We start from the raw sequence: 288,358 nt of genomic DNA, 5'->3' as shown, positions 1-288,358 counted from the left end.
TTGCTTCGGAATGTCCGACTTCGCTAAGAAAGTGGATTTTGTATCCGAGTCAAATGCAACACGAGGCCTTCGCGCAAGTGCAGTCGAGTATCATCTCCACATTATTGTGATTACTTCTGTTATTTAATTTAAAAAATTTTCTATAACGCTCAAAGAGTTGCTGTTGCAGTTGTTTCCACTTCGACGTCAGCCATAGCAATGGAATTCTTGCGAAGTAAGACGACAATGTATACTCTAAGAGAGATTGATCATTTTAATGTTACAATATTATTTTCAACATAAGGCTTTCACAACATAAGATAGATGGCAAGAAAATATGACCTAATGATTGACAATACAATTTCCTGAATGAACACAGTATAATTTGCTTAAAAATACAATAAATTTTCTTAAATGCTCTCTTATGAAGTTTAAGATGTTAAAAGGATTACTTGAAAAAACTAATGAAATTTCTTTTCACAGGATTTTCAATAGCACACATTTTACCCCCTCCCTGGGCATGGACATAGAATTGGTATACTTAACAATACATTGATAATAATAAATAAAAAATAAAATGGTTGCTGTATTATTATTATTTTATATGAATTGTACATTTATTTAATGTGAAATCGACTGATTTTATTATTGATTGAAAGTATTGAAGTTTAAATAAACATATAACAACTAAATGTCGATGGATTATATTATTTGGGTAATAAAATAATAATAGCGAATAAGTATGAATTACCTATATAGATCAAATCAATAAAGGTTTTGTAGTCTAGTCAACAAGTTGAAATTGGTGAAATATAGATGTAATGGTCGGAACAAATGACACTTACAAAATTTAAAAAACCCCCGACAAATGCGATTTATTCCTAGTAAACCAAGGTATAAAATGTTCTCAATCAAGTCGGTTCGACCGTTTAGGGGCTACGATGCCACTGAGAAACACACAGACGCACAGATAAATATTTTAAACTTATAACACTCCTTCTTAAATCAATATCAAAGTGATGGTGAACTATCATTTTTTGGGACAAATTTTTGGAAATATTTTAATTGAAATTGAAATATTTGAGTTGAGTTTGTTCTTTTGAATTATTGTTTTGAATTACCTAATTATTTTACCATTTCACTTTTCGAAATTAATTGAGCCAGGTTTATTTGACCGTTCATTTTCATAGTAATTATTTATATGTTAAAATTATATGCCATGCCTTTTCCAAACTGAATTGATTTTGAAGATCATCGGCCAATTTTTTAGTTTTTTGGTATGGAACCCTAAGCACGCACTTGAAACATAGCTAAGAACACTCTCCGTTAAATTACATTTCAAATGAAACCAAAAACATTACAGTTCATCCGTGTAGACGCTACGATGCCACAGATAGACACACACACTTAGCGGACAAACTTATTAAACTCCCCCTTTTTTGGGTTCGGAATAATGTCTAGAAAAATGTACTAGAAACGTTTTTCAGCACATAAAAAATTGCAAAAGTTTTTTAATTAAAGAAATTTTAATACTTTGTTTATAATAATGTTTTTAAGTTAACAAAAAATGCATAAAAATTAAAAATATTAATGTAAGGACTATAAGGTCGTTTAGGAGACATCTGGTATATTTTTGCTCAGATACCAGTGGGATGTACTGTAAATAAAAGTTATTCTTTTTGTTTATTTTTTATTTTATTTGATAAAAAATATAAAACAATACTAAAAACATTTTACAAACACAATGTAATCAAACTTGTATATTTATTTGGTAAATATTAAAAATAATATCTTATTTTTTATTATTAGAAGAAATATAATATTCGCCAGAAGGAAGTAAACATTTTATGTACTAGTATGGAAAAATAAACTCAAAGGCCTAGTAAATGTTGTAAGCAGATGCTTTAAACTCGAACACATTATTACGTTAAAAAGTACCTACGCTTGATGAGTCCTAATAGATTTATAACTATTTCCACGCTCGATTTTTGCTTACATTTTTAGACAAGCTACGTATGAAAAGTACGAAAAAGATTTTATAATTATGATGGAAGAAAAGAGAAGACCTTCAGTCTTTTTGGAGACGTATAACAGGCATGGGCGAGTTATTTTAAGTCGAAGTTATTGTTATGTGGAAGTGGTGGAAGTGAGACGGGTATACGACTCTTCTACCTATCTCAGTTTCTCTTAATGAGATAGGTAGAAAAAAAATGTTGTCTCTCTGTCTTACTCGTATTTTTGGTTGTCATTGGTTATGTTGTCACAGTCCTACTCGTATTTTAGATACAAAACTTTAGGTGACTTCTCTATGCCTGACTTATAACATGACAGATGGTAGGCAATACGTATTTCAGCCCTTATAAAGGGATTGGGACTGTAAATTGAAAAAATTATTTTTAAATTTTGACATTGGGCGAAAAAAGAGGACTTAAGTAAACTGAAGAAGATTAAGTGATTGAACAGATTTTAAAAAACTAATTTGATAGTCTTCTAACTAAAAAAAGCTACATAAAAATGGGCCAATTTGTTTGAAAATGGTTGGCTCAAAATTTTAATTTATAATATTATATTTATAAATTATATAAAAATAAATGAACTAAATAAACTTATTTTCCAATATTTATACGAAACGCCAATTTGTGAAATAAAAATAAAAAAAACTTTTAAGAAAAAGAAAACCGACTTCAAAATAAAAAACTTTTCCAAACAAATTAATATGCACTAAAAATTAAAAAAAAAAATAACGATAATATAATGTAGTTAAAATTATTGTTATTTCTGGAGTCGGTGTCAGCCAAGGAAACAACTCTGACGGGACAGTTTGCTATATTAGCTTGACTGACACCGACTCCAAAAATAACAATAATTTTAACTATATTATATTATCGTTTTTTTTTTTTTTTTTTACTTTTTAGTGCATATTTATTTGTTTTGGAAAAGTTTTTCTTTTGAAGTCGGTTTTCTTTTTGTTTTGTTTTTTTTGATTTTGTGATTTTTAGTGAATCTGAAGTACACTAACTAATTTGTCACTAAAAAAAGAATAATCGAAATCGGTTGGTGTGATATTGAGTTATTCGTTTTCTTGTTGTGTATACTTAATGCAAATTTAAGACTTTTGTGGTTTTATTATGGATGCCGTTGTCAGAACTAGACTAAATGAAATGCCGTTGTCAGAAATGGGACCACACGAGAAGCACCAGCTTTCAAATAGATAAAGAATCATCAAAATCGGTTCACCCAGTCGAAAGTTCTGAGGTAACAAACATTTACAACAACAAAAATACAGTCGAATTGATAACTTCCTTTGTTTTTGTTTGAAGTCGGTTAAAAATAAATAAAGCCATATTAAATTTCAGACAAATGTACTATCAGAAAAAACCAAAATAGCATATTCCATATCTCGAAGGTTCTATAAAGTTAATTTAATCAAAGATTTTCGATAAGATTATGTAAACGCAACGAAGTAAATGCCAAATCAAATCAGTATTCAATTACTTTTAAATATATTTTCTCTTGATCGAAACATGAATGTATTCTTACGATACACTTTTGTTGCTTTTTTTTATATTAACTGATATTTGATTTCCACATTGTGAAAATCCATTTTCACGCATATATAGAGATACAAATTATTTGATAGGAAACATTTTATTTTTTTATATTTATTATCTAATCGATTTCAAAAAAAATATTGTGGTAAAAATGAAATTTTTATCAGATTGTTTGTATACAAGGTAAGTAATGTTTCAGCACCTCATTCACAAATCAAGAAATGAGGTAAACGAATTCGGAGAAAAATTATCACATTTATACTGCGAACCTAAATGGAAGTTCTGTCTACTTTCTAGGATAGATACATAAAGTTTCTTATGTTGAATTTGATGCTCGAATTAACCTAATAGAAACCCAATTTTGAATTATTGCAACCACTGTTTTCTGTCCATCATTTCACATTAAAAAAAAATGATACCCTTTTTGAAAATTCTCTACCAAAAATTTCGCTCGCCCATTTGTAAAGTAACTATCATAACTTAAAATTCAAAAAGCAATTCTACGTTTCTGCATGTCTGCACATACGTCAAATATTTCGCGCGTTAAATGTTCTTTAACTTTGTAAATCATAACCTCTACATAATTTTATTTATATACATGTATTTTTTAATGCAGTACCTGATTAAAAATATAGTTTGATTACATTAATATTGAATGATGTTTGAGTGAAAATATTACAGCAAGAAATAATCAAAATAATTAAATTCATTTGAACTGATTGCGCCATATTTGAAATGGCGTGCGACTTATATTAAACTAACGAAATTACACGAATAGACCCAAAAATTTCTAAAGTTACAATTTTTTTGCTTTCCGTTACTCTCGTGAGGATACTCACAATACTCACAATTTCTAAAGGAAGAAATATATTTAAAACAAGTGAAAACAAACAATTGCAAACAGTTGACTGAGTTAATTGTTGAAATACCATGTATAGACACTGTTGATTACTCTGTCACATTACACATACTACATATTACACATATATAACTGATATTCCCATATAACACATACTATACAATTTGCGAAAGAAAGTTTATGTTTACAAAAAAATGTTTACAATTCAACTTTTGTTCTATCTCTTACGGTTTACAAGATCCAATTGACTTATGGCCTCACTTTTTACGTCCTGAGTACGCTGTAAAAATTTCAGCTTGATATTTTTTTTCGGTTTTGAGTTATTGTGTTCACAGACGGACGGACGGACATCCGAAAATGGACTAATTAGGTGATTTTATGAACACACATACCAACATCTTGTTGGTAGCATCAATATTTTTAAGCGTTGCAAACTTGGGACTTAACTTAGTATACCTTGTATATTACATATATACATGGTATAATTATATGAAGATAAAAAAAGTTTCAGCGTGAGAAGAATGTTTATAACTAGTGCTGACGAGCCAACGTTTACGCTGTAAATGAACTGAAGACTAAAGCTTCTAGAAAAAGAAATTATTGTTGAAGTTAGTTACATTTCCTGTCTAAAAAGTTAAAATATCTCAATATCTAATAATCAAGAATAAAACAAATATCATTAAGTTAACAAAATCATTTAATATAATATCGAAAGAAATAAGTTTTTCACTTTCTTATTCTGGGAGTACTTAAAAAAGTTTTTGATGATAGAAAAAAATCTTCGAGAAGTCGTAAAGTTTTTGTTATATTATCGTAATAATTTTTATAACTTTTTCAGATCAAACTTTTCTTTTCAAATCGGTCAATATTATGATGTAATATAATTTCGGCTCCTAACCATATGAGTAAGGGTGAGTATAGCATTTTCTAGTTTCCGAAATATAAACATATCTTTTCATTTATTGCCCGAATGATCTTCACACCAGCTTTAAATAAGCATCTGATAAGCGTGTACACCAGTACATTGGTTTCGAAAATGTCAAAATATGGTTAAAATTTGCGCAGAAGTTAGAAAAAAAAGGAAAATGCATTAGTATTTTAATTAATTAGTGTTTTTCAATTAATTAATTAGTGTTTTCAATTAATTAATAAGTGTTTTTCAATAATTTTAATTTGACATTTTCTATAAGATTAACATGTAAAAAACTGCAAATTAGTCATAACAGCCTCCTTTATCACCAAAATTTTTCACTGGAAACGCTGGCATTGATTTTATTGTCCCTTACCATGACTACGCACACAACAAATAAGAGAAGAGTATTTTGGGGCAATTCAAACTTAAAATTGGAATTTACCAGGAATTTCATCGTACAAATACCCTATATTTCCGTCTTACTAAAAAACTTTTCTTTTACATTTCAGTTAAGAACAGCGGAATAATTTACTTAACCACAGTGTGGTTTTTCCTTAATTTAAATTGTTTTATACTTTAGTCTGATGTATGTTTTGATATTTCTTAGAATATAATTTATTTCTTTAGTAAAAACTTAAGTTCAAATCAAATACTTTATTATATTTTACCTCACAGTATAAATAAATACACATATAACTCGTTTTATTAAAATTTTATAGAATACAACTTTTAATGTTATTTGATCATACAAGCAAATAAAATTTCAATTTAATTTTATATACATAGTTTTTCATCAAAATATTTTCGCAAATGAATTATTTATAAATATATGGTTGAATAACCACTCTCATTAATATAATTGCAAGGCAAATCTATTATAAAAAAAATAATAATAAATAATTAAAATTAAAAAAAAAAATAAAATAATAATTTTATTATTAGTATATGACTACACGTTTTTTTTAAATGATTACAAAATTTTTTGAATTTCATTTTTCATTTATACAAAATTTGTTAAATTATTGTTTTATTATTTTAATTATTTATTATAATATAGTATGTACTACCAACAACCTATTATATAAAATCAATTAAAACAATTATGTTATAATTATTTATATGGAAATGGCCGGGTTCAAAAATAAAATTAATGTTCAATACTTTCCAAGAAACTCATAGAAAATAGTAATTTATGTATTTAGCTAGTAGGAAAACAATGCATTCCCGGGCGACTATGGAAGCTGCTTGCCGAGATGCCAACTGAAGCCAGTCTCCACAGAATTTCAGGAATATACTTTTCCTAAATTTACATGGCTATTTTTTCTGAAACTGTTAAAACAAGCGACTTTTAAGTAGCATTTTATGTAGTTATTTCAAATGATCGGCAATAAGGGAAAAAAGTTGTTAGGGAAAAAAAATTTCCCGTACTGAATTTACTTTATTGTATTGTTTGTTATTTTTTCATTGTTCTCTGAAAAACATTTCTTATGTTTCCAGAACTTTTTACCGAAACTATAAAAGATAGAAGATTAACTAAAGGAACTATAAATAGGTCAATTATTTTATTAATACCAACTTTGTATTAATAGTATCGAACCGAATAAGAGTGGAGGAACATAATTATCTTACCCAAGACCTCTAAACAAAGGATATTCATCAATTTTTGTATGTTTTGTAGTCTAAAACGAACCGGGACCCGCTAAAATTCAAACCTGAAAAACAACTAAACATCCTTAAGCAATACCAGAATTTCAAACGGTTTATTTTTTCAATGGCATGATATATGGGCGAATACCTAATTTAAACTTTTTCCTCGAATTTGTGTCTGATTAATCTTAATTTTCTGATGAGGAGCAGTGTTATGAGATGGCAACAAAGTGGATTATATTTAACTCATTGGCAAGGTTCTAAAAACATAGATGCTAAAATTTATTTTTTCGTATGTTTTAGAAATCGGATGCCTTTGGGGATTATATTCCTCAGTGAATATATTTTTGGTTATATTCGTGAACAATAATAGAATCATTAAATAAGATTCATTCAACGAGCTTTAGACAGAAATATTTCAAATAGTAGTGAATATACATTTTTAAAGGAAAGCTCGCTCGAATGCCCTGTAATGTAGAATGAAACAAAGCTTTGTTTGATAATAATAATAATAGTTAATTAACATAGAAATAAAATAATATTTTCACATTGTTAAATTAATAAATTGGACAAACTTTATATGAAATGATCACACCAAAAACATATAACTGAGATATTTATTTATATAAGCTATCCCATTTGATTTTATATAAAATAAACTGCACATTAGGTTTTCCGTTAAGATTGTACAAACTTTAAAACGTAAATTAAACAAGTTGTAGTATATATGTCAGGTAACATGTGATTTGTTGGCTTATTAGTCAAGAAAATCTTCGTTTGCATGTAAAAAAGTTTGTTTTTAAGTTTGCACCAATTTTTTTCAGTTTTTATACCATGTATATATGAAATATACATAGTATATTAAGTTTAGTCCCAAGTTTCTTACACCATGTATATATGAAATATACATAGTATATTAAATTTAGTCCCAAGTTTTTATACCATGTATATATATGAAATATACATAGTATATTAAGTTTAGTCTCAAGTTTGTAATGCTTGAAAATATTGATGCTATGAAAAAAATTTTGCTATAGATGTTCATAGAATCACCTAAATAGTCCATTTCCGGTTGTCTGTCTGTCTGTCGTCTGTCCGTCTGTGATTACTTAAAAGCGACAAGAGATATCAAGCTGAAATTTTTATAGCGTGCTTAGGGCGTAAAAAGTGAGTCGAGTTCGTAAATGAGCAACATAGGTCAATTGGGTCTTGAGTCCGTAGGACCCGTCTTGTAAACCGTTAGAGATAGAACAAAAGTTTAAATGTAAAAAAATAAATAACTTTTGTTTGAAACATTTTTCGTAAATATCACTGTTTACCCGTGAGAGCGCAAATTATGCGCAAATTGTATAGTATATATTATTTGGGAATATGAGTTATATATGTGTGACATGCATGTATGTGTAATGGGATACGAGTATTCAACACTGTCTATACATGGTATTTCAACAATTAACTCAGTCAGTTGTTTGTTTTCACTTGTTAATTTGAGTCTTTAAATCGGAACATTTTTCCTTAACTCTTTTGTAAATTAAATTATGTATACGAAATCTGAAAACATTAGCATCAAGTAGTTAAAAATATATTTGAATTCCAAAATGGCCATATGACATTTTCAAAAATTAAAAAAAAATTTCGTAATTTCCTAACTGTAAAATGTATTATAAAATTTAAAAAGAATTAAAAACAAGTGAAATTTACAAAATTTAAAAAAGCTAAGACAAATTTTTCGGGAACGGAAGCCTAAACTCGCACTTGAAACATATCTAAGAACATTTTCCATTAAATTACCTTCTTTCTTAAAGCCTTTTCCAAACTGAACCAATTTTGAAGATCATCGCCAAGTTTATTAGTTTTTCCAGGTACGGATGCCTAAGCTCTCACTTGAAACATAGCTAAAAACACTTTCCATTTAATTACGTTTCAAACGAAACAAAAAAGATCAAAATCGGTCAAAATCAGACAGACAGACACACACACAAAGCAATCAAAACTAATAACACCACTTTTATTATTTCGAGGGTTAAAAAATGCACGCATACCAAAAGTTGAGCCCGATTCTCTTGCTCTCAGCAACCGGACCATATGCATAATGTGTAACATTTTTATCTCAACAAATTTTATTTTTGTTTGTTTATCAATAATAATAAGTCTCTCGATTATTTTTGATGTTTTTTATGATTCATTATGTCCATATGCCCCAGTTGTGACCAAACGTTTTCAATCGAGTAGTAGTATACAGTGTTTGTTCGTTACATCTAGGCATATCAATATCACTAGTATGAAAGAATACATGCGTTAAGTAATGCATCTAAGTGAAAGGTATTATATACATGTGTTGAGCATGTAGTTGTAAGACGCTTGGAGAGTGGGAGTTTTTTAGTTGAACAGATGAACTAGTAATTTCATCAGTGGTTCAGACTTTAGTATGCCTTAACATGTATGTATATAATACCTCTCACTTAGATGCATTGCTTAACGCATGTATTCTGTCATACTAGTGTTATTGATATGCCTAAATGTAACGAACACAGATTTTATATGTTTGCACGAATGACTGTTGAATTTGTATGTATATCCACAATAGTATTTGTAATGCTGGGTAGTATGAAATACTCTTTGACATAAAAACAATATAATTTGTATCATATACACAACATGTTTAAGTTTAAAAGTTTGGACACTCTTAATGGAAAACTTTTTAGGACATAGATCGTGTGTGTGCAGTCAATTAAAAGTTTTCCCTAAGGAAATGTATGATTATAAATATACCAGAATTATTGATGTAGTTCTTATATAAAATGTTCCATTTGGAAAAATAGCTTTAGGAAATTATCCCCAAAAGTATTACGAAATCATTTATTAGTTTCTTCATGACAAATGTAACAAAAAATATAATTTTGTGAATAAACAAAAGAAGTATTTATTTTTCTTATTTACATTGGTATGAAAATTTGAAATGTGTTTAATGATCAATTCCAGGAAAAGCAATATAATTTAAACCGGACATGGTTAATGTCGTAAACAGAAAGTAAAGAAGAAATTTTTTAAATATATTTTATTTACTAATTAATTACATCAAATCAATATTTAAGTATTACAAAAATCGGAAAAACTGGCCGACATAAAGGAAATTCTCCAAGGAAAAACTTTTTCGAGGTTTTAAAGGCTTTTGTACCTTCATATTCTCATAAATATCTAAGCGGTTGAAAATATTTATGAGAGATTTTCAGAATACGTGACAGAATTCGTTAATCAGATACCACAAGTGTAATTTCGGGTCAAAAGTGTCGCGATTTTTGGAATACGGATTCGTGTAATCTGACATCGGATTCGTATTCAGCGACCAAAAATATATACTGACTTTTATAAGCTAAAATAAGCATTTCAAAAAAAGGTTAAGCTGATTTAATGTTCCTTGGAGTCCTATAAATACGTTACAAAAAGTCTCATTAAAATCGATGCTGTTTCCCCACTTTTCCTATGCATTCCGGAGTACTATAATAATAAATACAACTTTTGAAGTATTCAATTTTAACATATAAATTAATAATAATTATTTTAAATCATAAACAAACAGTTTGCTGTGTATTCGTCTGTGTTTACGCTAAAGTTAAAATTAATTAGATTTGAACATACATATAACACGTTCATACATCAAGAGTGTTCCAATAAGAACGTTTACATTAATTTTGCTATAAAAATTCTCGTTTATTAGAAACTAACATCGAACACAGTTGATAAATGGAAGATTAAGGTAAATGTGTCCAAAAGTAAAATTATTCAATTACAAGGATTGTGTAATTGAAAATGTTAACTGCTTTCAATACTTGGGCATAACGTTATCCAATGATGGAAGATGGAATGATCACATAGAGCGAGTATGCGATAAAGTTTTAATGAGTATTCGTAGATACGTGTATAAATATGAGAATTTTCCTATACGTGTAACTACTAAACTATGCAACGCGTTGGTATTACCAGTTTTAACGTATGGCAGTGAAATATGGACTCTAAATAGTGGCAATACCAAAAATCACTTCAAATCTATAAACACTGTCATGCATAACTTCCTAAAAGAAATACTATGTGTACCAAGATCCATTCCTAATTCTGCAATCAATCTTGAGCTAGCAGTTACAGATCACTTCCCTTGGCCTCACTTATCCTCTCCCTTGTTCATAACTTGGATTTTTTTTTTGGTACCGAGCCCTAATTATTTTTCTAAAATGAAAGAAGCTGGAGTTATTCTTTGTAATCCCAGAATACTAAGACATAAATATACCAAATTTCAAAAAACGGTTATTCCCAGGAACCTACTTTTTTTCGGAAAATGTATTTTATTAGAAATTTAAACTACCCGTTATTATTCGCACACCCTTTACATACATAAAATTGAAATATTGTAATTAAATGATATGTTTTTGAGAGCAAATATTAATTAATAAATGGTTTTAAACACAAACATTAGTATTATTATTATTTGATGTTAAGATCCGAATAACTAGCACACTGCAGTGTTTAGTAAATAAAGATAGATTCTATATATTCATCAAGCACGGATCCAGTGACGGTTAATTGATCCATTCACAGAGTAAAAAGTCAATTATTAAATAGCTGGTAACTAATCGTCATAATATTACGTATAACAATCGAATAGTTTGAAGATAAATCGGAATGTCTAAAAAATGTCTTAAAATCTCACATCTTAAAAAGGCTACCAAAATCAACCAGATCAAATTTCTTGTTTATATAGATTGCTTAGGGGCACATCAATATTAATTCAAGTCCATTTGATGATTAAGGAGGGTGAATCGCCATAATAGATAAGACAAAAATTTTGATACCTTGTCGATCAATTAATAGAGTAATTATTAATAAAAAATCTACTAAATAATATAAAGTGATATTTTTCACCCAAAAATTTCTCGTCTAAATGTTAAATGAATACGATTTTTATAATTTTTTTATCAAAATTACCCTAAAAGCCAAGTTTTATCAAATTCAGACTCAACATTTCTTTTTAATTTTTTCGATTTTTTTAAAAGGATACTTACCCCTTAAGAAAATTGCAAGAAATCAGGTAAATTTTATTGTTTTTATTTGGATAAAAATTATTATTACGCAAAAAAGGTCCCCTTAACGATTAGTTGAGTAGTTTCGGATTTTTCGACTAAAATCTTACATTAGATGTGATATTCCGATATCCAAACCGATATCCAAGATTGTTATTCAATCATAAAATGAATCAGATAATCGTGTTTTTGGATTATTAAGAAAATTTTGAACCCAAAAACATGAAAATTCATTTAACGATTAGATGAACATTTCTTCGAGATTAAATCGCTCCGAAATCTTTTCCTATAAGATTTTCGTCTGTATCTCAAAATGGTCTCACCCACATCTTATAAGAATACAATTTTCGTAGGACACAGATTTTCGGCTTTTTTTCAAATATACCAAAATTTCAAAAAAATGGTACTTTTCTTGAAATCTTCTAGACCCGCGCGTTTATTCGCTGTTCTACAAACTTGTTTTCATAGAGTCCGTCTATGTAAAACGGGTTCGGTTAAATTCCTGCTCATGCAAGGCTATTATCTTTCATACTAAGCTCCTAGACTAATAGTTTATTATTATCAACTACAGTTTGTAATTAAATATAAACATTTCGATACGTTAGTTTACTTATTATTTTAAGCATAAAGTTTAACTTGTACAATATTCACCAAGTTTAACTTTAAGCTCATATTTGATTAATTTTTCGTTGTAAGTTACAAATATATCCAATATAAAAAACTACGTTTTAAGTACAGACTAATTCCCCAACATTAACAATATTTACATGTGCGTTAAGTAATTTTTATATTTAATTTAAAATTACATTTGTTTTAAAAGGTTTAACCAATTATTTAGTAAAATTTATTAACCGTAAAATTGTGTGCGGTTTTCTTTGTTTATAACAAAAATATCTGGATGACCGAGCTTTGCTCGGTTATTCGCCAATAGATGTCAGCAAGAGTCATATTTTTCACTTTAGACTACTCAAACGCCTCCTTTTTGTTATGTTATAATTTGCATTGTATTTCATTAACTACGTTATACACCAATAGATGTCTGATGAATTTTTCATGAAAAGACGGATAAAACGACATTTCTGATAAATGAAACCTAGCTAGATCGACTTATCGCCCCAAAAAACCCCTACATACTCATTTTTATGAAAATCGTTGGAGCCATTTCCAAGATCGTTGATATATATATATATATATATATATATATACAAGAATTGCTCGTTTAAATATATAAGTATATACAAGAATTGCTCGTTTAAATATATAAGATAAGATAAGGCTAATGGAAAATCTGTTTAAATAAAACTTCCATCATATTAAATGAAAATAAGTTAATATATTTATCTAATTTACATTTACAGAGATCCTTATATAATAATGGAGCTATTATACAGCCACAGGTTAAGTAATACAAAATAACATAGAAAATATAGCAATTGTACTACAATTCTAATTCACTCATTCGTATTGCGATATTCATAAAAAATCGCAACTATAACGTTCTTCCTCCCGTAGGTTCGACACAATAAAGTATGTAATCCTACTAAATTTGGATCATATTTTTCAAATTTGTGATCAAAATTAACCTAGCTCTAATAGGTTTCAAGAATGTGGAGTCTTGGTCTTGGAATTAAGCACATAAGTGATAGCTATCGAAAAACTGAAACGAATGACCTAAAAATAGTGGGTTCCAAAAAAAATTACGATAAGAACGGATCAATTTTGTCTGTGTTATCAAACAAATCGAATTTTTTAACTCAATGACGTCATCAAAATCCAAAAAATTTAATTTTGCTCTATCACATTCAAATTTTATCCAATTTTGATAAACCAAGTATGTAATCCTACTAAATTTGGGTCATACTTTTCAAATTTACGATCAAAATTAACCTAGCTCTAATAGATTTCAAGAATGTGGAGTTCCTGGTCCCGGAATTAAGCACATTAGTGATAGCTAGCGAAAGATTTACATCGCAGCTGAAAAGAATGACCCAAAATTAGTGGATTAAAAAAAAATTCCAATAAGACCGGATCAAATTTGCCTGTGTTATCAAAAAATCGAATTTTCAACTTTATGACGTCACCAAATTCTAAAGAATTTATTTTTGCTCTATCACATTCAAATTTTATCCAATTTTGATAAACCAAGTATATAATCCTACTAAATTTGAGCCATACTTTTCAAATTTGTGATCAAAATTAACATAGCTGTAATACGTTTCAAGAATGTGAAGTCCTGGTCCCGGAATTAAACATATAAGCGATAGCTAGCGTAAAACTGACAATACAGCTGAAAAGAATGACACAAAATTAACCGGTTACAAAAAAAAAATCCAAAATTCCGCCTTTTACATGATTCTCTAATAACTTTTTGTTTTACGTATAAAACATACGTTTGTTTTGCGCCTCTATTTCTTATACGCCGGTGGCGAGTGCCTCCTTTGTCACGCACTAGTTACGGATCTGTTGTTACTAATAAATTTCAAAAATGTACGCTAGCTTTATACTTATAATATAATATGCAGATGCATTTAGTATGTATAGTTGAATTTTAGATTATATGTTCGAAAGTGTGAATAAAACAAAGCTTTAATAGAAATAATTACATACATGTAAGCATGAGTTGTGCTCATTACATGTTTTAATCAAACTTTAACCATTTCATGTAAACCAATGTTATTGTATATATGATAGTGTTACCGCGAGATAAGACGAGCGTTGTAATATTTCGATTAATAAAAGTCTTTTATATGCCACGTCAAGTTTCTATCATTAAGTTTTTTTTATTGAAAACTGCTTTAGCCGCGTTGAACGATTTTTGATAGAAGCAAAACTTTAAGTTTTGCATCACCTCGGAAGCACCTCATGGTATGCATCCACATTTCAAACATCAGTTAACGTTCGATTCTAAGCAACAGTTGACACAGTCAGGACTTGGATGCGGAAGACCGCTTGGAAATGCTGTGTGCCATTGCCTATTTAACTTACGTATATTATTACTGTAGCAAGTTTTTTTCTATCCTACCATTATCAAATCCATGATTCACCCCTCACTTTCAAGCTTATTATGTCTACGTTTGAAAAACATATTCACGGTCTAAAAATGTACCTGTTAGGAAAAAACACGCTAGACAAATAATTTGAAAGCAAAAATATCATAAATTTAAATAATAATTTTACTATTCAAACTAGTTAGTTTTTACGAATGTTCTCCTAATAAAATAAAGACATAGTTATTTTAAAATTGTATTTTTAATTCTAACAGTTTTTAATAATTTAATAATATATCGGCATTAAATATAAATAATAATACTATCTAATCAATTAATACATTTAAGAAGAATTTGAAATGAAGTGCCATACGACCTCGTACAAATGATTAATTTGGGAAATCTATCTTCGGATAGTTAATGAGTATCTGTTGATTGTAGTTCGAATAATTATCCCGAATCATTTCGTTTCTCTCGCCTCTCGCGGCGTCACTAGGCGTATGTTGTTTTGTACTTGTGTTTAAGTGTTATGAAAACTTTTGAAATCAACCTTTTGACTGTTTAAACTATGACTAAACTAAACTAGTTTGTATATCATATTATAATCTAGCTGTCATGAGAGACGTTATACATATGCATTCAATTTGTAATGTAATATCAAGAAAATTTATTATTACAAGAAATTTATGATCTGCAAATCCTGTCAGAAATTACAAAGTTTTGATGAATGAAGCAATAACTATTTTTTAAGAGAAGTTGTACACGGATATATTATTTACGAGCATAGAAACGTAAACAATTTAAAGGTAAAATCATTGATAAAAGCAAAACTGGATACTTAGAATCAAACAACTTTCAATCCGAAAATTAAAAAAATTATAAAAATTATTGAACTTTCGAACCGATTATGAATTACGATTGAAACTAACTAGTTCTATTCAGCTAGTTTGATGCAAATTTATTGAAATAAGACTTTTCATTGTTACCAGTCAGGTGGAAATCAAACCGCTTTCAGTCGGATAGATTACGAATCGATACAACGGATGCAAACAGTATCATGGAACTTTTTTTTTTCAAAAATATAACTATTGTAGCTTTAAAAAATTAACAAAATTAGTATCCAGAAAACCTTTTGTTATTTTCAAAACTCATGACTTGTGAATTAGTCGATAATAGAGCATCAACTCCTGCAAATTTACAAAAAAAATAGACACAGATTTTCAAAAATTAAAGTTATTTACAGTTAGCTGGTTTTGGAGTGGAAATTGGATACAGTACCTACATCCATTTTCCAAAACTCTCACAATTACCATTTTGTAACCTTTTTTGGAATTACATTCTCAAATTCTAGTATTAGCTCATAATTTGGGATAATTTTGAACCATACACTAATCAAAACTTATAAAATTAACAAAACAAAGATCCCTTTTATTTTTCGAGGTATTATAAAACGTAGTAGCGTTTCGTTATATAATACTTATAGATTCTCAGGAAAACATTCCCCTTCCATTCAAAGATAAGAAACATACTGGATTATCGACTATTTTTCTTAATTTGGGTTTGCTAAGAAACAACGCTATTCTGTAATTAATTATTCCGCCTATCGTGACTCATAAATAATACAAAGTTCATTCTGATATTGACGGAGTATTTATGAATGTTTTGATTACATACCAAATTCTTTAAAAAAATACTTCTCCACATTGAAAAATCCATCTACTATCTTTTTCAAGAATAAAAAAGATCATCAAACCAAATCATTCTATAAATTAGGGTACAAAAACCCAATGAACTGTATAAACACATCAAATGAAAAGAAATTTATCAATGTAATACTTTTTTTTTCATACCCCTTGCCGAACGAAAAAAAAATTGAGAAACAGATATAGCTAATATTTCCAATTTACTTTTTTTACACATCTTCAATCAATAAATATATTTCAAAAAATTGTCCTCTAGTATCACACATACCTACTCACATCGTTTTTATACCATGTATATGAAATATACCAAGGTATACTAAGTTTAGTCCCAAGTTTGTAACGCTTAAAAATATTCATGCTATGAAAAAAATTTTGGTATAGATGTTCATAAAATCACCTTATTAGTCCTTTTCCGGTTGTCTGTCTGTCGTCTGTCCATCTGTCATCACGATAACTCAAAAACGAAAAGAGATATCAAACTGAAATTTTATAGCGTGCTGAATACGTAAAGAGTGAGATCGAGTTCGTAAATGAGCAACATAGGTCAATTGAGTCTTGGGTCCGTAGGACCTATATTGTATACCGTTAGAGATAGAATAAAAGTTTAATATAAAAAATGTTCCTTATGCAAAAATAAACAACTTTTGTTTGAAATATTTTTTCGTAAACATCACTGTTTACCCGTGAGAATGCATATTATGGCAAATTGTAGTATTATATGGATATATCAGTTATATATGTTTGGCATGTATGGATGTGTAATGTGATATACTAATCAACACTGCCTATACATGGTATTTCAACAATTAACTCAGTCAATTGTTTGTTTTCACTTATTCCATAAGAAAAATCATTTTATTTTCTTATTTTCATATGTAGTGAAGTGAAAAACAATTATGTCATGGAATAAAATTTACAATTTAATCAAAATAATAATGTCAGTTTGAAAACGATATATTTAAAAAACTCAGGATTTTTTTTTTAATTAATAAGTATGCCCCTTATTAGTATGCAGCCGAAGTAGCTTAGTTGATGGGAGTTTCTTGGTATGTACTTGTTCCACGAAGTGTAAAGAAGAGACCAAGAAGATGGACAAAAGGACTCGATCTTTAAGAAGGGTCTGGAATTTTTGCACTTTTGTGCCTTTTAAGTAAATGGAAATCGTTTTCTTCTGGTTTTCTTGGTATGTATTTGTTCCTCGAAGTGTACAAAAGAGGTCCAGGCGATTGGACAAGCGGGTGCATCACAGTTGTGCACATTTCTTCTATATCTTGATGTCTAACATTTTGGTTTTATTTGTACAACTAATTGATGCTAGCTGACCCGACGAACTTCGTACCGCCTAACAGTCGAGACGTTTACATTTCAATTGATATTTTACCACAGATAATTTACATTTTAACATAAACAATTTGTTTTTGAGTAATGTTACAATATTATAAATATTGACATTAATATATATACGATACTAACGTCACTCAATTGTTTTGCTTTCCCGGAACCCCTCTATTAGCACTTAAACTTTATGGTATGGTATTAAAGTTCAAATTGATTTTTAATTATTATTACGAATCTTCTGTATAGGAATATAGAAAAGTATTGTTTTTAGACTTCTTCAGGCAATTTTTAAAATTTTTCTCACCGTAAGAACCATCTTCGTACTTCAAAGAAAAATTTAAGAAAAGAATTATCGAAATCGGTTCAGCTGCTCTCGAGATTTGCGCTTAGCAACAAATTCAGCGATTCATTTTCATATTATAGATATATTTTTTTTAATTGCTGAAAATTGCATTAAAATTCATTCAATATTATTTAATTGAAGGTATATACAATAAAAAATGTCATTACTAAAGCACACATGATTGATTGATTTTTAATGACTATAACGACAATAATATTATCGATATATTATATTATATGAAAATATTAATTAAAATATATTGACCTAAAAATTTAAAATAATAACAGCATATAACATAAAATATATGACAATCAATGTGTTAACAATAATTTCAAACATACAGCGGTTCCATAATAAAACATTAAATACATCTTTCTTTTCTTTTCTACATACCTGTAGTCGAATAAAGGAATACATAAAATAGCCATTCTTAGGGAGTCTTCAATAACAGCTCCGATTTTTTTTTTCAAAATCATTCTTTTTGTGTATAATTTAAAATCAGAAACATTTCAGAGGGGTGGGGGGTAATCTGAAGGGGGGATAGGCAATGACGCGACTGATATATCGACGCCCAGTCTAAGTCGCTGATGATAGAACTTTGAAACTTCGAGAGGATATTGCTTGAAAAGTGTCTATTATTCTTCATCTATGTATCTATGTAACGGAAGCTTTGAACGTGCACCTTTATCAAAGACCGATGAAAATTATCCTGATCAGGATCTTCAGGTTTAACGATAAACTAAAAAATCTATGATGGTGGAAGCCCAGATAACATTACATAATATAAATAAAAAATAGTTTAAAAAACTAAAAAACACGCTTTTGTAGGTCAAAAATAGAAATTATTTTCTACTTTTTAGTTCAGCTAGTTACAAAAGCGTCTTGTTTTAGTTTTTTTAACTATTATTTACTAGTAATATGTAGTAACGACTGCAAATTTTGGTTCCTGATGAATGCTATTTAAGCACTTGCTGACAAACAGACAACCATTGTTTGTGATTGCAAACAGTTTTGGAGCAGTCAATATATATCTTTCAAAGCCTTAAATTATATGTTTAAAATATAATTGGCATCTCATTGCAGTTAGAAACACTTTATTTTACCTACATGCATCACTCAGTTTGACTTATACTTGTTTCAACAGTTTGATAATATGATAGTTGGTACCACTTACTTTGTTGCAAGTTGGTATGAAAAGTAATTTAATTACTTTTATATAAAATGGTTACATGAACATAACTTACTTATATATGAACATATAACTCAACCTACGATGTCAAATCAAGTTTAAATTATTGCTCTCTAGGATACAGGTTTGTTTGCGAAGTATACTCCTTAGTCGGCTAAAATTACATTGCTGAATTCAAAAACTTTCCTGTATTCTAATATTTAAATAGTCGCCCTGGTAGCTCAGTTGGTAAAGACGTATCCAATTCCGTCCGCGGTATACCCAGGGTTCGAAAAATTAATTTAATTAATAGTTGTGATGGGCTGGTGTAGTGCATGGTATATACATGAAGGAGGTGCACTCAGCCTCTGAAATTGAGAAGCTGATAAATGAAATTATCAGCGATAATGTCGTAAAACACATATATAGTATCACAATAGGCTCTATAGCCTAAGTTTGTCCTTCGTGGACAGCCAATATAACCTAACCTAGCCTAATATTTAAAATCGTACTTTCTTTGGTCACAATAATCAAGCCCCTATCAATTATTGAGGACTTTAAGCATCTCTTTACACAATAAGTTGTAAGGATGTTTATTTCCAATTTAAGAAATGGAGTCGCATAAACTTTTCGAACATTACAGTAGCCAAATTGACTCGGCTACCTTTTCTAGTAGCTGAAAATTTAAAATTTATTGTTGTCCTTTGGGATTAATGAAGAATTAATTCTAGAGGAAAGAAATTCTTTATAGAATTTTTCTTAAAACGCTTAGTGGGAATATTAAAGTTGATCAAATTTAAACCCAAAATAAGTTGAATTTTAAAGACAGGACAAAATTTAAGAGTTTTTACCTTGTAGAACATTATTGAATTCAATTGATGCTTACCTGAAACAAAATAAAAATTGTGTTAAAAATAAAGTGAAAAATACTTTTTAAGCTAGTTGTCCTGCTATAATATTGTCAAAAAAATTTAGTTAGATGCGCGTTAACAGTAGATAGCTTGTAGTGAAATGAGCCATAATTTTTTATAAGACTATATCAGCGGAGCTTTATGCAGTATTCATATACAGAATGTTCGATTCACATCTAAGCATATAAATATCACGAGTATAACAGAATACATGCGTTAAGCAATTCATCTAAGTGAGAAGTATTATATACATGTGTTGAAGCTTCGATTTGCGTTGAGATAGTTGTAATACGCTTGGAGAGGGGGAGTTTCTTATTTGAATAGATGAATTACAACAGATAAGCCACCGTACAAGTCACTTTTGCAATTTCATATAACACCCATAATACCTCTTACTTAGATGCATTGCTTAACGCATGTGCTCTGTCATACTCGTGATATTTATGCCTAGATGTGAATCGCACATTCTGTATACGTACCTATACACGATTTCTGTTTAACTTGTCAACTTGAACATTTTTTCATAAATTGTTTGACTTTGCGTTATTATATCCCAGCAATGAAAAGGTCTCAGAACTAATACATCAATGAACAGTTATTTTTTTGTAAATTTCTGCCTTTTTTCTAGAATTATAAAACTTAAAAACACAACCTCTCCAATGATCTCCGTATAATGATCCGAATTTTAATTAAGTATAACCTCTATTTATTAAAATATTCTTAATAAGTGTTAAAAAATATATATATCTTTCTGACACTATGCCAAAGCACAACTATCTTAAAAACAAACTTTTATTTCACACAATCAACTAAAAAATAACATTTTTTTTTCTGTGACGTACATATTCTTCTGAAAAAGGTTGAAGAGTTCAACAAGGTTGAAGAGAATAACGACCACATTAAAGATAATAACAGAAAAACGATAATACCCATTCTCTAAACAGATATTTACTTTTTTGTAGAAAGTAAAGAAAGAATTGTAATTTCGGAAAATTTGGTGTTTTTATTTAATGTGAAAATACATTTTCAATATCCCTGAATGCTGCGTGGCTCATCCAACTCAATATTGTTAACCGTGGAATGTTGAAAGTGTGGATTAAGAACTGTTGTTACATCTAGTTGGGTACTAAAGAAAAAATTATATCCCTTTTTTAGCCCACTACGCGGTCCAGAAGAGAGTAATGTGTTTATCAGTCTATGTATGTTAATTCCTTACTCACGCTGTAAAGTACACACGCGTGGGCCGAATTAAATGATTCTTACCAGAAGCCATATTATGAAACTATGCTAAATGGGGCATCATTAAATAGGTATTTCAAAACTAAAAAGTGTAAAATAAAAAAAGAAGTTTTAAAAAAAAATGTATACCTAATTGGAACAAAAAAAAACCAAGTCCAGTAGTTTACATTGTAACTTTAACAAGCGGGACCCATTATTGGGATGATTTGAACCGGTCTAGACTTTTAATGGGTCCCAACTGTTCAAGTTTCTATGTAGACTAGTTTTTTTCTTTTTCGGCATTTATTTCAATTACATAAGTTCAATTTTTACGAAGATTGATATTTTTATTTAAAATTAACTTTCGCGCAGTCGTGTTTTTAATTTTTTTTTAATTCATATTATTTTTTATTCATCTTCTTTTAATACTGATTTCATACAAAATCCTTAAATAAATTAAAAGTTCATATATACTTGATCAAGTTTTATTATCCTATATAGCAGAAATTTAATATGTTGCATAAAATAACTTATTATACATAAATGCCGTAGGTTATACTTTAAAATTATATACATTTATATATATTTATGGTTAATTAGATTTTATATGGATTTATTTTATCGGATAATCGACTATTTCAGTAGAAGTTAACATTCTAGTCTAAGCGCCAGGCAATTTTTCGTCGATAATGTACGTTCAAAGCTTCACAAAAGTTCAACTAGGCTGGTAAAAAGATTTTAAAAATTGTTATAAAAAATTGTTTTTTGTGTGCCAAAAACCAATAGGTATTAAGTCGAAATATTTCACTCAAATAAGTGAAAACAAACAATAGGCTGAGCTAATTGTTGAAATACCATATATAGACAGTGTTGATTACGGAATCGTTTGTTTTTTCACGTCATGTAAGTAAAGAGAGATAGCCAGCCATACATACATGTAAGCACACATGACTGACTGATATTCCCATATAATACATAGTACGCAATATTCCAACTTAATTTGAGCCCTCACGAATAACAGTGACGTTTTCGACAAAATGTTTCAAACAAAAGTTTATTTTTGTATAAGGAGCATTTCTTATTTTTAAATTTTTGTTCTATCTCTAACGGTTTACAAAATGGGTCCTACTTGCCCAAGACCCAATTAATCTTGTTGCTCATTTACGAACTCGACCTCACTTTTTACGACCTAAGCACGCTGTAAAAATTTCAACTTGATATATTTTTTCGATTTTAATGTATCGTGATGACAAACGGACAGACGGACAACCGGACTAATTAGGTGATTTTTTGAACATCTATATCAAATTTTTGTTCATTGCATCAATATTTTTAAGCGTTACAAACTTGGGACTAAACTAAGTATACCTGTATACCTTGATATATTTCATATATTTTCTTATTGATATATTTCAAAAAGTATAGCAAGCTTTGATATATGAAAAACTATAGCACGAACCAAATTATTTAATTAATCTTTGAACATTTCATAGTTTTGTTATTCTTAATACAAAACTAGTCGAAACGATCAACTTTACTTATAATTCCGAAAAGCAACCTGGCGCTCAGAGTATAAACTGAATACGTTCATGCTGGACTTATAGTTCATATTCATGAACTATAAGTCAAGGTTTGTGAAATTTGCACAAAACTAATTACTTTAGAAGCATATTAGTACTAGAAAAGTGCTTTTCTAATAGTTTTAACAATCGATAATGAACTTTTTTTGTCATAAGAATAAAAAAATTTAATTTATATTCCTTTTAAATAGGTTATTTAATATTGTTTCGTGTTAAATGATCCAGAAAATTAACTTTATTAACTAAAATGTGGTATTTATAAGGCCTCAGACATAGTAGTGCAGTAAAACATGTTTAAAGAATAGAAAGGTACATGTTATACAGTTCGATAAATATTCCATGGCACACACCAGTGGAATTCGAGAACGGCCACCCGAAAGAAGAGAGTCATACATACAAATTGCATTTAGTGTAGATGTTGACTTTTCCATATTCGGTTGAGGTTTTAGAGCATTAGAGAAGAAATGAACTTGCGCTTATTCCTTTTAAGATCATCGGTCATTACTGATAAAAAATGAAGAAGACAAGTAATGTTAATTTCAATGGAAATATGCCAATCCATTTGATATAAACCGAACCCCTTATGGAGATGAGGTTGAAAATAGAATGTTTAGATTTCATTAAAAAAATTTTATGAAAATATGCCAAACTTAAAACGAATAGATAGAAATATTTTATTTCCACTTTCGGTGTGAAAACAATAATTGCCTCTTAATAAATATCATTAAAACTTCACATTCGTTTACTTACGACTGGAATAAAATATGGTTTCATGTAAATAGAAATGTAAAAAATTTTCACGAATTTTTTGAAATGCTATATAATCACTCCTTGCAAATAGAAAGAATTTTTCCCACACAATAAAAATAAATTATCTGTATACGAATATCGATTGAACGTTATTAACGAAAAAATGATGTGTTATTTCGTTACCTACCCACTTAACGTTGACAAAGAAAATAACAGTCAATGTTTATAGTATTTATGTCAAACCATTAGTGACGAATTTGTAAAAACATATATAATAAAAATAATAGCTCTAAAACAAGACGCAATATTTGAAAACAATATCAAAAAAATAAATAATGAAATTTGAAAAAAGTTAAAAAATATGTAAAAATATACTTCAATATTATGATTTCGAGTCATAAAAGCACTTTTTTCTTTTAAAATATTAAAATTAAAAATTGTAATTTTTAAACTGTAAATCACGTGACCTAAAACGCGGGTAAGCCCTGCTGTGATGTCATAGCGGTATGAGTCATAGAACATCAGTTAGTTCAGTGTAGACAGCTAGGTATAATATATACATAGATAGTAAGTATTTATGGCGTAAGTGTGCCCTTCGTTAACAGCAAATTTAACCTAACCTAACCTAACCTAAGTAAAGAAATGTAGTCACTCTTAGATAGCCTAAGTAGTCACTCATGTATATATAACACGACTGTAGTATCACCCACACAAAACTGATATTCACATATATCACATCTATATATATAAGAATTGAAGCTGACTGATCGACCAACGCACAGCTTTGAAAACTTTGATGAAACTCATCGGTGGATGGGGTATATGATTGGACCTATACAAAGTTGCAATGTCAGCGAGTATCATAAAAATTCCAGCTTGATATCTCTTTTCGTTTTGGAATTATCATGATGACGGACAGGCAGACAGACATTCAGATGAACAACCGAAAATGGATTTTATAAACACCTATACCAAAATTTTGTTCGTAGAATCTATATTTTTATGCGTTACAAACTTGGGGCAAAACTTAGTATACCTTGATATATATTACATACAGGGTATAAAAATTGTTTCCGTTACGAAATTTTTCTTACTTGACCTATCTATCTTTCAAAGAGTCTGGGATCTTTACCTGAACGGCGATTTTAAAATGATGAATTTTTATTAAGGACTATATTCGAAAAGGAAGAAGTAAAAAATGCAAAAAATATTTTATCCATCACTCGAAATAACAAGTTTTTAGTTGCCTAATATTTTAGAAAATACAATTTTCAAGGCGAAAACAGACATTTTGCTTAGTTGACTATCGGATAAAATGATATTTGCATTAATATTTGTCCTCAATGAATATTCATCATTTTTATCGCGCAACTGAAAATTTTCTGGGTTTCCTGAAAGAGGATAACTTTCGTAGAAGAAAAAGTTATTAGCCCTACATCTATAATAACCCAACAAAAGAACAAAAACATAAAAATAGAGAAAAAGAAAAAAATAATAAAGTTGATCTTTATTTCCTGACATGAAAGCATGGAGATACTCCAAATTAAAATTTTTATTTACTTATGTACGTTTTTTTGTGCGTGCAAGAAACAAATATGACGTGTTTTAACATTCGTTTTTAAATTTTTATGAAAATAAAAGCATTTTCGTAGTAATTTTTTTTTTACAAAAATTTTGTTTATTTTTTTTACTTCCGATGTTAATATAAAAATAATTTCAATAAACAGCAAATAAACAAACCTTTTCCTTTTCAAAATCCGTAAATCCACTTTTTTACAGAATGTAATAAAATTTTGAGTGGATGTTAAGAATTACCGTAAAAGATGTATACAAAAGAAAATTTATAAATATGCTGCAGGTGTGTATATTTTTTTGTATATGTATGCAAACAATGTCTAAGTATAACATCTAATAACAAGTCCTATGTGACAAATAGTGAACATTCGAGTAGAGCACATTTTTATGAACTGAAGTGTAAGGGGCATTCAACCTTAACTGAATTTGATGGGATTGAAAAAATTTGCAGTCTTAATGACTGCCATATTTCGTCATAAACAGGAGTTAAAGTTGGCCTAGCACGTCTTACATACAGATTTTCAAAGCTCTAGGTCGATTTGGAGCAGGTGTGGAGGCTTTACTCACGTAAAGCCTTAAAGGACGCTAAACTCTATGATATTTTGACACAAAAAAGGAAAGGAGGCAGCAAAGTCAACATTGGCAAAATACAGAGTTCTTTGTCAATAACTCAAACAAAATACAGATCCACCTCAATTTGAAAAAGCTATACAGTTGCGCAAAGCCTAAAAAAGATATCATAAAATATTAGAACTATGTTCCTTATCACACCTTTCTGATTTTTTTGCGGGCTGAGAGCTAGAAAAAAAAAAACCGCAACAATTTTTTATTTTTGTAGCAATTAATATATATATTATCTCTATGGTAACAATATTGTAAATATTGGGTAACAAAAAACTACATCTATGTAATAATAACTAAAGCTGTACAATAAATGGATTCTGATCTTTGGTAACTTCCGATTATTGTTCATAGATTGCGTTTTTTATAAAATTTTAAAAACAAGATCATAAAATTGATTTCTTTATATTTTCATAATCATTATTAATAAGAAAATGTCTATTTTCATAACTTGATGAAACGAAAACTTGAAAAAAATTATTAAATACTATTTTATAACTATTCCTTCATTGTGCTAGTTATTTAATAATACATAATTTATATCGAAAGGAACATAGTTCCTTCCATAGTTCCCACAACACTTTTCGTTTTCTTTTTTTTTTCGATTTTTCGAGTAGAAATTAATAAATTTTTACCAGAAAGATATATATATTAACAAGTGAAAACAAACAATTGACTGAGATATTTTTGAAATACCATGTATAGACTGTGTTGATAACACTGTTACATTACACATACATACATGTCACACATACATAACTGATATTCCCATATAATCCATATTAAAAAATTTGCGCCTTCACGGGTAAACAGTGATGTTTATGAGAAAATGTTTCAAACAAAAGTTGTTTATTTTTAAATGAGGAACATTTTTTATATTTAAACCATTTGTTCTACCTATAACGGTTTACAAGATGGGTTCTACGGACCCAAGACCCAATTGACCTATGTTGCTCATTTACGAACTGGACCTCGCTTTTTACGACCAACGATAAAAACTCCAATTTTGTATCTCTTTTCGTTTATGAGTTATCGTGATGACAGACGGACAATCGGAAATGGATTAATTAGGTGATTTTATGAACCCCTATTCCAAAATATTTTTAAGCGTTACAAACTTGAGACTAAACTTAGTATACCTTGATGTATATTTCATATTTACATGGTACAATATATATAATGATGTACACTCCCTAAAATACAAATGATAGAATAGAGTATATTTGAGGTAATAACTTTTCTCATTAAATTTTTGCTTTTACTATACTATATATTTTCTTTGACAGACCTAAATCTTTTTATTTTTCAATTTTTTTATTTCTATTTTGAAATGAAAATGACAAAGTTATCAACAACATTCATACGAGTTTTTATTTATTATTATAATGATTGTCAGTCAAAGATTTCAATTTTTTGCTCGTATGTAATAACAAATTTTACACACACAAAACATAATTTTCTGCACTAAAAATCACCTGATTTGTTACTCTCATATCTAGAAAACGAAAGAAATTATAATAATACAAGAGTAATACCCACCCACTGCGCAGGGTTTAAAAGTAAAGATTGATAAAGATTGCTCTCGCTTATCCATACAGCAATATAGTATAAGCTATATTGCTGTACAGTTTCATTCAAACCATTAGCTAATTTTAGCGTGAAAGCGTCACAAACAAACAAACATGCTTACTTTCGCATTTATAATATATAGAGATAGAGATTTTAATTACCAAAAATTTTTTTTACAGTGTTCTAGAAATCAGGGCGTTATTTACCTATTTACATAACTTGGTTTTCAGACATCGCATTGATTGTTACACATCATTTAAAATGCTAGTATCAGGATTGAATACATTCGTAAGCGACCCCTGGGAAATATTTTCCGATATATATCCATGTTTGACTATGTACTAGTTATGTACAATTTCTATGTAGGAGCTTTTTGTATACAAGACGTTGGAGCAAAAGTGGACTAATTTGTTTGTGGAGTAATGATTAGTCATGAAAATTTATTCCATTCGTATTTTATTGACTTAGATTTACGAATACTTGTTCTGTATGTATATTAAGTAACGATGCCGAATTAAGGCTGATACTATTTAGGGATTCGGGTGCATTGATTCAGAAGAAAAATAAATTGCGCGTAATAAATTTTCATTTTTTGTAAATATTCAATTACAATCAAAATCAAATAACACTTTCAAGTGTATTTAATAAAAACTCATTATTATTGCCTAAGAATATATATTCGTTTTCAATCATTAAATTGGAGTAATTACAGACAAAGAAAATTATATAAAAAATTTCATCAGGGCCGTAGATTCTGTGCAAAAATTTCAATCATTTCAATTAAACAGTAAATCGCGTGCACTTCGAATTTTTGTGCAAATAATTAAAATTAAAATAAGTGAAAACAAATAGTAGGACATTCCACTATTTTTGAAAAAGTACTTGAAAATGTTGATTTTGCTAATAAAAAACCACCAAAAATTTATTTCGGAAAAATACACACGCTTTATTGCCAAAAACCTAAATTAAATTTTAAACCTTTTTTAAACTGTCAAAAACGCAGGCATCCAATTTGATGACGTAATATGGGGATACGAAATAACACAAATTTAATAGATATTATTCATAGACAGATATTATTCATACACATCTGATTATAAGAAATATAAATACTTATTATCTATGTATTTATTATACCCAGCTGTCTACACTAAACTAACTGATGGTCTATGACTCATACCGCTATGACATCACAGCAGAGCTTACCCGCGTTTTAGGTCACGTGGTATACAGTTTAAAAATTACGATTTTTAATTTTGATATTTTAAAAGAAAAATGTGCTTTTATGACTCAAAATCAAAATATTTAAGTATATTTTTACATAAATTTCAACTTTTTTCAATTTTCATGATTTATTTTTGACTAACGATAATACCCTATTGACTGAGTTAATTGTTGAAATACCCCGTATAGAAAGTGTCAAAAGTCTTGTCCTAATTTCCGCCCTCACGGACATACAATGACATTTACGAAAAAAACGTTTCAAACACAAGTTGTTTTTATATAAGAGACATTTTTAGATTTAAATTTTTTTCGATCTCTAACGGTTTACAAGATGAATTAGTAGGACCCAAGACAGTTGATATATATTGCTCATTTTCGAATTGAAACTCATTTTTTACATCAATAACACGCTATAAAAATTTGATTTTTAAATTTTTTTTCTTATATGTTTTTGTGTGAAATTCGAATTTATACGAATTTGGAGAAAACTGTTACACAAGAATGTTTCATACAAGAAATGGACTTACTATATACTATACTAGCGACCCGCCCCGGCTTTGCACGGGTGCAATGCTGATACTAAATACACTACAGAAAAACTGTGAACGTTGTATATAAAAACATAGCGGCCCGCTCTGGCTTCGCACGGGTATAAAATATATAGCCTATGTGATTAAAATCGATCCAGTAGTTTTGATTTATTCATTACAGCCCGTGGCCCGCACGCGTTAAATTTGGAGTAAAACAATCCCCCTTTCCCTATACCATGAAGATTTCCTGCTATCTTTGGAATATCTAAATTCATACACTACATTTTTACTTATTTACTTTTTCGACATCACATTAGAAACCTCAAAAATAGCAGTACTTCTCCACTATTTAATGGATGTTATTATACATATAAACCTTTCTCTTGAGTCACTCTATCTATTAAAAAAAACCGCATCAAAATCCGTTGCGTAGTTTCAAAGATTTAAGCATACAAAGGGACATAGGGACAGAGAAAGCGACTTTGTTTTATACTATGTAGTGATATACCAAAATTTTCCGGCCTTTTTCAGGAAGCAAAAAAAAAAAACATAAAATTACAAGCAAAGCGATTTTATTATATATTTTACTTTTCTTATGTATTTCAAGTGCATATTTATAACATTTTATTTTTAGAGCATATTTATTAAGCCTTCACAACAAAAACATGTTTATTTTATTTTAATATTTTACATAAATTGCTTTAGATTTGGCTGGTGTAAGCTGAGGTATGAGTTTGTAATTATAAAGTAAAAACATTCTGATTTATTTCAAGTTCTATTTTGTAACATATAATTAACGCCTCATCTATTCACATACTAGCGCGGTAAATTGATAACAATGAGGACAATATTTCACGCAAAGTGCCTATCTATTTTAGCGAAAAATTTTTACGCTAAAGTTTTGTAGTGCTCGAAAGAAAATAATAAATTAATAATACAGCAACCATAGAGAGAAATTTCACTGTGTAAAGAAGGCACAAATCTTAATCTAAAAAACCTAGCAACCATTACCTTATTTTTTAAAAAAACACCAAATCACTAGATCTCAATTCAAAGTTTCCATCTCACCACCATACCAGTGCAGTTCCGTTTCCTTATTTCTTAAGTGGATATTTTGAGCGCAATCGGAAATATTATCTCACGATTCACAAGAAATCAAAGATATGGATTACACGAAAACTTTGGAGAGGTACAAATTTCTTTTTTTCCAGCCTCTTCAGCGTTTGAAACACAAAAATATACCTGCTCTCCTAGATTTCCAAACGCTTACTTCGTTCCTTCGGCGAGCTACAATGACAGTTTTGAAAGATCACTATAATGCCCTATTTTCTTAAGATGTGATCTACAGTGATAGATCGATTTAGATCTCTGTGATTTTACAGATGGTCCAAAGACTAACTTGATTTAAGACAAACATTCGGTATACCAAATCACCGCTGATATACCACAAACCACGGAGACCAAAACTATGATATGGATACCCATTTTGCAATACCTTATTTTTTTATTTAAAGTAATAAGAATGCTACGTGAAATAAAGAAACATTCTAAACACTCTACCGTGTGAGACGCCATGAATTATAATTAAAACTGTCTTTTGTATAGAATTTGATTTTATCTCTATTATTTTCCATTTTACCACCTTATTATGTAATCAAATTTATGTATACAATTCATCGAAGAATAATATCGCAGATAGTGTGATCGATTACCTCTATAAATATTTTTAAAAGGAAATCTATTTTTGTACATGTCGTGTGTACAGGTAATCTTTACAAAAAATCATTAAACCAATTCGTTCTAGTTTATATTCTCATTCGCACCGTGTTTGAACCAGCGCTATATCTACCTGGAATAAGCTATTCGTATTATAAAACAAATGAAAACAAACAATTGACTGAGTTAATTGTTGAAATACCATGTATAGACAGTGCTGATTACTCTGTCACATTGCACATACATACATGCCACATATATATAATTGATATTCCCATATAATAAATACTATACAATTTTCGCATGATTTGCGCAGTCACGGGTAAACAGTGATGTTTACAAAAAAATGATTCAAACAATTATTTCATTATAAGGAACATTTTTTACATTTAAACTTTTGTTCTCTAACGGTTTACAAGATGGGTCCTACGGATCCAAGACCCAATTGACCTATGTTGCTCGTTTACTAACTCAACCTCACTTTTTACGTCCTAAGTACGCTATTAAAATTTCAGTTTGATATCTCTTTTCGTTTTTGAGTTATCGTGATGACAGACGTGAGGGAATTTGCGTAGCTACCGCAGTTCTTGCGCTACGAATTTTTTTATAATTATCTTAAGGGAGAAAATCGAAAAAAAGTTTTGTCGAAATCGAAAAGAACTAAATAAATAACTATAATTCTAGCTTCTGCGACTACAAATTTTCTAGTTTGTAACCGCTCTGTGTTATGTTCATGAACACACCGAGAAGAGGACAGATGACGCGCAGCTTCTAACTCCCCCTCCCTATGGTTCTAGATTTATCATAGATTTAGCAGGCTAAGTAAAGTATGTGTTTATGCCAAAATACTGTTAAATTTAGTAATTTTGGGTCAAAAACTGAGTTTGTCCATGGTGATTAAGAAAATGTCATTCAAATGTTTTACCATCGGAAGAACAAATAATTTCGAGTAGAAAGTTTATGATTGAGTGCATAATAAACTGTTGTGTGAAATGTGACATTTTTCACTCCTAATATGTTAAAATGATAAAAACACCACGTAACTTTTAACGTGTAACGTAGAACGTACGAGATAGATGTCGACATTTTTTCATGTTTTAATATATGAATGACTTCTTCAACACAAATGACTAAGTGGTTTGTATATAATGTGCCACATAAGGTATACCTTAAAAGGGACTAAAGAAAAGGTATATTAAACCCATTATTATGTTTGTATATGCATTCGCGTCTGTATGTTTTTATGAAAATAAGAGATAAGTACATTCTACATTTTTGCGCTAAATATTATAATTTTTGATGAAGCATTCTAATACAGTATGTTACAGAAATAGAAAGGTCTATATTTGAGTCAGCTTTCAGTTATTTATTTTTTAAAGATTATTTCTTTCAAATGTTGTTGTTGAAAAATGCGAGTAATGTTAGCTTTCAGTTGCTCAATCGAACGCGGCTTATCCATACAGCCTTTGAACTCTACATAGCCCCAAAAGGAAAAGTCTTTCATGATATTCGTTTTTAACCAAATTTTACTCGCAATAAAGCCATGATTTCACCCGCTTGACCTGTGTGGCAAATGGCGTCATCTTGTTGACATCAATATACTGGGGTTATAGTCCGTTATCATGGAACGATATGGGTCGCCATTGACAGTTATATTTAGATGGATCCATATTCCACCGGCCGAGAGAACCACATCACACTTTGTTTGATGTGGCTTCTGTTTAGTGTGGCCTCTGTTTGATGTCTGCTTCTGTTTGATGCCTCTGTTTGATGCCTTGTTTGATGTCTAGATGTAATAGAAGCTCTTGAATCTCTTCAGGTTTCTTTTCAGGCCAAATATGGCAATTTTGTATCTTCATCGAAAATTGGAACTGTTGAATGGTAACATACTAACCACAATTACTGATAACTTTTGCAAGAAATAATCTTTAAAAAATATGGTCTCGTATAATAACAAAGCAAACCCGATAAATTTGTTATTATTAATGTTTTATTAAAATGTAACTTCAAATGGATCACCTGTTACAAACTGAATTCGCATAAAGATTTCCAACGTTCTAGCTTAATTTGAAAAAACTCTAGATGTCCGCAGGGCTTTAAAAACCTTCTGAAATTTAAATGAGAAACAAGAGGTTCAAACCTAAGCCTTCATTGAAATCTTTATGGAAATCCGAAGATTCAATCGACTAATCGCCCCAAAATAAGCATTACAGGTTCGATATCCGCTTACAATGCAAGACTCTATCTGCACTAAATTTCCAGTCAACATTTTTCTTTGGTATAATCGACGATTAGAACATCTTATACATGTACGTTCATAAAAATAAGTCAACCCTTCTTTAATATGTGCTTACCTCTGACACTTTTTCAACGTTCCATTATTATTTAGGTGAGATTTAGATGGTAATATTTTAAAATATTTTTAAATGGTCCGTAACCAATAAATGAACACCTCAAAGCACTGTATTTAATACTTTATTATGAAATAATTTTTATTACGCGACTGTCAAGGGGTGGTTATGTTTTCCGCGCTAGCATTTTAGGTACTTAGGCAACGTTACAACGCAATTAACTTATCAAACTTGTATACATATAGCCATCAAATTACTAATTCTTAATGATTGATGAAAAATAATCATTGTTTCTTCTCAAAAACGATATTGTTTTTGTTTTTGGGGAAAAACATTCAAAATAAATATTTGCGGTATTTTTAAACAAATATCATTCATTTTTTATTTATGTGGTTCTATAAAATGAATGGTGAATTGAAATAAATATATACAGGGTGTGGCAGAGAAATATGTGATTTTGAAAACGCTGTAAAGTAAAAATCCAACTATTTTGTCATATTAAGAAGCATTTATGAAAACTACATAAAATGTATTTTCAAGTAAATTATAAAATGAGTATTTGACTAAATTTAGTAATTTTTTTTTAATTTAAATTATTTAATTATATAAAAAAAAACTAATCAAAATTGGATAAAAGGATGTGATAGAGCAAAATTAAATTTTTTTGATTCTGATGACGTCATAAAGTTAAAAAATTCTATTTTATTGATAGCATAGACAAATTTGATCCGATCTTATTGGAAGTTTTATTGAAACCCACTAATTTTGGGTCAATCTTTTCAGCTGTGATGTCAATTTTTGGTTAGCTACTATCTTTGTGCTTAATTCCGGCACCAGGACTCCACATTCTTGAAACCTATTAGAGCTAGGTTAATTTTGATCACAAATTTGAAAAGTATGATCCAAATTTTGTAGAATTACATACTTGGTTTATCAAAATTGTCAATATGGTACTTTTTGATACTTTTTAATGAATGCGAATATATTAATAATAATTACAATTTTAATCCAATTTTGTTTGTATTCCTCTGTATTATTTACTTATTATCAACAAAATTTCGATTTTGGAGGTTAATCAGTTACTTATGCACAATACCCCAGTATCATTTAGGAGTAATGAGTTCCTTGTTCGGAAAGCTCGGAAACGTAGAGAGAAATCAATAGTTTAATTTGAATCTCTATCATTTGAATAAATTTAACAAGTTTATCAATTAAATGTACAGACTCTTTTAAGGTAAAACGACACCATTATAGCGACTCTACTCCATTTTGCCTTCACTCTTATGTTAAGCCGAGCCGAGCCCGATATATATAAGGCGCAACATAAATATTTGCCACCGGCGCTATGTACCCTCGTTACGGCCCTGAAGATAGTATAAAAATAATTTGAAAAAATTGATGAGATTTTTTTCACAGCGTTTTTAAAATCGCACACTACTCAGCCCCTCACCCTACTGTATGAGAGGTTTTAATTGATATTATAAACACAAAAACTATACCATTCATTCTTATGTGACACCTGTGTACTTTAATTAAACTAGTAAAAAAAAAATTGGAAAAATTGATGAGTTTTGTTTTACAGCGTATTTAAAATCGCACACTCCTCTGCCCCTCACTCTAGTGTATGAGAGGTTTTAATTGACATTAAAAACACAAAAAATATATCGTTCATTCATATGTGACACTTTTTTCATACATTCATATACATACATACATTGAGGTAATAATTTTAATTACTTTTACGGCCCCCTACAAAGCAACACAATACGTATACAATAGACGTACATATTGTGATACTCAAACAAACATCAAATACAGAGATTATTAAAGGCTATTTCTATTGATACCATAACATTAGTAATTAATTGAAATATTTCACAATATACAGTGTGTTCAATTAAGTCGGCATCATATGGAAATTTTTTTTATTAGGTATTTGTTATAAAAAATAAAAGGTATTATTGATAAAAATGGTTCGATTTTAGTCCGTATCTCAAAAACTATTTGACCAGTCATCAAATGCACCCGATTTTCGTACTTTTTGGGTCCAAGTTATCTTATTTACTGAGTTTTATCCAAATTGGAGATAAAAAATATTTCTAGAGTTTTTGCAATTTTTTAAGGGGTATCCCTTTGCAAAAATCGAGAAAAACGCAAAAAAAATTTGTGTTTTGGAATTTGATGAAAATCGGTGGATGGGGTAATTTTGATCCAAAAAATATAAAATCAGGTTACTTTAATGATTGAATGCAGATTTTCTGAGATATCGCAATATTTGGGTCGATTTTAGTCCGTATCTCAAAAACTATTCGACCAGTCATCAAATGCATCCGGATTTTGTACTTTTTGGGTCAAAGTTATCTTATATACTGACTTTTATCGAAATTGGAGATTAAAAAAAATTCTCGATAAAACGATACTCATCTTACATGATCCGCCTTACCGTTAAACCCATTCGAGTCATGTTTTCCAAACGTGCAGCTGTACCGATAAATTTTTGTAGTCATAACATAATGATTGTATTGTTAATAATTTATTTTTAAATGTGTAAAATTATATTATTAATTTGTAACTTCCAAGAATAAATTTATTTAAGTTACAATTCTATTTTATAAATATAATCATTAATACAAAAGATCGAATTCTGCCGTTGCCAGCATTTATTACATGAAATGCAAAAATTACTTATATTTACGAAAAACTTCCATAAAATTTACATGTGCAGTTTTGGAGTTTTGAAGTTTATTACGTTATTGCAGATATCTTTGGGATTCATCTGATTCCAGGGTAATAACAACTCAAAAATTGTTAATATTCAATCGAAGAAATCATTTTGTGTATTTCAGTATGAGCCGACTGAATTTATTAATACCGTAATAAATACAACCCACCTAAGGAAGCCTGAGACAGAAAATCATGATATCCAAAGGATTCAGCCGGTAAGCAGCTGTTTTTGATTATTTCTTAATCGCTAATTTAAGAAAGGTATATAAATCGATAAAAAGTACCTAATAAAAAAAAAATTCCATTTTTCTATACTTTTCAATAACCGAAAGTCAGACAGTATGTAGCTGTAAAGTCAGTACAGTGCTATTGCTCAGGCTAACACAAAATACTTTGGTTAATTATTACTCTTTTTTAGACTATTTACTTACCATGCTGTCATTTGATAAATCCCAAGAAAACTGGTAACGATATAAAAAAAGCTATAAAATATACTGTTTTGATTCATTATTAGTACAATAAAATTAAAAATCTCAAAAAAAGGAAAAAGTGTTGCATCTTTGAAATCTCATCGAAACACTTCAAATAATTTTATTGTATTATATTTGTTTAAACAAATAAAAGTCTTATAGTTTTGCAAAATGTCGCATACTCAGTGTCCCTGAAATTTAACGTACTTCGGATAAAATATTGAAACTATGAGTTAATTCGACTAACGCGTCTTACATTTTATTAATTAATATCAATTAGAGATATTTTGTTTTATTATACATATATTGCCGAGTGTAATACTAAATGTAGATTCTTCAATGACGTTTAACAAACTTTAATAAATATGCGCATATCAAAGAAATTCATATTGCAATCTCAAAGTTCATTAAAGTGTTTTATAAATAACATTTATTTCAAAATTTAAAAAAAAAATAAAAAAAGTACATTTTTTTAAATCTGAATAAGAGGCGTATTTGTGGTAGTTTTTCAATAATTTTCAATAAAATTACCATAATACATTTTTTGATATCTCCATAGTTAAATTGATCGTTTTTTGAGAACTATGAGAATTTTAGGACTACTTCCATGTTTCCAGTTTCTCTCATTAACCGATTTTGATACATAATGATTGATACAGAATCTACTTAATTTTATTTCTTTGTTGAAAATGTTTAGCTCTCGCCTCTTTGCTTAGTGTTGTGTTATTGGAGGTACTCAAGAATTAGTATTGGATTATTCTTGCCAGAAGCCAACATTTTTTAGCAATGGTGTAAAATCGGAAACAATATTGCCAAACATAGGTTATTAACCTCTTAAAATGCTCTTAAGAATCTTCACCACAGAGATGTGAACAGAGCAGAGACTATAGTGTGCATAAGTACAGACAACATTGTAATCTGCGTAAGCAAGGACTCTATTTCAAAAACGGTTGAACGTATCTCAGTGTCACAAAAAATGCCCGGATTACATATAATACTATATTAATGTTCTGATTTCAGTTAACTATCTTAAAAAATGTGATCCATTGCTCAGTATGACTGTGCAAAATTTCAAATCGATATTTCAATAAATAACGAAAGTATGAGGGTGTCTTCGTCTTAAATGCGACACACTGTATATATATTTTCACTTTGATATAAAATTCACATATTTCTTATAACGACTATCGGTTATAACGACAAAATTTGTTAGTTATTTCAACGTCGTTTGACTGTAATAAAAAATAAAATTTATAGCGATTTTTAGTTTTTCAAGAATTTTTACATCAAAAACTAAGTGCCTAGAGAAAAAAATCAAAATAGTATTTTTTGGCTGATAAAAAATATTTTTGATTTTGACAAAATTCAATTCAACTTGACCTTTCAAATACCAAAACACTTCTTGATACCAAATTTTATTCAAATCGGACTTAAATTTCGATCGCTAGAAAGTTTACAGGCCCATAAACTTATAGATATATATGTATATACATAAATATATAAATTTTAACGATGGTCACTTTTGACATCTATTTGAAGAAATTTTTCCAAAATTCCATCATCAGTACAAAAGCAATAGCTCCATTTCCTTCGGCAATTCACTAAAAACAGGTATATTGTTGCATCAAACAAGCTTCAAGGTATTTGATATTAAAATTAATGCTGTATTTACGAACTACACTAAAGTACTTATTCGCTCTATTGCAGAAGCTTGTATATATTTTCGTAAACAAAAGAAAATGTTGTATATTCCTTGTAGCAATGCTGTTTATGTTTATAATATTGTTTGTATCTGTTATAAAATATACACTTATAGTCCGCCAGTTGAAGCATTTGAACAAAAACATTAAGAAAAATACTGCCATTGGCGAGAAAATTGTTTTAGTCGATCACAAATATGATACAACTAGCAGTTACCCAGTCGCTTCACTGAATTACCTCGATTTTAAATATGCAAGTACTTTAAAAATGACAATGTTTCATATAAACTTTCACCTACTATTTTAACCCTTTGAAGATTAAATTTTACGATAATTCTTGTGGACCATGAGCTCATATATCATTTTCAACAATACACCAAGGTCCTTCCCCGTGGTTGAAGATCTTTGTAATAGATAGTAGACCTCGAAATTTCAAGTAATTTTATGAACAAATATAAAAGTTACAAATGTATGAAGATAGGAATTACAACAAAAAAAGAAGTTAAAATAATCGGAAAGGTTTAGATCAATAGGAAATTTCATCAAGAAATTTCTTACTGCGATTTTCTTAATCCGACAACTACGAAAGTATACACAAAAAATTGCTCGCCAATGTTAGGATTTTCCTTATTGAATGCTTTATCTGGCGGACTATAACATTTATACAAACATTTAGTTATGGTATGTTCTAGCCAAAATAAATGTTTACTAGAAATAGGTATGTTGAATTTGTTTATGAAAACGCTACCATAATTATGATAGAAATAACCTTCTTGATTTAGGTCCTTCTTGATTTTAGTATAGGATGATTTTTTTTTTGAGAAGTTAATTTCATTTCATCTATGCTTGTTAAGTATGTCTACTGTAATTATATAATTTTAGTTTTCAGACTTTTTTATGTACTTCGTACGTATTTGCAGTGGAATTGCCTTTATTTTGATATGCAATTCAATGAATTAACAAATAAACGTTATTTACCAATTTATATACAGGGTGGGTCATTTTAATTTATACATCTAAATATCTTGTTTTGTAGTTAACTAATAAAAAAACAAAACAAGCTTAACTATAAAATGTTCTCAATCAAGTAGGTTCGACCGTATAATACTACGATGTCACTGATAGACAGGGCCGGATTTAAATTTCTGCCGCCCTGGGGCACTGAAGAAAATGCCGCCCTATGACTGAAATTTTATTTTAATAGTTTTGATATCTTATTTTTTAAGAATTAGAATAACTAATTAATTGCAGAAAAAAGAACCGCTTCATAACGAGCTGACTATCTGGTTGCAGATTTTAACCCAATTCTTTTTTCAGTATGAAACTGTAAGACTTCCCAGCGATGCGTCGATGCAGTAAAAAAGTTGTATAAAGTTTGTACTGTATGGAAGAATGAAGCAGCTTCTAGCAGTATTCTACTGCGTGAACTCCAACTAAATTCATAGAATGAGGAGCACAAGGAGCATGTTCTGCAAGATATAATTTCATGAATTCTTGCCTGTAAGTCCGAATAAATCCCTGATACATTATTCGCGTTATCATATGACTGACTTTGACAATCTGAGAGATCAAGATCAAAAAACTCAAGAACAGATAATACAGCAACTAGCAAATCTTCAGCTTTATGTCCAGAGTTCTCAATAAACATGAGAAAAAAAAATTTTTTAATTCTTCAAAAAAAAACTATATTTATCAATTCCAGAAAAAAAAATATCAAATTTTATTTTTTAAACCTTTATGGAAATAAATTAATTTTATTTTAATAGTTTTCACTTAAATTTAATATATTATAATATACAAAATTTTAATTTGATACATAATGCAATTATATTTCTTGAAAGATCAAATGTTTATTTAAAAGAATTAGTTATTTATATATTTTATACAAAATGTTTTCTCACTTTGAAAATTTTGCCGCCCTAGAAAATTTGCCGCCCTGGGCGCTAGCCCCGGCTGCCCCTAGTGTAAATCCAGCACTGCTGATAGACACACGGACGCACAGATAAAAACTTAAAAGTTATAACACTCCTTCTTTAATCAATATCAAAGTGATGGTCAAGGACATCAGATGAGATGAAAAGGGATACTTAGAGTGCTATTTTTTTTGGGACAAATTTTTGGAAATATTTTAATTAAAATTGAAATATTTGCGTTGACTTTGTTCTTTTGAATTATTGTTTTGAATTACTTAATTATTTTACCATTTCACTTTTCGAAATGAATGGAGCCAGGTTTATTTGACCAGTTTCATTTCCATAGTTCAATTTATATGTTAAAATTATATATCATGCCTTTACCAAATTGAATCGATTTTGAAGATAATCACCATTTTTTACTAGCTAAGAACACTCTCCGTTAAATTACCTTTCAAAACACACATAGCGGTCAAACTTATAACACCCCTTTGTTTAATTTGGGGGTTGAAAAAGGACTTAAATGTTCAAATTTTGATAATGCGATAGTTACGGAACACTCGATACAATATGAAACTAGAATACACTCCATATATTTGTGACTATTGTGAGATATCAATTAAATTTTTTTAAATGGTCTCTTAAATTTAAAATACCACAACAAAGAGAAATAAGAACTATTTATTTTATTATAAAACTCAATTCAGTTATTAAATAGCGTTCTATATACATTCATTTATAAAACTTTTTTAGTTATAAACGCTAATTACAGTAATTAAAATAAAAGAGGCGTTTTCAACTTAATATTATATTATATTTGTGGGGAAAAAATGTGCTTCTTTAGTAAATAGACTTGTTTTATAAATGGTAATTAATTTTAACGTAAATGATAAAAATTATATGCAAAACATAGAAAAATTTAATCAGAGAAATGAAATACGAATTTCTAATCAAAATGTAAATGAAATTTACAAAAATTAAAAAATCTTTAACAAATGCGGTTTTTTCTTATAGTTTCCTATTCTTCCCAAAATAAACCGATTTTCTTAAAACATAGATAAGAACACTCTCGATTAAATTACCTTCAAAAACTTGCAAGGGATTTCTGAAATGCTTTAAAACCAGTGCATTTGCATAAAGGTCTGATAATAATTTTCTCAATAGTATGATAATAATTTAATCATAATCAGAATGACCAGAAGAATGAACAAGAAATTCATACAGATTAAAAACACTTCGAAGTTTGCAGTCACAAGGTCGACTTTTTTGTCAAAGTTACGATTTTTTTATGTTTCCTCGGATAATTCCAGTACGATATCCCAAAAATTGGTCGAAAGGTTTGAAGAAAGGTCAGAATTTGATAAAATATAGTACAAAAGGTAATTATGACCCAAAAATTTTAAAAATCGAGTTTATTTGACGTTTAGTCGAGCATTCTTCATGATATCACCCGAAACCATGTACGAATCTATATTTTATAGCGATTTTCGGCAGCATCTCAAGTTGAATGAAGTTGATTTTTGTGTTTGTTAAATCAATTTTACGTTAAAAGGTACATTCCAAAATCAGACAAAAATTATCATCAGATATGGATAAACTCTTAAGATCAGTTAAAAGTAAAATCGAAAAAAGCATAAACATAATGTGTGCTTATTTTTAATGTTCTTATATGTTGAAGAAAATTTACTAAGCTGACAAACCTTCTGCGTTGTGAATTTTTTAACATATAAAACAATATCAACAATGCCTTAGAGCTTTCAATAAATATTTAATTTCATTCCAAAAATTCATTAATTATTCTTCATTTATCGAAAATAAATTATTAACTAACAATAAGGAAAATAATTTACAAAATATTTCCAAAATTACCTTCTGTTAAAATATCAATCTTTTACAAACCACATTTGGATAATATTTATACAAAAATGTTATACAAATTGCCTAACAGAATAAACCTTTATTTATTGATGAAAAGAAAATTTTTTTATAAATTCAATCTACAGAAATAACATTCTACGTATATAATACAATTAATATACATAATACAATTGTTGGTAATTATATGAAAATACACTGACGCTTATAGGCTTCCGAAGTAGGAACTTCCGATAGGAAGTTAGCCGAAATGAAGCAGTCACTACCACCACATTCTCGACTTACTTCGCAAGTATCTCTGGGCAATGGCTGATATGGAAATGACAACAGCTACTGCGATAGCTCTCTGTGCGTTATACCAAATCTTTTGTACTGAACTACACAAGTAATCACGAGAATCTGGAGATGATACTTGCCTGCACTCGCGTGGGTGCTCGTTTTGCCTTTGACTCGGGTATAAAAAATCGCTTTTTCAAACTTCCTCCACACTCTCACGAAGTCCAAAATGCGATTTTTTGAGCGCGAGTTAAAGGCAACACAAGTCATCCACTCAAGTACAGACGATTATCATTTCCACAGTATCGTGATTATTTATGAAGTTCGATTAAACATTTGTTTTTATAACGGACAGACATCTACTCCAACAGCTGTTAACACTTCGATGTCGGTCATAGCAATGAAATACTTGCGAAGTAAGAGAAATGTGTAGTGGTCAGTGCTTCAATTCGGCTAACTTTGGCGAGGATTCTCCACGAGAGTGTGAATGATGTAGGGGGAGCAGATTGGTAGATTGTAGAGCAGAATGTCAATATTCTTTTGCACAGTATATTTTATCATTGTACGAAAACTTGGAAGCAATGATTATATTAATATATGAAGAAAGAACATTTTGCAATTCAATTCTTAAAGCGATCAAATGGGGCAGGGGTCTAATTGTCCTAGAAACATGAGTCAAGTTTGTGTTAATGGAGCAGACTAAGCAAGGATGGGTTATTAGATGGGCTAAGCGGGCGGATAAAGCAATGCTAAAAGCAAATAATGAATAATTAGAGTTGCACTTGTTAATTTAGATTAATAATCGCTGATCAAATGTTATAATCAAATAAATTAATTGTAGTTAACGCAATCAACTAGTACCCTATATAATTTACTGAAGCCCAAAACCTGTTACCACGGTACTGAAGAGATCTACAAGTTTGACCATTAAATTCGATGATCGTTAAAACTGAAAATTTCATTCATGAAGAAATCCGGCGTTAAAGTGGTATTCGAAGACATGTCCTGAAAATCGAATGAAAAATTGGCATTTTATTCCTTTCCACTTTGTATTTAACATAAAATAAACAACATTACACATCATAATATTTTTTCTATGTACAAGTAATACCTCTACACAAACATGTTCATACAAGTTTTACGATAACCAATGACATTGATGGCATGTGTGCTTTTACATTTTTTTTTTACTCTAATAAATGTTTAAATTTCCTGCCATTTATTGTAAATATTTGACCTGAACGACACATACACAACACAGAACTGCATTTATTCAGATTGTTGTTGTAACCTCAAAATAAATAAACAAAAAAAAAGTTCATTAATTGAAAATATAGTTTTGTTTTATTACATGCTAAAAGATTTAATGGATTTGGGGATTATTCGAAATATGGTACAGAGTTTGCTGTAAACTAGGTGTATATTATGTAGTCCAGACGCTAAGGGTTATTTTGAACGTCGTTGTAACATTATTGCTGTTATACCATAAAAAACGATTTTTGAGAATAATTGAGACAGAATCGAATTTAAGCGGTTCACTCAACAAAAATTTGTTTGAAGAATAACGAAAAAACACATAATAGTAAAAAAAGAGTTCGAACGAAGCAAGAAAGTATGGAGTTATCCAGGTTACTCAAAAATCTAAAGCCCTTGAACCCATCAAAGAAGATGAATGACGTGAAAAGTGCACAGCCTATGTAAACCTTGTTGTGACAATAGTGAAGGATGCGTCCAGGTTGCACAGAATCTATTTGGTGTCCATTAAAGAAGGCTAGATTGAGTGCACTTTATGTAAAAAATGGTGAAGCTAGAAGTACACAGACTATGTTGGCCTTGATGTGACAATTGTGAATGGTACGTCCCAACTGCATATAAATATATAGAGTGCCATTAAAGAGAACTGTACTGAGTGCAATTCATTTATTCTCTTGTATACTTGACTGCACATTCTTCTCCTCGCTGATTGTAAAAGAGTGCGCTTTTCGTAGACTGATTGTAGAGTATCAATTTAAAGTTGAATATTACATTCGCCTGTCACTTTTAACCCTTATCGATAAATAATGCTTACTTTCATACTTAGCGTCTTTTACTTTGTTTTTATAGCATAAAATTAGTCTTCTCCCAAAATTTTCCGAATTGATTATCAAAATCAGGTAGATTTATCCGCACTATAAATAGACATTTAATAAATTTTTCCATTAGACTAAATAGATACATCCCACCTCTTCTATCTTTCATTTTAAAGTACCTTTTAAAAAATAATTTTATTTCAAAAAAAAATTGGTTCAAAGTTGTTTAAACAATATATCAGGTGGGTTTTATCTGTTTGGCAATATTTTTTTTTTTTTTTTGTTATTGTATAATCAGACTAGAATATTGTAAAAACCACTGATTTACACAAAAGTTTAATTTGATAAAATAAAAATATGAAAAACTTCAATAAATTTTTTGGTACGATCATCAGTAAAATGTTGGATTCATTCCAAAAATAATATTTTCTTCTGTCGGAAACGGAATAATTAGGTGATTTTATCTATACCAAAATTTGTATCAATATTTTTAAGCGTTACAAACTTGAGACTAAACTTAGTACACCTTGATATATTTCATATATACATGGTATAAAAAACATCACTGCTATACATTTGAGATCGGCTCTTTAACCGACACAGTGGTCAAGCGAGTAAAGGCGCAATCACCTTATAACCGTTCGACTTCTTAGACTCGGAGGTTACGGGTTAGAATCCAGGCAGCGGCAGTCTGATCAATTGTAATTAATGGGGCGGTAAATTGATCACCCTGACGTCCCTTGGATCAGAAGGAAGTAACCAACTCCACCCACATTATAAATTTAATTATATATACATATTTGGATGTAGTTTAAAAATAAATAAAGATTAAAAATGATGATGTGGGTGGTCCCTGTTATAGAAGTGTATGTCTTAAAACGGAGGATAAACCCTATGATTATTATTAGTTCTATATCATCTGACACCAATACATTACAATCTTTTATTGAAACTCGGTTGTGGTTACAGTTACGGTTGTGCGTCGTCGATCTTTTACATATCTAGTAGTGATGAAGAAAATCAATCTTGTTCTTGATCTTAACCTTGGTAAAAATGCAAGACCACTATTAAAAATACACTTACAATGGCTAAGACTTTACCCATGCCAAGACCGTGTTATCAGTGTCGCAAAAGATTAAAATCTTAGCCTCGCAAGTACTAATAAACAATCTTGCAAATAAGACAGAATCTAGACCAAGAAAGACTAAGTGTATAAAAACTAGACCAAGAAGCAAGGCTAAAGCTATACTTAAACTGAGGCCAAAAGTCAAGACCTTGCTGATCACTGACCTGAAGTGTCAATATATCACAACTTGACGTTCAAAGGATTAAAAATATCCATAACTGCTGAAGTGATGAGTTTAAAATTTTTATTTATCTAAATATAAAATTTAGAATTATTATTATAATTTATATGTTCTTATCAGTAGCACATACACACACACACATATATTCACACTCAGAGTCAATATTATTTAATATAAGGTTGCCTATATGTAAAAACAATTGCTCGTATATGTAAGTAAATTTATATATTTGCACTAAACACACTGGAAAGGTAAATAAAATTTATAGTTTTGAAAAGAGGCCATACAAAGGTTTTCGTTTTCTTTATTAGTATTTAATTGCAAATACACTGTTCTGTATTTCAATACACTCTAGATTCTTAATTTGAGATTATTGTATTCGTACTGAAAAAAATATTATAAATAATGTTTATACACCTCTTCCATCCACGATATGACCAGGGTAGCGGGTTCGATTCCCGCCGTCGCAACAAAAATTATTTTAATTAATAGTTGTGATGTGCTGGTATATGCATGAAAGAGGTGCACTCAGCCTCTGAAATTGAGGAGCTGATAAATGAAATTATCAGCGAAAAGGTGGTAAAACACATATATGGTATCATAATGTGCTCTATAACCTAAGTGTATCCTACGTGAACAGCCAATAACCTAACCTAATCTAACCTTATACAACTCTTTTAAATATCGACCATAGGTACTATACTAGACTGCATGGCTTAAATTAACCGATATCGATCACCCCACATTTTGAATTTAACCTTACAAATTAAAAATATTATCGTCTTTTTAGTGAAATAAAGCGTGTTTTTAATTCTTTCTTAACTTTAATTTTTTTATACTTTTTAGTCCAAATATTTTTGTGCATATTTTACTAATGTTTAAACTTTTCTTTAAGTCACACCTCTTCATATCGTTTATTTGATACTAGCTTGATACCCGCCCGCTTCACTGGGCTTAAAAGTAAAAACCTCTGCAGTATAGCCTCCACCTCTTTTTATCCCACTTATCCCCCTTCCATAACACTTGAAGGAATTGTTTTACGCAGCTAAAAGATATGCACAGTTTTCAATTTTTTAAATTGTAAAATACTCATAATTGATTGAGTATACCAGAAAAGGTGGCCATGATTTGTTTAACATTCTTCCCACTCTGTGGTTATTATTTTGAACCTTAAATTAAAGATATCTTGAAAAATTTGAAATAGTAAAAATATTTTTTTTAATTTTATCTATAATATCTAATAATATCTATATCTTTATCATTTATAGCTCATGTGTTATTCTGAAGTATGAGCTATATGACAGTTTCATTCAAATCCATTCTCTAGTTTTAGCGTGAAAGCGTAACAAATGAACAAACAAACAAACATCCTTACTTTCAAATTTATAATATATAGGATTAAAATAGGGATTTAAACTAATTATAGTGTTTTCTACATGGTAGTTTGATTTACATATACACAAATATAAAATTTCTCAAATTTTCTGGTAATATGTCTAATAAATGGTAATTTCATAATAATTTCTAGTCAATTCTGTAAACATATACATGGAAATTATCAAGAATTTTTCCTTTCGTTAATAAAGAATTTCTACGTTTTACAAACTTATTCTTCAATATTATTATATTCAAATTTGCACAACTCTCAATAAAAACTAAAATTTTGAACTCTATCAATTCAATTATTGTGGTTATCGAAACAAATAAATTTTTCACACACCTAATCAATAAGCGAATTCAATAAAACAATTAAACAATACACGATTGAATAATTACTATATTTAAGTCGATACAATCACAAATTGAATTTAAACTATTCCATAATAATTAATAATGAAGTCTTAAGTAATTAGAAATAAATACTTAAAATAAGATTAACAATATAGTAATAATCATAATTTTATAAACAAATGATAACAATAACCGTCTAACAATGTTATTCGCATATATTAATAAATGTCTTATTTTTATCACAAAATACCTTGAAAACAAATTGTATGTATGCTCTGTGTATATTATTTTTTCACAAATAAAATAAATATGCAAAAAAAAAGGGTTTTTTATGAAATACTCAAACGACTACTATATATACAAATATTTAAGAAATATATTTTAATTCTATATTATGCATAGTTTAGCTAAAATATTTATTTAAATTTTTATCTCCAAAATTAACTTATACAGTTGATATATACTAGAAACTCGAAAAATAACTTTTATCGTTAAAAATACTTCAAGCGAAAAATGTTCGGTGTATAGGCGCACATCTTACGCATACATTAAACTTGATCTCGGTTTTTAAGTTCGATGAAAAGCTCACTCTACTCCATAACTGGTAATCGATAGATGAACACTTTAAATTAGAATATCGATTAATTGGGTTATTGATTAAAAAAGTAACCTATTTTTGTTCATTAATTGGGTTATTGATTAAAAAAGTAACATTTTTGTTCGAAACATTTTTGCGCAAACCGTACAGTTAAGGCAAAAACGGACTGAAAGTTTTTTTCGTATCAAAATTGATATTTTGTATAATTGTTTCTGCGAAATCTAGGAACTCTTCGAAAAAATGTTTCAATTCAAATTATACATGTTTCAAGTGCGAATTTAGGGCTTCAAGTGCGAGTTTAGTGTGAAACGGAATTCTTTTCTCAGTAGATCGGAATCAGGTAATTGAAACTGTGAGTCGATATTGGGCTATTGGAATATTTCATTTCCAATTATTTAGTCGCTGTACATAGAGGAAATAAAATTAATTTATATTTATTAAAAACAAAAACTATACAATGCCCAGGTTTATGGTAATTATTTTTCGCAGAACTGCAATATTATTATGTAATAAAGAACATAATCAGAGCTGTTTAGGTACAGTTAAATCTTTATAAATAATTTAAAAATTTGCAATATATAGGTTTAAGAATAATAATAATATACCACCAGTGTAATTCACAGCGTAGTAGCGAACCGTCATACAACACAAAACGGACCAAACCCTCTTTCATACCATAGAAGTAATAACATAGAACCGTAATAACCAGGCTGTGAGGCAAGTAGGGAAGACGTTCCATTTTTTCGGTCTCTTTTATAGCGGTCAATAATTCACTTATTGCGTTTTCTATGCTTTTAAGCCTCTATGCTACATAACCTCTTTGTTACATACTCAAGCAACAACTAATACACTCTTTCTTATGCATATTACTTAATGTATACATATGTATGTTCTCTCTCATACTCGTAGGATGAACTATGATAATATTTAAATTAAATAACCAGTACTTATGTACAAATAATAAAAAAATTAAAAATTAGCAAAAGAGCAGCTAAGCAAAAATTTATCAGCCAAAGACTTTTATACCATGTATATGAAATATACCAAGGTATACTAACTTTAGTCCAAAGTTTGTAATGCTTAAAAATATTAATGCTATGAACAAAATTTTTGTATAGGTGTTCATGAAATCACCTAATTAATCCATTTCCGGTTGTCTGTCTGTCTGCATATCTGTCTGTTGTCTGTCCGTCACCACTATTACTCAAAAACGAAAAGAGATATCAAGCTGAAATTTTTATAGCGTGCTGAGGACGTAAAAAGTGAGGTCGAGTTCGTAAATGAGCAACATAGGTCAATCGGGTCTCCTACGGACCCATCTTGTAAACTGTTAGAGTTAGAACAAAAGTTCAAATGTAAAAAAATGTTCCTTATACAAAAATAAACAACTTTTGTTTGAAACATTTTTTCGTAAACATCACTGTTTACCCGTGAGAGTGCAAATTATGCGCAAATTATATAGCATGCTTTATATGGGTATATCAGTTATATGTGTGTGACATATATGTATGTGTAATGTGACAGAGTAATCTACACTGTCTATACATGGTATTTCAACAATTAACTCAGTCAATTATTTGTTTTCATTTATTATTAATAAAAAAAGTAGTTCAACAGTTATTAGTTTATTAGTCTTATGGAGAGAAAAAAACTATTTACCCAACATTCTAAATAAAAAGTGTTGATAACTTAAAAAGGTTTTACTGTAATTAACCAAGATTACAAAATTACCTTGATATAATAGTTACTAGGCCGTGACACTTCTTTTCAAATCAATTAAAATGAACGTATCAATAAGCAAATAATCGCTCATTCACGCGAAAATTAACACTATACCCTCGGGATAAAAAGTTAATCATCAATGAGCCAAGAGGATAATAGGAGTTTGTACAACGAGTATGCAAAGTTAAGTATCCCTACTGTCAAAACTGTCAAAATTTGTAACTTCGCACATCTCACTAAATTATTGGTAAATTTAAAAATTATTTAGTTACAGGCATTTTCATTTTCAAAAAAGTCGAGTGTTTGTCTTATATATCTTATTAGAGCCTCCAAAAGATACTCTCTAGTCCCAACTAAAGTTGCTTGTAGTCAATTTAATAGTTTAGTAAGAATTCCGGAACAAAACGACGTATACTGATGATGACTACTTTGTAATTGAAATACCCTTTTTATAAATAATAAAAATTTGAAATAAAAAAATTGGAATTTCCATTAAATTTACTACGATTTAAATAAAATAGCATAAATAATTCAAAAAAATTTTAATTAAAAGCAAAAATATTTAATTATTCATGAAATATGATCACTATAATTTATATAAACAAGAATTTATACATACCGTTTTGCCGCTAGAATTTTTTTTCTTCATTTCAAAACTAATATTCATTTTATAGAATATATTCAAAAATAAATCATAAAAATAAAGAAAAATTACAAACAATAATAATTACACCACGTGGGACCCCACTCACTCACTGACACAATTTTAATATGTTGTTATAAAACATTTATATATTTTTTCATAAAATATTAAAATCACAATAAATTTATTTGGTTCAAAAGGATATGTTTTAAAAATTTCTCTTTGAAAAATTTCTCTTTAAAAATGCAACAAATTTACATAAAAGTTAAAAAGGATACGTATTTTGATCGAAGGATATGACAATAATTTTTGTTAAAACATTGTTAAAAACTTTTTTTTTGTTAATATTTATTTTTTGATATGATTAAAATTAACTTGATATGGAATTTTATTAGACGGTTTATTTGTTTAGACAAATGCAATTTGAATTCATTTCAAAAAATTTTACTCTTTATTTTTATTTAAGTGTCAAACTTTTTTGCACAAACATACATTCTTTACATTACATTCTCGAGCACAATATATACACACATGGCGATATCCGCCAGTTGACTGATTCCCTGATTTTGACCAAATATTCATGTGAACATGTTTTTATTCAACAACTACATTTGAAATTTGTTAGTACATAAAGTTTATACTTGATGGCAGCTATTTACATAGACTTTTTAAGGAAAATTCTTTTCATTTTATTCAAAATTCAGTAAAAATTACAAAAAATATTTCAAACCAGGTCTAATCATTTACTTAAACTTATATTTCATTAAAAAAAACATTTGAAAAATACTACTTAAATCTTTAAGGTTCGCGTCTTTGCTGAGAATACAACTTGTATATTTGTAGATGTCACTACAAAAAGATATCATTTGTTTTTAATTTTTTATTGAGGTTATGTTTAGGCTTAGTAAGGAATAGATAAACCGGAATTTTAGGATTATAATGTGTTTATAGATTATTGTTTGGTAAAATTAAGAACATTCATCTGTTCATAAAAGTTCCATTGCACGTTTAGTCATAGAAAATTGTGAGTCAACAAAATTAAGGTTATTCTATTTGTTGCAATCAGCAGTCTGAAATAATTGCCAAGAATAATTTTAATACAAATTTCGATTGTGATTCGAATGAGGAGTTGCAGAAAAAACGATTGAATTTTTTTTAGTCTTTTTATTTATTTTTTTAATTCGTAGTTTAATAACATTAACTGGACTTTGTTTCCGTGCCTTATACGTGTTAATTTAGCTTGCTCAACTGGCTTCAACTTAAGCTTCAACGGATTAACGGGTTGAACCGGCGCCTAGTCTTTCTATTAATAATTGCTCGGGGTCTCCGGACGCCAATATTCGGGTTTTTAAATCTGAATCTCCGGTTTTTAAGTGTGTCTCCGATTTTCAGAAAATTGATCCCTTATAAATAAAAATAAATAAAGGCACTAATGTATGATTTTATAAAAACTAAGGACTGGAGTTGATTATTAATAATTTGTAAAGTATTAAAAAAACTACATAATTTATGTATTTAGAGCTATGAAAAATAATTATATTAGCTGATAAGTATAAGCAATAAGCTTTGATTAATTATTTTGTATCACACTCTAGTCAAGTTTTTAGGAGAAGGGCCCCGATAAAGGGACCCAGGTACATTTAAAAACGACTAAAAAAACAAAGAAAAAAGATAAAGGAAATTTTCATCTGGTAGCCCTACTCTGCGAAAGTTATTACAAATTACGGTTGACGATTTTAATACACTTTGTAAAATACATACAGGAGATACACACACAAATTAAAATTTGACTGTTTCGATCTCGAAGCGAACAAATCTACTTTAATTAATTTGTTATGTGTCCAGAGCATTCTACGGTAGAATGAGATCGATTTTCCAGAAAAAGAAAAGTTTTCATTTGAATATTTATTCCACTTTCACAACTATACTCTTTGGATTTCATTGAAACATTAAATGATGTAATACGATGACTTGGGTGACACCAAACTGTCTTTTATTGATATGGATAATAATATGATAAGCAAATGTATAAAATGTCATAAAACGCTAGCGTTTGAAGTCATAATAAACATTTACAAATAGAGCTAATCTTTTTCAATTAAAATTGAAAAACACAAATTGATCACGATCGCTTTCTTCATGCTTTCTGGCCATTCCAGTTACTCGTATTGGTCATTTCACTCTACAATTCTAAAAAAAATGCACATGTAGATAATAAATGAAAAACGCATTTTTTTTTTTTTTTTTTTTTAAACAGAATGATTAGCTGTCCGCAAAAATTTTTTTAGTATCGTAAAAATTTGAGAAATAATTTTATCATCTTATACGACATGTGAAAATTCTGATTTTTGTTTTGTAAACCTTCTATAAATTCCTTCAAATAATTTAAGATACCCAAAATCTTTCTTTCACAAGATATGAGATGCTAAAGCTTTCACAAGAAAAAAAATATATTTAATGGAAAATTTTTATGCTCTTTATTTTTTATTACCACTGTTTTTTTTTAATAAAATTAATTAAGAATCATGCGAAAAAAATTATTAATCTACTTCGTGCTTTCCAAGATGGCGGCGATTATAAATTTTTAATTTTCCAATATTTTTAATGCGTTTAACCCAAGGTAGAAGGATCTATAATCAAGAAATATTACAAAATTCACTTAAAAGTAATGCTGTAGTATAATTTAAGACATTGGAATGAGCTATCACGACTTAAAAGTAGATAACAATTTTGTTGTATTTCGATAATAAAAACATACGAGTACGTCAATAAATCAATATGCATGAATAAAAAGTTAGATAATTATTTTCATTCAAAAACAGATGATCATTCTATGAACATGACGCAGCCAAATCAAATCAAATTATTGAAAAATGCTCTTCGTGCAGACATTAAAAATAAATTAAAACAATTAACAACAAAAGAACAAGAAATACAATCAAATTCAGTTGTGGATAAATTGTTAAAATCACCAGAATATCAAAATAGTTTTAATGTTTCAATTTATTTGAGTTCCGATAACGAAATAAATACTACTAGAATCGTACAAAATGTTTTTGAAAGTGGTAAAAAATGTTTTATACCTCGGTAAGTAATTTGAAACCTTTTTATTTTGTAAAATTTTTTAGAATATAAAATTTCTAGATATAATGGCGATAACATGGAAATGGTGATATTACATTCACTTCAAGATTTCAAAACACTTCCAGTGACTAAATGGAATATTAAGCAACCATCTATTACAGAATCTAGAACGAATTGTTTCGATTGTGGTGGATTAGATTTAATAATTGTGCCAGGAGTAGCGTTTACCAAAGGAGGTGATCGACTTGGGCATGGAAAGGGATATTATGATCGATTTTTACATGAATGTTATGGATTTCAAGCAACAAAACGGCCGAAAACTATTGCTTTGGCGTTCAAAGAACAAATTGTTGAAGATGTTCCAGTAGAAGAAAGTGATGTGAAAATTGATTTAGTTTTAACAGCAGATTAATTTTTTTTAATTACTGCCAAGTCATTCTGTTCATTTTATATAATTTACTGTATTTCAATAAAGTGATTATAATCAATTAAAAAGTTAAAATTTTTCCATGGAAGTTTTTTTTTATAAAGTAAAAAAGTAGGCAATGCAGAACGCATTACTTAGTTTCGTATTACATTGTAAGATGTCGTTGGTGTTGCTGTTCATATGAAAGTATAAAGTCAATGTGTTCAAATACTTCAAGAAATGTATTAAATTAATTTAACTACAACTGACTTTTAGCCTAATTAGTTATTAGTTCGTTAAGATCTATTATTCTTTGATTATTAGTTATTAAACAAATGCGATGAAATTAAGGCAATATTATTAGAACCATATCTATGTAATTCGTTTAAAACTATTTTTATTCCGATGGATTGCGACCGATCGGCTAATTGGATGCTAAACTTATATGCAATGTAGTACAAATTTAAGGTGTTCAAGAATCACTAAATAAGCCTTACTTATCTCCCTCATTTTGCGTGGGTAAAGAGTTTACAGCTCGAATCCCATTTGTATCGTAAATACTCTTAAGTACTATTATCCTTAAGAGTATTTACGATACAAATGGGATTCGAGCTGTAAACTCTTTACCCACGCAAAATGAGGGAAAATCAAAGGCATATTTGAAATTTTCTTGAAGTACTATTATCCTTCAAGAAAATTTCAAATATGCCTTTGATTTTCAATCAGACTACCAAGTACTAATTTTGCTCTAGCATCAAATTGATTGAACAAAATTAAATTTTATGGATTCTGATGATGTCATACAGTTAAAAATTAGATTTTTTTGATAACACAGGCAAATTTGATCCGATCTTATTGGAATTTTTTGGACACCCACTAATTTTGGGTCATTCTTTTAAGCTGTGATGTCAGTTTTTCGATATCTATCGCCTATGTGCTTAATTCCGAGACTAGGTCTCTACATTCTTGAAACCTATTAGAGCTAGGTTAATATTGATCACAAATTTGAAAAGTATGACCCAAATTTAGTAGGATTACATACTTGATTCATCAAAATCGGTTAAAATTTGAATGTGATAGAGCAAAATTAAATTTTTTGGATTCTGATGACGTCATAAAGTTCAAAAATTCAATTTTTTTGATAATATAGGCAAATTTGATCCGATCTCATTGGAATTTTTTTTGGCACCAACTTATTTTGGGTCATTCTTTTAAGCTGTGATGTCAGTTTCTCGATAGCTATCACCTATGTGCTTAATTCCGAAACTAGGACTCCACATTCTTGAAACCTATTAGAGCTAGGTTAATATTGATCACAAATTTGAAAAGTATGACCCAAATTTAGTAGGATTACATACTTGATTTATCCAAATCGGTTAAAATTTGAATGTGATAGAGCAAAATTAAATTTTTTGGATTCTGATGACGTCATAAAGTTCAAAAATTCAATTTTTTTGATAATATAGGCAAATTTGATCCGATCTCATTGGAATTTTTTTTGGCACCAACTTATTTTGGGTCATTCTTTTAAGAGGTGATGTCAGTTTCTCGATAGCTATCACCTATGTGCTTAATTCCGAAACTAGGACTCCACATTCTTGAAACCTATTAGAGCTAGGTTAATATTGATCACAAATTTGAAAAGTATGACCCAAATTTAGTAGGATTACATACTTGATTTATCCAAATCGGTTAAAATTTGAATGTGATAGAGCAAAATTAAATTTTTTGGATTCTGATGACGTCATAAAGTTAAAAAATTCAATTTTTTTGATAACATAGGCAAATTTGATCCAATCTTATTGGAATTTTTTTTGGCACCAACTAATTTTGGGTTATTCTTTTAAGCTGTGATGTCAGTTTCTCGATAGCTATCGCCTATGTGCTTAATTCCGATACTAGGACTCCACATTCTTGAAACCTATTAGAGCTAGGTTAATATTGATCACAAATTTGAAAAGTATGACCTAAATTTAGTGGGATTACATACTTCCGCTTAATTAAAGATCATAGCAGTTGTATTTTTAGTTTTTTATATCTCTATATAATAAAAAACAAGTGAAAACAAACAATTGGCTGAGTTAACTCTCGAAGAAGTTCGAAAGTTCGAATGAATTGCTAGAAAAATTTCTTAGGTGCCATTTTTAAGAAATATTCGAAAAAAGATTTCCAACTCATATACTAAAATTAAATACAGGATATGTAAGAAATTAAATATAAAACAAGTTTTTAAAATTTTATTATTTCTATATTGTTTTAAAATGTACATTTATACATAATATATATTTATTTATTTTGTTATACATATATATATTTTTTAAATTAATTATTAAAAATTAATTGCAATTTTATCACAATAAGGTATTAATTTACATTAATTATATTAACACTTTTGACTAATAAAATTTATTAAAATTAATTAATCAATATCGGCACAATTTAAGAGCAATTTAATTAAAATTAAAATTGTTTGTCACCATTTTGTATAATTGAACCAACATTAATTAATATACTTATAAAATATTGACTGAGTATTTGTGTTGTTCGCCCTAGGCAAATTCGCTTTATTATCTAAATTTAAAACCCAAAACTGTATGAGAATTTGAAAATATATCTAATTGTGAAGTTTTATGTTAATTTTTATTTGCAAGTACAGTCATCTTTATATTTAAATACTTGAATTGCAATTCAATATTGCATGACTTTAGGATACAAACGATAGGATAAAAAATATATATATTTCTTAACACCCGAATGGGCTTTTGCAATCATCTTTTTATTGAAATGACCTTATAAGTAAGTACCCTTTTGACCTAGATTATCTTCGAAATAGAAATAGGCGCTAGTGTCTTTATTATGGATTGAACAATTGATTTGATTAACTCTGGAGCTAACGAAAATCAATGATATTTTAAGTATTTTAAAATGAAAAAATTTGGTTTATCAATTTATGGATAAAAATTTGACTGATCCACGAATTTACCTATTGCGAGCAACATATCATTAAAATTGGATTAATTTAAAAAATAAATAATTTACTAAGAAAATAAAGAATTGAAATAAAATTGAAAGTCCGCGAGATCAAACATATTTGTGTGAGTTAAAATTTTTTGAATAATTTGATCAATTTGGAAGTGCCTATAGTTAAAATAATGTATATGGCACACTAAATATTATAAAATTCGGCAAAAACACAAAAAATGTGTTTTTTTGTCAACTAATTATAATTGGTCAGAATGTTGTGTGTCAGAACATTGAACCAAACATTTTTTTACCATTTGTTAACATTAAACTAACTGCCATTACAGTTAATAGAAAAAATATTAATCCTAATAACGATGTTATTATTCGACATTTACAACGCCAACGTTTATCGGCTTTCATGCGTCGCATTAATAATTCCGCACGTGGAACATCTAGTGTAAAATCAGCTTCTGGTCGACCGGCAGGCTGTAAAAAAAAGAAAAACAAAGATTAGACTCAAAAATTATGATTAATACTATCTTAATTTAGAGAAGGCAGATATACATTAACAAGATTCATAGAGGGACAATCTGGGTTAACAAACATGGCTACAAAAAAGGACAATTGAGGCAATTGGTCTCCACAAAAAGTAAGAAAGTGTGAAAGTGAATGTTTTTAAGTAATTAGCAAGAACTTGAAGACCGTAACCATCCATGATTGTCAGCTCATAAACGGAATAAAATAATGTCTGAGAAAAAACATTTTCTAAAGGGATTAAATGGATATTTTTCAAGTCCGAGAGTATTCATTGCCAAGAACTTTTTAAAAAACAGTTGCCGTGGAAAAGTTTAAAATTTCGCCATAAGTGGAGATAAAATTCTTCGTTTGAAACGTTTTATGTTAATTTATCTGGTGAAAAGAATTGACGAGTGGTAAAGAACAGTAATTTAATTTTAGTAAGTGGTAAATTCTAATTAAATAGACCATTACAGTCTATATTAGATTACTAATTTGCAAACCGCAAAACCATTAATTATGGTTTTGGATGCAGTGTAAACCACATCAAATGTTTGTAACTGTAACAAATATATCATCTATTCGTTATGTAATAATCTTTGATCGTAATACTACTCATTATTAAATTATGAAGAGTACTCATTTTTTTTATTTTTCTTTTATTACAAAACAAAACATTAGATTTTGTAGTGTTCTTATATTGTTTATCAATAGTGGTTACATTTAATTTGATTTTTGAGGAAGTAAACTCATTGCGATGTAAGGCTAAGTAAGCAATATCATAAAATATCCAATTGTCCTGTAATAACTAAATCATCGAATATAAATTATTCGATGATGTAGTTATTATTTCGAATAATGATTTTACTGTAAAGGCGCATCTTTCAGCCTTAAAATTTCCGAATAATTTAATCTTATATGCATTAGATTGACTAGAGTGTTCAGTCACGAGCGAAAGTTTGAGTTTTTTAATTCGTGTCTCTATAAAATCCGTATTTTTAATGCGCCAAAAAATTTTTGCTTTCAGAAATTCTACCGCACGATAATTTTTACAAAAAAAATTCTTATCGTGAACTAATATCTAATAAAATTATTTTACAGTTGGTTGATGCTTTAAAAAATAAATCTTTGGAATTTCACAATAGGAAATTCTATATTTTTACTTGGCGTTTATATACCATGCCTACAACGTGTATAATAAAAAAATAACCACTAACCTACTATTTGCTACCACTATTTAAGCGAAAAGAGTTAAATTTACAGAATGTTTCAGTAGTAATCTTTAAAATAATTTTAATTTAAAAATTTTCGAATTTTGATAGTTATGATAAATGATGCGACTTTTATTATTAGGCTTTTTATTAAGCTCATCATTGATATTTTAAATTTTTGTATCAAACAGTGGTACAACACTTCAAGTAGCATGTAGAGATATTTTTGATTTTTCTCACAAGCAATTTTATCGTGCTACCAGTCGAAAAAGTATGATTTTACTAAAAGTATCATTCTACTAGTCGAAAAAGTATAACTATAAAATGTTGCTATAGCTGAAAATGGACGATTAAAATGTTGGTGAGCATTCTAGAAACTATCGTATTTCCATGAGAAGTCGTACTTTAAGACCTTATGTATTTCAGTGCCCAGGTACATATTCTAGGCTCATCCTTGGTGCCCAAATTCATAATCATTTTCGAACTGTTTCTTACTTAACTAACACTCAACATACAGCCTAAGCCATTGACAAAATTAATATAAAATGGAAGATATTTTTCAGAAAAAACTATTGTATTGTGTCATGAGCTTAGCTATTGTCGAAAAAAGCATAAAGTGGACTACATAAAATGAAACATACACTCCCAAGTCATTAACGAAAGAAGCATAAATGGAACATATGTTTCAATGAAAGCAATTACTGTGTTGAATGAGCTTAGTATCTCTACCAAATTAATTACATATTGAAGTGAATTGGGAAAAGATATTCCGATTCCTTTCAACTGAATTTCGATTGAAAATTAGAATAAATAAGAAATAAATACATTAAATTGAGTTTTTTTATTCGATTCATTCGCAGTCTTTCCGTTTCAAATGGATTTTATTGGCAATGGATACTAAATTAAAGTTATTTCTTTCATTTCAATTTCATCTATTTTGATTAGAATTCAATTGGAATTTCGATTCATTCCAATAAGAAATTTATAGAATTTTTTTTACAAATCGATGAACTATTCTGATAACTATGTAATGGTTTTTCTGTTAGATGTTGTACATTCTAAATGTAAAATAATAAATATTGTTGCTAATAGATAGGAGGTATTCACTTCATCTATCGCTATGTTTATAATTCTTATAATTTTTATAAGAATCAAGGCTGCGTGTTGCAAGTATTTTGTAATATTTTTAAAATGCCACATTTGTAAAATACTTGATATTATTAATATTGCATGCATTCATAGGTAGATAGATAGTATATTAAGTTCAATTACATTTCATACTTTTCATATTTAATATCACTGCATAAATATTTCTATTATTAATACATATTCTTGTAAAATAATTTTTCAAGCATTTTAATTTCTTTTTATTCAAAGCTTTTATTTAGGGACGTTCCAAAAAAACTACATTTTACACTCTCTTAAATGCCCTTTATAAACAGGTAAATTTTTTAATACCCTTTACGATTTGACCTGTTAAATTTTGCGTTTTTAACACACTTAAATTCTGTATTGAAGTGTCTTCTAAAGATATGCTTTATTATGTAATAAGGCTAATTTTTTAAAAATTAATTTAGAAAACTAATATTCATTAGTTAAAAGCATGACAAATATTTTTCTATAAAGAAAATTATAACAAGCGACGCTCGTTTTTCCATAAAATACATTTAAAGTGAAGAAAAGAATGACATTTGTGTGTTATGTCTTTTAAAAGTGATTTTCTCCAAATCTTTAGGGATTAATATTTCAAAAACTATAGTATATATCGAAACATTTTTCTCTTAACTTTCGTCTAATTTTCCCAAGTTCTCCAAGTTTCTTCAATTTGAAACGTATATCTCAACATATTTGATGATCCTAAGAAAACGTGATTTTTTGAGAACAGCGTTAAATCATTATATCTAAACAATTGTGATATGTATAGAGGTTCCAATCCATTTTTCATGCTAGTTACCGGCCTATATAACATTCAACAATACAAAATTTAAACAATATACATTATTATGATTATTATTTATTAATATTTAAGCTATCATATAGGTATAGGTACCATTAATAGTGGATGATAATAACAATATAACATGTGCTTATAAATAAATATATGCATACTCATGATTACTATTTAGACAAGTAAATGAATGTCTGCAGTGTCTCTAATTGAATGTATAAATATTTTATAAATGTATATTATTTACTATTTACAAGTGATTTTGGTCCGTAGCTATTTATCAAAGATCTATGTTATACGTACCAGCAAAGATTTTGAGAAAATTTATTCAGTTCATAAAAGAACAGATAGATCCAATAACATTTCTAAATAAGTGGATGACTAACGATAGATGACTTAGCTCTGATCGGATAATTTTCTTACAAAAAATTACTCTGTCAAAACAACAAAAAATGAAGTTTTTGCCATGAAACGGTTTTTGACATGCTAATTTCAACATCAATCTAAAAATGCTCTACCATATTATGTTTTCGAGATATTCGACCCCCAAAAATGGTAAAAACTTCTTTTTTCTCTACATTTAAACTCATCAAATGGAAAAATCATGCATTGCGGACCATGTTTTAAGTACGGAACTCAAAACTTTCCCTCAAAGTTATTTCAATCTGTTAGATTTCATAATAGTTTAGATACGAAAACATTTTAATCCACAAAAGACTGTCAGCTGGGATAAAGGTCCTATACCTGACTCTAAAATGATAAACGAACTGGGACCCATTCATTTCACAAGCGATACCAAATATTAATTCAACTCATAGATATAAAAAACGATCGAAAAAAGAATGTTAAAGAATTTATGTAAACTCGTACAAAAACTTTGGTGGGTTTGAAAAATTTATGTTTTAAAATTTGTGATAACTTTTGTACTTTTATTTTATTTTTGTAAGTGTTCCTGTAATAATTGTTGATAATGTTTCGTATACTTATTTTTTACTTTCTGTAAGGTATGTTTTTAATGTGTTATATGAATAAATTTAGCTACTAACGATGGTGGTATTGCAATCGTAATATCGATATTTAGCAAAATGTAATTATGTTGTATGTTCTTTCATCATATTTTTTAAATAGAATTTCTTAATGTACAATTTTATTTCGATTATCGTGGTATTTATTCCAATAACTATTTAAAGTCATGTTAAACCGCGAAGTAATTTTTTTCCTCGACAAATTTATTTCTTTTAAATTAGGTACTAGACATAGAGTTCAAGTTTAAATTGGCGTTATAACACCGCTAGAAATAAAAACCTTTTATGGTGTAACATTGTTTCATGCTTGATTAATATTTTGTTAAGTGCTGAGACATTATATTATCAAAACTGTGTATTGTTTTCAAGGAAATATTTATATACAATTATTATTATTTGCAAAAGGGGCGACCTCCCGCGTTTACTGAAAGTGAAAGTAAGAAAGTTTTTTTTTTGTTTCGTTGATATAGGTATTACATTAACAATAAAATATATTTACTGCAGTACTGTTTTATAAATTTGTCATCTTAATATTAAGTTATAGTAATATATCACCAAATATGAAATTTTAAACGTGCACTATGACAGGGAGTGCCGTATACGTTCGAGACTAACTTTGTGTTTAAATGTATTACTAGCTCGACCCGTGAAGTAATCGTGGCTAAAAACCGACCACAGAAACAAGATATAAAATGTCAATGGTAATTTACTTTCTTTATATTTATAGGCAATTTTATTACAGATATGATGTACAATTACATAAAAAAGAAAATTAAATCTTCATATTATTTCTGTGGCACGTTTTACTTTACGATGTATTGTTAAACCGTTAAGCTTTTTTCGTCATTAGCCAGGACGATAAGCTTTAAAATGAAGGATAAAACATGGAATTTGATAAGGGAATGAGAAATAGACTGTAGGACACCACTGGATTTTTAAAATGATAAATACATAATTGAAACTTCGTGAGTGGCTTCCTTTTGACGAATAATTCTTAGGTATTAATGTTATCAAGAGGTCATAATGTCCGACAAATTCCCTGCTGCGTTTTTACAAAAGGATAACTCGAATATGAAATCATTATGTTCATTTGAAAACGCAGCCTTTTCGGAAAAAAAATCGTAGAAGAAACTTTGGTAAACTCGTCAAAAGTAAGCCACTCACGAAACAAGTAGGTATTCATCATTTAAAAAAATCGTGGTGTCCCACGGCCTTAAAGATGTCGAGCGGACAAGAAAAAACATGGCTAGAGAAATAATAGACATTTACAAAAAAAAAAATATATAATAATAATAATAATAATAATAATAATAATAAGTCGGATACAAACATTTTTTTCAAGCAAAAGTTGAATCATTTGAAGACCTCGATCAATTCTAAATGCATGTTTATTTTTAAGCGGGTATGTTCTAGGTTAAATTTTGATCAACTTTATTTTTTCAAATGGAACCCTTTATTTTTTGTAGGTAATTCGTATTTATAGAGAAAAAAGAATTTTTATTTTAAGAAAAATTTGGATTTTTTATTTTTACTTTTTACGTTCGAATGGTTATTTTCACTTTTCCCACATTTTTTCTAGTATTTTTGTAAATTAGTCGTCAAACAAATTAACTAGAATTCTTAATTTAAATGTACAAATTACCTATTATTGTTTTTTAATTTGTATATTTCGAAATAAAAAAGATTTATTTTCAAAGGATTTGGGTATTACGGAAATAATTTTAATGTAGGTAATATGCATATACATAGAATATAAATATTTGCATCGCAATTTTCATTATCGGTGAATGTAGGCACTGCAAAAAATCGGCGTTATTAGTTTGAATAATCGGTCCATCTGTAAATCATACTATCTCACTTTACTTAGGCTAGTAAACATAAGATGGAGGATGATAGGTACTAGTAAAAACCAGAATTATTTTTACACCAGATTTTTTCTTTGGATTTCGCTTATTTCAAAATAAGATATCTTTTGTAATGAAAAAGAGCACATTAGTTTCATGTTAATACCATGCACGTTTTCAAAGCATAATAGAAACAAATGACAATAACAATATATGAGTAAAACCATAAGTTAAGGAGAAAATTATTGTATTATTTTTTAATAGGTTTTATTTTGTTTTGTTTTTCCCATCGTTATTATTTCCGCACTTCCTGATGCATAAAGATATGTTTTTATTATAATAATTTTTGTTAAATAATCATATAATTGATTTTAATAAATCATTGAACATAATAATACCTGATAGAGAGACTATCTACTACAATACAGGAGGTATTTGAACATTATCGATTTCATACAAAACAATGTATAATATGTTTCTAATATTCAAAGCATTCCAATCTAATATGAGACTATGGTGTTACAAGTACAGGTCATTCTGTACTCAGTTTAGAGTAGTTTTTATCATATTGTACTTTTCGTGTACTACAAAAAAGTACATACTGATTGTAATGAGTTTCAAATTCACATTTAAGTTAAGTATATCAGATGTTATCTATGAAATGTTAACGAAAATCGAATTTGTTTGAGTAAAGTGAGTATTGGAACTAATATTCGAGGTTTGTGAAAGGGCTATCTCGAAAACTAATAGGTCAAAACAGATTTTAGAGAGAGATATCGTTTTTGCCATATTAAAATTAGCCTAAAACGATATATTCATGAAAATTTGGGAAACAAAAGCATCATTTTGTGGAAAAAAATTTTTATTGGAAATTTGACGATTTTTATAAAGAATTCTTTTATTCTCCTTAGAAATTTTTTATTATTTATTATAAAATTATGTTTTATCCAAAAGCTACGAAAATTGGATTTATTTGAACGAATTTTCTGTCTATTTCAAGATATGACGTTGCGAATTTATATTTTCGTTATATGGCACTTTTCCACCAGATAGAAGTTTGCTTTAAAGCAGAAACAATAACTTAATATAATCCAAAATTAACTTCGACCCAGTAAACAAAAAAAAAACATAACAAGTTTGGAATATTATGAATATAAAAAATGTACAACAATACAAAATACATAATAATTTATAAAATGATAGATTATGATTTAAACTTTTTTAAAGTTTTAATAAAATCAGTAGATACCTTTGTGCAATAATAATTTACAATAATTTGATTAATCAGTCAGTGTAAAGTTTAATGATGCATTAAGAAATCAATTCATTTTATACCTATAGTGAACATTTCTAATCGGAAATTCATATTATTCTTATAATATTTATGATGTCAACACTTCACACAAAGGATATTTAAATCCATTATGTAATTTATTGTTATTGAATAACGGATTGTTTAATTAAAATAATTATTTATTTCAGTATTTATAACAATAACATAGTAAAATACTTTTTTATATAATTCAACCACGTTTACTATTTTTAACCTTAAGAGAAAGATGTGCGAAAAGTTTAAAATCGTTTGCAGGCTTTTTTTGGGCTGCTCTGGGTAACTTCTTGACTATACCTCCCCCATTTGTCGTCCCATTTAACGCATTAAGTACACGATTTAATGAAACACCAAAATTTTTCGCGTTTTTTGTAATTTTTTTAACTTTGAAAAATCATTTTATTTCGGAAAAAAGTGGAAAAATTAGATTCATTCAACTATTACGAGTAATTTTTAAGATATTGACTAAAATGCTGCACGAATGGGGCTTCAGAACCCACAATTTTATTGTGGGTCGTGAAGGGAATATATTTTAACAAAATACATAATATAGCCCACAGAAATGCGGATCTTAATTTGAAAATGTGCAAAATGTTGTTTGGGTCTTTATTATCCTGATTATTCCAAAGAAACGGAAATTGGTTGATTTTACGATTGAATCGTAAAAAACGATTTTATGATTGAATCGTTCTGATGAAGAGCTTGCTGGATAATACGTCGTATGCGATTAAAGTCTATTTTAATTTCTGGGCCCCGATTTCCTACAAAAAATCGTGAAAATAACAAAAAGTATTTTATTTCGATATTTGGGGTTTTGGCCAAAAAATACAAAAATGGGGTTCATTTAAAAGGTGCAGTGCTAGTAGTTTTTGAAATATTGTCTTTTATTTCGGAGCGATTTTGCAGATATTTTAAAAAAACTCATTTTATGGTAAAATTAAATGCATCTCAGTAATTTTTCGGTTGTAATTACTCATATTCTAAAAACATGAAAATATGAATGGTTTACTCATGTATCGATTATAGAAAATCACGCGTGATATCTATCAACTAATGGCGCATCTAATACAGGCTAAGGATTTTCGGATAAAAATAAAAAACTTATCTGGTTTTCCATCAGAATAATCAGGAAAAAAAGTCTAGTCTCATATTCTTGGTGTTTTTAGCGCTACAATACCCTATTTTTTGTTTTTTTTTATTAAATAGCTTTTTCCGTCGATTTTTGAAAAATTCTTTTTGTCGATTTTGTTTATAATTAAAGTTTTTTTTTTCTTTAAAACTACTATTTTTTCTTAATTATCGCTGTACATATTGCACTAACCTGCAACGAATTATATCAATTAATATCTGTCCAATTTACAATTAAATTGATTGATTTTTACATTTTTTGTATTTGTGATCAATCAATCAGATTTCCTTTTTAGTTGATCGATTTTATTGGGAAACATTATAAAAACTCTCAAAGTTAATCAGTATAATAATTTATTATATTTATCACTTAATACTTATTCGAATTATATTTGTTCGAATTACAATATTATACAGAATATTCGAACTATTAAATTATTCGACATAACAATATTTTTATATAAATAATTAATTTTATATTATCCATAATACAAATTAATTTTATAATAGACTTACAAAATATTACTTACTAAAAAAAATAGAGTGCGAATGCGTGTTTTAAATAAATTTATCTCAATAACAATACTGTCTTAATTCATCAATTGTACATGGTTTACGACAACATTCATCGATAATACTTCGCCGTGGACGTCGAAAAATCCGTGGATACATAGCTTCAGCGTTCATTTTTGATCGAAATGGAAATACAGGTTTTATATCAAAATCAACTGTACCAATCGAATTATCATCATCTTCCTGATATTCATATTCAGTTGAATCAGATTTCTTGTAAACCGGTACAGTACCACTACCCCTACAAACTAATTGTATTGTGTTTGCGAGTACAGTACCACATAAACGACGTGTTCGTTTCATTCGTCCTGGTGCTGATATAATATCATCTGGATCAAATAAATCACTTTGTACATCGTTGATAATTATCACTAAACATATAATGCTGATTATTAATGACCAATAATGTACAGCCATTCTTAACTGTTTGAGATTATTGTTGGTACTGAATTGAGTAATAGAAGAAATTGGTGCTTTTATATATGTGTTACTAAATTTTCTTACGATATTTTATGCGTAAGAAGGAAGTACACTCGGATTTAATCAAAATGAATCGATCAGAGAAAAAGCTTTTATGAAATACATTAAATGCACACACGATTGGGGCGTGTCTTTTACCAGAGAACATATTGACCAAAACATCTCTGTACGAATTATAAAACGCAGTCTAAAGAACATGATACTCGTGAACCGGATTTATTTTATGAATTAACATGATTTTTCCTGCTACTTTGCTCGCGATATTGATTCATTTCAATTCTCTATAATTAATTCACTAACCGACTCATTTAGTGAATCATTGATTCATTTAAAGAAACATTCATTTATTTAGAGATCGTATCTTTTCTTCACTCTATATACCACTCGCAAAATAGAAAATGTGAACCGGATATATTTTAAGAATTCACTAGTTTTTTCCTGCCGAATTTAATTTACAAAATGATTCATTTAGTGAATCATTGATTCATTTAAAGAATCACTGATTTATTAAAAGAGCGTACCTTGGTCTCACTTTATATACCACTCTCAATATAGAAAATTCCAACTAAAGACGAATCCAACGCATGCTCTCTTTTAAGCCACTTCTCTCCATTTTAAATATTTATCGTGTTTAATGTTATTTAATTTGTTTGATCAGTTCAATTTTTAATGAATTCGTGTGTGAATAAATAAAAAGGGTTGAGGTAATACAGATTTGATATGTAAATAATTGTGACATGTGTATTGATACTTGTCTGAATCAATTTAATTTCTTATGTGTAACGTGTGGCGCCGAGATTATTTCAAAAAAAAATTTTTATTATACAGTTTAATTTAGGGAGACAATTGTTTGGACTTTGAAAATCTTTGACTCTTTCGATGATAATCTAAGGAAATGCCCATGCTTTTTTTAGCCCAAAAGCACGCACATTAAATTTTTTATTAGGCTTAGGCTTATATCAAAATCCATTTTTTGTAGCAGAGGACACCAAAACCTAAAAGTTTAATTATAATTTGCATTTCATTTGTTTCAGTTAAAGTTCTTAGCTGGGCAAAACTTTTTTGGACTGTCAAAACGTATTTTTCAATACAGACATCTTATCTGCAATCATTTTCGGGAAAATCGTGATTAAAAAATAATATTTTTTGTTTGGGGCGAATTTTGTATTGTTTAAAAATTTTGACAATAGCACGATAGACAAAAATAGAGCATTAAGGTGCATAATATACAGTGGAATCGTGATAATCCGACGAACGTTTTGCAAGGCGTTGTCGGATTATTGAATTTGTCGAGTACTGCCACAGACACCTGTAGTCCGGAAGTTTTTTGAAAAAGAGTACTAAGGTAATCCGACAAATTACTTATGAAACTGATAGGATTCCATGATTCACACGATGTGTAATTTAGTAAAGTAAGAAACAAAATAAACAGCATAGATTTCAAGGGGCTTCGTACTAAAAATTTTTATATTTTTAAATGCAGATTAAAATTAATAATTATTTTTATATTTTTGAGTGTAGGTATATCTTCTCAAAAACGTTGATAGATACGAAAAAAAGTTGATCTTTTTTATAGTAAATCGGTTGAACTTTGTAAAAAATATCCCATTTTGAGATATGTACAAAAGTATGCAATTTTTTCTTCGATAAAATGTGAACAATACCTAAACTTCACAAAGGTGTGGTTTTTCGATTTTTACCATTTTACCAGAATTACCATTTTTAAATTTTCGATTTTTACCATTTACCGGTTCCTTGAAATTTCATATCAAAAGCAAAAAACCGCATCTTTCTAGCATATATAGAAGAAAAAAGATATTTTGGATTTTTCCCCATTTTCGCGAGGTTCTGATGTATATCTTCAAGTTTTCTGTTAATTTAACTGTATAACGCTTCAAATGGAAAAAGCCCTACCAGTCTAGAGTGAATAGAAGTAAAAAGGGAAGTTTTAGGGAAATTCTAACTTGAGATTGGTTCTCCATACACGGTAAGATGTGTATGTCGTTTACTACAATGCTGGTATGGTATAGAGACAGATACATATAGTATCTATGTTAACATAATAGTAATGAATAGAGATATTTACCAGAAATATTGAAAATTTGGTAAAGTGTATTTATCAGCGGCAATGTATGCATATTCATGAACTTGGGGGCTCTAGGTACGTGGTCCTTAGGTTTAGTTGTAATAATGGAGAAAAACTATGTCTGAACTAAAGTCTACAAAAATATTAATTTTTGTTTACCAATAATAGAATTCATTTATAGTATGCATGTGGCGCGGGTGCACTCTTAATGACCTATATTTTATAGTTTGTATAATAAATAGTTTTCCAAGAAAAATAATCTTGTTTTGAAATTTGCAAGCTAGCACAGAATTGTTTTTTGTTTATATACAAGTCATATGAGTCACATGAGAAAACTTACCTTTTTTTTTTTGTATAAAATATTAAAATTTCAAATTTTATTTACGTTGTTTACTGTTATATGATTTGTTTTGATAATTTGCCCTTGAAAAAAATTTATAATTTCAAATAAGAGATGAAAAAACTAACAAAATTATTTCATTAATTTTAAGTTCTGGACCAATGTACTGAAACTTACTTTGTTTAGAAAAAAAGGTTTGGGAAGCATTAGTCTTAGGTACGTACGGTTTTCAAAGCTGTTGTTTTATACTTATTAAGGATGTTATAATACAATTACCATAAAAAAAGTTCGGATAACTAATAACATGGAGAGCATAGAAGAGGTTGTGTCTCACCAGGAATCATGTTGAAAAAGATCCTCCTATATGTAAAATAGTTTAAGCACCATGGCGTCAGCTTTGCGCGGTACAGGTGAAATTATGAATGTCACACTCTTTGGTGTCTCACCCATGCACCAAAAAAAATGTACAACGTTGCTGGATACTAACTTCTGCATAAGTATTCGAAGCGAATTTCAGAAATGCCGTACAGAAATAACTCGTACTGGATGTAAAAATTTTTGATTTCCCGTCAATTTTCGAAGCCCTACGTGATTTATTTCTGCACGGCATTTATGTAGTTCGCTAAAGTCAGGTATCAAAAATTTAGGTCTAGAAACAATAATTTTCAAATAAAAGTTGATTTTTTGCGGCAGAATAAGAATTTGCTACAAAAAATATATAGTTCCATTTAATTTAGTACTATCGGTAATAGACTGCATTCAGAATTTAATGAAACATGGCATAGTTGTCCATTATTACATCATAATTAGCCAGTTTAATTTTTAGGGGCCTTCAGAGGACTGAAATTCTGAACGCCCAGTTTTGTGAAAAAAATAAAATCTTTTGGGGCATTCAGAGAACTGAAAAAAAGATATTTTAAAGATATTTTAACATTAATCCTTGGAAAATCACAGATTTTATTTTATTTCACGAAATTGGACGTGTAGATTTTCAGTTCTCTGAAAGCCCCTAAAATTTTTTTCCATTATTATATCATAATAATAATGGACAACTATGCCAAGTTTCATTAAATTCTGAATGCAAAGTCTATTACCGATAGTACTACCTTAAAAAAAAAAACAAGAAAGTTGAACCTTGATTAAAATGAAGACGTCCCCGTTTAAAAAAATTAAATACTAAATTTCCATTCATTTGATTTTTCACTAAGTTTGTGAAATATAAGGGTGGAAGTTTTTTAAAATATTAGCTTGTATTAGAGGCGCCTATCATTATTCTATATGAAAGAATAATTTCTATGAAATTCATTTACAAAGGTTGATAGAAACTGAAATTACTTTTAATTATTCCACGAAATAGTTTTATTAAGATTTTACATAATGTGCGCTATTATTTCATTATAAAATAATTAAAACTTCATTAATGAAAGAGATCAAAAGTTTATAACAGCTGTACTTCTGTATATTTTCCCAATAATGATTGAAAGTTTATGATGCGCTTGTGTGCATTTATTTATACTTATTTAATTAAAATTTCATTTTAAAATTATTTTATAAAAATGTTTGTAATGAGTTTTATAATATCTATGATAGTGAGTGGAAACAACGGATATAATTTTAAAATAATAAGTCATTTATTGCAAAAAAATAAAAAGTTCACATACCTACTATTATTTATACTATTACGATATTTTTAAGTATAAAAACATACACAGGATGTTTTTAAATTACACACAAACGTGAGCCCAAATTCAAGGTAGAATTCTTTCAATAATTTCTCAATTTTTATAATTAATATATTCTACCTCTATCCACTGATTTTGCAGGGGCATTTAAAATTTTTTCAGGCTGCATCTTTAAGAATGACGCTTTGGCATTAATATCTTTAATCATAGCTGCATACGACCCCTATCATCCTTTTTTGCCTCATCCCATTTTATGGCATGTTCTGTTAAATCTATGTATTGTTAAAAAAAGAATGAAAAAAAATTGTATTGAATTCACTTTCTAAAAATTCATGCAATTTTTCGATAATTTCAAACATGTAAACTAGTTTTTAAAACGACTTAAATTTATTTTCCCTAGGTCACAATTTTGGTGGCTGATTTCAGGTATTTTCTGATCAGTGGCGGATTTACCAGCAGGCTGAGTAGGCTGGAGCCTAGGGCGGCAAATTTTAAGGGGCGGCAAATTTAGTTCATAAATTTTTTATTTCGATTGACAAAATTTAGAAAAAATTATAATACACACACAAAATACGAATTTCAAAAATTATAGAGGAATTAAAATATTCAACAAAAACCGAAATATAGTCCTATATACAGTGCTAAATAATAAATATCTCAAAATCTCTGCATAGTTCTCGATGATACTAACCGTACGGGAAAAGTTGATGTAATGAGGATAATGGAGCACAAATCATAAAGTTGCAATTTTATTGATAGATAATTGATATGATTGTGAACTAAGATATCAAAATTTAGAGGCGGCAAAAATTGAATAGCCTACGGGCGGCAAATCTCTAAATCCGCCACTGTTTCTGATTAAAAAATGTCCACGAATTTTTAGCCAGCAATGTTTTCGAAAGTTTCGAAAAATTTTACAGCATTCTGATACATTCTTACCAACTTCTAGTATATCTCCATTCTAAGAAGTAAAGAAGGTGAACTATTCTAAATTATTCTGAAAGATTTTGTGACTCCTCCCAAGAAATCGATGTATTAAGAAAGGTTTTCACAACACATGTCTAATTGTCTATCTTCTGATATCGTTTGGAAGAACTCAAACGAGAAGGAAGCATTAATTTATGCTCAAAGTATTTTAATAAGTAAACACATTTTCTTGACTTCCCATCGCTTCTACCATTTCATACAGACTAAGATTAGTGCTTACTATTAAATTCCAAAGTTTCAGAAATTTTGGCAGTTTAACACACGTAATAATTAATGCCTAATTTCCCAATATTCATCCTCGAAATCACGAACTTTGCAGCTAATTATCTCGCGATATAAACAACCAAAAATTCTGCAACTTCGGGATCTCACAGCTAACATTATTTTGCCTGTGAAAAAAATAGAAGTTTGTTATGCCACCAACCCAAAGTTGTTTAAGTGACAAACTTCTTTTAAGTAAAATAATATTACTGAAGTACTTTTAAATCACTTTTAAGTACTGAGAGATGTTTGAATATTAATGTAATGCAAAATATTAAAATTTAAAACAAATTCACTTTCTTATAAATACAAATTTTATCACAGAGTTAATAACTAAAAATGTCTTCTTAAAACATTTCTGATTTATAGTTGAAAACGACATTCAATTATTCAAATTTGAAAGTTACGAATATTTTAAAATAAGTATTAGATTAAAGTAATGTATCTACATAAATTTTTATACCATGTATATATGAAATATACATAGTATTATAAGTTTAGTCCCAAGTTTGTAACGCCTAAAAATATTGATGCTACAAAAAAAAAATTGGTATAGGTGTTCATAAAATCACCTAATTAATCCATTTCCGGTTGTCCGTCCGTCCGTCCGTCTGTGGTCACGATTACTCAAAAACGAAAAGAGATATCAAGCTGAAATTTTTACAGCGTGCTTAGGACGTAAAAGTTCGTAAATGAGCAACATGGGTCAATTGGGTCATGGGTCCGTAGTACCCATCTTGTAAACCGTTAGAGATAGAATAAAAGTTTAAATGTAAAAAATGTTCCTTACAAAAAAATAAACAACTTTTGTTTGAAACATTTTTTTGTAAACATCACTGTTTACCCACGAGGGCGTTAATTAGGTACAAATTTTATAGTATGTATAGGAATATCAAAGTGAATATCTTTTGTTATTTAACATACATGACGTCAAAAAAAACAAACGATTGCGCATCAACACTTGCGCATTATATTAGAATATCAGTTAAATATGTCAGATATGTATGTATGTGAAATGTGACAGAGTTATCAACACTGCCTATACATGGTATTTCAACAATTAACTCAGTCAATTGTTTGTTTTCACTTGTTTTAAATAGTTTTAAAAACTATGTCTCATTATTTTGTACCATTCAGGATAGGAATATCCGTAATTCCGAGAAGACGAAATATAAAAAAAAAATTGTAATCTTCGATTTCGTCAAAAACTGTTAAAAATCACGGCAATACTCATTTAATCGTTTGATACACGGTGAAAAAAATATTGATGAAAATATATTTTTGATTTTCAAATGAGTGGGTTCTCTGGACACAGGCGTAAAAGAAGATCAAAATGGTACATTTAGATAGTCCTTAGAAGAATATTATATCCACCCAATACTTAGTCACACCATTATCTGTTAGATCAGAAGATTTTCTTATACACTCTGAAGCATTCAAGAAAATCTTTTCTTTAATTCTTCAATACTTATTGGGAAAATCACTGTTGACTCAAGTAGGCATGATATTGCAGTCATAAACAGGCTCAAATTTTAAAAAACAACAGTGGGCATAGGAATAACTAAACAATTCAAAGATTAGGAATGAAAACTAAGTTCATTCATAAAGAACAATTTTGTTGCTGTTTTAATTTTGCGGTTGCCCATAGCAAAATAATTTTCTCAATACGGACCAGAATGCTTATGAGAGTCATTTTCTAGAAGTGCAAAAAATCTTTAAATCAAAATTTTAAATTTTCAAAAACAAAACAATTGAAAGAAGTTAACATTTTTAGTTAAAATCATTTAATACAAATTACATACTATAAAGAAAGTTTCATCTTTAATCGTGCTAAATATTTAAAAAGTTTCCGGGGAATTGAAGAGAAAAAAAAACAGAGAAAGTTATAAATATGAAAAAGTGAACTTAAAACTAGTAAAAACTATGCTACTATGTTACTCATTTTTTTTTACAATGAATGAATGCCCTTCAATTAATTCTACACTGCATCTTCATCATAAAAAATTAATTGTAGATAACACTATAGATAAAAACAGTACACGGTTATCACGTTTCTTTAACTGTCCAATGTGTAAATTCACCATTCTTTTTACAACTAATATACTTTATTGTTCAATTACTCTGTATATATATTTAATCAATTAAAGAAGAGGAGTTTTAGACCAAAGTTTATTTTCCTTTGAACCTCAGCTCACACCAATATTTTGGTCTTAAAACTCTTATTAAAGGCTTAGAACTTAATAATAAAATTTCAGCACTTGAATTTATTTTGTTTTGAGTTATCGTAGATATAAACCAACAGACGTGAGATATCTGTGATAAAAAAGTATTTTTATCGTTTTAAGGAGCAAGAAAAATCCACAAAAATTGAACATTTAGTACAGTAAATGAATCTCAGATCTGCTCATTTTTGGAAACTTTTTTCCCCATTTTTAGCATTCAGCTGAGAAAATAATACTAAAAAAACATCTACATTGTTTTATACTACAAAATTTTGAAATTTTCCTTACTGAAATCGAATATGTAAATTAATTGGAATAATTTGCTGTGCTGAATTAAAAAACCGCTATTCTCTAGGCGTATCGTAATGAAAGTCCCAAGAGATAAGCTTCTATTAGCTTTAACAGAGGTAGCACAGGACTGCCGTACGTCCTTTAATGAGCTGACGGAAGAAATGAATGTAAACCTGGTAAGGGTACCGGGACACAGAGACATTCCAGGCAATTGAGAAGCCGGCTAACTTGCTAAAAATGGCACAATGCTGCCGGACACAAGCATCAATAAATATCTGGGAGTTCTATTTGTGAACTGCAAGTTGCTTTTGAAAGTGGATATCTTAAAAAAGGCCAATCTTAGATGGAGGGAGAAACGTACTTGTAGTACTACAAGACAAATATGATCTGAGTACAATCGTAGCCGTTCCGAAGATCTTATATCACTTCCAAGGGCCTCTGTTAGCAAAGTTGTTGCGGCTTTTACACGACACTGGTTGGGCGGCAGGCATGCTGAACGCCTGGGCCTGGCAGTGTATCACGACTACTGCAGGAGCTGTCACAGTGGTGAAGAAGAGGAGACTATGTCTCATCTTCTCTGTCACTGCCCAGCTCTTGCCATGAAAAGATGGACTTACTTGAGCTAGCCTCTTTTTGACGACCTATCCGACCTAACGACTCCTGCTGTTCTTAAACAGCTCCAAATGGTTAATGAAGTAGTGGTTGGGGATGGGCCACCCTTTTTCGGTATCACAACGGACCCTATGGTCTAAGTGTGTCCCACCCAAGGACAGCCACTCTAATCTAACCTAACCTAGCTTTAAGAGGTACTTTTTGGAAACTTTTTCTCAACCTGGAAACTAAATTAATAAAAGAAAATTAATTATAAATAAAGTCTGTATGGTTTAAGTGAGAAAAAAATCACAATTTGGGAAGAAATAGTTTATTTACTGTGTAGCTATTTTTTGTATTAAAAAAAAAAACTTTAATTTTCTTGTTACGAAAGAAAAAGTTCATTTCACTGATGTTGATTCAACGGGTTGTGTGTTGTGTATTACTTAATAGTAAATTATGTGACAAAAATATATATTATTTTAACAATTGTTTATTTACCAGGTCATATTTTAAATAAAAAAATATTATGTCATTTTATAAAAGTAATTGTAATGTTTATAAGTACTTAGGTAGGTATTGTGTGTAGTAATGTATGTATATGGAATTGTAAAAATTAGATGTTAGGTATTGTCTTGTTAATTTGTTGAAATAGCTGTATATTATGTGAATTAAAATCAAAATCCTCTTATTGATATCCTAAATTGTATGTTAATTCTTCTGCAATTTATGTAGTAAGTAGTGAAAGTGCTCTTTAATGGGATACGCAATTAAATTATTTTATTTTTCGAATATGGTTACTTTTGTGTTTCTAAAATCCTTTCCGTCCAAATGTAAATTTTGACGGATATTGTAGTTCTATTAATATTGTAGTTCTATTAAATTTGGGTGAAATTTTTCAATATTATTATTGCATTTGGCTAATTTATCTAAAATTTCAATTTTAGTTCTTTAGATTAGCTGCTTGGTAACGTTATCCAAATTAAAGATAATTAATTTAGAATGTGATATTCTAGCATAGATTTTTTGATATTTTTTAGCCACTGTCAAAGTCTAAAATCAAATTTCTATTTTACCAAATCTAACATTTTAAAACTTTCAAAAAATAGGTAAAAAATAGTATACTTTTCGTTTTATTAGGAAGCCGCAGATTCGTGTCTTCTGAGTGTCACTACACTGAGAAAACACGACTCATTCTTAACATCATTCTTAACATAAAATTTTCCCGAAATAAGGGTAGCTTAATCTCATAATTTTGATCTATAACACCAACTTCGATGAAAATTAATAGGGGGTTAAAATTATGCCACCTTCTAGATTATAAGTTATATGGTTCCGAGAGGTGCCTTTGCCCTGATGGTTGTAACCTCCCTTCTAGGTGGTGGAAAAATTTATGGTGAGAATAACAACAGGAATCTAAAGAGGGGTGAATTCTGAGCAAAAAAGCGTCATTGCAGCATATTCCGAATAACTAGAATTCGAATGACTAGAATAATTGATAAACTAAAAAAAAAGTTCCCGACATAAAAAAATGAACTTTATAAAAAAGTGTAGGTACCATTTTATTAGTTTTGGTGCGATATTTACAGCTGGTTGAACACAACTGCCTTTTTTGACGGCAACAAATATTAGAGTATTTAACTTCAGATAACTGAAAAAATTGCAGATAACTGAAAAAAGGTTTTTTGAAAAAAGTAACACATTTTAAAATACTATAAACCGGAGTTATAATGAAAAGTAAGTTGCTCGTACCTAATTTAAAGCTGTTGTATTTTTACTTTGAAGTCCGATGCTTATAAACAAGCGTCGTGACCACTCATACATTAAGCGAAGGAAATTAAGAGCTGTATTACCGAAATTCAGCGACAATAATGTATAAAGGTATACAAACCTTTTTTGTTAATCAGTATCTTTCAATAATAAAAGTTCTTAAAATATAAAATTAGTTTTTATAATACAATTTTTTTTGTTAATTAGACAGACAGTAAGAATTATTAACAAGTTATTTATGTTATTCTTTTATTTTTTGTTTTATTTATTTATTGTTTTTATATAATTTATTATATTGTATGTATTTATTATCTTATATTTTTTTAAAATCAAATGAAATATGAATAACATTACATTTTAGAGATATGTTATATGTATACAAGAGAATAACAAGTGTAAAATGTAATTAACTAATTAGATAATTAAATATAAAATGTAATACCTATGTGGTATTCGTTAGTGTAATATAAAACCTTTGTGAATTTTTGTTGTTTGTATTAAAAAAGGATGTTGTAGCGTAATCTTGTCGTTGAAAGCGCTTAAAATATAAACAGAAAAGAATGTTTCTAATATGAATAGAATTAATCGTTCCACTTCATGATTGTATTAATGCTTTTTATTCGAAATTCATAAGCGTAGAGCCGATATACGATTGGAAGGAACAACAAGAAAATTGGGAGGCCGTTGTCAATTCTATTAACATAGGAACTGAGGCAACGTCACGAAAAAGTTGAACGGGGCAACGTCACGTGAAAGTGATGCTGAATTTAAGATCAATTAAAAGCAATTAAAGCAATACTTATAAGTGTAATTGCCAGTCACAAGGCACATAAAATAAAGTTCGAAAACTAAAACCCCGACAATTACAGAATCGCGCTCTAAAAAGTATGAAAACAAGAAAATTTTTCATCTGAAATTGTTTTAATGAGTATTAAAAAAATCATCATTATAGTTGGGGTACCACTTTTCGGTCTTGTGGAAAATTGTTTAATTTTTGGAGGTTCCCTGACTGTAATGACGATTTAACATATATATATATATATATATATATATATATATATATATATATCTGAAAAGTGCTATCAATTTAATGTGAAGGTACATAGCCTATAACCAGCGGACGATCAAGACACTTCTAACGATACCTCATTTGCGATAAGTAGTTCACACATATCGGTCAAATACATAACCCTCGCCATTGTATAGTCGGGGTAAAAAGATCAAACTCAATAAACTATTTATTTAATATTTTATCAAATTTAATAAATACTTTAAAATACTTTTCAGCTGTGTAGGTGTTGATAAAATATTACTGAACCATTTGTATTTTACATTTGATCGATTTTTTATTAGATAATTCTTCTTAAAATTTAACAAAAAATATTATTAACTTCCTATTACATTTTATCTTTATGAATTAGATATATGTCTAGAAATATATTAATTGTATACCAATTAAAAAGTACACTATTAGATAATAATTGGGTTAAGTAATTAATATGATAAAACAAATAGGTAGTATAGTATATATACTACCTATTGGTTTTATCATATTAATTACTACTACAGGCCTACAGGCCTATAAGGCTCTTGATTTATAGTACTACAGGCCTATAAGTCTTTGCCTTTTGAGCAAACATATCTCCATCTGCTCCTGGTCTTTGCAATCCGACTCAGTGCATGTTTATATATTCATGACCTTTGAAAAATCTATAGTTTGTAATAAATGATCACTCACAATCCTTAAAAGAAAAAAAAGAAAATTAAATATCTTTACGCCTAGCCAATCAGTGAGAAAACAACAATTTCTGCACTTTTAATGGGTTATTTATGAGAAAACATTATAGTAATTTGGCAAGACTTATTTTTACAAAATAAAAAATACAAATGGTGGAAGCGCTTTGAAATTCATAGCGTTTTAGATGAATTTTTAGTCAGACAAAGAGAAAGAAATATGATTTGAATAATGTGTAATATTTTATGTTTAAAAATTACATAAAAACGCGTCTATATAATTAACCTAAAACAGTAGCTATAATACTTTTTTTGGTAAATATTCACGTCATAATTTCATGGTGTTCATCATACCGTAAAAGATTTTTAATTTAAAAATGAAAATAAATAAATATTTAAAAATAAAATTAATAAAACTTAATAAAATAAAATTAATTATAACAAATATTAATTTTGTTAACATTATTTATTACATAAAAAATATATATAAAAATTTAAAAATAAATAAATAATAATAAAAAATTATTCTAAAATTGCTTAATTTTCTGTAGGTACTAACTTTATTTATATATTTCATAATTTATGGATTAAATAATGTATACCTAATATATATGTATTTTAATCTGAAAAAAATAATGCAAATGCAAATTTTTCCTCCATGTTCAGGTCTAAATAAATTTAAATATAGGAAAAGCAGTTTGGTTTCTTAATGTTTTATTTTACGTGTTAAAAGAAATCAATAGCAAAACTTAAAACAAGAAGCCAAAAGACTGCAAGACTTCAGAAGTGCCGAACTTCAAAAAACATGATCATGGCAGGAAAATATTTCCTAAAAAATACGGATTTGAAAATATAATATTGATTTGAGATGAAAGTAAGAAAATTGTCATAAGCTTTATTTTATTGTATATTCTTGTCAGGGCCGTAGCGAGCGGTAAATAGTGCAGGTGGCAAGTATTTATGTTGCGCCTTATATATATCGGGATCGGCTCGACGATTTTGATGATAATTCGTATGCTGATAGTATTTAACATAAGGGTAAAGGCAAAATGATGGAGAATCACCATAATCGTGTCATTTTACCTTCAAAAGAGTCTGTACAATTAATTGATAAACTTTTTAAATTTATTGAAATGATAGAGTATCAAATTAAAGTATTGATTTCTCTTTACGTTTCTCAGCAAAAAAGAAACTCATTACTCTTCTAAATGATAGTGGGATATTTTGCATAAGGATTAACCTCCAAAATCGAAATTTTGTTGATAATAAATAAAGTAAATAATACAGATTGAACAAAATTGGATTAAAATTGTAATTATTATTAATATATATTCGCTGTTCATTAAAAAGTATCAAAAAGTACCATATTGGCAATTTTGATAAACCAAGTAAGTAATCCTACTAAATTTAGGCCAATCTTTTCAAATTTGTGATCAAAATTAATCTAGCTCTAAAAGGTTTCAAGAATGTGGAGTCGTGGTCTCGGAATTCAGCACATTAGTTATAGCTAGCGAAAAATTGACATCACAGCTGAAAAGAATGACCCAAAATTAGTGCGTTTCAAAAAAAACTTCAATAAGATAGGATCAAATTTGCATGTGTTATCAAAAAAATCGAATTTTTTAACTTTATGACGTCATCAGAATTCAAAAAATTTATTTTTGTTTTATCATATCCAAATTTTATCCAATTTTGATAAACCAAGTATGTAATCCAACTTTTGGGTCATATTTTTCAAATTTTTGATCATAATTAACCTTCTAAGGTAAATTTTAAGAATGTGGAGTCCTGGTCCTGGAATAAAGCTTATTAGTGATAGGTAGCTTTCTAGGCGCCCATAATTCGATCATTCCTTTATAATCTCCACGTAGCAAAGAACGTTTTAGTGTCTATATATGGACGTAATAAAATATGTATAATAAGTATGGGTTTATCTTTATATTATTGTTTCTTTGTTCACAATTATGTCAAGAACATCACTTTGTTGCATATATAAGAAGTGAGTGTTTTATTCAATATCTATTTCATTCATTCTAAAATATAGATAAGTAATAGATTTATTTATGTTTTATACAATATTATTTTCTCGAGCCTGTTTTGCCCTGGGTATTTTATATCTTCTTTATTTTTTTAACAAACTCTATAAATTACCCCTTATTTTATTTTATTGAGAAACAGACTCACGGTCTAAAAATGTACCGCTTTGGAAAAAAACAGGATGGAGAAATAGTATTAAGATTTAATTTTGTTTATTATGTAATTTGTATATCATATCTGTAATAAAATTGCCTATAAATGAAAAGAAAGTAAATTACAATATATCTTTAGCTTGCCACGGATACCACACTATGGAATTTCGCACGGGCCCAGCTAGTTTATATTTATTATGTATAAAGAATATTGAACTATTTTCATCTATAAATGTTTAAATATATAAATTGATTTAAAACTAGTTCAATACAATTTTGATGAACAAATCCAATTAAACCATCGATTGTACTACACTTTGAGAATTAATAATTATTAATTTTTAATTTATTTTTAGATTTAATAACATACCAAGTGTCACTCAATTCTTTTACGAGAAAATTTCTCTCTGATGAAATTTTCAGTATACGTATACAGGTAAAAAGACAGCAAATAGGTACGATTTGCAAGAAGTCAAAAAATTATCTAGACATAGTCCTAACCTGAGGTATTCGAACAGGAAGATTTCGCGTATGAATCTCTAATACAATTCTAAAATTCTTTCATATATTATACGAAAAAAGATTTGAAAATTAGGTTTTTATTGATCAAAATATCTTGGTCGAAGAGACGGCATAAGGTCGATCTTCACCCATCTGATAACCAGATGAGACATATTTTTTATGAAATTTTATTGATTTTTAAGCATGCCTATCATAGTTTTTCTATCGAAAAATGTTCATGAAAAGTTTCTTACAATCCATACAGAAAGAATTTTATGTATTCGTTCAGAATCAGATTCAAAGAGTGCAATTCTGTATTATAAACTGCAACTATGTTTAAATATAAAATATGATTTTATTAAAATAAATAAGATTATATAATCATATATATAAAGTGTTAGCATTATAAATAATGATAAACTGATTAATATTCAAAAAATGTGTTATTTTTTGAAAGATTTATGGCACATTTTATTAGTGATACCTTGAATATGTGAAAGAATTTGCATTATAAATGAATATCTAATGCTAGTTATCTATGTTGCAAATTGATTATCATTCAAACGTTTATTATTCTTGTATATTTGTATTTCTATTTAGTTAGGTTTATTAATTTTTATACCATGTATATGAAATATCAAGGTATACTAAGTTTAGTCCCAAGTTTGTAACGCTTAAAAATATTGACGTTACGAACAAAATTTTGGTATAAGTTATTTTCTCTAACGAAAAAAGAAACAAAAAGTTTAAGTTGAAATTATGGCAGTTTTCTATGCTTATTATAATTAATTTAAATTATGCCACTTTTTAAATAAAAATATACATGGGTGTGAAGTTCTCCAAAATTGCTCGTACCATTCTTTAAAGCCTTGATCATCGTCTAAATACTCGCAATAATTTGCTACACCATAAAATTATTTATAATTTATCTTATGAGAATATGTTTTCTGAAATGTGCCATAAGCAATATGCACTTGTACATCTACAACATTCACTTGTATGAAAAATTACTAATATTAACAATTTTTCCTGTAAAAATATGTGAATTTAAAATAAATAAATAAAAATTTAAAAAAAACACAAAAATTACATTAAATATTGTACATGAATTATACTTTCTTCTATATAATATATTAATAATTATTATAATTTTAAATATTGTATTATCATAATTATTTCCTTCCGTAATATATGAACACATACATACCAGCTACATAACTCATACACATATTGAAAAATATACCGGATGTTCTATTGACATTTTTAACACGCTTATATTAACTTCATTTATCAATACATAGTATAAAACAAAGTCGCTTTTTCTGTCCCTGTCCCTATGTCCCTATGTCCCTTTGTATGCTTAAATCTTTGAAACTACGCAACGGATTTTGATGCGGTTTTTTTTAATAGATAGAGTGATTCAAGAGGAAGGTTTTTATGTATAATACATCCATATTATAGTAGAGTAAGGGGTTGAAATAGGGGTTGAAAGGGATATGCTTCAAAAACTAAAAAAGTTGTGCATCGATTAAGCTCAAATATTGACACGATATACAACCAGCTTCAAAGATCTATTGTTTTTATCTACTTTTAACCTTCGGAGGGTAGAAAGGTGTAGCGAGAAAGTGGGAAGGAATTATCGAATATTTACAAATATACCTAAGTGGGGTATCAAATAAAAGAGCATGACGTGTACATTACAAAACTGTTATCCCACGCAAGGAAATGTGGAGGGAGGGGTGCAAGTGGGGATGTTGCCCAGCAAAGCGGGTAGTTCAAAGCTAGTAACTAATAAGATAATAAAATCCTAGAAGTCAAATTTAACTTATTTCTAATTTCCCAATTAATTTAAAAATTTGCACGTTTATGCAAAGTGTTGCACGTACATGTAAGGTTCAATGACAATATTATAATTTAATAATTTTATCCTAGTATTCTTACCAGGATCATCAGGATCGATCTTATCTTTATTACTTAATTATACCAATTTGAAATATTGAAGAAGATTAAGCCCAATGGTGTGGTGGCGATAGTACCCGCTTTGTATGCGGAAGATCGAATTTTTTTTTTTTTTTTGTACATTCGGTAGGAATGAGAATAGGTCGTAAAATATTTTATATCCTCCTATCCACACTCTAAAGTGGTGAACAGGGGAATGGTAGCTTGTGTATGGAAGCCCCATTTAAACAATTTTATGGACAAATATGGATCAATGTTTGCTGAAAAATCAGTGATACTAAGGTTTTTTTAATTTCATGTGATTTATAATATTTACAAAAAAGAATTATAATTATTCTTCTCACAAGCAGTATGTTAGAAATGTTTCTTTATAAATCGAAAATCGGAAGCTTAAATAAATATTTTATGTAAAGTTGTAAATTGTAAAATATAATGTATACAATAGGTACAGATTGACAAAAATATACTTAAAGTTTGTGTTAAGTGAGCAGGTTAAGCGGAAGGTGGACTAGCGGGTGAGCTAAGCGGATTGGCTATGCAATAGTATAGGCTATTAATGAATAATTAGAGCTATAGGTGTTAATATAATTAATAAAATCGCTAATCAATAGTTATAATAAAATTAATTAATTGTAGATGAAACGAAGTTCACTGGACCAAAAACTAAAAAAATGATTTCTGTATTATTATTAATTATTTAATGTTAATTATTTCAATTTGTAAACTTTCTTAATAGAGCCCTATGGATTTTTTCATGAATAATTTTCGTGCAAAATAATAAATATTGATGTTGGTGTAAGAAAACAAATAAACTAATTTAAAATTGATTTCCAGTCAATTTTATATTATTTTCAGTTCACGTTTTCGTTTTGAGGTGTTAAATTTTTATTTTATAGAAAATGTTATATCTACCCTTGATTATTATTCTAAATTTTTGCTTCTTCGGTAATTAATATTTGAGAAATGATCTATTATTCTGTAGGTACACTTACTTATGAATACCTTATTTTTCAACAAAAACATTTCACTTATTAGCGCATGTTTATAAAAAAAACTTTGAGTAATCACTCTATATAAAATTTGTAGATAAATAAATATTTAATACGTACAGTAAAGTGTATTACAATAATATGTCTTTAAATTGCATAATAATCGTTGTTTAAAAAATGTTATACAAGGATGAATATCATTCATAATCATATAATCATACAAATATCACATCATCACACAACATATAGTATGGGTCTATTAAAGGTCTATTAAAGGTCTATTAAATAAATATTATTTTTGATGAATGAATTATAATTTGATATAATTTGAATTTACAAAAAATATGATTTTGATTAAAATGCACTTATAAGTAAATAACACAATCGTAAGATAATAGTTTAGAGAAAATTTATTGCGTAATAAACACATTATATAGTTGCATTGTTAAAAATTTAAATCGCTGTTTCAGAAATAATCTACTCATTCATACCATATAGTATATTTGAGTTGGTTTCTGGTCGCCGATGATCTCAAGAAATGAAAGATTTGTACATAACTACCATCGCCCAACGCTATCTATAATCAACTGACCTACCACAGTTAATCAGAGTGCTGATCTGGAATTCAAATTTTTGACTAAAATTTTGTTCAGAGCTTCTTTTACCTCCGATTTGAAGCTCCGTTCAGCCAAAAAATTTTCCAAAAGAGCCAAAAAAATAATATTATTATAATTCTTAAATATGTAAAATTCAGAAAAAGTTTTAGAAAAATTGTGTAAAATAATATTTCACGAAAAGAAACTCGGGTGGTAAAACCATTATTATGTAAGATTTTACGAGTTGAAATTTAATATTAGAAATAATGGAAACCTAAAGTATTTGCTATAAGAATCTTTAATTTACGTCAAACTGTGAATTTTAGTGTAACTGATCCTTTTTTAACAAAGTTTTATTATTCGTCAAGGGGAGGATTAAAATAGAACTACAATATATTATATAAGATACTATCAGATACCCGCCCGTTTTATTGGGTAATATCTTCTTTAACAACAAAGTCTATCACGTTAGAGCCCTCACTTATCCTCCCTTTTATTCACAATTTTATGGATTTTACTTTTTTGGTGAGTAATTCGAAAATGAGGTTTTACCCGTGATACTCGCTTACATTGCAGCTTTCTGTAGGTTCAATCATTAAATTAACCTAATTTTTATACTTTTTAGAACCAAATTACCCTATCCACTGAGTTTCATCAAATTTCAAAACAAAAATTTTTTTCCGATTTTTTCAAAGGACCCTCTAAAAAATAGCAAAAAATCTCCAATTTCGAGCAAACTCAGTATATAAGGAAATTTTGACCCAAAAAATACAAAAATTAGGTGCATTTGATAACTGGTCGAATAGTTTTTGAGATACGGACTAAAATCGATCCAAATATTGCGATACCTCAGAAACTCTGCATCCAACCATTAAATTAGCCGGAAATTTGATGAAACTCGGTGGATGGGGTAATTTGAATTCAAAAAATATGAAATTTTTGGATTCAAATTACCCAATCCACCGAGTTGCATCAAATTTCCAAAACGAATGCGGTTGAGAATAACTGCTTTAAAATTCAGTTGCAAAATTTGAGCCGAACAAATATATAAACATACAAACTATATTAAATAAAAGCTTGTCGATATCGTGTAACATGTGGTAATTACTATAGACCTTCAATTATAGGTACTTATCAATAATATAAAAAGAAATACAACTAAGTACTACAATATGGGTCAACAATCAATTATTCTTGATTGGTATATTATGTTATATTATTAACAAAGAAGAAACAATTGTATTGTTTTGTTAAAAAATATGATAAATAAATAAATAAATATAATAATTAAATTGATAAGTTATGTTTTTTATAATAATAATTATCTTTATTTATAAAAAAATAAAATAAAAAATAATATATTTACTAAATAAAATATCACCCTTATGCTAAATATCATTATTTATTTTTATTTTTGTCATGGTTTTTTTTATTTATATTATTTATGGGTCAAATATAATTATTTCTTTGTTGTTAAATCAAATGATTATTAATAATAATTATTAAATGAATTACATATTTTAAAAATATTATTATCATATTTAATATGAGCCGTTACTCTCACGCTTCGTTGGACACATCTCTAACATTTTCCTAATCTACTTGAAAATTATTGAACAATAATTTTCATAAAAGCTTTTGTACTTATATAATTTATCTTACATTCCCTAGCCCGAAAAATCAATCTCCCAAAAAACATTTACAGCCAGATTTAGATAATTCCTTATAAATAATTTAATTTATCGTAAAAAAGCACGGGGTGCTAAATTTCAAGTTATATAGACAGGTATTGGTAAAAGTAAAGTCATAATAAAATATCTTAAAAAGCACTCAAAGCTTTTTTACCATAACCTGATTTTTTTTTAATTTAAAGAAATTATTTTCTACCTGTTAGTTCAGTTCTTTACAAAAGTTTGTTTTTTAGTTTTTTTAAACTATTATTTATTTATCAACAATTTAGTAAAAATATGGTGGAAGCGCAAGTAAATGTATATATTTTCAGAAATAGAAATCGTAAATCCTGAAAATTCTGATCGGGATCATCAAATTAACTTCTTAAATTAGTGTATTGTCAAGGGTCCTTGATAAGTATGCCAAATTTCTAGTTATTCCGACGTTTTGAAAGGAGTCAAAATCATGTTCAAAGTTTCCGTTACATACTAATTTACGTATGAAGCTAATAAAAACGTGTTAAAAATAGAATAATTTACAAATCATAATTAGATTAGACGAAGCTTGGTTAGCTTGTGTATCTGAAAACGCTTTACACGAAATTAACTACCCGACTTTGGTCAAGAAACATAGAAATTTTGTTTTATTTGGAAATTTGTTTTAATGAATACAAAACTTATAAATGCGGCATCAGATTGAAGAACAAAAATTTTACATCTTTATATTTCTAAAGTAAACATAAATGAAAATTATCGAATAGAAATATTTCTTGGAGAGATTCTAGCAACTGATGCAAGTGGAGTCTGGATCAGAGTCCCAGCTTATTTTTCGGACAAAGAACTGGTTTAAATTACATAAAACTATTACATGCCAAAAAAAATACAATATAATTACGATAGTGTAAACCTTTACAAACATCTTACAAATTTTACATAATTATCCAAATTATTCACACCTGATATAAAACATTATTCTTATGTTGTTTTTTTAACTTCAGAATAATATGATGTTCGTTTTTATCATATAATTTATATAATAACAAGCCATAACCGTTTATAATTATATAAAAAAATAATTGTTATAATGAATACTTATATATTCATTGTTCTGAAACAAATCGGCATTAATTTAATTTTGTATGGTTTTTTGAAATTCTGTAAATGTTATAATACAAACCTATAGACCTAGTTAAAAATTCAAAGCATACAAACATTAGTTTCTTACGAAGAAACTGGAGATATAAGGAAAGACATGGAATAACAGAAGGTAAATATTCCGAAAAATCTTTTAAGCACCCTAAAATGAGGTGAATAAAAATTTAAATGGCAAGTAGAAATACTTTAGGCTTTCCCATGTATTTATGGTTGAAGTTCTTTGTAAATTTCAGAAATTCCAGTCTTTTCTAATTCAACTCGTTTTGCGGTATTTCTAAGTACATCAAATTTCAGGAAAGAACTACTTGTTGAACTAGCCAAAAATATTGTTTATGTAAATCAAAATATTTCCAATTTCGGTGCAGGAGGTGTTCGATAAAGAGGGTGAATTTCCATCTATTTAACATAAAATTTGTAATCAGCGACCTTTAAACCCTCAAAACGACATTTAACTTGATAATAAATAATATATGATATTTTACCTCAGGGGGTGGCTGATAAAGGGTGAAGGAGGTAAATTTCCGTAAATTTGACATACAATTTGTAATCAGTGACTTTAAAAACTCTTACGATTCAATTTTGGAGAATTAAAATTCATCGCCTTGAGACTGTATCTTGAGTATCGTTGAGATTTTTAAACTTAAAGTTTAAAGGACGACAGGTAAGCCCTTTTAATATTCAAATTTATATTTGTGAATAATTTCAATTTAATATATAAATATAATCGGTACATTAAACTTTCCTTTCAAGTTTAATGCAATAACATTATGTTTTATGAGTAAATAATTATTGCAACGGATAATGTAAAGATAAAAAAAAATATGTCTATGAATTGCAAATATAATTAGAAAAAAATTTAATTATTGTACTTATGGTAGGCAGTAAGTTCTAGTCTTACCCTTGTACACTTTATTCAATTACCTTTTACTTCATTCTATAATAATTACTTGTTACAAATTATAATTAAATTACATTATTATTATTACATACATTTGAACTTATATTTGTTTTGCAATTTTATTTTAAATCCATTAAAAATTAATGTACAACACAATTTTTTGAAAAAAAATAAAATAAATAGGACTAAAAAAAATATGCAAAAAAATAAAGTAAAAATTAACATAAACAAGTGAAAATAAACTTAATTGGCTGGAGTTAATTGTTAAAATACCTTTAGTTCAATTAATAAGCCGAGAAAAAATGTCGAAAGTAGAAAAGTGGGGAAACAGCACCGATTTTAATGAGTTTTTTTTAACGTGTTTATAGGACCCGATGGAACATTAAGCCAACTAAACCTAGTTAGAAAAATGCATAGGGTCCTAGCAGGGAACATATGTAGTACAATTTTTTTTTAAATGTATATTTTGACTTAAAATTGACTTAATACAAATCGGATGTCAGATTACACGAATTCTGTACGTGTTCCCAAAATCGTGCCATTGTTTACCCGAAATTCCTCTTTTCGACACAAAAACGGAAAAGTAAATATTTACCGTCCAAAGTGTTATCTAGGGAGTATTTTTCGACAGTGATTACGAATCTGATGTCAGATAAACGGATTCTGTCACGTATTCCGAAAACCATGCCATTACTTGCCACAATTTTTATTTTTTTGGCAGAATAACGGCAAACTAAGTATTTATCATCCAAACTTTGCTATATTAATAATTTTAGGTTGCTGATTACAAATCCGATATCTTATTAAAAATTGTGCCATTGTGGCCAAGAATTTCACTTTTTTGACACGGAAATTACTAATACAGTTTTTTAACGTCCAAACTGTGCTCTAGGAAGTATTTTTATTCGCTGATTACCTGCCATTTTCGGTCAAGAATATCATTTTTTGGCACAAAAACGGCAAACTAAGTGTTTCAAAATGAGGCGATTTTCGAAAGGCATCATAGAATCCTTGTAATCTGACAAATTCGTAATCAGCGGCCAAAAATACCTCCCAGATAACATTTTGGACGATAAATACTTACTTTTCCGTTTTTGTGCCAAAAGTGGAATGACGAGTAAAAAATGGCATGATTTTTGGAATACGTGACAGAATTCATGTAATCTTACATCGGATTTGTAATTAGCGACCAAAAATACCTACTAAATGACAATTTTAAGCCAAAATAAGTATTTCAAAAAAACAATTTTCCCAATCGAGAAGTGAACCCAATTTTGTACATTTTAAATTGCATTTTTACATGGCATGGAGCTCTTTCGAAATTAAAAATAACAAATTGGATTTGTCTTTTCATTACAGAATTTGATAAGAACTTTTTATTTCAGAATTTGATAAAACTTCGCTTACAGAATAATAGAAATGATAGCTAAGATCTGCCAGCCCTGGTTATGAAGCATGGAATACAAAGCTTGATTAGTGAAGAGAAACAAAAAAGTTTATGGATGGCTTAAAACTAGTTTCGAAAGTAATTCACATAGTTAAATCAATCAAAAATTTTCACCGTGAGACGTGATTCGATTACAGCAATAATTTACAAAAAAAAAAATATATATAAATATAATTTTTACGATTTTTAATACAAAAAAAAGAATTACAAAATTATTATATTAATATATGACTTCCTTTTAACAAAGAACACCAATATATAAATAAAATTATTACATTTTTTTTATACATTTTCACATGCTGGCTGTGTTTCTTACAATAGATGTTACATTTTTAAATAATAATAAAAAATTTTTGTTTGTTTGATATAATTTATTTTATTCATAAAATAATTTGTCCCAAATATTAAAAAAAAATAATAATAAAACAAAAATTTATTACATAAAAAAATTTTGTATAATGGACCAAAAACATTATTGTTAAATTAGATTTTTTAAGATTCAGTACCCAAGAAAAATCATCTATGACTATTTCGGCAACATTTTTAGGTTTTTTAACATGGTTTTAGTATTTTATAATGTAATGTAATGTATAATTAAGATTTTGGATTATTCTTAACAAAATACAAATTTTCTTTTGGAAAATTCCCTCATGAAGTTTTCCTTTTTTAACACATTTTCCAAATGAAATTTTTCAGTTCTCTTTGAAAGAAGGGAATTACCTTATATACTGAGTTTTCGCAAACAATTTTTTGTTTTGGAATTTGATGAAACTCGGTGTATTGGGTGTTTTTGATCCAAAAAGTATAAAAATCAGGTTAATTTAATGATCGGTTGCAGAGTTTCTGAGATATCGCAATAATTGGATCGATTTTAGTCCGTATTTCAAAAACTATTGGAAATTGGAAATAAAAAAAATTTTTCGATTTATTTTTTACTACAAATTTTAATCCAATTTGGCAGGGTCCTTTATCCGGAAAACAGTCTGCATTGTGGTTTCAAACGTTTTTCGGTTTTTTGTACTATTACGAAACCCTTGGTATAAAAATCAAACTCATACTTAACCAATATTTTTGTCTTGTCTTTCTTACAATGAAAATAAATAAAAAAAATAAATTAATTTTTTCTATATAAATAGAAATTATTATATTATCTGTGAATATTTTGTAATATTTAAAAAATTTTAAATCTATTTACCTAAAAACAAATTATCATAGTTCTATTTACTTACTATATTTGTGGCTTATTGCTTCACATATAAATAAGTACTAGTTTTATTGAATGAAAGTATATAACATATAGATTTTGTAAAAAAAAAATATCTTATTGTAATTAAAAAAATCAATATTGTACGCGTAATCAAAACGAATTTATTTTAATATTTCGACATGATATTATTCAAAAGAACAAAATTTTCATTATAAAAAAAAAAGAGAAATCGATAAAATGGTTAACATAATACTTATCGGAGGAGTTAAGTAATCTTTAAATATTGTTTCCATATTTCTCCTAGGCATACATACTTATTGCTTATTCGTTGTGTGCGTAGTCATGGTAGGGACAATAAAATCGATGCCAGCGCTTCCAGTGAAAAATTTTGGCCATAAAGGACGCTGTTATGACTAATTTGCAAATCTTAACATGTTAATGTTATAGAAAATGTCAAATTAAAATTATTGAAAAACACTATTTAATTAAACTTAATGCATTAAAAATTGTGAAAATAAGAAATCAAGTTGCACAAATATTATTTTTCAAATGTAAATTATCATAATTTTTTTATTTAAATTTGTGAGACAATAATATTAAATTTTCAATTTAAGTATTAAATGCAATCCATACAATTATAAATGCAAGAGCTAGTTAAAAATAGTTTGATTACGTGATTATTGAATGATGTTTGAGAATAAAAATGTAGAGCAGAGAAATAATCTAAATAATGAAATTAATTTTAACTGATTTCATCATATTTCTATCACAAGTTTTTTTAATTTACTGAGTACGACTTATATTAAACGAAAATACACAAACAGACCCGATTTCTGAAGTCAATACTTTTTTACTTACACCTTTATCTCGCGATGAGAGAAATTCTCATAATTTCTGAAGTACTTGAAAAAATATATTTAACTGTTGATAGATTGAAAAAATCTAAACAATGCATGATTCGAAAAAAGATAAAATTATGCGAAGATAGAAAAAGATTTAACCACAAATACCATTTAAAAAAAAATATTTTCCTTTTAAATCGAGAAGTACCAAAATGCTCATAGCGCGAGTACCGACGGGTTAACTGGATTTTAGTTTTTCGAAAATTTTTATATTTTTTATAGTACAGAAAACGGTATAAGGTCGACCTTTATCCATGATACCCAGATATCTTTAGTACAAATAGACTGTGGTGATATTGGCCATTTCACTCTGAAAAAGTAAAATTTCAATAATGGTTCAATAAATAATGTTTCTGTAGCTACTCAAGCGGTCAGAATGTAATATAAGGACAAGAATCATGAAAAAGAAAGTTTAATTTTTCTAGAAAACATTTCAAACATTCTAGTACAATAAGAGTACATAGAATAATGATAAGGTACCCACAACAACTAATTATTAACTCAAATAGGTTATTATTTAAACACCTGCTATATATTTAAATAGATCAACACCAAACAATCTTAGATTTCCAACCTTTATTTAAATAACAGTTACACATAGGTATATTATATTTATTGTTAAATAACACTCAACATTTATTATTGATTGTTTTAAAAATCAATTTTAATATCAAGATACGATATTTTGAAATATGTACCGCTTTTTAATGAGAGATAAAAGAAAGCGAATAAATAAATATAACGCGGTATGTATGTACTTAGGGAAAAGTGTCGTGTCTAAGATCATTATTTATGTACTTTTTAAGTCATTTTTTTTAAATATGGAACTGGGTTTTCCATCTAAGAGATACTCTATCTAGCGTTTCTAATAAGAACTCACACCTTCGATTAACAATCTGTTGTCAACAACAACATCAATACACATCAGTAGATTTTAGACACTTACGTGGTAGACACTCCACTATGGTTTGCTTAAAATGAAATTTTCTAAATATTTGTCAAAAATTAAAAAAATTGACGCTTTGAATTGTCAAAAATTAGAACAAACGATAGTTATTTGACATAATTTTCAATTTTTGTTATTTTGATAAAAAAAAAAAACTGACAGGCGCAAAAAATTTGGTAAACAAAAAACAGCCGTTTTATAGAAAATGATTATTGATATTTGTGACATCAGGTACTGTTATTGTAACAAACTATGTATTTAAGAATTTAAATAAAACAGCTATCGATATGAACGAAGTATAATTCATGGTATAAGATTATAATATATCATAGATCACACCCCAATGTACTTAGGATCACTCCCACCAATTGTACCAGTCGGGAATCTCTTCTGTACGTAATTTTTAAAGTTAACTTAAGGTAACAGAATCATATAATGTGATTGAAACATTGAAAACTCTACAAGTTTCTTTTACAGGCACTCTCTTCTCTAAGTGTCCAGTAACAGCTTCAATTTGTATTTCTAATCACATGAGGAGAATGTGGCTTCTTTCGAACCTACACTTGGTCACCCATATCAGAAGTGAAAATAATTCTTAAATTTTTTGTTTAGATTCCAATTATCATGTATCAGGGATACTTAATGTTGTAAGATTCAAGGTACATGACTTTGGGTATTCACAAACTTTACCTTCTCAACATTTAATGTTATAGTTAAATGGTATAAAAAATATCCATCATTAGCCACAGACATAGGTTGCTTTTGAACAAAAAATTATATTTCTATTTTACTTAAAAACAATTACACGTGGACTACATACAAAGACAGTGATGTCTATCTATGTTACCATGGTACATCATTTTACCTTACCTTTTACGTTGATTTCAATAAGAATTTCTTGTTTCATTAATTTGGGTGTAGTATATTATTTTTTATTTTTTTCATATTATAAGTTTTCTTAAATCATATACATACATTTATGTTTATTTATGAAAAGAATAATTAGGTAGGTTTTATTATTACAACATATATAATATGGCACATGTATGAATAGTCAGTATGCATGCACTGTATACCTATAATTCATGCATACAAGGTACATTGTACTTACTTAAAGTATATGTGTTTTTAAATCAAACACAGAAACTAACTGAATGATATGGTTTTTAAATATGAATATGCATTTATTTTTTTATAATACGTTCACAATAAAAATATTTATCAATATCCAGAGAGTGCTTTAATGCCAGAAAGAAAATTTAAACATTATTCGAAAATGGTTTCTTTTCAAGATATAATTATCGGAGAAAATGACCTGTTTTTTGGTATAAATTGTATTAGACGTAGAGATGGATTTCCCTACATACAAGAAACATGAGAGCTGTGCTAGAAAAAATTTAAGTTACCTTCGGAATGATGAAATGTAGTGAATCTGATTGAATTTCAGTCAGTTTTCTATTGGTATAAATCGGAGAATAACTGAAAATGTAGGTTGGCAATAAAGTGGAATGAAATGGAAAAAATAATTTTAATTTTAGATTCATTTACATTGAAATCTATTTAAAACTTTGAATCTAAAACGAAAAGTAAAACGACGAAAATTCGAATTATGATTCAAAAGATATCAGTTGCACAAATATCCAATGAACTGGCGTCATATTATAAAAGAGTTTGGCTTTCAATAAACCAAGCATTTTCATAATTTCTTAGTCAAATTTTCTATTTTAAATGGTTTTCATTAATATTGAAAATTTTTTGATTATTTTTCCATTTTTTAAGATACCGTTAGAAATTGTACAAAATTCGGAATAAAATTTCCTATTTTTATGAAGACTTTGTTTTAAACAAGAAGACTTATCTACTCCACTTTCCAAAACGGATTGGATGAACGGTAGTCGAAATACGTACTTATATAATAAAAAAATTGATCTAGGAAATTGGGACAAAAATCAAAATTTATTAAGTTATGCCTCCTTTTTTTGTAACCGGAAAAGTTTTCATTAAATTTATAAGATTAAATGTTGTAACTAAAGTCAGTAGTTTTTATTTGGAATACTTTGCACCAATATTAAGTGCAATATACTCTCATGTAATACCAATACGTTTGTATAAAAAAAAACAGTATGAATGTAAAATATTAACATGACAATATGTATGCCAAGCCAATATTAACTACGTAACATTTTTTTAACCGACTTCAAACAAACAAAAAAAAAAAGGTTCTCAATTCGACTGTATTTTTTTTTTATGTTTGTTACCTCAGAACTTTCGACTGGGTAAACCGATTTTGATGAGTCTTTATCTATTTGATTTCATTTTGGTCAAGTTCTGACAACGGCATCCACGAGAAAATAATAAAAATCTTAAATTTGCATTAAGTATGCACGACAAGAGGACGAATAACTCAATATCACGCCAACCGATTTCGATGATTCCTTTTTTAGTGACAAATTACAAGAACTTTTAACAAAAAGATAGCCGACTTCAAAAGAAAAACTTTTCCAAAACAAATTAAAATGCACTAAAAAGTAAAAAAATAATGATAATATGTATAATGTAGTTAAAATTATTGTTATTTTTGGAGTCGGTGTCAGCCAAGCTAATGTAGCAAACTGTTCTGTCAGAGTTGTTTCCTTGGCTGACACCGACTACAAAAATAACAATAATTTTAACTACATTATACTATCGTTATTTTTTTACTTTTTAGTGCATATTAATTTGTTTTGGAAAAGTTTTTCTTTTGAAGTCGGTTATGTTTTTGTAAAAGTTTTTTTTTTTTTATAATAATTTTTTTTTATTCAATGTTTGTTTATATTGAAATTGAAAACTTAAATAAAAGCTGTTAATAATTTAAAAAATAATCAATTTCTATTATTTTCATTATTTTTTAAGTGTTATAAAACAATTCTTTTTTAAATATTAGGTAGAGGTATTATGAGATGTTTGTTATTACGTGGATGATGTGATGAATTGAACAGATGATGCCGGTTCGTTTTAATTGTTAAATAATAATAATTTTATACATTTGTAATGCTATACAATATTGTTCCCTTTCATTTAACAATAATAATATTCAATACCTACTTTCTTCTGTTTTCTTTTATTGAATTTATAAATGAATACCTAATGGTTTTTATAGGTGTTAATACAAGATTATCATAAATCATTTAAGAAACTTTTCCGGGAAAAATAACAGTACTTTCTCACTGTACTTCCACAGAACTTACTAGCCTTTATTATCTTCGGTACTTTTTCACAGAAAAATGAAAATCTCTTAAAATTTCTACTGAAAAAATTGCTTTAATTTTATGAAAAATATGATTTTTTAACAGTTCTACGATATATATTCTTTAAGATTTGTTTAATTTAATTTAACTTAATTTACGAAAGTGGTAAATTTCAATACCAAGCAGAAGGTTAATTTTACTTCACAATTTTGATGTCCTAAAATCTTATAGGAACGGCGATCGATATATCGCAGCAATTTCAATCGATACCACAGGACTGACTGTTCAATCACAATAAACCAAATTTTAGTGCCTGTGAGTTGTTCAAGGTAATTAAGGCCCAACATATACAAAATTCTAATTTATTTGACAAAAAGGTGAGTATTTTTTGGGATATCAAAAAAATTCCTCCGAAATAAAAGCTTTTTTTATTGAACGCTCCTTAAAAAACATTGAAAAAAATCTAGAATAAATAAATGATCTGGTCTAATTAACGATTAAACGTAACGAACGTGACGAAACTTCTAACATCTTACCCAAAATTGTTACGAAGGGTAATATCTCGAATTTAAAGTAATACAAATATAAATTTAAAAAAAACTTTTTTAGGGACAAGCCTTTATTAAACTGAAAAAATAGAAAATAATTTTTGTTTTGAGTCCCTCAGGCATGACTATACCTAATTGTAAAAGCTGGATGCGGATAATTTAAAATATCATGATTCGGAGCGCTACAAGCTTTCACAAATATTTGTAACTTTTTAGTTCAATAAAAGAGCGTACAAGAAAATACAAAAATCGCGCCCAATTGATAATTCGCAGTTTAATTTCTAAGATTTCACTCTAGATCGTATTCAAAGGGCGACATTCCAGAACAATTTCAGTCGATATCTTAGAAACCTGCCGTTTAAACACAAAACGACTCAGATTTAAGCATGAAAATAGAAAATTATTAATTACTCAAAAATGCTCCAAATTGTCAGGCAAAAAGATTGAAGAAAGATACGAAAATTGGAAAAACTCGATTACCAAAAATTTGACACGTAAACTCGAAAAGTTTAAAATTAAAAATTAAAAATTAAAAAAAGGCAAGTAAAAAGACAGTAGTTAACTTAGGCTTAGCATCTATAAATTTTTATTTTGAATGATTTTATGTAAAACGTATTTAAGGTAGTACCAGCATGAAATCACTTTTCGACAGATTTGGCCGAATTTTTTTTCTCGGGTTTATAATAGCTTTATTTATGAATTCCTAAAATTTCATAATTTTTGACCGTTTAGATCGCGAGATATTTAAAGACAAAGTTCGCGATTTTGAGGGTCATGTCCCATTTAAAGCATGTAAAATGTCCGGTCTCCCCAACTATTTTTTATGATATTATTATATATTGAAGAAAAAGTAGAAAAAAATGTTTATACAATACAATTCTAAAAAAAAATTTAGAAATTAATTTTCACTTTCGAGATATTAATTTTGACGTAAATTGATCGAAATTGGGACGTTGGCATAATTATTTCCCATTTTAAACGGTCAAAATTTTTGAAACTTTGGGAATTAATAGTAAGCATTATTAAATTCTTAAATTTAATTTTTCGTTAAATTCTGTCGAAAAAAAAATTATACCATTGCTTTAACATAGAAACTGCAAATACCATGCTGGAACATCGTTAATAAAATCATTTGTATAAACTTATATAGAAATCTCTAAAAACATCTTAGAGACACAATAAATTTTCATAGTGTACCTAAATGAGTTGAACTCAATAAAAATTATAAATACCTATTACAAACGTTTATATAATCATCTAATATAATTATATTTACACCGATTAGTATGTAGGTATTTGAATTAAAAATTTCGCAATTAAACAATTCAAATTCTGCACACCTATATTATTCTAATAACAGACATTTTTTTTTATACAAATACTTTTTAAGTTTATTACATAAAAGTTTTCCTATATACCTATAGCCTACCTAAAATTCAATTTTAATCGTCGCGTCGATACAATTAAAACTTGTTTTTCAATATAACAAAAAAATTGAACGATTAGTAACACAATAATTAAATAAATTCAATTTTTATAGATATAAATGATTAAAGACAGACTGGTATTTCAAACAAAAAATTTTTTCAAAGAGAAATCATTTCAATCGAAAAATCTATTTTAATTGAAATAGAAAGCACGTTGAAAATAAACGCTAGGTATTATTTATTTATTGTTCCACCCGTTAGTTATTCCGCATTGCTGTAGTCGTGGCCAAAAGCAAGCTAGAGAAATAATATGACGGAAAATACCAACAGTAATTTACTTTCTTTGTATATGGGCAAATTTTTTACAGATATGATATACAAATTGCATATTGAACAAAACTATATCTTAATATCCAAATTCGTGCACACCAAATCGATGCGGTAAATTTCAAGACCGTGAGTCTAGTTTTCGTATTTAAAAGTTAAATGTCTGAGTATTTTACCGAATCTTCATTTTATAGTAATCAAAATATCATTTTATAGTAATCGGAGGAGATTTTGGAGGACATTGTACATTCAACATAATTATATATAAAATAATTATCGACTTTATGTAATATAAAATTAGTGCAATATTATTTATAAGTAATTTACTGTACGGTAGCTGATATTATTATCTTTGATACATATCTATTTGTAAAATTGAAAAGATATGTTTTTTAAAAGAATAAATTTCAAATCCCTAATTTCCGTCACTTATATTAAGTTTAATTATTGTAATGAACATTAAAAGAACAAGTATTTTGAACAATATCTTATAATATCATATAATTTGTTCATATACAGTTCCTATATTGTGTCTTATAAGGTGTAGCGTGATTTAAAAACCTACGTATTATATAAGATTTATTAGAGCCTTTACAATGGTGTCAAGTGAATTTTAAAAGCCTCGGCATAAAACAACAAATCTCTTGAGGTCTCTCTCGTGAAAATATTTCGATATAGGTACAATTCACGCACTTTTGCCATCATTGCAATTGACTAAGGTGCATTGTCTTCGTAGAAGAGTCATGTGTCATCAAATTTAAACTCGTATGATTCATACGCAAAGAAACCCTACTAGATTAATCTTTATTTTTCAAGTTTATAATAAAGAAACTAATCTCGCCAGAAATTTAGGAAATAGCATTTTCAGACTAGTATAAACATAATATGCCATATTATCTACATGTATGTCGTATTATCCATAAAAATTTAAGAGTAGGCTTGATACTATAACAAATTTTGAACGTGAAATTAATTAGTTGATTTAAAGACGAAGAAGTTATAAGCATGCAAAGACTGTAACCCGTTTCTTTCTTGAAAGTATTATCTTCCTCTTTGTCTAATTAGTAGTTTTAAATGTTCATATTTTGTGTAATTCTAAAGATTTTCAAAAACCAAATTCAATTTTTAGTCTTGCAGTGAAAATTCTTCACCTGAAGTTATGAAAAAAATTTAGTTATCATCCCAAATATGCAAAACATCTCGTTTTAATGATTATTAAAAAAATTACAGAAATTGGTGTCACGTTTTTATATTTGAACCTCATTGTACACGATATCTAGACGTTGTCTGGCCAGGTGAATTGACATCAACTGATATTATCCATTACAGTAATAACAAGTAGTGTAGGCATATGTAAAATTGACATACTTTTCTTAATAAACCAGTAATATATCACAAAGTTGTTCGCACGCTTTTCTAAACATGAAATATATAGAACAAATTCATTTATTTCAATTTAATTGAAAGAATTTATTTCTTGTTTATTTTGTAAACTGTGGCAGCTTCGGCTATACAATTCTTAATTCATTCTTACAAAATTTTTGAACTTAATCTATCTAATATTTTCCTACTGTTGAAATAGTATTTAATTCTCTGGGATATTTATTCATCTCTATTAAGGAAAAACCAGCTCAATATACATTTAGCGTGAAATTTCATGGCAAAGCATAGTGAAAATTTTGACAAGATAAAAAACATTGAAGAGATGGTATATATTGGGCATTAGGACACGCATCGTTGATGAATTTTTTTGAAACCTATACCAATACCTCAATCTAACATTCTAGGAGTTTTTCCATTCCAAGATTCTTCTTGGGGAGTATGCATACGAATTTTTTTGGGAGTATACATAAGAAATTGTTAATCACGACTGTCTGGCTGGCTTTGTGTCTATGGTATCGTAGCTTCTAAACTTCATTTCAAGTGCGAGTTCAAGAATCTGTACCCGAAACAACAAAAAAAGATGCAACGATCTTCAAAATTGGTTCAGTTTAGAGAAGCCTATTAGAAGAGCCATGTTTCAAGTGTGAGCTTAAAGTTCCGTATCCGAAACATTTGTCGGGGGTTTTTTAAATTTTGTAAATTTCGCGATGTCATGTAGGAATTTAATTATTGGCATAAAGTTAGCTTGAGAATATGATTCTTAAAATTACAAATACTCTGTACTTAATATATAGTAGATTATATAACTCCAATCAAATAACTAGGACTTGAATGAAATATATTGTATATATAAAATTTATAAAAACAATAATTATTAAATACACGCATTATACATAGTACCTGTGTCTAATGATGGTGTTTTATTAATACAGGCATATTAGATAAAAAAAATTACAAAATAAAATTTTACTAAAAAATCAAGAAATTTTAAAATTATCAATACAGAAATTGGGCTTTAATTAACCATCATGCTTACACAACAAATTAATCAAATTTGTATTATACATAGCTGACATGAAATTTTAATTGATAACAAATTGAAATATTCACGAGCTGGAATGAATTTTAATTAAAAACTCCACACCATCCATATTAACTATTTCCATTTCATGCCCTTCTCCAGGACCAATATCTCGAAAACGCTAGGGCTACCAACTAAGACTAGAGCAAAAAAAAGTATTATCACAAGTGAAATTTACAAAATTTAAAAAACTTCCGACAAATGTTACGGGTACAGAACTCTAAACTCGCACTTGAAACACGGCTATGAACATTCTCTATTGAATTATTTTTCTCCTTATAGTCTTCTCCAAACTAAACCGATTTTGAAGATCACCGCTTCTTTTTTTGTTGTTTCGGGTACGGATTCCTGAACTCTCACTTGAAATAAAGGTAGGAACCAACCATCAGACATCAGGTTAGAATTTTTGCTTTAAAATCGGTTAGTATATTTGAAAACTATGAGGTATAATACAAACAAATATTAAAACAAACCTAAACGCTTCAAAAAATTGCTTTTCTTTTACTAGTCTTACCACTGTGTTATTGTCTCTGATGCCAAAGCAACGGTTCCAGATTTCCAGTACTTTATATCCTTACATTAATTTCCATTGTCAGATCCTATTTTACCGGTACTAAATGTATTATCTTATTCATTTCTGTTTCTTTTTTGAAGTTATAAAGTGCATGCTCATTTTATAACAATTTATAAATACTTTTTATTTAACTTTCTCATATCATATGTGATAATGGTTTAGGTATATGAGACTATGAGAGTCTTCCTATGAACTCTTATTTTTATTGACATTACAACTGCAAATCTGTTAATGTTTAAATCTTTGTTTTGAAATATGTAAGAAATTCACAGATTGTTTCAACATTACCGTCAATATTTAGTCTTACCACGGTCTGTAAAAAAATTCGGGCTTTATGAGCTATCACTACGCAACTCTTCTTCGAATTTGGAACACCTATACCTTATATGCCACTTTGTATAAAGGGTTTAAAACGTAAGAAAATTTATTTTGCACCAAAGACTATTTTTAAAAGCTTTTTCATTTTTCCTTAAAAAGCGCTTTTCTGTTTGTTTTCACCGAGATATACAAAGTCAAAAGTCAAAACCAATTTTGCGAATCTGATTACAAATCTATCGAAAATTTAAAGTTCCAAATGAACTATAAGTGATAGAAAGAAATCCGATCATTTTTGTGGAAATATAGATTTTTGACGTACTCCGAAATTTATTAAAGGCCAGCTTCCAAATCAAAGAAAAATATTTTTAATATCAATGAAACTGAATTTATTAAAAAAGACAATTTTTTGCCATTATGTTTGCTTATGATTTCGATCATGTGGCCGCCGCGATTTCCAATTTTTCACACACTTTTTGCATCGTTTGCCGAAAAACTCGCCGAAAGTTGTATTCTAACCGTCTCTACATTACCTGCGTAAACAAGTGACCTAGATCGAACGACTTTGCAGGCCAATTAACTTCAGTTCCTAAAATTTCAACAATCTGCAAGCGTTGCTCTAGCAACGCTCATTTCATTCATTATGAAATGGCAAACCAAACTTAATACTGCTGTCAAATCGGTTATCAAACAAAATAGTAGTATAGATAATATCTATAAAAAATTTCACGTAAATCGAATAAGTAGTTTTACAGTTTTAACCACTCTAAACAAAAACAGGCATAAAGCAGTTTATGAAAGAAAGCTTATCTCGAGAATTCAAATCAAATTATTCATTCGATTTTAAAACCAGCATCAATTTTAAGATTGCAGAAAATTCATTTTGATAAATTTTAAGTATTTTTATTTTAAGTTATTAAAAACGTAATTGTAGGTTTAAAAATTTTAATTACATCCGTTTAAAGACTAATTAGAGAAATATTTCACAAGATTTATAATTTTATCGAAACATTCAATTAATGAAGTAAAAACTGAAAATACCATATTTTTATACCAAAAAATATTTCTCAACAAAAATATTAAAATATATATTTTTATTATGGCAGCTACACCATATGTCTGATGGACTTGAAATATATTTTAACATATAACATAAGTAATTAAAAATTTAATTTTAATTGATGTTAGTTTATTAATCATTTAAACTTTTGTGCACCTAAATCAGTTTAAATGTTAAATATTTATCTGTGTTTTTCAATAATAAGAGCACATACAATCATACATAAAAAAAAGAATAAAAATACAACTACAGTTATATTGAAATAAAATTAAGTAAAAGTAAAAAGACTAAAATATTTGTACAGATTGTGTTTTAAAATATTAGCCTATGAAATTAAAAAGTAAAAGAAACAATTATAGTGCTAATTGTTCATAATTGGATGTTCAATTTTTGATATTCAATGCAGAAATTTTAAGCCTATGATATACCGTAGGATTTAGGGAAAAATAGCGCCGAAAAAAATTTCTTTAATAGTATCCCATTTTTGAACGTAAGGGCTAGAAATTTCAGACTTCACAACCAAATCAACTCTTTTATAGCCGAAAAACTCAACTCAACCAATTCGTAATTACAGCAACTCATTACAGAGACTCATTGTATCGAGTCGGAGATAGAAACGTGAAATTTAGAATTTAGATTCTAAGTACGATGTATTTGACTATTAAGAAAGGAATTAAAAAATTTAATCCCTAAAGGATTGAAACTGAACTGAAGTAAAAAGCTCGAGGCAGAGTTCATTTTAAAGATCTTGAAGCGCTGAAAATTAATCGACAGTTGCTACAGGGCATCTAAAACCGTGTTTTAAAACCGTAAAGTGAATCGTTTTTATTTCATAAAAATAGGCTTAATATTACTCAGTTTTTAACATTTTACTTCTCCCTATACCTGAAATAGCTAAGTTCGATCTTCTTCCCCCCCTCCATTTCAATAAACTCCTTCTTCCTCAAGCAAATCACCGTTCAATTGTTGACGAAGTTAAAGTATCGCGAGTAAAATCGTGACATAGGAAGCTACTGTATTATAAAAGAAGTATACATCAGCACAATTGCATATAAAATTTCACGGCTGAAATGAATTAAAATTTTGGATCGATATCTTTTTTCGTTTTTGAGTCATAACAAATCTATTTTGCTAAAAAGTAAACTAGTAATGGAAAAAAATTAATTTTGAGAACTATCTTAGATTGAGCGGGATTATTTAGAATTTTATAGCATGAGAATTGAATAAAATTAAATCAGAATCATTAAACTTACCACTTACAGCGTTTTTTTTTTTTGAAAAAGAAATGGAAATAGCTCTCTGGTACTTACCTAAAAAAAAAAGAAAAAAAATTAAATATCATTTAAAAAACAAATAATTTTTTTCTAAATTTCTAATCCTACAAGTAAACTTAAGACTTATATTAAATTGGATAATTTTTAAATCTAAGCAATATCTGAAATAATTGAATATAATTTTTTGTAAATTAGCTTTTAACGCGTTTAACGCTATAGAATATCTATATTTCAATTTTTTCCCAAAAAACTGCGTTTTTTGGCCGATAATGCCACGAATTTCGTACTGGTTTTCGCTGAATTTAAATACAGGACTTCTACGCAGAAATGGCACGAACTTCGTTTAGAATGTAGTATTGTTCATTTTAGGCCCCGGATCGTAATCAGCGATCCAAAAAACTTATCCAAATTCCAATTTCGGAGGGAAAATATTCATTTTATAAACTCCTGTTGTGGTAGTTTAATGTTGGAGTAGTTTGGTGGGTTGAAACTCCCCCAATCTTCAAATGAATGTGGAAGTTACTGGTAGTGAATGCTCCAAAAGGTGCTATACAACATTTTACAGTTTTACTCGACTATATAGTCTTACTAGACTTGTATATAGTATATATAGCTTCTGGGCTCATGGATATTAAATTTTCAGATTCAAGAAACATAGCCCCCAATGATTGATTACTCCTACTGTACTTGTGTACTAGTTTTTTTTTTTCATTTAAATGTATAGATTGGTTTGTTAGTTCAATAGCCACGGGTGACGTAATGACGATGTATTGATAGATACACATTTATTCACGAAAGTAGTCGCAATTAAGTAATTATAAACAGATTGCCATATTATTTATCATTTTATAATAAACTCAAATGTTATTCATTTAACTTTATTTATAAAAAAAAATAAATAAATAAATTTCATTTTCATTAACAAGGTTAATTTAAATAAGAGTTTTTTTATTTTTAGAATTTTGTATCTATTATATTTATTTCAAATTTTGGAGTTTTTGCAAAAACTTTTCTTTATAGTTATTAAAAAATTTGGGACAGTTATTTTACTCGTAAGGGGCTTTACTTAAATTACGTAACGCATTTAGAACGACTTTTCAACCCCTACCCCCCGTATGTAACAGATTGTAACAAAATATTGAAACCCACCCCTCCCCCTGTTTTGTTTAACCGTTTAACCAATTTGTGTGTGTTGAGGATATTCTTAACACCAAAAGTTAGCTACAGTCAAGTCAACCGCGCGAAGTTGAATTAAAATTTTTTTTTAATTCATCAAAATTTTTCTTACTAATTTTGATAATTATGTACAAGCGTTGAAGGACCCCCTCCCCCGTACCATAACAAATAGAAACATTATGATTTGGCCCACCCCTCTCCCTAAATTTGTAACGTAATTTAAGTACAGCCGCTAAACTATCATAATCGAATTTAAACGCATAATTCGAATTCCAGAGGTTATTATGGACCAACGATAGCCTAGACTACGTTAGTTTCGAAATCGGAAGCCTTAGCATCTCAGTTTCACAAATTTTGAATATATGGTAAAACATTTTGTTTAAAATAATGATTCTTATTTCAAAAACATGTGTGTTGTGGAGTACTCGGTAGGAACCTTGTGGTTGGGAGATCATCACAAGACCTTAGCATGCTTGATAATTCTATGAATATTTCAAGATAACTTAACTATAAAAAAGTGTCTATGAGTCGGTTTGGGACACTTTTGCTTGTCTAGAATGAACGTGTAATAAGTAACATAGCTCCAACAAAATTTTACAGTAAATAAGAAAAATAAATTCCTTCATCTACATAAATTTTTCGATATTTTAAAATGATTCGATATATAAAAGTTGGATTAACATTATTAAATTTTAGCCTTTTTAAAAATTATCCAAAACTTTCTTCACCTGGAATTAGGACCAACATAACTCATCACTTAATCGGATTTTGAACTTTCTAGTCTATAAAAAATAGTACTTTTTAAGTCAGGTTTTTGTAATCGCTAAAAAAAGGTAAATCATTGTTGGGGTTGAGGTGTTTTAAATTATGACGGTAAAATTATACATATATTATTTATTTTTAAGATTTCAAATCAATTAAACATAAAAACTTTTTAACAAAGCTGGACAAATTCCTTCAAAAATTATGAATTAAGGTTTGTTTAAAATACTTTAAATGAAGATGTAATTAAATATGAATAAAAAATTAATTATTAAATAAAAGTTCAAAAGTTAAAAATATTTTTATTAATAATTAAAAGACTATAAGATTTATTTAAAAAATTTAACCGGTCAAGGTGTATTGGTTACACCGAATTGATATTTTTATTTATGTAACAAAAGGTTAGTTCTTTAGCATAGATGTCTTATTATAGCTTGTTTAAACTATTATAGGTAAAAAGGTAGCGTACATTTTTTTGCAGCAAGTCAAAATTTTTTATGGGCGTAGTCCTTAGATTTTCTAACAAAACTGAACAGTGCCGATATTACGAAAGTTCTTCGTTTAAAGATATGAGCCCGGTAAATTTTTAATGCCTCGTCAGCCTCGAAATCAAAATTTCAAATCGATTGATTACACCGTTTTTGAGAAAAAAATTAAAAAGTTTGGTATTATACACGGGCGTAAATTGGTTTCAATTTTTAAAGTTCTATAACTTTTGCTGAAATAATACCGTTCTTACAAATTCTCAAATACTGGCTTTATCATTAATGCTGAACAAATCTTAGTTGAATCATGGGCTGTTTTTTACCCGACTGTCAAGGAGTGGTTATTTTTTAAGACAAAATGGTGAATTTATAGCGCGAAATAGTAATGCGTTATTAAGAAAAAAATTCAGCCTAATTGGTTTTTAAAGTTTTAATATAGTATAAAAAGAGTGTGTTTGTAGTGCTGGGACACTAAAATAAATAATTAAAAAATCAAAACCCCATTTCGTTAAATAAAATCTGAAAAGAAAGAAACAATTCCAGTAGTTTACATAGCGACTTTGACAGCGGGGCCCGTTAAAATCTTGCCTGGCTCAATTATTTCCAACTAAGGGCTCCGACTGTTAAAGTCGCTATGTAAACTACTGTACTTGTTTCTTTCTTCACTTAATTATTAATGAAATTTGCAGTTGTATATGCGTATTGAATATATGTATACATGCAATGTCTTCACATTGTACACCCTTGTCCCAAATAGTGCACGATGTTTTTATGGACTTGATATAAATCGTGTACTTCCTTAAAATTAATGAATATATTCATGTTTTCTTATTCTAAAAAGTCGATAATCGATTATCCAACACTGTCGACTTTTTTGTAGTCCGTCTATAGCCCAACTCTTCAAAAAATTCAAATTTCAAAGTGTCGGATTATATACACGAAACTTCTTTTTCATTTAGAAGGCGGTTTGCTCGAAAAGTCGATTATTTTCTTATAAGATAAGAAAAAAAGCAAAAATTCAACAACTCTAGGCTGCCAGAAAATTAAAATTTGTCCGCGATTATCAAATTTTTAACTATTGCAAATAAGTTTCAAATAAAAATGTACGCTAGCTTGGTACCTATTATAAGTCTTTTTAATTTTTTTTGCATATCATCAATGTTTTAACCTTTAAAATAACAGTTTATTAAAATTAAAATCATCGATGATAAAACATTATTTTTATTTGAGTCACCAGCACCAAACCGATCAATAATTATTTTACTTGTCTTAATTTGAATATTTATTACAATACTTTGTCAATGTAACACAAAAATTATTACAAAACAAAATGCTATTTTTAAATTCATTATTTTTTTTTTTTACGTGACTTTGAAAAGATTATCATAATTTAATATTTTAATCATACAAATCACTTTTGTTTAAATTTAAATTTAATATGTGATGGGGGTGGAAACTAGCGTAGGGAAATAAATGTTAAGAATCTTAGAGAAACGTCGTGTAAACATAATGTCGTTAAATAAACTTCTTAAAAATATCTCAATGGAAACAAAAACCTGTTTGAACTCATAAAGTCTTTAGACGCTTATCTAGTCCAAAAGGGATTCAAAGATAGTTAAAATAAATACGAGGGAGAATAATGCAATCATACTCAAAATTTTCACATTTAAGAGCTTATGGATTGTGATAGAAACTTTGATTAAACTTCTTCCTTATTGCTTCTTTATACAGCGATATTATATAATCAAAAATATTCGATTTTCAGAATTCAATAGAAATGTTGATTATATAAAGTGATACAACAGTGACAACCCTATCGAACATTTTCGATAATGAAAATTGTATGGAAATATTCATTTTGAATATCCCTGAATCCATTACGTAACAAGGTCAACATGTGATAACTGTGTAACGATTCTTATTTTTCGTTGATCTTATTCCAGATAAATTAAATCCACGGTTACCATATCGGAATATTCCTTTCATTACGCTAGTAACCGATATTCTCAGATTGTGGTCAAGATTACATCATATTTCGATGGTTTTAGCTGTTGTTCTTCATAATTTATCTTCATAAGTAAGAACAAGCCCTTACACAATTGGTTCCGTTAATGGGAATCAAACCCGAGCCTCCTAGGTAAGTGCCTCCTGGAACAAATCCTTACAACTACATCAGATTTCCAAAGTTTATAATAGGAAAATATGAAAATATGAAAATATCTGGAGGTATGATCTATATATATATATATATATATATATATATATATATATATATATATATATATATATATATATATAAATGAACCCCCATTTCTTCAAATCACTCATTATCGAATCACGCGTGAACGGATGTAAAAATTTCGGTAATTTGCTGTATTAATTATTGTCAGGAGAAGGTTTGCATAAAAGAAAAAATTAAGGAAGTTGACCGGAACATTAGAAAATTTAAGAAAAAATATTAAACTCAATAAATAGTAGAAACGCAGACAAATAATGCATTATATTACTTTATTATGTATTTATTTGCGCTTCCACCATATTTATCTAGAATTTTGAACAGTTATTTGAATAGTATTCAGGTATTATTTATTATTAATCAGGTATTGTGAATAGGTAATTATTAGAGGTAATTAATTATTAGGTAATTATTAAACTCCACTGCTGAAAGCTTCAGCCATTATAATAAAAGCTGAAAAATAATGCTAAAAATTTAACTTAATCGAAATTCTAAAATAATCTTTGAACATATTTTATAAGGTTTTGAAGAGAATAAATTGTATATATATATATATATATTGGGTTTAGTAATTTTACCTCAAATAAACAAATTGAACCATTAAAAAAATTTGTAGTAAGTAATTAAGTCAACAATTCCATAAACAGATATTCCATGATTAAACAATAGTTAATGACAAATGAACAAGTTAAATCAAATGTAGTCTCATTTAATACCTAGGTACTGAAATTAAATCAAATAATCCATATACGTATAACTTTAATGAAGTTATTTATATGTAAATCTGTTGAATTAGTGTTATTTAATGTGTCCATTTATTTTAATCTACTACCACATACCTACCTTTCAACAAAAATCTCTATCTCTATCTCTATCTCTATATATTATAAATACGAAAGTAAGCATGTTTGTTTGTTTGTTTGTTTGTTTGTTACGCTTTCACGCTAAAACTAGGGAATGGTTTTTAATGAAACAGTACAGCAATATAGCTCACACTCCAGAATAACACATGAGATATAACTTATAAAGATATATCAATAAAAAATAAAAAAATTTAAAAATTAATTAAATTTGACATTACCATAAATTACAGATTTCTGTAAAAGTAGTCATTTGATATTACCATAAATTACAGATTTCTGTAAAAATAGTCAGTATAAAATATTTCACGACCATCTTTTCTGATATACTCAATGAATAATTACGACTATTATACATTTAAAAAATAGAAAACCTTACAAATATTTTATCTGTGTAAAACAACCATTATTTCGAGTGTTATAAAAAGAGGATAAGCGAGAGCAATCTTTATCAATCTCTACTTTTAAACCCAACGAAGCGGGTGGGTATCACTCTAGTACTTAATAAATAAATAAAGGTTAATTTAAAATTAGCATAAATAATAATAATAATACATCTAAAAAGTATTTAAACTCAAAATAATAATGTAATTGTTTTTATTATTTGATGTCCTTACATGATATCAAAACAAAATTTTTTAAATGATATATTATTATGATACGTTTGTAGGTATTTAATTTTGTAAATAAAAAATCACTTTAAAACAATAAAATTAACTCATTTAAATAATTTTTATTAATCTTTAAAGTTATTTTCTTGAAGGTAATGTAATAAGTGACCAACATAGATATCGAATGTGTGTATCTAACAAAAACTATGAAATTTTGATAGCACCACGTAAGCTGGAATGCTATGTCTCATTCTAAAAGGTAGATTTCATGCTTAAGAAATTCATATGAAAACGTTGCCTTTAAATAGAAGTACGATAAAATGTTTGATTTAAGTTTCAGTTTTCGTTGAATAAATATATGAATTTTAAGAAACCATTTAGCATTGTAATTTACAACAATACTGTTCAAATGTGTGAATAAACTGTCTAATAAGAAATAGTTTACTCTGATGGTATAGTCATTCCATAAGCTACTGTTGTTTTTAAGGTAAGCCTGGTTATGCCTGCTTGACGTGACTAGATTTAGTAATAAGGCTCAAAAGTTAAAAAATCCGGTTGATTTATCTATTTTTGAGTCATGACTGCCATATTGACGACCTGAGAACTCGTTCTTAAGGACTCGAAGATTCGTTCTGTCCAGGAACTCCAGTAGAAGAAGGTCCAATTTCCACTAGAAGAAGGCGCAATGTTTAGATCTGAGATTGCCGATTAATTCAAAGTGAGTTTTAAGTATTACTATCCGAGTTACTCTGCCGAAATTGTCTATGAAAATTAAAAAGCGATTTCCCGAAACTACTTTTTTCGAGGTGGTTGTCATTATATCTCAAGTTCTATCTGACGGATTCATTTGAAATTTGGTGGAAATTTTCTTTATAAATCTCTCTATCAACTCTGCTATGGATTTAAAAAAAATTTCAATTTTGAGTATTTTAAATTCGAAAATGTCAAAAAAATGGTGTAATAAAATTTTTTTTTCATTTTGACACCATTGACATCTTTATTGGTTTTTCAAATTTCTTTGTTTCAGATCACTACAAGGGTTGGAATCATGTCAACCAGGGCTCACTGTTTTTTTTGTAGCCCCCACTTTACCGGCCTGTAGCTTGACGATTTTTTGTTTTCTTTTTTACATTTTTTTTTTTGTAGTCTTGAAATTCAATAAACATCCAATAGTTTCAAAAATGTTTTTCTTTTTTATCTTAGTTTATAAAATGCCTAAAATTTAGGCTTCTAGACCAAAATTCTACCTTAAGCTTCCGAAAACAGTGTACTTTCTGATGTATACAAGTTTCATAAGAGGGTAAAAATAAAAGCAAATTAAAAGAATATTTCATTAATAAAAATGGCTTTATTAATAAAATTCAGATTCTCTATAGTCTTACAAACTAACTTCAATAATTTAATAAATCCGTGATCTGGCCGAAAACTCGACATTATTTTTTCATCACATTTTTTAACTTTTGTTGTATTCGCTCTACACAGATCCTAAATCGGATGATTTTCACGGAAAGAATTGGCTCTGGAAACACAACCTAAAATCTGTACAGCCTGATCACAAATTCATAACAAACATTAAATTTTAAATATTCTATCTACTTTAATTCATAAAAATATCTTTTACAAGTAATATTAATAATATTAATAATAAATTATACAAAATAAGTATTTTAATCAAAGAGAATAGGAAGAGTAGAAAGTTAATCTCTAGGATATCATAGGCTCAAATAATATTCTTCTTGAAAAAAAACCACATATACTGCGACAGTGTTTACTACGAAGTATATGAACAATTTCCACTCTTCAATTCTCTCTGATTTTAAACACACTGTTTAAATCTCTTACAAACAATAAGCACGTAAATGTCTCTTAGAACATGGATTATGACAACATTCTTCAACGATACCTTGTCGTTTAGGCCTTCCATTATCCATTAACGAATTTAATAGATTCGGCATATATAAGTGCTGTTGTTGTTGTTCCTGATTTGGTGAAATAATTGCATTATAATCCTCTTCCTGATTATCATATTCCATAATATGTTCTAATAATGAATCAAATTTCTTATCACGTCCATTTGTAAATCCTTGACATACAGCCATTAAAGCGTTAGTTAATGCGGCTCCACATAACTTCCGTGGTGAATCTGAGCCAGATGAATAATTAACGGTATAACGACCGTTATTATAAGTTGCGTATGAATTAACATTTAGAATAATATTAAATAAAAATACGAATATTAACCAATAACAATTAGACGACGTTGTGTTCATGATGATTTTTGTTTTTGTTTTTTTGTTTACGTAACTTACTAAAGAATGTATTTTAGAAGTGATATAAAATTCTAAAATTATTGTCCCTTATATAGTAAAATTGAAACATTTTTCTACAGAGTGTCCCGTAGAATTGATGCTTAAAATTAAATGTTTTATTTAACTATTAGGAGAGAATAGCCATAATCGTATCTCTTTATTTTAAAAAACCAGTGTATCAATCTAATTTACTTTTTATACCCTTAACATATGAAAAACAGGTAAAGTGTAAATCGTAAAGAATGGAACAAAAGTGTAAATCTGAAAATGTACCTTATAAAAAATATAGCAACTTTCGTTTGAAAAATTTTTTCATTAACATTATAATAATAAATAAGTGGATAAACAGATTAAAAAATTCATTGAGTTGAAAAATTGCATTTGTGTCTAGAACTCGAATAGCCTAATTGGTAGGGCGCTTGACATGAATCCAAGAAGTCCGGGTTCGAGTCCTGGTTCATGTGTATTTTTTTTCAATTCTCTTTAATAAACATTATTGTTTATCCGTGAGGGCCCAAATTAGGACAAAATTTTGGTGTCCATTTCTCATAAAAATATGAAAGATAGGCAGTTGAAAATTTACAGGTATAGCTTCTACTATTGATTTTGTGAATGTTCCTCGAAAAGAGAGAATTTCTATAAAATACTTTCGAAAATCAAAAAAACGACGACCGAAAGGCTGCCATAAAATGCAAGCACTGACATTCAACACTTTTCATACTGAGTATTTCTACAGCTAACTCAGTCACTTGTCTGTTTTCACTTGTTTAATTTTTTTTTTAAATTTACTTGGAAAATAAATAATTAAATCATCAAACTTGGCATAAAAACCACTCTGTAATGAGGAAACCGCCCGGTACGTTTTAACCACCGACAACTCTCTTCTACAATAAGACACCATGTTTAAATTTCAAGTTTTTGTCGGATAAATATCAGGAAATTTTAATATGAAAATCACGAGTTGAAACAAATATTTTGGTAGAAAGCTTTGCTATATTTTCATTTCTGAAGCTTAAATAAACGCTTTTTGTCATTCATTAAGCTTAATGCAAGTGGTTAAATCAGAAATTTTGAGTTGTGTATCACCAAATTTCTGAATGAAACAAATAACAGAACAGAATTTCATGTAAATCTCAAAAAAAAAAGTATTCAATAAGAAGACTATTTTCACCCTTTTTAGATCTAAATAGATCACAATTCTATTCCAGATAAACCATTACTATATTTTATAATGACTTATTTTTGTTTTTAAACCTTAAATTGCCTTTCCGTGGTGCTTTTCCATTGTATAGGGTCAGACTACGAATCGTATTTCATTGAAGCATTTAATGTTTTAGTATTTTGGCAGAGCATCATGGAAAAAAAGCTTGTCTCCAAATAAGAAAACATGTTGAACTAGTTACGATTAATTTTTGAAAGTAATTTAATAAGAAATTATTTTTATCCTTAACTGTATTTTTGAGAAATAACGTTGAATTGTAAAAAAAAATGAACATTTCTAGGACATTCTGTAAAATGCCTCGCATTATTTAATAATATATTTTCATAATTGATTAATTTTTACGTTCAAAAATAACAAGTTAGTAATTGTGACATGTTCAGTGACATATTCCCTTTTTTTAGAAAAATACGTCATATGTAGGTCTTTAAGAAAATATTTTCTTAAGTACTTGAATATATTATTATTGATTCTATTATCACCCTTTATAGGGTGAATTATTTATGATATAAACTATTTTTAATGCCGCATTTATTGCAAAATTGATTCTGAATCTTCGATTCCGACACTTCTACGATTGCGACAGTCTCATACTTATTTTTAATCGTTAGCCAATTTATATCAAAAACAAGTAAAACAAACAATTGACTGAGTAAATTGTTGAAATACCATGCAAAGACAGTGTTGATTACTCTAACACATAACACATACATACATGTCACACATATATAACTGATATTCCCATATAATACATACTATACATTTTACATCTAATTTGCGCCCTTAAGGGTAAACAGTGATGTTTACAAAAAAATGTTTCAAACAAAAGTTGTTTATTCTCTTAAAAGAAACATTTTATACATTTTACTTTTGTTCTATCTCTAACGGTTTACAAGATGGGTCCTATGGACCCAAGACCCAATTGACCTATGTTGCTCATTTACCAACTCGACCTCACTTTTAACGTTCTCCGCTGAGTACGCTGTAAGACTTTCAGCTTGATATCTCTTTTTGTTTTTGAGTAATCGTGATGACAGACGGGCAGACGACAGACAGACAGACAACCGAAAATGAACTAATTAGATGATTTTATGAACACCTATACCAAAATTTTGTTCATAGCATCAATGTTTTCAAGCGTTACAAACTTGGGACTAAACATAGTATACCTTGGTATATTTCATATACATGGTATAGTAAAATAACTCCTGTAATTAAGTGCATTATGGACAAGAGTAATGAGTTTAATGGACAAGAGTAATCCTGTAGTACGACGCGGTGGAGAATAATGTTCAATCAATAAAGATGATAGTACAATTTGTTATTGTTTTTGTTTAATAACACCCACGCCACTTACTCTAAAAGATCATATACATAAAAATATAGTTAAATTAAAAACACATCATGGTTGTCTTTAAAAAAACCAAAATCCATTTATAATAATTTTTAAATAACTTTTTATTAAAGTATTATATTATAGTCACGATTAGGATATAATCTATTAAAAAAAATATATATATTTATTATCTTTAAACAAATTATAAAATGAAATTTATTTTATATTTTATAAATATATGTCCTAGGTAAGTGATTATATGTACATGAGTTTATTATTATTTTTATTTGTAATGAAAATTAATTGACCTATTTCACATGAAACAATATGTATACTAATATTTATTTGATTACTCAATATGTCGTTATGTAGGTACATTGTAATGATTATACCATGTATATATGAAATATATCAAGGCATACGAAGTTTAGTCCCAAGTTTGTTACGATTAAAAATATTGATGCTACAATTCCCCAAAATAGAAAAATAGTTTTTTCCATTTTTGACGATTATTTCGGAAATAAATGTTAACAATAAAAAACCTTTTAACAAAAAGAAAACGTTCAAAAGAAAAACTTTTCCAAAACAAATCAATATGCACTAAAAAATAAAAACATAACGATAATATGATGTAGTTAAAATTATTGTTATTCTTAGAGTCGGTGTCTGCCAACGAAACAACTCTGACAGAACAGTTTGCTACATTAGCTTGGCTTACACCGATTCCAAAAATAACAATAATTTTACCTACATTATATTATCGTTATTTTTTTACTTTTTAGTGCATATTGATTTGTTTTGGAAAAGTTTTTCGTTTGAAGTCGGTTTTCTTTTTTTTAAAAGTTTTTTATTTTGTGATTTTTAGTGTATCTGAACTACGCTAGCTAATTTGACACTAAAAAAAGATTCATCGAAATCGTTTGGCGTGATATTGAGTTATTCGTCCTCTTGTCGTGCATACTTAATGCAAATTTAAGACTTTTATTTATGTTTTCTCATAGGCGCCGTTGTCAGAACTGGACCAAAATGAAATGGGACAACACGGGTAGCACCAGATTTCAAATTTATAAAGAATCGTCAAAATTGGTTTTTAAAAGTACCAGTTATAAGAAAATATGTTATTAGCGTGGTAGCAAGTAAATATTTTCTTAGTTCAAGAAAATTTTTAAGTCGTCAAAAACTTATTTCCTTTGCTCAAGTATTGAGATCGTTGAGTGAAGAAATATTTACTTATTATATAAGAACATTAACAGCCAAGTTTACTTAACTTCACTAATTTATTTTACTATGTATATAAATTATAAATTTTTTCAGTAGTTAAAAACCAAATTAAATAATTTATCTCAATTTAATAACAAAAATTAAATAAAATTAATTAATTTTATAATATAGGTAGGTTTCAGGTATACCATTTCGATTAGATACTTAAAATTATTATCAATAATTATACTCTAATTAAAAATAATAAAAACGTTTTTAAGATTTATTTTTATTATATATTTTATACTTTTGTTTTATATCTACATCTAAATTTCGTAATATTTTAGTTTTTTTAGCTTTAGGTGGTAATGTGCTAGATATAAAATGTTTAATGAACTAAAAAATAATATATATTTTAAAATTTTTTTCTACCATAAAATATCAAATATCAAATCAATAATCACGTTTCGAATAAGATGATGAGAAAACCTTGAGATTTTATTTATTATTAATTAAATATTATAAATATATAAATAAATATATATAGTTTTAAATTAAAAAAAAAAAATTATTAAATTTAATGCATTTTAAATTTAATAATAAAACTTCTGATATGATGATATATAATTTCGTTGATTGTTCGATGTGCAATTTCTTTTCCAAGAACCAAAGACAAAGAGTTTTTAAAAAAAATGAATTACTGAAGTCGTCGATATATCTTAGGTAGGTGCATTATAGCTGTTCCGCGGAGGGGGCCAGCCTGAGTTCTCGAGTAGAACCTTATTTTTAAAAATTATTCTTCATGAATATATCTAGCTGCAATTCTTTATCAATATATTTAATGAATATACTTTGAATATACTAATTGTTTTTGAAAAATATGCCTCATTTTGTCTCATTTTTACTAATGCATTTAAAAAAATTAAAAAACTGTATTAATTTTAGGGATTGATTAATAATAATAATATACTCTATTCAAAAAAACAAACGATTTTTACAATTGTATTGAATGAGTCAAAAAAAAAAAGAACGATAGGGGAGACAGCCGATTGGAACTATTTACTTTTCGCTATAATTTACGTGTTTTTAATTTAAAAAATCTATAAACGTGGATAGGCTTTGACCTGCTACCTTCCGCATAAAAAGCGGGTACAGTAACGACAAGACCACGGCCTCATTGAGAAGGGTTTCGCAAGAAAGAATTGTAACTCATGAAAATGTGAACAAACGAGGAGATAAGCGAGAGCAAGGGGAGTGAAGGCGTGAGTGTATTCTGCAATTTTGTAAAGCAATGAACCATATTATCTTCAGGTCAGTCAAATAAAAGTTGTATAATTAATCCCTGTGCCAAATTTCAGAAAGCCGTAATCCTCAAGCTGTCGAAAAACTAACAATCTCCATTGTTAAGTGTCGGGCAAAGAAATTTTTTCGTTTTTAATTCAATCATCTTTTTATTTGGATAACAAAAAGAACTGTCAATCTTAAGCTTTCCTACATTATCAAAATTTCCCATGATAGAAAACGACCCACTTACAAGAATTTTCCTAGAGGAAAAATTTGTTTTATCTATATGACAATAATGTTAGCAATGATTTTTTTGTTAACTTACTGAAATTTCAAATTAAGATAAGACTGCATTACTCATCCCAAAGTTACTTACAGAGCAAGCCTTTTTGTCACTTTGTTATATTAAAAATTAAATATGTAATGAAATACAATTCAAATGAATTGCTTTAGATTAATTTATTTATGTTAAATAAAATATTGAGATAATTATTATAAAATTAATGATTTCATGACGTACTAATGAGTAATTACCTGCTTGAATGTTCATTTAAAATTTATGTTTAATTATTATTATTGTCTGATTGATAAATGTATTCTTATAACGAATAACTAATATAATTCTCACACAATACAGCATGAAGTCACATTTTAATTGCTATTTTTTATTGTTTTATGAAAAACTTTATCCGTGCTGCAACAAATATCATTTCTTATACATTCTTTATTTGCGGTTATTGCTATATATAATAAAATTTGCATATAGGCAAATGTAGCGCTGATATCTAGAAACAAGGTAATTAAAGGTAAAATCCAAAAGGTGTAAAAACAAAAACAAACACAGATCTCAAAAATTATTTTCGGTTACACAGCTATAATTTACCAAAAAAATTCCATACAAAAAATAATATCCCTTTACTTTACAGATTGTCTTAGAAAAGTTCTATTATCAAACGATTATCAAGGATTGTCAAACTAATCAGGTATCATTAAATTGTTGGCATATAATCAACTATAGGTCCCCATTGTCGGCATCAATGGCAAAGTCAGGATCCTCCCATTATCCTCCTCGATTTTTCGATTTTGCTGATGAGTTTTGCCAGAAAATCTGACTTAATAGCAGTTTATTAATATGTATTTCAGTTTCAAGAAGTAAAAATCTAAGATTAAGTAGTTAAAAAAATTCCGTTATTGTCAGACCTGATTTCTAACGTACCCGCGGAATTTTCGAAAAAATGTTTCGAACGAAAGTTGTTGATATTTCAATGAAAAATATTTTTGCTATTTATTTATTTGCTATTTTGTTCATTCCGCAACAGTTTTCATCATTTTTTTTAAAATCAGCATTGCTAAAACTCTTATAAACTGTTCAAGCTAAAACATTTAAATAGCAAAAATGTTTCTCATCAAAACTTTAGTAATTCTGGTAGTTTCGAAGAAGAGTGTCTCCAGATACATGTTCCTAATATAAAATAATGGTTTTGGTTAATATATCATCGTTTACAGAATCGTTTTTGTAACTGCGCGTCCTCATAAATACAATTATCTTAACAATAATTTTATGCATTATCTTGAACCACCAATCGTTAATTAAACAAAAGTCATCAAGGAGACCATAGTAATCAATTTCAATGGCAAAATTGGGTGATATTTACAAATCGAGAATTAATGACCCTCGTTGAAAATTTTTGGCGACATATTAATTTTTAATGTATTTATTTTCATATTTTTAATTAATAAAATCAATTAACGGTACACAAAATAGATTATTTAAATAAATAATCACAAAATTCACAATATTTATGATACCTTGAACTTTTATTCAAAAATTTATTGTTTAAAATATTATTTTTTAAATATTATTATTCACATAAAATATATAAAATTTTGTTCAAAAGAGAATGTAGGTAAAAATATAAGGCTCTTAAAATGCCTATTTGTTGGCGATTATTTTATTTCGGTAGGTCTTTAAGGCTTGAAATTCACATAAAACAAGGTTTTAAAAAAACAAACGGATCAATTGACCATTTTTTTATTATTAAGCATCGCTTAAAATTTGAATTTTTTCCATCATTTTCACCAATTTTTCTGCATCTTCAAGATGTTCGTAACAATGGACTGTCGAACGATACAAACAACAACTCATTCCGATGAGACAGTAGTTATTTTTACTGGTGTCATAGAGAAGGAACAAGAAAGAAACAGAAAAAAAAATTAAAAAACGTTTAAAAAAGCAGACTCTCTTAGAAGGCACCTCAAAGTTTTCAAATTGTTATTTTCACCAACTTCTAGTTTGCTTCCTACAGAGTCCCTCGAACAAAGTCTAATCAAAAATGTAATAGTAAAAATACGTTGTTATAGAAGAAAACAATCCATTATGATATCATATTTGTGTTTTACCACCATTCCGCTGATAATTTCATTTATCAGCTCCTCAATTATTTTCAGAGCCTGAGTGCACCTACTTCATGCATATACCATGCACTAAATAAGCCCATCACAACTATTAATTAAATTAATTTTTTTTGTGACGGCGGAAAACGAACCTGCTTCTTTAAACATAACGCGTACGGAATTGGTTACGCCTTAACCAACTGAGCTACAAGGGTTGACAATCAATGGCTAAGTTAACAAAAAAATTTCGCAAAAATCAAAAAAACGGTTTTCTAGCGATAAAAAAAAAGTTGACGTCGAATGGAAAATAGTTCATTGGGAAAGTTCTAGATCTCAAAAAAACTTATCGATTAACGTCTGGTAGGTCCGATTTGGATGCGCAGATGCCGAGAAAACTTGAAAAATGAGCGAAAATGGTCGTGTTTACATTTGTTTATACCTGTAAAAAAGCGTATCCAAATTTTTGACTCCAGTGTAATCACTCCACTATCGGTATAAAAGCATAGACCAAACCGTAAGATCTCCTTGCATAGAGTTTATTTTCACATACACTAGGTACATTTTATTTAATTATGAATTCTTAATTTAATAATGTAAACATGTATTCATTCTTAATTTAATAATATTTATTATAAGAGAACCTAAAATTATATTATTTTGCAATTATTATGGATATTATAATTTCAATAAAAATTATAAACAAGTTGATCAGAGTGCGCTGAAGCAAGTAAACATTATACCTCTAGATACCAAACCAAGCAACAAACAAACCTACCTACAATAAATATAATATGGGGATTACCTCGATTTTAATAATATATTAATATTGCATAATAATGCGATTATATACAATATATTCTCTTGTTGTTTAAGATAACTACAAAACAAAGTGGTGCAAAAAACATAACAAATATAACAAATAAACTGGCAGGACATAGTCGACTGAAGTTGTGTGAGTACGACCCCTGAAGTCCGCACGACTAACTTCCCAGAGGGGCGAAAAATTAAAAAAAAAAGGTCTTGTTAGCTTTCATAGATTATTCTTCGAACATGTACTGCAGCTTATGCTGGAACGAACATTATCTCCATAGATAAATGATGTGTTTTACCCACTTTTCAGATTCTGTTTATTCAGTTTTTTTATTATCATTAAAAAACGGTTTAATTAATTCTGCTGAAAACTCTTTCAGTTCTTAAATACGCGATAACGCGTCGAATAAGCCCAATCACGTGTTAATGTCATAACTGGTTAACGAGATAATCAAGACGAAAGAATCCGAACGAATATACGAACATACGAACATACGCACATACGTATACACACACACACAGACACAGAAATCACTTTGAAAAGGTTTGATTCGGATATTGTGGCCTTGAAACCGCGGAAATATGTACAACTGGAGATTTTCAAAATCGGCCCCATTACATTAACTTACTCTGGGAAGTTAACAAGGGTAAACAAACAGTTGACTGAATTCACTGTTTAAATATCCTGTATAGAATTGTTTAATGTCTGTGATTGCATTTTTTTTAATGAATTAGAAGAGTTTAAAAACCAGCATAATTATGGTAGAATTTTTTTTTTTTTTTTTGTTTCCAGAATGTTTCACAAGACTACTAGTTGAAGCTACCTGCAAATTTTCAACTCTCTATTTTTTATAGTTTTGGAGAAAATGGACACCAAAGTTTTGTCCTAATATAAGTTATTGTCCCAAGCGACGACAGTGTGATCAATTTTACTGCAACTTAAATTATAATTACTCACACTGCCGTTGCTTGGATTCGAGCCCGCAACTTCCCAGTCAGTAGCCAGCCAAATGTTTAAAGACGGTGGTGCTTTTACTCGCTAAGCCACTTTTTAGCAACCTTAGAGTCTGACTTATGAAGAAAGTGGAATATGGAATAAAACAGAGAATAAATATTTTTTATTGACGTAGCACCTTATTTATACCTACTTGGAAAAATCTATTTAAAAAAAGACGCTTTTTTCAGCCACCATGTATATACCGTGTTGTCCTTTTAAATATTCGCCCACATTTAAAGATATTGGTTACAAATATTTGAAGTGGCGTCAGTCAAAATATGATGCGATCATATACGTACACAGTACTATATCAAATTGATTATTATTACTTTTATTCTGGTTGTATGAGAGGGTGTAACATTAATTATTACTTATAATTTATTAATTATCAAGAATTTTTAATACCTTATTTTATATATTTATTTTTAGTGATGTGACGAATACACCAGAATATGATGTGAAGAATATGAAATTGAAATTTGGTTGATTCATTGAAATGAATCTCGATCTAAATTTGTAAGTCTTATGACAGTTATGTGAACTAAATATTAAGCATTTTCATAATGTCCGAGCGTGATCAGAGTAGACTTGGTTTTGCATGATTTCGTACCAATTGCTAGACCAATATAAAGAGTTTGAAAATAACTGTTTTAGCCTTGACCAAGGCTTGAGCCAACCAATGCTTGCTAAACTTTGATTCCTTTTTTAAGGTTGACAATTAATATTTGAATCCCGGAATCCCGAATATTCTATGGTTAATATTCATAAGCGACTTTTTATAACTTAGTAAGACTTCCACGAATCCTCATAATGTATCCATTAGCTGTTACGATATGAAGAATTTTCTAAAACATTCAAAATGCATCTTATTTACAACATTTACCCCATTTTAGCGTAAATACTATCTTGAAAAAACAAGAACATCTAATAGAGATGAATTGTTTATTTCCTGACCGAATATCTGGAATATATCCAACAAGCTAATCTCGCCCGGAATTCCGCAATATGACACCTGTGGCTAAAAATTGGATAGAAGTGATACAATAAAGTAAGTTACTTTCTTTTTTACTTATAGGCAATTTTATTACACATACGATGCACAAATTACATGTGGTACAAAATTTAATCTTATCATTTCTTCCCTGGAACTGTTTTTTTCTAAGCGGTATATTTTTAGACCGTGAGTCTATTTTTCACCATTAGCCAGCACAATAAGCTTTAAGATGAGGAGTTGTAAATCATGAAAATTGGTAAAGGAAGAAGGCAAAACTCGGAAATAGATTTTAATTGATTGTTTTAAGGATTAATTTAAACTAATTTGCGTTACATAGTCGAAAGTGGGCCATATTCGATGTTTCCGAAATTTTTTCATTGATTACTTTTAAACTCATTTATTGAGAATACTAAAAAAGAAAATTTGTTGGCAAACAGAACAGTGAATAAACAGGTACTGAACTGTTTTGTCCTTGCCTATTTATATACTGATGAATCAAAATCTTGAAATTTGAAGCATTTTGGAAAGGAGCAAATGATTCTATTTTTTAAACCTTGCTGTTTTCTAGACTAGACTAAGATGACTGATTATATAAAAATATAAAATTCCAATTCAAATAATCAATCATAATAATTCAAAGGGGTTAAACATATTTTTTTAAATGTTATAAATATGCATTTTAAAATATTCTTTTTGTAATTTCAATTGTACTATTCCCTATCTTGACATATCTATTAACTCTAAGAATAATCCATTATATAGTACATTTCAAGTACCTTGAACATGTTGTTGTCTTTTACAATTGCATTCCAAACAATATAATATTGTGATAAAAATCTGACACCATCGATAAGAAAAATAACATTAAAAATGAATAACTCCAACTCCATGTTGTATTGAAAATAATAAATATTTTTATTTATTACATAAGTTATCAGATTGGAATCAAATTAATTAAAATTGTTCTATGAATACTAATGTAATGAGTTCCATGTGTTCGTTCATTCATTGATATTCTGAATATGTGGGATTTTCAATCAATAGTAATCTTTTGCAAATCGATACGTTACGTACGTGCAATTATGGTCCAAGGTTCTTTTCTTCATCAATATCTTTAAAATAGAAGGTACAACATACAATGACAAAAATTTTTACAACAGTTTCTTAAAGGTCAGAATTACTTTTTAATTAAATAAATTATTGTATTCACCTGTCCCTGAAAGTTAAAAAGTTAATCTTTTGAAGATTTTTCATCGAAATTGTCTACTATAGTGACTTTATCAATCAATTTTCTTTCGCACACTTTTTTCACTTCTCATATTTACACTTTATTAATCTTTAAGTTTATAATGTAACATATAAGATAATACAACTTCTTGTTATACTCTCGTTAATTTTCCAAAATTAATATATATCAATTTTTAAAACATTGATTAAGTTTTTGTTTGTCAATTATCAAGTATAACAATTTTAATTATTTAACTAAATTAAATAAATAATTTAATAAATCATAAACTCGACTACGTTAAATAAAATATGAAAAGAAAGAAACAAGTCCAGTAGTATACCTACATTTTTAATTATTGGAAAGATTTGAGCCAGTCTAGATATTAATGGGACCCCATTTAAAAAGTTGCTGTATAAACTACTGGACTCTTTCGTTTCTGTTTCTTTCGTTTCTTTTGTTTCACAGTTTATTATTTGACACAGAAGGGTTTTTGATTTCTTTATATTATTTATTTTATTGTAGACTTTTTAGTGTCCTGGAATTAAAAAAACCCTCTTAATATACTATATTAAAACTTTTAAAATAATTTATTATTCCTGCATAAATTAAACATATAATAATAATTTTGTAATTTCCTTTAAATTTTCTTTCTTTTGATACCCCATTCGATAGGTTTGCACTATCTAAGGACACTTGGGTCTCTAAGACGAATATAACGATACTTTAACTACAATTTTAACAGAAGTAATGGAAAGGTAGATTTCACCCAATCATTTTGAATAATCAAAAAAGAGCTAATTAGGAATGTGAAATTTTATGCAGTTTTATTTCAACAAATGGTAAAATGAGAAATTGTAATAAAATTTATTTCAGCTACTTTGTTTAGGAAAAAAATGATATGTATTATCAAAATTACAATAGTATGTATTATTTTTTTTCTTGAGTTTTACTTTTCTCAAAAAAACTTAGAGAGATAAATAGTTTTTCCAGGTCTCACGAATGCATGTTTTAATATTTCATTTCAATCATATTAACATTCTCTTTGATCGATGGCTCTTATCGTATGAATTATCTATACGTTTACATAATTCATAAATCATCAACCATATGTCATCAAACACAAATTAAGTACATCATATTATCTATGGTAATCACAGATATAATCACAAAAAAACCATAAATAAATTTAATATTATAATCATATTATATTTATTTGTAAACAAAAAAATAAGGAGAATTGAGTTGATTTGACATTTAAAAAAAGGTTTAAAAAAAATATAATTAAGTGATTATTATTACGTGAGACTTCATTAAATTCTTTTATTGTATGCGCATATACATATAACTGGTAATTGTATTTAAGTAAATAACATTTAAATTAAATTGTATTTATTATGATTATCGATTATTATTGTTATTATATTATTAAATATTAAACAAATACATTTAACATATGCGCATTAAATAAACATGGAATGTCAATGCGGCAATATTCAAAACAGTAAATCAATTAAAGATCGGTTCAACTCAATACTAAGCTATGGTTGATAAAAATTGGTTGAGTCGTTTGAAAATCTATTTTTGAAGTGAAAACGAGTTAGTAATATATGTATAATAAATCCTCAACAACATGCTATGCAGAAAAAACACTTTTCTGAATCAAAAAACGACACCTGTAATAATTATTAAAGCTGTACAATTAACTATTAAGCCAGTGATTCTGATAGTTAGTTACTTCTGATTACTGTTCATAGATGGCGTTTGATACACAATTGATTAATTTTATGATTGGGTTTATTTTTATAATAATTATTAAAATAGATTTTTATACACAGAAATTAAACAAAATGTTAAAAATTCATGCTATAATTAATTAAAAAATTAAACAAAAACGCACACACACCTATTCCATAGTTTTATGATTGACATTTTTTTAACCGACTTCAAATTCAAAAAAGAGGAGGTTCTCAATTCGACTGTATTTTTTTTTTTTTAATGTTTGTTACTTCAGAACTTTGGCCTAAGTGAACCGATTTTGATGATTTTTTATTTGAAAGCTAGTGCTTCTCGTGAGGTCCCATTTGAGTTTGGTCCAGTACTGACTATGGCATCCATGAGAAAACCATATAAGTCAAAATCACGCCAACCGATTTCGATGATTCTTTTTTTAATCTCAAATTGCTAGTAATATATTAACTTTAGTAATATATTAGCTTTTACATATCTTTCACTGTCTTTTTTAGAGACATAAGAGAAAAAGTCGTCGAGTCGAGTAAAATCTGTCATCATCCTAAGGCCATTCCCTATATTCTTCAAGATCCCTACGTTCCTATCACGTTTTATATTCCGTACAGAGCCTAAATAACCGAACGGTCTAAGGCGTTAGTCATCGACAGTTGGATTAATTAGACATAGGTTGCGGGTTTGACTGCAGGCAGCGACAGTGTGAAAAATTTATAATTAATGGGAGTGCAGTATTAATCACATTGTCGTCGCTTTGATAAGAACGAAGTAGCCGATTCCACCCACATCATAAATGTAATTGTAAATATAAATGTTATTTAATAAAGATTAACAAATAATGATGTGGGTGGCCTCTGTGATAAGGCGTATGTCATAAAAACGAAGTTTAAACCCCATTATTATTATTATTATTATATTCCTTACAGTTATCCAATATATATAATACTATATTTTATTAATACTTTCACAATATAATGTGTATACTTAAATATAGTCAGGTATTATTTTAATATTTTATTAAATAAACAAATGTTTAATACACGATTTTTAAACTAAAAAAAAAAAAATTAATACCTAAATAAAGTAAATTTTATAAAATAAAATAATATTATATATTTCATAATATCATATAATATAATGAAATCATAAATTTATATATTGTACTACTTACTTTATTTATATTATGTGACATTATATCTATACCATACAAAGTTAGAATAAAAATCTATTACTTACAAAAATTACACTTTATTTATCGTTCTGTTATGCGTTGTAATAATGTTCTACAAAAATGGAAAAGATAACAAATAATAAAAGGTTATTCTATCGAGTACATTGTATTCAATTTGAAAAGAAATATAATGAAATATTGTTTAATGACGAAATTTTTATCTAACAATAAATCAACATTTAAACGTCCTGAGCAATGAGCATGTTGGAAGGGGGTGCACTTGCATTTCCCTGCTTTGAAGAAAAATACACAGACAAAAATTAAAAATTCATTGTGTTCCTTTACTCTGCGCCAATTAAGTCCCATACACATACTATATAATTGGCGCCTGATTTTCATCCTCAAGGCAAAACAGTGATGTTTACGAAAAAATGTTTTAAACAAAAGTTGTTTATTTTTTAATAAGAAAACTATTGTTACATTTAAACTTTTGGTTTATTTCTAACAGTTTAAAAGAGATGGGTCTACGGACCCGAAACCCAGTTGACCTATGTTGCTCATTTACGAACTAGACCTCACTTTTTACGTCCTGAGCACGTTATAAAAATTTTAGCTTGATATCTTTTTTCGTTTTTGAATTATGGTGGTGACAGACAGACAGACGGATAGACAACCAAAAATGGACTAATTAGGTGATTTTAGGAACATCTATACCAAAATTTCGTTAATAGCATCACTATTTCTAAGCGTTTTAAACTTTGGACTAAACTAAATATATTCTGATTTATTTCATAAATACAGAAATATGAATTTGTATATATATTTTTTAAATTTATATATTACTTTTAATATTATGAGTCATTATCCTCTATCCGTTAATAGGTTTTTATACTAAACTGAATTGTTGCGAAAAATTACTGTATAGATAGAACTATTAAAAATGTATATAAATATATTTAAAATTAAATAAATTCTTTTTAAATAAAACTCATTTACATGCAAATATAATATTCAAATGTTAATTTCTTTATACATACATATATCTATAATATTTGAGTATTATTATTGAGGTTAATTATCAATGATTGTAGTTATTTATTAGTAAATTTGTAAAAAAAATTATTACAGAGAAATATTATAGTTAGAGGTACGTGTGTTATTTTAAAAATTATGAAGACAAAGAAATATCAATGTTTAGGAATACACATAGAATATTCGGCCAAATGTTCAAACTATGCTCTATAATTTTTCGACGATGGATTGTTTTGTCAAATACGTGCAGTCTAAAAATAGGATATGGCTATGTATATGCCACATTTTATTATAAAAACAAGTGAAAACAAACAATCGACTGAGTTAATTGTTGAAATACCATGTATAGACAGTGTTGATTACTTTATCACGCTACACATGCATACATGTCACACATACAAAATTGATATTCCCATATAATATATACTATACAATTTGCACTTAATTTGCGTCCTCACGGATAAACAGTGATGTTTATACGAAAAAATGTTTCATACAAAAGTTGTTTCTTTCTTTATTAGAAACATTTTTTACTTTTAACCTTTGGTCTATTTTTAATGGTTTACAAGATGGTTCCTACGGACCCAAAACCCAATTGACCTATGTTGCCCATTTACGAAGTCGAACTTTCTTTTTACATCCTGAGCATGCTGTAAAAGTTTCAGCTTCATATCTTTTTTCGTTTTTGAGTTATCGTGTTCACAAACGGGCGGGCGGACAACCGAAAATGGACTTATTAGATGATTTTATGAACACCTATAACAAAATTTTGTTTGTAGCATCAATATTTTTAAGCGTTACAAACTTGAGACTAAACTTATTATACCTTAATATATATTACATATAATAACATGTATATCTATTGAAAATTAACACACCTATATTTTTATAAATAAGAATTTAAATTGAAATAAATATTGAGTTATTATGATGAAATCAAATTGCAATACATACATTAAATTTTGCTCTTACTTAATTACATTATTGCTTCTTCCGTTGAAATGAATATTTTGCTAATATAGAAATATCGCATGTTATAAAAACTATATCAGGTGACTAAAGTAACAGTCAAAGTTTAAATTAATAAATAATAAAAAATACTTATTATTTGACAATAATGTTAAAAACAAGAAAGATTTTACGAAATGGGGTTTTAAATTAAGTTACACAATTTTCAAAATAATTATATCTCTTATTCAATCACTCCTTGCTCCTTAACGTGATACATAGCCTATAATTTAATAATCAAATATTATAACAAATATCCCTCCTAAATGTGTGACATAATTTATGGATGGCCCATAACGCCATATTTTTTTAAGTCAATAAATATTTGAATGTAGCTTCCAAATTGACCGATAAATTCAGCTAGATTGCCTTACCAAAAACAAAACAATCTGCTAGTATTTTAAACCCATGGGTATCTGTCTTTACCATGACTTCATATCTCTCGAACGTATGAACCGTTTTTAATGCATATGTGTTTTGAAAACTGATCAAAATAGGACGGTTTTTATCTGTGATAGTCAAATTCTATTCAGCCGTTTAAGACGTACCAGCTTATTTATTTATTGTAAGGATCTTCATTTTTGTGGAGACGGAAGTCATTACATTCAACATGCCGTTGAATGTAACAAGATGTAATCTTCCATGCTCTTCCACCATAATTTTATAGATTAAGTATGTCCTGTTTTTTAAAATTAGATTTTCTAGAGTAATTAGGATCCGAAAGTCATAAAAATCAAGTTCAATGTGTATAGAAGTTGTATTATACCATAATTGTATTCCAAGTAATGTTAAAAGCTTTAAAAGATTAACAAATTAAGACAAAGTAGAAGCAACATTATTCAGGATTTCTATATAATAAAGCGTTTTATTTTGTTATAACCATTTTATATTGTTTCAATTTTTGAAAATATGTAAATAAATTAAAAAATGAATAAGGTATTTCAAAATCAAAAATTTGTATAATTAATATTAATTTAAATATTAATTTTTGTTGCTGAAATATTTTCGAAATTTTTTTTTTATTTAAATTATTTAAACTGAACTATTTTCATTTATTTTTGGATTAATTTCTTTAAAAGCAAAAAAATTTATTTAAATAAGTGAAATACCTTTCAATTTCTTAATAATGTAATTAATTAATAATTTGACTATTTACTAAAGGGTTAAATTATTTAAAAAATTAAAATATTCAATTTTATATATTTAAAATAATTTGAAATAATTATTTTTTAAATGAAAAACTATAAATCTTTATAAATTTTTAATATTCTTATTAAAATTATAAATAATGATTTTAATAAAATTTAATAACCTCAAATTTCAAGTTTAAGAATTAAAATTATTTTTGATTTTGAATATTCATAAAAAAAAGGTTAAATTCACTTTTAATTTAATAAAAATCGCAATTTATTTAAGCAAAATGATGAAATTTTAATATCTACATTCTCTATTTTAAAAACATATATCAAATCTTGAAATGTAGATAGTGAGCTTAAGATAACTTATAAGAAATTTATTTTTCTCCTATTTTCTTTCATTCTTATAGGAAAAATTTCAATTTGATTAAATAGAAATCCTAATAAACGCAAACGTTAATAAATAAAGCCCTAACTTAATACATGAATGATATATTAGATTCAAAAGCGGCAAAGTAATTTCACTCTTAAAATATTTTGAATGATTAGGTATGTCCTGTTTTTTTTTTAAATTTTATTATTTAGAGTAATTAGGATCCGAAAGTCATAAAAATCAAGTTCAATAACCATCAAAAAAACATATTTTTATTTCGTTAAGATTGGAAATTATCTTATGTAACTAGTTTAATCGAAATAGGAAACATTTTTTTATTTATACTTTTTGAATGTATTATAAGCAAAATTTATTTTTTTTTAATCTGAATTATATTAATAGAAAAATCTTTAAAATAGCACTTTTAATTTGGCTTATCTCATTAATGAGATAAGCCAATATGGTGGCTTATTCTTTCTTCTCCGAATTTTGCGCCCTATATCACTCTGCCCTTATTTCACCAAAATTTTACTCTTTATTAAAATATCCGTTTTAAAGAAAACCGTTTTGGTCTATGTCTCCATAACCGTGCTGCTTAGCCAAAAAATAGTAATGGTCTTAATTTTAGATAAATAAATTTTCTATCTTTTTTGTTCAGAAAGTTTTTTTTGTATAACTAACTGCTTATGTTTTATACGACTATGATGATTTACTTATTGACTATTTGACTTAAATACAAAAATAACTCCTGTAATTTAGTGCATTATGGATAAGAGTAACTAGCTTCTATATAACTTGTAGTAAATCAGAATTTACCAGAAAATATTTAAAACAAAATATGATTATTATTCCATTTTACATATTAAAATAACAAAATTTCATCAACTTCCCCTAAAGCGAATTAAAAAACTTTTTTTCAAAATAAAACTAGAACACTCATAAAAATATTATTATGATATTTTTTGCCATGAAATAATAATTATATTTTCAAATAAATGGTTTTTTTCACTTTCATTATTTATGTTAGTAAATAGTTGCTAATAGCTTAAAAAATTTGCAATTGAATTGACAGACAAACAATATCGTAGTATTTCAATTAATAGGTATGTATTATGTGAGTATATTATTTATAAAACAAGCAAAGTTGTAGAACAAACATTTTCTTAGGAATTTTTATTTGAAAGATAGTTTCTAAGATAGCGATGAAATTCATATACGAAGGAAACCAATTTCTTCTATAGATACCATCTCAAAAATCAATAAAATTCAAATCATTTGACGATTAAATGGGTTTGTTTCATATATCTCCTGAATCGATACAAAATAAAAACCTTTGAACGTGTAGGTTCAGAGATATCGACTAAAGCGTATACGAAGAGTAATATTCACGAACCTTTTGTCGAAACCTCAAAAGCTTCACGTGTACTCCCAAAAGCAACGAGATTGTGATATCTTTGAATTATTTCCAGTAATTAAAATTCAAAAATCAGAAAACTACATTTCGTTGGGTGAATAAATGAGTTTTATCTGAATAAAAAGTATAAAATTCATTTGACCCTATTCGAAAAATTTCCATACTTAAGTCAATTGCATATAATTCTAATAGCATTCATTCATCTACGAATTTCAAACGGGATTCCTACCCAAACAAATCTGGGTTTACCACACATATTGTAATTGATATGTAAATTAGCCCCCCGACAATTCTATTTGGAAATACAACTATTATCACTTCCAACTCCGAAAAATCTCGGTACACCATTCACTATCAGATTCGTCGAAACACACAGATCAAAGTAAAAATCCACGTACAAATCAGAGTATGTGTGGTCACCTTAACTAACATATCTTATATCTTAATACCATGATCGGTACTAAAGTTGATCAATAGAGTAATAAAATAAATAAGTGAACAACATTGACTATTTATTTGTCATATTTCCTCCGAAAATATAGACTTATGCACTCTATCGAAGATCGACTGGGTGAGATGAGGATTTTTGGGCACCTCCATAGACCCCCTTAAGTTAAAAAGACCTAAATTTCGATAATTAGGGTTATTTACTGGGCAGAACGGTGTTATAAAAGTGGCGGTTATTTTCAGCAATTTGGAGAGGATTCCCAGGGGAATACTTTTCAAATGCTTTTTGTTGATGTTAATTTACCAGCCTAAAACTTTAAGGCTTTGCTAGCCTTAGTTTCTCCAAATTATACAACGAGTATGAAAATTTGTATCTAAATTAAATGAATGTCAATGAAGTGTCATTTAGGAGTGTTAATCTACCAGCATCCCTCTCTTCATTTTATGTCCAAAAAACTAGGATTTTGACAGTTTTCAAGGCTTTGACTTAAAAATTGCTTTGCAAATTGTATTTTGGATAGATAGATTTTAATTTAATTGAGCACCTCCAAAGCTTCCCCAAATTCACCTAGCGGGTTATTATTCTAAGTTGATTAGTTGACGCTAAAGAAGTGTTTTTTTTAGTAGTTTCGTCTTTCCAACCACTCATTTCAACTCTTTTTTGTAATAATTTTGTTGAAACGATATAGAAAGACCAAAATCCCTCTTAAAAGGAAATTATTAAATAAGATGCATCTAATGAAGGGGGCGCACATGATCTTCATGTTGGGGTCCTGCTGCTCATTTATTTATTTATTTATAATATATGATAATTGGCTGTATGTTTGTGTATGGATATTTATAAAACATACATCATTATTCTAGTGAACTGGCCTGTATATATGCTTGGCCGATACTATGAACTGCTGGAGCTGAAGTCGACGACTTGATGACGGCCTTCCAAGGACGTGCATTGCCTCTACTATCAGATCATATGTAATATTGTGTTGTTGTTGTTGTTTTAATTTTTTTTATTTATTTATTATTAAGTATTTTATAATTTATTATTTACCTTTATGAGGTCTAAAAAAGTGTGGATATGTGAATTCTTTCATATGGAACGGTATTTTTAATGTGTTTTTTAAAGTTCTCTTTTTTTTATAGTTTTTAATTTATTTTGTTTTAAAAGAAGTATTACATAATTTTATAATTTAATATGAAAATTTCATTGTGAATGTATGTCCTGTCACGCATATTAACTTCAGACTTTTTATAATAAATAAATGTCAGGATCATACTAATAGCTGTGGAGTCAGCTGTAATATTTGCCCATGTGCCAATATTTGGATCGATTTTAGTTCGTATCTCAAAAACTATGCAACCAGTCAACAAATGCAATTTTTGTAGTTTTTGGGTTAAAATTACCTTATATACTAAGTTTTATCGAAATTGGAGATATAAAAAATTTCTCGATTTTTTGCAATTTTTTTTAAAAGATACCCCTTTGATAAAATCGAGAAAAACGCAAAAAAAAATTTTGTTTTGGAATTTGATGGAACTCGGTGAATGGGGTAATTTTGATCCAAGAAGTATAAAAATCAGGTTAATTTAATGATTGGATGTAGAGTTTCTAAGATATCGCAATATTTGGATCGATTTTAGTCCGTATCTCAAAAACTATTACACCGGTCAACAAATGCCCCCAATTTTTGTACTTTTTGAGTTAAATTTACCTAATATACTGAGTTTTATCGAAATTGGACATTAAAAAAAAATTATCGATTTTTTGCAATTTTTTTAAGGGATACCCCTTTGAAAAAATCGAAAAAAACGGAAAAAAAAATTTTATTTTGGAATTTGATGAATCTCCGAGGATGGGGTAATTTTGATCTAAAAAGTATAAAAAATAATAATTATTCATCTCTTGAAATGTGCAGTGTGCCGCAGCCTGGGCTTGGTAAATTTTTGTAATACCTACTTCATAAAAACCATTCGTCAAAACGATCAAGATTAGTTAAAACAATTTCGTTTTGACAAATTTCATTTCATTATACTCTAATCAAACAATCTTAAATATATGCAAATATAATTAATACGGTTAAAATAGATATTATTCTCTAGATCAAATTTCACCTTCAATGTTACTCACAGCAGTTGCAATTTTTTATCTTCAGCGCTAAAGTTCATAGTGCTTTTAAAAACTTAAGAGAATTTAATCGATAATCATTAAGTCTTTAGTTATTGGCAACCATTTGTTCTTATGGCATGTAAAATCCAATTTGGTAACATTTAAGAAAACGTTTCTATAAGAAGAAATACAAATAATTTAAACTATGTTCATAAGAACGATTAATTTGGATGTTCCGCTCCCGTTCCAAGTGGAACTTTTATATTTGATTCTACCCACGACATGGTTCCACAAATTTGTTCCTTCTTTGTATCTTCTAGGAGATTTGTAAACTATTTTAAATGTTTGTATTTATTATATGAATTTACTTTAATAAATATTCACGATAATTAATAATAAAAACTGCATTGCAATAAAAAAACAATTTTATTAGCCGATGGCATTGTATGATCTTACGAAAGTAGATCAACATACAGAAATATTTCTTAAAATATCTCACGTATGCTTGCCTGCCTGTCAAGTGCCGTTGTTGTAAAAAAAAAACACTTTTTAATTATTCATAAAAACCAGTATCCACTTAAATTTAATATGATCAAAAATGTGATAGCCAAAATAATTTGTATTGTTTTTTTTTTAGTGACAAAGCTTCGATTATTATCATCAAATATTAAATTTGCATAAAACAACCCCCAATTCAAGAATTCTTTTATAAGTGGGTGACATTATAAATTTGCAAGAAATACTTAATAGTATTTATAATTGTTAGTCTATTTACTTTCAAAATTCATTACCAATTATCAATCATTGTAAAAAAAATTCTCTTAAGATAAAGCATAGGAATTCTTAGATAAACACTTTAGTTTGAAAAAAATTTGCATCAAAATATTTCAAGTATTAATAATCATAATTCTGTTTACTATTGAATTAAGTGTGTAATAATTTCAGCCGAAGAGTTGAGTGATTCTGTAACTATAACCATTTTAAAATCGATCATTTACAACAGGTTAGGAAAATCAAAATGTGAAACTTTTTCAAACCTGATCATGAATATAATGTCTAAATACTCCTCGGCGGACTTACGCACCAGGGTACCATGATAACAGAGATCACCTCCAGGATTTTTTAAGTCGCTGATCACAAATATGATGCCATGAAAAATCTTGAAGGTGAGCTCTGCAATCAGGGTGTCCCGGTCCTCAGGTACAACGAAGAGTATTTTAGACATCAACATCGTGATCAGCATTCTCGAAAAACTCCGAATAATTACTTTGGATGCATTTTACAACAATTTAGAGATAATCTTGGGGATTAGGTAAACAAACAGGTCACTCTGGTCACCAGATGCATCAAAGAAACTTTTGAAGATCACATTCGTGATCAGAGACCCCAAAAACCCCAAAGTAATAAAATATTGCCGATTTCATTAATTATGTTCATTGTTGTAAAATGTTCATTGTAAAGAATCAAAATAGGTCTCAAATTTTATAATTAACTTCCTAAATCGAATGCAAAAATGGCGATCTCAAAGCGTTTGTAGTGAGCACTGGATAAGTTCAATTTCGTTATAAATACATTTACATAATTTATTGACCTGCGCTTCCACAAAAACGGAGATTCCTTATAATAACTAAGTAGAATTTTTATTCTTTTGAAATTCTTCTTGAATAATAATAAAGTTCCAATGCAATTACTCAATCTATTTTGAAGCTAAGTAAATTTTTCAACTCTTTTGTGAATTCTGTTCTGAATTCTTTTTTCCGTCATTTAATTCATCGAAACAAAATCCTAAATACCAATAAAATTTTTGGTTTTACACACAACTTTCAAAACAACTACTCCATGCGTACCTACATATATGCTATTTTTTATATCTGATCATAAAGAATTGAATTTTTTGTTCAGTATATTTTTTATATATGGTTGACTTACGACATACTCAAGCCAAGCTGTCAATCTTTGTCTTTTGAACAAATAAAATAATAACTTTTGCATATTATAAAATATGCGTTCTGTATGATTTATTTATACAAACGTTAAAGTGACATTAAATTTATTTATACATGCAAATAAGGTGTAAAATATGTCATCTGACCTTGATGGTTGCATTTTGAAAATATGTTTTTAATAGAAAAAAAACAAAACAAATTATTTGAGACACACCATCAATGTTAAATTGTATAGTCCGCAGGACAGCACCTTCTTTGTTAACTGATCAATACATACTTAAAACGTTGTGGCTTCCTTTTGACGAGTCAATCAAACTATCCGCCTACGATATTTTTCGAAATTGCCGTTTTTTCAAATGAGTAAGGTAACGTCGTATTGAAGCTATCGATTTGAAAAACACAGTAGGTGATTTGTCGGACCCTATGAAAAATTCTGTATGTATTGAAAAACAAAAATACTTACTTAAGTACGACATGTTCGAGGTGGTAGGCAATATTCTCGGTGCAGTATTTTTGTCGGGCAAAATATTTTACTGTTTAATAATTATTAATGTTATCAAGTGGTCATAGTGTTCGATAATTTTCCCGCTGCGTTTTTTCAGTACGACAGCTTAAATATGGCATTATCATGCTCATTGGAAATGGAGCACTTTCGAAATAAGTCGTAGAGAGAAAGTTTGGTAGACTCACCAAAAGTAAGCGACTCTTTCAAGTATGTACTGATCATTTAACAAAAAGGATGCTGTCCCGTGGACTAACATTATTACATGCATACAAAAATTTGATTATCTTATAACCTTAGATATGACTTAGAAATTAAATAATTCAATACTACCGATGCTTATTTTTATTTTAATTGACGGAAACTTCATACGTACGCTAAGCCTCTATTTTTACTAAAATTTTCATTTAAGGTTTACAGAGTTTACCAAATACATCTGATTTTTTATTAACTAAGAGAAAGTGGGAACTAATGCTCTTTGCTGAACGCAGATAGAAATAAGAGAATACCAAATATCAAGAGAATATCAAATGGCATAGTTGATAAAATGGCTTTTCCGTCCATACAGTAACTTAAAAGTTATTTCAACTAACTTAAAAACAAAACGAGTATTCGATTTTGTAAATGATTCATGTGTTATGAATAACTGACGCTCAAACGATTAATAAATGAGTGATAAACATAGCAGTAAATAAGCAGTTCGTTAGTTTAAATAATCAGATACTAAAAAAATTTTCTGTGACATTCTTCAGTTAAAGGAGTGTCTGTCGATTATTGGCAAAAATTCCGGGTTTCAGATGTTGTGAGATAAATCTAAAGACCTTGCTTTTTCATAAATTTTACAACTTTTACCCCACATAGTAGATAATACTAGATTTAAAAAATGTCGCTTGTTATCTCGATTTTGACACACCTTTATATTTCGAAATATAAAAATTTTGTTACTTAAATATCTGCCTCTCATATACACGCTTATATACACGCTTAAAATATCGAAGTGAACATTTTCAACATTAACATTTTTTATGATAGGCACGATAGTTCCAATAATTAAAAATCTAGATTACAAGCGTTTAAACTGCAAATATATTTTCTAATTAATTTTCATGATATTAGTATACTTTTTACTAACTCCGATTGAACGACATATGCTTATGTATGCCCACACTTTATTTAGAACTCAAAGACTTTAAATCAAAGAAATTATAACTACAACGATTTTTTTTTTGTTCGAAGGTTTTATTTTTTGTTTGCGGAAAACCATGTACCTACTTTTCAATGGGACACAATGGGGCCAGATTAAACATGAAGGTAAAATTTCAGTCTGCCTGAAGTAGACACTTACTTTAACCGTGAAGTAAATAAAAAATAACACGAGCCTCGATGAAAAAATGAAATTTTTACATACATCATACTTAAAAACAATTTGAATAATTTTTTTCTCAAAAACTGTATCAAAACAACAGTAAAATTCCATCACCATGAAAAATTTACAACCATTGCAATTGATAAAAACAAATGTGTCATAAATCACAAACCGTTTATTCTAATAATTATTTACAAAAATCACATAAATATTAATTTTTTTCCATAATAATTTTAATAATGCTTTAGGATATTTTTTTTAAAAATTCATTCATAAAACTTAAATTAAATGGAATTATTTTACAAGGTTTGTTTTGGTATTGATGTAACTTATACCATAGAAATAAATGAATTAATTCATTATTATTAATTTCATTTTCGTTTATAAATATTACGACGCGACAACATACCTACCTACCTTAGCTCTTTGGCTGACTGGTGGATTGGTTTAATACTGGTTATTGTAAAAGAATAAAAACATTTCTTTACCTTTGATTTTTTATTAAAAGTAGGAAACTAGGACATACGGAAAGTTTTTTATTTTTAATTCTTATAAATATTATTATTTATTTTTAATATTCTGTTGTGTATTAACCCCCCACAATATAAACAGAGAATATTTATACCATGCATATGAAATATACCAAGGTATACTAAGTTTAGTCCCAAGTTTGTAACGCTTGAAAATATTGATACTATGAATAAAATTTTGGTATAGGTGTTCATAAAATCACCTATTTAGTCCATTTCCGGTTGTCTGTCTGTCTGTCTGTCAGTCGTCTGTCCGTCTGTCATCACGATTACTCAAAAACGAAAAGAGATATCAAGCTGAAATTTTAATAGCGTGCTTAGAACGTAAAAAGTGAAGTCGAGTTCGTAAATGAGCAACATAGGTCAATTGGGTCTTGGATCCGTAGGACCCATCTTGTAAACCGTTAAAAATAGAACAAAAGTTTAAATTTAAAAAATGTTCCTAATAAAAAAATAAGCACTTTTTGTTTGAAACCATTTTTTTTCGTAAACATCACTGTTTACCCATGAGAGCGCAAATTATGCGCAAACTGTATAGCATGAATTATATGGGAATATCAGTTATATATGTGTGACATGTATGTATGTGTAATGTGACAGAGTAATCAAAACTGTCTATACGTGGTATTTCAACAATTAACTCAGTCAATTGTTTGTTTTCACTTGTTAAAATATTATATTTTGAACTGAAAAAAAAGTTTTTAATATCAACCGATATGAAGTTGTCTCAATTTCATCGCGATATCAAATATGGCGAATGGGGCGACGAATGAGATACAACTGCCGTGCGAGATTGAGTGGTGAAGTTGACACAAACGCATGAGTTATCTAACAAATTTCAAATATTGTTGTTTTGAAATACAACATAGTTTTAAACAATATTTTTTCGATTGGTTCTACCACTTATAAATATTATAACAAAATACTGGTGTGATTATCACAACCACGTGAGCAGGTTATTAAAAATTGTTTTCATTTTTGGTACACGTGTTTCACGTGTATAACAACAACGTGTAAGAATAAAGAATATTACTACCTACATTTAAGAAAACCACACCATAAATTTGAATAAATATGGTACAATATGACTTCTATCATACACATATGACTATAAAATGTATGCATCACGCATCATGATTTACATACATTACATTTACATAAATCTACACCATGTATAGTAAAAAGTACCTACAATATGTAATCGGGTAAAGGAATACATAAAAGAGCCATTCTTAGGGATTCGACAGCTCCGATTTTGATAATTTTTTTTTTTCAAAATGATTCTTTTTGTATATTATTTAAAATCAGAAACATTTCAGATGCGGGAAAATAATCTGGAGGGGGAATATCCAATGTCGCGGCTGATATATCGACGCCCAGCCTGAATCGTTTATGATAGAAGTTTGGAATTTCGAGGAGATATTGATTTTATACTGTAAGTGTCATTTAAGAAAGGATTTTTCGTAATTTATCCTCTAAAAGAGTGAAATAGGGGATGAAAGTTTAATTGAAAATATATATAAACCGCCATTTTTGAGTTCACTGCTTAATCGATTTTAAAAATCATTTCATCTACATTAGCCTCAAATATAATAAAGAATAGCTTTAAATAGAATAAGTAATCAAATAGAATAGCTTCAAATAGAGCAGAATTAACGAAATTGCAAAAAAATTGGCAAAAAAACATAAAAAATTCTTATTAGCACGGGTTATGAAAACACAAGTCTAATTACATAATTCATTATTAACGCTCAAATGCAAAACATAATTACACGTATCACCTATGTCAATGTTAATTCTTGCAAATATTAATTTATGTTTTTATTGAAATAAAAATAATAAAAAATCACCTGTATGTTAATTACATGAATTTCTAAATACAAAATATAAATAATCATAATTTTTTAGTTACACATAATTTTTTTTAATAGCCCTCATATAATTAATTAAATAATTAATAATTATTATTATGTATAATCCGCCTAATGTTAAACTACATAATGTTAGGTTGTGCCTATACTTGTTGTTGTAATGTTTCGATGAACATCCGATAACAAAATAAGTATATTAAATAAATAAAAATAATATTTCAACATTTTATATCAAGTTTATCATGGTTTACTTATAAGTGAAGCTTTTTTATTTAAATTTTTTAACTATATTGTACGTCTATATACAAATTTAGACGAAGATTTAAAAAAAAAAAAAAAGCATTTTATAAAGCAAACAAGCAAATTTTTTTTTAAATTTTGGTATAAAGGATTTCTAGGATTACAAGTTGGACATTTAAGTAACAACCAATATTAGAAATCAAAAATATCTACTAGATCTTATTTTCATTCAATGTACGTCAGTAAAGTCTTACAAAAACCAACTAAAATCGCAAAAAGGGATATAAGTAAAGCTGCATTTTTTATGTTATTTGAAACTCTTGAGGACACTCTCAAGCTCAAAAGCTCATAGCACAGCTTATTTTTATACAAGCAAAAAAAAGCTGTGCTATGAGCTTTTGACATTCGTCCCTACTATCATTTTGAAAGTATTTTAATTTGAAACAATTGGGCCGAGAACCCACGGCTCCATATGCTTAATAGTTTTTGAGATATGATGCTTGGAAAAATTAACATTGTTTTCAGAAATGAAAATTTCATAACAATCATTATTTTCTCGTAAAGGGGCAATTTAGGACAAAACTTTGGTGTCCATTTTCTCCAAAAATATAAAAGATACGAGAGATAAAGTGAGCCTTATGAAAAATTTGTGTAAAAAGAAAAAAATCATCTTTTTTCAAAATTTTCGAAAGCTAGTACAAATGGCGACCGGAAGGCGATATAAAGCTGACTTTTTGGTATGTTATTTGGACCCCTTAGGGAAGTGTGAGCTGCGTTTTTCAAGCAAAAAAGTCGTAAATTTGGAGCACAATTTTTTTTTGCTTAGGTACATAGTTTCACACTCTCCTAATGGGTCCAATAACATACCAAACAAGCAGCTTTACATCGCGTATTGCGATTTAAAAATTTGACTAACTAGCAATCAATGACAATCAATGTTAGATACAAAGAAAACTACACCTGATCAGAGATCGAATCGACCAATTAAGCTTTTATGTGAATCATAGCTGCAGTATATAAATATTTTATGTATTAAGGCTTGTATTTTAATTTGCTTTCTTCTATTTTACAGTAAAACACTTAAAAACTAATCAACGTAAAGGTATTGATGGTTTGTATATTTGGCTACACTCAAATGTCAGTGTTTTAAGATATTTCCTTTATAGATAAAATTTGAAAATATATTGTGAATACTTTTTCCCGACAAGGAAATCGAAAATATATCCTTATATACAGAGGTCATATATAACTTTTAAACCATATTTTTTTAATAATTTCTGATTTTTATTACCACTTTCATTTTTTATTTCAAATTGTGCTTCATTAATTATGCAAAAATATGATATATTATATGAAAAACAGAATGATATTAAGAAATAATCATTAATTGTTTCAATTAATTTACATTACTGTCGTACCTAACATAGGTAAGTAAGTAGCCATTGTTAATTACTGAAATAATTTAAATTTACGTTTCATTTAATTATGAAATACATCTTTATGAATAGTAATTAAAACACTCTGTTTGCTAGAAACAAGTACTGACCACTATTAAGTCTATGGCCAGGCGTAGTATTTGATAGTAATATCAAAATAGCTAGAAATTTGAGAAACGATAGTCAAAGGCCGTGCATTATAACTTTTTCATCTTTTAAAATTTTCATAGCTGAAGACCTTCCTTTTAGGGAATTTGAAAAAATCTTAATGACATGGCAAGCAGAGATAATTAAATAAGAAATGTCATCATCATTTTGTACGATATTCAACATTGACCTTGAAAATTGGATTCGACATCTTGAAAATTGTAGTGTTTAAGGCATCGGGGCAGGGTAAAGTTCTTTCAAGGTAATAATAATAATAAAACTGATTAGAGAGGTACCTACAAGTCCCCCAGCATAGAGATGTAGAACCTACACGTGAAACAATATTTGTGTGTCAAAATGCATTATGAAGTATTATATTACAAACAATGACACATAATTCGATTACGTATAGCATAATTTTGGAAACATGGAATTCGTTACCAGGCACATTAAACTGTTTGAAAAAGCTGGCTTATGCTACTTTAAACATATTTTCATCAGTCTATGCACTCGAGATATTATTTTCAGAGATGAATAACATTAAAGAGCTTAGAAACCAAAGGGTCCTCTATGTCTTTCTTGAGAATTGTTACCCAAAAGCGTCTCCAGGTAAGAGGTCCTATTTTCAGAAGATAGAATTATTGGATTCTGCCGAGGCCAAATGCCCTCAGCTTCTCCACCGGGATGGAATCCAGGATTGCAGATGAGTTCAAAATATCGAACCCCAAACATTCTATACTTGACTCCCAACAGGTTTCTGCAGGGTTTAATAATATATATGGAGATCTCTCTATAAATGGGATCATTTGAGATCTTTTTATTTGAGGAAGTGGGGCACCGGAAAAAAAATTTTCCCCGCACCAATTCTGTATGGAAATTTATCAATTTGAAACTTCTCACACTTTAAAGCTTTTTTATGCTTCGCCTCCTGAAAAAGCTCTCCCTAGCTATGAAAATTTACGTAAAGACAAAAATTTTGTTAGACACATATCTAACAACAGTGTCTCCAATTTCCAGTTATTCTAAAGTGACGGTGAAATACTATGCCTGGCCTTAGACCATACGATGTTAATGATGAGTTTAAAAAGTTAAGAAATTAAGAGGTGAATTACTTTTATCTGATTGTTCTTAAACTAAATATTAAACAACTTTTTAACACTTTGAATGTACTTATTATTTATTATATTATGGTAAATTAACAAAACACTCATTAAGAAATTCTACGTTATTTAAAAATGGAAGTTTATCGAAATTTTAAATCTAAATTTAGAAATGTTATATGGATGTTTATTTTTTAATATTATTTTAATTTTTGCAATGTCAGAATATATTTATTTAAAATAAATTATAGACACGAAGTCTGCAATCCAAAAAATCACGAGTGTTAAATTTTAAAGATATTTATTACTAACACTCGAAGCACTTTTTAAAGAATCTCGGCAAAATTACAAAAGAAGTTTTGTTTATAAATCAAAATATTTCAAAATTGCCAAAAAAGCATTAAGAAGAGATATAAAGAGAGTATTTTTTTCCCAAATACTTGAACAAATGAGGTATTTAAAGCAAATTAAAATTTGAAATAAAAATGTTCCTGGATTCTGAGTGCCATGGAGATTCCTGAGAGGAAAATATCAGTATATGCTTATCACTTCTGACGACAAAAAAGCCATAAAGAACCGGATTTATAATGATATGTGAAAATGCTAAAGAACAAGTAATATCTGTAACGCGAAAAAACAATTTTCATTTGAACTTCCCGAAAATGACCGTTCTATGTCAACGGAAAGAGCTATTAACCGAGACAAATGATGACTTCTAGCAATCCGCAGAACTAATATTTCCGTTTTTTAAGCAATTTTTAGAACTGCACAAATTGTACATTTTAACATAAAAAATTTTAAAATTATGCTATTACAGTGTTAAAAAGATATCTGTTTCGACTATTTTTATTGAGAGTTGCAACAAATTTCCGTTGGTTGCGTAGTCATGGTAGAGACAATCAATTCGATAATTTTGGCGTTAAAGGTTGCACAATTTTTGAAGAACTGCACGTCTCAAAAGTTTTTTTAATATTTGCGACGATGATTGTGAACATTTATCGACCTTGAATGTCGTCGATTTCTTTAACGAATACGGAATCAGAAATAAACTTTATCTCGCAACTTTATCGACCTTGAATGTCGTCCCCGAGAGCATTATTATAAATGATTAGAGTTTCCGAAGTACTAAGATGTTGGATACTTCAGCTTTATCTTCAATTTTAACAGAAAATTCACTCACAAATCACCATGGCATCATTCTAGCGTAAAAATATTTCAATATTACTTACCTTTATATTATTTTACATTGTAAATATTTCTCAAGTTTACATTGCAAATAATATGTAAGTATACCAATTTCTTTCGAAGAAATTTCAATATATAAGTAATATTTAAAATAGGTAGGTATTTAATTACAAAAAGTAATGAATTAATTATAAATAAATGAATTTTTTTCTTGTATAAACATATAAATTAGTATAATTTTCAATAAAAATTTGTAATTAATATTATGTGTTCTGCAAAATTTTTTGATTTATACCTATCATCGTGTTCAACTCAGATAGTGAAAGTGAAGTATATTTGATACATTATATTTATGTATTAATATTGCAAAATTATACAGTAGAATCTCGATAAGTTAAAGTCCAAGGGAAACACAAAATATTTTAAGTTATAGAGGTTTTAAGTTATCAAGTGTCTATGTTAGGTAAAGGTTAATATAGAGGTATGTACATGTTTCTATGTACCCTAGTTAATATAGAGGTATGTACATGTTTCTATATTATGTAGTTACTGAGGGCCTATACAGAGATTATTTATTTAAGCTATAGAGGTTGCGTAATTTAAGTTATAGAGGTTTTGGGCTCTGATGGGAAGGGAACAGTATTTTTTGAAGTAACAGAGGTTTTTATGTTACCGAGGTTTAAGTTATCGAGATTCTACTGTATTTGAACCTGGCTTAGTAATAGACCATATGAATTTAATTGATAATCATGAAGATTTCATAAATATACACGTATCTACTTATTCAATTTAAATATTTTACGTTTTTTAATTTATTTATTTTATAAGTTTTATTTTAACCTTGAGAAAAGTTCAAGGTACCCTTAATTTTCACAATTAATAAATTTGTATTTAGTCGTCTCAAATCAACCAGAAAGTCTTATAGTCATCTATGTAGCATTTCAGAACGTTTTAGCAATGCTAGTTCCCAAACAATACTTAAAAACAGAAAATAAATTTAAGAAAATTTTCAATAAAAACATTCGTCAATTTCAAAATGGGAGCAAAAATATGGTTTAAAAAAGTCGATATGGAATTATTACCATGAATATAAAAGTCGATATGAATTATCTTTTCGTATGGTTAAAAATCAATTTATATTTCTAATGAAATAATCGAAAATATTAAATATCTATCTAGATTTATAATTCAGTAGGTAAATAAGTAAAAATCTTTCTCGCCATATGCTTTTTATATAAAACATATAAAAAGCTTCCTATCTTCATTTTAATGATCTAAAATTATATGCGCAAAAGTGTATAGCATAGTACCAAAACTTCCGAAATTCATAGTAAAAAAATTCCGAATTCGGCTTTAGAATTTCTCTAATACATAAGGTTTTCGAAATATGTTTACTAGCTCGGTTATATTCGAAATTCCGTATCACCATTATGTAATTATTTTCTCATATAGAAATTGGAAGTTTTCCTATTCTTTTAAAACCTTATTGAATATTTTCGAAATTCCTTTTTGCTCTTTGATAAAAACTTAGATATAATTGATTAATTCCATTTATATATTATTACCTATTTATTCTATATCAAAAAATTCAAAAATTCCAAATTCCTTGAAAGTTTTTGGAAAAATTCAAAATGGTTTTTGATGGTATTTTCTGATAGCGTGAAATTTTTTGTGAGAAAAAATTATTCACCGCTGAAACATAACTTCGAATTTAGGGAGAAGATAAGTTTTTTCCATATTTGCGCTCTTATTCGTATTCAGGGCATCAAAAACCTTTCAAAAAGTAAGCACATGCTTCTGTAACAAAATTTATGTTGACCAGTGATATTAGGGCAGTTGAGCCTTAATTATGAATTATTCTTTTTTCTTCCAAATTGATTACGATCAATATTTCAAAGGTTTTTTTTTGGATAAACGATTTACAGGAGGGCAAAATGATTTAATAAATAGGTCTAACATATATGTTCACGATCTAATTTTCATTGACCGTGATTGGATCATTGATTTGAAGTTCCGCTTATTCTCAATCAAAGAATTCAATTAACTAGCAGCATTAAACTTATATAACCCAGTGATTTTAAAGTAGGTATTTGATTATACAAGCTAGTACCACATCACAATGGCCCAAATCCCCATATTTATAATGAAGTAAATAATAAAATATAAACCCAATAATTACTATAAAACATTTTTTCACATACAGTAAATAACACAATATAATTTTTAAGTGTCATATAATAATAATGTATTATATAATATCTATATAAAAAAAACAGTATGTGTCAACCAGTGGTACGTGAACAACTTACTTGTCACCATTTATTAAAATTTTTCAACGATTAATTTAAGAAAGAAAAAAAAATGTTTGATAATCACTGTTGAATTTTTTTTTTCCTACAATGACAATGCAATTATTGTTTATTATATCAGATATTTATATTGTGCGTTCACCATAAAATAATTTTCTTGTTTATAAACATATCACGTATATATTGTACAGAACGTTTCAAAAATATTGAAGGTGAAAATTGTCCCTTCTGATCGTTCTCTTGGATAGATAACTGGATATCATATCACCTAAAAACTAGATCTAATCTTTGAAACGATGTAAGTAGGTAAGTGAAGCAATAACACTTTTTTATACCATGTATATATGTAATATACATAGTATATTAAGTTTAGTCTCAAGTTTGTAACGCTTTAAAATGTTGATACTAATAACAAAATTTTGGCATAGGTGTTCATAAAATCACCTAATTAGTCCATTTTCGGCTGTCCGTCCTCCTGTGTACACGATAACTCAAAAACGAAAAAACGAAAAAAGATATCAAGCTAATTTTTTTACAGCGTACTCAGGACGTAAAAATTGAGGTCGAGTTCGTAAATGAGCAACATAGGTCAAGTGAATCTTGGGTCCATAGGACTCATTTTGTAAACCGTTAGAGATAGAAGAAAAGTTTAAATGTAGAAAATGTTCCTTATAATAAATTTTTTCGTAATCATCACTGTTTACCCGTGAGGGTGAAAATTATGTGCAAATTCTATAGTATGTAATATATGGGAATATCAGTTATGTATGTGTGACATGAATGTATGTGTAATGTGATAAGAGTCATCAACACTGTCTATACATGGTATTTCAACAATTAACTCAGTCAATTGTTTGATTTCACTTGTTTTTCTACTAAAATCAAATTACAGAGGTCAACTTTTAAAAAAACGAAGCATGTTATCAAGGTTTAAAAGAGACTAATGGATTTTCATACAAAGCAACGCAAAAGGCAGCTCAAATGATCTAGTGACTGCTAGCTAGAAAATTTTATCTAGAGATTTATTCTTCCTAAACAAAGACAATAAATTTTTCGAAACATTTTATCGATATTCGAACAGTCTTAAGTGGTCTTTTATCATACTTAAAACTTTCTTAATAAGTGTAAGAACTTAAAGAGCATATATTTATAGTAAGATCAACAATATCTTAGAACTAGAGTGAATAGAACCTTCAATATTTTACAAACACTGTGTTTTATATGGAACACCTATGTCATATTTTCTTAAAAGTAGATATTATTATTTTAAGTTATGTAATCAAATTATATTTATTAAAAGTACATATATATTGGAAATTAATTATAGATATTTAAAAAAATAATTTTTAATATTTCATAATGAACAATTAAAAAAATTTCATATTTCACAGTTTTAACTATTTTGTGTGGTAAGATTTTATTGGTAATAACAATTCCGTTTATTTGAAATTTGTTTTTATTTTCAACTGCTCGATTTAAGTAATAGCAATTCTAATTATTTGCAATTTATGTTCATTTTTAATTAATCGATTTAAGTAATAGCATTTCCAAATATTTAATTTATTAAATATGCATAATTAAACCGCTTCTAATTATAATTTTCTAAGAAAATATTTCTTTAAAAATACTTTTAATAAAAGTGTTATCGAATTTCAATACATTTGTTATGACATCTTTCATTGATAGGAATCACAATCCAAAACAGCTTCCGTTTGAAGAGAAAACAATTAACGAATTAACATTTTATAATGACTTAACGGTTTCTATATTAACGTGGACTATCGCAAATGAAATAGACATTTCTATCAAATCCATTATAATAATTAAAAAGTCTTTTTAGTGAAATTTCAAAAAAAGGAAACTTAAATCGAAGTCGGATTAGTTAACAGACATTTTAAGCAAAGTTCACACTAAAAATTCAGAGATCCATTTAGAAAAGTGATAGTCGAAGTACCATCCAAAATCATTTAAATTTCCAGATGGGGATATTTCGAAAATTACCCTCTTCTTCAGTTTTTAAATATACTTAATTTTTCAGATATTCTGAAGTCGCAAAAGATCGAAAAAACTATCCTATCTGGTCGAAATTCGAGGACACTCTATGAAAAAATAAAATGGTGGGAGCGCTAGGGAAAAATTTAACGAACAAATATATAAACTTTTTAAGGAGATCCTCGCAAAATAGTAAAGCATAAAAAACTATTTCAAAATTTGCAAATCCTTTCTACGTTGGTAGTAAAAGATAGGTTTTCGCAACTTCTAATGAATTAATTAGTTTTGAAAACTTTAATTTTTACATGTAAGTAAATGGGAATCTGTGCAAATGTGCATTCGAATAAGAATTTCATACAAATAATACCATAGAAAAATTATATTTTTATTTGATATGATTAAAACAATAACAAGCTTTTGATGAAATCTATAAAAAAAAAAGGTAAGTTCCGAACGCATTATGGAGATATTTGATATTTTTGTTGTTTGATATCCAATAATGTGTTACTCTCTGCTCTCAAAAAATAATGTATTACTTGACAACGCCGCTTGTGCAGTTAGCCGGCACATGAGTAACAGCGATTTTTAAAGTTTTTTTAAGTCAAGCTTTTATTTAACAAAATGGATTATAAAGTAAAGAATACTTTTATTTAACAGCTTGAAATATTACCACTTTTTTCATTTCATACATAAACAAGTGAAAACAAACAATTGACTGAGTTAATTTATGAAATACACTGGATACGCTATAAAAATTTCAGCTTGATATTTTTTCGTTTTTGATTTATCGTGCTGACAGACAGACGGGTAGACCGACAACCGGAAAGAGACCATGTGGCGATTTTATGAATACATATACCAAAATTTGGGACTAACAATGGAATAGCTTGACATATATTTCATATCTACAGGGTATAAAAAAACTGTGTAAAAAATTAATTCTCAATGTTTCACATTTTAAATATTTTTTGTTTACTTTTCTATTTCGATTTAATAAATGCTTAGATACTTTTAAAAAAATTTCGTCGAAATTTATAAATTAGTAGCATAATAATCAGTCGTTAATGATACTCTTTTTATCAAAAACATAAACCACCCAAAACATTATTTTTTAACCATAACTAACAATACTTCGATTCTTAAAACTTTAAGAATTTTAGTGATTTGATAATAATTCTTGATAGATATTTATGATTGACAGATTTATTAATTACCTATGCAAAGTAATTAGTAAATTACTTTTACCTACATTCTAACAAAATTTTCTCCAAGTAAAATAATAAAAATATATATACGTCTGTAAAACTATATGATTATTTTATTATGAGATTAATAAAAACATAAAGATCTTTTTAAAAATTTCTAAAAAAAGAATAATTTAAAAAAAAAAAAAAAAAAAAAAACTACTTACAAAGGCAGGCGTATCAGTTGGCTTCGCTAATAATTTAAAATCACCGTTTGTAAAACCAGCACCATAATAATGTTCCCAAACACTTGGTTTATCACTATGTGATATTTCCCGAACACTTCGTAACCCGGCACCATCACAATTATCAATTAATTTAAATTTCGTATCAATCCTTTGAGCACCTCTACACAGTGTACCATAAATCATTGCGTTACGTACCCCATTCGATATACTCGATAAGTTTTTATGCACAAACACAGGTGGTGGATTTTGTGGTGAGGACGCGTCAAGATTTTTATTTTTGAAAATTTGTGACACATCACTGAAACCACTACTTGCTGACGACACTCCTGATGGTTCATGATAAACTTCTTCCTCGCGAATAATACGATCCCAATCGGATAAAGGACTATCACTGGAATTATGTGATAATGCTCGCGATACGGTACGTAATTTATCGCCGCTGCTGATAATATGTGATAAATTTCGTATGTCGTTTTCGGTTTGTAGCACTTCTAAAGTTTGAGATATTTTTGTATTTAAACCTTTCAACACATCTTCGGGTCTTTGTTCATTTTTTCCTTCCACCACTTCAGTTAAAGTTTTCGATAATTCCCTGAGTAAATCTCGTGCGCATGCTCGACGCGTATCACTATGATTCGCGTTCACACTATGCGATTGTAATTGTGTTACATAATTGTTTAAACTAGAATAAATATTTAACGAATCGTCTGAGTCACTACTGTTATTACCGCGTACTCCAGGCCATACTGGACGCGGTATAGAAAAATCCACTTTACCTTCTGGTATCGTTGTCAATATAAATCCAGTAGATGAGCTCACTGATCCTAAGTATTTGGATTTTTGTCGTGGATCAATCGGTGATTTCGAATTCGATCGTGTCGGATAGTCTTCCAATTTTTCGATATCCGTTGGACGACTATAAATTGGATCAACATCACTGTGACTACTATCTGAACGTGAATTCAGTTGGCTGACATAGCCAGATGATTTTCCAGCAGATGGAGGTGATTCGGAGCCACGCCGATGATGATGTTGTAGATTATTGCGTCCTGAAGTTATGGTCGGTTTATCTGCCTCATATTTTGGACACTCCAAACATGTACCGCCCGTTTCATCCAAGTATAATGGGTTTAGTCTAAAAGTTCCAGTATTATCCATTATTAAAAATTTTTATTTAAACAAATAAAACAAAGTGTTTTTTTTTTAACTAAAACAAAAAATTTTTCATTATTTTATTCTTATCGAATTTACCATTGTGTTTCGAAATTAGACTCGCCCACAAAGTGATACTTTAGAATAGATGAAAATAAAAATTTTCTTACGATTAATTGATACAATGAATTTACTCTTGCAAAAAACGTGAAAAAAGTCGAACGGTTCACCGGTGTAACATGTAAGAACAAAAATATGGATAGTACTAGCCTGAAGAAAGGGCGAATACATCCATTTATGTGAATATGGGTGTACCCACGTTTCCTGGACAGATTAAGTTATATTTCTTAGCTGTTTGTTATATGTTACATTTCTTAGATTAACCAGTTTTAACTTTCATCTTCACGTCCCTACCCCCTATTCGATTGGACCAGTCATCCGAAGTCGCTTCTCGATCACGACGATTATACAGGGTAGGCCAATTTGATCTATTATGACTAATAGGTCGTTTTGTCGTTAATCAATCAAAAAATTACTTAAATTAAACTTGCAGGGTTTGATGGGGGACATCATATTCTGACATCAGATTGGGCCTAGCTCGCTGAGTTGCTTTAGTAGCCAATTTAGATCCTGAAAAAATAGAGATAGAATAACATTTAAAATTAGAAAGTTGATTACCATAAAAAACTAACATTTATTATTTAAAACATGTTTTCGAAAACCGTTAGCTTTCGGAGGGAATGCGACTTAAAAATATGTTATTATTGCATTTAATTGAAAGAAAATGTCCCATTTTTATTTAAAAAAAATTAGACAAAAGTTATCAAAGACAATAAAGGACATTCATCTCTGTTAATAATTTTAGATAAAGACCGGATAAATTTTCAAAATCATTTCTAGATCAAGATTTGTAGGTCAAATGACCTTAAAACAAGATTTTTAGGACAGGCGAATGTCCTCTATTACCCTTGACATCTTTTGGATCGAATTTTTATATAGTAAGCGATAGTAAGCGTGTTTTCTTTCGATTAAATGCAATAATGACATATTTTTACTTCGCATTTCTTCAGAAAGCTAACAATTTTCGAAAAAATCTGTTTTTTTTATGAGGATCAACTTTCTAATTAAAAGCGTTATTGTATCTCTTACCTTTTGGAATCTAAATTGACCATATTAAAGCCACTCGAAGACTTGGGTCCAATCTGATGTAAAATGTTCACTGCCCAGTGGTAAAACCCCATATGGGCATTAAAGCAATCTAGAGAAGAAGGTTAAAAACCTGATGTCGCAACATGATGTCTCCCATCTAACTCTGCAACTTTTCTTTAAATTATTTTTTAATTGGTTAAGTATAAAATGAGCTATTAGCCATAATAGATTAAAATGGTCCACCTTGTATATTACTCGATAAGAACTATTTTAATTATTTCGAATTGTAAACGAATATTGTTAGCGGCACAACACTCTAACTTGGGTAACTCCTAACACAAATATTTTAATTTTTCTCACTTCCCACATTTAATTTACTCTCCTTTTTTAATGAAAACTCACGTAAATAAAACAAAATTTTCCAAAACACTATGGACGAGCCCAATTTTATTTAAAAATGATAAATCCTACTTTCTCAACATATGAATATTATTTATTAATTTCAATTCGATGCAGATTTCAACTGTGTTTAAAACAAAATGGGTGTAAATAAATGGTAATCAGATTTTGATGTTCAAACGTGTAAAAGTCAAATAAGGAATTGAAACAAAACATTTTTTATTAATAATAATATAAAAATTAACATTACTAATCAAAAACAAAATAGATTGTGTAATCGAATCACAAAAATATTCAAACATAATAATATTCTGTTTGTTTGTTTTTATTGTTTTTGTAATAGGAGTTGTTAAGGATGTACGAGCGCCAGGGCAATGTTAGATAAAAGGCTTGATTTTTTTATATTTATAGTTTGAGTAAGTCTAAATCAATCCTGAAAATTTTAGAGGGGGGGTTGGGGTTGCCTGATTACTTAAATAAATAAATGACTTCAAAAGGAGGCATATTTAACAGTGATCTTATGGGAAAACGGTATGGTCTTATGGATGATATGTTTTCATAGATTTCTCCAAAACTAGTCCATAGAAATTTTTTAAAAAAATTTTTAAGTTGACACTTAAATAAATAATTTAAAACATAACTATTAAAGGATGTATGAGCACGGAAGTGGGGACAAAAATTTAAAAAAATATATATTTTCAATTTTGATGGTTAATTATGTTTATATAATAACAATATATGACGAAAAGTTTAATTAAAGCAGATATCGAAAAATTTTATGCTTATTTTTCGTCTACATTCATGAAGTTATAACAAAATTCATAATGAAAGTTGAAAATTACATTTACAACTTATTACAAAAAATTTCAACCACAAGTCTAAACTTGCCTTGACGCTCGTACTACCTTAAGTTTGTCTCTTGTTATATTTTTTTAAAATCATAAACGTGCTGATTTTATTAAAATATATTTTAATTAAAATGACTCATTTGTTACAACTATATTGATAGAAATATTATTAAAGCATCACTCAACATTACTAGTATTCTGATATTACTTCCATATATGTCTATATTTGTGTGAGAAGATTAATTACCGGAGTGAGGTTCGGTAACAGGACGTAAGCGGTCGTTTTGTATACATTTTTAAGAAAAAAAGAACGAGGGTGGGTTTCAACAATTATTCTTATAAGATCGGAACATATTTGCCTGTATAAACAAAAAAATCGAATTTTTTTACTTTACATGACGTCATCAGAATTCACAAAAATTTAATTTTGCTCTAAACAATTTTATCCAAATTTGATTAAACAAGTATGTAATCCTAGTAAATTTGGATCATACTTTTCAAATTTGCGATCAAAATTAACCTAGCTCTAATAGGTTCCAAAAATGTGGAGTCCTGGTCCCGGAATTAAGCACGTAAGTGATACCTAGCGAAAAATTGACATCACAGATTAAAAAAATGATCCAAAATTAGTGTATTTCAAAAAAAATTCCAATAAAATCGAATCAAATTTGCCTGTGTTATAAAAAAAATCGAATTTTTTAACTTTATGACGTTATCAGAATCCAAAAAATTTAATTTTGCTCTATCACATCCAAATTTTAACCTATTTTGATAAACCAAGTATGTAATCCTACTAAATTTGCGGCATTCTTTTCAAATTTGTGATCAAAATTAACCTAGCTCTAATAGGTTTCGATAATGTGGAGTCCTGGTCCCGGAATTAAGCACGTAAGTGATACCGCGAAAAATTGACATCACAGATTAAAAGAATGACCCAAAATTAGTGGGTTTCAAATAATTTCAATAAAATCTTTAAATATATGTCTTTATGTACATTTGTTACATGCGCCAGTTTAATTTTGGAATTATTTACAAAATTTGTTTACTTGTTGTTATTATTATCATTTTTTCTGTTTTTGATTTTCAGTGAGAAATGAGAATATACTAGTTTTGTGAGTATCTAATCTAAAATATAATTTTATTTATTTATGTTTTGTTAAAGAATTATTTAGTTCAAAGTCATTTCCTATTTAAATGAGTAAATAAAAATTGATAATTAGATATACACGACGCTATCGAGCTAAAAATCGTAAACAATATGAATTTATAACTACGAGTACTCAATTTTTCTAGGAATTTTCATGGCCATTCAAAAGTTTGCCATTACGAGAGCACAAGTAAATACCCCATAAATATTTTAAACAAGTTGAAATACACAAAATTTGTTGACTGCGTTACTTAAATTTTCATATATTTCTTAAATTTTCAAATTTATTCACAAATGATTTCTAATCCCTAAAAAACTGAATACATATCTATCATGAATAAACTAATTAACAAAAAATAACTCCAAAATTTTAATAAAAACACGCACAATGAATTTATTAAAAAATTTACTTTAAAAAATACTAATAATGACTTAATTTAGTCCAGCAGATGGAACATACTGCTTTTGCTTATAACACTGGTTATTGGTTACAAAAGTTCATTGTGGAAAAATGTATCTTTTCAAGCAATTGTTTTGCACCAACTTATGCAGATTTCTTCACAAATTTGTTTTAGGCAAAGGCTTGGCAGAATTACTGTCGCAGCCTGAATTTTTTAACCAGAAGTATGTTATAGACAAGCATATAAATAAAAAGATCAAACATGAATTCCATTTATCGATTTGACATTAAAGCTTAAGTAGTTTACAATTAAAGCTTCGTTAAATATCGATTTCAATTTTTAAGAATTTCTCTAACTTCTCTACGAATATTAGAAAAAATTTAATTTTTATAATAAGCAGAGTTGCAGTAAATAAAGTTTATTATAATTCATCATCACACCATTTTTTCCATTAACGGAAAAATTTACGTTTAGTGTGCTCTAAAAGAAAAAATTCAAACTTTATTTTTTAGAACTTTGAAAATATATTTACTAGTTAATATTAAGCTTACTAAAAAAACCTTCTGATAATAAATTATAGTTAATTTTATTTCCTACAACTTTGCATATTGTTAAAATTTCCTAAAATACATTGAAGAATTATTAAAATTTAAAACGATAATTATCGAGACCTTAATCGTTAACGATGCATCGAAAAACATCAGAGAGCTTTTCGTTTTAGAATTTCGTAAAGAGTTCATATTTTCTGTTTGATTCGGTGATGTGTATAGAAACAAATTTATATCTGCGCCTAAACTAATTTGATAAATTGCAAAAAATTGTATATTTAAATCTACCTACAAAAGTAGGTATAATTTGTTAAAAATTTTATAATTTAATAAGTGACTATTTATAAACATGACATCAATTATATCAATAATGTAAATAATATAAAATATAATAATATTACTTTCTTTTATTACAAAAAAAAAAAATATTGTTTAAAAAAATTTCACCAAATAACCAAGCTACTCAATGCAATGCCTATATATACAGTTTTAATAAGCATATAACCTTCAATAATACGCAACAGCCAGCCATAGCCACTTAAATTATAATAACATTGAAAGCTTTAAGCAATAAGTATTTCTTTTTAAAATGTAATAAAGAATTCGAAATGATTTACTGTACAATAAAATTAATTCTTCAACTGTGTTTTGGATTTGGAAAATACGCAATATAAGATTCGATAATATTTAAAAGTTGAATCGAAAATATACCCTGATTCTAAACTGATTAAGATACGATATAAAATAAAAAGAAAATTCGGAGGACACAACAAATTAGTTCTGTATACGTTCTGTCTATACCAGCCGAAAAAATTTTAAATATTCATCTCAAAATCTAATCATTGCAAATCAAAAGTTTGAATTATCCTGAAAAATTAATTTATTTGTACTCATTTTTGGTATTAATTCGTTTTTTAATTATGTTATTTTCTTCCCCTATGAAATGCAGTGTGATTGAAGAAAGTGCGTGTGCTGTCTACTCACCCCACAGAAGAAAGTGCAACCCTTGGAAGCAGCACTGACCTTGATACAGCATAAATATCGTTCGAACTGTTTCTTCGACCATGTAATGTTGTATTCAAAGCAGCTAATGGATCATCAGTTATTCGGGAATTTGTTGATACGCTACCATCATCTCCAAATGCTAATCCCCTCAAGGGATTTAACCATCTTAACATTTTCTTGTGCAAAAATTTGTTTTTCCAAAATCGTGTTTTGATTTAACATTAGAATTTTTTTCGATTATTTACCAAGTATTATCTGTAATGAAGAAAAAAAATTTAGAATGATTTTTCCTTTTAAGAATGTTTTTTATTAACCTTATGGAAAATGATTTCCCGCAAGAAAGTAAAGGTTTCCAATAAAAATAAGTTAAATGAAGCGAATATGTGGTTAATTTGTATTCTCTACATAGCATGTACAAAGAATTCTTCCGGTGGCAAAGAGTTATTCACGATACTAAAATTAATCGTTATTAGATGACTCATACATTGATTAAATCATATTGATTGCCGATTAAAACATAAAATATTATATTTGAAACTTTAAATAATTTTGATAAAATTTTTTGATTAAGTTGTAATTTATATACAATATATATTTTGTTATGGTCGAATAATTTTTAAAAATATAAGCGATTTTTGTTTTAGTTTTAAAATTTATTATCTTGATTATTTTCATCTTTACATGATTCTTTTCATGTTCTTCATGGCTTTATAAGTATAATAATATTTTTTTAAACCATCCTTTTATATAGGAAATACAGGCTTGTTCAATAAGATGTTACCACTTAAATGGGTGGGACTTGTACTTTAAGAAACATAATGTATGAGTGATATATTTTTATACATAAGTTATATTAAATTATATATATTACTCTTATATTACGTTCCTAAAATACACATTTCACCCATTTAAATGGCAATTTCTTTTTGGGAAACGTGTTTCATTTAAATCGTGACATCTTTTTGAAAAATCTTTCTCCCATTGACGTGGTAACATCATATTGAGAAACCCTGTACTATTTTATAGCCATGAGAGAATTTATTTTTACTGGTTATCTTGTATTAAATTTTACTGGAAAAAAAGTCTAATTCGATATACAATTTCACACGACTTTCATGTACACTCAAACTTGTAAAAAATTGAATCAATTTTAAAATATTAACTTCCTGCTAGGAGGTTATTCTTTTAACTCGAAAATCGAAATAAAAAATGTAATAAATTATCGACGTTTTAAAGTATACATGCCGCCTTTTTGGAAAATTTAACTGTTTACAACTTTTTAATCTTATTTTTTTAACAGCATTACTCTACAAATATGCCTTTTATTACTAGTTATTCGAAAAGATGAAAATTTCTTGATTGCGTAATAAAACACATTGCGTTTATTAATTTAAATTAAATTTAAACAAAAATTATTTATATATTTTTCAAATAAAAACGATTTCAACCAGATGCTATATTCTAATTTTAATAAATTGACTATAAAAAAACCTAATAGATAGGCATAAAGCTAGCGTACACTTTTGGATTATTTGCAACAAGTCAAAAATGTGATCGTTTTTGTTAAATATTCCAGGAACACTGGGGGGCGTTATTGAGGGAGATGATGCGCGAAACTTTTAAATTCTAGGCAAATTTTTATAACACTTCAACACAGATCTCTCTACTTACGAAGTCCAACACTATATTAATTAAATTTTGATTTTTGCCCCATTTCCTAAATCAATTTTTGTATTATATAAATCCACCAGTGTGCAGACCGTCACCAAATTAGCACTGAGTAACATACACTATAAGAGTAATTACGATTAGCTTATTTCCACTGAAGATGACTACATGGTAGTCGAAATACGCATTTTTATAAAACAAAAATTGATCTATTAAATTAGGGAGAAAATCGAAATTAAATTCGAAATATCCTAGAGTTCTCGTTTATTATCTCTGATAATATTTATCCAGTCCATCAGAAAAATTTTTTGTCGCGCATTTTAAAGGGCTTAAAAATAAAAAGCGTGGCTCTATGAATAACTTCCATCGCCAGTGTTGTTAAACTATCGAATTTCATTGAAACAAATTTTAGACTTGTTGCAATTAATTTCAAAATATGTACGCTAGCCTTATACCCAAAACATTTTTGGTAAAAAAAATATTATTATAATTTTTTTATAACATCAAAATGATGATTATGCTGTTTGGTAAGCAGACGTTGTCGTCATTTAAAACTTCATCTTCTGAATGCAGATAAAATGTACATGAGATTGAAAGTTTCACTTGATTTAATGATTCAAACACAGAAATATTTTTATAAATGTTTGTGGTTTTATATTAACTTTACCATTCTTATTTAATAATCATTCTAAATATAAATAAACAAAAAATATTAAAATTTAGAGAAAAAAAATGTAATATAATTATATACATCGCGGATACCTACGTTATTTAGTTTTCTTGTAATGTGAGTTCCGAAAATATTTAAGCAATTTTTATTTATTTTACTTTTATATTTTGTTATACTACACATATAAGAAATATTTTCGAAGAATTTGGAGTCATTAGGAGCAAAACTTTTCGAGCTATAAACAATTTAGTCTCCAGGCGGTCTTTTTTATCTCTATTTTATTCATGTATCAAACTTTAATCGCGTTTTTCTCAAAACTTTTTTTAAATTCAGTAATCAAAATTTCTCGAAAACCTTTGAATTGATTTCGCCTTTGCACACTTCATTTACATACTAAATACTAGTTTCTGAACGAAGTTTTATTTTTTAATTAACAAAAGGTGCAATTTTTTGCAAAAATCAAAGTTTAAATCAGAGTTTTTTAATTGCTCCTTCACCAAAAATTCATGAATATTTTGTTAATTCCTTCGTTCAAATTCAATTAAAACTTATCTACTAAAAAAATCTCTTAACTTTTTTAGTTTCAGACAAAGCAATCATGAGTTACCCTGATGGTTTCATCTCCATCCACTTTACACAAACTTTGCGTTATTTGTTATTTCAGCGAATTCCCTCAGATATTAAAATATTTTTTTCGAAACTAAGCGTCTAGATAAAAATTACAAGAGTACTTTTATGCTTGAAACTGGTCAAAAATTACAAAAATTTTAACGAAGGTCATTTTTGACATCTATTAGATCAGTCATCAGTACAGTTCAAAAACAATAGTTCCATTGCCTTCAGAAATTTGCTAATAACCTCTGAAAATTTTCATTTTGAAATATTTGAGTTATTGGACAATCATTGTAGGGAATCAAAAGGTTTGTAAAAAGGGCGAGTTATCAAATAATTCAGGATTTCGAGGATTGTGATTAATGTAAAGTCAGCATGATTCCTTCTTCAAATTTAGAAAAACTCTCTACACAAAGATGATTATTAACGTTGTGTGTTTAATCTTATTTTCTTAAACTTTTATTTGTGGTTTTATCTCAATTATCTAAAAATATTTTAAATATTCCTAATTAGTAATTAAAGTATAAAAAATGATAGTATTTTACATTTGTACTTATTTCTTGTTTCTTTTTTTTTTTATTAAAAAGTTTAATCAAATTTGTTTTTTTTCCAGAACTTTTCAAAACAATCTGTAAATTTCAAATTCACACTCTACATTACCTACCTCAATTCGTTTAGCCTATAGTACCAAACCAGGAAAGTATTCATTCGAGATTATTACGGTGGAATAGGGATGTTCAATATTCATCGATGCATCGAAAACATTATTGTTTACATTTCGATATATGTATATATAATTAATACGCTATATCAAATACAACTGATAGTATCGGTTATCAATTTATCGATGGATAATGAAACGAATTATCGATGCATTTTCGTTGGATTTATCCAGGTATGCACAAGATCAATCTCACGGAATCTCTGTAGATTTTGTCATGAAAAGCGCATTCTGTGTGTATGTGAATGCTTCTCTCAGTGACGCCCAGAAATATCTTGAAGATCTAAGGTTTCTGGAGCACCTTTGGAGCAAAAGAGTAACTACAGATCAAACTCGCGGTACAAAAGACCTTCTTTGACTTTCTCTTAGCTCAAACCTAATCTAATCTATCCAGGTCATAGAGAACGTAAAAGAGTCATCAGCAAAATTGGTCATTGAGCGAGAAGTGCTTCAACCTGTATTATATATTAACTAGCAGATACCCGCCCGCTTTGCTGGGCAATTTCCCCTTTAAAAACAAAACCTATCACGTTTTAGCCCTCACTTATAGGGTTCACAATTTTATGGATTTTAATTTTTTTGTCCATGATACTCGCTGACATTGTAACATTCTGTAAGTCCAATCATTAAATTGATTTTTGTACTTTTTGGATCAAATTAAAATTACCCCACCCACTGAGTTTCATCAAATTAAAAAACAAAAATTTTTTTGCGTTTTTCTCAATTTTTTCAAAGGGATACCCCTTAAAAAAATTTCAAAAAATCGAGAAATTCTTGTACTTCCAATTTCGGTAAAACTCATTATATAAGGTAATTTTGACCCAAAAAGTACAAAAATCGGGTGCATTTGATGACTGGTCGAATAGTTTTTGAGATACGGGCTAAAATCCTATAATCACATTTATCTCTAATCATATTTATAAGTTTGCAAAATGCTGAACACGTAGTTTTTTAATATAAGAAAATTTAAAAAAAACTCAGGTAGGTATATCGAATAAAAGTATATACTCGCTCGTTGGTGTATTAATTAATTCGTCACGAATATTGTAATAATATTATAATTTTTAGTACGGATTTTGATTTTATGATTTTTGCTTTCATCTATCTCTCATCATAACCAACATTCAAAGTGAGGAAGTGTGCGATTTTAAAAACCCTGTAAAACAAAAATCAACTTTTCCAAATTATTTTTTTACCATCTTATAATAACTTATAAATTAATCGGATTATCTCCTAGAAGAATGGGTACACCCTTATGAACGCCATATTTTTGGAGTTATTATTTGAACTGATTTACATTTAGGTAATTTTCTTGCATTCTTTTTTATGTAGTTTTACATTATTAGTTGTTAAAAATGCAATTTATTTAATTTAGTTAAAAATACAATTAATAATTCATTTAAAAATACAATTTACACCGGTTTCTTAAATGCTTTTTCATGTATTTTAAGACGATAAGAAGAGAAATAATTTGGAAAAATTGTTCGATTTTGGAACTATGTAAAAAATAAGGACACTAAAAATCGACATCTAAGCTATCTATCTATGTATTTTTTAATCGATTCAGGTTGCCATGAATTTTGCGAAAATGCAAAATATTTTTAAAACTCTCAATTTGTATTTTTTGTCAAAATTGTATGTTTCATTTAAAAATCATTTAAAAAAAATTAGTTGTGAAAGTTATCAGAAGTTAACGATAACAGAGATAATTTAAAGTAAGTATAATGAAATTTTTACGTTATATCATAATAAATATCCTGATCAAACCAAACGTAATGTACGCACATATTAGGCTGACTACTAAATCAACCTAAAACCTGTATGTCTTTTTTATAGTAATGTTACAAATAATTTATACAGTAAATACTAAAAGTAGGTAAAAAATCAAACAAGTATCTGACTTCTATAATGAATACCTTAAAATTTCAGAAAAATATCTTGTAAAGAAAAAAGTAAGCGCTACATTCATAATGTACCCAAGGACGAAATGAATATAGTTCCTACCGGGTATCCCACAACACCTTTCGTACTTTTTTTTGTATCGCAGCATTTTAAAATCGCACAATTCTCCGCCCCACCCTGTATAACCAACATAATAAATTAACTTTTAGTTCTAGGTATACCTGTATCGTATTATGAATATATATTTATTCAATCAAAATCAACACATATAATTAATTAGTATCATCATGTTTTATATTATATTCATATTAGGGGAGAGTGTAATGCCAGGAATTAAAATTTATAAACACCTCTCGATATAAACGTGTGTTCTTAATGAACCTAGGATCGTATGAAGTAGTTTTTTCCATTCTTATTCATTGTGCAACCCTCTTACTAACTAAAATTATATTATACTAACTAAATCCTGCGCTGTTCGAGTTGGAGATCTAAATAAGATACCAGTAAGTAAATATCTTAACAATTAAGACCTTAAAAAGGAGCGAGGCACAACAAGCATTGCTTGAGGTGTTGTGAAGGTATTTCACATTACCCTACTTTAATATAACATTATTTAAAATATGTTGATAAAATATTAAATTGTACATACACAAATTATTAGTTTATTCTCATACAGAGCTGAATTCAGATCAATTTTTAGACACTTAAACAATCGCTCAATTTTAGAAAGCAACAGATTTTTTGTTCGTTCCAAATTCTGTGCTGGTGATATTCAGTTTTTTGACATGTTTTAAAAATTAAAATTAAACCAAATTTTTTCTTACAAAATCACAGTAAGAACTTGATAACAGGTATAATATCTCCGACAAATTATTGAGTCAATCGTTTTTCTAGAAGATATAGCGTTTAAAGTCAAAAGTTTTGTTTTGAAGTCTGAAATTATGAAACTAAATCAAAATCCTCGTACAAAATTTAGGGGTTAATCGAAAGAATCTAAATGGTATATCTTTCATTCCGGCAAAATTCTAAGGCTAAAATTAAAAACCTATTTGCTCCTGCATTTCACTGCAGTTTCTTTAGTTTACCTGTGTGTCCAAGACATTGTCGTTAAGTATATAGAAAGTTGATCATAAAATAATATAGCATCGTCTAAAGAATAAATACAGTCCTGGAAAAAAAAACTTTTCAAAATTTGAATATTCGTTACACTTTGTTAGGTAAATTTTATTATTTTAATCAAATACACAAAATTATTAATATATTGAAATATCATTCATAAAACTAATTTTTGAATGAAAAAACACAATTTTTTCAGTTTTCGTAAAGTTATAAAAGAACCAGCAATGTCAGGAAGAAATTAATTATAATGCGGTTGGGTTTTAGATAATTATTTTCTTTTCTTACTAAATTAGATAGGGATGCAGTACGTCTTGCACCTAAGAGTGGTTGCACTTACTGCGTTTACTATTGTGCATTCCCAAAGAAAGCTGCAAAAAGTGTTTGATTTAAAAAATATTAAGAAAATTTGTTGAGTCTTTTTAGTAGAATAAATTATAATTATCAGACAGTTTTGTCTTTGCTAACACCGTACCAGATATTATTCTAATAAGTTCAATAAGGAAAGAAATATCCGAAATTAAACTGCCTTCTTAAAAGAAGCTCCCGAAAGCTTTGCCAGCTTTCGTAACATAATATTATTACCAAGTAGAATTCGGATTTATAAAAACACTTTCGAAACTATACCAAAAGTTTTTCGAAATTTTTTAAATATTCAACTAAAACTGATGATGTGATAATTTCTATAACTTTCTATAACAAAATATAGGGTGTCCTAAAACCTTGTTTACAATATTAAAATATAAATTTACATAATACAATTTTACAAATTAACAAAAACATATAAAATATAAATTTGAAGGTTACTTTGTTTGCTTAATGGTGAATCCAATAAATGACCTCCTCCGGCCGAAACTACAACATATTTTTCATACTTATTTTAAAATTTAACAATATATTTTCAAATATTTAGTTTTATCCATGGACAGTTTTTTTTTCAAGTGTTAGAAAAAGTGTTTGATTCAAATAAGTGAATACAATGAATATGGTGGAAGAGCCAATAAATGCATAGTAGATATTAAGGATATATACATTCATTTATTTATCTGCGTTTCCACCATTTATTTATCCTTTTATTTGGATATTTATTTATCTAAATATAATTTAATATTCTAATCTTCTAAAATGGCAAAGATTACTAGACTTGCGAAAACAATTCTAGATTATTTAAAAACAAATTATGTTTGTCTATTAGTGTATTCGTTAGAGTGGTTATAGCTCAAGAACCTGTCATTCAATTTACAGAATTTTAAGTTTCTTCAAAGATATACTCTCTGGCCAAGTTTTAGTAAAATGAAAAATTACAATAACAACAAATCAAATTTCAAAAAATATTCAATGTCAAATAGTTATTTAATGCCTATTTTATTAGAATCATTGAATTTTCCGGTCTTATTTTTTGCAAACAAGGTGAACTTTTGATGACATAAGTATACAGTTTGATTAATGGAATATAATAAAAGAAATTTACATTTCTAACGTGAGCCCAACATTAAAATTTTGGTCTTCTTTTGTCCAGAAAAAGTATGATTGCAATTATCTTCAAAACAAACAAGATTTAAAGAACATTCTCTTTAATTAAGTTCCTTATCAATTTTTTCCGAGGTCCGAAGTAAACTTGAGGCTTTTAAAAAGATTATGCGATCATTTACAAAAACGCTCATATTTTGAAAACGGAAAATCATACGGTAATGAAATATAAACCAAATTCTTGGAAAAACTAAGCTTACTAAGGAAGCGTCCATAAACTACGTGGCTCAATTTCAGACTGTTTGTAATTCGGCTTTTAACCTACCGTAGCCTTTACTACGATTCACCCTCGTACGGAACGTAGTTTTTATTGTCAAGTCAAGAAAACATTTTGTTTTTTTGAAACACTGGCATTGCGGCTTTGTAAGAATATGGCGTTCATAAAATATACAAGTCAAATAAAAAGTGACAAAAATATATATCAAGGAAATTACGTAGCTTGACTTTATGGCCATCCTCTCTGGAAGTAGATAAGCGTAGCTTCTGAACTAATTCTCCCTCTCTTGATCGAGCCGCGTGTCATTATGTAAAATGTTTACAAATAACTTAAAAAATAATTTTTCTCAATAAAATATTGATCAATTTCTTTAACAACACTCTAAACTTTATTTTGTTCACAATTCAAAGTTCAAAAGTTTTTTAATTCTAGTCTTAAACATTCTAGTCAATAATATATATTTCGGGACCTTTTGGAACGAAGAGAAAAATGTCTATTAATAAATATATATGTTCAGAAAATGACCATACTTTTGATACACTTAGTAAAGTGTTTAATGTTTCTCGAAATACATTAAATTTGCAATGCTCATTAAAGTAAGAGAAACGAATACAATTGTTGCAACTAATGATAAAACATATAAAATGATTCACATACCTTCATAAATATACCTCATCATAAATATTTTAATGAAAATATAATAACATAAATAATTAATAATGTTAATTTTTTGTCAAATAATGTTTTTATTATTATTATTATTATTATTATTATTATTAATATTTACTTACTAAAAAAAAATAAAAAGTTCAGGATAGTGAAAGTATTAAATCATCATAATAACATACTCTCATAGATCACATATTGCATATGATGTGAAATTATCATAATATCTCTTTGTGAATATCTTATAAGCAAACTCCACCTATGTAATAATAATTAATATCTCTTGATTTTACAATGAAAACTAATTTGGATAACAACAAATTATGCATTTTAAATTAAAATATGATTTATGGTACGAGAGCAGACAAAGTTTTCAATAGTTTATTTTAAAACGACTGAACTGAGGTTTTTTTTCGCTTTTTGATCTTCATTCGTAAATTATAAAACTAAATAGTATTAATTATTATAATAAAATCCGGCGTGGTGTTAACAATGGTAAAACTGTCAGGTGATTATAATTTATCTTGCTAAAAGTACATGAAAAATGATTTTAAAATCAGCAATTTTCAATACAATTTTCAGGAATTCGCATCAGTAAACGTAGTTAGCGTAATCTATCTCAAGCGCCAAGTGTACTTGATCTCTAAAATTAATAAAACATTAATATTAATAGGGGATAATCCTGCTGTCGAATTGGCCATATTACCCATGCAAATATAAAATAAGACTTGATACCATGACAAAATTTGAAAGTGAAATTAAAATTGATTAAAAAACCAAGAATTTATAAGCAATCAAAGATTACATTCAAAGGTTTCTCATCTCCTTTTAACAAAATAAATATATAGTCTCTTTGGCGATACTCACGATTGACGTCACTAGTGTGTATCTTCCTCTTTGTTTTATAAGGAATTTTAAGCGTTCGTATCTTGAATACTAGTAAAGATTTTTAAAAACCAACTTCACTTTAGTATTTCTGAAGTGAGAATTCTTCATCTGAAGTGATAAAAAAAATTTAGTCCGAAAACTTTTTATTGAACGGTTTTAACTAAAAACAATTTGAGAGATTTTGATGAAACTTTTTAAATATTCTCTATTATTTCAGAAGTGTACTTTAAAATATAGACCACCAACTGATGCTTTTTTACTTAACAAACATAGGACAGCAAAAATTTGATAGTTCGCTCACCAAATTTTGAAGTAGTATAAAATTTGAAGCCAAATAAAGTAGTAAAATTAAAGGATAAAATAACACTACACAGAAATATGGAAAACTACTGAAAATTAACAAAATTGAATCCCACAATTCTCTTCCTATTAATTCTATGAACAAATTCGAATTAAAAACTACTTTTACAGGAATAATTAAAAGTGAATTTACAATAAAATTGATATTGACATAATCCACTATTAATAAAAACATTGAATTTAAAAAAAAAGTAATTAAAACGGAAATGAATAAAAAAAAATCATAACAATTATTACCTGTTCATGAAGTAAATAATTACATAAAAAATCCTTTAATGGTATCCAGTCAGAAAAAAAAATGTGATACAATTAAAATAAATTATTCAAAAATTCAGGTTCACTGCACTGATTTTATATAATTCAACATTCAGCTGATAAAAAACTTCTCACAAAAACATATCTTTTTAGGTTCCAAAAAAAAAACAATTTACGTAACTTTAAATCGAAAACAATTTTTTTATTTTTTATTATTCAAAATTGAAATCTTTTAAATGTTTACATCTTTTTAATCGTTTATGGATCATGCGCAAAACAACTTTTTATTTAAATTTAAAAAAAACACTTGCATTTTTGAAAAAAAACACAAAATTTCGCACTGAAAGAAGATGATGTTTGCGGTATTTTTTTTTTATGGAAAGTAAAAATTACACTTGAGGCAGTTATCTTAAAAAATATTGTAAAACTACAAAAATAAAGAATAATATTTACATTTGTTTAAAGAAATATGAATTGTGAGAGCTATGAACTCTCCATTGAAACTGAAAGTGGTATGTTTATTCACTGACAATAGTTGTATTTCTGCATTATATTTTTAAGTTTTTTAGCATTGCCATCAACAACTATGGAGAGTTCTTATTTACAAGCAACGTATAACTTTTAAAATATTGTGTTTTTAAAAGTGGGGAACCACACCAACAACCGAAGAATTGTTTTTTTATATTGTTGATAGCGAATGAAGTATTTTTAAAACAAAAAGGATTGAAAAAATTTCATTATGATAAGCAAATAATAGGTCAAGGCCGCCGTTGAAAGTAAAATTGATGTGTGTAATTTGTGCGCGCATTGATATCACTTTTTTAATCGTTTCATTGTTGCAATATTTATACATTGTTAATAACCATATGGGCGCTTTGTTTTAATTAAGCAATACCGGCATGTGTTACAGAATCGTTTATCAGTAGGCAAAGTTAGACGAAATTGATTCATCTAATTGAATAGATAAAATGTAAAGATTCTCATTCTTTATGGTATTACATCCATTTTTGAAAAGTATCTTATTTAGATTTTAATTTCCTCAAACCACTAATAAATAAAAACACAAAATTTTTATTCAATCGATGAGTACCATAATAAAACATTTAGATTTTACATTTTCAAGTTTCGCGCGTAATTTGCCGAAAGCTCTGGACGCAATGGTCGCCATATTGCTCTGAGGTCATAACGTCAGTTGGCTGTGTAAACAAATGCGGTGATATTTTGAATGTTGATTGTTTATAATTTAAACTTTATAGTTTACACAGCCGTATGTCGTAATAAGATGGCGGCAACAATTCTGAAAGCTTTTAAAACTTATTTTAAAAACTCAAATTTTAAAACCAAAAAAATTTTTCCTGAAAATCGATCTTTTGCTCCTTTAATATTATCAGATGGGTTTAGTATGAAAATAAAACCAATGGACTCACTATTTGAAGCAACCTACAAATTTTCAACTCTCTATCTTTTATAGCTTTTGAGAAAATATAAACTTAAGTTTTCCCTAATTTGGACCCTCACGGAAAAACAAAGATATTTACGAAATAATGTTTCAAAGAAAAGTTTTTTATTTTTATATAAGAAATATTTTTCGTATTAACGGTTAAAAGATGGATCCTATAACCCATGACCCAATTTCCCTATATTGTCCGTTTATGAACTCAAAGTCATTTTTTTCGCCCTAAACACGCTATAAAAATTCTACCTTGATATTTATTGTCGTTTTACAATTATTGTGATATGGGCGGATAACGAAAATGGACTAACTAGGTGATTTTATGAATACCTATACCAAAAGTTTGTTAGTAGCATCAATATTTCTAAGTGTTACAAACTTGAGATTAAAACTTAATATACTCTGGTATAATTTCATATAAATGGGTTATACAAATCGGAATACTTACATATAAAGACTTTTCTTAAAGAGCATATATCCTATTTTTAGTGTAAACTAGGATCAGATCCAATTTACGAATCCAAAGAAAAACAACCGTCAAATCGTTATCTTTCGTCAATACAAATGAAAATTAAGTCAATATAAATGAAAATTATTGAACTTTGCTTTGTATTTTAATGGAATTTGAACGATTAAATTATGAAAAAATTTCAAGATTTAAGTTGCGTTTCGATTAGAGCCTCGACTCTTTTTTCAGACTAAAGATAGGTCTAAAATATTAAAATATTTATCTTGTTTATAATTTAATTTTTTTGGTGAAGGTAAATGATTTTGTTGTTAATGAATGCATATCCAGTTAAAATTTACATAAATTTTTATTAAAATTGATACATTAATAATAATATTAAATATTTCTCTTAGACAAAGAACACCTTTGACCCATACCTGTACAATAACACAACATGGTCGTGGTGTACGATGTACCTCTTATTATTTAACTTAACAGTGTTAAAGTCACTGGTCAGTTTTTTATTTTTATATAATAATCTTGCTGTTACTGACCTTGTCCCGTAAAATGATGATCATTACTAAATATTCAGGCCACAAACAAATGTTACGAAATCATATAAAATAATAAATGTATAATATTTTATATTATACAAGTAGGGTATTCAATATTATGATACATGATTAGCGGTCAACGAATATGATCATTGAGATGAGAATATGAGAACATATCTCATATGTGTATATGAGAACGCAGCCGGTCACTTTCATCACTAACTGTACATCACTTGAAGCTGTACACATTTGATAATACGCGCATTACACACAGTACACATCCTCTCTTTGTTTTATACATAAGAACGTCCATAAAAGCTCTTCTTACTTCATATGTTATAAATGGCTTATCATAAATTCTAAACGGTATACCTAAAAGCATAACCTATTGTTTTCCAATACAATTTACTTATTAAATTTCGTTTTTTTCCTCAATTTCCTAGATCAATTTTTTGTATTATATAAATACGTATTTCGACTACCAGGTAGTCATCATCAGTATGAATGACGATTTGCACCATCACTAAATTAGCAACTAGTAACATATACTTTAAGAGTAGGCAATTAAAATTAGCTAGTTCATACTGATTGATGACAACAAAATATATAATCTCATAAGCAGTCTTCAAGGTTAGGTTAGGTTAGGTTATATTGGGTGCAAACGAATGACACACTTAGGCTATAGAGCCCAGTGTGATACGATATATGTATTTTACCACCCTTTCCGCTGAGAATTATATTTATCAGCTCCTCAATTATTTTCAGAGACTTAGTGCACCTCCTTCATTCATATACCATGCACTACACCAGCTTATCAAAACTATTACTTAAATTGATTTTTGTTGTGACGGCGGGAATCGAACTAGCTACCCTAAGCATACCGTGAACGGAATTGGCTACGACTTAACCAACTGAGCTACTAGGGTTGACTCTTCAAGATATCGGCTTAAATTTTATATAAATATGTCATATTTCGCAAACTATTGGTCCAATCTGAAAAATACATTAAGATATCGTCAATGCCGACGTATGGGAAGTATTCGAAAACACATTGTGTTAATGTAAAACTTATTCCAGCTCGTAAAGATTTACCATACAAAATTAGAGTGTTGAAAATCATTTAATCGTTTTGTATTTGTGTTTTACTTTTAGCGCTAGTAAAGCAAATCTGACAGTAAAGGAAACCGCTCCAAGTGATACCTACTAATTTCTATAAGAAAATAAATGCTCAAAATTGAGCTGTCTTAACTTTTTCGTGACGTTACCAGCTCTTATATCAAAAGACCAAAATCCTAATTTTGCGTTGCAGTGGTTTGCATTTAAGACACCACAGCATGTTTTGTTCGCATTCAAGATTCAATGACGATTTTCTGTTACTAGTTTATAAAAAATACTATACAGTATTTTTTATTAAATAATATTTTATTCATGATATGATTTATACTTTATGTGAATAATATGATGACCAGTAATGTAAACGTCGTTGTTTGTTAGTAGGACACTCATGGGTACTGGGTACACTCTCAGTTGAACTTATCACCAAGAAAAACATGTTCACCAGCTTACCAGTAGTACAATGGCCTTTAAAACAACAGTTTTTGATGTATATTAAAATAATTATATGACTTTTATCTAATTTATTACGATTTGTTTTAAACGAGTTATATTAAGATTTTATTTTTAAAAGGACACACAAGCTTTTGTACAAGCGTGGATCCAATGAGGGGCAATAGTTCAAATTTGTTGGATGTTCCCTTCGAAACAAGAGTAAAGTATAGTAACTATTATACAACACTGAGTTCTAATAAAATTTTTGAGATTTGTCTTAAGGATGCGTTCACAGAATCCTTAAATAAACACTATTTTTGTTTTTGTATATGTTTATTTAATTGTATTATTATAATTAATTATTAATTACAAAATAGTTAATTTTATTTACAAATTAGCTAAAAAGTAGCATCGCTCTCCTCATCTGAATTCGTATGAGATGCTGCTGATTCAATATTCAATTTTCTTGCTTTCCTTGTTAATTTCAAACCAGCCAGTTTTGTTAAAACTTGGCGTTCTAAAATAAAATCGTATCTGAAATGTGGTCCGTTAATAACTTCACTAGCAGTGACACGTGGACAATCTGGTAAAATTATACGTTTGGGTTTCTCATATTTTGTAGCTATTCGTATAGGAACACCACCTACTTCCATGTGACCCGGGTTCGAATATAAAAATCTTTCTGTACAATAATATCTTTGATCAGCTATGTTGTCGAACCGCATAATTGCTGTTTCAGTTGCTAAATCTTTTGATAAATTTTAATATTATATGTATACAGGGTTTCATTAAGAGTCTCCGAATTTTAAACTTAAACAATTTTTGTATGAGATATATAATAAATTTATCAAAACGATTGTTCATAGTTCGAGCTACTTACCATGTGCTTACCATGGGAATAAAAAGACAAACATCCCATCAAAGATTTCGAACCGAATCTAAGGTGTCGAGTAATCGAAAAATTGTACTTTTAATTGATAAGTTATACAAATTTCCAAAAAAATCTGATTTTCCAAATTTATCTTTTTAAATTTAAGTTTAAAGTTCAAACACTCTTAATAGAAAACCCTTTTTATACTAAATTTTCTATTTTAGCACTCACACAATCGCATTTATTAGCGCAAATCCATGAGTTAGTTGTTCTTTTGTAATCAAATGAGTAAAAATTTTACAAAAGATCCAATTTTTGTTAGAATCTGTCAAATAGTAGAAGCAACTTGGTATCCCAGGTATTCAAGACCGTGAATTTTTAATGAAAGCAAAATTTTGCAAATTTTTTATCCATGCTTTTTATTGAATTAAAGGTAAGTTTGGTAAAAAAGAAAGGATTCAAAAACCTTCTTTTCCCTTTTTTAGGAAGAATTTAGCGGAAAATTACTTCCAAAAGAACTAAAACAGACTTATCCAAATATTAAACATAATAACATTGTAATTTAGGAAAAGGTGTTAACTAGTGTTCTTTTGTTGTTAACTGTAAAAAGTCTCCATCAATCCATCTTCTCATTAGCACTCACCATTGATAATTTTTCCATTGACCTTTTTATTTTAAACAACTTTGATTTTCACAACTATCCGAAACAAGACCAAAAACTTGGGTGCGTTTTGAAACATTTTTTACATACCTAAAATGAATTTGAACCAAACCATTTTGGTGTACGAAAAATGTAAGGAAATTGAAAGTTTACACTTTAGTTTAACCGAAAATTTAACAAAGAACGTAAAATACTGTTCATAAGTTAATAATCGTTGAGAAAATGAAAAAAACAGAAGGCAACATCCATAATTGTTTTTAATTAAAAAAGTTATTAAAAAACGTAAATTAAAAAAGAATTTTTCTGCCATCTATGAATGTCACCTAGAACTTAACTGTACACAAAATAAACGTTCTTTTTTTTTGTATATCACGATCTAGAAGAAATCTGTAAATCGGGTTGTATTCTTAAAAGAGTTATTTAAAAAAAAATATAAGATAAGGGTTTAACATAAAATAATCCAACTCATTAAAATTCGCATTTTTAATTAAATAATTACCAATCTCTTTTGAAGGTCTTACATTAGTTTTAGTCTGTAAATACTTACATATTCCACAAACTTCATTTTTATGATCTATCAATGCATTTATGCGCTGTTTTATTTTTAAATTGATGGATGCAGTTCCCGAAAGAAATGTATTAAAAAGACATTAAAAATTTTAGTAAAAAAATTGTAAGGCACGATCTTAACAGCAGCCTTTCAAATTTCCAACCGTTCTGAAATATCTGTTAAATATTACGCCTGACCGTAGGCAGAAGATCTAGGATTTCCACCTCAAAGTTACTCGAAATCGAGGCCAGAAAGTAGAAAGATAGTTAAATTAATTTAATTATATCATCGAATTATAATATTGTAAGATATAGTTTTTCCATAATTAAAAATTTAAATAAATATTCATAATTCATCAAATACTTTAAAATAAATGTTACTCATCTGCCGAATTTAGCTGAGTAGTCAAAAAAAAATCTGTATTTACTGAACTTTGGGCGGTTTTTGGTGATATCGGGGATGAGAAAAATTACAAGATCTCCCGATCGTCCATGAGAAAAAATGAAGAAAAAACAATAAAGAAAACATCAACCCTGCAAAATAAAGTTTTATTTATGTAACAAAACTTTACACTAGAAGCTTATAAAATAGAGTTTTCAAATTGATAAATACAGCAATATATACATATTTTTAATGGTTTTTCATTTTTCTTTTTTTTATTAAATATACATTTAAATAGCTTCGAATAATAATGATTTTTAAAAAAATTTAGGAAATAAGTCTATTATATTTTATTTATTTATTTAATATATTAAATTTACGCGACAAGATAGTCCAATGCTTTATCTCGATCATTACCACACTGGAGTAGGGCTTTGGTTATATTTTCTTCCATGAATCCCAAATCTAATAGCTGCGACATTACTATCATATGTTCAATTAACTGTAACAGAAAAATAGATAAAAATTAATTTTTAAATTAAGGGAGTTCAACCGTTAAGAGTCAAGTTCGTAAAAACATGCTCTTATATTCGTGTACATTTACGACAACAGTATACAATACTAAAACATTGTATCTACATATACTAATTATTTGTGTTTATATTTTTAACTAGACGAATGAGAACCGTTTTGGTAGTACCAAAAAAATTGTCATAATTTTATATTTCAATACATTGTTTAAAAAAATGATAAGAACCGTTTTCGAGGTATATAGAAAAGTATTTATCGGTATACCTCCAGCATAATAATGCACATTTTGATTTTTAATATATCAAAATGTGCTGTTAATGGTTTTTTTGACCATTAACAGCAAACAAAATTTTTTTTTCTTTTTAATACAGAATACTTTTACCAATCTTTTATTTCTATTTTATTGAATTTCTAAGAAAAGTCATTTCACGAGTAAACTACCTTAATAAATAAATTAGGTAATGATTTTTTTTAAATTAAGTACATAAATTATTTTTATATTACGTCATTGCTATCTAATTGTTTATAAATCTGAGAATGAGTAATAAAATTATACTGGAAAAATTATACTTGAAATTGAAAATATCACTTGTAAGATTACATTTCAAAGGCTTTTATTTAACTTTCTTTGTTTTTTGTCTGTAAGTCCGCCTGTCTATCGAATTGACGGACTTGACAAGCTGGTCTGCTTGACGGGCTAACATACTTACAAACAATGTTTTATCTGATAGACATTTCAGAACGACTTGAAATTTGAGGTAGTGATGTCAAGGTCGTACTTAGCAACTTTTTTCTCAGTGAAAATTTCATAGCTAGAAACTTCTCTTTTAGGGGAACATAAAAATTATTAATTGCTTGGCAAATCTTAAAATTGGTTAATATTCATTGAAGATGATGTACAAATGAAAAAATAATTGAATGAAAAATATAAAAATGAATTTATCCAACACTCGAAAGAATTGCAATTTTCAAGGTGTCATTTCGGGCGACGAACAGTTGCTTTGCTGAGTATCGAACAAAATGATTCTTAAATTTATTATTCAAATATCCCCTTTTTTGATTGAATGTCATCAATGTCTCAATGAATATGTATCAACTTGCCATGCAATTAAAATTTTTCCAGATCCTTTAAAAGAGAAGCTCTGGTACATGCTAATTTTCATAGAGGAAAGAGTTGTTAGACAAGACCTTTTCAACAGGATCTCAAACTTCTACCCATTTTGAAATGACGGCCAATGTTGTTTTTTTGGACAAAATTTTGTATACTAAAGAGGATTATTGTCTTATATTATTGTCTTTAAAATTCTCTAAAATTTTAAGTTCTTAAACCTTATCGTTCATTTTCTAAGACATTTTTTATTTTTCTCATTTAAATATCATGAAAAGGATTATAATTTTGGCCCCCAAAACACAAGAAAATTACATGAAATGATGCTAAATTAAAGCCACTTTGAAAACATATAATCTTTAATTGAAAAATTCAAAACATTTTCAAATAATTTTAAGTCGGATGAATGTTAATTAAGGGCTCGAAATTTTAAGATAATTGATTTTGTGAAATAGACAACAAAATTTGAAAACGAACTCAAATGTTTGTTCAAAACGTAACACGTTATTATGTTCATATTATTTTAAAAATTACCCCGCCTATTTTCAAAAGATTCTTTCACTAATGTATAAATTTTTCGAAAAGGCTATTCGGACACTACCGTTTGTCTAGGGTGGGTAAAATAATTTGGAGTAAATATTTAGAGAATTTTCTTAAAAAAGCTCCTAGAGTATCAGATAAAAAACCAAATTAAAACATTTTTTACGTAGATTACGAATTTGTTGTGGGAGCTGATGTAAAATTAATCGTTTTTCTCTCTGATTGCGTTCAATCACTGACCCACGTGTTGTCCATACCTTAAATGCGTTCGAGTTACCACGAGCCTGCGGGTTTTTTGGATTTTAATTTAACCCTGTGATTGCTTTCCTCCACTGATTTCCAGAAAATCTGAGGAAAGCTCAAAATACTTAGATAATATTCTGTTCATCCTAATTATCTAATCTAAATTATCTTAATTATCTTAACGTGATACTCACGCTAGACACACGATATTGTCCGAATATCCACACCCTAAATTTTTACGCATTTTTTATCCAATGATATAATAATCACAATAATAATGGGGTTTAACCACCGTTTCTCTGACATATACGCCTATAACAAAGGCCACCCACATCATTATTTGTTTATCTTTATTTATTTAACTTCATACATATTTACATTTTGATGTGGGTGGATTCGGTTACTTCGTTCTTATCCAAGCGACGACAATGTGATCAATTTCTACCGCCCCCATTAGGTTTTTTTTTTAATTGTTCACACTGCCGCTGCCTGGATTCTAACCCGAAACCCATTAGGTTTTTTTTTTAATTGTTCACACTGCCGCTGCCGACGACAATGTGATCAATTTCTACCGCCCCCATTAGGTTTTTTTTTTAATTGTTCACACTGCCGCTGCCTGGATTCTAACCCGAAACCCATTAGGTTTTTTTTTTAATTGTTCACACTGCCGCTGCCGACGACAATGTGATCAATTTCTACCGCCCCCATTAGGTTTTTTTTTTAATTGTTCACACTGCCGCTGCCTGGATTCTAACCCGCAACCTAAGTCTAAATAAACGAACAGTCTAACGCCTTAGCTGAGATATATCAAAAGAAAAATCTTTCCGCATATTCGAAATAAAATTGGATATTGAAAAAATAAAATTTGAACGGTTCAATTAACAAAGATATAAAATCAATTAGGCCTACCTTTGACTGATCATCTCCGATAGCTACACAAGCACGTGATACACGGTCTAACGGAAACCCCATCATTGCAACATCCTTACATATTTGCTGTTGTCGTTGCGATAACGTTGAATACGGATTCGATAGTCGTGATGATTCACTAGGCCCACACGAAGATGATGTTGATGTTGAAACACATGAAACACTCTGTGGTGCTGGAGGAGATGGTCGTTTTAATTGCATATTCAATGCAGCATTCGCTTCACCAATTCGCGTTTGCATTAAATCTTTATGTAATGAATTTATAATATCTGGTACACTTCGAGATTTATTTGATGTATGATCTTCTACATTTGATGTATTCTGGGATAGGGAAACAACAGGATGATGAGATTCATTTACATACGTAGAGTGATTATATGAATTTTGATTATGTAACGTTAATTGAACCGAATTTTGTACACCTTGTGATGTAATTAAGTAATCTGTATTATAGTATCCATTTATAGGCAGTCGATTGTCGTTTATTGGAATGTATTGGGGTGTTCCACGTGTTCCATCATAGCCACTATTTTGTTTAATATTAAAATTATTGCAATACATGTTAGTGGTTGTGTAATTTGGTGAAGAAATCGCTTGAACCGATGTCGGTTGTAATACCTGCGCTAACTCTGCCAGATCATTTATGGTTTTTAATTCCATATTATCAAATGGACTGGCAGTGTCATTCTCAAAATCGGATATGTTGATCGGTGTCGGTACATCACAATGATTGAGTGCCGTTTTCAAAGTCATTTGTGTCGGTAACAATATTGATTCGTTCTTACGTTCCGTTATTGTTTTTGTTGTCACAGTCTCTGATGTCGTTATTACGTCATTAATATCGTTTGGATACGATACTGAATCCGTATTTGGTATATCTATATCTGTTGTATCCCTTACATTTTGTTCTTGACATTTTTTGTTCGCTCTATCTAATTTTATTGCCTTTCTAGCTTGTTGTAATTCTTTCATTTTTGACTTAACACTTTGTTCTAACGAGTAATCATATTGAAAATAGGGTCCTTGAATGATATCATTCGCGGTGATACGTTGAGTATTTGTTGGTAATATAATACGTTTTGGTGGTTTATATTTTTCGGATATTTTTACAGGAATACCATCCATGTAGCCTGGATCGCTGTTTTTTTGAGCCATGTTGTTACGTATGGCTGGATGTTTTAACTACTTAATCTACACAAATAAAAAATTTATTTAAAAAAAAATTTTTTAATTATAAATTTTCCTCGTACTCACGATTTTTTTTGGGAAATTTTATGTATTTTCGTACATAATGATATTGTAGATTAACATTTGACAGCTGAAATGTATTGCTGTCATAATAAAATAATAGAAAACTTTTTTTAAAAGAATAGAATCATCTTAGAAAATTTTTTCGTATATTTAGAATAAATTTTATTGTTTCTTAAGTGATTAATTAAAGTGAAACATTCTTTCTGGAGTGATTAATCGCTGGTAACAAACGTCATTCAAATGTATTGGAAAAAAAATAACAGAATATGTGAATTTCCAAAGACTATAGGATAGACAAGAAGCAGAAGTATAATTATAAGTGACATCTGGAGTCTGAGGCGATCAACTATTAAGTTTGTAGGCCTTTGCGGGTATGGCTATTAAGTTTAACTACTTTGCGGGGGTGACTATTAACTATTAAGTTTGAAAGCCTGACTCGGTAGAGGCGCTGAAACTCGTATACTACGATTTTACATTAGCTCATATGGGCTGCTTCTCCTCTATCCTATGCTCTTTGTGAATTTCTTTATAACTTTTTTTTTGGTCAGATGACGATATCGTGATAAGTTTTTGTTTAATTAGGGAATTTAAGAATATGTATTTAGGACATTTTATTTTTAATAAGTGAACTAGTTGTTTGTACTATTATTGGTTGTGAGTTAAGAGATTGTGATTTCTAAGCTGTAATTTGGAACTGACAAATCGAGGCACGCAGTCTGGTGGTAGAAAAAACAAACTATTAATGGGTTACAACTGTCGAGTAAATACATAATATTATTTATATTAGCAATAAATTGTTTATAATAAATTATCGATAAATAAAATTAAAAATGGTAGTTGGAATTTTTACAGAACGTGTTAAATCAAAAACTAGAGTAACATTGTGCAGTTAGTGATTGTAAAAGTAAAGTAAATAAAAATTTAATCGTAAAACTACTGAATGGATTTAAATGAAACGTTACGTTTACAATAATATAGCTCATGCATCAGAATAACACCACATAACCTATAATTTACAAAGATTGCAGTTACCCATCCGCTTCGCTGGACAGTTTCGAAAATTTCTGAATGGATTTTAATGAAACTTACTATAGTATAGCTCATGCATACTCATCCGATTCGCCAGAAGATTATAATTTAAAAGCAAATACTATACCTTTATTATAAGTATACTATTTATTATAAATAAAAAGTATTTCAAGTGTTATGGAAGACGGATAAGTAAGGGCAAGGAAGTTGAATATTATGAAACGGTGGTCTTTATTTTTAAAATGGAAACTTAGGCTTTATTGTCATAGCTTAGAACATAAAATGCCTTTTCATTTTGATACAAATATTCGATATAAGTTTTAGACAAAGTTAAACTATCTATAATTTCTATTAAAGGTACTGTAAAATTTTCCTGAAGTTGATAAAAAAAAACTGATCACTGATCGGAGCTGAATTTGTGGATAGAACTTATTCATGGTGTGAAAGTATTTTAAGGAATTTTGAATATTGATTACATTTGCAAGGGTATACATAGAAACATATTATCAATGCGGTTACGGGTATTCATTCAAAGGCAAGCAAGGCAAAAAATATTAAAAATCAAGTAATGGCTAAATGTACAAAGTGAGGCTGAAAATTGACTAGCACAGAACACTTTCATTTGTTTTATTGAAAATTATAAATTTAGTAAACCCAATGATTTTGCTGATAAACAACAGAGCTCAATGAACGGACACAACAGATGTGACGTTAGCAACAAAATAGTTCAGACAAATAGAACGTCACAAGTGGAAGTGCCTCAGATGTTTTGTTAATTAAGTAAATTAATAAGAGTTATTTTAATTAATTCTAGCTGAATATTCAATTAGATAGAGAGTATATTTCATACATAATAAAATGTTTGGATAGCATTCAATAAAATTTTGTTAAATGCTAACTAATTTGGTGTTGGTTATTCAATTAAAAAATATATTTGGTGTGGTGCTTTGCTGAATGCTGACTGTCAAATCAAAATAGTGACTACAAATAAATATATATATACAACTACTTAAGTACCCACAAAACATGACCGAATATAAATTAGTTGTCGTTGGTGCTGGAGGTGTTGGCAAATCCGCATTAACAATACAATTAATACAAAATCATTTTGTCGATGAATATGATCCAACTATAGAGGATTCATATCGTAAACAAGTGGTTATTGATGGTGAAACGTGTTTATTGGATATATTGGATACGGCCGGTCAAGAAGAGTATAGTGCTATGCGGGACCAATATATGCGAACTGGTGAAGGATTTCTTTTGGTGTTTGCTGTTAATTCAGCGAAAAGTTTTGAAGATATTGGTTCATATCGTGAACAAATCAAACGTGTCAAAGATGAAGAAGAAGTGCCTATGGTATTGGTCGGCAATAAATGTGATTTACAAGCATGGGCTGTAGATATGAATCAAGCAAGAGAGGTAATCTTTTTTGAATTTATTTATAACATATTTAAGTATTTTTTGTTGTATAAGTAACAAACTTTATTCATATTGTCGTTTCAATATTAATTTATTGTAATCAAAGAGAACACACGAATAGATGAAGATTTTAACTATAAAATTTACCTATATTGTATTGCATCGATTTGTTTTGTTTCGGACAGTTGTCAAAAAACTATTCAAGCTAAGAAAATCTAAAATATTTTGTCTTTATCAAACAGCGCTTTTTAGACTAGGATAGAAGTTACTTGGTTGAAATTTCCGAAACAAAAAAGAATCATTTTGAAAATGAAAAATCCTATTCGCACCGTGTGTGAGTTTTATTGGAGGCGTTTCCATGGTAACGATACACTACTTTAATTATATAATTGTATGGATGCATATATAATTGTATGGTTTGCAATTATGACTTACATTGAAAATTTAATATTATTGTCTCACAAATTTAAATAAATAATTATGATAATAATTAAGTTAATTAATGCATTAAGTTTAATTAATTAGTGTTTTTCAATAATTTTAATTTGACATTTTCTATAAGATTTTCATGTAAAGAATTGAAAATTAGTCATAATAGCCTCCTTTATCGCCATAATTTTTTCACTGGAAGCGCTGGGATCGATTTTATTGTTCCTACCATGACTACGCACACAACGAATTGGCACGATTAAGATTTAGGTGGAAAACTAGTTTCCTACTGGTCGCTTTCCTTGGTTATATGTTAAGAAATTTTATTTTGGTTATAAATTGGTGGTAAAAAACTGGTTTTTACCTAGTAATAGTAGTCATTACCTACTCAAAATTTTTATTATCAAAGCTTGTACTATCAAGCAGAGCTTTAAATTAGCTACAGTGGCTGTTTACGAATAAATTTTGTAATAATTTTACAAATACATTTTTTTTTTATTAATAACGTATTTGTGTTGCATATTTTTTATATATTATAAGCCCGTAGAGTGTTTTTTCAACCAATGTAATGCTAGATGCCGGCAATTGTTCATTAAAACCAATAGGCTGAATTTTTTGTGTAATCTAAATAATCTTAAATCCCAAAACTCCAAAATATTGCACACAAGACCTTCAGATTGTAGGAAGCATTCATCACCCGTCAAAGATAATATCACTGACCTTACAAAATTACTTATACGAACAATTTGTATCAACTTACCTTCATAACTTCTAAACTACTTATATTAAGGTTATCGTTAAAAGTGTCTTGATCGTCCACTGGCTATAGGCTTAAAAAAATATTCTAATTTACTACGGCATAGAGGCCCATAGAGGTGTTAGAAAAATAGAAAATCCGTTGGAGCTTATCAATTAGAATTAGGTAAATCGACACTTTTTTTTCGCTATAACCAATTATTTTTCTAAATAGGTGTTAAATAATGATTTAATATTATTTGTTAAGGTCTCCTCAATAAAATGCGTGGTCATACATCCCTCCCTCTATTAGAAGAGACGCTATGAGCGTAAAAGCTGGCGTAATGGAATCAAGTGAGGCGCCATGACCTTTATTTTACAATAACCTTTGTGCTAATAGAAATTTTGGAAAATATTATCTTGGGAAGATCAAATTTTAGATCCCAACCTATTAGAAAAAAGTTAAATAATGTTAGTAAATGTAAAGTTTTTGTGTTTTAGGTAGCTAAACAATATGGTGTACCATTCGTGGAAACATCAGCAAAAACACGAATGGGTGTCGATGATGCCTTCTATACATTGGTGCGTGAAATTCGTAAGTATAAAACTCGGACGGGTGTCAAACGTCCTGGAACATTTAAACGTAAACTACGCTGTAGTATCCTGTAACACTCAACAACAATATTCATTGGAAGTCATCATATTTGATTTCTACAAAACAACAATGTATATATAATATGCTTTTTTGTTGCAACAATTAATTTATGCAACAATTATACACACACACAAAGTTTCTCCATTGTTGTTAATCAACAAAGCATCATCGAGCATATTTTTGTTGATGATTATTACACTTTTATCAGTGGAATTTTATTACTCTTATAATACTTTAGTCCTCAGTACTAGTTATTGTAAAGTGCGACTAAAATACACCACAGGGATAAAATAGTCATACGAACAATTTTTAAGTGCCAATCCTTGATTGAATTGAAAAGAAAACACATATTTTCTAATAATAAAAAAATTAAAAAATGTTCTAAAAAAAAATAATTTAACATTATAAAAAAACGTATCATTTTTTGTTTAAACAATTGACTGCTAGATGTCACATTAAGATATTTTACAAAGGTTTTCATTGTATTCGTGGTGGTTAAAATGTTTTTAAAAATTTTAAATTTTAACTACAAAACTGCTGTTCTATTTCTAATAACCGTTCTGTTTTTTCTCTATAAAAAAAAACAACAAAAGATTGCTTATTATATTTAAATACTAAAAAAATAACAGATAAACATTTAGATTAACGTTTTAACCACAGACCTATATTATAAAAATATAAGTCTGTGGTTTTTGTTCTGCTAATAAAAATCAAGATGGCCGGTGTAGACACAAACATAACCTCGTACGTAATAAGTACTTAAGTACAATACTCGAAACTATAAAAAATATATGTATATTCTTAATTTTACGTTATTCTAAATGTTTATCGCCAAAAAAATTATATTAACAGAGACTTGAGAGATTATTACTCAATCTTTAATCGTTAACACAATTGTACATATTAAATATTTATTAATATTTTTACTAAAAATTAAGATATATTTTAGAAATGTAAGTGGCAATTTAAAATAAATAAAATTCGTTTTTATTCTCAGCAACAATCAAAAAATATGAAATATAAAAAAAAATCTTTGTTGTGTTTAAAAGAACTTTTTTTGAAAAGAATTTCAAAAGAATATAAAATATTTTTTATTTGTAGATATGCCAAGTAGAATTATTTTTCTACAATATTATATTTATAGCAATAAATAATATTTTTCAGTCAAAATTAATTAAATATATTAATTTTAATATATATTTAATTAATTTAAAAAAATCATATATATATATTAAAAAATTCATTTCAAAATGTTAATTATTTGTCAAGAGTAATATTAATTATAATTAATTGTAAATAAATTAATTACTATGTAGTTTATTACAGCTGAGATTTTGAACGTTGTCGTCTGTCTGTGTGTGCCTGTTTGTCTGTTTTAATTCTTTTTTTTTTCTATCCTAATCTTGTTTGAGGAAAATTTGTGATTTTTTAAAATTAGATTAAATAATATTCACATAAACGTATATAATATTTGAGTTTGATCTCATTTTTAATAAATTCAAACCGTCCAAAACTCTTCAATAAGGGTATAAAAGCTCTTTCTCAGTTTTTTTTTGTTCGTACTAAGCAACTTTCAAATCAGTTGAATTCAAAAATTGTACACCATGGAATATAAAATTTAATGGTAGAAAGAATCGCAGGATTTTTTTCCATAACTGTATGGTAATAACCAAATTCAAAATTACGTCACGTATAGATCTTCCCTAATTGTACCTGGAGAAGTGCGTATCGTCAAAATTTTAAAAATTCAAATTTATATCGAGAAAAACTCTTGCAACAACTCAAGATTTAAAAAAATTCAAATTTCGAAAATTGTATACTGAATATAAGCATTGGGTGACAATTTTCTGAAAATTCGTAGAAATGGGCATCCAACGTGCGTTGTTTGAATTTAAATAACTTTAAATTTTCGCATTCTCATAACTGGTTAATTTATAAAATCACAATCAGTAATAGATTATGCAGATATGTTGCAGTAACAATTCAAAGTTGAAAATTTACCATTTCAATGACGTGTAATCTTCGCAAACGCCTGCAAAGATTCAGACGGTTGCAAAGGTCGATGAAGTAATCATAGTACTACTAAAATGTAGAATTCTGGGTACAAAAACATTCAAAACTTTAAGAAAAATTGCGGAAATAACTATGAAAATTTTTTGGGGAAGTTGTATTTCTACAATTTATTCGCTTAGATATCGGAAAATAGTTTAGAATTAAATAGACAAATTATAAATCGAATTGTATATATTTGTAGGTAGATCTTAGGAAAAAATATCATTCTCCGTCAGCTTCAGGAAGCTGCACAACAGTTAACGTAGTATAAATTTCGTTTGTTACATATCTATTTTTTAAACAAGAAGCATGAGACAAACATGACAACTTTTAAAAACAGATTGGTGCCTTGATAAGTTGTAGATCCTCTTTACTAAATAAAATTCCAGGATTCTCTAATAAAAGGGCCGTTATATTCATTTAAAAAAAATTTTAGGTTCTTTCTTGTAACGGCACTTTTAATATCACTCCTGGTCCACTATACAACCTAGGCCTTTCTTATTTGAATTAATTATTCCAAGCGTGTACATCTAAATCCTAACAATATACGTAAAAAGTGTTCTAAAATTATGTTAAGACGAGAGATGTGCATGAAATGGGGATTTAGAACCAGTCTACATCTTACAATTCGGTGCTTAATATTTTGCTAAAGGTTCTTAGGCAGTTTTTATTATGCATTTCTTGTAACAAGAGGGACTGATTTTGATTGTTAGCAAAACACTTGCTTGAACAGGCCTAATATTTTATTGTTAACCAAGATATGATTTAATATTTTTAGAACAAAGATTTGAACGATTTGGAATTATTAATATGAAGAATCAATATATATTTTGATCACTTTTAAAGTACAGAGTTTTTCCAGAAATACATATTTTTTTAAATAGATGTTACCACTTATATGATGATGCATAATTTTCTATTTTATATCGTTGTTCTCTTAATATGGCAACCATACTGATTTTCGAAGAGAAGAAGATGGTACCAGCTTTGTGCTTCCAAGTTGCTACCTATCTGCTTTCTTCAAAAGTCGGTCCGGAATGTGTCCGGATGTTTAGTCTAAAATGATAGAAAATTAAATTTATGTACTACCTTATAAGTAATAACATCTTATTGAACAACCCTGAATTATCCGATTTCTCAGAACTCGAAATTTTTGTACATGGACAGAAATTTCAAAGCATAAAAATTGTGGCTTGAGAACACGGATAGTTTTTTTTAACGCCCTGTATGGTATATTTAGTTTATAATTATATTCAATTATAATATTATTTATTACAATAATTTTATTAAAAATTAATTAATAGCTTTATATATATACCGAGGTAGGGAAGGAATCCTTAAATGTATTACAAAAATCGTAGATTTTCATCATAGAACTTACATACTAGAAAAGAAATGTACGACAAAAATGTCAATAAAATACCCAATGTGTGAGGATCTAGAAAACTTCGAATACCTGAATATGTCTGGAATTTTTGATATTCGGGAAATGTCAGGAAACATCCAAAATTTTAGTCTTGTTCATGTTTAAAATATTTTAGGGAAATAGGAAATTTTTTCGTATAATTCAAAAACATGCAAGAAATTATTGAGAAATATATATTTGGAGTTTTTGACGCGTATGGAGGTTGCACAAGAACTGCACACATATGTAATTCCGTAAATTTTAGAGATTTTTAGGATAAAATTTTCATAAAAATTATTTCCCATGTATGTAAGTTCTATGAATTTATTTGTAAAGCTTAGAGACAGCGTTAATTTTCGAAACACATTTAAGGAACATCACTGCCATGTTTTTTCAACAGCTATATAATAAATGCTGCTCGATTTATGAAAATAAGGCTCGTCTATTTATATAAAGAAAAACATATCTCAGATCTCTTTACAATTTTATTACATACGTTTTTTTTTAAATAAAAAAAATGAATCTTACATGTGTTTTTTTAAAAAGAGGTGGGGATGAAGCAATGTATATATTTTATTGAATTACATAAGTGATATGCAAATCAAAAAACAATAGATTGCTTGTTAGCGCGTATATACACAGGCAAATTATATGAAATTTTGAAAATAAAACTTGTTCTTTACGATAGAAAATATGCACTTTGTTTCTTATGTTCGATATGAAATCACATTTCACACAAATGAAAATTAAAGTTCATAATCTCATCAACTTATGTAGTTTTATTATTCGTAAATAATAATTTTTTAATTTGTTATAAAAAACTAAAATAAAAACAAAACGTTTACAATTGATTAATATTATTATTATTTTTCAATGAAATGCTAATACTGCAACATGCTAGGTCATATTTTTGGATAATTGTTACGTCACCATTTCATCAATGTGTCATAATACAAAATGCCATAACTTTAAAATAACTGTCAGTTGACATAAATGTTTTGGTGACGTTTTTCTTTTACATAAAATTTAATGAAACTAATTGGTTTTCAGTATTTAATTTTAGTTAATGGATGTTTATACTAAACCTAAATCGATAATTTTCTATTGGACAGAAATATGTGAGATATATTAAGATATTCGAGTTATGTTTACTGCTTAAGTCGGAAGCCATCTCAATCAATAAATTATTCTGTAAAACTACTTCGCGTGGGCCATGTACACTGTGTATTACTTTCGGCAATAATTATCTTCGTTTCGTTGTCATATAATAAAATGTAAATATAATTTCCATGTGATGGTATATAGGTTTAGTATAGACACAGCTTGGTTGCAGCAAGTTGCAGTATCTAGTTTGAGTCGACGATGTATGTTTAAGTAAAATACTCGTTTTAATTTATGTAGTAAATAATAAAATAATTAATTACAAAAAATTGATTTATATTATTTTCCATATCATGATCTTGTGTTAACAATATTTTTGAAATGGATGTAATAATTTGAAACAAGATATGGTATTTTTTTCATATATATTTTTTTTGTTGAAAATTTTATTTTGAATGAGGTAGATTAGCACAAAACTATCAGATTTTTTTCTATACTTTTCTTATAAGTTTCTAGGTTTAAAAATTTTAATCTAGCTAGTAAATAAAATTAAGCGGGAATAGACAACAAATTGGAATTGGATTCGAGTTCAAAATTTTCTGTTTTATATTGTTGCTGTCTAAATATGGCCACTGAACTGACTTTGGAAAAGAGGAGGAAGGTGCAAACTTTCTGCTTCCAAGCTGCCATCTTCTTTCTCTCTTCCAAAGTCACTCCGAAGGCCATATTTAGTATCCAATAGTAGAAAATTCGAATTTATTTACTACCGTATAAGTGGTAACATCGAATTGAACAATCTATATTTAAAATAAGAACTTAAAATTGTAAAATAATTTACTTAATTCACTTGTCAATAGATGGCTAAATATTAAAACATTTCACTGATTTTATTTTTACGAGTTCGATTTCCCGAGTGTAGAAAGTCTGATGGTTAAAATCCTAATTAGAAAAAATAACTACCTCACACCTATTTCAGTTAAATAAAATACCTCTAATTTGCTTTGCGTTGCTGCTTAAGTTGCTAATGAAACATAAAAAAAAAACCAAGTTGACCATTTTGCGGTAATACATAATATTAGTATAAAAAAAAATTATTACACACATGGCACAACAGAGAAACTAAAATGCAACTCAAATATAAAAATTAATGCGCTAAATAATAATATTTAAATGAGCTTCGATATACAGGGTTGGTCAATAAGATGTTACCTTATAAGGTGGTACATAATTTTCTGTTTTATATCGCTGCTATCTAAACTAGGCCGCCGAACTGACTTTTTGAAGAGAGGAACAAAATACCAGCTTTATGCTTCCAAGCTATTTCCTTCATTCTCTCCTTCAAAGTCAGTCCGGAGGGCATATTTAACCTGTAATGATAGAAAATTCAAACTTATACACTATCGATAGAAGTGGTAACATCTTATTGAACAACCTTATATACTATGTTTTTTTGTCAAAACGCACAAAAATCCAGGTATAGAACAAATGAAAGACGAAGATGATAAATAAAATGACATAAAGAAAATATCAATGTATTAAAAAAGACGACCAAAAACAGAATATAAAATATATACAACAATTTTATTATTTTAATAATAATAAATAATATTTAAAAAAAAAAAAAAAAAAAAACAACACAAAATAAAAACACAGTACGCACAGAAAGAAGAAAAAAATATTTATATTTAACTTGCGTTTGTTCAAATATGTGAGATTGCATTTTAATTGTATTTGTAGTTAGTTTGCCAAAACAAAATATGTCTTTATAAAAAATTATTATTGAATAAATAACATTACTTGAAATTATCTTTTGTTTTATTTTTATCAAGGCACGATAGATCCACTATTCGACGTTTCTCGCGAAGTTTTTTAGAATTATAACTAATTTAACTTCCGTTTTTCTTTCGATGAAAAGTCCTATTAAATACTTGATCTACTAGACAGTTTACCTATTCATTTAAAACGTAAGGGTTTTAATGATTTGTATTTAAATATCAGACACAAAGAAAAAACAAATACTAACCTGCAGTATTATTAGTATTAAATTAATGATTTATTGATCATGACTGAAAGAGCGCTGCGGTTCAATCAAAGATATTATATATACTACATTATTGTTATATATGATATGTCAAAGGTGGAGTAGTGGCTAGCCCAGTCGCCTCTGGTTACAGAGTAACTTGGTTCGTATCTAGCGTTGTACCGATTATTTTTTAATTAAATTATTATGCCGAGAATATGTCATTTTTTTAGATAATTGTTATGAGAACCAAAAGCGACAAATAAGTAAGAGAGCGAGGTATATTTTATGTTATTTTAATTCCCACACCTTGACAAAAGAGTGATTTCTGATATAAGTAGGAAAGTGAGACTAACACAATTAATTTTTATTGTGAAATAACATACATGTTCTCTTATAACAAAATCTTATAAAACATTTAACAAGAAATGTACAACAAAAAAGCAAAATTTTTTTAATATTTTGTAATAGGCGAATATGTTATAAAAAAGTGGGATAAAATATATAACATATTCTCCTGTTACAAAATTTCAAATTTTGTTCTTAACGAGCGATTTTTAATTATAAATTTTAATATTTGTAATAGGAGAATATGAGTGAGATAAACTATAAGACATGTTCTCCTATTAAAAAGTTTCAAATTTTAGCATAACCACGCCGTTTTTGTGCATATTTTTTAATATTATGTAACAGGAGAACATGATTTTAAAGAGTGAGATATATTTATGATTCTTTAAATTCCCACCCCCGGAAAGAATAGTAATTTATGACATATGTATAATTGACGTAATTTATAGCAAGAGGGCGGGTTATATAGATAATTTAAACTATAAAAAGAGTGGAAATTTTTTAACATCAGTTAAAATTAATTTAATTTAAAAGTAAAAATTTTAACTACACCACGACACGAACCAGCATACGTTGGTTTCAGGAGCAAATGCTATATCCACACAGCCACCCAGCTTATTTATTACAATATAATTACTTTAATACTTAGCTTTACTATACCTATAATTAATTAATTGATAATTTTGTTCTGAAAGAAAAAATAGGGTAGAAAATTTAATAAATAAAACAAAATTTAAAATAAATAACGATTTTTATTTATTTTATTTATAACAACAAAAAAATGTACATTTTCATAAAACAAATTTACAGAGATTCTTCTTTACTTATTAAAGTTTGGGAAAAAAACAAAAAGGACTAGGAGATAGGAAAAATAAAATAAATAAATAACTAGAATGATTTTAAATTATAAAAATTCTATATTTCAAAAATATGCAAATACATATGTAATCTGAAAATATAATACAAAAATACAACATTATTGCAATGTCAATGGTTTAAAATAATGTCGACAACAAATAGCTCCAACAGATAACGGTCTATCTTGTAGTCGATACAACTTTGAATTCTTATCCGGTAAGCGTTCATATGCTTGTGAATATTCACGATCAAACATTACTAAATCAACATTATTTCTACCGAGTGCTTTACAAGCTAAAAATATTATATCACGATATATTGAATGGGTACGATCAATACCACGTGTTGCTTGTAACTTTTGACGTTCGGTAGCTAAACGTTTAACTGGTTCTAACAAATCATTACATCGCAATGAAGCAATTATTTTCTGCATAAATCTGAAAAAAAAACAATAAGTTTTTACGCAAATTTAAAAAAATAAAATAAAATCTAATAAAGATTACATATTTTTATTACGAAACCAAATTTTTACATTTGTTTCAAATTTTTGTGTACTTAATATAAGTCAAAGTCCCTCATACATGATTATTTTAATAGCTAATACTATATCAACATCATTTGACGTATGAAGATACGCTTCAATGGAAAACGCACATTACAAATTTTCATTTGAACAAATAGAAAGAAACGTAAAAATTACAAAGATTAAAATTGATTAAAAAACGAAGAAGTTATAAGCAATCAAAGATTGCCCATCTCCTTTTAGCAAAACAAAATTTTATATGTAATCTGTATAGCGATACCCAAGTATGACGTCACTAGTGGGTATCTTCCTCTTTGTTCAATTAAAATTATTAAAGATTTTTAAAAACCAACGTCACTTTTCTATTTGTGAAGTGAGAATTTTTCATCTGAAGTGATACAAAAAATTTAGTGCGATCCCTAATAAGACACGAACAGGTTACATAAAATTTTAGCCACTCACATAGTGCAACTGTGGCACTCTATAATCTGTGGCTGTGACCCGAGTTCGAATTCCGAATTCTGTGTAATTTTATCGTTTCTTTCTATTTGTTCAAATGAAAATAAGAATAAAGATAGTTGTAATACGCAGTATGATGTTTATAAACGGGATAAATTATATTCGGTGAATATTGAGAATCTGCATGCATGGTCGCGTCTAATGACAGAAAATGCTAATATTTTAAAATAAATTTATTAAATCAAATATTATGCGTTTTAAAGAAAATTTTAAATTAATTTTATTTCGACATATCATTGAAGAGACATACTTGCGATACTCATTTTGTATCAGGTTAAATGATTGTTAAAAGTAAATTGAAAACATAAGGTCTTAATTTTAACAAATAAGGAAATAATTAATAATCTAAGATTTTTTTCATACTTACGGTTTACTTATTGCAATTTGATCAGTTAATAGAGCACTTATAAGTGGACTACTTGGTGTATCGCGTCTATCCCATAATAAATACATTGGCGGACAACCTTCTCCATGTAATCGTGGATCATCCCACAAACATTGAATGCCAACCGAACCACAACCTCGACCTTAACAAAATACACATTTAAAATTTTTTTTCTGAAATCGATCAGAAAAATTGGTTTTCTTATGGGATTTTGGACGATAACTCAAAAATTAAGAATCCAATCACCAATTGAATTCGAATTTTGTATTTTTTGAGTCAAAATTATTTGACAATTGGGCGAGTAGATTTTGGAAGCGATTTTTGGCCTTATTTCAAAACTACTGATACATCCGTCAAATGAATTAGATTTGTTTCCTTTGCTTTATATAAGCCAAAAATGGAGACAACAAAAATTTTGAATTTATTGATATTTTTAAAGCTCAACGACAAGATTCCAAAAATCAAGTATCGTTAAAATCGAATAAATTTTAAAAAGTTTGTTTGTAATTTGGATAGAAATCATTGGTAATTAAAACTAAAAAAACTTGATTACGGGGTAGCCAGCTTATTGCGTCGAAACTGACGATAATTGCGTCGAAATTGAAATAGCGGTTATTGAGAAAATCATTAATGACATCAAGCAGTTAATATGGCAGTGTAAACTGCTCTATGGCATGACAAGACCATTAAAAATGCGGGGTTGTATACGACAGTTCATTCAAACAATTGAACAGTTTTGTTGTTAATTACTATGATTTCTTAATATCCATTTATTTATTCAAAGCCTGCTGAAACTCAACCGTACCTAAGTAATAAAACTCGAAGACAATTTAAATGAATTATTTTCTCTTTAAATACATACCATTAACTTCTTGCGAAAGTGGATCAGCACCATCTTCAACAAGTGTTCTTGATACCTCTTTACCATTGGTCTCATCGTTTTTCTCTAAATCATTTTCATTATTATTTTCTGATGTTGAATTCAAACTATTTGCTGTTGTCTCATCTTTCGTACTAGACGTTTCATTATTATTTGCTACATTCTTATTAATTTTACTTCTAAGGCATAAACTTGGTAAATGACTTTGAACATTGATACGTTCAAATGTCCATACTAAATTCCAATAAATTATTGGATGATCATCAACAAACTTGGCATCAGCTAATGTTAAATCACCCTCACGTTGTAATATATTCTCTAATTCCTTACGTAAAACTAATGGATTTAAATAGGGCACACTAAATGGATCGTTTGTACCAACAGTTACTGTTAATAGTGGTACGGTTGGACGGTTACAACATTGGCATGTTGTATTTAAATTGGAATCTTCGGCAAACCATTTGAACATAATTTCTTCGTCGTATAATAATGCTGAACAATTATGGCATTGTGAACATGATGTTAGAATTATATCTAAATCATGCTGCATATGGTCATCTGAAAAAAAATTTCGATTTCGATTTAAATAGGCACCTTTAAATACATTCTATTACCAAGTACGGCGGACCTCCGGTAATACGGCAAACGTTTTGCAGGCAGTATCAGATTATCGAATTTTTCTTATTATAGAGTACTGCCAAAGGCTCCTATAGTTCGGAATTTTTTTACAAAAGAATACCTTGTAATCCGACAAATCAAAAATCCAATGATAAGATTCTTTATGTTATATTCAATAATATTTATCTATTTATCACCTTTTAATAAAACAAAATAGTTCGGATTACAAGGGGCGTCGGATTAGCCAGGGCCGGATAATCAAACTCTGAATATGAGTATTATTAAAAAATATCCTTTAAGATAATTTAATTTTTATGAAAAAATAATTTCCTTACCAGCAGTTTCATTAGTTGTCGGATATAAATTTTCATGAAATGTAGGAGGATATTCATCAACATCTTTTAAATTCGTTGTACTATCTCTATAGCCTGGAAACTCTGCTGATATTCTACGCATACGATGATCACCGCCTTCACTTCCATCAGTTGATTCACCCTCACCAAACTGTGGCATTATATCGGAACCATCACCACCACGGCCAGATACACCTAACCGTTCTAATGTACTATTACGACTACCCGACGTCGAAGATAAACCACTTAATTTAACTGGGGTTGTCGTTGCTGATATTGCTTCTTTAATACCGTCTAATTTTTTTACCATATTTGTTGCAACTGATTTAATACTACTAAAACCACCTTGGATAATCTCATTTGATTTTTTCGTTGTTAAACTTGGGCTATTAAAATTACGTAACATTAAAAAAAACAATTATTTTAAATAATACATAATATGTATACAAAGAGTTTAAAAATTTTGATGGTAGAATTATCCTATTTTTAATTTATTGTACAACTTCTTTGTTAACGCTATTTAAATTTTAATAAACAATCGTATTCAATGAGTCAAAGAAAATAGTCACTAAGGTGTTTTAAAAAAGTATGGCCCCTAGCACCTAAGAAAGCTCACAGCTTTTCTGCTGGGATCTCCTCCTGGATTGATGGATTCAAATCTGTGATTAGAATTATTTTTTACAGAAATGAATCTAGTCATGAAAATCTATATTTATACATGGTGAAATAAAAATGGAAATGAAAATATAAGCATTGAATTATTTATTAATTAGAAATAATTCCACCTTCATAATTTTAAACTCTGTGTAAAATTAAACCATTATCTGAACAGATTCCATTCAATAAAAGTTTAAAAATTACTAAATGTATTAGAACTATTGACAAATTTGTGTCAAAATCTGAATCAAACTCTTGTTTTCAATATATGACATAAAAGTCATGCATATTTTGTACAGACAGGTTAAGAATCAATGTTTTTCTCGATTTGTAAACAGTTGATGCTGTTAATGGTACAGGAGCTCGCAACGTCGGCAAAAAAAGAATTTTATTATTGCTGATTTTATGATATGTTGTTCCCCTTGCTCTTTCTGTTAGAGCTTGGGCGGTCTAAGATATAAGATATATATTCAACAAAATGTCATTTATTTTTCATAACTTTTAGGCTGCGCAGTACTAAACGCAACCACTTCCGGCAGCCAGACCGCCCAAGCTCTAACAGAAAGAGCAAGGGGAACAACATATCATAAAATCAGCAATAATAAAATTCTCTCTCGAAAACGTTGCGAGTTCCTATACTATACGGGAAATATTTTCCGAGCTATTCGTGAAATAATGCCACACACAATCGAAAATATACTGCAAAATTGGATTAACAGTATACGACATTCCAAAGTCAATCACAATAGCTATTTAATTGAATCGATTAAAACAGTCTGCTATAGTTTCTTTTTTCGCAGTCTTCTAAAGTCTAAAAAGATAGTCGTAAGAAAATTTGCTTCATTTCGGCAAACTAGATAAGTAACGCCAAATATTACAAGAACTTGACACAGCGTGCAAAACGTAACAAAATCACACAGATAAATTTTTTTACAAAAAACAAACAAAAAAACATTCATTACCTAATATTTGTGATGTAATTTTCAATGAACTGTTGTGGAACTTTGAGGTCAGCTTTCCGAAGCGACAACCTTGATGGTGAATATCGACTAAAACAATAATCTAACTAGCTACGTTCTACAGCCACTAAGTAATAACATGCATATTTTGTATATATGTATATAAAAAATAAATAATTATATAAGATATCAAAATTTCTTAGCTGATCACTTTAGTTGTGTGAACAAAATTTATAAATTTCGTGCATTTCTAAAATATCAAACAAATACATGCAATTTAAAAGCTCGATATCTGGCCCGAAAAACTGTCAATAACTAAGCCACACATGTTAAATTGTTGAGATTCAATCAAACAATAAGTTCTAAACAAGGTTTAATAATTTTCACTCAATTTTACTTCGAGAAATAATTAATTAATTTTTTTTAAGTCCCACGCGCACGGGAGGGTGAATTTTGGGATCAAACACCCATTCTTGATTGAAAATCTACACATAAATTTAAACTAACAATATATAACAATAAAAAAGAAAACCAAAATCTTGGCGAGGATATTGAACTGCCTATGATGTTGGGAAACAGATTTTAATGATGATGTTTTCGAAAAATAAGCAGTAAATTAAAGATAATTAATCAATTTCAAGTAAACCTGAATGAAAATTATCGGATAAGGCTAAATTGCTCTTGTTTAATCGGCCATTTTAAGCTAGATCCCGCCCATTATGGTAAATGATTAGAGGGTAGATTGCTTTAAATTTAGTAAATCAAATGTTCGAAGGACCATATGTATTTTTTATTTATCTGTGTAACCAAATTTAATATACTTCAGCCCCCCCCCCCCATCTCTTTTGTCTAAAAGATACCTAAAAAATTTGTTGTAATTTTTTGCTATGTAAGTTTCAAAATAGAGAGTAAAATTGCACAAATGAATTTGATTCCCATATGGATATGAATAGATTTTAGAACAAACGTCATCTAAGTTCCCCTTTTTTACATTTTTGAAATCTTCATTGACTTTGCAGTGTTAAAAAAAGCTGAATTTCAAGGAATGCACGAAATTTATTAATTAGGCATTAATAAAAAAATTGTTATTTTAAGATATTTTGTGCCAAACAATGCTACAACAGTATACAAATAATTCATTACACGTTGCATTCAAATCAATATATCCATAAAAAGAAAAAGAGGATATCCTTCGACTCACCTGAAATTCAATTTTAAACTAGCTAAACCTGATGTTACAATTGCAGCTGGCACCGTTTCTGATCTATGTAAACCCCCACCACCGCTGCTACTACGATTGGTTTGTCCTGTGGGTGGACTTCCTTCAAATGTAGCAGATCGATGTACCGGATTTCTAAATAGAATCGGTGTATCTGTTAATAAGACAGATGAGGCGGTTTTTTCGATTGTTGCTGCATCCTTAGTTGGTGATGTGTTTTCTTCATCGTCAAATTGTTCGGCTTCTAATGCACCTAGTGGATCGTTTTCTGTTACCGGTGTACGAGGTGAAACTCTAAAAAAATATTATGCTTTGAAAATTGGTGAAATATATTATTTTTCTATGTTCTATTAAAAAAAACGTGTTCAAAATGATACTAAGTGGCACTTGGAGCGAATTAGAGTATAAATTCAATTAGAGAAGTGTATTAACGAGATATCCCGATGAAAATACTTTGAAATCTTCAGATTGAAGGGGAAAAGATCCTAACATAGAAACAGAAAGGGAATGAAGAAGAAAAGCCGGAATTACTTACCTTGTAGGTGAAGTAACTGCATTTTCAGTATCATCATGGTCATCAAGCGACTCTTCACTAAAATTAAGTAACCTGGCACAATCTTTTTTCTTCGTACTGCCATTTTGTAATGTATCTAATATTCGAGCATCATTTGCAAAACTATCCGATCGAGCAAGTAAACGAATACTGTCTGTAGAGTTATCACTTGGTGATAGTCGAGTTGGTGTATCCACTTCAGATTGTTCATTGATTGTATCTGAAGCACTCTCCGTGCGTGGTGAATTACCCGATATTAATAAACCAGCACTTGATAATACTTCATTCGCTTCCGGACTATCTTGATTGCCATCTTGAATTTTAATAATACTACCAATTCGTGAACGAAATCGATCAAATGTTGATGTGTCAATTTGGGTGGGTGCATCGTGAGAATCAAGCGATGATCGTGAGGCACGATCTGTTTGATCCAATAAACTACAACCTGTAAAAATAAAATAATCAAATTTAAGTTTCTTAGCCTTTTAGTTTACAAAGCAACAAGGGGTGATAAGAATTTTTGAACAATAAATTCCAAAACTAGAAAATACAAATTTTTAAATGAGCTATTACCGTTCCAAATTCAAAGATTTTTCTTAGAGGCATAGGTGTTTGAGATTTTAGTAAAAATTTTGTATTAAAAAATGTTTTTTCAATACTTCGGTTGAGCATATAAGAAGGGGAATAATGAATAACGCTATTATCAACTGTCAAGAAGAAAAATTTTTTTAAAATCTAAAAATATTATTCACCTCCTTCTGTAGATGCCGATAATTTTCTAGCAGCATGACGTCGCCCGGCCCTTCTAAAATGTGCAGCTCCCAACACCACATGCCTTAATTTATTCCATAAAAGAACGCTAGTTGTGGCGTGAGCAGGCCATTCAGCTTCCAAAACACAACGATTATACAAACTATAAACAAATTTTTTAATTAGTCGATAATCAACAGCTCAACGATCGAATATTCATTTAAGAAGCTTACCCGTATGTCAAAGCATTTGGTTGTACACCAGATTGTTTCATTAATAAAAGTAATTTAACTGCCAATAATGGCATTGATTGTTCACCACATAATTGCATCATTAAACGATAGCTAACTTCATCACAGGTTAATTTTAAACGACATGCTTTACCTAATAAATCATATGATAAACGTAACAAAGCACGTTCTCGACCTTGCCAAACCATTAAAATACTTGGTAAAACCATAAAATATATTGAATAACAGGTACCTAAAAGACATCGCGCCCACAGCTCTGGCGAATTTATACATTTCCTATCAAAAATTAATTCAAATTATTATTTACCTTAAAAGTTATATTTTTTATAATGAAATAGATACATTCAGTAAATTTAAGAAAAATGAGAAGCTCGGGTCGGATTTAGGACAGGGTCAGGGGCCTCAAAGGCAGCACCACTTTGAAAAAATCATAAAATCGTTGTCATGAGATTTTTATGTCACATTTGGTAGACATTCTTGAAAGGTTCAATTCTACGAGCGAGTATTTACTTTATACTTTATTTAATTCTATGAAATCTTTGAAAATTTTTGTGGAAACTAAAAGAGACGTACTTGAATCTTACGAAACTGCAAAAAACAAGAAATTGAGATGAACAAAAATATCAAAGCATGTGTGTTCGATCTGCGAATGTTCGACTACGACCCCTAGATTATGGAAGAGCTCCTGAAGTGCAGGGCCTCTGAATTGTAAATCCGGTCTTAATCAGAGCGAATGCGTTATTTTCCTAAATGCAGATTGAATCTACTCATAAAAATAAAATACCTAGCATATTTTTGAGCAGATTTAATTTCATGTTTCGTTCGTCGAGCCATTGGAGAACCAGGTGTTGCAAAATTATTTTGCGAAAATAATAAATTCGGTTTACGCACACCCATTAAAGAAGGATCCAAAGTAAAATCTTTATAAACGTATACAATATTATGTCCTGGAAAAACAATTCTAAATTAACCGAAAATTAAAAAAATATATATATATATTTATATAAATATATATAAAATACCAACCTTGACAATTAGGCTCTGGTGGTAATAAAAATACAGTTCGCTCACTCCCATGTCCAGTATCTACTTCTAATAATCGAACATCAGCATCATCTGATACCAATCGTTCAATACATTCATCAAAAAATATTAAACTTTGATCTCCATCAACAACAAAACTACGTTCTTCAATAAATCTTATAAACATTTGTGTTCGCATTAACAACGTAAAAAATTTATGATTTGCCTGCCAAAAAAACCATAAAAGTTTATTAATTCTGTTTATCAATAATAATTTATTTCCAATTATATACAAACCTTATCACGTGAACGCAGAAATGGTCCTAGTTGAAACAACGCTTGTGGATCCGTTGTACCAACTGTGGGTGCAGATGTAATTGGTAATAAAAATTGTTTATAACCACGTAAAGTGCTTGCCATAAATTTTAAAAATGCTTCTTGTATATCTAACTCGAGTATTTGCTGAAATTATTTACAAATTATTAGTAAAATAGTAAGATATATTATTTGGAAAAAAAAATTACCTCTTTACGACGTCGCAAAAATTCTCCTTCAAGACTATCATCATCTAACTGAAGTGTACGCTGGCAATGTGATGGATTATTTCGCAATTTTGCATTTAATATTTCTAATTGAGTTTTTAAAATGCGGGCTGGACGTTTTGGTAAGATTTTCGTACTTAGATGTCGTTGGGATTCGCATAACTGAAATATAAGTTCATTTTAAAGTAGATACAAAAATCTAAAAAACATCTTTTGAGGGATTTCATTAGTATGAAGCAACACCTACTCATTTAGCGATGCATAATACGATCACGAGAGAGGCCTAAAGCGATATCACGGGTGCAAAGTTTTGTTGTTCATTACAATTGTCCTTTTATAATTTATGTAATGGACATGTCTGCGATTTTTTTTAGTTTTAGAACTTAAGATGTTTGGACTATATTCACGGTAAGAGTATACGGACTTATCGTAAAATAATGTGTAATTTTCAACTTTAATATACCACTCAACATTGTTTAAAATTGTGTTAATATAGTATATCTCTCTTCAATCACACCTACTATATTCGTTTCGGTTCAACAATAAAATTGATTAACTTTGTGTTATTATATATCAATAATGAAACGGTCAATAATTTTGTGTTTTTTAACTCAAAGCAAATACATCAATGTTTAGTTTTTTTTTTTTTAAATATCTGACGGTTAGTTTTTTTTCTAGAATTAAAAAGCTTGATAAAAACACAATCTTTAATTCGCTCTCCAGGTTAATTATCCGGACTCTAATTAAATTTATCTCGAGTTAGAGACAGTCAATCGACTTCAAATTTTTATGGTAATTGTATTATAATATAATAACTATACAAAAATTTAGAACTTTCTGACACTATGCCCATAGCGAGACAATAACCTTAACTAATTAAAATATTTGCATAGACTTTTATTAAATATAGATTGATAGCGATATTACAAAAAACCGATTTCAGCGATTTTTTTGTTTTTTAACGAATTCAAGAGTATTTTACGAATATACATCATGGGTTAAGGTCGCCTTTCGCAGACAAGTCCAATTTTAATGAAAATAAAAATTAACTACATTTTATTAATTTAAATATCAAATTCTAAAAAAAAAATTTAAAAAAATAAACAGAAAATAAAGAAAATGTAAAATAAACGTACCGTAATTATATTTGTGTCTAAATCAACACAATTAACATCCGTCGGTGGGTCAAACAAATCAAAAAATCTAGAATCTACACCTATTAAATACGGCAATGGTGCATGCAAAACTTCAGCTAAACCTAAAAATTTATTTATTAAAAAAATTGGTGATTAATTCAACTAATTTTGGTAATTGCATAACTAACTCTCCTTACACAGAATTTATTTATTCTTAAAAAGAAACGTTTCGCTTAATGAATCAGAATTTACCAGGAAGAAGGATGAAAAAATGTTTTACGGGTTTAAGTATACTAAAAGATTCTACTTTTCTATTTTATTGATTTGTTCATAAATCGTTTGATACGACCTAAATAACAGTCTCTAAAATTTCCAGCTGCTTTGAAATAATTATCAAATATTACGACTGGTCCTTAGCCTTAATATTTTTATGGAAAAGAGAGAAAATTTGGTTTATGTGCTTTAATGATAGATAAGAAGTTAAATTTAAAATAAATTCGATGTGAGAACCCGTAGTCTACACAATTACCACTAATTTTGATTCAATAAAATAATTAGCTTTAACTTGCCTAATGGACAGAGTGGAATGTATGGACATTGCCATTTAAACGGAAACAATAAACTTGAAACAGCTTCAGCAACAGCAGTTAATGTATCCGGTCGTAATGAATGTATTAATATTTTTTGTTCAGTTAACGCTAACAACAATACTTTTAAACAATTTTCAGCTCCAAGATTCATCAACAATTGGCGAAAGCCAGCCGCACTACGTGGTAATGGTAGCTCTTCTGGCTGGGATAATATTAATCTTTCTGGACGATGTGCACTTAATTGTATTAATATACGGGGTCCTGGAAATTGAACTTCCTCTAACAATTGAGTTACATAACGTTCAATTGATATTGGTGTTTCTACACCACTTGCCACAATATCCTGAAAAATTGAATTTATTTTTTTAGAATCTTCGTAGTAATCATTCAAAATTTGGTTACAAAGTTTGAAAACTTAAAAAATTGTTCGCTAGGTAGGCGCTAGTAGTGCAAATACTTGTAATCTTAAGTGAATTTATTTGAATAGATCTATTATGTTTCTATTTCAGATCGATTTCAAATGAAAAATTTCAAGTATTTTGCGTTTTTTCAGATTCCGTACTAAGGCGTACTCCAGCTTCTCAGCTTCTTCAAATTATTATCAAACTTTGTGGTAACTCGTTGTTTTTACTTACATAAAGAAATAACAACCATTTTTCAAATGTATCAGAGAAGGGCCAATGCGATAATATACAAATACTTTTATTCACATGAAGTGTATATTTATTCGCATTATAATCTAATTGCTTAGCTTGCGCTGGTGTTAAACGATCTGACGTATAATCTTCATAAAATGTCACAGCCGATCCATACACTTTATGTGTTGCATCCGAAACAGTTAAAACAAATGTACTAAAAATAGGTCGTGGATGTGATGCTTCTTTTGGCCACATCTCTAATGTGGCACCCATTGGTAAACAAAATAACGGCACAGAATTAGGAAATGGAAAATCAGATACATCTGTTTGTGGATACCTAAGAAAAATAGTTTTCATATTATAATACATATTTAGTATTTTAAAAAACTGAAATCATCCACGGATCAGTTACGGAAAAGCTTTCGTGGACCCGTGGATCGAGCGAATAGTCACGGCGATAAGAAAATTTTCAATAATTTACCTGAATAATACAGAAGGCTGGTAACTGATAAGTTTAGCACGATTCATGGACTTTTTATAACACAGAAACACATCACTTCCAACCATACCCTTATTCAAATTTTTATCAATACAACAAAACGCATGTGGAGGCATTTCCCCTTTATTTGTAATGATGACACAAATATCAGTGACAACTAATGCGTTACATGCTGCAGTCGTATGTGCACGACGATATGTGATGAATGTACATGCTGTTGAATTATTTACATTTGCTACACGACCTCCAACACTCTCAGCAACAATTTCAGCATCAGCCATTAACCGTTCTTTCCCATCATACATAACACCTAGATTTAAATAAATATTTAAAGAATTTAGCAATTAATTTCAATATGTCAGCTTAATATAATGTAATTTCCATCAGATTATATACTATCTAAAAAAATTGTAAATTTAGCTTCCAAACAATTGACTGAATTAATTGTTGAAATACCATGTATAGAAAGTGTTGATTATTAAACAAACAAAAAAAGTTTTTTATTTTTTAATAAGGAACATTTTTTACATTTAAACTTTTGTTCTGTCTCTAACGATTTACAAGATGTATCCTACGGACCCTGTAGCTCATTTACGAACTCGATCTCACTTTTTACGTCCTAAGCACACTATAAAAATTTCAGCTTGATATCTCTTTTCGTTTTTGAGTTATTGTGGTGACTGACGGACAGCCGGAAATGGACTAATTAGATGATTTTATGAACACCTATACCAAAAGTTGGTTCGTAGCATCAATATTTTTAAGCGTTACAAACTTGGGACTAAACTTAGTTTACCTTGATATATTTCATATATACATGATATAAAAAGAGCCAAAAAACCATCCCAATCCGTGGTAACTCGACCCAGACCAACTAAACATAATGCAATGAGGTGATTTTCGGTAATAGATGTTGAGAATTAACACTAGTTCGAGTAGTTTTTGGTAACCCGTTTACAATCTGACGGAAATTACAATATTACGTTCATACGTTGACAGATATATTAAAAAGCGCTGTCCATCAAACATTTTGCTTGTTAAGAATACTGTAGACATTATTACTTATTGGAAGGAGGGAAAATTTTCCCTTAGGAAACTATGAATAACAATAAATGTCTGGAGAAATTTTCATCAAAAAATACAAAAATATATTTTATTCGTGATCTATCAAGCTTCATAGTCAAAATTCATCGTTTAGGAAACTGCAAACATCTTCTCTTGTACATATTAACAAAAGAAACTATAAATATTTTCACTAGCCAATATTCTATGTGAAATAATATACAAAATGAATAGCACAGGTGTGCAAAAAAAATAAATAGACAACAGGTGTTCAAAATAAAAAATTAAAACTTACCAATATCAACCAACGGAGGTTTATCACGACCTCGTCTAAAACATACATAACACTCATAACTCCGCAAACTTCCATGATTTAAATCAGCAGGTAAGCCCGTTGGCGTATAACTGATTAATTCATAACCGTCTGGTAATATTTCACCAAGTGCAGGAAATATAACTCCAATATCAGTGATTGGAGCACGATCGTGCGTTGACTACAATCACAAAACAAACAGGGGACATATTTAACGCATTTAAATCGATTTAAGTAACTTATATAAGTATACCTTTAAGTGACCTCCATCAGACAATTCATCAAGTAACAAAGGATCTTCAGGTAGACCAGCAATCACAAAATAATCAGCGACTCTTCGATCATCCATAGCTTTATTTCACTTTTCAATCCAATTCATGGTTCAATTTTCAAAAACTAAACGAAAAGTTTTATGAAATTTTTTTTTGCAATTTTTCAACACTTTATGTATCTATATTTATTTAAACGTTATTTCACAAGGATTTATTTAAAATTTAATTACGCGCAATTTATTGATTATTAAAAATAGTGCATTTTAAAATAATTATTGACAACTAAATATCTACATATAAACAATGCAATTTTACATGAAAATTTGAACCCTACCCAATTGAAACATTTTATTTTTTTAATAAATAACAATTATTTAAATAAAAAAAAGTTAAACCATATACAAATATCTTAAGTTCAATAAAATTTAAATTACTTTATAACTAAGCGTTGATGTTTTTATTTTAAAAATGTGTAAGGAAATTTTTGAAATTATTTCAAAAAAGTCAAATACCCATTCACACAACCACATTAGCCTTTAACGATGTGTCAATGGTGTCAATGTTGTTATCCGATCTATGGTCAAAAAAAAAAAACATACGGACACGGAATGTCAACATTCGTTTATGGAATGTATTGCCATCTACGTAGTTTAAATTTTAAGTTGGTTTAAAATAATGAGGTAATTTGTTTTTTAAATATGCAAATCTATGTAAATGTATTCTATAAACGAAAATCTACGATTCAATTTGCCATAACTTCTATTTAATATCATTAATGTATTTTGGTTTACAAAAAGGGTTCTGTATTAATTAATAAATAGTGGACGGTTTTAAGATGGATGCAGGTGCAAATATCAAGTCGAATGTATTGCACTTTGTGATAAAAGCAAAGAATATAATCGCGTACTTTGATAAATGTATGAGACTTTGTACAGTCATGGGAACACCCTATTTTATCATAACTTTTGAAGTAGACCAAACCTTCACATCGAGAAAATAATTAATAATTTTTTCTTAGTATGATGTTTATACAAAGTGTTTCAGAATGACCACTTTCAAACAAAATATAGATAGAATTGAAATCACTAATAGTGATAATGATACGACGTACATTCCCGTTAAAACGGTCCCGTTTTTTTCGTAATTTACCGTTTTTAATTATTTAGGTGGCGCATTTATAATAAGGAAGAATCATGCTAAGCCACTGCCTTCGCACCTGGACGGATATTTTGAATGTAATGTTAAACAATTTTTGTAATTTTAAGATAATTAGATATGATGAGATGCATAGGTAAAAAACAGATCCGGAAAAGTAGGCCTAACTCCTCTATAGTCCACAAACTTCACCCAACCAACTCGTAATTACAACAATACTTCGGATGTATAACATTTTCGGTCTATTTTTTCCGGGTCTATTTTTTTCAATTACCGTTTTTATAATCCAGCTTGAAACAATGGATATTTTAATAACGCAGGAAATTGAAATGAGGCTTTTTTGCAAATTTTTGAACAAATAGAACCATAAGGAACTTTACTACACATTGTTCAAAACCAAATTTATTTTGAATTTTTGATTTAATTTGATGCTTGAAAATAATTTAAAAATTTGGACAATTGAAACTTGAAATTTTTCTAGCAATAACCAAACTAAAAAATGCTACTACAATTATTTTGAAATATATTTATAAACGATTTAATTCTGACAATTCACTTCTAAATTGCCAAATTACTAGAAAGTTTATGAATAAACATTTTGCAAGTAGGTATAATTTATATAAATTATAAGACTTAAGTAAAAAATGCATTCGTACTTGTAAATTTTTGTCAAAAAACTATATTAAGCCGTTTTCGAATCAGACTAAATACACTTCACTTTTATAATAATTACAGAATGCTATGCTAGATGAAAACTAAGTTAATGTTATTCTGGAATAAATTCCGCAACAAAATTATTTTTATAAAATTGATAAAAATTCATTTATTATTAGCCTATCGTAATTAGAGAACGATTATTAAAAGGTCATATTCCTTGGCGCACAACGGATAATACTTCCGCTGATTACATAGAATATTATAAACGTATATATGTAGTCATATTTTTCCTTATAAAACGATAATTTTATTTACAGAATTACAGTTTGGGAAAGTTTGAAAATTAGTAATAGGGTTCCGTAGCCGTTTTGCGAATCTCCAAAATATTTTCAATCGATATATTTATAATCCATTTTCCCGATTTCTTTATTTACACTTCCAAAATCAAACAATTTGTGTAAGGCTCAACATCGCTACAGTCAAGACATTGTTGCTTCCTTTTTCACACTGCTACTTTCGCTCTATCCTTATAGTTTTTCGTCTCGCCCAGTCTCTCTTCTTGATGTAATTCAACTCGGAAAAGAAAATTCATCTATTATCTTTTAACATACTCTAGTGAAACTTAAATTAGAGTGGTCCTTCGAGACGGATTTATTAGAGTTCTTAGAGAATTCGACTTAAGTGCACATAGAGTAAAAGTTTGGAACCCTAAAAAAGGAGATGAAAACATCCAATAAAAAAAAGATACAACTTACATATATTTAGGCTTCACTTAAAAGCATTTGTGAAATATATTTTTAATATTATCAATATTACATGTCACATTTTTTTTTTAATTTATCATATAAATTATAATAATATATTAAAAAATTTTGTATAAATATTTTGTTGTTTATTAAAAATTTTTTAATGACATTTTTCTATTTTTTTTCTTTCTTGAATAAACATTTATGATTTAAGAAGCATTTTAATATACTCTATTATTAATTAATAATAATAAAAAATAGAAATTATAGTTCGAACAATGTTATTGTTAACGGATCAGTTTTTGTTTTATATTAATAACATTTTTGAAGAAATAAAATTTCCATAATTTATTTATGTCTCTTTTTTTTTAGTAGGATATTTGCCAACTTTTGTAAAAGGGTTAATTCACATAAAATTTGAAATAGTTTTTAAAATGTTAGTAAAAACGGCTTCTAGAACCTATTTTTAATTCAGTAGCTGTTGAGAAAGAAGGGTCGGGACCTGTTATTGGCGTTAGAAACATTTAAAAAAACCGAGAGAAATTATTAAAAGCAGCATGGAGGACGTAAGAGCACGAGAAATAGGGCCAAAATTGTTCACAAATTAACGTTTTGAGTAGTACAAAAACACGAGGCTAACAACTTAGTTATAGTTTATTGAACATGCTTTTTACAGTATTTTTTTTTTCTATAAAGGCGAGTTGAAAGGGCTCCTTTCTACCAAATAAAACTAATGTTTCTCTCTTTTTTCAAATTTATTTAACTTACTTAAGGGACAAGAAAACATTTGCACAACTTTCAAGTTAATAGATCCTGATCTATTTAAAAAATCAATTTCTAAAAGAGTTGAAGTCATTTTTAAAGATACTGTTTCCCTTTTCTGTACATTTTTTTGTATTTCTGCTTCTTTTAGTATAAGATTCCATTTGTTGAAAAAGGGGCATATTAGACGTTTCCTTTTTTTCAATTTTTCAACGCCATTGACGGCCTTTAACAGTTCTTTCTTAAAATAATCTAATATAAAATGGGTTATGGCTTCAGAAGTTTCTTCCGACACTTAAGAGTGAAACTACAGATACAGACTTAATAAACTAGATTTAATTTTTTCAAAATAAAAGAACGATTTTCTTAGATTTTCTAGTGGCAAATATCCTTTTGTAAACAACCTTTCAAACTGTTAACGATTTTAATAAAATATTAAAACACAAACTTCCATCAGTGGTAATTAGGAGTTTCTTTAACTTACCCCTAAATCAAAATTTTCATCACATTTAAAATATACTGAAGATATTAATGATCTGAAACACAAAAAACATTTAAAACAGTTTTTTATTTAAGAAACAAAAATTTTCCTTTTGCATAATGATTATTAAAAATATTAAATTTAATAGAAAAACGAACAAACCGAAACGAAAAACTTCACAACTAATTACCACAATATAAATAAATTAATTAAAATTTTATCTTAATTTTTATTAAAATCATTTTGAAATCAAACAATACGTTATCGAATTTCACCGAATTTTCTGAAAAGAAAATTCAGCTATGTTTTTTAGAGATTTATAGAAAAATTACCATTTTTTTTAGTAATTAATATATTTTCTAATACATGATATTAATAAATAATTTTATAAATAATACTTAGAAGCAATATTCATTTTTATTTTAATAAAAAAAACATAAAAATGAAAAAAAAAACATTTTACACCCAACTGGTTTTTACACGGCTCCTACAGTCGAATACGATGTAGAAAATTTCTCTTGATAATAATTTTTCGAAAATAATGCGTATAAAATAATTACGTAATTCGAACTATTAAAAATCGTCATATTTTAAAAAAACAGCTTGAAATTTTGTTTCCGTATCTCCAAGTCTATAATGTTACAATCTGTTAAATTAAATGATTGAAAATTTATTATGATTCCGAAAAATTGGCGAATTTATGTCATAAAGTTAACGAGATTGTAAAGGCTGCAATAATAATTGTCTCACTCTGAAATATGAAAAATTACTTAGAATTTTCCATTTATTTAAAAACTTATTTCGACTGTATTTACCGTGTAAAAATAAAGTTGAGTTATTTTTAACAAATTTTAACAAAAACATGATTTTTTTAACAAAAATTAAATTTCGAAATGAAAGTTCTACAGGTTGAAATTTTGTATTGATCACTGGTTTTCTTTTCTACAAACATCTAAAGTACTCTCATATTATGCATCTATTAATACTTTGATTTAAAAGGACCAAGTCGATCTGGTAAACTAAAAACTCATCAACTCTTGAATAATTAAGAACAAATTTTCAGTGAAATTTTTTTTAACTTTTTGGGACCAATTATTAAATATTTTTAAAGGGATATTTTTTTTCGATAAATTTTCTTCAGAATTTTTCTAATACCCATTTCTAATATAAGTTTTCCTGTTTTATTGAAATCTTAACAAACATTTTTTTTTCAACTGTTAGTACTTACAATACTGTAATGTAAGTATCTAGATACAATTTGATTATATTTAAAGTGGATACATAAATGAAAGGTGGCGTAAAATGACCGTTATGATTTAAATTTTTTTATAACTTTTAATTATTACAGGACACTGGCCAAGCGACAGGCACGTTGAACGCCTGAACCTAACAATGCATCGCGATTATTGCAGGAGATATAACAGTGGGACGGAGGAAGAAACGATGTCCCATTTTCTCTGTCACGGGTTCAGCTTGCCATGAAGAGATGGATTCATTTGGATCAGCCTTTCTTTGACGACCTCACTGACCTTAAGTCCATTGGCGTCAAAGCACTTCTGTTGTTCTTAAACAGCTCAAAATTGTTCATGGAGTAGTGAGCGGGGATGAGCCAACTCCTTTTTGGTATCACAACGTACCCGTTGGTCTAAGCGTGTCCCACCCCAGAACAGCCACTCTAATCTAACCTAATGATACAGTAGATAATCGACAATTAAAATCATTGGCATTAAAATTTGATTCGTTGGTACATGCATATTCGTCTGGCTACAAATTTAAGATACCCTAAAGTATCATCTAATTGTCACAGTTAATACTTAAAACTTAAAATGATAGTATTTGGAAGAAAACTGTCCGGTAATAAGAACCATTTCTCTAAAAAATTACTTTCGAAATGAAACAATATCCAGAAAATTTGAAAAAGTATGGACGATCACTTGCGATTAAACCTTAAAACAACAGGATTAAACACCGAACGTTCATTTTGCGCCATCCTAAATTTATATCCAAAATTTAAAAAATATTATTCGAAAATAATACAGATGATTAAAATATTATCATTTTCTTCGAAACTTTTTCTAAAGTCATGAATATTGAAAAGCCAGTTAAGACTTATTAAAAATAGTGTTCTGTGAAACTGCAATAATGTAGAAACTCCCAAAAAAATGGTCTAAAATGGAAACGTGAACTAGTTATAAACATTTATTGTATCAAGTGTATAATAATTTTTAATCACCTGTACATACTAAGCTATGGTTACATTGTATTCCTATTTGACCGATTTAAAAAAAACACACAAAGATGCTATGTAAACAAATTATTGGAAGAACACGAATTTTTATATCCACAAGTTTAACAAAATTTATTGATATTGAAGTGTCCTTTTCAAGAAATATCGTCTATACGCCACTTCCTTACTTGTATAATACTTTTAATTAACAAAGAAATTGTTCGTGTCTAAAACATTAACGAAGTTGACTATCAGTCAAATTTTTTAAATTTTGATGCTGATTTAGGATTATTTAATTAAAATAGGCCCTCACACAACTCGGTTGTAAATAGATTAACTTACAAAGTCTAAACATTTTGTACAATATAAGAGCCTTAAATTTCCACAACTTTAGAACTCTTTAAAATCGAGAAGGTTTAAGCCAATTATAAATAAGATATCCTAAGCTTATCCAAAATTAAAAAACTTGAAAAACTGAAAACTGATTTCCATATCTTAAAAATCGTTAAAATATTCATACAATATGACCGTAACCTTACCAATAACGTTCCCAAAAACATAATAAAACGAAAAAATCACAACTGTACACAATAATTTAAAAAATATTGCAGTTTATTCTGATGTCATGCAGATTTTTTATTTAAATAATAAAAAAATAAATTACTAACGTGTTGTAAAGTGTATAATATCTACATTTTAATTATTAATTATAAATATAGGGTACTCTTTTAAACATGGTACACCTTGTAAAAGCATTAATTTTCAAATCAGGAAAGCAAAAAGCATTACATTTAAAATTTTATAGTCTGCCAAAATACTTGTTTTAAAGTGGGGCAATTTGCTTCCATAATATGGATTTAACGCTTGTCAGTTCTACCATACTTAAAAAAAACACCCATTATTATTGGGAAACGATTGAAAACATTTTGTGAAATTGAAAGAACAATTATTGAATATGATACAAAAATTACTTTTTTATATAAATAGAACAATTAATAAAAAAAATATATATAATTTATATACAAGATCTTTAAAAATTATGTACATCGATAATTTCAAAAACAAATTTTATATAATACATAATAATATCGAGATAAAACAGAGAAAAAACAATTAACTACTTCAGCCGATCGATCCCATTGCATAAGAGTATCTCAAAAGTCATTTTATCCAAGAATTATAATGTTTGTAATTTTTTATACAAATTTTTATACAGTATTGACGAAATTTTAAGGATTTGGTGATTTTTGAGACACCCTATATATTTGTATCATCTCAGATTTCAATTTCAATATTGTAGTTGGTCTTATGAAAGTTTTTACTACCCAATTTCTAAGAATAGAGTAGATTTTTATGATATTAAAAAAAAATTTTAAGAATGTCAACAGAGTAGACATACAGACTTGGAATTGTTCAGCGCGAAGTGAGCGGACATCAACTGATGGAGAAATTTTTTGATTTTCTGATTTTAAATGATATCTTTCGAAAAAGGTAAGTTTTTTTATAATCTCATTAAAATAGATTCTATTCTCGAAAATTAATAATAATAAAAATCCATCATTGTTTCAACTACAGATAATTTGTTTTCAATCAAATTTCATTAATAGGCACTTATTAAATTCAATTTTCCTATATATAATTTATATATTTATATATATATAAATCAATTGTTTTTCGCTTACTTATAAATATTATTCAATAATTAATAAAATCGCTTATTTTTAAAATATGATTATAAAATTTATATTAAAAAATTATAATAGTTTATACTTTTTTTTCGTTCATCTCATCTGTTCTTTTTAAATATTACTACAATTATAAGAAAAATATTTACAAAAAGTATTTAACAATTAATATTTTTTTTAAATAATATTTTTTTAGTTTAACTAAAAACATTAATAATGAAAAATATAAGGGGGGGGGGGTGAAACATAAACATTATATTGCCACACTAAGTTTTTTCCTTAACATCGTTTACATACAGACCGTCAAGATTGTATTTTTTTACGGCGTCTACCGGCTTCTAACAAGTATGATACATCTAATGGCTGTTTGATTGGCAATTTTGCTAATAATTTTAAAAGTATTCCATTCAAACGGGTTTTCTTTTCTTCACGTGTCTGTAAAAAATAAACCCAAAATCAATAAAATTAGTCGTTGAAGAAATAATTTGTAATAATTCAATGATAAGTAAAAATAATCATAAATAAAGAAAATTGCTTGTATCTGACATTTCACAAATAGTTTGGAATAAGTTTCGAGACAGGGTACTTATAGTAATTTATTTCTAAAATTAACCAAAATTAAGATTCCCGATTTTCCAGCCAGACCATAGGCAGGAATCATTTAAGGGGAGGGGATTTCAAACTTTTGTTTATCATATTAGATCATAAGTCAATTAAAACAAGAAACTCTTTTTTCGAGTAAAAGAACATTTTATTATGTCATGTCAAAATGAGATATTCAATCATTATTTTTTCAATAAATTTGCGAGTTACAGAATTTTCCAGAACTCTGTGCGCATCGACCTCTACACCGCGATTTATATTGGGCAAAGTAAAACTATTTAGCCGATCTTCAGACATTATATAAGTTTTGAGGGAATACCGTTTTGAGACGATGCAAAGTTGAAAAGGCGCGTTTCTTCGTCGCTGTTGTCACAGGCAAAACTGCCAGAACGCATACATATTTTTACAATTTATTATTTGGTGTACATTTGGTAAAGTATCTTTATTACAAATAACGAGACTTCGAGTGATTTTTGACGTCCTGCCCGGCAAGGTATTTTCGCCAAAATTGAACTTTGTCGAAATAATGTCACGGAAATCGTCGTGCAAAATAGAACAGTAAGTATGGTTAAAAAAGTTGAGCGAATTAGCCCTCGTCAAAATTTTTCATTTTGTTGGGGATAAATGCGTCATTGTGATCCGGAAATAATCTTAACATATAAAAAGCTTTTTATTTTACACAAAAAGTGACAAATATCCATGGTCAACAGTCACAAGATCAAAAATCAATAAATGTCGAAACAGTTGAACACCTAAATAGTCAGTGAAAAAGTATTTCATAAATGGTTGCATTTACAGGACTGTATTGTTGGTGCAAATTTATTTGGAGATATTCTCAATGTGGAAGGGGTTGTTGAACTCCCTCGTGCACAGGGGCCTATTTCCAGTAAAAATTATCATACTTTTCTCTAATATCATCAAAAGATAGAACTTTTATGCGAAATTATCTTGATTTCTGTACTATTCCTCACAGAATTTACAAAAACCCAATAAACTAAAAACAAGCCAATGACCTTGTTAGTTAAATGATACGATATGTAGTCATTCTTGGCTCTCCCTGTACATAAAATATTAAATAAAAAAAATTACTTACACGCATAACTGGTACATGTATTGCTAATGTTCGAGATTCAACTTTCCTAGGAGGTGGTTCTTCTCCATCTTGTGCTCGTCTTCCTCTAGGCTTAACAATTACTTTACCAACTTCATGTGGTGCATATGTACGACTAACTTTTAATCGTGTCTTAAACTTTTCAAATGCATAACTCTTTGTACATATTGGATAATGTGATTTATTTGATACTTTACTAAATAATCGTGCACTCTTATCGACACGATATTCACATATATAAATATGTTCTTCTGGTGCACCAATTGGTCGACCTTTACAATATGTATTTATATCCAGTACCCAACATCGAGACATAATTAATTCAACGGGTACTGCTTCATATAATGGCACTCTCATTACTTCATTTGGGAAAAACCTAGAAAAAAAAAAAGAAAAAATTTTTATGTAACGATTGAGATTGAAATTTAGGGATCCAATTCACTACAACTGAAAAGTTTGTATGAGTCAGAATAATTGTCAAAACTGCCAGAACTGTGACATCTTATGGCTTTTTGTTTCCGAAACGAAAATTACTATTCAGAAACAAAATTTTTGAAGAAACGAAAAGATATGGTTTAACGTTTAACGATGTTCAAAACTTACTTTCGTGTAGGTTCATGATACGTTTCATGCGGTCTCAAATAATGATGTCCATACGCCATTCGTTTACCAGTCTCTTTATCCTTCCATAACCGTTCTATTCGGAATATATCTAATTCGGTGAATTCAATATCACCAATTGTTTCGTATGTATGTTTTTTATCGGTTCCTTCAATCGGAATGTCACGGAGGACATAAACTGTATCCCCTTGACGCAATTGAAGGTCACCTCGCATAAGTGATAAATAATACCTGTCACACAAAAGATTACGGTAAATATATGATTGGATAAAATTTTGATTTGTGAACTTACCTGTGTCCATGTTCAGTGTATTCATCTAATGGAATTTCATATTCGACGTCACGAGGTTGACATCGTTCACAATGATAACTAGGTGCATTTACATCGGCTTTAACGCATTCACAGTGCTGCCAAACAAGACAACGTTCGCATTGTATCATCAGTCCTTCGTCCCGATATAATCCACAGATACATCGAATTACATCTTCTTCTTCTTCACCTAAAATTAAATCAATTATTAATTGTTTTATATAAAAACAAAATAACGATTCGTCAAACGGGAAAAAACATGATTTCACATGCAGGTATCTTGGGCGTGAATATTGAAGCCAATATTTATAACGTATAGAAAGTAACTCACTCCTAAACCAGGGTCCGATCTAACTATTTACCAGTTCCAAACAAAAATAATATTCGCCGCCCTTTGCACTAACGCCATATAAGTCATGAGCTTGTTATTCCAAAGGAATTGGACAATATCCACATATGTTAGTCTAAGTCTACTGGGGCCTCTGAACAAGATACAGAAGTGATGAGAATATATGTATGTCTGTTAATGAGTTTCTCAGAAGGATTGCAATTCGAGAGAATTTTTTTGTACTCTTAATTTAAAAATCATTACATATCCAAAGAGTTGATTAATTCTTCCTTTTTCAAGTATTTTTTTCGGCTTGGCTTGATGAAGTACTATCTTATAATATTCTCAAGAGGCAGCATTAAAAAATATAAGACAAGGCAGTACTTTAAAATATATTAGTCTGTCTAAGGAAATAGCTGCAAAAGTAGCATTTTTTTTAAAAAAGAAATCCTTAAAAAACTCTTTTCTCAAAGGAAGCAAATTGAGTACTCAGTATAAACGCCCGAAGCTCTCAATTTTGGACACTACCCTAAACCTAATAGTTTTTATAACGACATATAAGATTTTTTTTATAACGACAGCGATCGTACAACTTTATGATAATGTATATTTAAACGGCCAATGATACTCTCTAAAAATTTAATAATTACCTGGATTTTGGGTAGTAACAAAACTTGCATATGGTTTTTCACCTAAAATCTCTTGTAGTTTATTCAAACATTGTAATTTTGCTTCACCATACACTTTCCGTAATCGTGTTGCAGCAATGCCAAGCTCTGACGTACGATGATAAAATTTCACAGCATTATCAATTAATCTATTCATATCATTATCAAACAATTCCACTGTACGATATAATCCATTGTCAATATTTTGTTCAATGATTGATAAATCAATGGGATCGGTAATTTTTGTATAATAATCGGGCACTTTACGTTTTGATGGTAACGTCATAAATGGTGCACTTAGCGATTCATTTTTCTCATCTTTCGCGCTTGTAACTGAACTTAATAATTCTCTAAATATTTCTGCAAGTCGTGCTGTTTTAGTTAATTCAGGATCACCTTCTGCTTGTGCTAATCGACGAGTTCTTATGTTACGTGGTTGACGCAATGCATTTAAATGATTTATAAATGCTGATCCTATATTCGAATTTTCTAGGACTTGTGAAGATGATCGTGATACTAAACTTGCAGACCGATCTCTTATTTTTCTCACCTAAAATTATAATAAAGAAAAAAAGTTGACATTTAACTCTCACTATTCAATCACGAAATCAGGAAAAAAAAATTTGATCGCCCGTGGCCTTAATATACGTAAGCCGAAGAGGTTAGTTAAATAATTAAAATCGAAATCCTGAAACTAAGATTAAAAAATTTGGATAATTTTTTGAGAGATTAAATGAAACCCCAATATTGAGTTATCATGTTAACGCAAAAGAAAAAACAATCGACATGTAAAAATTGTAAAAAACAAATACCTTTTCAATATTCTTCAACAAAAAGCAATGCCGTTCGGCGATAAATGTTTTTTGCTGATTTGTTAACGGTCTCATTTGTGGTAAAATAGCAGCGGCCCCAGTTGATGCCGATATGATTGGACATGTAGTTTTATCAGACGCGGAATCTTTCGAGCCAGTTGTTGTGCGTCGTGCTTGATTTTTTCGTGGACGTCCAACACGCCCACTTCCATTTCCATTCTCTCCCTTAACTTCTTGAGGTGTATTGCTTCGCGCATTTACTATTGTTTCGCGTTTTACACGCTGTGATTTACCACCAATAACACCGCGACAAATTCCACTATTACATTTACAAGTCTAAAAAAAATTTAAATATTAATTAATAATGCATTATTAAGCATAAAACTTGGTATGTAAAAACAACGAACCTGCCCTTCGGCGGGATTAAATAATGAAAAGTTATAATCATAAGTAAGTTCTTCGAAAGGATGAATATCCCGTAAAGCAAATAATGCCATTCGAAACTGTCCATTTACAGACCATTTTTGCATTTCACAATTTGGTTGGCATGAATGATTTACGAATCGTCCTATAAATTTATAGCAATATTTTAAAAATTTGAGTTAAATATTAAGAAACATTTATGATCGAGAAAATAAAAACGAAAAAATAGGCCCAGGAAAAAAACTCCGCGTCAGTAGATTTTTATGGGAGCCGGTGGAAAATGTGTCTGAGTGAATATGATTTTGTTGAATACACTCAGACAAACATTTTCCATCGGCTCCCTTAAAATCTACAGGCGCGAAGTTTTTTCCTAGATCAAATGCCTTATTTCCTCGACTATTAACTTACCATCTCCGCCCATTCGATGACCATCAATAACAAGGCCTCCATCTAAATGCAAACAATAATGATGTGTATCATATGCGTAACGAGACGCCATTCTTTGTTTAAATTCTTGATCAGATACAACTTCTCCAACATATTCGAGTATAAATTCACCAGCTTTAATAGGTAATTTTGTACGAACACCCCAACCCTGTAAATAATTATTGTGGTTTACTATGGGTAATATACTGAGATTAACGTCATTCGAACGTAACATAATTTAAAAGCTAAAATTACTAAATTTAAATATTTTTATACCTTATCTTCAGTCATAAATTTATCCAATCCAGGTGCCCAATCGTGTTTTTGTATCCGTTGATTCTTACAACGATGTGTTGCCGGACATTCAGCGAGAACTAAACGATTAATACAGTCATCACCACAACCAGAACTCTCACTACAATTACATGGTTGTGGTTCACAGGCACCCGTTGTAGGACGTACACAATACACATCTGGAAAATTTCCAAGAATAAATAATAACATTTTTTTAGATTTGGAAAAATCTTTTTAAAACTTACTTGTTCGTATTTTTCGATAATTCCATGATGGTACAGCTTCTCTGTTAGGTAGTTTTGAATGAGTATGTTGCCACCAAATGTCGTAGGGTAATTGAAAATGTTGTTTTCTAGTACGTAAATATTTTCCACAATGATAAGGAGGTGGTAATAAGCCATGAGGATGTTCTTCACGAAGATATACCAATTTTGTTTTATTATTTATAATTGGTTGTTCCGATTTAGAAGACCTGTAAAGAAAGAACATGTTAATTCCTTCCAATAAAGGGTTCATTTTTCGCTATTTGGTTAGCGAAACACCAAAAAATGTACTTACTCATCTTCTTTGTAATAATCGGAGAATAAACCAGCAATTAAATATTTCTTTCTCCATCTCGGTGGTTTTTTCGATTTTTTAATATCATCGCCAGAGGCACTAGTCGTGTCATCCGGTCGAATACGTTTATCAGATGGCAACGGTTCTATACTACTAGCGGGTGATAAATCCCTTAACGTCCTTCGTTTATGATTACTAATTGTACTATTTTTATCTGAAACGGAATCAAGACTTCGCTCTCGTTTCCGTTTATCGGATACAGAATCAGTGCTACGTTCACGTTTTCTCTTTAATTCGACTTTTTGTGTTGCTTGTCGTTTCGGTCGTAATTCTGTACCATTTAAAATTGTTGTAGTTTCTTGAGTTGATTCAATAATCTCTTTTTCGGGAATTACGTGATGAATATTATCTTCATTTGTACTTGATGGTGTTTCATTAGACTCTTTTTCATTTTTAATTTCAGTTTTTTGTTTTCCAAGAGTACGTTCCAAAAAATTCGATGCCATCTCATCAATTCTAGGAATTCGATCATAAACATTCTCACTTATTTCTGAGACAGACTTAACAACTTCTGTACTCGTTACAATTGGAAGAATTTTTTTCTTCTTTTTCTTAACTGTTGGAAAACCGGTACGATTAATAGCTTTTCTTCGACGTGTCCGTTTTTTTTGTATTTCATTGCTTTCCTTCTTTATTACAGGTACTAATAACTTTTCTTTTACTTTTTCATCAATCTGTGTGTCATTTTTCTCATCTACAATTTTCTCTTTAGTTTTAATTTTCTCATCAATTTTTGACTCCTTAACTTTATTTTTCTCATCAATTTTTGCTTCCTTGATTTTATTTTTTTCCTCACTTTTTGCTTCTTTTAATTTAATCTTTTCATCAATTTTCGAGTCTTTGTTTTTATTTTTCTCGTCAATTTTTGAGTCCTTGATTTTATTTTTCTCATCAATTTTTGACTCTTTGATCTTATTTTTCTCGTCAAGTTTAGACTCCTTAATTTTATTTTTTTCATCCATTTTAGACTCTTTAAGTTTATTTTTCTCTTCAATTTTTGCTTCTTTAATCTTATTTCTTTCATCAATTTTAGCTTCCTTAATCTTATTTTTTTCCTCAATTTTAGCTTCCTTAATCTTATTTTTCTCGTCTATTTTAGGTGAAAGTTTCTCTTTAACTTTAGTTTTTTCGTCAATTTTTATTGTGATTTTTTCTTTAACGTCAACTTTTGCATTTTTATCCTTCACTTTATCTTTTTCTTCCATTTTTGCTGTTTTATCTTTATCCTTTTCTTTATCCTTTTTCTTTTTACCGTCAGAGGATAAATTTTGGACAACTTTACTATCATCACATTTTTTCTGACGTAGATTATGAGCATCTACAAATTTCTCTGCTGGTTTATTTTCGTTTGTATTTTGATCTCCACTGGTGGTTCGAATTGTCGACGCAGGGATATGTAATTCGATATCAATAGTGGGTAAAAAGATTCCTGTGGGTTTATCCGAAACAATATTCGCATCTAGCTCAGCTAAATTTTCTGTATTTGTTAATTTTAATTTTCTAGTTGGTGGAGATTTAATGACTGTCGCTCGATGTACCGGAGATGAATTTTTCTTTGTACTAACATCAATTTTTTTCCCACTCTTCCGTTGATTATTAATTAATAAACTATCTAAAGCCTCAGTGGCTGGAGTAATTTTTGAAACTAGATTTGATGTTAAATCTTCTAAACGATTCTTTTTTCGTGTTTTAATTTGCGCCACTGTCTCCAATAATTTTGATGCTTTCTTACTTTTAATATTATGCTCGTCACATTGTACTAAGGGGATTTTTAAATCTTTTTCAGGTAACATTTCAGTATTATTGTTCAAATTTTCTTGTTTGATATTTTCCAATGAAATATTTAAATTTTTTACTGTTTTTGTTTCATTATTTTCTTTTTCAATTGTAGTGGATAATGGTTCTGCTTCAAGTTTATGCCGTTTTTTCGGCGTTGTCGCTGTTATTCCCTTTAAATGTCCTGATAAATTTACAGGATCTGTTTTATTTGTATCTTGTTCAACATCGTTACTACTAGCTGTCCCTGAAGACGATGTTGGAGTTGTATATTTATGTATACACGCTTCAATAGCTTCCTGAATATGAATATCTTGTTCAGACTTTACAACAACTTCAGGACAATTATTCGTAGCTTTTGGAACAATTGATGAAGTATTAGAATTCGGTAAAACTGAACTCAAATTTTTGGGAATAGTTGGCGTTACAGGTTCACTAGGATCGGATTTAATTTGTTTTGTTGATAATAAGTCAACATCGGATGAATCAGCAGCTTTAAACGAATCAACCGAACTTGTCGAAATATTTTCTGGACCATTTGAAGAAACATGATAATGTCGTTTTTTCAATGGTAATCGTTGTTCATTAGAATTTGGATCTTTGCCCTCTGATCCACTAGTCACGTTATTAACATTACACTGTTTTTTCTTCTTACGTCCATCCACATTATCGGAACCCTTACGTTTTTTTGATACACGCTTCACACATTTAAATATCTCAGGTACTTTGTTATTGAATAAACGATTGGAGCCAATATTACAATATTTTATGAAATCCGTGACCAATTTGTCGATTTCATTAACAATTTTTGGATCAATGCTGGTTTTTTTCTCAGCACGATGTTGAACAAGTATTCGATGATGTCGATTCTTATGGTGTTTGTGATGATGTCGATGTTTGCTATGAATTGGATATGTAACGGATTTAATAAAATTATTCATTTTTTTACGTCCCAACACAACTTTGTTGTTATTCATCGTTGGAACAATGTTTGAAGAGAGCTCAAGTCGTTTTTTCATTTTATTATCACAGCTTTCATCCTTATCTTTTGACTTATCACTAATTATTTTCCCTATACTAAGACTATCTAATTTTAATAGATCTTTCTCAGATAATTTATTCCTATTTTTTATTTTACCATTATCTTTACAATTTTTTTGAGCTTTGTCTAATTTAAGATGAGATTTTGTATCTTTTGAGATTGTTTTATTCGGTATATTCGGTTGAATATTTTCCGTTTCGGGTGTAGCTTGTTTTGTTTTTATTTTAGGTGGTCGTCCAGGACGTCTAGCTACTGATTTTGTTGGAGGTCGTCCAACTTTTCGTCTTGGAGGATATAAAACTCGATCTGCATTTGCATAAATCATTCGATCAAAACTATGCCTACTAATTGGTACTTTCGGTTTTTCAACTGTTTTTTGTTCTTTCGTTTTAGTTTCCGTTTTTGATTCTTCAACTTTAATTGATTTACTAGGTATTGGACTTGGAGGTGGACTAGACGCATGTTCTGGACTTTCTTGAATACCAGAATCGGGTGATACATTCGGTTCGGTTGTATATTCCTGAACATTGGAATGTGTTGATCCCGTTTCTGTTTCTGTAATTATTTTTGTACTTGGTTTTCGTTCTTGTGATGTATTTGTAGGTTTTGAAATAATTGTTTCTGTTGTTTCTTGTTTAATGAGTTTGCGCGGTCGACCACGTTTTCGTTTTGTATTGTAATCGATAACTGTTGATGAGGAATCTGTTTTGTCCTCTTTAGAAGAAGGTGGGACAATTGGACATGAACTACCAATCTCTTTTAGCTGTGGATTTTGAGTTGGTGTACTCAACATTTGTGTCTGTGCTTCAAATTGTTGTAACAATGAATTTGCATAAAGCATTGGTTGTGTTGATGGACAAGTTTCTGTATCACTTGCGATTTCTGTAGCTCGTTGAATAGCTGCATTCACATATTGTGGGGATAATTCCATATCTGAATCGGAATTATCTGCTGAAACGAGAAATTTAAACGATTTTTTTTAAATGACCCTCAAAATTTAAAAAATGTTATTAAAAGTTTGTTTGTGTAACTATAATACCTGTTTCATTAATTAATGTTCCTTTTCCAGTTCGAGACTCACACTCAAAGCCACCAAAAGCATCACATTCTTGTTGATCAGGTAAAATAGCCGCCAAATCTTCTTGGCGTATTTCTTGTAAACTACATGAAGCTGCCAACATAGCACTGTTTGCGTCAGATTCAGATTCTTCACCATCTTTATGATCACTCTCATCGGACGATGATTCGCCTCCACCTTTACTCCGTCCTTGTGAATGAACACGAACTCGACGACGTTTTGCCAACGGCTTAGAAGTTTTCCGTGATGGTCGTGCATCATTTTTATTAGTTTTACCATCATTGTTATTAATTTTATTGTTTTTTGTAGCAGATTTATTTAAATCACGAGATTTTCGAGTACTATTTGGAGTTGTTTCTTTTCGTTCAGACACATCACTTTTTGTGGTAGTTGATTGAGATTCTGTATCCGAATCACTGTCTGTACATGCACTATTTGATCCGGATGATCTATCAGTGGTGCTTACTCTTTCGTCTAAACAAAAAACACAAATTTTGTTGTTGTTTTGAATAATAATTATTTTCCAAATTGGACATTTTTTAAGATTTTAGCGGCTATTGCTAAAGTACCGTTGAGGGTTATAACGAGAATCTAATTCTACTAACTATTAATAAAGTGAGGAAGTCATTCCAAACACCCTTATTTCTAGAATTAAAAAGAAAAAATTACATTACCTGCATTAATATTCGTCGTAGATTCTACTGGTCGTTCAACATCATTAGTTTCAATTCGATCCGGTGATTTTCTAACAGCAATTTTCAATTTTAATCCACCAGTTTGCATGCTAGTCAAATTGAACGATGGTGAGCTCTCCGGAGACGAACATTGACTGGAACTCGAGCTTTCGCTGTCTGATGACGTGCCACTGCATGATCCTGACCCTTCTGATCCCGAATTCTATCACCAAAACAAAAGAACACATTAATAAAACCAATTTTACTTTGTCCGGTATTATTCCAGGGAATGTTCAGATTTCAAAGGGGTCAAATATATGTAAAATGCTGGGAAGCTAAATCATAAGGTAAATTTCTAGACCATAAATAAACAATATTTTATCAATTTCTAGAATCGCTTTATAATTAGAAACGCTTCGGAAACGATAATTTCCCACTATTTTCCAACCGTTTTGCAAGCAAGTCAGCAATTTCTTTTCTTTTGACTAACTAATATTATGTTATTCTGCTTAAAGCAAGTATACTATTAACTAATAGTTCTAACTGGAAACAATTTTTGTCTTGAAAATCTCACGATAGTGATAAAAATAGCAAATTTCGTATATTATTCTAAAAATTTTGAATCAGTAAGCACATTGGATAAAAATCTTACATCCGTATCTGAATCTGAATCAGAGTCTGAACAAGGTTGACAATCGTTTGTAGGCGGCTCCTGATGTTCACTTGGTCCCGAACTAAACGCCGTTATATCGACTGTACTGGGTAAACTGGATGGTTCAGGATCTTCACTTGGTCGATGTACAACAAAAGACCATCCACTGAGTAAATCAGTGACACCACCACCACTAGCAGAACCAGGCTCGTTTACGGCCATCGTCTTTCCGTCACTTTATTCTGCATATTTAAATGAAAACGAAATTATAAACTTCAAACATCATTAATAATCACATAATTGTTAAAATGAAGATTGAGCGCCAAACATTCGAAGAACATCTGTCGTGTCCTCAGTGTCTGTATACTAATCGAAAAACCGTTATATATTCTTATCTATAATCGTTGAATACTAATTATATAAACTGTATACGCTTATGGAAACATTAATTTTACTTATTTATGTTAATAAATGAATGTAAATCATGTAATTTATATACATTTTCATTATTAAAAACTAATTTTGTTTGTTTACAAATATTCAACCAATAAACACTACATATACAAGATGGCTGCCAGTTGATTTAATTTATTCCTTCATACATTCATTTAATATATATGAACATAATTATATTATAAACTTAAACATTTATTAAATTACAATCAATTTTATTGAGTTTAATTATTTATTAATTTTAATATATGAAAAACCACCTTAACATTTTATGAGTTAAGAGGAACATAGTACTTTTAATATATGTTGCACAATCAATTTGAAAAACTTGAACAATTTAAAATCCCTAAAAAATATTTGTAACACAACTATTTAAAAAAAATGTTTATAATAAAAGTATATTTTTTTAAATGATTTTGTAAAATGTAATGAAGCATTAAACTTTTTGACTAGAAACTCTATTAATAAAAATGTATAAAAATTTTTAACTGCGTCATTTTTTATTGCACCCTATAAATTATTAAGCACAATTTGGATTGTATTTTTAATTATGCATATTTTAGAAAGTAATCGAAATCATTATTCAAAAAAGCTAATTTTTTGTACGCATTTGGAATAAATAAATAAAAATTTGCTAGGGCCTCTTGAGAATTTTAAACAAAATTTAGCAATTTTGGAGCTTTCAATTGTTTTTTTACTAACCAATTTTGTTTTTTATTTAACCCATATTAATAAACAAAACAATTTTTAAAATAAGTATTTGTTAAAATTGTTTCGCTTATTTTTTCTATTTTATCTATTAGAAAATTTCTTAATTTTATTTCTAAAAGATTTTTCTACAGAATGCCTCATCAATAAAGTAATAAAGCTTTTTATAGACTTCTGGCAGATATACATATGGATTCCAAAAATGATTTATTTCCGAATTAGGCTGAAACATATTCTTTTGTTTTTAATTTAACAAAATTATTATCAATTGAATTCAAGATTATCCTGACACAATTCCTAAATTCTATTAAAATTAAAAAAAGATTATTGTGAAACGCCATAAAATATACTTCACATGCAGACTAATGGCTAAAAATAGTAGATTTGGTATCAGAGGTCTACAAAACACTTTGAAAAGTGTTTTCGATATCGATTTTTTACGTGAAATGCCTAACCTCTAAATTAATGTACATGGAAGACAAAATAGATTTTTGTACACAGTGACGTCATCAGAATCCTTAAACATTAATTTTATTTTAACACATGTGCAGGAATAGATTAATATGGTTAATTAAAAATTGATACAAAATGTAAATTGTAAATGTAATAATAATAGTAAGCATAACATAAGAGGGGTACCGCAAATGGGTCTCTAGCACCTACACCATTATGGACGCCACAGAGGACCCCTTGAAGGCCCTCCTTGAAAAAACTTGTCACCCGAAGGAGAGACGTCTCCGGGTAAGAGAGATGCTATTTTAAGCAGATGAAGTCATAGGATTCTGTAGACGCCAATTGCTTCGAAATCCCACAGCTTCCCCGCCGAAATTTATCCCAAGATCGATAGATTTAAGGTTTTGAACTCAAATATTCTAAACCTGACTCCCCGCAGATGCAAATTACATGTATGGAGGTTTCATCGTCCTCTATACAGATCCTCCAAGTTATAATATAGAGCTCCATTTAAAGACTGCGTATATTTCCGGTTAAACCGGAAGTGCAACTAAGTATTGAAGCATTGAAGGGTTGCAATAGCATTTTTTTTTCTTCCACTACTCCCTTAAGTTCTTAATCATATAAGAATTGAAAATATTAATAATTTTATTGAAATCACTTGTTCATAATTAATTTATTTTAGCCCCTACCTACCTTAAATAAATACTTCTTCTGAATCATTCTGTATTATATGCTGATTTACGTAAATACAATAAAAAGAAATGAAATAATTCAATCGTTTATATAAAATTTGATATTTATTTCAAATGAAAATTTTTACAGGCCAATGAAATATGATTTAAAAATATGTTATGTAATATATTAATATTATTAAATTTAATAGACTACATCAAACGAAATAAATAAATTTATAGAAATAATAATATAAAATAACAAATAAAAATATTGTCTAAACGGTAACAATTTTTGTAATAATATTTTCCTAGCGTTAAAATTTAAGCATTGGGAAACACTATGATTCAAACAGGATAGTATGAGATTCAACTTTTTAAATTTGTATTATAGACTGGGAGATACTAGCACCAAATTTCAAGTCATTTGTTACAAGTAGGTATGGTGTTCGTTTTGAAAAAAAATCATAATCACAGCGTAGGCTCAAACCGCCCCAAGGCGATATCAATGTGATGTAGTTGTTATTTCGAGCCGTCGAAAAAGTATGGTCCGTTTTTGGTGAACGGTTGCCCGAATATGATTAGGTAAAAATTATAGCTTCTAACAAATAAAACTAAGTCTGTAACAAGCAAACTTTTTTAATCTTCCTGCGAACTTTCAATAATTATGTAATTCGACCAATTAAGAGTAAAAACTAACTTGAAATTTTGTGTCGGTGTTTCCCACTATGTTGCTAAATATCGTTTGATATAGCCCAATTTTATAGATAAACTATATGGATTATTTAGGCCAGTTAAATTATCTACTACGGTAATTTGTTTAACAATGACTGGAATTGGTTGTTTTACGAAATAAACTAAATTAAAACGAAATACGTACATAAATAACAAAGCGATATTTCATGAAAATTATGGTATCATCGTAGCATCACTATTTAAGGATGTAACGAAATAATTATACTAGCCCATAATACGAAAATAATATATCCTTAATTCATAAATAATTAACATAAAGAATACCAAGTAACAAAAATTTTTTCACACAATATTTATTCGATCGAGTTCTAGCTAACAGCGTTATTACGTAAAAATATTTTTAATAAATAAAACTATTAAATTTAAGGTAACAGTTTTTGTGCATTGTCTGATTTATTAAATTCGAAAACATAAAAAAAATTTTCTAAACTAAAGGACTTGTACAAATAATTTGTTAATTTTATTGATCCAAAATTTACAACATCATAAATTTATAATATTTTTCCTTAATTTTGTTCCAACGATTTTGAGATATTCTAGAAAAATAATTCTGTTAGCAAATTTAAAAATTAAAATTGGTAATTATGGCTTAACTTTTTCATGGATTAAAAGTCCGATATTACGCCACCCTTGCCAAATTTAATAATTTTTACTAAAAAAAATAACGCTGTTGCTCACCCATTCTTAATTAATTTTTTTGTAATAGCATTTCATATTCTAAAAAGAAAAGTTAATCAAAAATTTAAATATTAAGTCCTTTTTTTTGAATGGCCACAGCAACAGCAGTGCTTAAAAAATCAAAATGTTCAACATTTACTGACGGTTCAACAGGATTCGTAATTACGGTTTGATTATGTATTGTAGTACTAATATCTATATCTTCATTATTTCTAGCTGTTTCAGGTTGTTTTGTCGTCGATGGTTTTCTCGAATTGCATGTACATTCTGGTAAATCTGTGCTCCTAGTTTCACCACTATCTGAATAACTCATCCCACCATCGTTTGGAATATTGGAATTCGATTGTAATCCATGTGATTGTATAGCCATTAAAATACCTTCATCTTCTACAATACCACCATTTTCACAATTTTCAATTAAATCGTTTGCATCATCAAACGGTGCAATCATCCATTTTTCAAAAACCGTATTTATTGTATTGTCAAGAAAACATTTTGCTAATTGATTGGCTTGCCAAATAGCTAAATACTGATCGTAAGTCTTTTTTGTTTTTGGAACCATTGAAACAGGAACTTGTGATTTTGAACTTTTTCCTACATCATCCATTAAATATTCTGAATGATTTAATATTGTATTTAAGTAATTATTTTGGGCACAATTACGGCATCGTTGTGTTGTATCATTTGTGGATTCAGAATTGGTGTCAGCTGATACGTCCTCATTTTGTGGTGTATTTTTTTCTTTTAAATGTGAACGTCCTTTAACTTGCCAAGCGTATTTTGCTTTCTTAAAGGGTCTTTCTCCATCACTATTTGTTGTTTGAGAATGTTCACCAGAATCATCGATTCCCATTTTTATATTTGTTATTTACAAAAGAATAATAACTAAACTGTACTTTTAAGGAGGGTTAATAATTGTTTATTTATGTAATATTTAAATAATATTATGTATAAAGTATACAAAAATACATTATTATGTACAAACACATACAATCACGGTAATCATTTTATTTTATAATAATATTTTATGAAGTTGTCACAAACATAATAAATATCTATTATTTCATTACTGTCAATTTTCTTTCACATAAATTTACAAGGAGATGAATCACGAACTTCATAAACATGAAACTGGACTTGTATTCGTTTATTTTCGTTTGACCATTGTGAAATTAGTTAAAGTTGAAATGGTGCTCAGAGTATGACCTCTGTATACAATCTTCCTTTCAACACCTCCCTATGAGAATCAAGAAGAATTAGTTTCTTTATTTTCCATTTTCCATGCTAGTTTTTCGTTAATATTAGCCCTTTTACCAAATATCGAAACCAGGTATGCATTTTTGAAAATTAAGTAAGATGCTTTAAATTTGACAAAAATATGGCCCAAATTGAGTGAATTATATAGGTACTTGTATGAAATGTATTAAAATTTGGTAAAAGGAAGCAAAGTGATTAATTATTCATCAAAGTTTTGGTCTTATTAGGTTTATTATAAATTAAACATCTTGAATTAAATATATCAAAAGCCTTAGGAACTTTGAATTTCTCAACGTTTTCGGACTAGTCTAATTCAGAGTTATTCAGAGTTCTTAATACTTTTTTAAAGTTTCTAAGACTTTTTCAGAGTTTCCTAAGACTTATTAAGACTTATTATTTTTTCAAATATTTTTTCCACCAGGGAAAGATAGATTTTGTTATAGTCTGTTAATAGTAACAATAAAAATAAAATTCGGTGGGAGTACAATATACAAACAATAAAAAATACACGTCGACAAATTTAATAAAATTACTTTGTATACATTCAAAATCTTTTTATTATTTTTTATCTTATTTTGAATAGTTGCACACAAAGGCAAAGTTTGATTGGTGTAGTGTAGTATGATGTAGATGCCTGTACTGTACAGAATTTAATCTTTGATTTAATATTGTAATAAAAGAAAGAACAATATTTTATTAAAAATTATATATTTTATCCATTAATTATTGTTAATAAAATATGTTATAAACATTACATATAAAAAATATCACTTTATATAAATTTTAAAAGTTGAAAAAAGGCCACGTTTTGCTTATCATTAATACAATTATCTATGAATAAGTCTATATTTTATAAAAAACAGCTCCTAATATTAAATTTATTATATGGGGAATGAATTTCATTCAAGTCAAAAATTTGAGACAGTTTCCTCAAAAAATTTTGTGTATGAATTTAAAAAGCTGAATTTGATACAAAAAGGATACTTGTTTAATTTTTCGATTAAAAAACGTAAATAAAATTATTAGAGACGAAAGTTTTAAGAATTAGAAAATTTAATAATACAAATTAACAGTCTTCAGTTTCTAATAGACTTTTTCATTTTAAATACGATTCATTATTGTTTCGGACAGGCAGTACTAAGTTGGACAAAGATACAAGACATTTGTTATTCATTTTATCATATTAGTTTTTTGATATACCGCCCAAAACAAAAGATAATCACTTTTTAAAATGAAAAAGTCTATAGATTTCAAATTTTGTTTTTAAATTTTTACATTTATTTACAAAATTAATCAAGTACCCTATTATATGAATTATAATTACTTAAACGACTATTGAAGTTCTTGGACCAAGCGCACTTTTTTCACGTATTTTTGTCATTTCTTCTAATAATTCTTGCTTTCTTCTCCAACTGACCCATAATGCTGCTGTACTAATGGCTAGAAGAAATCCAGCAGCTAATCCTAAAGGCTACACAAGAAATTTTTTATTTTTAACAATAATTGTATTGGTATACTTTAAAAATTGAAATACTTACCCCAGGCACTTTTTGTACACTTGACAATGATTTACAGGAAGACATTGTTAAAACTGATACAACAATAACTACTATTGATTCCAATATACTAAAAACACTGTCCTAAAAATTTAAAAATTTAAATAATAAATAAATTAGAAAATTTTTAAAGATATCAAAATAATGAAAGAAACTTATGCAAACGAACTTTTCAGAATTTGAGAATTAAAATTAATTGTGTAGTATTTTGTGAACCGACTATAATAACAAAAAACCATAGACTTAATAAAGAAACTATTAAATTATTCTCTATTCCAGTTTTATTTGTGTATGATAAACGTTTTGATTTTGATTATTTAGACAGGTGATTTAGTGATTATTATGACAGAAAATTAATAACAGAATTTTTCAATTTTAGAAATGTTTACGAAGTCTATTGGTAAGAAAAATTAAAAATATTAATTAAAAAAGCAAAGCTAACAAAAAATTTTGATCACCAAAATTATAATCATATAAATAATTGCCCACCGCAGAGAAAATTGGGCTTTAAAGAAACATCTTTCGAATGTATACCTACTGTTTTTAATTCTACTTACAATTTTAATATATCTTTCTGGTTTTCCTTTAGCAATACCACAGACAAATGCAGCATATTTCATAGTAACTATGCAGGCTATAATTGTCGATACTACGGGGAATAGCCAGTCATACCAAGTTGGTGTTCCCGGACAAGTATCGTTACTTAAAAATATAATGGCTGACGATAAAAGTAAAACCTGCAATTAATTTAATTTACTTAGATCATTAATTTTATATCGATCTTCAAAATATGATTTTTTCGCAAATAACAGTCGTAAAGTCTAAAAGTTTTCCTAAAGTTAGTAGGTACCTGCGTCTCGATACCAAAGAGTCATTTTACGGGGCTGCCAGTAAAGTCAATCTTTTTTTATCCGTTGGATAACTAAAATTATTCCGAATCAAATCTTAAATTACATAATTATTTATTCGAGCTGGATACAGACAGAATATAGCCAAATTATTCTGATTTTGCATATAATTATATTCTATCGGATAGCCCTGACATTCTATGAATAGTGAGACGTGAATATCCCTTCCCTACTGATTAAATTATTGACCTTTATTAGTGTAATTAATTAAAAGGCTTATTTACTTAATGGTTGATCGGATACCAAAACGTCTGAACACTCTTCTACTAAAAATTGTTTTCAATTTTACATCATTGTAAAGTTGCCAAACTGTGATCATTATGAGGCACTCTATACAGAGTATATCATATCACTTTGAGTGTAACCGTCCTCGAATTTTGGAATAGACAGGACGATTTAAGTAATTTTTTGTCGCAATATTTATTGCTCTAGGAGACATATCTCAAGAACTAAGAGTTGACTAAGAGCCTATCATTTCATGACTTCCTGTAATTCAAATTACATTTCAAAAGTCAGGAAAGTATATTAGGCATTGATTTCGAAAACTAATGGCATAAGGTCTTTGTTCGTGCCTTTAATACTCAAATATGCTGTTTCATACAACAATTCTCTATTGGATGTTTTAAAATTTTTGCTTAATTTGAGCATGAAACGAAGGAAAACAGTTACTTAGTGTTGCAAAATGAGCTTAAAGTGTTTGCTAAGATGCTTAAATATTATTCAAACAATATACTAAAAAGTTATAGAAATTCTATAATTCGCTTGTATAATTTTAGCACTACAGTAATCACTATTCGAAAAATTAGATTGATTTCTTGAAATGATTCGGAATGAATCGAAAACTTAGTCTCTAATTCAAAACTCATTCAAAATATTAAATAAAAAATGAATGATAATTAATACTGATTTTTTTCTGATTCATTTGAATAAGAAATCTACCGGACTTTTTTTCACTAGGGAAGTGAAAGTGTTTTTCTCGAATTTTCCGAAATTGAGAAAGCAGCCAATGACTTCATTTTAGAAAATTTAATTTTGAATATTTTTTATGTAAGTTTTCGCAAAAATTATTTTTGCTACTTACTTATATGTATTAAAAATGATTTTTTAAAATATGTTTGTAGTACTTACAATTACTAAAATCCGTATAACTCCCGTTGCGGATGCAACAAACTTTCCATTCGAGAAATTTTCTCCTGTAATTGCACTGTTTGACATATTGTTTGAAATTCTTTAACGATTTGTTTGAAATATAATCTTGGTACTTTGATTTGAAAAGTGATAATAATATTATTTATAATTTTGAAGAGGTTGCAATTAATTTACAAAGTACCTAAACTTCAAATTTTTTTGATAAGAATTTTATTGATTAGATAGTTTTCAGTTCGTACCACGTTTAGTATAATCACATTGTACTAAAAAGAATAAGAATTGACGAAAACTGAAAATTTGATTCCAAAATTTACAAAAAAGCCGGACTTGTTGATGGATCGTCTAGTTTTGACTTATAAAAACTAATTGATTATATTAAAATGCATATTTAAAGTGCAACTGATTAGGAGGATATTTTTAGTTTAAATTAAAAAAAAATATTGATAATATTATTAATTGGAACTGACCTTAGATGTGTAAAGTATAAATTATAGATTATTGTAAATAGTTCGGTTAGACATAACAATTTTGTTTTTGTCAGAAATCTGAATCCTATTTAGACGTTAAAATATCTATTTTTTAAATTATTATGAATATATTAGATTGAAAATGATTTATTAGATCGATGATTTATGCAAAATGATTAAGTGATTAATTAGAAAATCATAAAATAATATCTGTGAATGAAAAATGCACACAATTAATGAGATAATTCTGTATCACATTGTGTCTTTGAATTATTTGGGATAATTAGGAAGAATTCAATAAACGTTAAAATCTTGCTTGTTTGACGATCTTCGAAATGTTTTCAGAGTCGTTCCGAAATAAAGAACTTTTACAGAATTTTAGGTCATATCTCAAAAACTGCTAATCCATTCGTTTATTGAACACGATTTAAAAATTACTTGTGTCATAATCGCATTATACCAAGTTTCATCAACTTCTGAAACAATGTTTTATGATTTTCTTACTTCTGTCACCCCTTAGGTGATTTTAAAACACGTTATGTAATAGCATTTGTAGACAATTTCCTAGCGGTCTCTCATTGGTTAAGGACCCCGGAGAAAGGTCAAAGGTTATTTCTTATTTGAAAAATTGAGAAAAAAAAAGTAAAATAGATATTATTTTCCACCTAATTTGATGCGGCTTTTGGTTCAACCGCAAAGTAGATCAAAATATTCTATTTTTTCCAATTTTCTGTTAAAGAGATGTGCATTTTGCGATATATAAAAGTAAGCTATGCGCGGATTTGGTCAAGCTCAGATATGTAACTAAATTTTGGTGAGGGCCTCAATCCTAAGACATCTCTATTTTAATTATAATTAATACAGAACACTGTTAAGGATACCCCCGACCCCTCCTTAGATTTGTTTTAAAACTAATGTAATATTATATTTATCAACAATCTTTAATGTTACCACTTAAGTTAATTAACCGACTTTGATATTTTTTATTATTGTGATACAAAATCAATTAACAAATCAAATCAATGCAATAGATAGATTATCTTAATTGCATTTTATGTTTCTTTTCATTTTCAAGGAAATAACGCGTGAGTAGCAAAACTCCATCATTTAGGTCATATTTCCCTCTCATAAAATGCTTGTTATTGAAATGGCTTTTGAACACATGAAATATTTACAAGGATGAGAAAAGGGACAGATAAATTGACATTACCAAAAAGAACTTCCTTAATGTTACCTCTATTCAAAGACAAAATTCTAACCCTCTAACTCAATTTGCTAGATTTGTCGAGGTGCACAATCTTAAAAACCCGTGAAAATATCGATTTTAAATCATCTAGATCAGTTTTCAGGGGCGTTGAAGAATAGCAAAACATTGAACATATCGAAAAAAGCGCTTTTTCCCTTGGAAATCCCTTCTAAATTGCTGAAATAGATCCCCATTTCAATAACTTCGATTATCCTACTATATATCCCTGCATATCGAATTTCAGCTTATTTGATCTAAAGGTGACCGATAGAAGTGGCCAAAGGCAGTGGGAAACAAGTGGCTATTAGCATCTGATACCGTGCATAAGTTTAGATTTACGGAGAAAGCATGACTCAAAATTTCATAGTGGAAAAAATCTGATAAAATTTAATCTGTGTACCGCGACGGCGCGACATTAAAAATTAAAAAGCTAAAAAAAAAATATTTGACCCGCTCTAAAACAGATAGATTTTTTATATTCGAATTTTTAAATTAATATTTAACCTTTTTTGAATTATGTAAATCCAAATTATGTATTTTCATCCAATAAAGTAATTTATTAAAAAATTTATTCATTTATTTAATGACCGATTCAAAATTTTAAATAATTTATTCTTGATAAAATAGATTTGTTTATACCTAATATCAAAGTATTTAAAACCGCGCCAGAATATGTTTTAACAGGCTGATAATTCGAAAAATGTTTTGAATTTTTGACGATTTTGAACGGTTATTACTAGTCAACTGTCCCAAGTAAACTGTTAAGTTTAAAAGCGGCTGCCTCAAAACTTGGTTTTGTTTTTGTCTTTAAATTCATGGACGCGAAACCCGGTACGTTTCGGATGGCTGTACAATTAATTACATATTTGCAATTTTATTCGGTTTCTACGCGATCAAATTGTTTCCGGCCCTGTTCGTTTGGGATTAATTCGGATTATGTCGAGGGGTTGTTGATCGCTTCAGAACTCCAAATACTACGAGGCATTCGGTTGCCTTTCTAGGCTTACATCTACGGGTCATTTATTCTAAAAAATCGGGGAAAAATATAATTATACTAGAAGATCGGGAATTATCAGGGAATTTTGTAAGTTATTTCTTACGACCATAACGTACCAATGGTGAATCTATACATATAGGCTACAAAAATTTTATATTTACGCCCAAAGGAAAAAATTATATTCTTATTTCTCTTTACAAAGTCACAACAAATCGAATGACATAAAAATATTGCATTTTAAGAAAATGTAGTAGCCGTTTAAAACGATGGTTATTACATTATTTACAAATCTAATTTTTTTATACTTTTTAAAATGAATACTTTTTTTTACAAGAACTTTTTTTTTTGAATTTTTGTTTTTTTGTTTTCATGAATAAATTTGTTTAAAGCTTGGAAGGCTGCATTTCGACAATAATTTTTTATTATGCAGCAAAAACACCATCAAGCAAATTTCTTTGTATTTTCTTCGAATAAAAACGAAAATTTTAACATCATTTCGAAATGTTATTTGGTTTAATATCTACACACCGTTTATTTTTTGTTTTTTTAAATTCTAGGGTACAATTTAGTACGAAAAAAAAAAGAGTTAAATTTAAAGAAAATTGCTTAAATATGGTTAAACGCATTGCTAATCGATGTTTTCGAAGTCGAAAATCCAGCGTTATCTGGCAGTGTTTACATAGAGTAAATTGAACTAGTTTTTTTTACAATGTTCGTTTTTGGTTTTTTTTTTTGGTAAACTAATAAATTTTCGTCTACATTCAAATATCCATATTATCAGATAAATTTTCTTTTTACATTGTACAAGATTTATTTGATAAAACCGAATATTTGTTTTTAGGAAATTGATTCAATTAATTTTTAAAAGGAGGATAGTTTTAACTGTTGTTTAAATATTCTTCGAATTCTATAAATTCTGGAGCATATATTATTGGATGTAATTTGCTAAAAATTGCAAAGTAATTTATTTGCCATGACTCATACAGTTTGTAGTTGGTAAGCAGAGCGAAAGAAGTACTCATTTTAGCTTAAACTATGAATAAATGTCTTGTTAAAAAGATTTTTTGTTGCCTCTCATAGAATTGCTCCGTTTGCGAGATACTTAAAACGAGTAATATTGAAAGAGGGATTGAACGCTGTCATTTTTTTGATAATATCGCCAAAGCCGTCCTTGATTATCTTAAGAATCAAGAAGAAGATGCAGACTTGCACTTGGTGACACTCAATTAACGATGAAGTAAACAAATTGGATTATCTTGAAAAAAGTGAAGAGTACGAAAAGAGTAGACATTCTTCCTAGTCTTCTTTGTTTTCCAGGTACAAACTGTAGAGCTAATTTCAAGTGACGCGCCCAATTTTATATCTGTTATCTTTACTTCAGAAATCATAGAAATTCAACTTATTCATAGACTTACAATTATTTACTAAAGGTGATATATAATAAAGCTAAAACTGTGTGAATGATTGTGCATTAATAACAAATATAAATTTTTTTCGTAATTAAAAAATGCTGCTGAATAAGTCTATTGTATATTTTGTAAGTCTATAATGACAGAAAAAAATACTTAAACAATTAAGCCTCTTTCTCATTTTAAGTTAGATATAAAAACCGTATTGTATGGAACAGGATTTAGTAGATGTGTATTTAGAACATTCTTCGATCGAAGACCTCGATAAATATTTTTTTTCATAAATCTGGCACTAAGGACCAGTTTATAAGTGTTAAGAAAGTTTGTTTAATGATAATGAATTATAATTTCATGGAATCCTTTTACTTACGGAACCCATTTATTTTATTAAATCCAATGTTGGAAGCTATTTCTGCCACTCCAATAAGTCTTTTAAAAGATGAAGAGGTATAATGTCTCTCTAGGATATTATATCTAACCGTGTTTGTGAAAGATGCTACAATTAATTTATATGAACTACTAAACACCAATCGGCGCAATAAATGTTTCGTTGTAAATCCAATATGAATATACAATTGTTTTTGAGAAATATTTATATACAGTTTTATCAACATTACGCAAATTTTGATTTTGAGTAATGTACAAAATGAACTGTAAGAAATATTAATATTGACATCTTTTTAAAAAATCTAAATGACAATGCTGCTGTATTTTTTTAAACGTATGTTTTCGATACAATGAATCGTCCGAACATATCAAAAACTCAACAGATCTACAGATTTTTTCCTCAATAATTTGTCGTTTATTTTTCTCAAATTTTTTATATTAACCAGAAATCGTTTTTAATTATTACTTAACATTTTGTAAACTATTTATTAATTCTTTTACAATTTAAAAATGTCTATGTTTCTTCTTTTTATTAATTTTAATTATTTTTGTACTACAATCGTTGAGAATATTTTTTTCTTTTTTTTGTAAACGCAAATTGTATACCTATTACCAAAATATTTTTTTGATTGTCTATTTTATTTAACAAATAAAAGTTTATGGTGGAAATAATTTTGAATTCTGTGCATTTTTTTATACAAGTTTATTTCGATTTAACAAACTTCTTTTTCCAACGTTATGCTACGACCAGACACGATGGCGGATATCATAAGACAACGAAAATAGACAAGTATATCGAATGTGTAAATTACATCGCATAATAAATGAATTGTATTCACTTTGCGATGTTATATATATACAAGCACTTGTCTATTTTCATTGTTTTTTAGAGCCTTCGTGTCTAGCCAGAGAAATAGAACAAATTATGTATAGTAAATTCCAAACCCAGAGGTAAATGACGTACGTAAGTGACGATTTTACATATACCTCTCTGAATTTAGAAATTACCAAGTAAATATTTGAAAATATATAAAAAATGTTTATTTAATTTTCTCAGCGATTGAATAAGTTTTACTTTAATTAAATTTGTTTTTCAAAATTTGTTTATTAAAAGATAAAAACTATAAATATTTGAAATTGATTCTTTTTTTAATCGAACTCTTTTTTTTAAATTAATTTATCTAAAATATAAGGTATTTTATCTAAGATGAAAATTAAAGGGTCAATTAATACCCTGTGTTCCAGTTACAATGCGTTGCAAATTATAATTATAAGAATTAATAAACTATTTATAGTAAAAAATTTGCGCGAGAAAAATCGGTTTTTTCTAGAAAATATAAAAAAAAGTATATCGAATATAAATATTAGTTTTTTTATATCAAATAATATTTGGAATGTAAAATTCTGAAAAAAACTTTAATGGATAATTTGCAAAGAAAAGATACAGAACAATGTAGAAATTTTCGAATATTTTAATCGTTGTAAGTGATTAAAGGTATGGGAAAACGTGTTGAAACAGTTATTTCCTTGTAGAAATGATCTCAAAATAGAATATATTAATACAATATTCTTACTTGGTGGCGTAAAAGAAAAACTTGGTAATTTTCTTTCTTCGGTTTTTACTGTATCTAGGATCTGGCCTAGTATTTGACAATCATTTCAGAACGGCCGGCTGGAAATTTTAGAGGCTATAGGTCGTGCCTAACGAATGTTTCCTCTACGAAAACTTTCATAACCGAGACTTTCCTTTCAGCAAATCTTCAATTTCGTGCCATGATGGTATTTTTGTATTAAAAATGCAAAACCCATTTTTTTCGATACTATAAAAAAAAAAAAAAACAAGGTGTTTGTTGTCTAACACGTTGAATATTAGTTTTTAAGATGTCAGGCAATTATGATTTTTACATTTTCTGACCCCTTGCAAGAGAAATCCACAGATCCAAGATGTAAAGAACTTCAATTTTTAATCGATTTTCGATCATTTTGAATTTGAGGAAAATGATTGTTCCAATTTTGATCTCCACGTTTGTGGAGCGTATACAATTTTGTTTAGTAGAAAACTCAGTTACAATGTTTTGAATTTTGAACTATATTTCTAACAACAAGAAATGGAATTAAAATGCAATATCGATTTGAATTAGAAATAAGTAGACGCAAATTTTCCATTTTTATAAGGAGGAAAAATTTAGAAAATACAAACTTATACAAAAAAAAAAAAATAATAATAGAAAAATTACACATTATTTAGATAAATATATAATCGTAATGTTTATATTCAATATATAAAATATTTTATAAATTTTCGATTTTTTTTATTTTTCAAATTACTACATAATTTTTTTTTTAAATATTATTTTTTTTATTAATTAATTATTGTATGATATTTTCCAAATGGAAATAATTAATATGTATGAAATGACAATGATGATGATGATTATTTGATTGCTAATTAATTACAATTAAAAAATTATCTACATAATAAAAATTTGCATTTAAATTGAAAATTGATAATACAAAAAATTTGGTTAGACTCTTTCACATTTTCAGTTAGGTGTAAGTTCTGCATGAAGTATTTTCAATATTAAAAGATATAGCAAAAAGTGTATAAGTAATTTTGATCTCATAACTGTTACCAGTTCGTTATGAATTGCTATAAAGTAGTTTACATTGTAAAGCTGCAAGTTCCACATTTGTTTAGTAAGAAATAATTGCTCATTGATAGGTGACTGAAATCAAACTTGCCACAATATCCATACAAATGTAAAAGTAAACTGAATATCATAACAAAATTTGAAAGTTAATAATGTATAAATCATATATGTGTAAAATCGGACAAAATTAGTAAATAGGGAAATTTTTTTTATTTTTTATGTTTAAAAAAATGAATTTGCGCGTAACTGAGATGTCTACTTGATAAAGTATGTAAACAATTTTTACAAATAATATAACATTGTTACAACTAAAACTGTTTACGTAGACATCCAAGCTCTTTTTTCTCCTTTCTTAGAACCTCTCGCAGATTTGACACCTAACTTTAATTGTCAATGAGACTAATTAAAGATCTTTAGAGCTATGAGCTATTTATTTTTTTTCGTTTTAATTAATGAACACTTTTATAGTGAGAACATTTTAATGGCGCTATAAATCTTATTAAGATTGTACTTCTGGCAAGGATATGTCTGCACTTCTATTTTGAAACTTTTCAGTATTGTCACATTCAGGAAAAACTGTAATTAATATGTTTAAATACACATATACTTAAAGGATAGATACAAAGTTAAACATGTAAATACTGAATCAAAAAAAGGGGTTCTTCAAACTTACACAGGAGCACCTATAGGACTTTACTGGCAAGAAAGACTCTATCTAGCGATAGAAAAAAGAACTTTATATATTAGCTCGCGTAGATTTTTGTTAAGAATTATATAAAATATTAAAATAATTTATTTTAATTTTAATTTGGGTCACTAATGCCACTGTTTGTTGAAATATATTCCTTATAGCTCAAAGCATTTATTTTTCAATTGTTATAATCGTGGATGCTAGATCAACGCATTTAGCAACGAGTATTTCTCGATCGAAAAACACTAAAACATGCTAGGACCAGGCTTGACTTGCTATTAGCCATAAAGTTTATTGAATAGCTGGTAGAGTGTAATAATAAATAAAATAATGAGGCTGAGTGAGAAAAACGGCAACAGTTGGAGCAAAACTAACAATAAGAAAGTATCTCACACAAATTATTTGATATAAATAAATAAGTGATACATTAATTCAGTTTGAAGAACTATAAAATTTGATTCTGTAAGTACATTTATAAACTAATATTCTGTTTTTATAGCAAACCCAGAAAAATTAATTACAAAGCATCATTTAATTGATGAAGACATTGAAAAACAATAACTTAATATCACTGATCTCTATATAACTGGATAGAGTATCTATATGGAATCAAATAAATTTAGTTTAATATTGAAGCTTTCCCAGCGCCCCCAGAATGAGTGGCTGGGAAGTAAATGAAACGTACATTGTACGAAGTATAAATTAGTTATGATTTCATAAGAAGTATATACTTGTAAATATGCCCTTGCGCCGTTTTATTTCTTTTATTTCCATCTCATCATTTGGGGACGTTTAGTTTGTATTTTAAAGATCAATTTCAATAAATGGGATCCTCTATCTAGTAATATGAAGATGCTGTGCTTAATATACAAGTCTGATAAATGTGTTCCTTTAAACAGAAAAAGTATTTATTATAATTCTATTCATAAGTTCAATCATTTGGTCTCAAAAATTTGAGGTAATTAACAAATATTTTAAATTTTGAGTAGTGGAACGAAACTAAGAAACATTCCTATAAAAGTTGCCAATAAAATTAAAATGATGCCCAAATAATTGAAAAATTACAAAATTACAGAAGAAAAAAATATACAGAATATACAAATTAAGAAAATGAAATGTAAGAATTTTATATGAAAAATTGATAATATGTACATTGAACAAATTTCTTACATAACACTTTTTTAATTGAAAAATATAGAATTGACAAAAGAAAATTTTTTCTTAAGCACTAATGTAATGGATATTCGAAAATGTGTTTTATCGATTATGTTCGACAGAACGGTTTGCGAGTGTAATTGTGTTAGGACAAAAATTTCAATTCAATTTGGATGGTTCTTTTGTTCACGATTGTCTATAATGGCTGCATTTTCTTTAAAAATTACACTCTATATATTATACTGCTCTTAAGCCCAATCCACATTATCGATACGATATTGTGCGATATTGGACGTATATGTCTGAGGAACGGAGGTTAAAGCTCATATTTATTATTATTATTATAAAGTGCTTAGAATGAGTCTTAACTAGCCTCAAAAACCTCTAAATGATTTTGAAATGTTGTAGAACATTCTCTAACCTTTTGAAAGATTTTAAATCATTCTCGAAAATTCCATTCTCAAATTGAATAATTTTGTGACTTGCTGTTAACTCTTCAACCTCAGTAGATTAGTTAATATTAAATCCAATAGTTAGCGTATTTAAGTAAATTTTTCCTCTGATTTGAAGCATAAGATACTAATTTTTTTTACAGATTCGAAACCGATTTGACAATGTGAATTAGGCTTTAATCAACACTATCACGAATTTAATAAACAGAAAAAACGATAACATACAATTATTTTTTAAAATTATTACAAAATTTTCTACAAGTACAAAAACTATTCTACACATTCCATTACCCAAAAGTAATTACATATTTATTTTATCCAGCCTTGCATCAGATTGTGCTCATATTTTTTTTTATTATTATAAATTTTAATTTTTTTTTTTTTATATAAACATTTTTACTTTTTCATTTTTACTTTTTATTCAAACACGATCTAAGTTTATTATTGTTTTTTTATAAATATTAAATATTTACTTTTTTTTACGTAAAAACTAATATAGTACAAAAAATAATACTGCCACCAAATCACTAGAATTTATTTTCTAAAAATATTCAGTATCAAGAATTTATTTTCAAATTTGTGATAATTCTAATAAAAATTACTAATTTTTTTTTACTTATATTTATTTTTTCTTACGACTTGGTACTCAATATTTTAATTCAATTACAGATATTTATCTATGACCATTATGATACTTTTGCAAAATTTACCAATTAATTTCAATTTAATTTTACTTTTTAAATGAAAATACTTGAAGGAACTGTAATTATAAAAACAATTTGTTAGGCCTATCTATTCTTTGTATATAAATGGACATTTTTTTAAAATGAAATTGATTAAAGCAATGAAATGTATCCGAGCAATGAGCTCTGATCTTTTAAGTTTAAATTGACCACGTGCTTGCTAATTCGTAAACCGGAGTTTTAAAACCGGTTTAATAATTATTAATGGAAGATGTAAAATATTACGTACAATAACTCTTTAACTGAAATTCTTACCTCGGTTTGTTAAAAACATCCGCTTATATGTGCGTAGGTCGCATTTACTAAGGAAGCTAATGGCCATGAGCGCAGATATAAGCGGGTATCGACAACTCTATTTGGATCAATTTAAATTCAAAAGAATATATCCCTGTTGTTCGAAAATTTAAGCAAATTGTCCTACTCAACCCGTTTTTAAGTGAAGGAATATAATTCTTGAGACCTTTCGCAGAAAGGCGTGCCCAACTTTTTCTTTTGAAAAAGCACTTTGTGTCCGTTAACAGTAAATAAATAGCTCACGATATTTTTGGAAAAATCTACCATTGATTTCTAAACGCTGCGTGAGCAACTACTCATCGCAAAGTACAGGTTCGACATCACCGTTAGCTCGCGTTAACTAATCAGCAGCCTTGTTAGTTGCTGCTTCTAACACAACGCTAAGCAAATGTTAGTTTCTGATTGATTAACATGATCTAAGACGGACATTTGACGTGACATATGGCAGAAGGGAGTCCTCACCCTTAATAACGTCATGTTTTTAACGCTTAAGGGGTAATTATTTTTCATATAATAGAATGAAACATATTGAAGATTTTTTTAAATAAGACGATTTCCTTTAGTTTAATTTTAAATTAAAGCTTTTTTATCCTTAATAGATACAATTGTTAAATAGTTTGGTGGTTTTAATTTATTTTTATTTGTCTAATATTACGTATAACATTCTACTAATAAGTAACCAACTATTTTACAAAAGTTCTTTGATTTCTACAGCAAGAATTAATTTATGCTTATTTCTGCCTTTCTGCTTGGCTAAAAACTGCATCGTTATCTTATCTCTTACTGCAGAAGCTATAATTTCGAATACAAAACAAAGAAACTATATTCTAAAAAACAGATTCTATAACAGGCCCCCATGTTACTAACTTGGACATTGTTTTGAGGAAAGCTAGCTAAACACAATAAATATTTTGTGTAACTAATTTCTAAGTATACGCATGATTAATGCTAAATATATTACATTTTCTTTTTTATATAAAAACACCCGTATTAATGTTTGGCTGAATTTTGTAAAATTTAATGGACATAGATTAATATATTTTTTATTTAGTTTAATTATTAATTTTATTTTGTTAAATAACTACTTGCCAACTTATTTGATATAATTATATAAGGACTTAAACTTTACGGAGCACACATTAATCACAAGATTAAAAAGTCTGACATGTGAATTGATATAGTAATTTGTATATTTCAGATATTTTTTAAACTTAGATAAATGTTTAATATGATTTTTGTGCGAAAATAACAAATGAAAATAACATTTTTATTGATAATATCCCTACTTAATCCTCTATGGCAACTGTCAATTCTAGAAGCGAGTGTTTCCAACTTTTTTAGAAATATAATCTTCTTAATCACGATTTTGGAAGTGTTTAGATGCCATTGGACTTAAGGTTAGAGAAGTCGTTAAAAAAAGCCTGGCTCAGAGTTAATAAAATTAATTTTTTGTTGATTCAATACTTTCTCGCATAAAAGTTTGTATCACTTTTCCTGTCATATGCAGTATGTTTTCAAATAGTTATTTTTTATAACTGTAGATGTATAAATGTTATGTTTGTCCGATTTTTATTAATCAAAGATAACATTTAACTTCAATATTTACGATCTTTTGGAAAACACTGCCTTAAGTTATATTAGGTTTAGATTTAGAAATCAACGCAGTAATTCTCAGATTATACTTTGTTTCTTCTGCCATCTCTTTGCAACATGAAACGCAACAGCATGAATCTTATCTGCTGTCCTTATCTCTGTTCTTTGAAGTTTAAAGCGTCTAAAATGGTGTAAATTATTTAAAATAACCGTTCCGTTTACACAGGCATAAAGGGATCACTTTAAACTCAAAATAACAGTTGAGTGAATACAGCAGTTTACCTTCATATATTTCTACGGCAATTCCCTAGGGATATTACAACTTTTTAACATATACCAAAAAACATTTCATATAGCATATTATATTTGAATATGGGATTTTAAAATTCATTAACGATTATATTTGATATTAAACATCTATTTCTTTTAAATCGAAGAGTTCTGAAGGTCAGACATGAGACAAATAAACGGATAAAAACATTCTATGTAATTAGTTTACGTCCAATAAAATAATTACAAAAATATTCTCATTTTATTATGTATACCCTATATATTCCTTTACTAATTAATTAGAGAATTAATTAATTAATCGATTAAAATAAATTTATTGAACAAATATATAAACATAAAAAAATCTATACATTTTATTATAATTATTTACAGTGATCTCCGAGATTTTTTTAATTTATTTATAACGACTTTCAACATTTATGAGTTGTTTATAAATTTTAAAGAGTGCAAATATCAAATATTGCTTTTTATTTTTATGTATGTGATTGAAAAATAGTACAATAAAATTAAATATCTATAAGGAAAAAGAGTTGTATTTTTGAAATTTGTTACAGTTGTTCATTTAGTTTTAAAAACTTCATACCGGAAAATTAACTATTCAGGGAAAGCGCTTATCAGTTTTTTACAAATTATAAAAAACTATGTAACAAATAACAAAAATGTTGTATCAGAAGTCATTGTACATATTTTCGTTTTTTATTTGGCTTTCTAGCTTCAAAATTGATCGAGATAAGCCAATTTTAACAACGTGCATTTTTTTTTTTTTTTCATTGAAGCAACTTTTATTTGAATTTTTTTATTGATCGTTTAGTTTTTATGTAATTTGTAAAAACTGTTTTTTTCCAGAAAAGAGTCTTTAAGCCACCCCCTTCCTGAGTAGCCAATTTTTCTGTACGAAGTTTTTACAACTAAATAATCAACTGTGCCAAATTTTAAAAATGCAACACTTTTTCTTATTACCATGATTTTTTAAATAATTTATTGTACTAAAAACATAATTTTATTTACAGTTATTGATAAATTTATTTATTTGGCTTATGAATGAATGATAGATATATATTTTGGACGTGAGAAATTATTTTCATTGCATTATTTGGCAAAATTATTTTAAACGAAATGTTATTAACAATAGGCGAATTCGATCATTGCCTAGATTTTATTTCACAGCTACATCATACAAAATTTAATACTTTCTGTCAAAAAAGTACCGACATGAAAAAAAAATAGTTTAATAGTAGCTCAATAATAACTAAGTCAGTATATGATACTTTCTAATTAGTGTGTCAGATTTCCATAATGAACGAAATTATTAAACAATTTGTTTTAAATTTTGCATCACAAACGCAATTTTGTTTGCCGACTCCCTAAAAATGTTAAAATTAGAAGAGACTTATGATATATTAGTTTACTACTACTAGTTTTATTAAAAAACAACGATTTAAGAATGCTCTAATTTAACAACGGAAGAGCAGCAGTCAGTAACTGATAATATTTTGCTGTATTAAAGAATTTGCGTGAGAATATTTTGCTTGACTGCTTCTATAAAACAAAATGTGTTGAAGAATTTGAGACCCGTTAGCAGAAAGCGTATATAAAATGTGTTTTGAATACCGGAAAAAAGTTGGCGTAAGTGAGTGGCATCAAATGAGGCACTTTTTGGAGACCGCATAATAAACATTGACAATTGAGAGAAAAATCAATTTTGAGTTTAAAACTTCACGGTACTTTTTTGACAGAGCATTATATTTTGAAGCTATGGTGGTTCAATTTTCTACAGGGGTTAGATTACGGGATATCAAAAATTATAAACTACGACCCGTGTTTTTGTACCCAACAAATTTGAATACTTATGTTTCGAAATTCGAATATATTGTCCTAATCTAATAAGCATTTCAATAAACTTCAACAAAAACGGATAACGTCCGAACTTGCTTACTGTCCATAACATTTAATGATAACACCGTATTTTGTGAAGAAAATTTTTCATTTTTTACTATTTTTATCGAAAAAAAAAGCCATGAAAAGGTACGACACTTTTCATTAACATTCAAAACATGGCTGAAAGTAATTTTTTTTATAAAAATTGGTCTTTTTTTTTGTTAAATACGTTTCTAAACAACAACCATTAAAGATACTTCAGTTTTAAGCATAAGGATCTGGGGTAGACTTTCTACTTTTCATCGCAACACTTACCATTTCAATACACAAATCAGACTTTGAAAACTGTACAAAACCGTCAATATGGAAATTTATGAATTTCCAATCTTTACAAAACGCATATCTACGTATTTCCTAAGACATTTCTCAGCACCAACCGATAGCATATTTTTTTTATTTTTTTTTATTTGGGAGGTATGTAATTTGTTGTGTTTGGAAAAAAACACGTTTTTTTGATTTTACACGTTCTATCTACTGATCATCGATTGCTATCATGCAAGTCGATGAGGATTTGTACATCTGGATGAACACGGTTGGACATCATCTAAAGTCCATGATGGATTTTGTCGCGATGTTGATGGTATTGCTGGCGGGCAATATATTACCAATGGTGATTGAGCGTTATCTGCAGTATTATTTGTAGGTGAATTCGCTCGTTCTTGTAACGTAAATGGAGGATCTTCAACTACTGGATCATATGTTCTACACTGATATTTGTGAATAAATGACATTATTACTGATTCCAAACAGCAAATGAAACCTAAACACTGGAACATTTTTATAAAGATTAGTTAAATGAATAAAAAAACAATTGAAAATGTTCATTTGTTATAGTGATTCTCAAGTAAAGGGTTATCTGAAAAATGTTATTTTTAAATTCCGACAAAAATTGAACCAGGCTAATAAAACTACAACAATCCGCTGAAAAAAACGTACAAAGGGGTATTTTACTCTGTATGAAAAAAAAAAAAAAAAAAAAAAAACTTTATTGAGGCAGGGTTAATAAAGGGTGTCACACGGCTGTGTAAATTAAAATTTAGATTATAACCAATTATCTTTCAGCAGATATCAGCGCATTTGTTTACTAAATTGACGTCATGACCATAGAACAGTATGGTGTACATACTTTTTTCGTCAAATTACGCGAGATATTTGAAAATGTAAAATTTAAATGCATTTTTATGGCACTTATCGGTTGAATAAAAATTTTGTGCTTGTTTTAAGTGGGTTATTAGTATTTTAGTAGTATAATATAAATATAGAGTCTACTTGAGATACTTTTCAAAAATGTTATGCTATTATTATTCTATTATGTTATTCTTTAACATTTCATTCAACAGTGGGTGTTTTGTTGTACAGAATATCCCACTCGAGAAAACCCATAAACAGTGAATAGGGTCCATATTATAAAAATTTAACTTACTCCTGTTATTAAAAGATGTTCTTTTGTCCACCGAGGAACCCATGAAAAAGCATCCGATAAAAATACCATATGAAATATTAACGTTGATGAGATAAAATACATTAGACCAATACCTACATAAAGATATGCATTCTGCAAAAAATAAAAACAAAAATTTTTGAAAAAACATTTTTCTTCAGGCATATTATGGATTGATATTAGTACTTACCAATTTACCCCAATTAAATGGGAATAAATAAATTGTATGCGATATATCAAGAAAAAGAAGTAATGATGTAATTAACAAACTAAATATTGTAATAAACATCATTAAACGAATACGCCCTGCCAAGGGTAACATAAATAATCCTACTTGTACTGTTCCTGATGAGCACAAACACCCAAGGCACGCTATACTAGTTACCTGAAAAATTATAATAATTAAGTATATTAAAGACACATTAAAAACAAGGATATTAGTTTTACAAATTTAATGTGTGTGGAAATCAGGTCCGTGCGCAGGAATCATTCAAAGGAGGAGGACGAGGGCGGAGTGTTCAAACTTTTGTTCATTATATTCTATCATAAAGTCAATAAAAACAAGAAGAGACTTTTTCGAGTAAGAGAACATTTTATTATGTCAAAATGTGATATTCAGTCACTATTTTACAATAAATTAATTCTGCGAGGTACAAAAAAAAAACTTTTTCAAATCTCTGTACATCGACCTCTACATCGCGATGTATATTGGGCGAGGCTAAACCGTTTAGCCGATCTTCAGACAAGGTCGATCTAAGGTATGTTTTGAGAAGGCGTAAGCCTGAAAATAAGCGCTCATTCGTCGTTGTTGTCACAGTCAAAACTGCCAGACACTGAAGCATTTGCTAATTATTTGGAAATCCACCTTGATTGCAAATATCGAGTGCTTCGAGTGAATTTATGACACAAAAAGCAACGAATATCTGTGTTCAAGAGTCTTAGGATCAAAAAGTAAATTGAATTCTACTAGCGCATGAGTTCCAAAAGTCAATTGAGTTCTACTTTCGCGTGATTTCAGTGGCATGAAAAATCATACGCGAGTATCGCTAGTAGAACTAACTTGGATTTTGGAACGCATGCAACAGAAGGCGGAAATGGATTGAGAAAATTGGCTGCGTTAAAACAAATTTGATGACGAAGTATGAATTTTAGAGTCAGTTTCACTTTAAGAAAATGAAGGCGGGTTCTTAATGTGAAGAGATTCTCAATGGAGATTACCTCCCAAAATCCTCCATGTGCGCACGGGCCTGATAGTAACTGCTTACATTTTTTTGAATGTAATTTTTAACTACATAGTGTAATTTTTAATGCATGAAAAGTTTATAATTCTTAGTTATTAGTATGTTAATGAAAACACATTTGAATTAAGATAAGTTTTTAGTAGCATTAATCCAGCTTTTTTCTCTTTACGATATCGTCCATCCATCCCTGACTGCACGTTCATAAAGCTTTTTAAAGCCGAAACAATTATCTGAACAACTAAATAGCTACACAGTCTCTCAAGCAAGTCGTGGAACTTCAATCATTATTTGACAACCAAATTTAAAGGAATTCTAGTTTTTGCTAGGAATCTAAATTTTCGTATAACCTCCTGTAGGAGTAGTAAAAATAACAAAATATTTTTCAGGTTTCCAATTATAAGGGTCTTGAAAACGAAGTTAAGTAAAATAGTTCGAAATCAGGTTCCAATATAACAAAGAGGCGTGAAAATAAAATTGAGTAAAATAATTCGCAATTTGGATTACTTATGTTAAAATATATGTATTTGAAAAAATACTTAAATGAGTCACGCTATCCACAAACTTAGAAAGCGAACTGACCATTTTTTGAATTGACAATTCGTTTTCTCAATTTTAATAACAAAATAGTAATTTGTTTATTTTTTTCAAAGAAATATTGTTTTAGAAGAAATTAATTGAGAGAAAATATTTTCTTTTTCTATTACATAATCATATTAAAATTTAATAGGCAAGCTTCTTAACGAGGAACAATGCTCAAACTACTGTGCCCAATCAAAAAAGTGAAATATTGTTTAACAAATGCGGTCAGTTGCCCAGGGGAATTCCTCAAAACCCCACAAGTTGCTGAAAGTTTTTTTTCGGAAGAAGCGATGTTAGTCCATTCCGCTGTACCTCGAGAAACAGTGTGCACTAAGATAAGTACTAAAGTCGAAGGATAAAAAAAAATTTTGATTCATGAATAATATCAAATATTTGAAAAGATACCTACCACTAGTAAAAGTCGTATGAATCCAATAGATGTTAGGAGGTGAGTATGATCACAATACACAATCACCCCAGAAAATAGTGGCACAGGGGGGGAGGCGTCGAGTCGCAGACGATAATTTGCGTGTGAATCCCACGAATGCACCGTCCCAAGTGGCGAATCCAACGCCCCCGCACCACCTGTCTGACTTCCTGCTATCTCGAAGTCCTGAAGCAACAAGCAACACTTCTTATCTACAGTCATAACGGCTTCAAAAGATTTCAAAGATCGGTTAGCAAAAAAAGCATACAGTCAACATACAGTCTAAATAATATGAAAATGTTAGCTAATATCACTAAAAATAAATATAAACATAAAAATAAATTAAAAAAATAATTTGTAATAAAAAATTTGTCCTGCACCTGAAAAGGTTGCAAAAATTTATGATTAGATTGATGATTTGTATAAATGTAATATGTATGTTATGAATTTTGTGTAATAGTCTGAGGATGGGTAATATAATGAGGTATGTAATCGTTTCAAGAGACAATATTCACATAAACTACAAGATTATATTTGAATATATAGACTGCCTCATTTCTTATATTCATTGGTTAATAATGATAATAATACATAAGAGGGTTACCGCAAACTAGCCGAATGTCTTCGTGTTATTTAAAACAATTAAGACTCGAAAAAATAAAAATCCAGATCATTAGATGAGTATTTTTGAAATATCTCCATAATCACTCCAAAAATTTTTGATATCTCAAAAACTGCTCACCTAATCGTTCAATAAGCTCAATTTTTCCATTTTTTGGGTTAAAATTAACCTCTATAGCAAGTTTCATTAAATTTCGAAACTTAAAATAGTTTATGATTTTCTCAATTTTTTCAAGGGACTACCCCCTTAAGAAACTTGAAATTTTGATCCACTAAATTTGAAACCCTACGTTCTTAGTCGATACCTTTTACCAAGTATACAAAATGTCAAAAAAGGAAATGCGAGAAAAGTAAAAATTAGTAATTCAATAAAAATATGCTCATAAAAGATAAATACTATTTTAGAAGTCGCCTATTCATTTAGCTTTTAGGTAATTAGGATTCATTTTCAATGGAAATGATCTCGAGGAACGATCACAAACTCCTTTTATTGCCAACTCTCGTACTATAATGATTTGAATGGTTAATGAATATAGAAGCCATGATTTATTGATGAAATGATGCAACAAGCAGTGACATGAACTTATTTTTCAGTTATTAGACTGTATGGTCCATACTTAGCAGCGTCTCTATATATATTTACCTGTATGTCTTCTGCACGATAGTTAACAGTTTCCAAATCTCGAATATCGTCAAGTAGAAATTCAATTTCGTCAGCACCACATAAATCGGACACGGAGTGGATATATCGCCCCCCCGCGTCTGACTGCATGGCCCGCTTTGGGCCGTTACGCCACTGTGGGCATTCCTACAGACGATTACGTGGAAATCCAAACAAAAGATATGATTCCACACCTGTGTTTTAAATTTATTAAATTTAAGAAATTTTTTTACACGAAAACTATTTTCTAAAAATATTTCATGCAATAGAAAAAATTTCCTCAATTATTTACAAAATAATTGTATTTTTTCAATACTATCACAGGCGGCGCTATAATTAAATTATTGAAAGGGAAATCGAAAATGTGTGTACTTTTTTCGCCAGTTTTTGACGTTTTTCAAAAAAAGTCGATGATTATTGATGTAAGGAGCCACGTGTCATAATCCTACCGCCCTTAGTGACGTCCATGAATGTTAGCTTTTCGCTATCGGAACACAGAAATATGGCTCCTTCTAATGATTCCCAAACAAAGTACTTACTGGAAATTCCATTAAGTACTTATACTTAATGGAAAAACTCTCAAAAATATATCAGGATTCAATAATTCAGTTTTACTAATTATTGAAGGATTAGAATGGAACTTTAAAAAAATGGGCCTCTGTTTTCTTTTGAAGGTCCATGGCGTTCCAGGTTATAGGTATATCAATTTCTCCATGTAATGTGAGTTTTTATATACCTACTATGTACTTTTACTATTATTTACCCAATTATTACAGAAAGATCTCGAATCTCGTTTATTTCTGGACTAGTATTCCCGCCACAATTCAACTTTTTAGTGACTAATTTCAAAAATCAAGACAGAAATTTTAAATTCTAGTACAATAAAAATTATCCTAGATGAAAATGAATTCATTATGAATTAGTTTAGATTTCAATTTCTGTATAATTTAATCAAGTATTTATTTGAAATCCAAAATTTAAGATTTTTTAAATTTTACAAAAAACCTATTTTTTAAATTAACAAAAACATTTCCTCGAAGTTTTATCACATAAAGTACAAATAGATTTTACAATTAATCCTGTTAATTACAACAAACATTTTAAATTACGATATATTACTAATAAAACAAATGCTTACAATTTTCTACAAAAAAAAAAAAAAAAAAAAAGATATATGATTCCTACAAACATAAATTTACCCCAAAAAAATAAAAGAATATCTGAAACTATTAAAAATAAAAATTAAATTAAAATAAAACAAATTGTTTTAAAAATAATAATAACTTTAATAAATAATTATAAACATACATTAAAAATTAACTATTAACTACAATAAAAAAATATAAATTATACAACTTAAAATGACCTAAAAAGCATGTATAATATACTCATTAACTTTAATACAAAAAAATTAAATAAAAGAAATAAATTAAACGCCATATATTTGTAATGAACACTCGAAATACCTTCAAACACTTATTAAAATTTCTATATGAAAATAAAAAATTTGTTGAAATTACAAAAAATTACACATTTCCAATTAATATTTCACCGATCAAACGCCATGTTTACCAAACACTGACATTTATATAGCATTCATATTCATTATACTTCCGGGAACAAACACTACAGTGCCCCTCCCGTGAATAACCATACATGAGTTTAAAAAGAAAAAAATTAAATTAATTTTTTTTCTATGCCAATTTATAAAAAATATGTTTTCGATTGTTTAATAATAAACGAATATTCGTATAATTAATTGTTGTTAATTTTCTATTTTATTTTTTAAATAGGGCATTGGGTCGTTCAGTAATTATATTGTTATATAATATCATTGATCATTTTTTTATGTAATATCAAATTCAAATTGTGTTACATTCCCACAATTGCAGTAATAAGATATTAGAAAATGTTTAGAAACTTTATGAGACAGACAATGAAGTTCATTTCCCACCTACTTTCCTCTATTCCCATGAAATTAAAATAACTTGAATTTAATTATTATTCAAATCCTTATATTAAGATAATTTAAAATAAATTATTCGAATTTTTTTTTTTTTTTTGAAATTAGTAATTTGGTTTTGAAAGATTTTTATTCCAGAAAAATGAAAATTCATTTGAAGTAGAGATGAACCCAAACTTATACCCGTAGAATTATTAATATTGTGATCTTTCCTCATAGAAAAATTGCAAAGTTGAATTTTTACGTTTTGTATCTTCAATTTCCCATTTCACCCCTACGGTTCGAGTTACCAAAAAACTTGTTTAATGTTTTAATGTTTCATCTGGTGCATAATAAAAATTCCCAATATTAAATTGAAATAAATCGGAGAGTTCTGTTAATTGCTATCATAGAACTAAAACAAATATTTTCCGATTTGTCCATTGTAGGAAATGTAAATAAGAAACAACAGAAAAAAAAAACCAAATTAAAATGGAAAACTATGAATTTGTAAACTTATAAGTTCTAAGTTGATACATGACTTATTAAGATGAAGGGATCATGGCCAATTTGATCTTTCGCATATTAACCTCCCAAAAGTTTAGTTTATGCTTTTCCAGAAATAATTTCGCATTTCTAATATTGATTATTGAAATACAAGTTAATTTTTGGAAAAAAAGGCACTGTAAGACGATCTCTACCTTGATTTGGGGGTAGAGCCGGTGCTGTGCTTTTCTATAGAGAGTAAATTAAAATTACGAACGTGGCATAAAAAGAAAATCACGTGATATTAGTTTCGGCAAATAATACAGATACAGATTCATGTATCTGTATTCTTTGGTTTCGGCTTCGTTCACTTTAAAAAGTGTTAAAACAACAGTGAAGAACGTACCCCAAAATTTATAGTCAAATTTCATATACGTCATGAATCAAGAAAATGTGACAGATGACATTTCAGTATAAACTTGAAAAATTTCGGCTAAAAAATGACAGATAAGGATTATGCACCGCTTAGCGCGGCCTGTGTACGGGCCCTACATGATAAAGTACATGATAAAAGAAAAACTGCGGCTTTGGAAGTTGAGAAGTATATTCCTTTCCTCTTTAACAATTTTTTTCTCCAAAATTTTTCTTAACAAATTATCAATATTTTTAGAATGGTTAGAGATTTTTATCAAGTGAATAATGCAAGTCAAATAAAAAGGATTATTAAAGTTTGTGGAGAATTTGCAACGTCTCAAAACCCTTTTGTTAGACGTGGAGGATTACTGGCATTAGCATCTGTTGCCATTGCATTAGGAAAAGTAGGTTAAAGCTAGAAATATTTTGAAAAATTGTCTATAAAATTTTGTTATTTAGGATGCTTCAGTTTACACACATCAATTAATTAAACCGATCATTTCATGCTTCGCTGACCCCGATACGCGATTACGATTTGCGGCTTGCGAATCATTATACAATGTTGTGAAAGCAGTTCGAGATGCAATTCTGCCATATTTTTCTGAAGTATTTAACGCATTAAGTAAACTTGCTACAGATCCTGATCAATCAGTTAAAAGTGCATCAGAAGTGCTTGATCGATTATTAAAGGTAAGTTTTTATTTAGATTCGAAGTCTCAGCTAATTGCGCTAATTGTATTCTATTTTTAGGATATTGTAACAGAAAGTCCTGCATTTGATTTAGTAGGATTTATGCCACTTTTAAGAGAAAGAATTTATACGAAGAATCCATGTGCAAGACAATTTATCATATCTTGGATATCAGTATTAGATGCTGTTCCCGATATTGATTTAATTATATTTCTTCCCGAAATTTTGGATGGATTATTTCGTCTTTTAGAAGATTCTCCAGGCGATGTGAAAAAAACGTTAGTGATAAATACAGTTCTTAAGAGAATTGAGGAGAGGGAATTTGTTGGATAATTCGATAAATTTTTTGTTTTATAGATGTGATTCAGTACTGGGGGAATTTTTAAGAAAAATTAAGAATGATCCCACGCGAATAGCGTTTCCAGAAATGATTAATATTTTAATAACTACACATGCTCAATCAACCGATGAACTTGTTCAGGTATTATGTTTAAATAATTCAAATTTGTTTATTGAGCGAGGAAAAATTGTCACCATTCCATAGGTTCCTCCTCAGTAAGTTCATTTTAGTGACGTTTATGTTCCCTGATATCAAATCAGCTTTAAATGATCAGCGAATTATTAAGAAAAAATAAAATATTGAATTAATAAAGAAATTAAAAAAGCATATCGATGTCTTCAGTATTTACTATAATTTGATTTATGAAGATTAAAATTTTTCTGATTACAGTTTACGGCAATTACTTGGATCCAGGTATTTGTTCAATTATCTGGTCCATTAATGCGGCCTTATATGTCTGGTATATTTACAGCAATCCTTCCATGTTTAGCCTATGATGGAGACAGTCGTAAAAGTATCCTTCTTACAATTTTTTTCCTACAAATTATTAAATTTTAAATGCCTGGTCATACGATAATGTGAAAATTTTGTTTTTTTTTTCTTTTAGTATTACATTTTAATTCCCCAATTAATTTAGTTTGTTCACTTTAGCGTGTGACTCGCCTATTGAATAGAATTTAGCATAAATTTTTCAATGTAATTTTCTTGACATTTAACGGAAGATATAAAAGAAACAGCAACCGCTGTTAGTTTAAGTCTAATGAGACTTGTAACTTTAACTGAGGATAACAGTAATTTACCACCGTTAGAAGCCCTTAATTTGAGTGGTAAGTTTATATTTAAATTGAACTCATTCAGCGCTTGGTCTGAATGAACTCATTTTTAACTGATTATTTACATTTCGAAATAAATTTTTAGATGAAGAACGAAAGGCAAAAACTAATTTAGATTTACCGAGTATTGTCTTAGTATTGAAACAACATTTAGCTCATAATTCAGTCCAAACCAAAGTTGCAGTATTAGAATGGATCTATCATTTGTATACAAACATTCCAAATGAGGTAAGATAGTTGTAATAACTGTTGCGATATTGGTGTGGGAATTTGAATTAAAACAAATATAAAAACTTTAAAATAAATTATTTTAATTTAATTCAATACGAGAGATCAAGGTTTACAGTTTTCTCAAAACAATAAGTTGTAGAACGGAAATTGAGGGCTCAGTTTCAATTGAATTTATACACACAATATTGTCCATTTTATGATATTCTTTTAACATGTGGTAATCGCTTGTTCGTTTTCTTTAAAAAATTAGTTAAAAGAGTTTGAGAGTTAATGTAATATTTTTCTTGTATAACTTTAAAATACCTCTGCAAATCCTTTTACCCTCTAATAAATGATTCATGATTTTACAAGATATTTTGAACATTGATTGCAAATATTCGACAATAACTGATAAAGTAACCATTCCTCAATTATACAGGAACTTCCAAAAAAAGTCGTATCTCAATATCTTCAATTATTTTTACATGACATGCCAAAAAGTCAAAACTATCTACGAGTTTTTTTTTTTAATTTTTATGTGAGTATGTATTTTTTAGATGTTCAATCATATTGACGAATTATTCGTTGAATTATTGCGAACATTATCGGATTCATCAAATGAGGTGGTGAAAAAATGTCTGGTTGTAATTTCTGAAATCATTTCACCTCATGCTTCAACAGGTATTCAGCTTCAAAACATTAATTTGTTTTGTATTTTAATTAAATTTTTTTTTTAGATAACTTTAACCAGCAAGTTCAACAACCAATTTCTGGCGAAAATATCTTAATAAAGAATGATTATTATAAAAAATTCATTGTTGATTTGTTAAGATTATTTAGGACTGATAAAACGTTACTTGAAAGTCGTGGAACATTCATCATACGGTAAGTTTATGCTTTCAAAATTTGTAAAAAATCTATGCTAAATTTGCTCAATTTTGTTTTACAGGCAATTATGTGTAAATTTAAATGCCGAAGATATATATCGTAGCTTAGCACAAATTTTATTCAACGAATCAAATTTAAAGTTTGTCAGTACAATGGTTGAAACCTTAAATGTGATTTTATTCACAGCACAAGAGTTATTCGAATTACGAATGCTTTTAAAAGAACTTAATACTGAGGTACATTTTCTTATTCGTTATAAAATTTACTCAATTAAATCTGTGTTTTTGTATTTTTTAGGAAAGTTGTAAGCTTTTCCAAACTTTATATCAAACATGGTGTCATAATCCTGTAGCAACTGTAGCTTTATGCCTACTTTCACAAAATTATCAACATGCGTCACAACTTATTAGAAGCTTGTATCCTTTCAAATCAATCTATTATTTTTCCTTCTACATAAGTTTTTTTTTCTCGTACATAAGTTTGTAATGTGTAAAACTATCCACCTAACGCTGGTACAAACACTGAAACTAAGTCCCATGAATACTACACATGGAGACCGAATTCAAGCGGGAGAATTGACAAAATTTGTCAACGTAATGGTAGAAATTATTTGTATCAGTAACGTCGCTAGTTTTTCTTTTGCAGCGAAGTGCATTGCACGTAAGAAATATCGAATACATAGGAACATACGAACGAAATACTACATTAATGCGACATATTTTTAAAATCAAACTTTCCCGCTGCAAAAGAAATAATTTTGACATCGTCATTTGTCTACATATAGTTCAGTATTCTGATCTAGTCTCCAAACTAAATTGGTTAATATTTAGATATTGTAAAATAGTTATTTAATGAACAGAAATAAAAATTTGGATCATTTTACAGAAGCCTCCGTGGCGCAATTGGCTAGCGCGTTCGGCTGTTAACCGAAAGGTTGGTGGTTCGAGCCCACCCGGGGGCGATGAGTTTTTTTATTATTTTATAATCAATTTTTTGCATAAACTATTATTAATCTAATTTTATAACATGTTTAAAACAACAAGTACATAATTTTTCTGTCCGTCTGTGCAAATATCCTCTTTCTAGCAATTTGATCAGAATAAAATTTCCAAATTATGGTTCAGCATACTGTTGTTTTCGTATGTTTTTCAATCAAATTAATTGAGTTAACATGAGGAAAATTTAGTTTTTTTTCCTTTTCTCATACTTTTTGACCATCCAGTTGAAGAAATGAGACAAAGAAAAATTCAGAAAAAGGCTTTTTTTATGAATAGTCATCCTAAGCATTTTCTAATAATCAAGAGTGAAGCTTTTATTACAAATAATTATTTTATAAGTCCTCACAGGTTGGTCATTTTCTGATATTTTTTCGATTTTTTATATATTTTTTCTTAACAAAATTAATAGCGGTAATTTGGAAGTTACAGTAGAGTTTTTAACAGAAATTGATATGTTAGTTCAATTAATTGAATCGCCTATTTTCGCATGTGAGTATTCTAAACCAGCAAAATAAATAAAAAATTACATAAGATTGACGATAATATTTGTTTATTAAATCCTTATTTCAGTTTTACGTTTAGAGTTATTAGAAGTTCCATGCAATCCGTACTTAGTGCGCTCGTTATATGGATTATTAATGTTATTGCCACAATCCGATGCATTCCATACACTTCGACAACGATTAGCTTGCATTCCAAGCCATCATTTATATTGTGATAATAGGTATGTCAAATATTTGTTTAAGAAAATCCAAGAAAAGTCTTTTTGCGAGAGAAAAATACACAAATTTTTTTTTAGGATTGGTAACGAAGTTAATAATACAGTAAATACGAAATTGAGTAAAATGGATTATAAGCAAATGCTAGAACATTTCTTACAAATTCAAGACAAACATAAGACTAGTAAGCAAGCAATACGTGCTAAAAATTTAAACTCATTAGAGTATGATATGAATCCATATGAATTTTAAAAAATGTAGATTTTGTAAACATTTGTTTAAATATGTATATAATAATATCTATATCATTTTTGAAAATTGAAATATGTTTTTGTATTGAAGTATTTATTTCTGAGTGTAATTATTAATATTGTTAAAAATAAATGAAAGGAGCGTAGAATTTTATTAATTCAATATACCATCCGAAACCCCCTTTTCCTCAATCATAGAAATAAGTTTTGTATACCATGCTGATGTACCTGTTTCCGGGGGTGTCCACATGGCTACGACCTTGTCAGTAATTGAAACTTAAGTCTTTGAGTTCTGAAAAAAATGGGAAGGAAGATCTGAAAATTTCAGAGAATTTGCAATTTTAGAAAATGTAAAAGCCAACGCTGAGTAAACGGCGAGTTATTATGAATGCAGCCAATAATGTTTCATTCTAACTTCTTTATTCATACAAGATCATGAAGAAGTGAAAATTTGATTGTCGTATGCATTTCAATGTGAATCGAAGCTACATTTTAAAATTTGAATACATTTTCGATTCAAAGTTAACGATCGAATATAACGTTAAAATTACCGCCGTTTTAGATGACAAGTAAAATTTGAAGTTTGACATTTGTTTCATACCAACCTAATCAAAAATGAAAATTACATTAAAAATTTAGAAAAAGTGCTGACTGATAATTTTTGTGTGATAAATTTCTGAATGCTCATTGTTTAATTGTATTGAAAATTTTTTTATATACTTTTACTAGTTAATACTTTATCAATTATTCGTAATTTATAAATATTAAAATATTTGTGTGTAAAAAATGCCTAAACATTCAGGTTTGTTTTTATGTCATAACCTTATTTTGCATTATTTGACCGGTTTTCTGAATTCCGTAAGGCTACATGTTTTTATATTATACTTTTTATTTGCTCAAATCGAAATTTTTTTAAATAGTACTTACAGTATTTCAGTAAAGTAGATGCAAATATGTTAGTTTTTTGACTAAAATTTCAAGTCAATTTAGCATGTGTGACATAATTAAATTTATATTTCAGTGAAAGTTAAATGGGGAAAAGAATTATATCCTGATGTAGAAGTCGATACTGATGAAGCACCTTTACTGTTTAAGGCGCAATTGTTTGCGCTTACTGGAGTACAACCAGAAAGGCAAAAAGTGATGGTTAAGGGTGCGACTATAAAGGATACAGATTGGGGTAATATTAAATTAAAAGATGTAAGTATAAACAAAGGGTAGTATTTTAAAATATTCTAGTGTTAAAATCGATTCGTTTATTAGGGCGTTATGGTTTTATTAATGGGCAGTAAGGAGGATGTCCCTGTTGAACCTGTTGAAAAGACTGTGTTTGTTGAAGATATGAATGAAAGCGAAATTGCCACGGCTGTAAGTTTTATTGATTTTCCGTTTTAGTGATGTTACGAATTCGTATCTTTGTATATATTTTTTACCACGTCTTTTGCCCTCTTAAGAAAACAAAATTTAAAAAATATCAAGTTTTACGAGCAGAAAAATACAAGCCAGGAAATTTTGGGCCAATAGCTTGACATATTTACATGATTCAAGGTCTTAGTATTTACTTGTACACGAATTCGTACTTTTATCGATAAATTTCGTTTATGTATAATAAAAATTGCATTTTAATTCTTAACAGTTAGATTTACCATCTGGTTTAACAAATTTGGGAAACACTTGTTACATGAATGCGACAATCCAATGTTTAAAAACGGTACCAGAATTGAGAGAAGCTCTTAAAACTTATGATGGATGTAAGTAAAATTTAAGCAGTAGAAATTTTCAAATACATAGAAATTCAAAACCAAAATTTTTTACAGTATTATCCATAGATGAAGGGAGCATAGTGCCTGCTCAATCGATAACTGCTGCAATTAGGGACTTATTCAATACTATGGATCATAGTTCGACAGTACCTCCAATATTTTTGTTACAAGTGCTACATATAGCATTTCCACGATTTGCAGAGAAATCAGAACATGGTGGTTTTTGTCAACAGGATGCTAATGAATGTTGGACAGAAATTGTACGAATGCTTCAACAAAAACTCCCTGCTAAAAAAGGCAGTGGAGCTGCAAATTTTAAGTGAGTTAATTGATTTTTATTATACGAATATAGGAAACTTATTTAAAAAATCTTTGTAGATCGTTAGTGGATCAATATTTTGGTGGGAAATTTGATGTAGAATTAAAATGTGTTGAATGTGAAGATGAACCTCCAACAAAAACTACAGAGGATTTCTTACAATTGAGTTGTTTCATATCACAAGATGTGAAATATATGCATTCGGGGCTAAAAAGTGTAAGTATTATGTACAATTTTATAAAGTGTATTATATTAATTGTTGTATTCAATTGGAGGCGTAGGGCCGTAACAAATACCTTCTACCGTGTGATTCTGGACCATTTGCTTTATTTCCCTCCAGGAAACCATGTTAAAGTAATGGGTATTTATAAATGTTTTTCGCAATAGAAATATACAAAATTTAAAAAATCATCATTCCTCACCCTAGCCTTAGCTTCTTGTAGAATCTTCTTCCAAGCGAATTTGAGATTCCCTTCGATCCAACCCATTTGGCTGCTTTTACTCTTTATTCTTGCTCGATAGATTGATATTGAAGCTAGATGTTCTGCCTAGTCCAATGAGATGAAACAACGGAAGTTTTTGCCAAGAATCTTTTGGATTATCATCTTTCTTTATATATCGTCTCCTTTGAGGCTTCCATAAATATAATGCTCCATATTGTTGGTTGAATTTGTTTTAATCTGAGAATAATCCCACCTTTTCCTGGTGTCAGATAAAATTCATGAAATTTCAAATGATCGCCATCAAGGATTGTGTTAACTACCATTTCCTAAATTATAAATAATCGTAAAAAATTCGGCTTAGGGTAATGATTTCATTAATTTTATTTTTTTAATAGAAAATGCAAGAGCAAATTACGAAAATGTCGCAAACATTACAAAGAGATGCTGTGTATACAAAAACTGTAAGTTTATAACAAATATTTCAGTGGCATAACTCCAAAAATATAAATAAAGTCTATAGGACTTTCTGGTTATGCCACCCGCCGTTTAAGTACATAATAATATAAATAATTATAATTTTTAATTTTTTAGTGTAAAATTAAACGCTTACCTGCATATTTAACAGTGCAATTTGTTAGATTTTATTATAAAGAAAAGGGTTCGATAAATGCGAAAATATTGAAAGATGTTAAGTTTCCATTAGATTTTGATGCGTTCGATTTGTGTTCACCAGAATTACAAGAAAAACTAACACCAATGCGTAGTAAATTCAAGGTAAAATAATATTAATTTATTTCCTATTCCGATTGTACTCTGTTTATAAGATAAATTTGACCTGAAAAATCAAAAATCGCGTTCATTTGACGATTTAGCGAGGAGTTTACGAGATATCGGCCAAATTTACTTATATATCGATTTTAATAAAGGTATTCCAGAGATTCTTAACTTGAAACTATTCGTTCAATCGTCAATCGACTAAAATCACTCCTATATCGCTCTTGATTTAGGGTTTCAAGCGATTGAACGGAAATTAGTAGTACAGTTGTCAAATGGACCTAATATATAACACAAGCAACAAATTTAAATAAACGTATTATTTTAGGAAATCGAAGATGCAACTGTTGAAAACGCTTCAAAAGGAAAAGAAATTGTTAAGAAGGATGAAAAGAAAAAAGTAAAAAAATTCCCATTTTCATTTGATGATGGTAAGTGGTTCAAGTCGAATTCAGATATATCAAAATTTACATTAATAATAAAATATTTTTTCAGATTTAGGAAGTAATAATAGTGGCTATTACACACTACAGGCTGTTTTAACGCATAAAGGTAGATCAAGTTCTAGTGGACATTACGTTGGTTGGGTACGACAAACGGCTACATCTGATGTCTGGTTAAAATGCGATGATGATGTTGTATCACCTGTCACAACTGATGATGTTCTTAAATTATCTGGTGGAGGTATGTTTTATGTAGGGAAGTTTTAGTAAATGAAGGTTATTCGACGCTGTTCTAGAGCTTTATCTCTATTAGAATAAAAAAAAAAAAAAATGAATATCCGTTAAAATTGTCTGCGCGATAATTTTCGTAGAGAAAAAAGTTAAAAGAAGGGAGTAAAACTTAAAATTGTTGCATTACTTGCGTGTACAATCAAATTTATCTAAAAAAATGATATAATGAATAGAATGTGAATTTTTACGCAAGACGCAATGAATAAGAATAAAGGTTAATTTTGTAATACAAAAACAATTTTTAGGTGACTGGCACTGCGCTTACGTACTTTTATATGGACCACGCGTTTTGGAAATCCCATTAGAAGATGAAAAAATGGAAACTGATCAAAGCACATCTGCATGAAAAAATATTCATTAGATTTATGTAATTTAATGCAATGAAAATTTATATTTAATTTTGAAATTAATTCATAAAATAATTTTCTTACGACGTTTGTAATTGTAAAAAAAATGAAAAATCATGCTAATAAAAAATTTTGTTTTTTATTTATTTACAATTATTTTTATAATTATAAAATTCTAAACCTAATGAAATTTTTAATTATTAGCTCCACAGGCGAATATTAAATAAAAATTGATTAACAATGTAAGAAATAGAAGTGGACCAAAATTTATCTAGAAGTTTTACTGTAGTGCACATTGATAATCGATATTTCGTAAAAGTGGTTCGAGATTGTATATTTTCATGACTAAAGTATAAAATTTTTCAAGAGGCAAAAAATTGTTTTTCATTCTTCCCACGTATATACTTTAAAATCAATTGTACTCGAATCTCAAAATAAAATCTTATTGATTAATAATATTTCGCGCGACTATATGAGTGTAGGTTGCAGAAAAGTACTGAGACTGTCAAATAACACACTGAAAAAATGCTCTATGTATAAGTTGAGATTGAGATGAATTTTAAGTTTATTCTAATTTCGCGGAAGGTTGTCATTGCACTTTTTACTGTTGAATATTTATAATGATAGCGTCATATACTCAATGCTACCGTCAACCGGTGTCAGTTTGACATTATATGACGCTCAAATTGAGTATGAATTAAAATGCATCTCAAAAGTTATTGACAACCTCGTTACTTTTCTGACACGTTCTATAAATTTGTGTTTTAGAAGCTAGAGCATGCTTCACCCGTCGAATTAAGTGCTTTGTATCTGTGCGTACTGATTATGGGAGAGCCAGGATTGATGACTTCAAGTAAAATTAATTGTAGGAAACATTAGGCATGTTTGTGTTAAACCGGAGGAGTTTTTGGAAATTTCGCGCCGTATTATGCTACAGTTTAAACAGTAAATACTAAGAAATTTTGTAACCTGGGTTTTACTGTTCGGGAAGTCAACTTGTAGCCAGGAAGAGGGTTTACTGTAATTTTCATCGTCACTAAAAATTCTACTGAAAAATAATGTAGGATCACGCGCATAAGTAGGTGTTTTAGATTCAGATGTTTGATCATATGGTATGCTCTAGCTTCTAGCTCTTCTAGCATAACTAGACCGTGGTCCTCGTCTACATAATATTAGTTCTAGCATTTAGTTTGTACTGGTTTGTATTTCAGTAACATCATAGTAGGATATATCATTGTACAGAGATGATTAATTAGTAAAAAACATGAATATTTCAATGAACTTTTAAATATCTGCGCCATTTCTTAGAACAAAAAAGTTTTTATTCATAATTTTTAAAATTGTATAAATTCATGTATTTTTTTTTAAATTTTTAGTATTTCAAATTAAATTAAAGAATGGTGTTGAATTAATAAATAATAATTAAAAAAATATATTTTTTTGTGAATTAAAATACAAAGAACAATATTTTGTTAACATTTTTAGGGATTTTAACATCTTTAATGTTTCTGACAATAATATGAAAGTTGGACGTTGGTTAAAAATATTTTAGTTGAAGTTGTTACAAGTTTCATGTCAGTGAATTGTAAAGGATGGGTTTACCATTCATTAGTGTGTTATTATCAATAGTTTATTGAATTATTATTTCATCAAAGAATTATTTAACGTTTTTAAGTCACATTATCGTTACGTGTGAGACAACACATTTTAGTGATCGTAAAACATTTTAGTGCAATGATATTATTGAGGTAGTGACTTGGAAAAGTGTGTTTATTTTTTAATCTGTAGTGTTTGTGTGTTTTTATTTTGTTTAATTTGTCAAAATGGGCAATTGCTTTAGTAGTCCTGCGGAAAAGGAACATGATAAAGGTGATCGTGTTAATCCCATTGAGGATGTTACAATGCCAAATACACCGGTCCCAACACCACCTCCGGATCCAACAAGGCTTATGCCCCCGTTGCCTGAACCTGATGTGCCGAATGCAAAAATATTTGTGGCCTTGTATGATTATGATGCAAGGACTGATGAGGACCTAAGTTTTCGTAAAGGTGAACATTTGGAAATTTTAAATGATACTCAGGGTGATTGGTGGCTGGCTAGGAGTAAAAAAACAAGACAAGAAGGATATATTCCTTCGAATTATGTTGCTAAACTTAAATCAATTGAAGCTGAACCGTAAGTCAATTTTCATTTATTAATTTTAATAGATTTCCTTGATAAAATTTTGAATTTTTATGATTCGATGAACCAATGTTTTCAGTTAAAGTTTCGAACAGATTTAAAACAGAGGAAAAACACAAAGTTTTTCATGACAGCAATATGTTAAGTAAATATTTCCTACTCACAACAGGAAAATATTTTTGATAAATCAATTTTAATGGTGGGAAATTTTTTATTTTGACTGATTTGAATGTTTTTGGTTAAACTTTTGGTAATAAACAGGATGTAAATTATCTTAAGTGATCCTCAGAAGGCATAATTCTAAATTTTCGACACTAAGACGTTGTCGATTCCTTAACTTAAAAATAGGTATTTTTAAGTATTTTTTTATTTTTGGGTAATAAAAGGTACTTACAAGTCTAGTTTTGCAATCAAAAGAATGATGAAAATTTGCATAACTTTTTATCAACGTAGAATCTACAAGTGTCATTCTTCATAAAAGTTAAAATTTGATTATCTATTTTAGAAAATCAATGACTCACTCCTTCTATCTTCATGTACAAGGTCCGGCCCAAAAAATTACTGATTTTAAATATTTATAATTAAATAGAGACCGTTGTATCACGTCTCAAAGATAGCTTGTAATTCCCGTTAAAATTTTTCTCCCCTCCGGGCGGAAAGTATTAACTTTCGCCCCGTTGTGCTAAACGAAGTTGTCGCTTTCCGCCTCCGTCGAGCAGAAAAATGAGATTGAGTGAGATTGAGTTCGTAAATAGGTAACATAGGTCAATTGGGTCTTGGGTCCGTATGACCCATTTTGTTAACAGTAAGAGATAGAATAAAAGTTTAAATATTAATGCTCCTTATAAGAAAATAAACAACTTTTATTTGGAACATTTTTTCGTAAACAACATTGTTTACCCGTGAGGGCGCAAATTAGGACAAAACTTTGGAGTCCATTTTCTCGAAAACTATAAAACATAGGTAATTAAAAATTTGCAGACAGCTTGAAGTAGTGTTCTTGTGAAACATCCCCGAAAAACCAAAAAAATTTTGTTCTGGCTTCTTCTAAATCTCACAATTCTTTGGCATTTTTTAAATTTATAAAGATTTATTCAGATCGCTGGCTACTCTGGGAATTTTCAAAATGTTTTCCAACTTTCAACAAAATTATTTCAAAATGTTAAAGTAATGTTACATTTCAGCATTTTCAACAACAATATTAGTAGGGTTTTACAGGTCCCCTAACAGCTATTATTTATTACATTAAACTAATTAATTAGTATATTAGCTTGATTAACAATTCACTGTTTGTTTGGTCAATGGAAAATGAAAGTTTTGTGTTTCTTTGCATGATAAATATATTAAATGTAAATTCATTGAAATTATACGGAAAAAGTTATGACTCTTTAATTCATGGAAAAATTATTCTAAGCGGAAGTCTGATTTGGTTTAATAACTACTATAAAGATTCTCAGGAAAACTGATTATAACTCTCAAGAGTCTTAAAATCTTTTTAAGAAATTAATTGGATCATTTAATGAAGCGAAAACTTTTTGATGTTTTTTAAGGATTGATAAACGTTAAGAAAACTGTTTAGTGTCTCAGCACTAAAAAGCCCTCTTATTATATTATATTAAAAAACTTTTAAACCAATTTATTATTCCAAATTAAAATTAAGCATATAACTTATGTATATTTTTGTAATCCCATTTTAATATTCTCTATTTTGATAACCTACTCGATAGGTTTTGTTAATTTTTTTTAAATTAATGTATTACTATTTCGCTCCAAAAATCCGCCATTTTGTTTTGTTTTTTCAAACACCTATCTAAGAACACTTCAGAGACAATCATACATTAAATGTTGAAATCCATTGAGCAGTATGATACGAGGTAATAAAGAAATTTACAAACAAATATACATACATACTCCTTGACAGTCGGGTAAAAATGAAGTACTAAATGTTATATATTTTAGGGCAAAGCAGATTGTTAAACAAAATTCTATATTGATCATATTCTCGACTTTTAAAATTTGTTACAATTGGTGTTGATATAAATGGCGAAAAAATTTTTAAAACAAAATCATTGTAGTTTGAAATTTACGTGAAGTTATTGGAATTGGCCGGAAATCTTGTTTGAAGAATCTTAACTATTCATGTTCACATCAGAATTGAAATTGTATGACTCCATGTCAAAGTCCCGAAACAATTTTCGGGTTAAATAATAATTTTATTATGTTAATCTATTGTGATATAAACTTGGACCGATAATAATCATACCGGAAAAAAAAGTTTGATTATTTTGATAATTGTCCAATTTTAAAGAATGTTCAAAATAATTATTCTTGTATCAATTTTTTACAATTACAGTTATTTAAAAAAAAAAAATATTTACATAAAAATTATTATAAATAGTCCACATGACATGTACAGTGCACACAAACTGTTTATCTATTTATGTTTTGTGTGAGGTAACCACAATTGGCTCTGAAACCAATTACCGGAAGTGTACTTATTCATTGTTATGAAAAAAATAATTTATATTGATACGAAATAAACTGGGGAAATTATAGTTAAAATGTTTTACCGGTGATGTACTAACAAGGCTACTGCCAGGCGTGGTAAAAGTCGTTTCAGAATAGCTGGAAATTTGAGAGGCGATCTAACAAACTTTTCTTTTACGAAAATTTTCACAGTTGGGAAATGTTTAATTAGCGCGACAAACTTAAAATTCATTGCAGATGATAATACTTGAACTACATATTTGTATCATTTCTGTCCATAATTTCATTTTTGTATTTGATATTGAAGACATAATCATCAGAAAATTTGCTGATTATTTTTTAGAATGTATGTCTGTATGTATGATACAAATAATATATTACGTCGCAGTCAGCTATCTTAACTAGCCATTCAGTTAACTGCCTAGTCTTTTTACTAAAAGGCGCCATACAACTATAGCGGCCTGAATGGTATTCAGTCGTAGCGTCTAATGTAACATTTAATGAAGTGACTGGCTGATGCTTATGCGATTCATTCAATAGATGATCAATTGATAAAACATGATGAAATATCTGACATTAGATATCAATTATGTAATAAAACTATGAGAAACATCAATAATATTGTTGATCGGCGTCGCCATATTGACAGTGTGTGGGCTTGAGAGTCAGGTGGCAGAAAGTAGAACTAAATTTAAATGACTATATTATGCAAATAATTAAACTGTATCGATTCAAGTCATTTACCTAGCTGTTTGATTGAATGGTCGAATATCGTTCAGGCTGCTAGTATAAAATATACACCTAACTTTAGATTAAGTCTTAAAAAATGGACAATAAAAATTAAATTTTGGTTTCTTTTATTGACACAAAGAAGGGTGTAAGCTGATTCTCGCACCCCGTGCTTAATATCTAGTTAAGACGACCTTGGCTAACATCTAGACGTCACATTTGGATGACATTATAAATATATATAATAAAAATTGCAATAGACTTATTAAATTGTAATAATGAAAAGGTTTTCCTTTAAGAGTGTCCGAATTTTAAACTGAAGTTGTATCTTTATGGGATATCTTTGAAAGACAATTCTTCGTAGTCTTCACCACGTAGATCGGTTTCATTATCATCGGTTGGATAAAAGTTTCTAATGATTAATCATGACATGTAGATAACAAAACACACAATTAATTTTTATAAAATATAAGGATTATTATTATTTAATAAAAATAAATTATTTAAAATTATACATCCGGTCACGTGACAGCAAACACCAATCAAATGTACTTTGAAGGTACTACATCAAGTCATTTGAAAAGTAAACTTATAAATACAAAAACATATAAATATGCAAATACTTGTTAACTTTCATATACAAAAATGATTGCATATCACGATTTGATGTCATTTAAGACGCCATGATACTCTACACTGTTTTTAAAGTAAATTTGAATTGGTTTTTTTAAAATGAAAAATACTTTCTTGGTGTAAATCAGATTCTAATTTAACGTATAAACCAATTTTTCAAATTTAGGACAAAAGCCTATTTTAAGGACACTGGATCAGACCTGACGTTTTCAGATGACGTTAGCGTGTTTTCAGATTATTTACTGACTCAATTAACTCGAACTGAGCACTCATTTTTATAAATGGCATGTAATGTTGCATGATAATTTTTCCAATATTAATTACGTCGAAGCTCAACAAAACAGCAGTTCCTATTTGGTTGTGAAATTGTAAATATCACATAAAATGGCACGATATACTTTTTCATAAATAAAAACTTTAAGGTTGTTGTCTTGCTTTGGGCATATCGACAGAACATTCTAAATTTGTGTATACTTATTAGAAATATAATGATACATTAACCAAAAAAATTTGAAGTCAATTGACCGTCTCTAACTTGTGTTAAATACAATTAAAGCTCCGATAATTAACATGGAGAGCATAGGAAAGGTTGCGTTTTGTTGTGTTTTTAACAAGTTTTTTAATTCTACAAATTCTGAACATTCATGATATTGTGCATTTGAGTTTAAAAAAAAAAATAAACAGAGAGATGTCTATTATATACAGAATTACAGATGTTTATTATCATGCTATTATCATACAGAATACGTGATAAATGGACAGTTGAGTTAAAAGCATGTTAAAATTAATACCTATTTGAGTGCGCTAAGCATATCTATACGTACATACTACTGCTGTATGATGTAATACACTATTTTTACAATATTGTACAAAGACAACCATCTTAATATATTTCATACTAGTTTAAGTTTAAATTTTGAACACTCTTAATGGAAAACTTATTGTTATGTTTTTACTATTAACAATAATTTCATAATTTCTGATGAAAAGTATTTGAATGATTACTTTTAATTTTCATCCATAGAATATTATTAACTGATAATTAATATAATTATAATTATCAACAAACCCTGAACAATAATAATGTAAACAGCTTAAATTATACATTGCTAAGAAACAATTTGATACATGCACAAGGTTCCTTTATTGCTCAGTGGTAGAGTATTTACCTGGATAGTAAAACATCTCGGGTTCGATTCCCGACAGATTGTGTGAATTTTTTCATACTTTATTTGTGAAAAAAATTACAGTATGATGATTATGTAATGATAGCGGAAATAATTGGTTTGGGAAATCCATCTGTTTTGTGGATTTTATTTTGAAATTATTTTCTAAATTAATTGTTTTTTTTTTTCGAAACTGGACTGCATTTTAGTGAAATGATTTTATTGAGATAGTGGGTTGAAAAGTTTGTTTATTTTTGGATTGTGTGTTTTACTGTTTTGTGTGTTTTAATTGCAAAAAAATGGGCAAAAGCTACAGTAGCCATGAAGAAACTAAAAGTGATGAAGATGAACCTGAGAATCTAACTAATATCGGTAGTGCTATCAGTGCTGCAGTGTCAAATATGTACACTTTTAATTCATTACTACCCAATCAAAAAACAGTAACAAGACCTATGGAACCGTTGCCGGAATCTGAACCTGATGTGCCTAATACTAATTTAGTGGCCTTGTATGATTATAATATTACATTATTTGTGGCCTTGTATGATTATGATGCAAGGACTGATGAGGACCTCAGTTTTCTTAAAGGTGCACATTTGGAAATTTTAGATGATACTCAGGGCGAATGGTGGTTCGCTAGAAATAATGTATCAAATCGTGAAGGCTATATTCCTTCGAATTTTGTTGCTAGACTTAAATCAATTGAGGCTGAACCGTAAGTCAATTTTTATTTAACTAGATATACTAGGTAAAACGATAGATATCTTTCTTTCAAAATATACGTCCCAATTTGATGTAACTGAAGTTTCAACTAGTGGGTGTGGACTTTCATGTGGGTGTAGACTTTTATATCGATAATGAAGAAAATATTGTAAGGTAACTAAAAAACAGAAAATTTTTCAACGATTTTCATTAAAAATTATTGTACGTTGATCGAAAATTAAGGCTATATATAAATAAAAATCTTAATTTTTGATGTGTTTGTTTATTAATTGTTAACTCTAAGCTAACTAAACATATTGTGAATAGAAAATGTTGAATGAAAAATACATTTACGATAATGTTGCATCTTCTAACCTTCTATAGATTATAAAGTAAAAAAAACTTCTAATTTTATAAATTAAATCATGAACATTACGTTAAAATTTAAGAAAAAAGTCTCTTTCCGAAGATTTTTAATCCAATATCGTTTTTCTTTCAATTGGGAAATTATTTCATAGTTTGTGATGATTCATTTTGTAAAAAACTAAAAAACCTAATTAGAAATGACTTTTTATCAAAAAAATTTTAAGTACCATCATATATGCTTTCAAAATAAAATAATTGACTAATAATTAAATTTTCCGACATCTATAATGACGTTATTGTTCTCTTTTTTCCGGTGTACTATACTCAGTGGTTGTAGAAAAGCGTAATTACAGTGTTATTAACTACAGGTCTGACCCAGTTAGCTTTAGGAGTGGTGTAAGATTCCATTGTGGTTCCCCGCATAATAACAGCACAAACTACAAAGTTTATATAAAAAAAGTAGGAAAACTGTGGCAATTATAAAAGATTAGGGGAGCAAATTTGACACAGCACATCTCAAAATGTATAATGAAATAGATATCTTTTGCCTTTTCATTCAATGAAAAAAATCAGTCGAGTCTAGCAGATATGGTTTACATTTTTTTTACTCGTGCCGCTGACATCTTAGCGTTAAAATTGAATATTAAAACAATGACAATTTCTCAATCCAAAAAAAAGATCTTTCCAAGATGATTGTTGAAAGTTTAGAAGAATTATGACGTCAAAACCTTCCGAAAAGTATATTCACATTTTTGTAGCAAAATTTGTGTTAACTAGTGTTTATCAAAACAAAATATTATCAAAAATTACAATTTGATAATTTAAGTTTTATTTGTACTACTTTTTTTAAATCGACATTAATATTTAAAGAAACAAAAATTTTTGCTTATACAAGCGATTATTATCATACTTTCAAAAAAGAATTTTATTTTTATACAAAACGAACAAAAATAATAAATTATTAAAAATTTATAAATTAAAAAAAAAAAAAAAACTATGTAAATAATAGAAACTTATATTTTTATTTACATATTTTATGTATTAATTGCATGTTTAGGAAGTTACCACAGTGTTTCGTGTATTTCTTCCGTACGTGTACGTAGGACGGTTTATTTGTATCAAAATATAAAAAAAATTTAATACATAAATACTTTTTAAAGGGAAGCTTTTATTTGACACAATGGAGTAGAAAGTAAAATTTAATGTCGATGATAAATGTGTTCATAAACAAAAAATTTCAGGCAGTCGTTGTCCCACTTAATAGTATCGGATAGGGTTGGTATGAAACAAGCTGTTAATGTGAGTGCGAATCTTTTTGGTCCACGCATTCAACTTCTCAGATGATGAAAATAGTTTTCTATAACTGAAAAACATATTCTAGGACTAGCAGATAAACGCCCACTGGGCAATTTATGGAAGAATAGATTTTAATTTTTTGGTAGAGAACCTTAATTTAAAAAAAATACAATACAGCCCATTTTGTTTGAGGATAATGTAGCATTCAATAGGTGAAATAATTTCGGTTAAGTAATGGATTCAAAAATGAAAAATTTTTATACAAATTACTAAAATCGGTTAAGTAGTGGTCTCAAAGATGACGAATTTTTATACAAATTTGCATCTCCCATTTCACCCCTTTAGGTGTATAATTTCGGAAAGTCCTTACTTATCAAGTCTCTACGATCAGCGGTTTAGTCTGTGCGTTGACCGTCATTAAGTCAGCCATTCAGGACAAAGCATTTTATATGTATAGAATAGATATGGCCCGTAAAAAAATCCATGAACTCTAACTTTCTTCCGCGTGGTAAATAAGCTACTGAATCGTTGTGGATCATTTGCTCTCATTGGACATATATATGACAGAGCGGCCCTTTTCGAGATAGAGTGAAAGGGGGAAACAAATTAGTAAATATTGAAAAAAATTTCTATCTCTTACCAAATAAGCTCCCAAATGATCGCACAAGCACTACATACTACTGGTAGACACTTTCTCCTCACTCCCTCCTATCAAATGCCCGAAAAGGAATAACATGGTTTGTTTGATATTAGTCGGTAAGCTAGAATATGTCTGCTTGTGCGGTCCTTAGAGAACTTATTTTATTTTCTCCTTCCTCTTTATCTCGAAAATGGCCCCTCTGCCATATATAAGTCCTTTGAGATAAAATGCTCCATATTGACTCAGAAGTTTATCTACCACGTGGCAGAAAGTTAGGGTTCATTACGTGCCATATCTTAGGATAAAACAATTTGTTTTTAATTTTGTACAATAAATTCATAAAATCAGGTCTTAAATATTTCTGTAGATAAATATTAGTTAAATAGAAAAAAATACCAGGAGATAAATTATTGCATAATTTCCAACTTTAAAGCAGAATTTTAGCAAAATTTCAATTTTTCTACAATGAAAATGGGAAGAAAAGCTACATTACATTGATTTAAAAAAAAAAAGTTCATGTTTTCCGACAAAATTTGAATGATGTAATCAATAATGAGAAAGCGCGAGTAAGGATAGTGTCTTTGAAAATAATGACTGTGTTTTTTAAAGTTAACAGTCTGCTAATTCTAATTTTAATATATTAAAATTTTGTAGAGATCCGGTCTGTTATTTAATTAAAATATTTTATTGGTTCACTTTATGTGTTACAAGTGTCTGCTATATTTCTTTTAATAGATAAATCTAATTTTTAAACATAAAATCTATTCATGTAATAATTTCACGAACTTTTAAAGTAGTCTGGATCTAAACATAATCTACCTTTGTTTAAAATCTTATCTGCTTTATTCTAAACTAGTAGTTATGCACCCGCTTTGCTGGGCACTTTCAACTTGAAAAAAAACAAACATTACTGCGCTATATCCTTCACTTCCCCTGCCTTTGTTTCCTCTTTTGTGCATAATATCATTGGTTTTCTGATTTTCCGGGGAGTTGCGTTGTAGAAAATAAAATATTATACATAAACTTTTCTGTTAATTTGACTTTGTTTCGAGTTGATTGGTGAAAATTGCTCAACAACGATTGTTTGTTAATTTTGACCCCAAATATATGATGACATTTTTTCAGAAATAATTCGGACATTCTTAACGGGATTCTTCAAAAATTTTTCATGCGAAAACTGGTCATGCACAATGGCGGATTTTACCTGGTCTTATTTGTATCATGAATGTATAGTATAAAACAAAGTCGCTTCTCGCTGTCTGTTCTTATGTCCATATGTATGCTTAGATCTGTAAAAATACGCAACGGATTTTGATGCGATTTTTTCTAATAAATAGATTGATTCAAGAGGAAGGTTTTTATGTATAATATATGCATAATATAGTAGAGAAACACTAATAATTTTAGAGATTAAACGAAATTGTGAACAAAAGGAGGGTAAGTGACGGCATATGAAGTGAAGGTTATAACACAATAGACTTTGTATTTAAAGTTGAAGTTGCCCAGTGAAGGGGGTAGTTCACAGCTAGTGTTTATAAATACAGAACATACATTTCGTTCTGCTATTCAAGTGATACACAAATTACATATTTTTACAAGTTTTTGTTTCAGTCTCATACTCTAAGTCAAAAGTCTCTCATGCTGTAAAGTCCTTCAGCTATTAATAGCTATTAAAAGTATCATTTCTGAGAAACTTCAACTCATATAAAGTACACAAGAACTTGAAACAAATGTAAAAAATTACTTTTATAATTAAAATTTTCCTCTCTCAGTATGCCCAAATTGGGTCGGATAAGATTAGATTGCGTAAGATTGCAACTGAATAAACCTCTACGTAAGTTTTTCCAATAGGCCGCTTACGTGGACTTTGATTTGACATTATGATTATGAGTAAATGATTAGTATTCGCACCGTGTGTGAGTTTTATTGGAGGCGTTTCCATGGTAACGATACACTACTTTAATTATAGAATTGTATGGACGCATATATATTTGTATGGATTGCATTTATGACTTATTGAAAATTTAATATTATTGTCTCACAAATTTAAATAATTAATAATGATAATTTACATTTGAAAAATAATATTTGTGCAATTTGACTTTTTATTTACACAATTTTTAATGCATTAAGTTTTAATTAGTTAGTGTTTGTCAATAATAAACATGTAAAGAATTGAAAATTAGTCATAACAGCCTCCTTTATCGTCAAAATTTTCACTGAAAGTGCTCATCGATTTTATCGTCCCTACTATGACTACACACATAACGAATAGTGGATATAACAGTCCATACTGCGATTATAAACTTTGTGTCCAATATATGTAGTCATTACACATGTTTATCAATGACAGTGTTTTTGCACTGTCTTTTTAAAAATTTATGTAGATTAATAAAAACCGGTATCCTATCTTATTTCGTTAAATGTAATATGTACCTATATTAAATAATATTTGATTAGTAAAAGTAATTCTATTAAATGCACACAAGCAAGGCGCGACTATATAGTTAATATATACTCGTTTTGTTTTTACATAATCACGTCAGTTGGACAAATTATTTAATCTTATATGTATAATTTAGTAATTATTTAAAAAAAATTAAGATAAAAAAATATCATTTTAATTTGAAGTATTCTGTATAATTTTTATATAATTAATTTAATGCTTCCTAATTATAAAAAATTAAATTATTAAAATTTAAAAAAATCTTCCGATGCGATATAAATTTTTTTTAAACTGAAGTAGATATGCAAGGATTGGATAATACTAGGGATTTCAATAAAACTTTATAAATACATTTTTTGATTAACAATAATTCCAACAAGTGAAAACAAACAATTGACTGAGTTAATTGTTGAAATACCATGTATAGGCAGTGTTGATAACTCTGTCACATTTCACATACATACATATCTGACATATTTAACTGATATTCTCATATAATGCGCAAGTGTTGATGCGCACTCGTTTGTTTTTTTGACGTCACGTAAATAACAAAAGATACTCACTTTGATATTTATACATACTATAAAATTTGTACCTAATAAATGCCCTCGTGGGTAAACAGTGATGTTAACAAAAAAATGTTTCAAACAAAAGTTGTTTATTTTTTGGTAAGGAACATTTTTTACATTTAAACTTTTATTCTATCTCTAACGGTTTACAAGATGGGTACTACGGACCCATGACCCAATTGACCCATGTTGCTCATTTACGAACTTGACCTCACTTTTTACGTCCTAAACACGCTGTAAAAATTTCAGCTTGATATCTCTTTTCGTTTTTGAGTAATCGTGACCACAGACGGACGGACGGACGGCCGGACGGACGGCCGGACGGACGGACGGACAACCGGAAATGGATTAATTAGGTGATTTTATGAACACCTATACCAATTTTTTTTTTGTAGCATCAATATTTTTAGGCGTTACAAACTTGGGACTAAACTTATAATACTATGTATATTTCATATATACATGGTATAAAAATCACAAAAAATTCTTAGGTCATGGGGCTTTTTGTTATTATTTTATCGTTCAAAGTTGGCTGAAAAAATGATCTATCATGTAGGTTATGCTTTTCAGTTGGATATTTCTATACCAAAAAATCTAGAGAGTGTGATAAAAAACTATCTAAAATATTTAGACAATCTTGTAGTTTATAATAATACCATAAAAATATAAGGTTGTCGATGATATCAAAACAAAATTTTAATTTAATTACAAGTTCATCGAAGATCCATCATTTGATGAACAGAGACGACTACAGTTAGAGTATTGATGACGAGAGATATCTATATTATCAAATTTATAAGCAGCACTTGCACACAATATATTATATTTTTTGTAGTTGCCTAGTATTGTAAAGCTAAAAATAACATATTATTTGACTACAAAGCATGTATTTAGTGTTTATATGTATGTACCGTGCAATAAAATCCTGTAGGGAAACAAACACTTAAATATATAAAGATCCAACTTGCCAAAAATTTCTTTTGCAGTGAATTATTTTAACTAACATATATATTTTGTTTCGTCATGGTAGAAATTTTTGGATATCTGACCGCAGTTTTCAATAAGAATCAACTTTTCTTAAAAAGCATCGTCGATATTGTAAAAGTTTAGCAAAATTGTTATTTTTCGACAAATCTTGTAAACGAATGTAAGAAATTGAAATCTGATTATTTATTTTACGTTCAAGATCCCGCAGAACTTTTTTTAAGAATAAATTTTTGTCATAAAACAAGTAATACAACAGTTTTTCATATGGATCCGATTTAATTGGACACACTGTATGATTTAGAACCATCCATTTTAAAAATACTTAGTATAAATGCTGTAACAATTTAAATTTCAAGAAAATGCAAGGAATTTTTTTCAAATAAGTAATTACAATTTTTTTTTCTTATTATAACTAATCAAACTAACATGTAATTTTCTAATTAAAGAAGAAAAAAAACAAGTGAAAACAAACAATTGACTGAGTTAATTGTTGAAATACCATGTATAGACAGTGTTCATTACTCTGCCACATTACACATACATACAGATCACACATATATAACTGATATTACCATTTAATACATACTATACAATTTGCGCATAATTTGCGCTCCCACGGGTAAACAGTGATGTTTACGAAAAAATGTTTCAAACAAAAGTTGCTTATTTTTTTAGGAACATTTAAACAAACAATTACATTTAAACTTTTGTTCTATCACTTAACGGTTTACTAGAAGGGTACTACGGACCCAAGACCCAATTGTTGCTCATTTACGAACCTATGTTGCTCATTTACGAACTCGATTTCACTTTTTACGTCCTAAGCACGCTATAAAAATTTCAGCTTGATATTTCGTATTTGAGTAATCGTGATGACAGACGACAGACAGACAGACAGACAATCGGAAATGGACTAAGTAGGTGATTTTATGAACACCTATGCCAAAATTGTGTTCACAGTATCAATATTTTTAAACGTTACACACTTGGGACTAAACTTGGTATACCTTGGTATATTTCATATACATGGTATAAAAACTAGACATTACTTGATTCAAACCAAACTCCAATTTAGACGCGCAGCTCGCAAATGAATCTATTATTGAATTACATAATAATAAAATTAGTTACAGCATCGTTTTTTCTTTTAAATAATATAAATTCAACAAGTACCAACTGTAACATCATGAATCGAATAAAAGGGAAAAACCTTGAAAAATGTATAGAATTTGATGGTGTATATCGTAATATAATTAAACACAAAATAATAAATCTGGTGTTAACTCCATATATAACGTCTATCTGCAGGCTAAAATATTATGTAAAAAGTTGTTATGGCGGAGCAGTTATTGTTGAAAATTGAAACTTGGTAGATTTCGAAATCATAAAGAATATTGTTATGTCTGTGTAATGTAATGAACTCCGCAAAAATTAAAACTTTTTTTTAAAACCTACTAATTTTGGGTCAAACTGTTCATCTGTGTTGAAAGTTTTTCGCTAACATTCACCGTTGTGCTAAATATTAGGACCAGGATATTGCGATTTTCAAATCTACTAAAGATAGATTGAATTTGACAACAAATTTGAAAAGTATGACCCAAATTTAGTAGGATTACATTCTTGGTTAATCCAAATTGGATATCATTTGGATGTGATAGAGAAAAATTAATATTTTTGGATTTTGATGACGTCATCAAGTTAAAAAAATTGATTTTTTGGATAAAAAAAGTCAAATTTTATCCAATTTGACTGAAATTTTTTTTGAAACTCACTAATTTTGGGCCAGTCTATTCATTGGTGATGATAGTTTTTCGCTAACATTCACCGTTGTGCTAAATATCGGGACCAGGATCTCGCGATCTTGAAATCCACTAAACATAGGTTGAATTTGACAACAAATTTGAAAAGTAGGACCCAAATTTAGTAGGATTACCTACTTGGTTAATCCAAATTGGATATCATTTGGATGTGATAGAGAAAAATTGACATTTTTGGATTTTAATGACGTCATCAAGTTAAAAAAATTGAATTTTTGGATAAAAAAGTCAAATTTTATCCAATTTGACTGAAATTTTTTTAATCCCACTAATTTTGGGTCAAACTGTTCATCTGTGTTGAAAGTTTTTCGCTAACATTCACCGTTGTGCTAAATATCGAGACCAGGATCTCGCGATTTTGAAATCTACTAAAGATAGGTTGAATTTGACAACAAATTTGAAAAGTAAGACCCAAATTCAGTAGGATTACATACTTGGTTAATCCAAATTTGATATCATTTGGTTGTGATAGAGAAAAATTAATTTTTTTGAATTTCGATGACGTCACAAAGTTAAAAAAAAAAGATTTTTTGGATAAAACAGCTAAATGTCATCCAATTTGATTGGAATTTTTTTTGAAACTCACTAATTTTGGGTCAGTCTATTCATCTGTGATGAAAGATTTTCGCTAACGTTCACCTTTTTATTAAATATTGGGACCTACTATCTCGCTCTTTTGAAACCTTCTAAAAAATCATGATATGATGGTTTTTCCTTCTGTAATTATTTTAAGTATATGGAGGTATAAAAATTGAATAGTTCATTTTAGTAGTTTGGTGAAGCGTGTTATGGAATTCACACGAAAGTTTTTATAATATTATGTGATATCACTAACGAACTAACTTGATTTAAGTAATTACTGCATGTTTTGATTATAAATGTAATAATTTTATTATTATTATACAATTTATAAAATATTGGATTTTAATTGGAAACTTTATTGATTGATTCTATTGTAAACAAGTGAAATTTACAAAATTTTAAAATCTCTGAGCTAAAACAAGATTAAAACTCGCCTTTCTTTCCTTCTAGCTCTTTCTTAACTAAACCAATTTGATCTTGAAACATAGCTAAGAACACTCTCCATAAAGTTACCTTTCAAACAAAACATCAAATCAAAATCGGTTCTTCCGTTTAGGAGCTATGATGCCACAAACGCACAAACACGTAGTTTAAAACTTATAACATCCACCTTTTTACGCCCGGGGGTTAATTAAAGTAACTATGAAATTCTACCATTCTACGTGTACTCAAATTGGGAAGCTTATCTCTGGATCTCTGGACATTCGTTTTATAGATTTTGCGATCAATTGGAAAAAATCTAAATATGCAGATTGGTAGGAAAAATTTAATGCTCAACAACTTTTATTCGAAGTATTTTTTCTTAAAATGCAAAATTTTTAAGAATATTAAAAAAAACAACAAAACAAGTGAAAACAAACAATTGACTGAGTTAATTGTTGAAATACCATGTATAGGCAGTGTTGATAACTCTGTCACATTTCACATACATACATATCTGACATATTTAACTGATATTCTCATATAATGCGCAAGTGTTGATGCGCACTCGTTTGTTTTTTTGACATCACGTAAATAACAAAAGATACTCACTTTGATATTAATACATACTATAAAATTTGTACCTAATTAACGCCCTCGTGGGTAAACAGTGATGTTTACAAAAAAATGTTTCAAACAAAAGTTGTTTATTTTTTTGTAAGGAACATTTTTTACATTTAAACTTTTATTCTATCTCTAACGGTTTACAAGATGGGTACTACGGACCCATGACCCAATTGACCCATGTTGCTCATTTACGAACTTGACCTCACTTTTTACGTCCTAAGCACGCTGTAAAAATTTCAGCTTGATATCTCTTTTCGTTTTTGAGTAATCGTGACCACAGACGGACGGACGGCCGGACAGCCGGACGGCCGGACGGACGGACAACCGGAAATGGATTAATTAGGTGATTTTATGAACACCTATACCAATTTTTTTTTTGTAGCATCAATATTTTTAGGCGTTACAAACTTGGGACTAAACTTATAATACTATGTATATTTCATATATACATGGTATAAACACGGAAAATTGTCCATTGATGTAGATTTTTCAAAAAAAAAAAAAGTTTATAAAAAAGTCTACATGGAAAAAGTTAAAAAACTTGGTATATTGCTGCCTCCAAAACTTCAGTAAATCATATGAAATTTCTAAACCTTTCAGTTTCAACACAGCCTCTGCCTTATTTGTATCTATAAAACGGTGTGTTCTTTCAAAACTTTTTAAGCCTAGTACTAGTACGCATTATATTATGTACACATTTCAAATATAAACAAAGAGGATCATCAACTCATCATCAGCTAAACCAAGCTACACAGCTACTTGCTTACACTCATAAAATAGTTATTTTTAAGTTCATGTCAATGCACAATAATAATAATAATAACTACAACTACTATGTTGTTTTTTAACCGATGAAAAAGGAGGAGGTTCTCTAATCAACCTGTATATTATTTTTTAAATGTAGGACCACACAAAACTTTTTACATGTAGTCCAATTTCGAAGATTATTTTTATACTGGATAGGGTTTTTACTTCGAAGCTGGTACCATATAAATATGCAAGAAATTTCGCCTCTAAGAAAAATAGGGAATGATTGATTGTTCACCCACTGAATTTTTATCTGTAAACTCATTCTTATGTATGTTCATTGGTTGTTTCGCACATTGTAGACCCATTTTGAAATTTGGTTTTTTTGAAGGGGTATACTACTCTTTAGGTGATTCCATAATTGTTTCATTAAAATCGATAGCTACGACCTAAAATCTCTAAAATGTTCAAAATAATAATTTTCTGTAACTCTAAAATGTTCAAAATAACAATTTTCTGTAAAAAATAATAAAAAAATATGATCTTTATCGATAGGTCGAAGATAATCAAATAATACTTACATACATATCCTTGAACAAAGTATTCTAGTATTCTAATAAAATCTAAGACAAAAAAGTGGAAACAAACAATTAACTAAGTTAATTGTCGAAATACCATGTGTAGAAAGTGTTGACGACTCTATCATATTACACATACATGCCTGTCACACATACATAACTGATATTCCCAAATAATACATACTATACAATTTGCGCCTAATATGCACCCTCACGAGTAAACAGTGATGTTTATGAAAAAATGTTTCAAACAAAAGTTGTTTATTTTTTTATAAGGAATGTTTATTATATTTAAACTTTTGTTCTATCTCTAACGGTTTACAAGATGGGTCAGATGAGTCCTCAAAAGTAAATTATTGTACAAAGTTGGCATTTGAAAATTATTTTTTACTTTTTTGTGCATTTTTTGTCGGTTCTATTTTTTTGCAAGATGTTTTTATATTTGTATTATAATAATAATCATAACTTTTTCTATCATATTATATTATATTATAATATAATGTTTTATTTACAATATTACGTGTACTTTCAACTATTTATTAAAAAATATTATTCAAATATTGCATGCACATCAAATGTCTATGTGCTATGTATGTACACAAAACACACATAGATAAACTGACAATGAGGAGTTAGTGCTACATAGTAGTGGTACGTTCATACATACCTAATAAATACTGTGAATAGTAGTTATACGGAAGATTTTAATTTGAAATAATTATAAAATAACATTGTATATTTGTGGGGACTGATTAAAATTTTCGAAAAATGAAATGTTATACCCTGCATATATGTAACATATATCAAGGTATACTAAGTTTAGTCCCAAGTTTGTAACTCTAAAATATATTGATAATACGAGCAAAATTTTGGTACTACTGTAACGCTAAAAAATATTTATGGTACGAACAAAATTTTGGTACAGGTGTTCATAAAATCATCTAATAGGATATTCTACTATTTTTGAAATAGTACTTCAAAGTGTTGATTTTGCTAATAAAAAGCCACCAAAAATTTATTTCGGAAAAATACACACGCTTTCTTGTCAAAAACTTAAATTAAATTTTAACCTTTTTTTTAATTGTCAAAAAACCGGACCAAAATCCAATTTGGTGACGTAATATCGGTATCATTATACGAAATAACACAGATAAGTTTGACAGATATATTCATAGACAACTAATTATAATAAATATACATATTTATTATTATGGGTATATTATACCCAGCTGTTTTTTAAACTGTCAAGAACGCGGGCCAAAATCCAATTTGATGACGTAATATCGGTATCATTATACGAAATAACACAGATAAGTTTGACAGATATATTCATAGACAACTCATTATAATAAATACACATATTTATTATTATGGATATATTATACCCAGCTGTCTGCATTGAACTAACTGGTCTATGGTTCATATCGATATCACATCACATCAGGGTTCGCCCGCGTATTTTTTAACATTTTGCTCTTGTTCTAACAATATTGTTAGAGATAAAGCAAATTCTACGAAAAATGTTATAGAGCAAAACTTTTACTACAAGCTCATCCACTCTTACCGCGCATATAATCCACTTTTTGACAATATTGTGGCACTAGTATTCATGCTATTTGATGGAAAATAGATGATAAAAATTGTGTATGTTAGCTCCGACGCACGATTGGAGTTTACTCCTTAACTGTTGTACAGTGTGCTGTGTCTTTCATGTTATTATCAGTTTCAAACAATAGATGCTTTGTTTGTTATACGTACTATGTAGTATAATTTATATACGGTAACCCGAAAAAACCAAGGCGTACGATATACTTTTACTGAGTAGTTATGTAGGCATTCTGTATCGATGGATAACAACTACACTGTGTGCTACGTCCGCCAGGTCATTGTCGGTTTCAAACAGCTCTTCTTTTTTCATACCGCTTTATGCGAAAATCGATTATTCGTAAGGAGTAAAATATAAAAATGTGAATTTATGATAAAATAATATCTTTAATTTTTCAACAGGTTTTCATATATTTTAATGTTAGTGTATCAGTAATGTAATATTTATATTTGTTAAAAGTTAAAATCGATGATCGTAAACATTTAAACGTGACACATGGGGAATTATTCTGTTTGATGATTTATGTTTTAATGGAACTATAAAAATTTGATTGTTTAGGTGCCAAAATATTTTTTGTTCGTAATACGATGGTATGTGCATTCATTATATTTAGGCCAAATCTCTTCTTGATGAACGAATGGATAACTAAAAAGATTGTTTACACATATCGTGTAGGAGTTTTTACTCTCGCGTGTACTTCTATTTCCGGATATTTATTTAGATTAAAATCGTCTTGGATGTTTCATTTCATGTGTAAACGTTTATTATACCATGTATATATGAAATATATGCATAGTATATTAAGTTTAGTCCCAAGTTTGTAACGCTTAAAAATACTGATACTATTAACAAAATTTTGGTATAGGTGTTCATAAAATCACCTAATTAGTCCATTTCCGGTTGCCTGTCTGTCTGTCTGTCGTCTGTCATCAAGATTACTCAAAAACGAAAAACGATATCAAGCTGAAATTTTTATAGCGTGCTTAAGACTTAAGACGTAAATAGTGATGTCAAGTTCGTAAATGAGTAACATAGGTCAAATGGGTCTTGGGTCCGTAGGACCCATCTTATAAAACGTTAAATATAGAACTAAAGTTTAAATGTAAAAAATGTTCCTTATAAAAAAAATAAACAACTTTTGTTTGAAACATTTTTTACCCGTGAGAGCGCAAATTATGCGCAAATTGTATAATATGTATTATATGGGAATATCAGTTATATATGTGTGACATGTATGTATGCGTAATGTGATAGAGTAATCAACACTGTCTATACATCTATATACATATTTCAACAATTTACTTAGTCAATTGTTTGTTTTCACTTGTTTCTTATATATTCTCGTTACATCCAAATGTTAAAATGTTACATCCAATTTTGATATTCGTATATTCAAATGTTATATCCAATTTTGATATTTGGTATTTTACAAGATTTTATTTAACTTGCAATGTTTGTAGTTATGCATGTTTGTTCGGGTTATATTTTGTTACTGAATTTTAAAGCAGTTATCCTCAACCGATTCAGCTGAAATTTTGCATACATGTTTAGTTTGGATGACAATTGCATGTTTAGCTAAGTTACGTCATTCTAAATCCAATATGGTAGACCTTATGATATAGGTATCAAATGAAAGGGTTTGCTGCATAGAGATGATACTATATCATTGAGCTGTATAGACATAAGAAAAGAAATAAGTGAATTCTTGTAAATCAGATGACAATGTAAAATTCTTTTTGCGATTTTTTCAAAGAGGTACCCCTTAAAAAAATTGCAAAAAATCGAGAAATTTTTATAATCTCCAATTTCGTTAAAACTCAGTATATAAGGTAATTTTGACCCAAAAAGTACAAAAATCGGGTGCATTTGATGACTGGTCGAATAGTTTTTGAAATACGGACTAAAATTGATCCAAATATTGCGATATCTCAGAAAGTCTGCTTCCAATCATAAAATTAACCTGATTTTTATACTTTTAGTTTCAAAATTACCCTTAGCTTCATCAAATTTCAAAACGAATATTTGTTTCCGATTTTCTCGATTTTTTTAAAGAGGTCCTCCTTTCGTCTACCTTACCATCCTATATCTCGGAGACCATTTTCGAAGTGATATTCTTGTTCAGCGGTCCCGAAAACTCTCGCGTAACGAATTTCAAAATATGTTATATATTCTCGTAAAATAAAAGAGACGAGTTTCCCCCCCCCCCCCCCTGAGCACCGTGTACCTGGGGGGCCATTTTCGATGTGATATTCGAATTTAGCTGTCCCAAAACCTTTCGAGTATAAAATTATTCTCATTTCCATCGATATTTAGTTTCCAGTTTTTCATTTCTCTCTGATAACTTTTGTTCACAAAGTTTGTAGACGCCCTCGCGAATCGAATGTAAAAAACCGCATCCCGATCCGTCTTACTGCTTAAAATGTTGACATTTCTCCCGTTTTTAGTACTTTCTTTGTCTATTGTTAAAGTTTAGGAAATTGTCAAGGAAAACTAACTACAAATCTTTACGATTACAAGACCCGGAGGAGCTGAATCAGATATTACAAAACTTTCATTATTACTTAAAATATGCCAATATAATTTTTTTGCAAAATATAACTTACTACCAAATTTTAATCGATAAAAAGAGTTTTTGTAAAACAAATCAGCCATGTTAATTTTTTTATCATGTATTTTATTATTTAATTACTATTTATTATAAAATTGTTTTAGTAATTAATTAAAGTAAACACAGAGTGAGTAACTGGTTTGAGTCGATCTGTTCATATTTACTTAAATTACATTACTTTGAATGTGGCTAAGTTAGTTTCCTCTGTATGTTGTGTAGTTGGTATTTACCTTTAGTACGGATAGATGGCATACCTGGTAAATAAAAATATTTCAATGATGATCAAATATTAATTAAATGAATGTTTATTTAATACAAGCTGTACCTCAACTCTAATAACGCTATTTATTCTAAAATTTATCCTATCCTTTAGATGGAAAATGTAATATCGTTTTCGAGATATTACAAAACTCTCGTTAATCAGTGATTGGGGCTTGCGCTTTTATTACATGCAGTATAATACAAGTATAAAAAGTTTGCAAAAACAAAAACGTACCACTTTTTGTTTTGTTAAGGTAGTACCAGCATGAAATCACTTTTCGACAGATTTGGCCGAATTTTTTTTCTCGGGTTTATAATAGCTTTATTTATGAATTCCTAAAATTTCATAATTTTTGACCGTTTAGATCGCGAGATATTTAAAGACAAAGTTCGCGATTTTGAGGGTCATGTCCCATTTAAAGCATGTAAAATGTCCGGTCTC

At 28.5% G+C, this 288,358-nt stretch overlaps 13 protein-coding genes and 1 non-coding gene across 21 annotated transcripts; 5 read left to right on the top strand and 9 right to left on the bottom strand.

Annotated features, from left to right (window-relative positions):
- Positions 1-53,458: 53,458 nt before the first annotated feature.
- LOC123298307 (5-formyltetrahydrofolate cyclo-ligase) lies at positions 53,459-54,215 on the top strand. The gene is made up of 2 exons (XM_044880274.1): positions 53,459-53,723; positions 53,781-54,215. The coding sequence occupies exons 1-2, from the start codon at positions 53,470-53,472 to the stop codon at positions 54,130-54,132; spliced, it is 606 nt and encodes a 201-aa protein (XP_044736209.1). The 5' UTR covers positions 53,459-53,469; the 3' UTR covers positions 54,133-54,215.
- Positions 54,216-57,165: 2,950 nt separating this feature from the next.
- On the bottom strand, positions 57,166-168,427 carry LOC123298161. Of its 3 annotated transcripts, none has more exons than XM_044880081.1 (4): positions 168,409-168,427; positions 157,840-158,076; positions 151,152-152,307; positions 57,168-57,576 (listed from the first exon to the last, which is right to left on the bottom strand). In XM_044880081.1, the coding sequence occupies exons 2-4, from the start codon at positions 157,992-157,994 to the stop codon at positions 57,373-57,375; spliced, it is 1,515 nt and encodes a 504-aa protein (XP_044736016.1). In that variant the 5' UTR covers positions 157,995-158,076; positions 168,409-168,427; the 3' UTR covers positions 57,168-57,372. The 3 variants fall into 3 exon arrangements, with proteins under 3 accessions (XP_044736017.1, XP_044736016.1, XP_044736015.1); XM_044880080.1 differs by having other exon boundaries at positions 57,178-57,576; positions 157,801-158,076; positions 168,409-168,425; XM_044880082.1 differs by lacking the exons at positions 157,840-158,076; positions 168,409-168,427 and adding an exon at positions 153,945-154,062 and having other exon boundaries at positions 57,166-57,576; positions 151,152-152,379.
- On the bottom strand, positions 66,622-67,099 carry LOC123298163 (LIRP-like). Its single transcript, XM_044880084.1, has one exon. The coding sequence runs from the start codon at positions 67,080-67,082 to the stop codon at positions 66,666-66,668; it is 417 nt and encodes a 138-aa protein (XP_044736019.1). The 5' UTR covers positions 67,083-67,099; the 3' UTR covers positions 66,622-66,665.
- Positions 112,593-113,230, bottom strand: LOC123298162 (bombyxin A-1 homolog). The gene has a single exon (XM_044880083.1). The coding sequence runs from the start codon at positions 113,182-113,184 to the stop codon at positions 112,753-112,755; it is 432 nt and encodes a 143-aa protein (XP_044736018.1). The 5' UTR covers positions 113,185-113,230; the 3' UTR covers positions 112,593-112,752.
- A 6,787-nt stretch (positions 168,428-175,214) lies between the features above and the next one.
- On the bottom strand, positions 175,215-179,750 carry LOC123297594 (ubiquitin-associated protein 1). The gene is made up of 3 exons (XM_044879325.1): positions 179,499-179,750; positions 178,224-179,435; positions 175,215-175,394 (listed from the first exon to the last, which is right to left on the bottom strand). The coding sequence occupies exons 2-3, from the start codon at positions 179,397-179,399 to the stop codon at positions 175,269-175,271; spliced, it is 1,302 nt and encodes a 433-aa protein (XP_044735260.1). The 5' UTR covers positions 179,400-179,435; positions 179,499-179,750; the 3' UTR covers positions 175,215-175,268.
- A 1,521-nt stretch (positions 179,751-181,271) lies between these two features.
- On the top strand, positions 181,272-184,106 carry LOC123297571 (GTPase HRas). Its single transcript, XM_044879294.1, has 2 exons — positions 181,272-181,946; positions 183,612-184,106. Exons 1-2 carry the CDS (start codon positions 181,551-181,553, stop codon positions 183,777-183,779), a joined length of 564 nt encoding a protein of 187 aa, XP_044735229.1. The 5' UTR covers positions 181,272-181,550; the 3' UTR covers positions 183,780-184,106.
- Positions 184,107-191,643: 7,537 nt separating this feature from the next.
- On the bottom strand, positions 191,644-205,834 carry LOC123298065 (DENN domain-containing protein Crag). Of its 2 annotated transcripts, XM_044879960.1 has the most exons (20): positions 205,726-205,834; positions 205,273-205,415; positions 205,002-205,200; positions 203,627-203,954; positions 203,143-203,482; positions 202,487-202,850; positions 201,918-202,039; positions 200,764-200,943; positions 200,537-200,701; positions 200,243-200,465; positions 200,001-200,163; positions 199,199-199,492; positions 198,968-199,128; positions 198,198-198,660; positions 197,645-197,956; positions 196,447-196,533; positions 194,810-195,213; positions 193,839-194,414; positions 192,959-193,118; positions 191,644-191,986 (listed from the first exon to the last, which is right to left on the bottom strand). In XM_044879960.1, the coding sequence occupies exons 2-20, from the start codon at positions 205,366-205,368 to the stop codon at positions 191,668-191,670; spliced, it is 4,956 nt and encodes a 1,651-aa protein (XP_044735895.1). In that variant the 5' UTR covers positions 205,369-205,415; positions 205,726-205,834; the 3' UTR covers positions 191,644-191,667. The 2 variants fall into 2 exon arrangements, with proteins under 2 accessions (XP_044735895.1, XP_044735897.1); XM_044879962.1 differs by lacking the exon at positions 196,447-196,533.
- Positions 205,835-213,239: 7,405 nt separating this feature from the next.
- LOC123298064 (histone-lysine N-methyltransferase ash1) lies at positions 213,240-225,209 on the bottom strand. Of its 2 annotated transcripts, XM_044879958.1 has the most exons (15): positions 225,154-225,209; positions 224,441-224,682; positions 223,789-224,011; positions 223,076-223,588; positions 219,159-222,987; positions 218,846-219,072; positions 218,583-218,779; positions 218,289-218,475; positions 217,865-218,025; positions 217,458-217,793; positions 216,628-217,195; positions 215,632-215,839; positions 215,322-215,570; positions 214,701-215,094; positions 213,240-213,439 (listed from the first exon to the last, which is right to left on the bottom strand). In XM_044879958.1, the coding sequence occupies exons 2-15, from the start codon at positions 224,660-224,662 to the stop codon at positions 213,308-213,310; spliced, it is 7,446 nt and encodes a 2,481-aa protein (XP_044735893.1). In that variant the 5' UTR covers positions 224,663-224,682; positions 225,154-225,209; the 3' UTR covers positions 213,240-213,307. The 2 variants fall into 2 exon arrangements, with proteins under 2 accessions (XP_044735893.1, XP_044735894.1); XM_044879959.1 differs by lacking the exon at positions 225,154-225,209 and having other exon boundaries at positions 219,159-222,984; positions 224,441-224,923.
- A 2,826-nt stretch (positions 225,210-228,035) lies between these two features.
- LOC123298061 lies at positions 228,036-229,172 on the bottom strand. The gene has a single exon (XM_044879955.1). The coding sequence runs from the start codon at positions 229,013-229,015 to the stop codon at positions 228,227-228,229; it is 789 nt and encodes a 262-aa protein (XP_044735890.1). The 5' UTR covers positions 229,016-229,172; the 3' UTR covers positions 228,036-228,226.
- A 101-nt stretch (positions 229,173-229,273) lies between these two features.
- On the bottom strand, positions 229,274-233,368 carry LOC123298062. 2 transcript variants are annotated; one of them, XM_044879957.1, is made up of 5 exons: positions 233,012-233,368; positions 231,533-231,712; positions 230,958-231,059; positions 230,744-230,890; positions 229,274-229,399 (listed from the first exon to the last, which is right to left on the bottom strand). In XM_044879957.1, the coding sequence occupies exons 1-4, from the start codon at positions 233,096-233,098 to the stop codon at positions 230,744-230,746; spliced, it is 516 nt and encodes a 171-aa protein (XP_044735892.1). In that variant the 5' UTR covers positions 233,099-233,368; the 3' UTR covers positions 229,274-229,399. The 2 variants fall into 2 exon arrangements, with proteins under 2 accessions (XP_044735892.1, XP_044735891.1); XM_044879956.1 differs by lacking the exon at positions 229,274-229,399 and having other exon boundaries at positions 230,448-230,890.
- Positions 233,369-247,443: 14,075 nt separating this feature from the next.
- On the bottom strand, positions 247,444-252,451 carry LOC123298371. 2 transcript variants are annotated; one of them, XM_044880357.1, is made up of 5 exons: positions 252,299-252,451; positions 251,017-251,220; positions 248,978-249,172; positions 248,770-248,901; positions 247,444-248,113 (listed from the first exon to the last, which is right to left on the bottom strand). In XM_044880357.1, exons 1-5 carry the CDS (start codon positions 252,425-252,427, stop codon positions 247,838-247,840), a joined length of 936 nt encoding a protein of 311 aa, XP_044736292.1. In that variant the 5' UTR covers positions 252,428-252,451; the 3' UTR covers positions 247,444-247,837. The 2 variants fall into 2 exon arrangements, with proteins under 2 accessions (XP_044736292.1, XP_044736293.1); XM_044880358.1 differs by having other exon boundaries at positions 251,017-251,261; positions 252,299-252,341.
- A 2,740-nt stretch (positions 252,452-255,191) lies between these two features.
- LOC123297549 (protein VAC14 homolog) lies at positions 255,192-260,114 on the top strand. Of its 2 annotated transcripts, none has more exons than XM_044879256.1 (15): positions 255,192-255,345; positions 255,415-255,562; positions 255,618-255,848; positions 255,909-256,126; positions 256,206-256,329; positions 256,579-256,702; positions 256,911-257,015; positions 257,107-257,249; positions 257,789-257,912; positions 257,969-258,116; positions 258,181-258,355; positions 258,417-258,535; positions 259,527-259,606; positions 259,688-259,841; positions 259,917-260,114. In XM_044879256.1, the coding sequence occupies exons 1-15, from the start codon at positions 255,245-255,247 to the stop codon at positions 260,086-260,088; spliced, it is 2,166 nt and encodes a 721-aa protein (XP_044735191.1). In that variant the 5' UTR covers positions 255,192-255,244; the 3' UTR covers positions 260,089-260,114. The 2 variants fall into 2 exon arrangements, with proteins under 2 accessions (XP_044735191.1, XP_044735190.1); XM_044879255.1 differs by having other exon boundaries at positions 256,908-257,015.
- Positions 259,007-259,080, top strand: Trnan-guu. Its single transcript has one exon. It is a non-coding gene; the product is annotated as a tRNA-Asn (tRNA).
- A 607-nt stretch (positions 260,115-260,721) lies between the features above and the next one.
- Positions 260,722-264,517, top strand: LOC123297468 (ubiquitin carboxyl-terminal hydrolase 14). Its single transcript, XM_044879137.1, has 11 exons — positions 260,722-260,889; positions 261,109-261,287; positions 261,351-261,455; positions 261,724-261,838; positions 261,905-262,169; positions 262,229-262,385; positions 263,008-263,073; positions 263,204-263,386; positions 263,715-263,817; positions 263,882-264,070; positions 264,366-264,517. Exons 1-11 carry the CDS (start codon positions 260,874-260,876, stop codon positions 264,464-264,466), a joined length of 1,479 nt encoding a protein of 492 aa, XP_044735072.1. The 5' UTR covers positions 260,722-260,873; the 3' UTR covers positions 264,467-264,517.
- The last annotated feature ends 23,841 nt before the right edge of the window (positions 264,518-288,358 follow it).

This window comes from Chrysoperla carnea, chromosome 4 (genome assembly GCF_905475395.1).
Source record: "Chrysoperla carnea chromosome 4, inChrCarn1.1, whole genome shotgun sequence".
Taxonomy (NCBI): Eukaryota; Metazoa; Arthropoda; class Insecta; order Neuroptera; family Chrysopidae; genus Chrysoperla; species Chrysoperla carnea.
This window is presented reverse-complemented; position numbering and strand designations above follow the sequence as displayed.

Bases quoted from the DNA above. Each gene is read 5' to 3' on its own strand.
- LOC123297571 (XM_044879294.1), top strand. From the start codon at position 181,551: ATGACCGAATATAAATTAGTTGTCGTTGGTGCTGGAGGTGTTGGCAAA. The intron at 181,947-183,611 runs GTAATCTTTTTT...TTTGTGTTTTAG, and splicing joins ATATGAATCAAGCAAGAGAG to GTAGCTAAACAATATGGTGT.
- LOC123298371 (XM_044880357.1), bottom strand. From the start codon at position 252,427: ATGCAGTCAGACGCGGGGGGGCGATATATCCACTCCGTGTCCGATTTA. The intron at 249,173-251,016 runs GTAGGTATCTTT...ATAATTTTTCAG, and splicing joins TCATACGACTTTTACTAGTG to GTAACTAGTATAGCGTGCCT. The intron at 248,114-248,769 runs GTAAGTTAAATT...AAAATGTTCCAG, and splicing joins AACATCTTTTAATAACAGGA to TGTTTAGGTTTCATTTGCTG.
- LOC123297594 (XM_044879325.1), bottom strand. From the start codon at position 179,399: ATGGCTCAAAAAAACAGCGATCCAGGCTACATGGATGGTATTCCTGTA. The intron at 175,395-178,223 runs GTAGGCCTAATT...TTTCTGTTACAG, and splicing joins TCGGAGATGATCAGTCAAAG to TTAATTGAACATATGATAGT.
- LOC123298162 (XM_044880083.1), bottom strand. From the start codon at position 113,184: ATGAACACAACGTCGTCTAATTGTTATTGGTTAATATTCGTATTTTTA.
- LOC123297549 (XM_044879255.1), top strand. From the start codon at position 255,245: ATGACAGATAAGGATTATGCACCGCTTAGCGCGGCCTGTGTACGGGCC. The intron at 257,913-257,968 runs GTATTCAGCTTC...TTTTTTTTTTAG, and splicing joins TTCACCTCATGCTTCAACAG to ATAACTTTAACCAGCAAGTT. The intron at 258,536-259,526 runs GTATCCTTTCAA...CAAAATTAATAG, and splicing joins TCACAACTTATTAGAAGCTT to CGGTAATTTGGAAGTTACAG.
- LOC123298161 (XM_044880080.1), bottom strand. From the start codon at position 157,994: ATGTTAAGATGGTTAAATCCCTTGAGGGGATTAGCATTTGGAGATGAT. The intron at 152,308-157,800 runs GTGAGTAGACAG...TGGAACTTTTAG, and splicing joins GTTGCACTTTCTTCTGTGGG to ACTAAACCCATTATACTTGG. The intron at 57,577-151,151 runs GTAAGTAGTTTT...TTTTTTTTACAG, and splicing joins CAACTGATACGCCTGCCTTT to CCTGCCGGTCGACCAGAAGC.
- LOC123298064 (XM_044879958.1), bottom strand. From the start codon at position 224,662: ATGGCCGTAAACGAGCCTGGTTCTGCTAGTGGTGGTGGTGTCACTGAT. The intron at 222,988-223,075 runs GTATTATAGTTA...TTCTCGTTTCAG, and splicing joins AACATTAATTAATGAAACAG to CAGATAATTCCGATTCAGAT. The intron at 219,073-219,158 runs GTAAGTACATTT...CTTTCTTTACAG, and splicing joins GATTATTACAAAGAAGATGA to GTCTTCTAAATCGGAACAAC.
- LOC123297468 (XM_044879137.1), top strand. The intron at 261,288-261,350 runs GTAAGTATAAAC...TTCGTTTATTAG, and splicing joins GTAATATTAAATTAAAAGAT to GGCGTTATGGTTTTATTAAT. The intron at 263,387-263,714 runs GTAAAATAATAT...GTATTATTTTAG, and splicing joins CAATGCGTAGTAAATTCAAG to GAAATCGAAGATGCAACTGT.
- LOC123298062 (XM_044879957.1), bottom strand. From the start codon at position 233,098: ATGTCAAACAGTGCAATTACAGGAGAAAATTTCTCGAATGGAAAGTTT. The intron at 231,060-231,532 runs GTAAGTAGAATT...TTAAATTTTTAG, and splicing joins CAGAAAGATATATTAAAATT to GACAGTGTTTTTAGTATATT. The intron at 230,891-230,957 runs GTAAGTATTTCA...TTTCTTGTGTAG, and splicing joins GTGTACAAAAAGTGCCTGGG to CCTTTAGGATTAGCTGCTGG.
- LOC123298163 (XM_044880084.1), bottom strand. From the start codon at position 67,082: ATGGCTGTACATTATTGGTCATTAATAATCAGCATTATATGTTTAGTG.
- LOC123298307 (XM_044880274.1), top strand. From the start codon at position 53,470: ATGAACATGACGCAGCCAAATCAAATCAAATTATTGAAAAATGCTCTT. The intron at 53,724-53,780 runs GTAAGTAATTTG...TAAAATTTCTAG, and splicing joins AAAAAATGTTTTATACCTCG to ATATAATGGCGATAACATGG.
- LOC123298065 (XM_044879960.1), bottom strand. From the start codon at position 205,368: ATGGATGATCGAAGAGTCGCTGATTATTTTGTGATTGCTGGTCTACCT. The intron at 200,466-200,536 runs GTTTGTATATAA...TTTTTTTGGCAG, and splicing joins TTCTGCGTTCACGTGATAAG to GCAAATCATAAATTTTTTAC. The intron at 200,164-200,242 runs GTTGGTATTTTA...TTGTTTTTCCAG, and splicing joins ACCAGAGCCTAATTGTCAAG to GACATAATATTGTATACGTT.
- LOC123298061 (XM_044879955.1), bottom strand. From the start codon at position 229,015: ATGGGAATCGATGATTCTGGTGAACATTCTCAAACAACAAATAGTGAT.